This window comes from Corvus moneduloides, chromosome 9, assembly GCF_009650955.1.
Source record: "Corvus moneduloides isolate bCorMon1 chromosome 9, bCorMon1.pri, whole genome shotgun sequence".
NCBI lineage: Eukaryota > Metazoa > Chordata > Aves > Passeriformes > Corvidae > Corvus > Corvus moneduloides.
The window spans coordinates 8,987,715-9,202,921 of NC_045484.1; the positions used below are offsets into that span (position 1 = coordinate 8,987,715).

Consider the following 215,207-nt stretch of genomic DNA (forward strand, 5'->3'; position numbering starts at 1 on the left):
AGGCCCTATAAAACACTGGGATCACTGGAGTATGATGCCTACCCTTTTTCACAGCTTGCTGCACTCAGCATTTACAATGTGCTTCTCAGAAAGCCTTGTTAGGTGAAGCAAAACAGATGCGTGTATGTGGCAAGAGTTCAAAGGTAACTTACTCTTTGCTTTGGCTGATATGGGAAATAAATAAAATAGTGAATTATTCTGCATCCATGTTCTTGCCAGTTTTACCATGCTGTGTCCTGAGGTCAGAGCTCTCTAAAAGTCTAATTAAAAAAAAAAAAGTCCAGGATCTTTCTTTAGAATATTTGTTATGTGCTGCCCACTTTTTTTTTTTCTCAGCTGCTCTCCAGTTAAAGGAGCTCTCTCTTGTAAGAAAACAGTGTTTTCTCTCTCTGCCTGGGTCTTTCATCTTACCAGAACTTGAGGTGGGGTGAAGCCTGTATGTTGTAATGTTGTGTTATAAAAGCAAAGCAGCTAGGCTAAGTGCAGTCCTTTTCTGCAGTCTATGAATCGTGGACTGGTTGGGAAATTAATGGTGTTTCTACTCTATCTTCTAGCAGCCTCACTAATTTTTCCACCTGAGTTGATTAATTTAACGTGTTTTCATACTTGAGAAGCTAAGTAGCGGGAGAAGCTTTTGCTCTTTTTCTACCATGGAAATGCACTTCAGACAGGTAATAGCTGACTGGGAAATGAGCAACCTGGTGAGCAGTTGAGCAGAGCTAATAGAAAACAAACTCATTACTGAGACTATAGTCATGCAATTTATACAGATGCTTAATTCTATGCTCCCAAGTAATAGAAACTCTTTGCAATGTAAAATGTGTTTTTACACATACGACAGTATGATGCCTGATCACTGAAAAGCTCTAAGTATATAAAATTGGCAGAAAGGGGGTTTTAGTTAGCTAAATCAAATATTTTGATTAGGAGCTCAAAACACTTGGGAACTTTTGTCTTCAAGTAAAGGAGAAACTGAGTCATCTGCTTGGAGACAGGTGCTGGGAATGAACCATTATACTGGGTCACCGTGCTCAAGCCAGGTGTTCCTTGTTAGGTGTTTGTGTTACAGAAAAGCTGTGAGCCACGCTCAGGAACAAATGCAGGTTTGTACTTTCAGAATGATTCTGGCCCTGAGAAATGTCAGAAGTATCTGTGACCCTGACCTAGGGACTGAAAATAGAGTTTAATCAATCTGGTTTTTGTGTTAGCCAAAGTGGGTAGGTACAGGTAGGTAGCTCTAAGCAGTTGACTTTGAAGTCTGAGAGAGAGAGGGGGTTTAAGAATCATGTAACTGAGTTTGTTGGTAGTGATTGGATTTAAATTCTGGATCATACTGAGGTACAAAAAGAACAACAACAACAAAAAAGTATTTAGTTTTTCTTTTTAGTTTACCATATTTTTGATGGTATATAGCTAAAACAGATTGAATCAATGGCTTCTGGACTTTTTGAACAATTGCAGGGTATATGGAGGTAAACAGAGGTTGTTAATACTGTTCTTAATTCAATATGTTCTCTCCTTCTATCTAAATCTGATTTATGCAATCTACTGTAATAAAATAAATCAGATCATCAGGTTAGTTTTTGAAATTTTGCTCTAAAAGCTTGCAAGGTTCTCTTTATAATTAATCAGTTTAATTATTAACACTCACTGGGACATTCTTTACTGATGGTATTGATACCTAAAATTATTCAGGTAAAACAAAGCTGAACTTTATTGCAGGGATTTAGAGAAGCATCCTGTCCATGATAAACTGCTCCATTTCAGCCTTTGAATGTGTTGCTGGTCCTCAGCATTGGGATGCTGAAATAGTCCTGCTGGGCACAGTTCTTCCCCCTGTTCCCTCCATTGCTTTTCAAATGTCTATTGTGACTCAGACACTTGTCATCCCCAGCTGATAAGCTTATCATTCCAACCCTTGTTTTTATTCTCCTAAATAAAGTATGAGATTGGGGGAAGAAAGAGCACAGGTAAATATAAATTTTTTTTAAAAAGAATGAGGCATTTATGAAGTAAATGCACAGTAAATCCTTTTTAAGGTTCTGTAATATTTGTTACAAGTAGCTTGTATTTATTGTCCTTTCAAGAAAGGTAGTCTGGTATTGTCTGGATGGAGTTCGGGTAACTCAGCAGACATGCACAAAGCACTTACTGGAAGGAGGAGTCTGGGCTGCAGTGAAAAATGGTCACTGGGAATTCCTTCTTTGCAGAGTTTGTATGTTTATTTTTTATTTGTCTGTTGGTGTTAGTAAAGGGCTAGGCAGGCTGAAAAAACAAATAAACTCAAGTTCATTTTGAGTTTTTTTCCTCAGGTCTCTTTTTTTTTTTTTTTTTAATTTTTCTTCCCCATAATTAAGTAGCATCTGGATGTTTATGTTTCTGTTGGGAACTTTGGAACTCTCACAATTCTTCAAGGTGAGCCGTTCTCACTGCAGTATGTCCATGTGGCTTTGGGTTTAAGACCAGAACAGGGAACTAGACTACTGACAGTGTAGTCATGAAGTCCATGAAACAGTTCTGCACCTTTGGCAGCTGAATAGAGTATTTAGGGACTCAGCATTCAGAGTTCAAAAATTATTTGGGGTTTAGATTAGTGAACTGTACTTCAACAATATTTGATTTACTTTGGCTGCAGTTTCACTTCAGAAATAGTCTGCAAAGGTGGAGTCTTCTGTAGAAAAAAGCATTGTGACTGTATCTGTTGAAATGTACCTAGATGGAAGTCTGAAGAGTCCTTGCTGATAAATACTCCTTTTATCAGAAAACAGAATTTCAGCATTAAGAAAGGGATACGTCTCAGTTAGAAAACAACATTTTTTATTTTTTTAAGAATTGGTTACCATCTTTTTTTTTTTTCCCCCTGTTGCTTTCAGACCATCAACTGCAAAAGCAATCTCAAATCCAAAGTACAGGTGCCTTATCAGACTAAAATTAGGTGTGCAAGACTGAGTCTCAGCATCCTGCAATCTGAATGGATCTGAGAGGTTAAATCAAATCAGTTGCAAAAACTGGTGAGAGGTGTGTTTGAGGACACCCCGTCTTTACCTACCTTGGTTCAGGACTGTTATTTAGTGATGTGGAGTGTAAGACTAAAGACTACATTAGTGAATGTCTGAATGGATTCAAGCTCATTGTCTGCAATTTTGAATTTTTAAAACAACTGCACACTGGTAATCCTTAGTAATGGATCTTGGCCAGGATGCCAGAGGGGGCATTGAGTTGGAGGAGGGCAAAATGACCTGGAAGTTATATAGCCTTTGGTTTACCTTTACCCAGTGTTTGTGCTTCTTGAGACTGATGGAAATCAAAGGGACGTTGCTGAGCAGTGCAACGTTTGTAGAGCCCCCAGCACTTTGAGATTGTACTTTTAGACCTTATCTCTGCAATACCTTGTTCTTTGCACATTTTCTTTGTGTAATCTACAATACAATTTCTTAGGCCAGTTTTGCTTGTCTGTTACTGTTGAGTAAGGGCAGCCTGTTTTACCTTCTTCATTTTTGTGACCCTAACACCAAATCTGTTAGTTCAAGGAGGAACTATCTATTTCCATTCAACTCCAATGACTGCACGGACTCTGCCTTATTCTTTTGTGTCATTTCCTATACAGATGATTACTTGTCTTGAATCTTTCCCTAATAGCCTTTGTTCCCACACATTATAATTTGAAAGCATCATCATTTTCTTACTTCTCCCTTGCTGCAGAGGAATTGTCACTGCAATCTCATTCTTTCCTTTCACATCCCTTTCTTAGAAAGGACTTGCTGGAGGGTTAGGGCAACGTGCGCTTATTGGGTTCGTCCCTTCTTTTGTTTGCTAGTTTAAGTATACTTGCATTACACCTTACTGGAGTCTTGGCTTTTAGGGAAAAGGCCTGGTTTTGGTTTATTCTCAATCTTACAGTACAGTCTGGGGGTGGGGTCTGAGTGTTACCATAGCATAAAAATGACAGTGTAGCCAGTAAGTTTCTGCAAAAAGAAATGCTTGTGTCACCTCCCTGCTAGGTAGCTGGGTTGTGTGCTGGAGTAGTTACAGGAAGAGTTGATGGTAACTTTAATTGTCCTTTGGGAAAGTGCAGCCATTGGGGACATACTACTGATATGTAATGAAACTTTAAAAAAAAAAAATCATAATCATAATTTTTTACAAGCTCTAGACTGCTCCTTGCTAGTTTTTTTTTCTAAAAGGACTATTTATTTCTAAGCAAGTCTTTCTATTCTCACATACCTTTAAATCTTTATTTATCCTATTTACTTTTTATTGTCTGTTTTGCGTATCTCTTTCTTTTATTGTCTGATATAATTCCAGAGTGCAATGCTGCAATGTTTGGAATCGTTTAAACTTCAGGGGAAAAAATGTTGTTGGAGTCCTCCTATCTTTCCACTTGGTGCCTGTTTGTTTAAATGGCTGTGCAGTAGCAGACTGTTCTGCTGGCATGAAAGGTTTGATAGTGATTCAGAGACAGTAACAGACTGAAATAGCCCGAAGTGAGAACAGAGTTTTAAGGTCACTGTAAAGCTGCAAAGCTAGGGCAGAAAGCGAAATGAGGGATTTCAAATTTGATAATTCCTCTGAAAGCATTAAAAAAAAAAAAAAAGGAGGTAGTTTCATGTATCTAATTAAACTGAAATGTTGGTAGGTAGAGGGCGTGTTTTCTGTAGCCGGGTGAGCAGGACCCTTCACTGCAAGCACGATCTTTAGAGAGTTGTTTCAGACACAGGGCATTCGATCTGACCTGATCCTTTTATTCTTCTGTGCTAAGCCAGCACAGCACAGATCCAAAAAGGGACAGCGAACACTTCAGGGCCACCCAGGGTCCTGGTGCACCCCGGCCCTCTGGCATCTGTGGTGACCTGGAAAGGAGCTGTGGGAACAAGAGAAGAGCAGCACTGCATCCCGGGAGAGCAGGCTGGTGGGAAATGGTGATAACCTGGGAATTGCCTTCCAGTAAAGCTTCACTTGGCTGTGAGTAGGAGGACTTACTTCATTTAAAAGTAGGGTTACTGACAGCTGCTTTTATATAGGAGGAGAACATCTTTTTTTGCAAAGAACACCTTTTCAAGTAATTTTCACTTCACTTTTGAGTATAGAGCACCAAGGCAGGAGAATGAGGTGGTACTTAAACACAATCAGAAGTGGGTTTATATTACTTTTAGAATTGGACATGATATATCTCCTGTCATTGCTGCAAAATGCTGCCTAAGCACATGCTGTTACCTAATTTACCTTAGAAGAAGCTGAAGGAATATTCCTAAAGAATTCCTAGTACTATGTTTCTGTTTGCAGGGGTGCTCCCATGACCCATTCTTGGTAAAATGATCTGAACAGCAACAGCTGATAAGACAGCAGTGCAAGTTCAAGCATGCAAACCTGTCTGAGATTGACTGTGCCACAGCTGGTCCTGTTAAAGGGGATGACAAACTACTAGGGAGTTACCAGGTGAGTTCTGAAATAAGGGAAGGTCCAGTTTGGAAAGAAACATATGGGACAAATGAAATTGTAACAGGAAGGAAAACAGTGGGAATGGAGCAAGCAGTCAAAAACAGATGAGGTAGGTTTGACACCATTTGCTCTATGTTCATCCCCTGGCACCAAAAACTCTGTGTGGACATGCCAGCAGCCTTCATCCAGCTCGGGCAGTGACTGGGCAGGTGCAATAGGCAGGGACTCACGGCTGGGGCTGTGGTGCTTCCTCCCCGCTGTGTGCGTTAGCAGGTTGTGAGGAGCAGCAAAGTACACAAAAAGTGCCCACATCTCCTACAGGGGCATGTGTGAGAGGGAAATTGTGTGTATAACCGTGGGTGGGTGGGTGCACAGCTTTGTGTGCGCAATTAGAACTTTGGGGGATTAGTGAAGAAACATTCTTTATTTGTTAGATGTTTATTAGCATTTTGTTTGACAGTGTATTGCCCATACTGAACCTGAAAGTATATGCCACTGATTGCTAGTTAATTGTGTTCTATTAATAAATCAATAAACCAGTGTGATGATTATTTGGTTTAAACGAAGTAAACTGAGCAGTTTTTCCCTGTCACACCCTTAGGTTGTGATTGTAGCTATTACATGATATGTTAGTGTAATTATGAGTCACAGAAGTTGTGTGCCAGCGTGAGGAGAGACAAATGTTCAGGATGCAAAGATAGTCTCACTATTAATACAGTGGGATAGGACATTTTCATGACAATTGTTGGGCAAAGCAGTGGCTGGTGCTAGAATTCTGTGTGCTCTAATGAGGTCATTAAAATCAAGTGTGACAGCAAGCATGCTGTTAGAACATGCTGGAATTACACTGGTCAGAGATGCTATTTCAGCTGTGGCTAATTAAGCTGCCATTACTAGTCATCATTAGTCCCCTATGGAATACATTGACTTACTCAGGTCTGTTTTCCTAACACAAAATGGCTTCCTAACACTGTTCTCAAAATGATTCACGTTTGAACCAACACTCTGAACTTTGGTGTTAAGCCTCCGTGTTGAGTAAGGAACTAATAAAACCCTGAGTAGCTTATTCTGACCTCACACTGACTCTGTTTTGTGGAGGAGTTTTGGACAAGAGAACTTCCAACCTGTCCTTTCCTGTGATCTCACACCTTGACATGCAGTTTTGCTTGTACAGGGAATATGTGGTGATATTTTGGCAGTCTGGCCGTGTCCACAGCAGTATTTCGGGTGCAGTCACACCAGTTCTCAAAGCAGTAGTTCTGCTTCCTTTGGCAAAATCCAACTGTCTTTGGTTGCATAACTATGTAGATGTTTCTGCCTTTCTCATGAGTAGGAGGTAAACTCTAGAGAGGAGTTCTTTTCTCCTTGCCTTAGAGGTCCTGAGGCATGATTTGTCTGTATGCTCTGTTTTGTTAGAGGCTGGAGGTGGCACAATTAAAAGATGTTAGATTTTGAGTTGATAGCCCATGAAAGAGGTAAGCAAGGAAAGAAAGTTTAAGCTCCTGATTCTATTTCCATTTGGCTAGGGTAAGTTTAGTCAATGACTTAAGAAGATCACAAACCCAGGACTGGAAAGGACCGAGTCTGGTCTCTTGCTTTGTGATTGAAGATGGTTTCTCTGTACAGGCCTGTGTTATGCCTATACAAATATTGCTTCAGAGCTTCACCAGCTGAGGTGAGTTTTCTAATTTACACCTTAAATTTATTCACAGACATTTTATATCTACCTAGTTTTGCATACTGATGTTATCTTTTAGCTTGAATAGTTCTAGCAATGCCTGTATTTATGGAGAGCAGTCAGGAAATTTATGGTACCATTTCAATTTCAGTTCTGGTTCAGCTGCACCTGAAAGTATCTTTGACCGTGTTTCAAGCCCATAATTATTTTACAAGTTTAATAACCCAAAAGCAGTTTGACAAAACCTGAACCAGTTTGAGCTTCATGACATCAGAAGATTTAATACTTAAAAATGGAGAAAATACAGCTTTGACAGGTGCATGAAATATCCACTTACTGATAAGGTGTGCGCCAGTAACTGCAAACCAGATGCTGATCGATCATCACAGGGTCATGGAGCAGGGTGAGAGTTCATTCTCCACATGAGTCATTTGTCAAGGGAAAGGAAGAGATATTATGCTCTCTGAAGTCCATTCTGTAGGAAAAACAGCTGAATGCCAGTTTTACTAAGACCATTTCTTACAACTGGTGACAGAAAACACAGCCCAAAGTTTAAAAAGAAATATTCCATCTGCATTTTAAGAAGAGAAAAATTTTCAACTGCTGTTGATTTGAGATCTTTTCTGTAGACACTCATTTTTATCCTATAGCAGTACACTAAGGAGTCTAGTGATTTTTAAGGATATGTTATGTGGGTTTTTGGGAACATTTACAAGATGGATCTGGGTGTGCTCCATTCCAGTCAGACATCACCACTGGAGGGCACCTGGCCTGTAGCTGGTTTATGTCCATCTCCTGGGAGCACTTTGTAGAATTATGTTTTTTCCCCCTAATTCTCAGTCTCAAATAATTCTCTTCCGATGATCTACATTTCCACTGAAGAGTACTTGTAAAGCCAAGACATTTCATGAAGCTATTAGACTATATGACTGTTGCTTACATGAACCCATGAGAAGTTCCTTTGTTAGGCATATAGTTCTTTTTGCGAAATGCTATATTTTTCTTTGGAAAGTTCATTATCTGTCTTACAATCCATTCAAACCTTCTCCGCCTTATCATTTCTCATGTGATACTGAAGTGCCTCAACATCACCTGGGTTTATTTGATGAGGAATTTGACCAAATACATTTCCTTTGTTCTGGGTAGTTGGTATCTTCTATAAGAACCGGTGAGTGACCCCTAAGTTCATTTTTGCCTGCTTTTTATTTTGATTGTTTGCAACCTACATCTTGAATTATATGTATAGGGCAGTTCATTTTTACACACACTTACCATTAATTTGTTTTCTAACTAAGCATACAATACACAAGGAATTGCAAAATAATTTAGTTGTACAACTTTTAGATAGCAAAAGACATAACCTTATATGAGCATGGAAGGGCTAAATATGGAAAAAAAAAGGGTAATGTCAAAACAAGCAGACCACAGGGAAAGGAATGTGTCGACTTAAATTGCCAGGCATTTGTTTATTCATTTAGCAAGGTTTAGAGAGGGGGTTTAAAAAAAAGAAACACTTGTGTGTTGCAAGAGGTTTAGGGGAAGTGACTGCTGAAATCAGAGTATAAATGTTTTGCAAGGTCAGTCCCTGGACCAGTTAAGTAAAAAAGGAGTGGAAATAACACAAAGTAATAAAAAAAAAGTAGGCTATATTACTGGATGTGTTTGCTGAGTTTTTGAATCTCTAGGATGTTGTTCCTGGGCTATGTAGCTCTGCTCTTGTGTTGGATGCATTGTGCTGCACAAAGGGGTAAGCTTTAACTCCTATCTTAAAATGTGTGTGAAGATGGTAACCAAAGCAATTTTTAAAGGCGTTGTAGCTTTTTTCATGAACTTCTGACAATAATAACTGACATTTCTTCTGGCAGCATTTAGCACCTTTAGTATTTAGTATACTGTCATAGGATTACTTTCACCTATTTATTTGGATAACTACTGCTGTTATTAATCTGTTGCCTAACTTTTTTAATGGTTGGTATCACTATAAACTGGAGTCAGACAACTAATTTTATATTCATTATGTTTGCTAATTATTCTAATATCTAAAACCAGGAAGCAACTGGTAGATTAAAATAGAAATGCACATTTATGGAGTGGTTTTTTTCTGTCTGGAATAATCTGTGAGATGGTCTGAGAAAGATGAATGATTGCTACATTGACTGAAAAGCTTATATCTATTGACTGACTGGTTTTAGTCTAGGAATGAGATAAATAGATACAGGTATGCTTTTTTCATGTTTGAAGAGGTAGCTCGTATTCTGTGTCTTTTCAGAAGCCTCTGATGTTTTCTGTTTCTCTGTTCAATGGATTTTTCATGATTTGAGTTTATATTATTTAGTGTATCCTTAGTAATTTAATTTGTTTGCTTTCTGTCTGAGTTTCTTTGCATAGAGTGTTGTGCAGAGAGTGCTGTGTGGTTTTGAGCTCATGTGTCTTTCCTTGGTTTAGGCTGGTTTTAATTTTAGTTGGAAGTTATGAAGACCTTATTAATAAAAACAATCCAATAATGGATTTTACTTTGAAAAATTGAAAAATCAGGAAAATAAAGGAATGTCCTATCTTAATGAAATATAAATATTGCCTCAAAGCAACTAATGGTCTAATTTGTTTGCAAAGACGTGCAGAAAAGTCCTGGAATTTGAAATGAAAGTTTGCCTGAATTTGCACTTTGTTTTCACAATGCTTTCTTTAGGTCAGGGAGATTGGAAAGGAATGTGAATGTAGCAAAATCTGATTTATCCAGGACAACTATTACCATGGGTCATGCAGGGTTCTTATTTATGCTTCATGCTGAAAGTCTGTGTGAGTTTTGCGCAAGGACTGAAAACCACTTGTACTTGGATTTGTAATTATGCTTGTGCTTTGTAGAAGCTGCTACCAGCATTTTGTTGGCAAAAAAGCAGCTTGAGCTATTTCTAACTGAGGTCAAGTCCCATGTAAATACTGAATGAGTAATTCCATCTCTCCTGATCTGTCACTAAAGTTTGAAAGTATTCGTTTAGTGCAGGCTTTCTAATATAGAAATAAAACCCTCCGATGCTGGTGAGTGCATGATAGAATTAACATAGTTTTGAAGTACAACATACCAGCAGATTTCTTCACCTCAAGCCACTAAGAAACTAATAAAACCCCCCAATAATTAGCTGTAGTCAGAAATATGTATAAACATATACATATATATATATATACACACACACTCTGACACTTGATGGCAATGCATAGTTTGACATCAGGGCAGGAATGGGGAAGTGTTGAGGTAAAACCCAGCAAGACCCAGCACATCTTAGTAATGATGAAGAGACTAAGGAGATTATCTTTCCTTTTTGGTTTTTTTTTAATGTAAACAAGGAGGAGTTGAGAGGCTGCATTCTGCACAACAGACAATAAAAATGTGATAAAATTCAGAGGGAGGAATAGAGAAGCTTTCCCTGTATTCAATAACCTATTTTCTAAATTATAGATTTCAGTGTGCATTCTCAGCTTGCAAACTGAAAGTGCTAATTTAAACAAGGTCTAATTAAAAATATGTGGAGTTAGAAACATTCTCTTTCTCACCATCGAAAAGAAATTTTTGGGTAAACGAACCATTTTTAACTCATTTGAAAGACTAGCTAGAGGATTCCTGTTCATTTTGCTTATTCCTACATTTTGCAAAAAGTGTTGTTAGAATTTGAATGTCTTAATTTTGCTAAAAAAAGTCCCTCCTACATTTTTTATAGTAGCCTAGTACCCTCTAGTGCACAGAAACAATAATTTTTATTCAGATGTAATCATTCATAGGAGGGAGAATACTTATCAAGGTAATTGGAAAAAACGTGAATATGTGGGCACACTCTCCCTTTAGCACCTCAGTAGTATTGTCAAAGCTTGTCTAATTCTTCTGGCTACTTAAAACAGCCAAACTAAAATTATTAGGCTGCACAATTAACACCATTTTCTTTATATTTTCAAAATGCCATACAGAACACTTAAAATTATACCGTTTTTTTATCGTAAAAAATATTTTTCCCTGTTTTTTAAACAATTTTATGAAATTATGCCTCTAATTTCGTTGGTACACCCCTGACTGAAATACAAACAGTGAGTTCTCAAGGGTGTGTCTTTGTAAAAGTCAAGTAAAACTCACTTTCCACACAAAGTGAGAGGATTAAATACACTTTCTTCCGCATCAGCTACTTAATGTGTGGTTGTGATCTCTGCAGTGCAGTTCAGTGAGCTACAGCTCCACACCCCTCACATGAGGAAAGATCCTAAATATTTTTCCCATAGTCCTATTTCCAGGCAGCACCTGGACAACCCATAGGAAGGTTTCAGTGAGAATCCTACTGCTTTCTCAAACCTGTGGCCTTACAGCTAAACTGGGGAGAGGACATCTGTGCCACGTCTCTGCTGAGTAATGAATCTACTCACCAAGGGACTTCCTTCTCTGGCAGACATTTCTTCTCCCATTTATTTTCTATACAGAGATTTCATTCCTTTTCCAAGGCTTCATTTCTCAGGGCTTGTTTTATTTATTCTTGATGAATGCTCACCTTTCATGTTCAGATGGAAAACAGAGTTCATTGCATTTACTTAACTAGGCTGTTCAGACTCTGTTACTCTGGGTGAAGCTTCAGCTTCCAGAACAAGTACATTTCAGTCACCCAAGCACTGAAAATTGGTCACTGAAATTGGGTCAATTATTTCTTGACACAAAATCATTTAGTCTTTCATTAACAGCTTCCCAGCATTTGCTTCTTTCTCCTTTAGTCTGACTTTTCTCGTTCTCAAGCTGTTGAGGGACTTCTTAATAGAATGATTTGGGTTCATTTGTTGTAGTTCATATGGACTTGGCTGTACATTTCATGTGCACCAAAGAAGGCCCAGGAAGCAGCTTTTGGGCAAGGACTCCATAATACTGAGCTAATAAGAAATACCAGACACCACCATCCACTCCCCAAACCGAGACAAAATGCTTGGAAGCTAAAGGTCAGACTGAATACCCAGAATTAATTCTATTGTGTAACAAGTAACCTGTAAGTAAGGAACAAGAGGAAATAAGTTTTGGAATATCAGGTGATCTGAGCCTGGAGAGGAAGTTTAGGCAATGCAAAGGTGAGAGAAGGTTTGGCAGAACTTAATCAAATGACAGATGAAATAATGTTAGTAGAGGTAGTGGTGGCTGGAGGAGAAAATAGTTTGAAGGGAAACTACAGAGTGCAGAGAGTTGTTCTCTGTGGCAGTGGAAGGACAGGCCTGGAGCAGCTCCTGCAGATGGAAGGGTAGGAGGTGTCTGCGGCTGGAACCAGGGCACTGATCTCCTCTCAGGCTTTGTAATTAAAATCTGTTTCATGAACCATTGCTGTCCTGGGTGGTTTCTTGGCACCTGGCTGTTCCTATGTCCTTCTAAATGTCTATTCACATTCCTATAAAACATGGATCCTTGACAGTTTCCTATTTTGTGCTGATTCAGTAGAAAACACACGCTGGTTTGATCACAAATGGCCCCAGGATTTCTCACTACATTTCCTATTGCAAAATTATTTTGGTGTTTGTAGCATGTGCTTTGGTCACCAATGTTTTTATTTAAAATTTTTAGCTTGTGAAGAACCTCCTCCTAGGAGGGTAAAAGAAGTGCCTTCCAAAAGATGGGACAACCCCCCCTATCCACATGGGACTCAAGCATCATACAATTGTCGGCCTGGATATGTAAAAGTTGGACGAGTTGCGTTTCAGTGCGTCGATGGAACGTGGAAGCAGCTGCCCCCAGGGACAGAATGCAGAAGTGAGTATTTATGCAAAATATCTGCAGACATTTGATCTGGCAGATCACATTCCTTGCCAATGGTGCCAAAAAATAAATTGTAGCTTTGCATGTAAATTACTTGTTTCTGCACTCTTTAAATATCACCCTAAAAAGTATGTGTGCACAAGGGAACTTTAAGTTCCTTTTCTCCAGATTAAAGGGTTGATTTTTTTCTTTACAGAAGATCTTAGTCTAGGCCAGCCTTATGAACCCAATTTATGTTATTAAAATCAGTTATTAAGTTCTTAGAAACTTGCTTTCAAAAATCTTTCAGTCTAAGCAGGATAAAGCACAAACGTAGCTTCTGAATGCAAGTCAAGAGAGAGTTTATTCAACTAGTTCTATGACAGATATCATTTGTTGGAAGTGGGAAATTATTTTTCCCTGCCTTTTCTTTCAAGCTGTAATTCACAATTAGGATGAGAGCTGCTATTTATTATGTCTAGCATACTGTGCTAAGTTTACAAGTATCTCACACCCTCATACAGAATTCATTAGTGAGGTAATTGAAGTTTGTTATCATTAGTCAGCAGATACTTCTTTTCTGTAATAAATGAGCTTTAAACACAAAGGAGTTTTAGGAACAAGGGATTATTCTTGTGTATCTAACATACAAAATTTTTACTAGTAGAGTATAAATATTTGGTTCGATAATATAAATGTTAAGTTCTGAGTGTCATTCGAACAGAGATGGATACGCACCCTGAGTAAGAATTTATAAGTTGCTAATAGCTTTTTTTACATTTTTTACTTACTCTCTGTCTCTGTTTAGATTTCTTTGTGTAACTAGTCAGCGAACATGGACCTGTACAAAATTTGGTGTAGTTTGTAGGATGTTTTAGCAAATGCTGCCACCCAGTGAGCAGCTGCTGCCACCGGCAAGGAGCATGTGGAGAGAGAGGAAGGGGTGCTGTGCCACGGGCTGAGGGAACACTGTCCCTTGGCGGGACAGAAGACAGAAGCATTGATAATGAATTCCCATTTTCCCTGCATCCCACTGGAGCGGGTTTAGGGCCTATTCAAACACATCTTTCTTGGTAAAAACAAAGGATGTTGATGCACCCCAAGAATTAAATCGCCTTTCTTGACAGGAACCAGGAAAGATTTCTGCTGAGGAGAGGTAACAGGCTTCAGCCATGCAGTTTATTTTGCAGTCCACATTATAACATCAGAAGGGGATGAGTGGGAGGGGAGGGTGTGTTCATCTTTGCCACTCTTTTGGGAATGCAAGGCAAAGAGTTAGGGCCAGGCCATAAGGAAAGTTCTGTGGGGAGCTTTGAGCAGCAAGCAGTAAGGACCAAAATATCTCCTGTGGCTTTCACTCAGCACAATCCCCATCAGATTGAGGAAATTCCATTTCTAATCATGGATGGATGTTCTAGTGGAGGCTTTGGACCAGATTGTGTCACAAATTGTATGAAAAATGCCATAGATTTGTCATAAGACTGAATATGAGTTCAGCCTTTTTAAAGGAATAAAACTTCCTAATTTGTTTTTTTTGGGGTTTTTTTTTGGTATGTTGGTTTTGTCTTGTTTTTTTTAAGTAAGCATACTCCAGTATGTTATTATTGAAATCTTTGAAAACAGTGATAGAAAGGAGAGGTTAATCAAACTTATGCTGAACATACCTGAATTTTTGAAAGGCCCCAAAGACCTGTACTCACTACTAATCACTGGGAAAATGCTGTCTTTCACACTTCCACCTTCCTGTGTATGGTGTAAGTAAGGCCTTTTCCTTTTTTTTTCCTTTTTTTAACCAGATAAGCCCTGTGGACATCCTGGAGACACTGAGTTTGGTTTCTTTGAACTTACCAGTGGAAGTGAATTTGTGTTTGGTGCCAGAGTTGAGTACAGATGTAATGATGGGTAATACTTGTTTAATTCAATGTATGGGAATTAACATAAGGTGTTAATTAAAGTGTCAGTTACGGATTTGTTCTCGGTAATGCGGCTGTGTCTTACTAATACTTAATGCTTGTTTATGTGTTGTAAAAAATGTTTGAAGGAAGACATTTCTGGCAGACTCACTAACATGTCTTCACTGAATGCTTGAAAGAAACTCTTTTTCTCTTTCTCCTCTATTCATCTTCTCCAGTGGAAAATGCAGCAAGTCAAATACATGGTATTGTGCCTGTGACTGGATATGTTCCTCTTGAAAAGCAAATCAACTTTGGTACAGTGGTTTAGCCATGCTTTTGCAGTTGTTATGTTACTGGAATCCAATCTGAGTTCCACAAAGAGAGTTCCAAAATCAATATTCTCCTTAATCCCTTCAGTTCCTCACCGTCATTTCAGAGTAGCTGTCCTTCCTCTTGTTATGTAGCCAAAGCTTGCTGTCTCTGTAATGAAGAACCCTTCTTACTTATTCCTTCCTACTCTCTGATTTTATTTTATATTTTCCCTTATGCAATTAGAAGAAATCAAATAGGGAACATGCAGGTTAAAAAACTACTCAGTGTTGTCGCATTTTGGTTATTCTATGCTAGAACACCTGAAGCCTTCTTCCTTTGCTTCAAAAACAGCAGCACTGTTGTTGCTGTCGCATCATGAAACTGTATTTTAGCATTTTTTACTTTTTATTTGGTAAGCTACCAGATGCTCAGCCTAAGAAATTACCGTGAGTGTCAGGCCGATGGATGGAGCAATGACGTCCCTCACTGTGAAGGTAAATGGAGTTTGACATTTAATTCTCTATCAAACTGTCTTTTTATCTGTGTGATACTGCCTAGAATAGTCTGTGATTGCTTTACTAGTATTAATTCACATATGTTTAAATTCAAGTTAAGCAGCAGTGAAGCTCTTACTGGGACTGCTCAGCCATTTTCGTCCAACAAGCTGTTGTTAAAAACCCTTCATGAGGTGGAGTACTGTCACTTCCAGACTGGCTTGAAGCTCTGCCTCACCTAAAATCCCTGATAGACTAGCTGCCTGCAAAACATGGTTGCAAATGGTATTTGGGATGATGAGTTTCAAACCAGTGTGAAGGCATGTGTGTTTTTAGCTACTTTCCTCCTCCATCCTTGTGAACATCCTAAGCATTAAGATTTTGCTAAGGTCTCCCTATTAGCTTACTGTCTTACGGTCGAAGACATTCCGTAAGCGAGAGCAAGGGGGACGCAGACATCGAGGCTTAATAGACCGGATGGCTCAGATGATGGTTTTAGAAACCTTTCCACCAGTTTCAAACCTGTATGATCATGAAAATAAGGTTCCTGTTCTTCACAGAGATAATTTTTAACTGCTTTATTTTAACATATGTGGGCAGCAGTGACATTTTCTTTAGGTTAAGCATCTGATGTCAGGAAAGGGTCTCTAAGAGCAAAAGAAAGTAGATACCTTGTCTAGAGTTTGTTGTCTATGTTTTGATATTTCCTTGGATTTAGATACTCCACATTTGGTTTATTGGATTTTGACTGCCCTCACACTTAGGTATTGAGGTCTGTCTGCACCATATGGAGCAAGGGTTTCCAACGGTTTTTGTCATGTGTCACCAAAATAGTTCAGTTTCAAAGTCCTCCTAAGTTATTTCTGTCATGGTTGAGTTTTCACTGAAAGATGATTGCATATGAAAGAAAGTATTTGTATAATGTCCTAAATGTGAGGAACCCAGGAGACAGAATACGAGCCCGTAGAAAAGGCAGATGAATTTTAAGATGGCAAATGTCAGAGAGAAAAACAGAAGCCACTTTTGTACCTGATCAATGATATACATGTGAACATTTAGGAATGAGCTTTGATAGTTGTTTCCCCCCTTAATAAGAAATATCTGATGACATAGGTTAATTCTTTTTTTTTCCTACAGGAACAAAACTGGGAGGTGCAAGAGGTCTAAATTAATGTCTAACTGTGTTTGTTTACTTTAGTAATATAATTGCTCTGATATCCTTAACTAGAATTTTAGTTAATAACTGCCTGTTGTTGTAGGCAGTCTGTAATGCAGCACTTTTCCAGATACCTGTCCATAGCAAACTCAGTTTGGCACAACTCTAAACAGAGTCAACTGATTTTGACAAATTTTAATGGTCTCAGTCAAGGCTCATCCTTAGAATGCAGGATCCTAGGATAATTTCGATTATCATCTAAATAACCTAATTCAGTGAGGTCATCTAAGTCAGTGGGTGCTCTGTCTTTAGCCTTCAAGGGCAGAGAAGAGGATGATGAGAGCGGGTCTAAAAGCTTCTTCCTATGTCACTGTCTTTTTGCTTAGGGCTTTGTACTACATTTGCTGCACATGATACCTAAACAGAGTAAGGTATATTTTGTAAATGTGCAAGGAAATTACAATGAGTTTTCTGTATTTTATTTTTTTGTGTGTCAGTTTATTTCGCAGAATAGACCTCAAAATGATGGGTTTTTTCCCTTTCCTTGTTTTGTTTTTCCAGTGATAAAGTGTTTACCTGTACAAGAACCTGAAAATGGAAGGATAATTATGACTGGTGCATTTGAGCTAGGCCAAGAATATTCCTTTGGCCAGGCTGTAAATTTTGAATGTAACGAAAAACACAAGCTTATTGGAGCTAAAGAAATCGTTTGCTCTGCTAATGGAAAATGGAGTAGCGATGTGCCTCGGTGCGAAGGTAAAAAGGACACTATTTACTGTGGGTCATTAAGAATCTTCATTCTCACAGACTCCTAAATATAGGTTACCATATGGGAAGCTACAAAGTTTTCACTTCACATCAGTTAAGCACAGTTTGTCTGTAAACAATCTCCATTGCATATATGAGGAAGTAGGATAAGAAAGAGAAATATAATAATATTGGATACTAATATAATCATAATAGACCATCTGCTTGTTCCACATTTTTACTACAAGCTGTATGTTCTGCCAGGCTGCAGTCAAATTCTTTGATATGTCTGCATAAGAGTCAACCACTTCAGTATTGATTTAACCAAAGTAATCAGAAGCAACTTTGAATCTGTGTGAACCAAGTTTAATAAACAAGTAGGATTTTAATTCTTAGAGTATATAGAATACCAAAAAAAATCATGCTGGATTTTTCTTTCCTGATACTAATATGTTTGGAAAAGTTAGAAGGTGCATATTTCGTTTTTACAGAACGACAGAATCAGTGAGGTGGTGTGGGACCTCTGAAGGCCCCTCAAAGCAATTAGCTGGGGCAAGTTGCTCTAGAACATGTTCAGTCACCTTTTTAATATCTCCAAGAATGGAGATCCACAGCCTCTCTGGGTAACCCATTGCAATGGTTGAACTCTCTTTAGTAAAAACATTGAAGTGGCATTTTCTGTACTTCAATTCGTGCCCATTGCTTCTCACACTGTGGCTGCTGGCCAGTGAGAAAGGTCTGGTTCCACCATCTTCACTTCTGCCTGCCCCACTGGAGCCAGGAATTGACACATGTAAAGAACCCCGTCCCTCCTCCCCCAAGCCTTCTTTGCTCCAGACTCTCTTAAACCTCTATCTGTACGTTTTTCCAATTCCTTAATTATCCTCCTGTCCCTTACTGGATCTCCAGTATGTCCTTATCTTTCCTCTGCTGGGAGTTCAGACCTAGAGAGGGGTAGAGGGGCAGGATCACCTCTTTTGTTCTGCTGGCAACATTTTTCCCAGTGGAGCCCAGGTTATTTTCTTTACTGCAAAGGCCCATTGCTGGCCCCTGTCCAACTTGTCCATCAGGACCACTATTTTTTTTCTACAAAACTGCATTTCAACCAGCCAACCCCACACTGCCCTGCCTGCAGCTGGTACTGGTGGATGGGGTTATTCCTCCCAGTTTCTGAGCAGGGAATGGATGGGATTGGATTGTCAGTGTATGAGAATGAATCATAGGAAGATTATGGTAACAAACACTTATATATTCAGAACATCAAGTTTCTTAGATTACTTCTGTTATTTGATCATGAAGCATGTGTTTAGAAGAGCAGAATACACATCAGGATGGCAAGTACATTTATGGATTGTTTGCAATTTCAGTGCTGCATTTTTCTGCTTTGAAACCCCCATTTATTATATTTTGTACAGCATAAAGTGGAATTAAGCCTATGTTCTTGTAACATTTGCAGAATATAGTGAATTTCATTAAACAATGACAGTTTCCATGAGCTATACTTCATTCTAAATACAAAATAAATTCAGTAAAAGAATCCAAGAGAACTCTTTGGTATCCTGTTCTGTGACCTAGGAAACAAAACACTGAATATCCTCTGGCTTTATGAATGCATTTTTAGGAAACTGCAAGATCTTGGTGGTTTTATTTGGTTTGGCAAGGAACTTGGAACACTGATGTTCTTTTATAGATATTAAGCATTCTAGTGTCAATTTTTAATTTAATTATTTATTTTAATTTAATTATTTGATTTAAATTTTATTTTTTAAAGATACTTTAATTCTTTTCTCCTTTTGAGGCCATGATTTAACTCATAATCTACTGGCTCTGAGAGCACATTAGTTTTGTTGGAAATTACAAAGAAATTATCTGAAAAATGGAAAATCCTAAATTTCAGCTAGCCTAATGTCTTGATTTGGGATTTCTTCTGCCTTATCTTTTGATTCTGAAATCCATTAAAGTCCAAAGCAAAGCCCTGAAATCTGTCTCATGAACCAATTTGCAATCGAAGCTGTGCTACACTACATTTTCCACCTGGAACCCAAAATCAAATCAGTGCTCAAATAAGTTCCAACAGCTTCCAAATGCAAAAGTTTTCTGTGAATTCAAATAAAAAAAAAAAAAAAAAAAAACCCTAGATTTTATTATCATAGAAGTTTATTCTTAGTGAATATAAATAAAAATACCTGATTTTTGTCTGTTTCAATTTCAGAAATTATCTGTGACGTGCCAGAAATTCCTCATGGATACGTCCGTTCTCCAAGGAGGAATTACAAGGAAAATGATCTAATGCAGTATTTCTGTGAAGAAGGATACAAATATGGGAACAGAGCAGATGCACTGTGCACTGAATCGGGATGGAATCCACCTCCCTATTGCATAGGTCAGTCTTGCCTAAAGATGTTTTGCACTTTTGTTGGGTTTGGAAGTAATTTTAGAGATTAATAAATTCGTTCATAACAAATCCATCCACATCCAGCCAATATCCATGAAGACCGGAAGGATTAAGTGCTGAAGGGACCAAACAACTGGATAAGAGTTTTCCATGAAGAGCAGTAGGAAAACCAGAATCTTGTGAATGTCTACAAATTAATATATTTACAATTCTAAAGCTCCCTGCAGCTTTTTAACTCTCAGATGCCTTCTGAGCAGTTTATATGAAAAATTCATAATTCCTGGGGCTAGTCTGTTTAACATCAGCCCTCTGGGTCATGGATTTTACTTTATGTATAAATATAGCACTTAAAGGCTATATTTAAATCTCCAATTCCCACAAACATAAATATGCATTTCATATCACAACTGAAACAGTTTGATGAAATTTGGAGAATTTATCAGTGCCTTGAATTTTCTTCAAGAAATTGCCAAAATCTTAAAACTGGAAAAAAAATGTTGGCAACAGGGCAACATTTAGGATTTTATGCACCACCCACCTTCCTGGGACCTCTTCCAGAAAGACACCTTTAGAAATAAAGACTTGTTGTCAGTCCTGGGGCCCACTCAGTTTTTGACCTTTCTGATTCAAGATTAGTAATGATACTAATTAATACGCATTGCCTACAGTTTAGCAACATACTGGTTTTGAGGAGTGCCAAACAAAACGTTCTTCTAGACATTGATGTGCTGGGCTCTGGTGCTCGGGGTGTACTCAGATAGTGGTTCTGGATCCTACTGGGCTTATCACAGGACCTAGAGGATTCAGCAGTGCATGCATGAAAACTGATTCACCCACCCTTACTCCACAATAGGACCAACCTTACAGTCATCCCCTCCCAGCCCTCAGTGTGTTGGTGATGTTTTCTGAACTGGAAGAAGATACAAAAAAACTGAAAGACAGGCTCTGCTATATAAATATGTTTGCCTGACTTCTCTGAGCATAAAGATATCTTGAGTTTTTTAGAATAAGATTCTTGACCTTTTTCAGTTGTTGAAATACTTCCAGTGTCAGTGAAGGACACTAATCTTAATGATGCAGCCTTTGAATGATCAGTTCCCAGTTAAGCATAATTATTTTCCATTTAGGACCTCCCAGTGAAACTGCCCTCCTTTAGGACAGTGTCCATAAATGAGCCCAGCATAGCCGAGCTGCAGAATGATCTACTGGAAAAAATTAGTCAGGTTCAGTTTGATGGCTTCCAGTTCTTTCTCCAACCATTCTCTTTGCAATTAAGTTTTAATCTTCTAATTAACATAACATCAGTAACACCTGTCACTCTTCTCTTACAGAACCATGCATTCCTAAGTGTGAGGAAGAAATGTAACCTTTTCTTTGCTCTAAGAAACATCTTTTAAACAATTTTATGCATTTATGGCCAATATACAGTGAAAATAAGAACTTATGCAATAAATTTAAATATATTATTAGATTTTTTTTTTCTGTTTTTTTTATTTAGAAATTGAATGCTCTCCTCCAGTAATTTCCTCTGGGAACTTTATACCTCAAAAAGACAGGTACAAAGTACATGATACAATCACAGTAGAGTGTGATGCTGGATATCATTTTAAAGTGACGACTGGCAGAACCATAGCTGAATGCACCAAGAATGGCTGGGTGCCTGATCCAGCTTGTGTCCGTAAGTAGCTCTCATGAACGAAGTTACAATGTAAAATTGTTGGAAGTATCTCTGAGAAAAGAAGTCAAGAGCAAAACTTGAGGAGCATTAGATATGACAGTTGACTGGTTTTTTTTTCTTTGTGCTGTAAAGCTTAATTTGATTGTTTAGAAAAATCACCTATAAAAACAATGGTATAATCCAGATTTACACTGTGTTTATTAACACAGGTATTACCTATTACTGTATTTGTAAATCTTTTAAAATGTGCTATAGTCAGCTCACTGTCAGGAAGGTTTGTGCTCCACCCGAGGAATGAGCATCGCAGTCAGGAGCAGAGAACATAGGGAGTGTAAAGTAGCCAAACCAAAGGTAATGATTGGACGATATCTTTCCTTGTAGTATCACAGCTCTAGATTTTTACTTGGCGTTGTAATTTAGTGTTATGGACAGTCAGAGGATTTTATCTATTTTATAACCTGTCAGATAACAAAGCAAGGTATTCTTGATGGTTGATGAGTTCTTTCTTGGGTTAAACTTCCCATAACTGCAATGATAGTTTTGCCAAGTAGGCACAGTACAAAAAAATATATAAATTAACAGCTAGTTTCATAATTTAACACTCTTTGATCTTTGGTCCCTGAAAATAAAACTTAGAATATGAGAGAAACCCTGATGAAATCAGTCTTGTAAATGAACCTTTGGATAAGATGATTTGAGCTATTTCTGAAACGTGCTCTTTTAGTATCTGAGTTAATGTTTTCTCTGTATCGGTTGGGTTCTAAAATACTGGTATCCTTCTGAGTCCACTTCACTCATTATTGAATGGTCTGTCCAGTAGGTGATCTTCTCTGCACTGGCATGTAGGCTCCGGGTCAGAGCATTTCAGGAGAAACCTGGGTAAATTTGAATGGAAGCTTCTGAGAATCTCCTTATGTCCTTGACTTGTCCCTGGAAAGGGTCAGTTCTTTTGTGGAACAAAGAGAAGAAAATTAAAATGCTGCCACTTTAAAATAAAAATGAGAAGAGTTAGGAAGAGCTTTTGGTGCAGGATCCTGAAAGTTATAAATGGAAGTGGCAGGAGTCATCTCAATGTTTAGAGTGCACAGTTCAGTTTCTATATCTGAGCCAGATGACTGGGCTCCCTTTATGGTCAGAATAGTAAATTTAATCAAGACCTTCTACAGTGTCATCTCTCTGTACAATGAATACTAACCTTTGGTCTCATGAATCAACCTCAGGAGTCTGCTGAGAATGCTGGCTGGATTTCTGTTGGTTGCAATGGAATTGAGGGCAGTAACACAGCTACAGGCCCTAACAAAACCCCAGGAGGAGAGTGTGATTGTTCCTGCCCTCCTTAGGATCTGACAGGGTGTGCAGTCCTGGTTCTGTCTGTTTTTGAAAACACCCAGATGATGAAGCTGAATCTGAATTAATTGTGTCCTGAGCTTTTTATCATGCATGTGTTGATATTGTTGCTGTTACGTTCTATTTCAAGGGAAACCGTGTGACTACCCACTTATAGAAAATGGCAGGTTAAGTAGTTCATATGAGTACGGCAGATACTATTACTTTCCAAAAAGATTTGGACAGTCTGTAGATTACTACTGCCTCGACGACTATTCAACCCCCACTGGAGAATTCTGGGTCCGAATTTACTGTTCTGAAAGGGGCTGGTCTCCTGAGCCAAAATGCCTGAGTAAGTACATTTCCACTGTATGCTCAATTCTGTTATAACTATCCAAGGTCTGTGCAGCAAAACCTGTTCTGATGGAACACAAGACAAAACAGTTTCTGAAAGTCAAACTGCTTTAGCTGACCCCTGAACTGCACCCAGACTGTCTTCCTATGTGCAGAGCACAAACTGTCAGTTGGGGACACTCTGAAATGAGTCAGGCTGAAATGATGCTTTTGCATTTTGAAGATTGTTTACTCCTGAAAATATTCATTAAAGTAAGAAATATATAGGAAACCTTCCTCTTCTCTGGCTTCTGGGTAACATGCAAGCATATACTTCCATCTGCACACACAGAGTTTCTACTCTATGTAAATATATTCTCCCTTCTGTGGGTTAGGCACTTTGGCACTTAGTCTTCATCCTCTCTGAGAACCATTGCCTAGTCCCTTTGGAAAACTTTTAGAGCTGAAAAGGTGTCACACTTTTGCAATAAGCTGAAATGGATCATGGTATCAGCAAGAGAATCGGATAGGCTGACTCAGATTTAGAATGAATTAGACTTAAAATTAATCTAAAGCAGCGAGATGAGGCCTTCTCTCAGACATCTTCAGTCACAGCACAACAAGCAGGGCACAAAAGTGGATTAGAAAAGGTTGCTCTTTCCTTGTTGCCCTCAGTGGAGTGGTGCTCAGTGCAGGAAATGAATGGAGCCCTGCCTGGAGGAAAGGAGCAGGCACTCAGGTAATACAATATAACATTCCTTCAGCCATCTGCCTTATGTCTGGGCTCTTGGGGACAGGAAGCCTTAGAGCCAGCATGCTTAGCTATTGCTGAAATCTCTAGAGCTGGTTTGAGAGGCTGATACACTTCCACAGAGATGATAAAATCTCCAGGAGGCAAATGCCGGAATTCACTCTGGACATACATCAACATTTTAGAGACATACCAGACCAAACTGATGTAAAAAGCACTGAAGTGAGCCAAGCTTGCTTGTGAACAATAGGTAAGAGATTTTTGGTTACTAGGGCACCTCATATCACTTTATGTAGTGACTTCCACTTCTGTTCCTGTGGTCCATTAATCACAAGGCACCAAAACAAAACATGCTTTCATTCAAATTTGCACATGAGTGTCTTTTTGCGATACAAGGCTACAGAAAGGTGCTTGGAGGCCTGTTTGTTAGTAACTGCCTTCCTAAGGATTAATCTCCCTCAGTTCTTGCTGTAGAAATTTCTGTGGTTAAATGTACTTTCCTTCCTTCTTTAGAAAAATGTTCCATCAGAGGGCTGGAAAATGGTTATTTCCCACGCCGCAACTGGTACGAATTTTACAAGGAAGGTGAAAGAGTCAGTTATGGTTGCTACAATGACTACCAAGCTGAGCATGAAAAAGTCACGTGCACAAGGAATGGCTGGGAACCCGCTCCGAGATGTATCCGTAAAAGTGAGTGTGCTTGTATTTTGGTGAGGTTTCTATCTAAAACTATTTGTTGTAGTGATAATTTCTGAAAATGAAGACTCCTTCACAGAATGATTTAGCAGCAAAGAATTTAACATACTACAGAAGTTCTCTCAGAATATGAGACTGAAACATCCAACCAAGACTTCCATCCATTTAAACAACATGTTAAGAATTAATGTATTAACAATGTATTCAATTGACCATGTATTAAAAAAATTTTCTAAATCCAGCTGCTGCTTCTATTGTTATTCTTCTGCTGTGATTTATATGCACGTAGTTTAGCAGTGCTTTACTTGGAAGAAATATTGTCTCTTTCAGAAAAATGCCAGACTATCATTTTTGAGAATGGCTTTTGGAACTCAGGCAGGACAACATTCCATTTGAAAGAGAAGGCCTCATATAGGTGTCGTGCTGGCTTTGTGACTCCAGAAGGACAAGATACAGGACACGCACAGTGCCAAGAGAGTGGCTGGACTCCACCTCCGAAGTGCATCAGTGAGTATCTAAAGGTTTCAGAGCTCCCTGTCATTGCCACCAGTGCAGACATGGTGTCCTATGGACTCAGAGGTTTGTCACCTTGATTTGTAGAGGTTTCTTGCTGGGCAGAGGGAGACTCAGAGGGCTGATCCTCCACAGATTAACTTTTCTCAGGCTCCAAGAAACAGAGAGAAAACATAAAGGATCTTTTTGGATCTCTTTAGCACTGACTAAATGGTGATCACTGACCTCTTCAGTGGTTCTTACCTGACAAAATGTACATTTGTCCAAATTTACTCCCAATTTATGAAGCAACATCAGTGAACTGAGGCATTCTGCCAAGAACTTTATTTAAATGTGACCAAACTAGAGACAAATAGGATTCATTATTTCAAAATTCCTTCCTCTCTTGAACACAGGTGTAGTACAGTGAGAGTCTTAATCTTCCATTGTTAAATATTGGTCATAATATTGACCAACTTTAGCTGCTACTTTATCTTGTCCTTTTATTTTAGACTGCCTTTACATAGGATTTTGTGGCTTTTTTCTGACCCACTCACAACTGACCATGGGAACAGCAGAACAAACCATTTGCTGTGACACCAAAATTAAGAATAATGATGATAATGATAATAATATGTAGCAAAAGGAAATAATTTAATCTAAGGAAGAAATATTTATGCTAATTACTTCTAGACACATTTCGGAAGATTAATGCAATAGATAATATGTGAATATGCTGCATATTCTACAATAATATTATGGCAATGCAGAATTATTGATGTTTCCAGTATACCTACTGGGATGTTGCTTCCAAAGGGCAGTGTTTCTGGATAACTAAATGCACTAACTTTGTTTTATTCTACAGAATCATGTAAAGCACAAGAGGACATTTTGATTCATCACACAAATAAAACTGTGTTCATGCCTGAAGATACAATTGAGTATTCATGTTTGGAGGGATATAAAACTACAAATAGCATGCCAACTGATACCACAATGTGTGACAAAAATGGAGAATGGAGTCCAGCACCTGAGTGTCGTGGTGAATATTTTTGTGTTTGTTAATCAGTGTGACTCTCTGTATACACTCTGTGAACCTTTTTCCTTTAAGACTTCCTTTGGTTTTGTTCTAACCAGTAGCATTTCATACTTCCTGTAGGTTGTACACTATATGTTAAAATATTTTTTCTGCAGAAATAGAATGTGCACTGCCACCACAGCGCCATAGAGATTTCTCTCCCAAGGAAGATAAATACCGCAGTGGAGCTGTTGTGAAATTTACCTGTGCAAAAAAGTACATCAGGGTGGGACCTGCCTCTACTCAATGCTACCACTTTGGGTGGTTTCCACCACCACCACTGTGTAAAGGTAATTCTTCTGCAGTAACTCAGACTGAGCTGGTAAATGGCTTGCACAAAATATATTAATCAGGGTATTGACTTTAATGTTTGAAAAATTTTTATTGTTCAAAACTGCGTAAATAATGTGCAGTATGACAATGAGTAATTTGAGTAGTGTCCTCTCTTACTATATCCCAAATGTGCTAAGTTTTGCCATTGCCTGATATTGATACCCATCAGATATTGCACCCTGTGCTCTTCTTTTTCTGATCACATGAAATTAAAGGAAAAAAAAACTGTTTTGGAGATGACACAGAGCTGAGCCCAAACAAAAGAAATACAGTGAAGGATTTTCCTGTGAAATTCTTATATAGTAGGATGAACAAATTCATGCAGAAGAAAAAATACGTACCCCTATACTTAGCATTCTTTTTCACTTGGAGCACAACTTCCTGGCATGTGAGAAGAGTTTCTTGTGCTGGTGCTGAGCCCCCTCATGAGGTGCATAGGCTTTCACAAAGCTTGGGAGGATGAAGGGACCTCATATTCCTGACCTCCCTTTCTTCCCACTCAGTCAGCTTTCTTGGTGACTTTCACTCTGTCATCCTTCTTTTTGCTCACTCTCTTTTGCATATAAAAGCAAGTCTATTTCATATATTTGGCTCTTTAGCTCATGAACATTTTAGGGTCCCTTAATAGGAGTTCCATTCACTGCATCAAAAGTGAATTCCTTTAATATACAGTGTGTGTGTGTATGTATGTGTATATATATATATATATATATATATATATATATCTCAATCACTTGCTAGGTAATTTTTAGGACATAGGTTATTCCTTGCAGAGTTGTCGATTTTCTTTTAAGAATACTGAAGTTGCCATTCTTGTAACACTTTTCTTTCTCTTAGAACTGGGTTGGTTTTATCACCCACTTTTCTCAGAGCAGGCATTGACAGTGCATGGAAGTGAGAGACAAGAGTAAGCCAGGGTCACACATATCTGTGTGTGTGATCTCCAGCCCAGCAAGAATCCAGACACACAAAGTCATAAATCAATGACCTGCTTAACCCATTCCACTGATTTTTCTTCACTTTAAATGATGCATTCAATTTGTTTTATGTTGTACTTAACATGTAACTGTGGTGAAAGTACTGAGTTCAGAGCATAGACTTATCTCTTTATTTCAGGGAATGTCAGAGGCTGTGGACCTCCCCCTGAAATTACCAATGGAAGTATTGTTGATGGGTCTGTGGAACAGTATCAGCATGGGGACAGAAAGCAATATGAATGTAATGGCGAATTTAAGTTGGTTGGATCAAAGGAAATAGAATGTGTTGATGGACAGTGGTCACCTTCTCCCTCTTGCATTGGTAATCTACACAACTCTTACTTCTGAGAAGTCAGTAATTCTCTGCAGGCTATTACATCATAGATATTTTCAATTAAAGTTACGTATTTGCAGATGTAACATTGTGTTCAAAGTAATAAAATAGTAAGATAAAACTGCATGATAAGCCCATTACTTGTGCTGTCACTACCACTGCAACAGTGCCAGCCCAAAGCAGGAACTGCAGTTCTCACAGAGAGGTGACAGCTCTGCAGTACTCTAAGAGAGTTCACAATGGGTTTCAGTTCTTGTAATAATTCTAACTGAAAGGGCATATTACAATTGTGTAGGTGTATGATCAATTATAATTTTGACTGATCAAAATCAGGGATTCAGGTGACCTGAATTAATTGAAGGTTTCCTTACTCTTTATGGTTTATATACCAACAGCTTGGGAAAGTACTGTCAGCTGAAACTACCTGTGGATCATGCTGGTGTTGGAAATTGAGGGGAAAAGACAGGAGAACAATTTACCAAACTGACTAAAAGATATACGTACTCCAGCTGTGTTGAAATATAGTTGCTACAATTAGTGGGTGTAGGTTTGGTTCATCAAATGCAAATACAGTTATTTTTACTTGAGTTTTTTCAGCTATTGATATGTGATTCCTGTATTATTGTGGAATACTTCTGCTCTTTTCAACAGAAGACAAAATGCCGTGTGAATCACCTTCTTCTATCCCGAATGTTGTTCTACATCAGGCAGACCAGACCCAGTATTCACACGGGGATGAAGTAACTTGTGGATGCAAACCAGGCTCTGACAATACTGAGGAAATGAAAATAAAATGTCTTAATGGAGAATGGAAGCCTTTACCTATTTGTGCTGGTAATCTGTTTCCATAATATTTCAGATGTGAGTGTAACATAGTTGTATACAAAATTTGAAGGACTTCATCCCAGTAAGGTAGCCAGACATGCTATAGTCTCATGCATCAAAACTAAGTGGTTTTAATTTACTCCTTTTAAATGGAAGCATGTCTTTCATCCTGGAAAGACTCTGCACCTACAGCTTTGTAAAGCGAACAAAATAGGCACTTACACAGTGGTTAAAATCAAGTATTAAAAGGAATTAAAAGTAATATTAATAGCTACAATATGTTAGGCTTATCCCACACTAACTATTTTTATGCAGATTAGTCCTTCTCAGAGAATGAGTAAGGTTGGAAGGGTCCACAGTGGGTCATCTGATCCACCCTCCCTGCTCAAGAACCCACCCAGTAAAGTTCTTCCTCATATCCACATGGAACTTCTGTACAACTGATGACATCTTCATCAGTACATATTATCAGATCTAAATCTACTTTTCAAGCTCTTTTTATTTTTTTTCAGATGCATCCCCTCAGTGTGTAATTCCAGAGGACATTGAGCTGGTGCACTCTGGCCAGTATCCCGTGTCAAGAAGGAAAACTGGGTTCCATAAAGTTATACATTATACGTGTACATTAACTGATGAAAATATTAAACAGGCAACTTGTGTGTCTGGCAGATGGACTCCAGAGATTGCATGTACAGGTGCGTTTTTACATTTGCACCGTTTCTTTTGCTACAGGCATGATAAATGCTCATTATTAAGGTTTCTTAGCATTGCTGTATCACTAGGCTGAAATAGAAATACTTACTTTGATTGTATGCTAAAGGGTAGTTGTGGCTATCATTTGAGCACTAGGTTTAGCACTCTAAACTAGGTTTAGAGATGCACTACTTTAGTAAGCAGACTTAATGCTCTCTACTCTGATAATTGGAATGGTTGTCACTGGCACTTCTGATGTCAGAAAAGATGCAACGACAAATTTAAGCTCAGTTCTTCAAATGGGCTTTACCCTGATACGAATCAGAGAGCACATACCTCAAGCTCCAGTCAAAGTTCCTTTACTTCCTGTAAACCTTCAAAGTTTTTCTATTCCATTTTTTTCCTCCATTTTTCCAATTGCTTCCTAGTGAAACTATGACAAAAAAGCTGAGTTGGCCAGTGCAAAAGCATAGACCTAGACCATGATGCCCATGTGTAACACACAGCAGAGGTCAATGTCTTCAGGGCTGCCTTAATGCATGGCAGAGCAGAATGCTGTCTGTAGAAAGCGTGATTGTAAAACAACCATTGCCTCATTCCCTACTTTGGTTATACCAGACTTGTGGGAAATGATGCATGGAAGTGGGAGAAGTATGGCAATCACTGTCCCTACCTTAGTTTTCTGGAACAACTAGAAGCAAGAAACCAAGCTCTGGAAGTCTCCTCAGATCTCTGTCCTAGATCTCCCCCATTCTCTCCCTTTTTCTTTCCTTTGGCAGAAAGACCCCTTCATCCCTGGACTGGAAAAATTTAAGCCTATTTCTTTCTTTTCTTTTAGCTTTCTCATTTAGCTCCATCAGCTTAGTCTGAAGAACAAACAAAACGAGAACTCCAGAAGTTGGTTCAGTTTTCCTAAAATAGTTCATTACAGAGAGAGGAACAGGGAAAGCACAAAAGAGTGTGCAGCTGTGTGAAAGGGAAAGGAGGGTCTACAAGAAACTCCATCTTAGCTTGGTGTAGATGACTGTGACTGTCTTCTCCATGACTCTAGAAGCATATGAGCACCTGAAGGCAGCTCTGGTGTTTCTGAAGCAGAACAAAATTATCATAGTATTAATGAAAGCTTGAGATAGCTATTGGCATTATCTACCACGTGTGTTGTTTTGGCTGCTTGTGTTGTAATCTCTGATGAACTGCTCTTTATTCTATTGTAACATGAATATGTGTCCTTAGCTGAGGAGAGTGTGTGCCCACCTCCACCTCAGGTGCCTGGTGCTCAGCAGACAACAGTAGGAAGAAACTACAGGAATGGGAGTAAAGCAGCTTTTTCATGTGTCGATGGTTTCCAGCTCGTTGGTACAAGGGAGATAACCTGTACAGACGGGAAATGGCAATCACCACCTCACTGTGTGGGTCAGTACTGGCGAATTTCTTTCCATCATTTTATTGTAACATTCATGAGTAACATTCATATGTTACTCATTTGCGGTCATCATGAGCAGGAGGCTGCTGTTATTTACCTAAGATTATCATGAACAGGTAACTGCTGGAAAGCAGTAGAACATAAGTTGCTAAAAAGAGTGCAAACAGCTGCAGTCTTTTCATTTATGCAGACTTATCTGAGATGGTATATACAATTTTCAGGTAATCCCTCAAGAGCTCTGGACTAATTTGTTTGCTTAGTATGCTGCATAACAGAGTCTCAGTTTTTACTGGGGGCCTTAAATAGTATCCTGTATTCTGTAAATTATTTATTACTTCGTTACAGTTGCAATATTAATTGTCTTGCATTATTGTTTATCTATGTTGTCTGTGTTTTTTAGAAAGACCATGTTTGCCACCACAAGCTGTAGAATGTGCTGATGCTCCCAGGCTGGAAAATCCAAACTTAAAAATTGAAAGAGAAGGGAAAACATTTTATTTGCCTGGTGCTAGATTTAAGTATATTTCTCATTCTGGGTACATGTTAGATGGACCAACAGAGATAAATTGTTCTATGGGAAAATGGACTGCAGCTCCTTCATGCTTGGGTAATATCAAAAATTACTTTTTTTGAAGTGTATTTAGAAATGAAATTGAAAGAACTTTAAACTGGAGGTTGATCAGTAAATTTTTCCATTCCATATTTTGCTGTGGAATCTTATTTTCCATCATGGATGTCTTCAGAACACTCCTGATTGGATGCAAAACTGACTTTGCGAATGCAACTTAGTTTTTAAATAATCCTTCATATTCTTGCAGTCTTTGTTCAGTTCATATCTCTGCCAGGTGAGTCCTGGGCATATACTCCTGATCCAAGGATCTCTTTTCTACAGAGTCCACTGGTGACTAAAAGTTGCTATGGTGCCTCAGGGATGGAAATTACTTCAGTGTAGCAAGGGACAAAAGTGTCTAGGAAAACTTTCTGGCATGCTTAGAAACAGAATTGAAATATTTCAATGACTGAAGTCTGTGTATATTTGGGGGCATGGCTTATTTAATTTTCTGCATGCTATCTTTTATACAATTATTAACTAACTTATTATAAAATTATATAATCCACTGTCAGCAGATGACTATGCTGATGTTAGAAGTAGCTCTCTAAAGCACCTGTTTGATGGTAAAAGTACACTTCTTCAATGTGCATCACAGTAGCACAAGCACCAGATTTCTGTTTTCTTTTCAGAAATGCCATGTGGAAGTGTTCCAAAAGTTGCCAATGCTCAGTTTGAAGGCAGAAACAAGAAATTTTATGAGCCTGGTGAAACAATTCGCTACGAGTGTGGTTCAGGGTTCCTGATTGTTGGTTCCCCTGAAATTATCTGCAGAAAAGGAAACTGGACAGCACCACCTTTCTGTGAAGGTACACGTTCTACTTCTAAGTAATCAATGATTCTTCTTAGTATTTCATGTTGTGAATTAAAATAATTTAAACTCAGACATGCAGGTGAGTCAGGCCAATAGAGCCAACAGGTGACTTGCTTTGAATGGGCTGCTACAACACCTATTTCTCTGGCTTCTGGGAAACAACAAGCAGAGTAGATCAGCAAAGCAATCATCTTCCTGTGAGCTGGTACCTGAATCCTGGCTCTCTGCTGAAATCAAGCAGGCAGACTTTATGGAAGAATGCATGCTGGCTGCAAAGGAGGAGATAACTGTAGGGTAATGGATCTTATTTTCACATCACTAAGCATGTCAGTTGCTGACAGGTACCTTCAAATAGTAAATAAATCATGTCACTCTGCCAGCCTGGTAGCACACAATGCTGTACAGCACACCTGGCTGATCTCTGTGACTTCTCTTTTTTTAGGCAAACATAATACTGAGTGCTGAGGCATTGCAGAATAAACCATATATTCTTTTTCTGTCTGTAGAAAATTATGTGCTCAAAGTGCTTTTGCTCACCAGGAGCTCTGGAATGCCGTGTTGTGTGATTCTTGTATCGCTCACTACACAATCCTCTCTTTCCAGATGCCAGCTGTGGAGCCGCGCCTGAAATCCCCAATGCGCGCATTATAGGCGCTCCGAGGCAGAGGTATCTGCCCGAGGCCAAAGTGCACTACCAGTGTGAAAGCAATTTTCAGATGACGGGTGAAAATTATGTTACTTGTTCAAATGGTCAATGGTCACAAGCACCAGTTTGCAGAGGTAGGAGTCTGTGCTTTCCCCTTGCCTGTTAGTCTAGAGGCAGCTGCTTCTCTACCTAAATTCTCTAAAGACTTCACCTTTTTGGCTTCTGTTTTCTTTGGCTACCCCAAATTTGAACTTGCTATTGCTTCCTTGCACAGCACTTTAACTTGATGGTTCTAGAAATACTGGGAATATTTCTATCAGCAGTAAAAACATTCCTGAAGAAGTAGGCCCTAAAATGTGCTGCTTTGTCATTCTCCTGTATGCTGTTGGTATTTTCCCCACTCTCCACCACTTCAGTGAGTTTCAGTGCACAGACATGTAAGGGCTTCTCTCTAGTTCAAAGCTGAACGGAAGCAGGAGTAGGGCAGAGAAGCAGATTTTCTTCTGCAGTGCTCCACTCTGACCAATGCAGACCCCAGCAGAGACACAGATCTAAACCATGTAAGATCTGCTAGGGCCATGGAAGTGGAAAGGTCGTTCCTGTGACAAGGAGCTGGGCTCCAGTCCCCTGTCCCAATCTGTGGCTGCAGGGTGAGCACACTGGAGCTGACTGTGCCTACCCAGCCCTGAGCAGCACAGACTGACAAGCTCCTCCAGCACTGCCAGCCCTCCAGAGCTCTGCACTTCAGCAGGGAATCAAGTTTGGCTGCTACCTCTGTGGTTTCCAGGAAGGCCAGGACTGCCTGGGGAGAGACAAGGGTGGTGTGGTTCTTGTGCATAAGTACAGAAACAGCTGGCTTTTTCTAGAAAGTCCTATTGACCCTGCCACCTCCTGAGAGTTCCGGACAGCTGCTGCCACTGCCACACCTCATTGCTTTCCCCATGGTGAACTCCTGTGACCCACCTGAGGCAGAAAATCTGTACAGAAATTGTAACATGGCCAATTCCTTTCACTTATGGTTGTATAAACATCTTAACAACTGCAAAGGTGACTGCAGCGGTGTCTCTTTTCAGATGTGAGATGTGAACCTCCTCCAGAAATTGCTGGTGGTAGAATTGATGGTATTAAAAAGCCCAGGTATATCCCTGGGGAGAGTGCAAAGTATCAGTGCTGGCAAAATTTTAAGATGACTGGGGCTTCCACTGTAGTGTGCCAGAATGGGACCTGGACAGAGCTGCCAACTTGCAAAGGTAATTTCATATTCTCTCTCTCTCTCTCTCTCTCTCTCTCTCCCCCTCTCCCCATCCAGTCTCCTGTCAGTGACAGCATCAGGAAGCTGCCTCATTGGCATTTAGCATCTCAGTGCCCTCACTGGGCACAGCTGCAATGGATCTGGCACACTCAGGACAAGGCCATTTTCTCAGGTCTCTGTTCCAAGCTGAGTGACCTGGGTGGCTTCACTCAAGAGTGGCCAAATGCCACACCTTTTGCAGGACAAGATGAAGTCCTGCAGACAGCTGCAAGTACTTAAACTGTGCTCAAATGGTGTGAGCTGGCAGTTGTGAGCCTGAACATTGGAGAAATGAGAAACTCTTGCTCCTGCCAGCTGTTTGGTTTTCTCTCTGCTTTCCTCTGGTTCTGAGTAGTGCCAACGATAGCGTGGGTGGTATTTCTGACCAGATCTCTTCTGCAGTCAAACTTCCTCTCTGACTGGGAAATTTCTTTCAGGACAACGTGGGAAATGTGGCACACCTCCAACTATTCAAAGTGGAGAGCTTCTTGTCTTCCCCTTGCAAGAATATCAACAAGGTGATACTCTGGAATACAAATGCCCAGATTTCTATGTCTTGGAAGGATCTGCAACAATCACCTGTCGTAATGGGCAGTGGACAAGCCCCCCAGTTTGCCTAGGTAGGTTGAAGCATGTGCTGGGTGGCCAAAGGCTCTGACCACTCCTCTTGTCTTCTTCTCAGACCCTGAGGGCAGCACTGGTGCAGCAGCACTTGTGCTGTGGCCACAATGCTGGCAGGGCAGAATGGCAGTGAGTCCTCCTTTTGTCCCAAAGGAGCTTCTTCTTAAAGTCAGCTTGTGTAGTCCCTGCTGCTGCCAACAGGTCCACGGGGAGGGGAGCTGGCTGAACTGGCCTCTGTGAGGGGATCTCCATTACTTGTGTAGAGCTCCTGAGTGCTCCCAAGCTGGGGACACGGCTCCGCCCAGCAGGCTGTGAGCCACGAATATGGCTCTGCATGAGTGGCAATGCTGGGGAAAGCCAGGGGTGCCTCCATGATGAGAAAAATTTAGAGAAGTACTGAGCCAGAAGGGAAGGAAGGATCTCAAAAAGTAGATGGGGAAGTTCATTGGTGCCTGGTGTCTTCCCCACCATGCACTTCATTCTTGCCCTGTCTGACTGTCAGTGTGATAAGGCTTCTCCAGGGCTTTTTTTTTCCATTTAGCTTGGATGCGAATGTCTTTTCTGTTGCAAGTAATAGAGGGTCAGAGCAAATACTTGGAAGCATTTTTTTGATGTGAAGAACTTCTGTAGGCCCTAGGGGCAAAACAGGTGCGTGTGGTGTGTCTGTATGAAGTGTTGACACTCTTCTCTTGACTTTTTCAAGTGGCTTGTACAGCATCAGAAGAAGATATGGACATAAACAACATTGAGCTGAAATGGGTTGCAAAAACCAAGCTGTATTCCACATCAGGGGACTATATTGAATTCCGGTGTAAACCAGGATATCTGAAACAGCGAAATAGTCCCAGCCTCAGAGTACAGTGTGTGGAGGGGACATTGAACTACCCACGCTGCATACTGGGAAGTAAGTCATCCTCTCTTCAACTTCGCTGTTCTGTTGTTGCATTTTTAGTGCTGAAGGGAAGCAGCACTTTTCTGCTTTGCCTTTCCTGGGGGAGCACCTGGGAGGAGCCAGGATGTGAGAGCCTCCTGGCAGCTGCAGGCATGGAGGGGCAGTGCCAAGAAGTCATGGCCCAGCACACCTGAGTTGGGAAAGAGCACTCAAGGCACTCAGGGGGTGCCAACAGAGCATCAGTTGTCTAGTGTGAGATCTACAGGCAAGTAATGGAAGTGTTTTTTTGCAGAGAGCTGTACCCTGGATAGGAACGCTATGGAAACAAACAATATTCAGTTGCAGTCATCCAGCCAGTCGAGCATTCACTATCGCTCAGGGGATCCCGTTGTCTTTGAGTGCAAGCCTGGCTACCAGCAGGCTTCCCAGGTGGAGAAATTCAGAGCGCAGTGCCTGAACGGAGTGATTACGTATCCTGAGTGTGCAAGTAAGTGCTCACTGCCAAAGACATGGGGCAGGGGTTGCAGGAGGCAATTCTGCTGAAATTGCCTGCCCACTGCTCTGAGGAGCCCCTGTGGGGTGTCAGGATTGGTATTCATGTCTTTTCCCCTTTTTTTCCTCTTTACACAGAATCAAGGTATGGGTAAATGGAAATGGCATGAGGGAGCCCAGGCTGAGGAAATGAAAGAGCCCTCAACCAACCAAGTGCTTTGAGCTCAACTTTTCCTGGTGTTTCCCAGTTTGCTGTGCTTTGTTTGCAGCTTAGCCAATGTTCTCTCTTGGAATTTGGTATTGTTTTTATTATTGGATGATTGTATTTGCGTATTATCCACATTAGATCTAGTTTTATAAATGTATTTACATTTTATCCAGCCAAAGGGTAGTGCTTGCATTTTATCCATTTTATACTGATCTCACTGTTATTTTATTAACAGTTGTGGCCAGAAAACAGGCTGGCTTTGGTGGCATACTGAGACAAGAATTAAAGCTCACAGCTAATTTGATTATCAGCACACAGAGTGTGTTTGGCCTTGTCTATTCCTACCTTCTTCCACTTGCTTGGAAATGAGCCTGGGGTGAGTGTCCTGAGTGCCTGAGCAGAAAGAGCAAGTGGAGCCTCCTTTGAACAACTCAAGGAAGTCTCTAGCCAGAATCAGTTCTGGGGGACTTGAGCCAGATATTTCCTGCAAGGGCAAGACGTTGGGGTGCAAATAATTGGGGTTTCTAGGTGAATGTGGGAACTGCATCCTGGTCCAGGCCTTGGATGGGCCAGTCTATGCCACCCCCAGCCCCATCTGCCCTTCACAAACAAGGAGGACGTGCCTGTGGAAGTCAGTGGCAGCCTGGCTGTGGTAACAGTGTACTAATGCAGTTCATGATTCAGAATGGGGAGAAAAAAGCAAGTACCAGAGTACAAATCATGCACCTTAGGAGAGCAGAATTTGACTTATTTAGGAAAAGAGTACATGGGATTGCTTGGGACTCACAGGAGTTGAGAAAAGCTTGTAAGTCTTGAAGCACAGGATCCTGCAAGCACAAGATTATTCAATTATCATCTTCAGGAGGAAAAACACATCTACCTTGACTGGCTTATCTAATCAGAGACTTCACAGAGATCTCTGAAGCAGAAAAGGTATCAATGTACAGGGGATTGAGGCAGAAACAGGCTCCAAGGTGAGCTGTCCATGGCAGTGATGTGGCATGTATGGATAATGTTAGAAAAAAGCTCAGAGTGGCACTTGCAAGGGCCATCAAGGGTCACAAGAAGGTATTCTATTACTACACTAGGATTAAAACAATGAATGAGAAAATGTGGCATGTCACTAAAACAGGTAGGTGATTGAGTGGCAGCAGCCCCACACGAAGCTCGAGTATGCGATGCATTCTTTGCCTCCAGGTTTATCAACAAGATGCTGCCTTCATGTCTGCAATGCCCCTAATCCTGTCCTGGGCCCACAGCCAGTGTTGTGTGTACAGCCAGAGGCAGTGATGGGGCTAAATGAATTCTACTTCCAGCAGCTGTTCCAGCAAGGGCCTTTTAATCCCCTTCTCTCCATTTCACCCAGATTTCTCTGTAAAAAGAAGGGTAGTGCTATTACTTACACGGTGTAAAGTATTTTTATCAACCCTTTTTTCCACTTATTCGTTGACTGGGTTTTGATCAAATAAGCAGAATTTGTCTATTCCTGAATGCTTTAATTTCTTTTTCTGTTTTATTCTTTCATGTAACTCTTGAAAAAGCCTTGGAAACCCATACAGAGCACCATACATGCTATGATTTCACAGACACATGAGTTTAGACATAAAAGAGAGAGAATACCCTTATAGTGGCTTTTTTATTAAAACCGACTGAAATGGATTGTCCATATTCCTGGATTCTCTTCATAGCTGTAGTCACACATGTTCATAGGCAGAACCTTAAGAGTACCAATATATAAGAGTCATAAGAAATCATACAAAGTACTTGGATTTTAATATTCTTAAAATAGTTTTAAGAATAATAATTAACTACTCAGTAACTTTGTCTACTTTTAGGTTTTAAGTAGTTTTACAGATCCCTTAAAAACTTTTAGAGGCTCCTTACCTGTGAAGGGAGACATGAGTGCTGTTAAGATGCACAACTCCTTCCTTCAGATTTTTCCATGTGTATGCCAATATTGCATCCCTGTACTGCACTGCTCATCCTCATCCCACACACGCCTTTCCCTTCTGTCCCAATCCAGCTCAGACCCAGCACTCATTTCCCAAAGCTGCGTGGAGTGACCTGGAGAACATGAGGCCACCCTCATTCACCTACATACATACCTTTCCTACAGGCTTTCCTCAAGTTCATACTTGTTGTCCTCTTTCAACACACCTTGGCTATGCCAGCTGTCCTCTCTTACACTGTACTTGAAATAAAGTTGTGCCAGATTCTGCTCCAAAATGGTTCCGTTTACAGTAAAATCCAACATAATCCCCGTGGTAAAAGTAAACTTGATCTGCATAGAATGCTTGCAGCAGCACATTATTTTTCTCCATTTCAGTTTTTGACAAAGTACATGGCTCTAAAAAAGAGAGACTTGATCAGTGCTAATAAATTGATTCTTATTGGAACAGAGTATTTTGACTAGGCTACACTAGAACTGTAAATTATTTCCCATTGTTTTATTATTCTACTGCAGGCATATCATAGTTAAGGAAATAAAAAAAATGCCAGATGAGCTTAACTTGCTTCTACTAAAACTTTCATCTGTCACTGAAGAAACTGAAATTGAGATCTAAAAGTTCTAGCTGACAATACTCAATTTATAAATTTTAAGTAGCTGATTTTAGAGAGAATTCGAGTTGTTCAGCCTGGAGAAAAGAAGGATCCAGAGAGACCTCATTGTACCCTTCCAGAACCTAAAAAAGCCTTGTAAGAAAGATGAAGACAGGCTTTTTAGTAAGGCCTGGAGCAATAGGACAAGGGGGTTACGGTTTTAAACCATAAAGAGATGTAGATTCAGCCTAGCCATAAGGGAGACATTACCACCAGTGAGAGTGGTAAAACACTGGTACAGTTTTCCCAGAAAGGCAGTGGTTGCACACTCCTGGGATCATCCAAGGTCAGGCTGGACAGGGCTCTGAGCAACCCTACTCATTGTAGGGGGTTGGACTAGATGGCCCTACCAGGTCACTTCCAGGCTGCTCCTTGAGGCTATGAATCTTACAGAGAAGTTCTTATTTATCTTATTTATTACACCTACCTATACAAACTGGTGGTGAAGTCCACTGTCCTTCAGAGCAGTAGATTCTCTCAGAGCCTTGCAAAAAATGATAGTCAGAGCAAATATACTGAACTGAAGAACCACTGTCATACTGGGGCAGCGCTGGGAGAGTAAGAGCTCCATTTGCAATAGATGGTGGAGAGCCACATTTTTCTGTAGCAGCTGCAGTAACAATTAAAGCATTTCAGAAACATTCAGCATAAGAAATTTACAAATAGACAGCTTTATCATAAATTAAATGAACATGAAGGTTTTCTTTTTACAGCTCTCTTTCTACAGAGCTTTCAGTTTCCTGGGCTTGGAGAAGAGTTTCCCCCTCCTTTCTCCAGCCTTGCCCGTCAAAGGAAGGTGTATCACTTTTCCATGCTTGGATATGTTAAACAATAGAGGTGCCTTATGCATCTGTATTGTTGAAGTCTGATTATTTACAACAGACTCCAGGCTCACACTGAAAGTAAAGCAAATAATTTCTAAATAGGTCTAAGGTTGATTAATTAGAAAGGCAATGAAAAAATTATTGTTTTACCTTGAATAACACATTTTGGATATTTCAGTCTGCCATGGTCACACCGTGTCCTCCCAGGAGATGGAATGGCAATCTGGAGAAAATCATATCCCTGTTTACATTCAAACTCTATGAGATCTCCATGAAGGAAAATTAATTCTTCCCGTCTCCATTTCAATGTTATGTTGTTGCTGTCCATATCAGTTACATTAAGAGTACACGGTTCTAGGAAATAAAAGTGTATTTTAATAAAAAGCCACTGAACTGGTTTCTTAGCTCCCTTTTGTAGGAGCGAAGAAAGAGAACCCCAAGTCAATAGTTCTAAAATGCTTCTGAATCTTGCAAGACAAAGAAGTACAGATGCATAAAAAAAATGCAAATGGAAAGAAATGGTCTGAAGTAACACCGGAGACCGAACACATGCAAAAGGAAGGGATGCTTTCTGACAGGGTTCTTAAAACCAGGATCACATCAGGGAGTGTAGCCTTCCATTAGATGATTAACCTCATTAACTTCTGAAATCCCTGCTCAACATCAGTAAAGCCTGACAGAGGCTACAAAATAAATTTCTACAAGTTCCACGAGAATCATTGGCTGCTAAAGGCCCTTATTGATGCTTTGCTGAGGGAAAGGCAGAGAGAACTCATTGGCAGTCTGGTGACAGCAGTGTAACACCAAATTCACATGGAATTTTCCTGAAGATAACATCAGCATGTACTCTTTCTGCTCTGATTAGGTGAGTGTTGAAAAGAAATCTCAGAAAACATGCAAAGGATGATGGGCTTATTTAGATGCTTAGGAAACAAATAATGCTCACAGGAAATGAGATTTCATTATTTCACAGGATTTGTTAAATTTGAGTATTCAGATCCAAAAATGCTGACCTGGACCTTTCAGTCTAAATAAGGTGACTTTTGTTCATTTAGAAATAAGCAATTAAAAGTGAACTGGTTGTTTATTTTCATTTTCATGGTAGATTAAGAACTTCAAGGTGAGCCAATTTAACAAAGGATGTTAGAAAAATTGGATTATTTCATTAGAGATAGGAAGGAAACATAAACAAACAACTCATGTTTGTATTCCTGCTAGCATTGGCAATTGTCTAGTGGGAGTTCTACACATTGTGTTGGGCAGCATACATAAGAGCAGCACAGAAAAATTGAAAAGTTCAGGCCAGGATGAAACAACAGATACAAAGACACATAATCAAAAAAAAAGGCTGAAAGTTTAAAAACAAAAGTCCAAGAAGTCATTGCTAATTCTTCATTAACTGTATCTAAAATCTATTTTGGGAATGGTCACACCATTCCTTCCAATTATCTATTGAAGGACAGGAAGAAATTAACTGAATGGACAATATGGAGGAATGAAATTGGAGAATCCTCCCAGGAAGCAGGGACAGCTATCTCCTAGAATAGCTCACTCAGGAAACAGAGTCTTTTTAATTGGCTGGTTTTAAGAACAGGCCAGAGAACACCCAGGAGAAGCCTGCTAAAAATTTAATTCTGGTTCATCCTCATATTTCTGGAATCTTTATTAACTCCAAAAAAAGAGAAAAGATGGTAAAGAAAAGATTATTTAGAGGTTCTTTCCAATTTTCATTCCTTTCTGTATTACATATGACAAAACTCGCTTTTCCTCCCAAGACTCACCTAAGCAGGTTGGTTGCTCTGTCCAGTTCCCATGGTCACAGTAGACAGTACTGGGCCCATCCAAAAAGTGGTAACGCTGACAGCCATATTCTACTGAGGAACCATTTTTGTAGCTTGCCAATAGTGGGCCCAGGACACCACCATTTTTAATCACAGGTGGAGAGGCACAGTCTTGCTGCACTTCTGATACGAGATAGAGAAACAGGCAATTAGATCTTGATTAGATTACAACAATGTTTACACTGGTGAAAGTATTAGACCAATACTAGACTGAGCAAAATAATTTGCATACAATTAAAATCCAAACCAACATAATTCCTTTTCCAAATTTCATTTTCAGAGATTCTACACTTGCCTTACAGAATTGCAGACATGCACTTTATTTCCCTCTACACTTTACATCTATGTCTACTTTTGACTCCTGCTGGTTTACACTGAACATAGTAATCTGTTCTTTTTATGTGACAAGACCATCTTATTTGTTACGTGAAATGTTTCACCCATGTGTGGTTCAAAATAAACAAAAGAAACCTCACTGGAACTATTGATCAAAGGAACAACAAAATATACGAATTTGCATGTTCAAATAGTATTAAAGGGTACAAAATGACTGCAAGTAAATGCTGTATATGAAATAAAATTAAGAATACAGAGCAGGCTTATTGGTGTAACTTAGAAATAAGCAACAATAGTCTTTCATTAATTGGCTACATTGACATGTGTAGCACATGCAAGCATTTCCAGGAATAAGGAACTGTCCTATAACAAAAGTTACTCATAAAATGCCTATAATTGGATTGGAGAGTCCCTTTTAAATAGAAGGGCAATGTTCACCTACTCATATCTTCATTGCGATGTGTTTGGCTTGCCTTTATTTCTGCATCTGCCTCGAGTGGTGGTGGTGCCTCAGATTCCTGTTTATCCACAGTTCCTGTAACCATAGCAGAAACTCAGAACCAGTTTTCTCAGAAACAGCTCATTTTAAAGTACTACAACAGCCAGACATGATGCACTGTAAAATGTAATAATCCCAGTTTTCCAGGGAAGATGTCACAGGTGGCAGCTGAATTCACCTAGCTCATCCTTCTTTTTAATCTGGGAACCATGGATTGCCTGCAAAATATGCAGCACTTTGCCTCTCAAGCCTTTTAACAGAGGAAAGCAAAGAGTTTTGCAGATATAGAAACGAAAGCTCTCCAGAAAATTAAGGCATGGTTTGAAGAATCATTTCAGTTCAGTTGTCAGCCTTCACAGAAGTACTCACCAATACAGACAGAGGGTGATGTCCATTTTCCTCCTTCACACTGGATTTCCTCAGATCCTCTTCTTCCCAAGGTACACGGCACACGAACTTTGTCTCCATTACGATATGTTCTTCTGGCTGTGCTGATATGGCCATGAGGGAGTGGTGGTGGAGGACATTTATCTTTTACATCTGAAAATAAAAAATTGCATATTGTTTTCTCTCTTGCCAAAACCACGTACACAATTAAGCTCACCATACACAATGCAAGCCTATCACTCTAAAGGCTTTTTTGGCTATAATCCAGAGTAACAGCTTAATAAAATTTTCTCAATTTTCTTAATACAATGGGAGACCTGAACAAACAAGTGATTTTGCATTCAACAAGTATAAAAATAGAAATACTATGTCATTGTACTGCTATAAACAAATTTGTAATTTCTCCACAGAGACTTAATAAAATGTTCTTTAAAGGACTCCAGGAAATAGAGATTTCCCGTACCCTCCCCATTCATATAATATTTAAAGCAGATTATGCATTAATTTTAATGCTACAGAAGGAGCAATAATCATAGCCCATTTCCTATTTCCAAATTAAGTTTGTGATTACTGTATCCTCAAAAGTAGATTTAGGCCTTGTTTTCATCCTCCTGAGCATCTCCTCCTTCTCTGCACTCACTCAAGAAAAGTTCCTGCTGTGTCACGAGAATAAACACAGGGCTGGAGTCTAAGCTGTACTAAAGTTGGTTTGTGCTGCTTTCCGCTCTATTCTGTATCTCAACTGCTTCACCTTTCATTCCTTTGGAACTTTCTTTACTGAGACTCTCCATTATCCCCCAATGACTGGGGAAGTGATAGCAATTGCTAAAGGTGTGTTTCTGTCCTCAGGACAATGTTTTAATTAATTCTGTTCAAAACAAGTAAGGTTTGGGGAGGCTGGACAACTCTGAAAGGTACCACAAGCTAAGGAGGACCTTGTTACAAATTTTATTTTTAATGCCCCTCAAGAGGTACATCCCCACCCCACAAGGCAGGATTAAGCAGGCCTGATTAAACCTTCATGTATTCTGAACAGAGTTTATTGAGCTTCTGGGTCTAAACAATTCCCTGTAACTGTTGATTCCTGCTTCTCCAGGATATAACAGAGAAACAACAGTAAGAGACAGTATCTGCTCTGTTGCTACAGTTCACTAAAATGTAGTTCCAGTTACCATTACCTTCCTTCCTGCTACTTTGGCTCCCTGCCCTTTGGCTAGCACTCTATTTAGATTTAGGCTGCAAACTGGTACAACTGTATTTTTATTTTGTATTCATAAAGCATTTCTTGAAAGAAGGTGAGAGCTTTTCTCTAAGAATTTGACATAGTAAAACTATAAAAACAGGGTACCTTCACACACTGGAGGGTCTGGATACCACCCAAAATCGTAACACTGAATTAAGTCAAATCCGGTGACAGAATAATGTTTGTCACAGAAAAAGTGAACTACATCTCCTTCTTCATAGAATTTCTTCACAGGATGAAAACCTCCATGAGCAACTTCACTCAAAGAGGAGCAAGTTATTCCTGGGAATAAAACACAGCAGTGAAAACCAATTGAGGAAAGCTCCCCCCACCAGCTGATGAAAGAAGCCTCTTTGCCGATTTTTACACATAGAATAAATCAGTTTTCAGAGAGAATGACATACTGGTGCAGCTGGGGGTGAGGTCCCAGCCGTGTGTGAGGCACAGCGCTGCCTCAGAGGCGTTCCCCGCCGCGGTGCGATATCCCTCCTCACACCAGTACTGCAGCGTCCCGTTCAGCTGCACCTCCTGCAGGGCCCTGGAGTAGCTGCCGTGGCGTAACTTGGGCACCTGACATGACTCTCAAAGAAATAAAGCACAGGCATGATGTTAATTGCTCTTTTTGTTGCGAGTATTTCAAAGTTTTCCTTAAATACACGTTAAAAGTTGTCATATCCCAGGCAAAACCTTGGTAAATAACAAATAATTACAAATGCAGCTGGTTGGCACAAGTTTTCCACTCGTCATTTGGAACAGAAAGTTGGTATGGCAATGGATTTATTTGAAACAGTGTGATTTCATCTCTGCTGATTCATTTTACATGGAATTGCGTCTATACAAATGCACAAAACCAGCAGCATGTGAAACCTGACAAATTCTTCCCCAGACGAACAACTGAGAACCTGCTTTAGGAGTACTCAAATGAGAGTCTGTCATAGGCAGTTTGGCCCTATGTCAGAGACAAATATTACAGTCTGTGACTTAAATATTTTCTTAAAGGACTTTTAAAACTGTATTGCAAAAACATTTTCTTAAAGGTGGAGACCACAGCCCCAGGGCTATCAGCTGCCAGGCTCACACAGACCCTCGAACCAACAGTGGAGGAGAGACGCCTTGGGTATCTTGGAAAAGCCTGTGGTCAGAGGCACAGTGACTGCCCATCCTCCACTGTGCAGAGCCCAGCTGAGGGGTGCTCACCAGGGAGGGGGGGGAAGCTTATCCACAGCAGAAGGGGGTGACATGGCCCATCAAAGGATCCCCCCTCAAAGGGGTCCCCAGACCTTGCACCAGAGCACCAGAGATGATGCAACAGACCCTCAGTGTTGCAAGGGTCAACTAGCCCCTGCAAGAGAGGCACATGGGCGTTCCCACCTGGCCCAAAGTGTATATTAATCCACAGAATTCTGCACCCTTTGGCGTGTGGCGGCGTGTGGCGGCGTGGCCACGGCGGCGACGGGGGACCCTCACCACCAGCAGACGGGATGGAGGGGAGCAACGAGACGTCGTTGGGACCCTCAGATGGGTGATGTGCTTCCACCTAACCCCTGTCACCTCTCCCTGTTCCCCCACCCCCCACGCACCCTTCTTTTTTCCATTTCTTTCTTTCTTTTATCTTCCCTTCTCTTTGCCTCTTTTACTATTAAATAAAATACATCAATTTTTAGGCTTCAACATCTAACCTCTTTTGGTTTTAATCTTGTTTCTGGGAATATTTTGAACCTTCTTAGTTCTTTCCGGTTTATGCACAGAGACCTAGCTTGCTTTGCTTTTCTGGGTTTAAACCAGATCGTAACACCCTACAGGTACAGCAAGGACAGTGAAATTAAATAGATCTGCAATGGATTAAAAAGGAGAAAAATGCAGAATCCTACCAAGTTTTTTAGTACAGCTTGGCTGGAAGGACCATCCTTGTGGCTGACACTGCACTGTATCTTCAGTACCACCACTCAGGGTGTGGTAGCCTGGATTACATTTGTATTGCAATTTCTCATGGATTTTGAAGTCCATCTCTGTGCTGGAAAAAGAGCCATTTTCCAAAAGAGGCTTGCTGCATTTTCCTGAAGGAAAGAAAACAGCTTGGTTAGAAAGAATGGAATAATTTGTTCTCCAGGAAGCAAAAGAAGGGGTTTGTAGCTATACTGATCTAATCTTATTTTCTTGACCTACTGAAGAAACACTGCTCCAATCATCAAAAAATACATCAAGCCACCAGTAACAACATGGAATACAGCCAAGGAATCTAGAGCTAGGGAGATTGGAGAAGATATACATCTAAGGGAAAACTAAGTTTTCCCAGACTAAGAAAACTGGGCAACTTTCTTATGCTCTTATAAAAAACATAAATGGTTAAGAGCCCATAAAATATGTATTATTGTAAAAAAAATGCCATATATAAACCCATGTAGTCTTGATATAAATAATTGATTGCACCCTGTACATTTTATCCCTTCTGTTATGCAGCTTCTTTTCCTATATATCCCAGGAAAACCAGCTAGGAAATGTTCCTGCTGGAAGCAATGAGGAGATGAATAAAGTTAACTCACTGTAGCATTGTGGCACTGGAGACCATCCTTTTGCTGTACAAGTTATTCTTCCATCTTGAGTCCCAGTTTCAGTCGTGTAACCAACCATACAAGAATAGGAGAGTTTTTTTCCTTTGTGCATAGGGAAATAGTATCTTTTGAAACTGTAATAGTACTGGGCAAGGTTTCCATTTTCTATCTGTGGCAAATCACAAGGTGTATCTGCAAAAGGATAAATATATTTCCCACTAAAAATTTCAGCCCAGATATGAATGTTTTTGCATGAATTTATTTAATATCAGCTTGACTGATACAGGCTTTCAAAGAAGAACAAAATTCAGAATACTTACAAGCATGAAGGGCCTTTTAAGACCTGCTGAAATGAAGACATACTACAATTTTATCAGCTTTTGCTCTTAGGGTTCACAAGAATATCAGCTGTAGAATAAAACCTCCTAATGTGAACTGGGCAAAACTGATGCAGGACACCTTGGTTTTACTCTATTTTGCCCAGAAGCATGAGCACCCTTTGCTACACAAACACACCAATGCCTACTGTAAAATTCAGTGACAAGTGTCAGGATTAGCTGTGCCTCAGCTCCTCAATTCAGAAAATGTTAGCAGAAAAGTAGGACAAACTGCCAGGAGGCAATATATGAGTTAGGCTTTAAAAAGAGAATTTAAAAACAGTCAATAGAAAAGAAAGAAGAAATGGAGATTAAGGAAAAAACAATGGCAATTCAAAAAACCAACAGAACCCCCCAGTTATAGGAGAAGACCTTTAAAAAGAGTAGAGCTGAATATGACCTTGAGTATTTAAAAAACCCCAAAATAAAAAACCAAATAAATGAACAAAAAAACCCCAAAACAACAAACAGAAGAAGAAATCAATGCTGAAAATAGGGATAGAAAATGCAGGACCACCCCAGACTAACTGCTGCAGGTTCCATTTAACTTCCACTATTTTGCTTTGTAACAAATTGAAAACATTTCAATCCCCAAGACACTTCAATATATAAAAAGTTTTAATAGTACAAAATTCAATTTGTGTAAGTGCCTCAAAACAGCTCAAAGACACTTCAGAAGAAATTTCTTCTGAAGTCTGAACATTTCAATATTACAGCTTTGAGACTTAGACAGGAATCACCTACAGCTGAATCGTGATCATCAGCCATGTCACAACAGAATTGTATTTAAATTTAAAAAGCAGTATTTATGCAGTAAAGAAATGAAAGACATTGCCCTTACGTTACCAAGGCCGCATATTCTAGATTCAATGTACAATAGAATTCAGTGTGTTTACCTTCTGCAAAGAGCTTCCCTGAACACACCATAACTAGGAAGAAAAAACAGCTTTTCAATCTCATCTTCATTACTGTCTCCATCTACAGTTCCCACTACCTGTGAAAACTCCCTAAGTATTACTTTTGTAAATAATTAACTGAATTTTCAAAGGTATTCAACAAATGCCTCGATGTCTATGGTATTTTGTAACAAGTTGATTCACTGGAAAAACTATTTTCATTTATTTTAGTTCTCCAAATACCTTAGCACTAGACTGGCAGGATTCTACCTCCATTTGATACACTTTACCATCAGTAATTTATCATTTTACAGTGAAATCAGGCAACAAGCTTATGGAACACTTTAAACTTGCTGATCACCGTTCCACTCACAACCTCCCGAGTCCCAAGTTTAAAGGGCATTCTGTTATCAGATTATTTACCCTGGCTGAAAGCAGACAATTCCCCTGTCCTCCAGCCTATCCCCAGAGTAAACCAGTCAGCTGCATGCTATAGATATTCATGATTTTGGAGTTTCTTACAGGAACAACATAGTCCCTCTTACTATCTGTCTGAGTTGTGTTGAACACAACAAGCCTCTTTCAAGTATTTTTTAAACAAAACCAGAAAAAATGAACCTCATACAGTCACCTGACTGACTAATGGCTACCAGTTGATTTAGCATCATTAGAGGTATAATGCTTAACTTTGGGAGTGGGAGAGTATAATTTTACAGTTTGCATTTTCTTGGCATTTTCTCTAAGCAAACACAATTCTGAGAATGCAGAAGAGAACAGGATGAAAAGGGATGCTGTGATGAACACAATCTATTCAGCCACAGGAGATGCATGCTTGTATGCACTGCTCACTTGATACAAAGAAGAAACTCACAGATACCTCCCTTAAAATGTCAGCTCAGAATTTCTAAATTCACCTTTACAAGATCCTGTTGTTCCATCACTATCTTGAAATGCTTAAAAAACAGAGGAATTATAATATTTTTTTTCTTGCTGTCATACATGATCTCTCAAGACCTCACTAGAAAGTAGACTTGAGTTCCTCAAAATCAGCCAATTTTGAAATCCACAGCCTAAGCCTCCCTTTCTACATGTCTCTAGATCAGACAACATTACTGTCCCCCATAAACAACTGCTTTTAATAGAATTTGACAATATCTAATCAGAGTGAAGAATCCCATGCTATTTGTAATATTCACAGTTGTGTGACAACAATACATTACTGCACCAGTGAAATTTCCAGTAAAATCCAGTTAATTGATTTTATTATACAATTGCTTTTGGTAGTAGTACAAAATAGGGCTTCAAAACTGTACACAATAAAAAAGGTTGCCAAAATGTTAATTGTAATCCAAAAAAACATTTCCAATGGTAGTTTAACACTTAATTGCTTTTTTCCAAATCATTTATTCATCTCCTACATACATACTGTACAAATACATCTTCTTATACATCATTTACATTTCAGTAGCAGGCAATACCAAGTGTGTCCATCACCATCACAATTGCTTGCAGAGGATCCACAACTTCTTGCATGTTATCTTTCCTCAAGACCCAGTCTGGTTTAATCCTGTGAAAAGATTAGTGACTTAAATCAAAATATTTCAATGTCACAGCAGAAATAGAAGACTGGTTTTTAACTACTTACCTTGAAACTGTTTTTATTCTTAGAGGAGTTACCGGAACAGACGAACTCCCACCTAAGGCAGTGTTTGTTTTCTGCTTCACAAGTGTTCTCTCTGCATCCATCCTGTGCTTCCGAGCTGTGAGTTTATAGAGGCTCTGGATGCAAGAAACAGTTCTTGGCATGGCTCGGATTTCCTGAGGAAAGGTGGAGACAGCACACAGTCAATACTGCAAGGTCAAAAGCAGCTTAAATCGAGAAAATGCGAGTGTGTTCACCATTTGGAAATACATACGTTCTAAACCAGAGTTTAGTCATAATTAATATTACAGCCATAACAGGGATGGTAGAGAGGGAGAGAAAAACAATTACAAACACCACCAAAACATGCAAGAAAAGTATGTCAAATTAAACCATTAAACCCGAAACATTTAGGTCTTACCAAAGCTCTTTTTGAGTCCTTTGAAAGGATAGCTAGCAAACAGCAGGTCTTTGTGAAAATGCTTCCTCCTTTCTCTGAAACTTTGTCCCCAGCTTTGCCTCTGTACATTTGCAGGAGGTCTAGTAAAGTATCTATAGAATTTTCTGCTTCATAAACTGCTCGAGTAGTTCTTTCATACTGTTAAACAAGAAAGAGACAAGAGAGTTTATATAGATAGAGCTTTAAAATATTTTTATTTTGGAGGTTAATATTTAGAGGTTAGAGGAAAAAGCAAAGCCCATATTGTCCCCTAGAATAAATTTGTAGCTGAACTGGTAACCAAGCAATAAAAATCGCTTCTGTATTTACACAATTGTAACAGATTTTTTTATAAAAAGGTACTTTCTGTGCTTCCCCCCTTGTTTAGAAACCCACAGAATCTGATTTTATATTTGAAATAAAGAAATAAATTAGAATAAGTTTAGAGAAATTTAAAAATACTTACGATAGCTTGAAACGCCTTAAGGACATGAAATAAATTTTTTTTGCCAAAAACCTCCACATAACTATTACAAGGTAAATAAATAACTGGTTTCAAAAACAGTTTTTATTCAAAACTAGTACTTCTGTTGTTCCAGATTTATTCAGAAATTTTGTCCATAAACAAGTCCTACAATAAAGTAGCCCACTGCTTATAAACCAGCAAAAGAAAATATTCAAGTTACCTTTGAAACATTGAGTAGAACCTGAACTGAGTATCTGATCACATCCATGCACGGAACACTCCGGTTGCAACTTCGAATCAGAATGAAAATACTGAAGATTGCTCTGCTCTGGGCTATATTTTCACAACACAGTGGGGACAGCCGGGTAGCCACCTCTAAAACAATTAAAGAAATATAAATAAAGGGAACTCTGAAGTTCAAGCAAAATAATTGCAAACCAGGATATTCTCTATTTTTAAATAGAAGCGCAAAGCAAAAACTGCAATTATTGATTTAAGCATTTCTAAAGAAATAGTGTTAATATTTCAGACTAAAAATTAAGCAGACAAAAATGATCCACAGAGAGATCTACTGATAGTAAAAATGATAATAAACTTATGTAAGGTGTAACATTACTAGGACTGACAGGAAATTAGAGCAATCATACAGGATTTCGTTTCTCTACATAACCATTTAAATATGGTTCTTAAATCAATAATCTAGTTTTAGTCTGGAAAACCCTCCATTCTACCCTCTAACATTCACATTTTAGAGTCATGCAGAAAGCCTAAATATCATTATGAACTCTTCTCAGCTGAAAAAAATCCAGTATTTATCATTCTGAAAATCCATCAGTTATAATAAAACAAAATACTGACCAAGGTGCTTTAGTGCTGCAAGAATGTAGGAGAGATGTTTGTATTTTAGAAGGTGTTCTATTGCAATTGCAGTTCTGTTGCCCAGTTTGTTTTCTTCTCTGCTCTTTTCATTGGCCTTTTCTAAACTGCATCTTAAAGCTCTGGTTTTTGCTGTGTCAGTCATCTTTCGCCAAGAATATCCTCTCCACAATGCCTACAGAAAAGGAATTCCACAAAGAGAACAAGTTGTAAAGGAGAGACAAGACAACAGAACTTCCATCACCATTCCAAATCAGTTATACACAAGCCTGCAAAATATTGAATGACCTTGGGTATTCAATTTTAAGTAATTAACACTCAGTGTTATTCTTTCATATGCTGGGCTTTCAAGACAAAAGGCAAAAAAATCCATGCCTATACAGTCCACACACACTCCCACCTAAGTCACCTGAAGTGGTATCTGCTTCATTATCTCTTTGCCTTCAGCTTTCATGGCTAAACTAAAGCTCACTTGGCTTGCAATTTCACTGAAATTCATCAACCAAAGCAAAGATATTTCCTCTCCCCAAAAGCCCACGAGAAAAAAAACATAGACAATAAAAATAAACTAACAAACAAACCCAACCCAAACCCGTCATTTTCTTACAAGAGGTGTTTACCTGAAATTTAATTATCCCCACTGCAAATCTCCTCCTGCGTCTGCAGGCGAGGAATCTCCGCACGTTTCTCTGGATTATGGCTGCTGCCTCATGCCTGTGATTCAGCCAGCCTCGAATCACACGTTGTAGTCGAACGAGTCTTTGATAATCTCTCAAAAATCTCTTTCGTTGCATTTTTGCTCGGAACCACCTCTGTTTAAAATGAAAGTACCTTCCTGTTTATTTAAAACCCTTCCCCTAAATTCCCTTTCCCCACCCTAAATGAGCACTGATAATAACTGAGTGTTTTAATGTGAGCTTTGACAGATACAGGTACTATAAACATCATCAGTCATGTGTAATCTCCATGACTCTGACTGGCCTTGGGTAGCTGAAATGCAAGACTGCAGAATGAAATCTTAACTAGGAGCCACTAGGGAAGCATTCTGAGGAGAGAAGGGTAGAGAAGGAAGGGTAGAGGAGGGGACAGATAGAATAGTTTTCAGTTGGAAGAGACCTACAATGATTATCCAGACCAACTGTCTGACCACTTCAGGGCTGACCAAAAAGATAAAATATGTAACTCTCCCAGTTTATACTTGTGTCCAGCATTACTATGTCCTAGGAGTTTTATTTCTCTTGGCTGGCTTTTAAGAACCACCACTCCACTTTTCTCATTTCCCAGCTCTGTTCCTTCCCCTCTATAAACCAAGAAAGGAGACAGGTTACTGTGTGCCAAATGAGAGCAAAAAACACCCTTTTCCATCCATTCTCTCTTACCTTAAAGGGAAAATCTAACTTATGTGGAGAAATAACAATTTGTACATATGGAGAAGTAGTAGGGCAAAGTTTGCCACGACATCCTTGACCAGAGAAGAGCTATTTCAGGGTTCCCATTTCAGCCTCTCCATTTACCCAGTGCTGACCCTCCCATACTGGAACTAAGCTAATGGTCAGTTTGGAGACCTGAAAACAATTTTTACAATTTGGTAGTGCTGCAATAGAGACCTGATTTTTGATCTTGTTTTTAGGTAATTAAAATCTGGTTATATTAAAATGCTGCAACGTACACAGACTCTGGTACCACTGGGAGATCAGAAACATCCAACCAAATAAATCACAGCATCCCAAGGGATTGTTCCTATAAGATGCTCTACATTTCACAAACCTTACAGGTTGTTGTGTCTGACCTTTTCTACCTCCAGTAGGATATAAAGAAATAGGCTAAAACAGCACTCGGATTCCTTTAGCAAGCTTGAGGGTCTGAAGGAAACAAACTTTCCCATCCATCCTCAGCTTTAAAATGCTTAAGCTGCCAAAGCTTTCTTAGCTGTGTATAAGCAGCATTATTTAATAAACCATAGAATTCATAATTTACCTTTTTCACATGTGAAGGAGCTACATTGTCTTAGCTCACAGAAAACAAATTAGACTACTACACAAAACCATGCAGCCTTAATCAGACCAACCTGTATTATAAGAACAGATGAGATCTGGATTTGTGCAAGTTTTAAGGTGAGGTGAATCCTGTAGGCCCTTTGAATTTTAACTGCAGAGATATGATGATATGCAGCTGCTGTAAAATAAAGAAGCCTCTTCTTCTGCTTCTGTTCTGAAATCTGTAAAGGAAAACAAAACAAGGGACATCATTAATTTTCATACTCTGAGGTAGCTGGATGGCCACACAAAGAACATAGTACACAGCAATATACTACTAGATACTGGAAAATCACCTCAGAATTAAGGAAGCTACCTACCTCCCTGCAGAACCAGGTCTCTAATCTAAATGATAACACAGAGAAGTGATTGTAAGCAACAACATCAATACATAGCAGAGAACAATGAAATTGTAAGCCTGTGTGTGAAGAAGCTAAGCCACAAAGATCTCAGAAGCTAAAACAACATCCAACAGTGAAAACCTACTTCAGTTCTAAAGGATTGTAAGAAAAGGCTCAGATTGTGTTTGATCTATTCTGACCTGCCCAATACTCAAAGCAGACAACAAGAACTTGATTTCAACACCAAGAAATCAAGTTTTCCTCTCCTTGCCAGTCAGAATTAATGGTAAGACAGCTCTAGAGATATTTTACATCCCAAGCACAGTTTTAATTTGAATTATACCAACCTTTTTCCTAACTAAATAACCCCGGATAAGTGCTTGCAGTTTAATGACAGCTCTTCTAGTCTCGTTGTATTTCTTAAATTGAAGCCTGCCTTCCTGCCAAGCCCGCATATGTTTCTGGATAATTACAGCAGCAGCTTTTTGTTGAACAAATTTCCTTCTTGCCTTGAAACCTCTATATGCATTTTGGATCAGACATGCAGCCTGGTGCTTCTGAAAAAGATTTCAAAGAATGCATTGATAATTAAACTTTTGTTAATTCATGTCAGGATCAATGTACATTTATTTTTAGTTCTAGGTGTTTTTTTCCATCATAAGAACAAAAATGGAATGAGAAATACAAGTAAACTCCTACAGTACCAGTTTATATTAAATGAACTTGCACAGTTTGGAAGGTCTTTTCATTTACCTAAATGGGGTCAAAATATGGGCCTAATCTTTTGCAAGCAATAAAGTCAGCAGAAAATTTAGCATTTTATTTTGGTATTAGTATATAGAGAGGTAATTCAACAATTGGAACTGTTCAAAACCAAAAACCAACCTGTTACTTAGAGCAAAAATGGACATTTAGTATTTCGAAGATTGAAGAGCTTTGATTTGAACAGTCTTCTCTTTGGTCCCCACCTTTTCTATGCTTCTTCACATTGATGACAAAAATCAAATATATTAAATTTTTTTAAAATAACCATGGCATATTGAAGTGAAAACATACCTTTCTTAGAAGTCTCCTAGCCCTGTACTGCCTGTATGCCAACTGAATCTTAACTGCAGCACTCTTCATTGCCAGATACTGCTGCCGAACCATTCGCGCAGTGCGCGTCGCTCTCCAGACTCTTTGGATGGTAAGTGCACAGGACTTCATTTTCAAAAACCTAACATGGAAATGCATTTTTAAGTAAGAAAACAGTGATGGTTTATGAAATCATTTAGATAGATACTGGAAAAGCAAAGCTGGTCTTGGAACACTAGAAAATGGGAATAGCCAGCAATGTTGGCAAAAGGACTGATTTTAAACAGAAGATGCTTCCTGTTTTTCCATAGGAGGTATTGCCCTAACTTGCTGCCAAAGAAGGCTGGGGAGGGACACAGCAGCTTGAAAGGCATTGGACAGACTGACATACAACAGGCCCATAAATAGGATAACAACAGGAACAGGCAAGGAAGTTTAAAAAGCAGGGATGCTTAGGGAGGACCTTGCATCCCTGAACAGCATCCTCTGCTGCTACTGACATGGACACAGTTCATGACATGAACTACCAGGCTGATCTCATAGCAAAATAAACATAAACCAGTTTAACAATTCCATTGTGGATTAAAATGAAATAGCTTTTCAACCTACAAGTTGTATGCTAGAATTTTAACAATATCCAGAACATTTTTCTTGCAAAACACAGAGAAGTGAAAAAAAGATCAAGGCCTACTCTTTCTGAAGCCCAATAAGCAAAATTTAAATTAGCGAGGAAGCTTCCATTCCAGAAAAACAGTTAAATGTAATGAAAATCTTGTGCAAAAGAATAACCCCACCAGCTCCAACAGGGTTATACTTATGCATGTCACATGGATGCTGCAGGGGCAGAGCCTGAGAACCTAAAGAGTACAGTGCAGCGCTAAATAATTCTATAATAAAAGCTTTGAAAAGTAGAATGATTTCTCTCAGATTCAGTATTACCGAGTCTGCAGCTGTTGGGTTCTGAAGTGACTCTGAATAACAAGGGCAGCTCTGAGCACAGACGTGTATTCCTTTCGTGCCTTGTAACCTCGGAACCAGGCTTGGATGACTTGTGCTGCTCTCATTTTGCTAACCCACTGCCTGGCTTTATATCCTCTGTATGCTGCCTATTAGAGAAATAAAAATAAAACAAAAATAAATCAGAACTTTTAATGGAATGAACAAAATTAAAAGGAAAAATATCACATGAACAGGAACAACTTTTAGTATTTCTATCTCTAAAGTATTACAAATATTTGATTTCTCCCAACTAGACAACGTTTTCAAAAGCAAGTGAAACACATTCAGGGAAATACCACAAATGCCACTCTTTAATATTAATCTGCAAAACTAACTATATCATGAAGAAATGAATACAAGAGAGATTAAAAATCCCAAACAAACACTCAATAAAAGCCACATGTATGATTACCTGAATGGTAATGGCAGCTTTTTTCATTTGATGGAATCTGTGTTGATCAATATTCCGCATCCGATGGGCTCTGTAGTGCTGCTGTATTAACACAGCAGAAAACTTGCACTGAAGGTATTTCTGTCTCTGAATAAATCCACGGAAAGATGCCTTCAAAGAAAAAGACAAACTTGGAATATTTCACTTCCATCATAACAGCTGGGAATGTTTGCGTATTTCTACGTACAGCTATACTCCCTAGCTTGTTATGAAAACAACAATATAAAGAAGTATATTCCCAATTTCAAAATTCATTCTTTTTTTCTACCTTTTAAGGAAAGTAACTATATTTATATTGTTCAGGATGTATAAGTTAAACATTCAGAAAATAACTAAGCAGCTGCCAATCCCCCCAAACCACGGAGGTGAAGAAAGCACACCTGATTTTTATCAGTTAAGCAGAGCATGTGGTCTCCAACAAGAAAGTAAAACCAACCTAAGAAATTCTCAAAGAATCCTAGAACGGTTTGTGTTGGAAGGGACTTTTAAAGATGGTCTAGTTGCAACTCATCCAACAGGGACAGGGATGCCACCCATTAGACCAGACTGCTCAGGACCACAAATGAGAGATTATTTATTTCCCTTTCTTCCTTGATTTGGGGGAATTTCCCTCCTTAAATTCCTCTTCAAAATGTTAGTTAGGCACTCAGGTTAGTCTAGGGCCAATTAGTGAACCAAGGGGGATTAACATGATCGATTTACTCACACCTTCCTAAACACAAGTCCTAAAGAATGTAGCAATCGTGGTTTTTGCCAAGTATGTCACTTTATACCCACTACCAGTGCCCTCTCATACAATACACGAAGACAGCTTTCATTCATATTCCCATCAAAGAAAACATTCATTAAGCCACTAATATTCAGAGGCAAAATTCAGTTGTCTTAAAGAACCTTATTTCTGTGTACTGTGGTAGTAAGCTTTATATATCTGCCCTGTAATACACTTCAGAAACTGATTCTACTTTAGCTTCAAACTAAACTTGGTTTGCAAGAGCAGTAAATATCTTTAAAACACCTACAAACGAAAGCAAAAATACACCCAAATCCCAGTACTATTCATCCAAAAGTACCTGAAGTTTTATTGTGCTTTCTTTAATTTTGTGAAACCTCTTCCTTTCGATGTATCCTCTGACTGTGGCCTGCACAAGGATAATGTTCCTGCGGGTTTGTAAGTAAGTCATTCTTTGGTGCTTCACAGTCAGGTGGGAGCGGTAGTGCCGCTGCAGGACAACTGCTGCTCTTTTATAGCTCTTATACTGTGATTTACATTTCTGCATTAAGTAATAGGATTGTAATGTAACAGCTGCTGCTCTGAGTTGGATGTATTTTCTACGCTGTAGAGCCATCTGAAGAAAAGACTGAATCTTTCTTGCAGCTCGTAGCTGCCTTGCTGTTTTTCTTGCTTTCATAGCTCGGAAGGCAGACTGAATAACTACTATTGCTTGTCTTTGAGCCAAGTACTCTGCTCTCTGTGAACGAGCCCTGAGACACGATCTGTACCACCTCTGGATAGCAACTGCTGAGCTCTGGATCAGTGTATAGTGAGTCCTTGCTCTTTGGCACCGGAACATCGACTGGATCATTATTGCTGCTGCTTTCTTTGCAAGAAAGCGTCTCCTCTCCACACGCATCCGTAGGAACGATTGAATGCGCCGTGCAGCAACATTGGCTTTATACAACTGCCTGGCTTTCCTAGCACGAAAAGCAGCTTGAAGGCAAACGACAGCCTTTCTTATTTCTGCATAGTTTCTCATGGCAGCTTCTCTTGCCATTTTGGCTCTGAACCTCTGCTGTGTGACTGTGACAGCCCAGCACAGCTGTTTGTAGTACCTACGTTGTACATACATGCGATAGCTGGACTGTATTACAACTGCTGAAACATGCAGGATTTTCAGTTCCTGCCGTGCTTTCATGCCTCTGTATGCTGCTTGAATAACAAGAACAGAACTCTTCATTATCAGATACTTCTTGCGTTGGTCCCTTCCTTTCAAATAGGATCGATAGCAGTTCTGAATAACCATAGCTGCATTTCTCATATTCTGATAGGCCCTTCTGTCCTTGAGCATTCTGTAGGCTGCCTGTATTGTACTGGCAGCTAAATGCATGTGCTCGAGACTCCTCCTCACCCTGACACCTCTGTACACAGCCTGGATGAGAATAGCAGCTTTTCGGAGAGACTGATATTCCAAAGCATGCTGCCTTGCCAGAGCCAAAGCTCGGTACCTTCTCTGAAAAACAAGAGTAGCTGCTTTAAGAGAGAGGTATCTCTGACGTTCTCTGAAGGCTTTAAAGTTTTTCTGAACCACAGTCGCAGCACAGTGCATTTCTTGCTGCTGTTTTCTTGCTCGCATGTCTCGAAAAGCCCTCTGGATACAAGCTGCTGCTTTCTTTAATGAAGTGTAATGCTGTACAGCAATTTTCCTGAGCCTATGGGCTCTGTACCTCCTCTGTATTAGCTGGGCTGCCCACTGAACTCTTCTGTAATGGCAGTACTGCCTATACATTCGGTAGTTTCTCTGTATTGTAAGTGCTGCCTCATGTTGTCTCTTCAAGAAGCATCTTGTTTTCATTCCTCTGTAGGCAGCTTGAAGAACTAGAACAGAATTGTACAGTTTTAAGTACTTTTCTCTCTCATGCTTCCCTTCCCTGTAAGCTCGATAACGTTGCTGTATGATTACTGAAGCAAGCCTGAGTGCTCGATAAGAAGCGTAAATTTTACGCATTCTTAACATTGCTTGAATAACTGTAGCAGCTTGATGCATTTTCTGCACTTTTTTTCTTACCACAAATCCTCTATAAGCAGACTGTATGATAACAGCAGCATTAAGGAGAGAGAGATATTTTTGACGCTGAATTTTTCCTAGTTTTGTTGCTCTGTATTTTCTCTGAATTACAACAGCAGCTGACTTAATGGAAAGAAAATGTTTTCTTTCCAGAAATGTTCTAAACCTTCTTTGAATAATCACAGCCGATTCATTCATGGTTCTGATAAGTCTTCTTGTTTTCATACCACGGAATGCAGCTTGGATGCATAGTACAGCATTTTTCATAATTGTGTAGTTGTGAACTTGTGCATCTCTCTCCTTACAAGCACGGAACCACTGCTGAATCTGCCTTGTTGCAAGCAGCAATTTTCTGAAATCCCTCTGTTGTTTGTGCATCCGATAATAGGACTGGATTATTGCTGCTGACTGGTGCATAGTTTTTAAGTCTTGTCGGACTTTCATGCCTCTGCAAGCAGCCTGGAGGATAGTTACAGACTTCTTTAGTTCCAAGTACTTTTTGCGTTGTACTTTGCCTAAACAAAATGCTCTGTATTGCCTTTGAATTCTTATTGCTGCCATTCTCATTGTCCGATATTTTATGCTCATGCAATGCATCTTAAACGTGGCTTGGATACAAACAGCTGCTTGGTGCATACAGCGAACCTGTCGCCTCACTCTTAAACCTCTGTAAATCGCCTGCACTGTAACTGTGGCTCTTTTTAAAGACAAATATCTCTGCCTTTGACACTTAGCAAGAATAACTGCACGGTAACGCCTTTGAATGGCTAGAGTTGCAGATCTAAGTCTTTCATATTCCTTCTTGACCAGGTGAGATTTGAAGGCAGCTTGTATAGTTGTAGCAGCTTTGGTTAGTTTGTTCAGTTGTTTCCTCACAGTCATCCCACGGTAAGAAGATTGCAAGACTAACACAGCTGCCTTGGTTTTTAGATAAATTGCACGCTGGGTTTTTTTCATACAGTAGGCTCTGTAGTATTTCTGAATCACCAAAGTGGCTTGTCTCAGTTTCTTGTATTTTAGTTGATTTATGTGCATTCTGTAATAGGACTGAATGATTGCTGCAAGATGATGTTTCTTCTGAATCGTTTTTCTCACAGCTCTCCCCCTCCATAGTGCCTGAAGACGCACCGCAGCATTACGCAACTGGACGTATTCTTGCCGTTGTCTCTGGCCTAGAACCCTGGCTCTGTAATGCCTTTGCATGGTTAGCACAGCGTGGTTCACAAGCCTGAATTTCTTCACAGCCATGAATTTTCTGAAGGTAGACTGTATCCTAGCAGCAGCAACATGCTGTCTTTGAATCTGCTTCCGTACCTTCCAGCCACGAAAAGCTGCTTGTAAAGAAAGCACTGCTGCTCTTGTCATTAAGAAGGTCAGTCTTTGCCTCTTACCAGCCTTACAATTTCTGTACCACCTCTGAATCACGATGGAGGCCTGAACCATTGCCTTGTGTTTCACTCGTGCGGCATGAGCTCTAAAAGCAGTCTGAATTTTAACAGCAGCTCTGTATTCAAGTTTAAGCTTTTTTCGTGTTTTATAACCCCTGTAGGCTGCCTGTATGCACACAGCTGCTTTTCTAACTTGCAAGAACTCTTGCCTGTGACAGCGGGTCTTTTTGCAGGCACGGTAACGCTGTTGAATGACAATGGCAGCACTATAGATGCTTAAGTACCGTTGCCGGTCCCTTTTCATTCTGTAGCAGGCCTGAAGTAATACTGCAGCCTCCCTCAACCTTTGTATTTGTTTCCTGACAAGATAGCCTCGAACTAGAGCCTGAATTCTTATGCAACCTCCCTTCAATTTCCTAAAATCTTCTTTAAATTGAAGGGCATATCTCCCAGAGCGATACTTTCGCTGGACATAAAGCGTTGCTTTCCTCAGTGCACAGTACCGCTTACGGACTTGCCTCATTTTTGCAAGAGCTTGAATCTTCACTGTGGCATCTCTCAACTTTCTAAATCTCTTCCGGGCCACGTAAGCACGGAAACTTGACTGAATTTTGATCACAGATCTCAACACGTGAGCATCTCTCCTGGCTTGCATCCCTCTGTAGGCAGACTGGAGAACAATGGCAGCCAGGCGCACTCTCCGGAAAGCAGCAGCTGCGTTTTTAGCGGCCACGTGTGCCCTATACTGGGTTTGAATTACAGAAGCAGCATTTTTAATCTCTTTGTATCTTTTTACTTGTTGGTATTTTCTCATGTGTGACTGCAACGTAGTAACAGATTTTTTTAATTGCAGAAATCTTTGTTTCTCTTGTTTCATTCTCCACATTGATTGAATAACACGCGCTGCTTTTGCTTGTCTGCACAGCTCTCGTGCCTTCATGCCTCTAAAAGCAGCTTGGAGGACTATCACTGCTGCACACTTTTGCAAATAAGACTCTCTCTCAGCCTTCCTCAGTTTATAAGCTCTGTAGTACCGCTGAATTGTCACTATTTTCACCCTGTGCTCCTGGTAAACACGTCTGGTCAGCTGACACCTGTACCAAGCCTGAATCTTGATAACATTTTGCTTAACATGTAGATACTGCTTCTGGTCTCTGTGCATCCTGTACCAAGACTGTATGACAAGGGCAGCCCTCCTTCTCTTAGCCAGTTTTGAAGATTGCCATTTTCGGAAATAACTCTGAATCACCAAAGCTGCTTTAATTTTCTGTTGAATTTTGTATTTCCTCCATCTTCTGAATGTAGACTGAATAGTAAGTGCTGAAGACTTTATGATTTCATATCTTTGCCGATCTATTTTTGCCAACTTAGCTGCACGCAGATGTCTCTGAATTGTAACAGTAGCCCAAACAATTCGTTTATATGCAGCAACAGACTTCACCATCCTTATCCTTGCTTGTACAAAAATAACACAGTGTCTTAGCTGTAAATATTTTTTCCTAGCAGAGTATCTCCTCCAATAAGCCTGCAGGTAAAAAAAGAAAAAATTTTGTATTTTCTTCATAGTATCTTGAGTTAAGCATGAGTCAGGACTGTCATCTTCAGACTTTATAAGATTTCTCATTCCTACTTATCAGAACCACAGAGTATTCAGAACTGGAAAGACCCACGAAGATCGAGTCCTACACTTGAGTGAATGGCCCATACCAGGATCAAACCCATGACTTTGGTGTTATTAGCACCATGCTCTAACCAACTGAGCTCATCTCTGGGTCTTAATCCCTAGGAAGGTAAATCCAGAAATCTATATTAAAAAAAACCAAAAAAGCAAAACCTAAATGTTTGTATCATTGCTTTTTTAAGCTTTCTAAATTCTAGGAAAAGGCTAAATTTACCCTGGCAACAACAGACTTCCTCTTAAACCACTTGATAAATCAGCAGTTCTTTAATATCTATTCTAAAAAGTCTCAGGAGTGCAGTATTTATCTTTGGGTAATGGTGGCTAAAGTATCTTGAAAAATTGAATAAATTGCCCAAACTACCATTGCCATGTCTGCCACTTAATATGCCCACTGCAGGTGACATAACACAAGGAGAGTAATTTTAATTTTTTTTAAAAGCTTCTTTAAGTAATGTTCAGCAGCTGCAAAGAAAACCAACACAGCCTGATCAGTCCTTACACTGACTATTTAAGGCCCCGTGTTTTAATGTTCATGGTATTCCAAAACATAGAAGGAAGGAATAATTGTTAATTTAATAGCACATTACCATCTTTCCCTGGAGAGAAAAACTTACTAAACCTCTCAAAAACAGAGGAGGAAAAAAATAATAAAAAAAAGTATTACATTTCATGGAAGCATTAATTGCTGCAAGCAGCACAAATGCTCCTCAGCAAGGCTATTTCTTAGAGGTTTCAGGGGGTTTCCTTGCCATATAATCTCACTTTAGGTTTTATTACCTGAATGACTGTGGCAGATTTATTTCTGACTTGCTCCAGCCTTGCCTTTTTCAGATTGAAAAGAGTCATCCTGGCCAAGTATCCTCTCCAACGCTTCTGGATGAAAATGGCTGCATTCTCTTTCCTCAGGATGCGTTGGCGAGCCAAGAAGTTCATTGCAGATTTTTGAATTATCCGAGCAGCTCTGTCTCTTTCCTACCAAGAGTAAATTTCCATTGAATATTAGCTATGGAATTTTCACTCAAGTTTTTAATTTGAATAACTATCTAGAGCAATTTCATAAAAATATAGTACATACGCACACATTCTAAGATTAATTAATAAAAATAATGCCTGCAATGTTTAAAGGGTTTTGGTTTTGATTCCTTCTCCCCCACCAGCATCTTTACTCTTAGTTATTTCAAAAGAGTTGTAAAGGCAATGTTTTGTCGTCATTATTAAGGTTGTGTAGATTTTATAAAGTAAAGTAACTGGAGATGAAAAATCCTAAATACAACCCCTGTCCCCTTCTACACCACAGAGTCTTAGAATATTTCACTTGAATTCTGTTCCAGCATCAAATAATATCTAACTTAGTAAAACACAGTGGTGGCATTTATGAACCTTAAGTGTGTCAGCTTTGAAACCCTCACAAGCTCTGGTATAAATACCAGAAAATCAAGATACAGAATATCAGAACTCATGAAATTCAATTCAAAAGACTGGTGGAGCTTAGCTCCTTAACAGAAATAGTAAATCCATGCAGAAGTTTAATTACTCCTCTCATCTTGTAGACATTGACAGGAATTAACTACTCCTTTTTGTTTTAAGGAAGCAGTGCAACTATTATATTTGAAACATTGGGAAAAGAGTTTAAGGGGTGACACAAAAAAACCCAGTAGCCTTTAAACACCTGTAATTACTTCAGGAGGCTAAAAGAAAAGTGAAATTTAGTAGATTACACCACCAAGAAGGCCACATATTTTGATGATAGAAATGGCACTCATTAGTTTAAATGCCAGTATTACTCCAAAAAACCTGTATTTTCCATTGAAGTTATATTCTCTATTTTTTCCTTAATGCAGAACCTATGAATATTGCACAAGCAAAGAGTACCTGAGAGCGTTTCAGTTCCCTTTTCAGCCTGTAGTTCCTCCAAGCAGCCTGAATTAATCGCGCAGCTCGAGTTTCTTGCCGAAGATCGAGAAGCCGTGAACACAGAAATGACAGGTAGGTGATAACAACCTACAGAAACACAGAACACAGCAGGGTAAGGGCTGTTCAAAAGAGCAGGACACATTCACAGTAGGGCAGAACGTGTTTATATAGACTCCAAAGGCATTTTACCTTCTCATCAGGAATTGTATTTGACATGTCCGCATGATGAATCATTGCTGGTATCCCACCTAGGTCAGAAACTGCAGCATTGATCAGCTGGAAGTTTTGCTTTTCATTGTCCAAGAGTTCCTTGTATAGGACTGAGGGAGTTACAGCTTTGTAAAGACAAAACATTAATCAAATCAAATTGTGCATAAAAGAAATAGGTCTAACATGAACTTCTGTTCATCAAATAACTCACTTTGATCAAACATTTCTTCCACAACATTTAGAGAAGTGTCAGACTCAGATGAGGAGGAGGAGTTTAGTCCCACTGTAACAGTTCTCGAGCATTCTACAGTTTGAGTTGTCCGTTGGCACACAGCTTCCAAAGGCACGTAACAGGGGTGATAGTGATGAATCAAATGGCATAATACTCTGCCATCTGAGAAACACACCGTGAAATTTTCCACCTGTTAAATAAAATAAAATACAAATTCCTTGAATTTTTCTTACTAGTTAATAGGTATAAACTGGATATTAATTTCTTCTCTTGTACCTTTAAATGTGACCAAGTGCAAATTATTTTTTAACCAAAAAAAAAAAAATAGGTAGCTATTGCTTCCTTTGAACATTTACTGTAAAGTGACATACAGCTGTGACAATCCAGAAACCAAAAACGCGTCAGTACAGTGAACCTACAAGGGAACCAATCTTTCAACAGCAGGATCCCAAGTAAACTTCTACAGATACCTTTACATTAGGTTTTCAATGAAGAAATAAGTTCTGAATTTGCATCAGTGCTAAGTGCTCTGTTTTACCCTTCAGAAAGGCTAGCAGCTGCGACAGTACTCTGACCAGAGTCAGGTCTCTGACCAGGGCTTCCCTTCTTGGAATGAGCAAACATATTCCTTCTAAACAAACATCTCTGAGGAGATGAACTGACCTTAGCCCAAATGTTAGTTCTCATAGTTCTTATAAACACTGAAAATTCTAGGCACAAATACTTTTAAAATGAAGGCTCATTAAAAATCCACAGACAATTCCCATTCCAGCAAATATGTTCTATTTTTGAAAAGCATTTTTATCCACAAGACTAACTGGAAGAGGAAATTTTTTTGGTCTGATTTTTTTTTTTAAAAGAGAGCTGCAGCTAAACTCACAGAGTGATGGCTATTTCAAAACAGATTAAACAAAGTCCAGAAGGATATTTACAAATAATTACCATTTACTTCTACTGCTTATTTGATAGTTTGAAGAACTCTGCTCTGTAAAGAATTATGACAGCACAGGGTGTATTTGTTGAAGTGTACACAAAACTATTTACCTTGATATTGTAAAATCCACAAACAGCATTAACCCATGCCATCAGCAGCTTCACATTTTCACTGTAACTCTGAGATGAGAAGTTACTACTGTCTTCCTGTACTCTAAAACCAGTTGCAAGAGTCTTGATGGCACCTAATCGTGCTTTTCTCCTGTGTGTGTTCTTCAAAAACTCAATTTCTTCTTTTAACTGTTCCACATTCAGAAAAACATCCACCTGTTAGGAAGAAAAACAAAAAATTGATGTGTTAACAGTCTGACATGCCAGGCATTACAGCCACTGAATGCAGAGCTTTAAATGTGGCATTTTTAAAGAGAAACTATGCTCACTTTAGCAGTACCTGCCACACAATCAGTAGTAGATAATCTGGATTTGCCAGCATAGATGGCAGATAAAAAACCTTAAATCTACCCTTCCCACAGTTCTGTGTAAAACAGTTACTGCATTAGTTAATAGTTGGGAGAAACAGGGAAATTCCCCAAAACAGCCCATGTAATTTCAACATGCTCTCAGAGGAAACAATTGGAGTCCTGCCTGAATTTCCACTGAGCCCATGTACCAATCCTCCTCTTTTAAGGGATTCCAAAAAGACTTGAGCTGGTGTTGTGATGGAAGATTTGGAGAACAAGCAGCATATCCACAGTGTTTGGATAAAGCCACTACTCACTGAAATTATTTCTCTAATCAAAAGCAATGCAACTGTGACACACGCATCAGAAGAACTAACTGAAGGAAGTTAACTTAATAGTTACTTAATAGTGTAACAGTATTTAAGAAAAAAAAAAACTACATTAGATTTTTATTATATTGTTCTACCTTAGTGATAGTTCTGTAGCTAAAGTCTTTAATATTCTTGCTTTACATATACTTAATTGCACTTACATTCCTGACTACCTAGTGGTGAAATTCCACCTTAACTTATTTTGTTTTGCCTTTCACGCATCATGTTCCTTCCAACTGGACTTGTCAGTTGGACATAGTTGGACATTTATTTTTAAAATATCCTGTGACTCAACTCTTAAAACAGTCTTAAGAAAGTTACTTTAACTTCCTCTACTAACTTTTGAAATGTCATTGTAGTAATGCCTAAGAAATCTTCATTCTTATTTCAAGAACGTTTCATCAAATTGACTGTTTCAGATAAAAGGAAGAAAAAGTAGAAGAGCTATAGCTTCAGAATTACTCTGTAACTGTTTATCAGTGTAACCTCAAAATGTCCTTTTAGTAAGAGTCCACCTGTAGTTTGAGATCAACATTATTTTAAAGTACCAATTCTGCTACTATACAGCATAAACTCAGAAGTTCAGTGTTTTCCAAAAACGTGAATGAATGTGTAAGAAAAAACACAGTTAAAACATTATCCAAGCTGTATCGTTAGGGAACAATTCACAGTTTAGTAATGTTTACATGGAACTTTAAATGTGCAAAGCAAATAACTTCAGTCTAAAATTTGATTAGCAGAGGCTTTCACAGACATCAAATATTCCTGAAAAGACTGGTGTTTTCATTATTCCTCCGTTGTAACTAGCAAAAACCAAACAAAATAAGCAATTGAATAGTACCTGGAAGGCAAAGACAATTTTCCACAGCAGTGCTAATGTTCGTTCCCTGTGTCTATCCACGATATCCCTGGAGTCAATTGAAGCACCTATCAAATAAAACACGGGATTAAAATGTGCACCAGTTTTCTGATGCACTTAGAATAAGCCTGATTTCTAGGCCTTACCACTTTCATCCTTCAAGTGCACTCCTCGCTCTTTAAGGACATTAAGAACTATATCAACATTATGCATCTTCTGTAGCCGACTTATTGCAGGAACTCTCAGTTGTTTTGAAAGACTCCAATTTTTGGTCAGAAGCTCCACTGTTCTCCTAACAAAGGTAATTGCATGGTTTAATGCCTCTGATGAGCTCACATTAAGTATTATATAAAAGAAAATAAGTATTTCAATAGAATTCTGTATCAACGCACACAAGACGAATGCCACATTGTAAGTCCACAGCCAGGTTTGTAACAGCAAAATCAAATTCATCAAGTGGAGTTTGAATATGACTGACAGGTAGTCCTAAGTAACCCAGGTGGCGGGAAAGGTCACCTTCACCACTCAGGAAGTCCCGGGAAAACGCAAGCAAAAGGTCTTTGCTAGCCTAAAATTGAAAAAACAAATAAAATCTTAACATTACAATATTTGTCAAGCAGAATACAATTTTCATCCCTTGTACCTCCCAAATTACATTTCATATTTACTTCTCTAATTCTTAAAATTATGTATCTTTTAAAAAATTATTTTTAGTAAGTCACGCAGCTTTAACTTTTGTCAGATTAAAAACAATGAAAAAATACTACACTGAGTCTTAGGACAATACTGGAGAGAGACATCAAATCACAGCTTTCACCTTGAACTCTGCATCCTTACAAAAGAGGCAGGGGTCATGGTCAATCATTCTGGAACGTTTGGCACAATCCAGAAAGCAAACCAACAGCAACCATTTTTTCAGTGTGAACTTTGACAAAGCTTCTTCATGACCTAGAATGATAGAACTCAGTAAGTGATAGTTAAAAAACTAAGTGCTACAAATAAGTTGGTTTTGGAAGTAATCATTACCTTCCCGGTAAAGGTGAGGTACAGTGGGATGTCTGTATTCAGCTGCAATGTCAGGGTTCCAAAGCAAGCGATTAAGGATAAATATTGCTAAACCCATAACATCACTATTACTCTCCAAAGCTATCAGTTCTCCATAAATAGTCTAATATGAAAGAAGGGGAAAAAAAATGCAGAAGTGTTAAAAATTACCTTAAACACTATGGGATTTTTTAAAATATATACAGTTTTGAATTTCTAAAATAATAAATGGCAATTGGTCTCTAAAACTCAAAGAGTTTTCAACTAAGTCACTGAAAGGTAAAGCCAAAGGAAATTTCAGAAGATCTAATCTCATTTCAAAACATGTATGATCATCTGAGAAATCAATCAGGAACTTCTTTAAGACAGCCGCATTCTTCTCCAGTTTAGTAAAGTGAAACTGATAGGTAAATGCTTTTGTGTTATTGGTCAGGGAATTAACTTCCAATTCCCTTCATTAAATATTTTCCTTCTTAATAAGGTAATCATTTTTTTAAAGCAAGTACATTGGAACAATTTTAAAGATAGTCATCATGGTAGAACTGAATTGAACCTACCTGAATTAGTATGGCAGAAAATACAAAGAAACGCAAAACAACCTCTACCAAAAAAATTGCTAAATGTCCTTTAAACTTACAGATTATAGACTATACACAGTGCACTTACCTCCAGACCTATACGCAGCCATAAAGGGTTGTAAGATAAAAGCCAATTAAGGACTTTCTGCCTTTCTCCTGCAAGAGAGCATCTTTTAATATTAGATCCAGCAAACATTTCATATCGATGCAAAAGTTTCTATTAACCAATTTTAGATTCAGCAAACCGAGGGTGTGAATAATCCTTTCCATACTTACAAGGGGACAGAATGCCAGGTTTCAGACCTCTTACCTATGTCTTTCCAGAGGTGCCTGTCCCTCCGGACCAGCAGGCGCCTGCTTTCGATCTCCACCTCGAGTCTCTGGATGGCTTTAACCATGGCTTCGGAGGTGAACAGGCGGCAGGCCTCGCGCCGCAGCTTATTCAGCTTACGGCGAGCTGTGTACGCTTTTAGAGATGCCTCATCTTTCGTGGGGGCCTTAGGAAGGCTCATCTTGTGATGGTTCTCTTCTCCCAAGATAAGAGCAGCTGCGTTTACTGTTTAAACACACACAAAAAGCAGGCATTTACATCTCAAATAAAGGTAGCTTTGCACACCTCATTTATTTTTTCCCCTCTCTAAGCTGACAGTTCGTTATTTTCATTCTAACTAATGATTTGTCCTTCAGGAAGTTTGTCAGCTGTTGCACTAAACATATGTTGTCAAGTACAAGAATACTAGTCAAGTATTAAATATAAGAACACTTATTTCGTAAGTGAGCAGTACTAGGAATTCAGTTTTAAGTCTAATGGTTCCATCTTCAGTTTTTTCAAATGAAGCTAAAGATAGAGGAAAAAGTAAGTTTTCCTTTTAGTAAAGTGCCAGCTATAATGTTTTCCAGCAGGTGGGGATTCCCCACTCTACACTCACTGAGCAGCGCTACAGCCACACATTCCAGTGCATTCTGGTTGCAGAGCACGCTCCTCATGCTGGGGGCGTGGTGCGCTGTGCTTGCCATGAGCAAGTGAGCTATCCACACATATCAGAAGGGGAAAAATATGACAACATGACCCTGAAAAGGTTTATGGTTAAATGAGTACTACTACTCATTAGTGTTTAACAAATATATAATATAATGCTTAAAAAAATGAGAAGACAAAATTCTTGTACTCTTACCTTGTGAGGTATTTGTTTTTACATTGAAGTCATCTGGGGTAAGTACAAAATTTAACCACCAGGTGAAACCTCGTTGCTGCTTCTCCTTCCAGCGTTCATCATAAAACATGTTTTTAGCAGCAAAAGGCATTGGGTGCCTAGGGATGACTTAAAAAAAAATCAAAACAAAACAACAAAAACTTAAGCCTTTGCAATTCTCGAAATGTTTGATAACCCATATAATGTTTCATTGTGGAAAGGATTAATGTTTGAGATTCCATTTAGTACTATAGCCAAAAAAGCAGATCATTAAAATCATCAGTGACTTGCGGATCAGGGACTATTAAATTAATTTCAGCCACAAAATATGGACTAAGCTGTTACAGCACTAGAACTAAGACAAGATATCTAGAACTCAGGCCATTGCAGTGGGGCAAACCCAAGCTGAACTGGATTACATCCAGGAAGAACTATCTTATAGATGCATTTTTCAGAGCAGATCAACTCAGTATTCTTAACTCTGCAAAAGTTTTATCTTGTTGGGAAGAAATTTTCTCTTCTGAGGTATTCTGTTGTTGTCTTAAAATGTTATCAGATATGGAAGAGGTATTTAACTGATAACCATCAGTAAACTGGGAGCGTAACTGTAATGTAGCTTTCACACTTACAGGCCAGTCTGGAAGAAAGTAATATTTACTCTCAGCTGACCATGTGTTGCAACCAATTTTCTTATAAGTAGTCAAAACAGATCACAAAAGGTTACATATATTGTTCTACTAGGTATTGATTCATTTTAGGTACTATCTTCTATTTCCTCTCAGTTCTAACCAGTTAGGTCTTACCTGACACCAGCAGTACAATTGTGACATTCTGTTCAGTGTTTTACTAAACACCCGGAGTCTGCCTACCTGTTTTCAGTGGTTTCACAAATGTCAGGTGCGACTGGGCCAATCCAGGGACAGGTTTACTAATTCTCTTGGTAGTTTTAGATGCCTTCTGAAGTGAAGAACCTACCAGCATTAACACATAAATATCAACAGGAAATATGTCAGTGAAAGTTAATGCATTAAAGTTCCTATCACTTCTAAAGCACAGAACTAGAGTAATTCCCCATGAACCATTCAAAATACCAACAGGAGCTTCCTGTTGATGGAAAGTTACAGAAACCATGTTGGCTACAACTAAAGGGGAAGAATGTTCAAGAGCAAATAACTGCTCTTGTACATCACAGTTCTTCCATAACCCTAAGGAAATGCAGCATTTGAATTTCATTATATGGCTAGAAACACTAGGCTAATTTGTACAAACTTTCATTAGAACATGCAACAGGGTGTATTCTATAAACATTTGGGGTAAGAGTTATGAATTTTAGGGCTTTATTCACTCCTTCCCACAGTTAGACAGCTTACTACATTGGTATTCAATTCAGAGCAGCCTGACTTGTGTTAGTTTGTGCACCAAGGCACTAGTTAATAAGTATTATCCAATGCACAGATACAGGATTTAAATAAAACACAAGGAAAAACGCAGATCCAGGCTTTCTCAACATGGTGCAACAAAGCCTTTTAGCACAATCATACTTTCACATTAATGCCAAATGAAGGATAAAAATGTATTCTGTTGCAGAAGAAGTACAGTTGTTGCCTGACAAGATGGTACTTCAGAAATAAAAAATATTGATGATTTGAAAAGGCGAGGAAAGAAGATGTGTGGATGCAGGGAACTACAGACTGGTGAGTCCCACTTCTGTGCCTGGGAATATCATGGAATGGATCCTCATGGAAGTGATGTTAAAGCACATGTAAGACAAAGAGATGATTCAAGACAGTCAGCATGGCTTTACTTAGGACAAATTGTGCCTGACCAGTCTGGTGGCCTTCTGTGGCTGACACTGTCAACAAGGGAAACCGACTGATGTAATCTACCTAGAGTTCTGTAAGGCCTTCCACACAGACCCACGTGGTATCCTTGTCTCCACATTGGAGAAATATGGATTTGGAGGGTGCATCACTGGATAAAGAATTAGATCCATGGCTGTATAACCAGATGGAGGTTAGTGATGAATGGTGTCCCTCAGGGATCTGTCTTGGGACTGGTGCTCTTTAATACCTTTATCAATGACACAGAGACAGAGATCGAGCACACTCTTGGCACATCTGCAGGTGACACAAAGCTGAACTGTGCAGGTGCCACAACAGACTGGGAAAAGAAATCAGAGAGAGTAGTCCTGCAGAGAAGGACTTAGGGGTTCTGGTGGATGATAAGCTGGACATGAGCCCACAGCGTGCACTCAGAGCCCAGAACGCCGAACAGATCTTGGGCTGTGTCAAAAGAGGGGTGGCCAGAGGTCGTGGGAGGAGATTGTTCCCCTCTACTCTGCCCTTGTCCAGCCCATCTATCTTTATCCTAATGGATTAATAACCTGGTAGATAACACACCTTTTCCTGCTGCATATCAACACTTTCAGCACATGATTCTTTTGCAGACCACCTTAAAAAGCCTGACATTGAAGTGCATTACTGAAAGCCCCAAATCAAATCCAGATCGCAGAACAGATCATTAAACTGAAGAAAGCAGCATGTGCTATTTTGATCTAAAAGCCATGATGAATTTTTCCTGTTAGTTAAATTTTGCAAATTAAATGCGTCTTTAAGTTACAGACCCTCATTCTTTTCACATTCCAGAGCATATTGGGGATTGGAAGAGTTAGAAAACCCAAAATAAACTGAAATGCAAGCCATCAGCTTTTTCTGATCTTCAAGCAACAAAGTATTGGCAAACAATAAGGCAGAGAGATCTACACAAGGCTGACAACAAGGTAAACAGACAGTAAAAAGGAGGAGACTGAAAAAGACTTAGGAACTTCTTCACTAGAAGGGTGGTTAGGAATTATCACAGGCTGCCCAGGAAAGTGGTGGAATCACCACCCCGAAAGAGTTGAAAAGGTGCATGGATGTGGCACCTGGGGTGATGGTTTAGTGGTGAACATGGTGGTGCCAGGCTAATGGTTGGACTCAATGCTTCAAGAGGTTTTTTCCAACCTTCATGATTCGACATTTGAAAATATATGACAGCAGCAATGGAGTCAAACAATCACAGTGGTAAATGTACATGTGACAAATCTTGTGCAGTAAGTTTCCAGAAAATTTGAATTACGTAAGAAGGGCTCTGCTCAAGAGCTTTTATATACTTTCCCTATTATTGCCATTAACAAATTTACACAGGAATAAAGTAAATTTGAAGCCAATTACATAACCAAAACTCTGACCTACCATTCAATTTTTTAAAACGCATATTGCAAAGGCTCACATTTGAGAGATATGAAATATTGCTGACTGTTCCTGGACAGTTCAGTTTGCTATACACATTTCCTAATCAAAGGCATCTTTTAGAAAATGGTAAATGAAGGAAACACTTCTCACCAGCTTTCTTTCTCTGCCCCGCTCTCTCTCCATTCGTGGGTTTGAAAGCTGATGGTCGTCTGATCGTACGGGTTTGATTGTCCGTGCTAGAGGTCAGAGCTCTTTTTCTTTCCACTTCTTCCACATGCACTGGAGCTGCAACTCTACTATTTCCTAAACACGTTTCACTTTTCCTCTTACGACATGAAGAAGTTGATCCAGTAGGAGATGAATTTACTTTGTCATTGTGACACTTATTTTCAGATGAAATTGCACCTGTAACTGGCAGGTGTTTTGAGGTTTCTGCTTCGGTATGTATAGGCACCACATTAGCACATCCTATTATTGCTTTGTTGAGGCATTTTTTAGATTTTGGCTGGCGGGTTTCCACTCTTGTTTCTTCAGTAGCACCAGGCTTACTTTTTATGACAGTGGCAGAAAGAATTGGACGCTTTTTTGTTTGCTCTCTCTGAGAAAGACTGTCAGTCTGAAGCTCCTCTGCAGAAGGAAAACTGCAGTGATCTTCCTGGGGTTTATCATAATGAAGCGCCTGTGATTTTACACAATGTAACTCAAAGACTTCATTTAAGTTGTGTTCTACGTGAACTTGAGTTTCTGTCTCTACACCTCCATCTTTTTTCCATTTTGAGGGTAGAAATCTCTTAACAACGTAAGTCTCTGTGGTGGACGATATTAATGCTGCCTCAGGTTTAGGAGTCTGTGACTGTTTATCTGACAAATTGTCCTTCACAAATTGATCAGGTGACAGGACTGGAAAAGACTGTTCTGTTACATCTATATCCACTTGATAATTGTCATTTACAAAAGCATCTGGACTTAAAATTCTCCTTGAACTTAAAACAGGTGCAGAGGCTGAGTGCTCCGGAGTGGAAACTGGTGAGAGCGTAAAATTAAGAACTCCTCCATCATTTGAAATTGGCAGTTGTGCTAATCCAGCAGAACTGGAGGCACTTTCAGATTGTGATTGATTGCGCTCAGTAACACATTTATTGATGTTACAGCTGTCTATCTCAGGCATCAACTCCTCATTTCCAGAGGCAGCAATATCCCCAAACGCAGTAGACCTTCTCAGGGCAAGTGGTGTGTGAACAGTATTGCCATGTTCCTCTGCCACTCGTGCAATAGGAGATGGAGGCAGCTGATTTTCTGTGCCAGCAAGAGGGTCGCTTCCTTGGGATATATTATTCTGCACCGTGTTCTGATTCTCACGTGACTGAAGTGGACTTCTAAGTCTATCTGCCTTCCGAGAAACTCGAAATGTTTTATTAACAGTTTTAATTTCCAGAGTGTTCTTAGCTTTTATTGCAGATGTTCCTGAAGAGTTTTTCTTTTTTAATGTTTCCCAAAGACTCTTCTGAAAAAGAACCGTAAATAAAAGTTAGTGTGCTGGCTTTCTAAATTCTTCTACATGTAAAAGTGAACATCACTAGCATATTCATTCAAAGTTTAAAAAGGCTATAAAAAGAACACCTAATCAAAAATAATTCACTATATGTTATTTGAAGGCTTGACAACCATTTATTTGGTCATGTTTTAGTTTTATTCTTTAAGCCGTAGTGTATCAGTACCTACTTTCCAACCCAGCCAAAAAAAGTTGAGGACAATGGGCATTTCCACAGCATCATTTATCACTGAGTTTTGCAATAATGAAACAGAGTTTTCTAGTAATAAAAAACAATATTTGCATCAGCCATGCCAAAGTAACAGAATTAAGACACAAACACACACACACACCTTTTTCTTCGGGGGCTGCTCAGCAGCACCAAGGAGCACAGCTTGATGTTTTACAACGTCATTAACAACAAAAGTCACCAGTTCTCTGATTTTTCCTTCTTCTAATGGTGTCCATGTGATAGAAACAAAGATTCTTTGTCCTGCCTATTGGAGAAAAAGAAATATTTAATATCTAGCATTTAGGTACACTTTTGTAACATTGAAGATGAAGTAATTAATCAAACCAGGAGCAGTATATAGAAGTAATATACATTCCGACAACATGAAATGACAAAAAATTGTTAAATGTTTAAATGTCAGTTTTCCCTCTCTGATACATAAATTTAAGTGACCCCTATCAAAAATGTTGTCTTACTAAAAGGACATATACCTCTTTATCAAACTATAGTGGAAAACAAGAAAAAATACATATAAATATGACACATACTAGAAAGGAAAAGGTTTGAGTAAAGGTGAGTAGAAGAAATTACATAATTTTTTGCACATATTAATCTTATAAATCCTCTACAGTAATTTTGAGAGAATTATAGTGGGACTAATAATCAGAGGTTGATTTTTAGGACCTTAGCTGACTCTAAACACAAGTGTCAATTTTTTCAGTTAAATGGCATGCTAACATGAGATTTGACATAGAAGTTCTTTGAAAAAAAGGGAAGATACTGCAAATGATCAAGGAAGGCATTAAACTTTCTATTCATTAATTCCTACAGGAACATGTTATTCCAAGATTTCGAAGTGGGACTCCAGCCTGGTTTTATAAGCCCATTGTTGCAAATCTCCAGAGTGTTTCGTTCTCTCTCACAAACGCTCTGGACAGTCTAGATAATCATAGATGTTTGTTCATCTAAACTATTCTTTTAAAAACTGGCATGGATTGGACTAGCCACAGTTTGCATTTCCTTAGGTGTCATAAATGTTTAGTCCTATTTTAAGCATGCTTTGCTCTCTATTGTGTCACTAACTAACGTGCAGAACAGCGAACTGGTATCCTCTCCCCTCAGCCTTTTTCCTACACATATGTCCTGACACTTTTTGACAGGTCTCCGTCTTTAAAACATTCCCAAAGAACAATCCATTTCATTTCAATTTTTGCTCCTCGCTGCAAACACCTGCTTGAGTCAGGTTGTGGCGCCTTCGCGGCCTCGACAGCCCCTGGCCCGAGGGACCCGACCCCGCCACCCCCGGCTGCAGCCGCCGCCCTTCAGGGGAACCGGCAGACACGAGCGCGGCACCGACACGCACCGCCCGCAGCGGGGCCGCGGCTGCCTCAGATCGCGGCTGACGGGGGCAGCCCCCGGCCCTGCGGCCGATAGCACTCCCACCTGTCCCCTCGCGTGTCCCCCGCCCCCGGCCCCGCAGGTCCCCCCGCCTACCTCCACAAGGAAGCGGCGGTGCTCGATGCTGAAGCCCCTGGCAGCGGCCGGGAAGCGGTCGATGACCACCTCGGCGTCATCCTCGTTGGGGTTGTCGATGCCCAGCAGGCGCGTGCGGGAGGCGCCCACTCGCAGCCGGCCGAAGCTGAGGAAGGGCGGCCGAGAGAAGTAACTCAGGACCAGCACGGCGGGGCCCTCGTCCGCGTCCTCCTCGCCCCCCCGCACGGCCCAGCGCCGCCGGCCGGGGTTCTTGGCGGGGCTGAGGTCCCCCCGCGCCGCTGCGGTGACAGAGCCGGCGGCCATGGCCAGGCGGGCGCGGGGCAGCGGCTCCGCACAAGCAGCGCTGCGCCAACCGCCGCGCGAGCGTTCAAACCCACGATTCCGCCAATCCCCGCGCGGGCCGAGCCCACCAACCCCGCCCCGTCGCGCACCAGCCAATCACCGCTTGGCTCGCGCCCATTCCAACCCGCCCTCTCACCCCTCCGCCAATCAGCGCCCGGCGCTTCATTTAAACAGCCCGAGCCGGCGGGGCCGCGAGCGCGGCGCGTGAGGGCTCTGAGGGGTTCGAAATGGAACAACGGCGGGCACCAGCCGCCCTGACAAACAGCTCTCCTCCCCACGCTGCAAAGTAAACCCACGAAGCAAGCAAAACCAACATGGGGAGGTTTTTTTGTAAATAAATTTAATTTACAAAATATTTTAAAATTAAAAGTAGAATGAGACGCACAAACTCGATGAAAACATCGGTCTCATCTGTTTCTCTTTCATGAACTTTAAAACGGAAAAACACACAGCGTACTGTGTTTCCATGCTGTTTAAAAACAAACGGGGGCAGAAATCAAACTTAGCACAAGGACCCCTGCAAGAAATCCTGTGAAGCACACAATGTTAAGACAAAAGAACTTTACTTTTCCATAGCAAACAAAATTACACATAGGACTGAGTACTTCTACATTTACAGTACACTTCCTAACTTTTCCTTACAGCAAAGGATTTCCCCTAAAAAGACAACTTTAAAGACTTCCATCTAAAATATCAACCTGTACAGATCACATTTAAAACACATTATCTCAATATACCAGTGACAAAATACTGAGTTCTTTTCCCCTTATTCTTTCATATAAAAGGACCAACATTTAAACATGATCAAGATGGTTATGGGGGATTCAAAAAATTTTGTTGTTTTTACCTTTAATCCATCAAAACCTTTTAAACCAAAACATTTCTTATGAACCACGAAAAAGACCCTTATGGGCTTAAGCAAAGTGACTGCCCTGCATTACATTCTGCCAGTGACATTCTTGGATGCACACGATGAAATAACCAAACTGTTGTGAGACTGCGTTGTAGAGCAGGATCCCACATGGCAAGAGTCACAAGGACCTACAGATAAATGCACTCTGCTTCCCTTTAGCCTCAGGCATATTGGGAACACACAGTCTGGATCAGGTACCCTTGTGTGTTCCATACAGAAAAATTTCACACCTTTTTTATTGTTATCAGGGAAAAAAAACCCTATTCATCTACAACAGAATTCATTCATAATTCTACATTCATGAACTCCTACACAGAAGTTATTTTAAATTTAAAAACTTGAGGGTCATTTATTCCTTAGCAGCCCGTAACACATTTCATGTTCGATCGAGCACATTGCGAGGCAACTCCTTGGAAGCATTCTTCAGTTCTGGAGGCTCTTTCACATTCGTTACAGGGAAATAAGCTCAGCTCTTTGAGGACACCAAATACATCTTTTGTCAGTGTGGTCTGGCATGACCCATCTTTAGAAACAACTTTAGAAATATAATCCAGACTATAGTAGTGCTATATTATTAAGGAAACCACAGCCTTACAAAAAAATATCTTCGCCATTACAATGACTGATGTTCAGCGTGAAAAGAACCCATGAGGGATACACCTCTGTAAGAAAAGTGTCAGTGCTCAAAGAGGAAATTCCAATATAAATAAATAAACTGAACATAAAATCCACTAAAAGAATTATAGGCAGTAGCCCAGTCTACAACCAGAAATTTGTATAGCAAAAAAAATACAGAATTTAATGTTTAAACAGAACGAGTGCAATAAGTTCTCAGAACCACGCAGCAGTTTGGAGTACCAGCACGGACTCCACTCTTCTTCCCAAAGGTCAGCATGTGGAAAAGACCAACTTTTTGCAATGTGCCACTAAACCCTCTTTAGAGATCTTTTTAAGAGACACCTGCTTCTTCCTTCTTTGGCAATAAACGCTCAACTGATCCAGGGACTGCCAGATAAAACATTTATAGTAAATGCCCCCTCCACATTAACAGCACATGCACTCTCTGATGAGCACATTAAAATGGAGGGAGCAGACTCTAAGGAGTTTCAACCCATGACCTGTGAGGCGCAAACCTTTGCCTTTTAACCCCAATCTTCCTAACAGGAACTATCCTCTATCATGCAGAAACCAGATACTTTCACCTACCAAACGAAGTCCCAGTCCATGAAAATTTACTTTGCTCATATATGGATTTTAAATAGATGTAAAGCCATAAGAATTATAGCTCATGATATTAAATAAAAATAAAAACTATGTATCTAGCACATAAGCTTTCCTATTGTCTTTCACTGTCAACTGGCAATGATCCAGCCTGACCAGCAGGTAAAAACACTAGCTAGTAGAGTTATCTGCAAACAAAAGAACACCAAAGAACTAGTAGGTCATCTTTTCCAGGAATGACTAGTAATTCTGGTCACCCAAACAGCAAAGAGAGAGCTCGTTTTTCTGAAAAACGAGTCCTTTTATAGTCCATTTCTTGTTGGGCATGCACGAACATGGAGCCCTTTGAAAGTTTTTGACCTTAATGTTTTCTGAATAAACAACTGAACTAGAGAAAAAGCCATTCTTTAGAATATATATAAAAGGCACGATTATGAAAGAGATTTTAAAAGGACATTATCAAGTAAATATGCTCCAAATTCCATTTCAGTGTTTTCCTAGAGTGCCTTCCAAACAGACTGGACTTTTAAAAGAAATAATTATTTACCAACCACTTTGAAGCCACTGTTTTGTCAAAATCCTACAATCCTTATTTCTACTGTAGGACAGAAAAGACAAGAAATAACAAAGAATTAGGCTTTTAGTTTGAGCACTGCACTGACACCACTGATGTTGGGTTACTTTCAACAGTACAATTACAAATGCAGTAGAAATCATGTTTCGTGTGCACATGAATAGTATGAATATGATACACACATGTAGACTTGATAACTACACATAAACCAGCCATTTTCAAGCCATGGAGTGTAAAGGTGACAGAAACAGTTTTATTTTTAAAGGAGATGAAGGTGGAGTTAGAAAGCAGGAAGGGTAGTACTTGATAGTGTCCTTTCAGAAGGTGGCATTCAATGGCCTTGTTATTGCTGTGTATTTGCTAGTCTTCAGCTTCTTCCCAGATCTATTTACAGCATGTCAGTCTGAACATTCCCAGAGCACAGCTCTAAATTTTACTTTAGAGATACAAACATAGAACAGTTAAACATACGTAGTCCTGTTTTAGAAACTGAACTTTTAAAGTTTAGGACTTCTATTGTGCTTCTTTGGCTAAGTCCTATTTAAATATTGGTAACAATTAAAATTCTATAACTCTGCCACTATTTAACAGCTAACAGAAATCTTTGGTGTGTTTAGGTTAAGAATCCATTAGGGTACAAGCTTCAAAATATGAACATTGATGCAGTTCTGGCCTCTCTCCTGCACACTGCTCAACACTGAAGTAGGTGATTAACAGAATCTAACACCAAAGTATCTGAATACAATCTAAAATGATCTGTGTCACTTGAGAGTTTGTAGAACTGTGATGTAAGAGAGCTCATCACCACAACTCCCCTGCGTTCAGGTCATTGAATAAATTTAACAGTTACAACAATACACATAAATCCAGTTTCCCATTTTAAAGATTCTTTGAGATAATAATTTAAGAATAGGGAAAACTGGGGGGAAATTTGAATCTTAATTCTCATCTTAGTAAGATGGGAATCTTACTACATAATTCTTGTGAGGAATTATGAAGATTATAAAATTACTGCAGATACTTTCTTTGGCATCATATTCACCAAAAAAAAACACAGAATAATTATTTTTAAAGTAGACTTAAAAGAGAAAGTTTGATGAGGCTAAACTATACTAGATTTCATCGTGACACCAGACTTGTAGTTCCAAATGGGTTTTTATGTCTAGTAAAGAAAGAGCTAAAAATAATTAGACATAAAATACTCTCAAGAGTTTAACTTTGGTTTATAAACACAGTACAAGAAAGTGAGAAACAAAACAATTTAATTAGCAACTCACAAGAGATTTATAATTACTGATTTTTTTTTTTTAATAGAAATTAAGTACTGTTCTGGAACAGTCTTTAAATTTCTCCTCTATCACAGATAACCTGAAAATGGGCACATTAATGTGGGACCCTGATATCACATGCTCTAGCAAGGATAAACCATGCCAAGCCTTTGTGACTGTTCATGGATTAAAATGACATGGCAAATGCTCCCATTTCTTTCAAAGTTAGAGTGTGGGCTACACTTCAGAAGACAAAGAAGACTGAAAAGGCAAGAAAAAAAGCATCTTAAAATTATATAGAACTAAGTTCTATAAGTAGAAAATTAGACAATATCATTGTCTAAATCTTCCTGCATTATTCAATATTAGAGATCAAAGAAGAACTGAGGGCAAATTTAGGCAGACTAATTGTACTCAGGGGGGATCATCGAACACCTTGTTTAGTGTCTTCATAATGTATCATAAACTTTTCAGAAGAACCTAGTGCCTGTGTGCACTGGCTAGGCTCCAGAGTCTAGCCACCTTTAAAACCCTCCAAAAATGCCTCAGGTTCAAGGAAATTATATATTAATTTCTGTGTGAAACATAATTCAAAGTTTGTGTTTCATAGCCCTGCCTACCCTTACAAATTTTCATGAATTTTAAATAGTCCTTATTCTTTTAGAATGCTTTCTATTCCACTTAAAATATTAACTCAAAGTGAGATGCAGAAAGGCAAATAGCCAGATATGTAATTACATTTTCAGCCACTATCCTTAAAAGATATTTCAGAGCATTATTTTTAAAAGACCATCTATAAGATTTTTAAAAACTCTTAAAATCACAAGAAACACTCTCTCAGTATGCATCAAAATGTGCCTAAATGTTCAAATATTATGTAAACAAATTGTTTTCCCAAAACTATGCAGAAGACTTAATGAGTCCAAATAAAATATAAAATATAAACCTTAAGTTGCCAAATCAGCCTTCTGGTGGCCGATGGCTTAGTAAATTAGGTGGAATGTTATGGTCTGATCATGAATGTTCATTGTTTGAAATATTCTGTACAGCTGAAGTTGTATCTAGCCCCAGTAAAGTTCCAAGATATGACTGGTCTCTAGGATCCAACATTTGCTCAGGCCTTACAGGGTGAACAATATTTGCAGGCTGTGGAGTCAGGGTGTATTTCTCAAGGAAGGAGAGCTCCGTTGCTCGCTGATAATCCGGCTGCTCCGGCTGCGGGGGAAGGATGCCGTGGGACTGAGCACTGTGCTGCACCAGCTCTGCTTGGGGGTCTGGCATGGGAACAGGGACCAGAGTCACAGGCACACACACTTCTGGGGATACATTCTGCAGCAAAGTTTTGGCTTCTGATTGATATGCTTTGGACTGTTCCACATACTGTTTAGCCTCAGTTTGGTAAACCTTGTCATCAGAGGTGTACTGCACTGGTAAGGAGACTAGCTTTTCCTCTGGAGAAGATTCCAATGCCTCTTCTGCAGCCTTAGATCCATGAACATGATCAATGTGATACTTCAGCTTGTCTTTTCGTTTAAATGTTGCATTGCAGTGTTGGCAATTAAAAGGTCGAGCATCTGAATGAATAACCATGTGTTTCGTCAATGTCTTCTTAATTCTGAAAGACTGATTACAGATCTGACATTTGTAGGGCTTCTCACCTGCAAAGACAGAGAAGTAACAATTAGCTCTTCTGAGTAATACCAGATCATACATAAATATGCAAATACTTTCCATGGCTTATGGCATCAAGACCTACTATAAAACAATTTTACTGAAAAACAGTGTAAGTTTAGCATCAACTCTGGAATCAAGAGAGTCATCAGAAGTTTGTTTACAAGTTATATTGGCATGCTCTTCTCCTTACATACAATTCTCTCATACAATACTTTGGACTTACGTTAGAATACAAAATCAATTTAAAAAAACCAGTCCTTCAACTGTTATGATACTGGGATTAAATTAGTTCAGTTCGTACTTCTACCCATTTCAAAAGGACAATGGTTTTCCTAAATACAAGGCAGGAAAAACAAAGTCAAACAGAAAGGACATAACCCTTTCCAAAGGGAGTTCAATCTTTGTTTAGATTACCACTTGAAATGCAATAATGTCTGGAGCACAGAAACATTTAGAAAGTCTGGGTAAATTTGTCAAGAACACACACCACTGAACTAAAGAGGAGGTGTAGAGTGTCCCACAAACCTGAGCTGAGATTATCACTGTTCCAGCTAAACAGAGGGAGAACTGTATTCAGGAATGGCCAGCATATGAGAATGAATAAAATCTTGCTGCTTTCTCCTACTCTTGTTCTGAATGCTCAACAGCCATAATGAATTAAATAATTGAATCAATATTGATGCATAAAAATACATTCCTACATGTTTTGTGGTTTAGTTGGGGATTATTTTATTTTTACCTGAATGTGTCCTAAAATGCATTTCCAAACTTGATTTCCCTTTAAAAACTTTCTTACAGACTTCACACTGGTGAAACGTTGCTTTATATCTTTAAAGAAAAAAAGACATTTCATGTTATTTTTTTGTAATCAACTAACAGTAAAGCTATGTGCACAGTCCTTTCTGAAATCTTTAACTGCAAAATAGCTAAATATCAAACTTTCCAAATTTCCTCACTTATGTTCCTATTTCCCAGCCTCTACATACCAATAAGGTCAAGCAGATTCTTTTCAATATTCAATTTTATTCTCTGCCAGGATGACATTTAAGTATTCAAAGAACAAATCTACCAAAACTTCTTTTTTAACCCTAAAAATCTCCACAAGTAACATTTTTTTGCCCAACACCCACAAGGAGCTTTTACTTTGACAGAATCAGGCCACAAATAAGATTCTAGGAATGGCCGAATTTCTAGGTAGGCTACTGCCTACCAAGGGAAAAAACCAGAATAAGCGATGCAGTGTACTTTTAAATCAGACATGTCTTTAATGGATTCTACACAACACTAGTGGGTACTAACAGCTAAAACACATCATCTGAAAAACAGCTAGGGCTGTTTGTTTCAAATCTCTGAGAGGTTTATTTTTAGAGCTCAAGAATTTTAAAACCCTATTGCATTTTCGAGACATAAAGGGGTTTAAAAGTTTTTACCTACTTTCAGAGCCACTAATCTGCTGCCAGCTTCTAAAATGCCTTAAGTGTGAGATAATTCTCACAGTGCTTACATGATGAGTATAAATTCAGTTTTAACTAGTCTGCAATGAGAATATTACAGCAAACCATCAACTAAGAACAACACTGAGGCAGATAAAATTGACAGATTAAAATCTGATCCTTTTAAATGCTTTTATTTACTTAATTATGCTACAAAGGAAGTATCTTGCTTAAATTGTGAAGGCAATTTTCTGACATTCCCTTCAAACTGCAATAATGATATCTCTATCAAGACTGAGGTACAGGCATGACAAACACACAGTTTAGCAGAATTCTGCTCACACATGCAAGTCCCAACAACATCAATTACAGCACAGAAATATTTATGCAGTTGTAAAAACGCCACACTTACTTCTGCCAAACTTTCTCCCCTAGATGAACACTTTTATAATGAACAGTAAGGTGATCTCGACGGCCAAAACATTTTCCACATTCCTCACACTGATGTGCTTTTTCACCTACAAGGGCAAAATTCAATAAATTTTGGTTAAATCTTTTGGAGTTTATTATATGTCTATGACTATATCATGTTCCCAAAGTTCAGCCCATCAAGCTCTTCCACACCTCACTTGGAGAAGGATTCTCTCTTACCAAAGAAGAAAATTCAGCAAGCATGACAGTTCTATCAGAGTAAGGATTTTACCACTTTTTATGTAGGACTATTCCATACCATTCCTATAAAGAAATTTGTGTTCAAGTCAAGAGACACTTCCCCAAACGCTCACTGCATGGGAGGTACAAGTGAATGACTGGGAATGTACTCTCTTCATTATGACCTGAAAAGTGATACCTTCAATAATTCAGCTGTTTTAAAAGAGAAGCTCATTGAAACATACCAATTATTTTCAGCTACTGATTTGTCGAACTTAAAATTACACCACAGTATTTCTCTTTTTAATTATCCTGATGTACATAGTTACCTTTTTCTTTTATGCTGCTGTTTAAAAGTATCTTGATGCTTTTTAGTCATCTTGAGATCTTCCACAAAGTGGCAGAATATTTCTTCATGTAAGTAGGGGTGTGGACAGTCAAAGAATGTAACTTTCTAGAGGGGGGAAAAGCAAATAGAGCAGAAAAGAGGATTTTTTTTTTTTTTTTTTTTTTTTTTGTACTTGGAGTTTTCAAAGATTTCTTTATTTCATAGCAGATATTATGACTTCAAACACCAGGAAAGAAGCTGTCTTTCAAATAAAGACTCAGGAAGTTTAGACTCTGATCACTTTCCTATTTTCATGCTGCCTAGAAAGTATTTTGCCTCCTAGAAGGCTGTATTTCCTCTGGATCCTGTCGTAAAGAAGTCACCAGTGAATCTTTGCTCTTCCTATACATTTGATAACCTTTCTGCTCTCAGTGCAAGAGATTATTTTTCTTCCTCTTGATCATCCCCATCTGTTCGTAGGGCTGATTCCTTCAGCCTTCCTTCCCTCTTTCCCATAAGAGGGACTTCAGAAACACCTCTCTGATGTTCTTAAATTAAAGTGATCAGCGTACAAACTTTGACAGAGACCCTGACAGCTTCTTCTGCATTGTGGCAATAGTGTTTCACACAACTGCTATTAAAAAAAAGAAATCTGAACTCATTAAAAAATCCTCCTTTTTCACTTTTGCTTTATGTATTTATGATTTTTAAAGCAATTCACTGTTACATGTTTTTGACTGTCCCTCGGCTTTCTATGGTATCGTGGAGGAAACATTTGGCTTTTACACTTTTAAAATATGTACGATTAACCCTACTTTAGTAAACCTTAAAAAGAGTGGCAGGAACTTTTATCAGGCCTAAAACATTCCATGTACTGAAAAAAAAAAAAAAATCCATAAGGAACTTTTTATTTGGTGTTATTTCAAAATAGTAATTTTGAAGCAAATTTCCAAAGAAAATACCTACCTGAATGTATTTTTTTGTGTTTTGTCAGATGGTCATGCCGAATAAATGTCTTCCCACATTCTTCACATTCATATCTTTTGTCATCATGATGCACTCTTAGATGAAGTCTGCATATTTAGTCATAAACATAACCACAAAATGTAATTTTGTTAACATAATCTGTACTGCTAATTCGATGGAAAACAGCAGAAAATGCAGTCTTTAATGCTTCACATAAGTACCAGGAAGTAACTTTCAGCTGAGGTGCACCTAAATTGTTCTTAAAAAGCAAGAGAGAACTGAGCTAAACTCTCTTATGTGGCATTAATTTAGGGGGATATTTTAGTCCTCTGCTTATTTTCTCTTTGAGTAACAAAAACGCAGAAGTTTTAGATGTGCAAAAACTCAGCTCTGAGAAAAGATTTGTAGAGGGTTTTGTTTGTGGTTAAGCCATTAATGTATTAAAAATTAAATGAATTCTCACAGATTATTAAAATATTTTAAATATTGAAAGATGTTTAGAACATGTACTAATGCTCTCAGAGGTGGAGTACATCAAACACATACATTATAAAGAATTGTATCAATTACATGAACACATATATATCACCAAATAAGCAAAACAGTTTAGCAGCTTGTTTAATAAAAATCTGTACCTGTACGAGCTTCCATGACGAAAACTCTGCCCACAAATACTGCAAAGATGCGGCTTCTCTCCACTGTGAATTCTCAGATGTTCTTTCAAAGTTGTTCTGTTTAACAAAGCCAGTAAAATGTAATTTTAAGCAATGTTCCTGCCACTTTAAAGTGAAGCATACTATAATTTTCTCAATTTCTTTTACTGTGATGGATCACAATATATCCAAATGACAGTATAAATTCAGATATACACACCTATACATGCATTCAAAGACAGTCTGGCAACCTATTTACTGAACCAACTGGATCCAGAAACAGTAGCAGGAAAGAAATGAAACACAAATTTGGAAAACATACATTAAAGAAAACATCTTTCCCAAAAAATTGCAAGATGTTTTTGCACAACAGAGAAACTGTAAGTGAAGTGAATGAGAGGTAAGACTTTCTTAATATATTTGCACTTCATAACTAATTACCTACAGTTGTCACCCTTAATTTTAGAGGTGATCAGAAAACCATACGCTACCTGTGGCTCCGGCACTACCTTTTACTACACTAATGCTCTGAAATGGTCTCATTTATGTTTAAAACACAAAGCACACTCAACAGCAATCAAAGTATGCTAAAGATTTCTGTGTTCTGCTGAAGCTGAAGTAGTCAGCCAAGTCCTTACCGTTCCCTGACGGATTTTCCACAGATGAAACACGTCCATTTCCTCTTTCCCCCATGAGTACATTCTATGTGGCGTTTCAGATTCCCTGTGTCATTAAACTGGCGGCCACAGATATCACAAGGAAAAGGCCCTACAAGGAGACAGACACACAGAGCAGGATTGACTGTCAGCTAAACTAAACTACAAGTCCAGACTGGTTACTTTTGAAAATCCTCATCAATTTACAAAGCAAAAGTTTTGTCTAACAAATTATTCATGTTTCGTACAGTCAGGATACTTTAGTCAGATTTTGTGAGCTTTCTGCTAAGTTACTTCGAAGACCTGGTATTCTGGCAAATTTCATGACCGTAAAGCAAAAAATTTAGAATTCATAGTCAAAATCAACTAAGCCAAATTAGACCACTTGAAATAATAAATTCCTATCACCCATCTAGTTCCTACCCAGCAGAAACAATCAGTTGTATAAAAAAGTCTGCAGAATACTTCAGGAGGAAAGGAAAAGGTCTTTTGAAAACTTGAGGAAGAATCTGACTCCATAGCTGAGAATCAATTTCATGCAAAAAAGTTTTCAAATTAAACTAACATTAATTCTTCTTCCCCCTCAAGATTCTGACTTTTTTGGGTACAATAGAATGCCTCAAAAAGGCAGCTGAACACAAAAGTAAAAACCCAACCAACAAAAAAACCCTCAAACAACTCTCCCCCAAAAGTGGAAGAGAGAACTGCAAAAAGAGGTGAGGTGGAAACCAGACTGACCAGGACATAAAATGGTGGGGAAGGTTTTACTTTAAATCTAGTGTTTACATGTCAGAAGGAGGTTTCTATACCGAGATGGAATTTTTCTTGATGTTTCAGTCTTGCAAACCGGGATTTAAAATGCTCTTCACAGTAGGTACATTTGAAGGGTTTATCCTGAGAGTGAAGGATCATATGCTCTTCTAAGTGAGGTCTTCGAGTGAAAGATTTCTTACAAATCTGAAATGATAACACATTTTGTCAAAAATACATCAGTTATAACCAGATTCTTTTCCTATTCATAAACTCCTAACAGTTTATTTTATCTGCTCTCTGCACCAATGTAAAATTGAACAGGTACTCTTCAAAAGCCTACTCTATGCCAGTAAAGCGTACTCTATGTAAAGCCTTGCACCAACCTGTGCTCTACATAAGCCATAGACAACTGTACTGCATAGATTAGGATGCAGATCCATGGCAGCCTAGATCGACTACTGGCAAATCCTGCACGCAGTTACACCTTCCTCCCCAATCCTTCTTTCTACTGACTCCAGCACTTCCCAGATTCTCTTCCTAGACTGTTTCAACACAGTAACTCAGCACAAAATAACCTAATAAAAAAAAGCAAAGAGCTTTGGCTTGGTTTTGGATGCTGAAACAGCTTAGTTGGACTGTGGTAAAAATTGCTGTAGCATAAGCTACTGTAGAACCTGAGTCATACCTGTTCCTTTATTTCCTCTGGGAAATTCTATGACAGCAGATATTCAAGAGAAAATGCCAATACCAACAAAGAAATATAACTCAAAATATATTTTAGAACTACAGGACCTTCGCAAGCCTAACATTATGTGTGCTTTTTAGTACTGCTTTCACATTAACCAAAATGGAAATGTTCAAGAATTATTAGTAGTGACTAAAGTAAGTATGCAGTACAATTACAGAACTGAATCCACAGCTCCAATTTAGGCACTTAAACCAGGTATTACAATCTATCATCAGGGTCCTATGCTTCAACATAAACCAACAGAGTGCTCACTTATTTCCCTGTGAGACTTCTGCTGTTGTTTATGACACCTCAACTGAGCACTACAACTCCCACATATTAACTCATGCAATCAGCTTCTCAGAGCAAACATGAATAAGGAAATCAAAAGCAGCAGCTTTATTTGTTTAAAAACTCATTAATGTTAAATATATGTGTAAGAAAATCCCGTATTTGAACAAACTACAAAGCCCTCTTGCTTTTCCTTATTATTAATATCTATTGTTTGTGTTAATTTGCTCATATTCCTCAAGGATTAAAATATGGTCAGCAAATCCTGCTGTTCACAAATGGATTACAGCATAAACCAACAACCTTAATGAATCCTGCAGCTTACATCTGTGGCACCTTTGCTCTCAGAGCACACCATACAAACTGAAAACAAAGTCCCAGCACAGCACCCAAGGGTCCTGTTCAATTTCCAACTGCTAGAAAAGTTGGAATTCTACCTGCTTTTAATTCAAGTCAATTTTCAATGCACATGAGCTGTACAAGAGAAGCAGCTCACTTCTTTAAAAATTTCTACTTACAATTTTCAAGTTTAAAAATAAACCCACAAACCAGGAAGTGGAATTCCTCAAATCACTCATCTGGTAACACACTTTCCCAGGACAAATGTCAACAATGTTGCACAGTTGATTGCCACTATTAAAACGTTTCTTATCTAGTAACAAACAGAATCTGTAACACACTCACACAATACAACTTCACCTGGAAGTTGATGAACTTCACCCTTTGCGGAACCATGTAAAAACCTCGAACCATGATCCCAATAGCTGCACAATGAACACTACAAATTCCTACACCTGATATCTCCCAACTTCCTACTGTATGCGTACAAGTGAAAGTTCCCAAATAAAGCAAGGTTAATAATTATGTTACAGCCCCTAATATTACAGACATACAGAAGCATACATAAACAGAACAGCTGCCCTAAAAACCAAAAAGGAAACCAATTCCCTTAAAAAAAAAACATAACAACAACAAAACCCCACGTCTGAAACCTTAAAACATTATTTGGCAGCATACACATAGAGAATGGAAACTCTACAAGCTCCTTTTTAAAGCAGATGTAGTTTCACACATATACCTCTCCTGGGGAAAATCAAAGAAAGTATTCTATGCTTTTACAACTAGAGATAAATTTAGCACAAATTTACAACTCTGCTGACATGCATATGCAGCCAAATGAGAAAGTGTTTCATATTTAACATGTATTTTCCTCACTATAGAGAGATCCTCCCTAAAACAGGATACTTTATAGTCAGTGCTTGATGTGTGTAATTAACAGGAGAGCAAATACTGTTTTTAAAGTATTCATAACACTCAAGTCTAATCATCTGTAAACGGATGTATTTGAATAACAGTGATAACTGATCACATCAAAAAATATTGCCTCTAACTATTTTAGAATTCAAATTGGTATTGTTTATCTGACCAGAGGCTGTACATATAGACAAAGTTCAGTCCTTAAATCAGCATATAGAGGAAATGTGTAACCATCACTTACAATGCTTTCTGAGATTTCACAAACACACACCAGATTTTCGCTAAAGTTGACAGAAGGTGAACTCTATATGAAAAAAACATATGTACTGAAGGATTACTTACATCACACTTCCAACCTTCACTTTTTGTCTTCTTGATAGAAAGAAATTCTTGTACATTCTCTGGATGAAACCTAGGTGAAAGACAGAAGCTGAAAGTAGTCATAGCTTTCTAAGATGAAGATGATCCAAATACTAAATATCTATTTCTAAGCTTTATAGGTAATGGAACTTGATCACCACACTGGCAGAACAGAACACTGATACTGAAACAATTCTAATGACACGAGTAACTGGAAAATAGTGTTGACTATAGATTCCTGTAGAACCTCATACAACAGTTGATAAGAGAGAGGGCAGTTTCAACTTATGGATATTTACAAAGAAAGAAGGAAAAAAACAGTATGAAAATAATACTTTACAATTAGACCTGTCATAAATTATTTATCTAAAAGAATCTGCAGGTTTAGACACCTGTTATCATCAACAGTAAAACACTGACATCTAAAACTAAAGAAGGTATTTTATTCTGCCTTCACATAAAAGCAGTACAGCTAATTATTAAGACTGATGTGTTCTGACTGACTGTGCTAGCTCATCTGAAAGTTTCTAAAATTTATAATAAAAACTTCTGGCACAACCCCCATAGAAGCACTACTGCTATTTCTTACAGCAGGTTAGGTGATACTGCTAATCCCCATGCCCTTTGAAAACGCACTCATTTGAAAAAAACAGTTCTAAAAATAATGCAAAATATGCTCTATTTATACATATGTTTGTCTTCACTTCTGAAATGAAAAAAGTGCTTCTTCAGAAATGCCAGACACATTAAGCTCATACTTGCCTCTTGACGTGCTTTGCTAAGGTCTTTTTGCTTGCATGCAGCTTATTGCAGTAGGGACATTTGTGTTCCTTCTTATGGAAGTCAGTGTCACTGGAGTGTTTCTTTCTGTGGACTGTCAGGTTGGACTTGGTTGAGTAGCGCTGGTGACAAATATCACATTCAAAAGGCTTCTCACCCGTGTGGACACGTGTGTGGCTCTCGTATTTGCCTGGACAACAAAATGAAATCTGTTAGCATGAACTGTAACAGGCATGTTTGGGGGTTTGTTCTAGAATGTCGCTCACATGTAGTCAAGCTCTAAGTAACCCCTACATCCATCTAAAGATTCCTGCTGGCTTACAGCACTGAAAACTGCCCAGCGCTCACCTGTGTGTTTGATCCAAGGTCCCTCCAAACACTTCCATCTTCCTGTAAATCTGTGCAAGGGTTACAAGTCACTCTTGTTCAACCCTACAGCATAGTCTGTTCTTAAATACTGCAAGTTACAGTACTATTCTTTCACTACACTGATCATGAAGTACCTTTGCAGAATGGGGAACAGCCTCACAACAAACTGGTAATCTTAAGGTACTTTCAAATAGCAAAACACTGAACGAAACATATAGACCCTTGCACATTATCTGTATTTGGGACCCAACACACTACTATAAACAAAAATGCTACTCACTCATTTCTTTCACATCACTTGTATTTCCTCTTCTGTTTGCCAATTTTTTTCTAAGGACAGAACTCTGTCCTACCCTGTGGATAAACCTACCTCAAGTCAATAGCAGCCTCTCTGCTCTGTACTAGATTTTACCTTTTTCTCTGTAGAACATACATGCATCCTGCTGTATAGTACTGTTAAATTTATGAGCTTCTGTAGCTCATAAATTTACATATAAGTCAATAGTCCATTGTAATACAAGCTTATACAGAAATACTTTATGTATCACTTGTTTTAATGCATGCTTGTCATGCATTTTTTGAGAACTAGAATTCTAAGTTACAGAAGTGCAAAGAGAACAGTGCTTCCAATGTGTGCAGAACCAAAATGTACCATTCCAACCCGAAAATTCACAAGCCACTTATTTCTGCACAGTAGCTGAGCTTTTACACACCACGCTAATAACTAGAATCCAGAGCAGTGAAAGAGAAATAAACGTAGTATTTGCAGATTTTTAAAATAATTTGCTCAGATAATTTATTGAAACTATTTAGCACCACAGACATAACTTAATACACTTCAAGAAATTAGCAGCACACTGCATCAGTGAGATGATCCAGAAATTCTTATGTTCACCCTCCAGGACAGAGAAAAAGCTTGGTTTATTTCCTACATAAACAACACCACCATGAACAAGATCAACCTAACTCACTCTTACCTATTCGATCAAACTTTTTGTCACACTTGGGACACTGCAGTAGTTTTTTGCTACTGCTTTGAATGATAACTGGAGCTAAACCTTCAGGAATATTCCCCATTGAGTCAACTGCCTCAGAACCCTCTTCAGCATCATTCTGTTCCTTTTCGCTCTGTTCTTCAGATTCCGAATCTTCACCGGACACTTCCTCTTCCTGCCCGTCTTCATCTGCATTGCACTCACTTTCACTGTCTTCAAATTCACTTCTCTCAGATGTCTCCTTGTCAGAACTGACTTTTTCCAAATTGCTGTCAGAGGCATCACCACTTTCATTGTCACTGGTATCGAATTTAGCTGGACATTTACGGCTTCTCGTGGAGCGTCTGGTGGAAAAGCTGGCCTTCTCAACCATTTTTAACCCATGCTTCCTTTCCAGGGAAAGGGGGCGGTGGGCTTTAGCCAAATGATTTTCTAAGGACTTCTTGTAACAGAAACTTCGACCACAAGAAGTGCACTGATGACTATTTAATAGTTTACCTGTCAGGTCACTGAGTGTTTCTACTGGTGTAGGGGCATCAGTTACCACATCAGTCTGTACATTGGAAACGCTTTCGTTATTTAGTAACTTCACTGCATCTATGATATCTAAAAATTTTGCCGCTTCCAGCACTAATGGAATTTCATTTTTATACACAAAAAACTCAGAAGTGTAAAGAAACTCAAGCAAATGTTGAAAGACAGAATGAGTTACATGATCTAATGTGACGACATCGGTGCTTGGATTTTTACTCAAACACGCATGAAAATAACTACTCCCAACAGCCACAACAACTTTGTGAGCACTAAATTCTTTTCCTTCTACAATTATGAGTAAATCACAAAACGACGGGTGTTTCTGTCTATCGTCATTTAAATATTTAAGTAGATTTTTGTTATATTGCAATGAGCTTAGGAGCTTTCTTTGTTCTGGTGATGGTGAAAGTTCTTGGGAAGATCCGAGCTGATCTGCAGGAGCTATTTCTGCAGACTTGGAGACAATTTGTTGTGCACAGTCCACTACAAGAATCTGTTCTGAAGTATCTTTCTCATGGCCAAGATGAACCTTTTCATTTAGACTTGCAGCGAGCCGTCTCCTTTTCTTCATTGCAAAAGTGCAACTTCAGGATCAGGAGCTTCATAGGTGATTAGCAAAGAATTCCTGTGAAGACTTGGTTCTGCTCCGGACCTTAAGAAAATATGCAACAGTAATTTCATACTCTGCAAAAGAATTATGATAAAAATTACTCTTAGCACTTAAACATTACTTCACTTTTTAATAATGTTTTCTATATGTCACTGTTAGTTTTATGTATCTGCGGAACTGCGGCTTTTATTAAATCATTACAATCTATTCGCGTTTCAGACCACGGCATAACCTGCCGCGAGCCAGCGAGCAGACACTGCCTATTATTAGCTCTAAGGCGGCGGCTGGGCTGGCTTCGCTCGGCTCCCGGCCGCATTTAGCCTGTGCACCACTCCAGGCAGACGTGCACTGTTGTTATTATTATAACACCGAAGCTCGTTCTCTTTCCGTTTCACCCCACCAGGGCAAAGCCACCCCAGCTGCTGCTCGGGCCGGGCCAGACCCGCCCGGGTGCCAGCCGGGGCCGCCTGGCCCGGCCCTGCCGCGCCTGTCCCCGCCGGGCGGCCGCGCTTCTCCCGGCCCGGGGACCCGGGGACGCTGCCTTTGTCCCCCGCCCAGAGCAGGGCGGGGCAGGGCCGGCCCGAGCGGGATCGGCGGCACCGAGCGCGGGGGCACCGAGGACGCCGCCGTCCCGCGGTGCTTAAAATGGCCGCACCCGCCCCCCTGTCCCGTCCCGTCCCGTCCCGTTCCCCCGCGCTGCCCCCGGCGCAGCCCCGTCCCTCGTACCTGCGCGGCGCCGGGCGCTCCCCGGGGCCGCTCGGCCGCCCAACGCCGCTGCCCCCGGTCCGGCCCCGCGCCCGCCGCTTCCGGGACCGCCGCCCGCGTCAGCGGGGTCACGGCGGCGCTTCCGAGCGGGCCGGGGCGGGGCGCGGCGGCTGCGCGGGCAGGACCGGGGCCGGGAGGGGGCCGCGCCCTGGCAGGGCCCAGCCCCAGAACGCCGCCCGGAGGGTAAAAATAGCGAGCAAGAAGCGGGAGAGGTCGCCCAAACAGCGCCAGGGACTCGGGAGGGCCGAGCTGCCACTGGCTCTGCGCCATGATACCCCACTGAGTCTGTTTCCTGCTTCAAAGCAGGGCACATAAGGACTTGGAAATTCCCGGGTTTCGTGCTTCCCGTTGTCCTGTTCAGTAACACGAATTTGAGTTTGTTTCCTGCTTGAGTGTTCTGAAGCAGCTGACGTAAATCGCTGTGAAATTCCCAGTTTCCTCACTTCCCGGGTGGCAAAAGGAGCAGCCCCAGGGGTGCCCTTCGGCTCGGGGGAGCTGCTCGGGCTGCAGCTCCTGAGTGTATCGAAGGCACTGCCTTCTGCTCCTTCCAGCTCCATCTCTCCCAGGATAACCAATTGCCACTGACAATGTGACACCGAAAATGAGCTGGTTTTTCCTGACAGCCTTAAAGAAGGATTAATGCAGGATTAAACTTTATTCCACGACATGCATTCTGTATTTATGATCTGCAAATGGATACTGAGCAAAGTGTGACTCGAAGGTGTTGGTTGCATTTTTCCATAAAAATGCAATATAAATACTGAATGTTCTTAAAGTATTTGTCACCTCCTGAGTGTTGCTGTACTACCTGTACTCACCGCCCTGCATTTTCCTTGAAGTCTACAATTATTTAGCTTTGGCTTTAGGTTTGGGGGGGTTTTTGTTTTGTTTTTGTTGGTTTTTTTCATTTTTAATCGTATATTACAATCAAAATAATTCAATAGCAAACTATTTCAAATAATACTTTAAGTAGCATCATTTCTTTTATTCAGTTATTCTATAGTGAAACAATGGTGTCAATAAAAATAGAGGAATCAGGATTACTATGGTTTTCTTGCGCTGAAGACAAAAATCTACTTATCTCCGAGCCATCTGCTCTTTTAGGATGTTCCTTGTGCATGCCCACCTTTTATTTCTGTAGAGTCATAGTTAAACTGTACGTAAACTATAAAAATAAGTTTCTCTTTTCTATGTTTATCTGTTATGCTTTTGCATGGAAAAAAAGTTCTAGAGCAAGGCGCTTTAAGTTTTAAGTTGAGCCTTACATTTCACTCTAATCTGAATAGCAAGCATATAAAAACATCATTAGTGGGTAATTGGCTTCTTGAGTCTTACTGTTTCCATAGCAAATCCCTCATTTAGAAAGTATAAAACCAAGTGTGTCATCAGTTTTCAGGAGTGAAATACATAAGGAAAATGCAGCCTTCATGAGAACTATTTTGCCAGCAAGCATAACCAAGCTAGGGAAGTGCTGCCTGGGACAGGTCTGAGTCTTGCATAGTTTCTACTGTGTTGTTGGGGGCTTAGGGAGGGGTCTGGGGTTTTTTCCTAAGATAACTACCTGATTTTTTCCTCAGTTGTTGCTGATATTACTTACTCTGTGCTGAGTACAATGTGGTTTCTTGGCAGTCTACAAAGCATCTACAGCTAATTGCCAAACTGTACAAGCTCAGCGGGCGTTTTGACTTAGCACAAGCCTAGGTAACACTTTTTTTTCTCTTCATGTTTTATGATACATGAAGGATTTAGTTCAAAGAAAAATCATACAGTGCTAAGTGATCCATTACCATGCCTGGCATTGCTGCAATAATTATGCTCTGGAAACAAAATGTCCTTCAAATCTTGGGTCATTATGGTTCTTTCAGCATTAAGTCTTCTGCAGTTGGTACAAAGTACAAGCGGTACAGACAAAATTTAACTATATTAATCGCTTTTGTACCAATGCTTATTCATGCTACATTTGCTTGCCAGTTAAGAGAGTATCCCACATAGGTTAAAAAGCTGACTTTAATTAAAGACAGCATCAATCAAAGGATAAGCACTTGCTCACCTATGTTGAGACTGTACAGCATTGGCAAATGCAGCTGCTTAGATTTCTCCAGGAAAACAGTATGTTTATCAAATAAATAGTTTTGAATTGTTGGAAATTAAGAAGTAGCTTTGTGCAAGAAGGTTTGGTGTTGGAGGAGGTGCTTTCATCTTAAAATACTTGTTCTCCAGCTCAAAATCTTCCCTTCTGAGGTACAGTGAAACTAGAAATGACAGATACTTGAATCAAATACTATTTAAACAATAAGCAGATGGGGAATCAACTCTTAAGCAGTTAGCTGCCAACTAAACAGAAATAAAATTACATAAAAATAGCATGCAAGTTTTAATACCTGGCTGAGTTATTTCAGTTATTCCCAATATATTCCTTAAGAGCTGACCACTGTAAGTACCCAGTTATAAATCTAGTAGCACATATATTCACATCTTCTTCCAAACAGCTGCCTTTACTTTGGCCACAACATTTTTGTTAAGGTAAATGTCTCTCTCGCCATGGGTTCATGGTGCATGACACTGTTGAAACATGACCCATGCTGTCATTCTTCCTCTTTGTATCCCAGATGTGTCAGTGATGGGTGGTACCTAAGGAAGAACCCACAAAGCCTATACTTCCTCTAGTTTGAGATTTTTCTGTATTTTATTGCCAATCACCACATACACACAAATGTTTTAAATTAGGCTGTGAAGTGAAAGGGTTATAAGATTGCCTAGAGACTCAACAGGTTTTCTAGCCAACAGTGCTGAATAAAGTCCATTGCTAGAACCATTGCCAAGAAATTCTTTCACACAGGCCATGAAAAGACCACCCCGGTCTCTCAATTCAGGACTCTCTAGGGCACTAATCAGCTGGAGGCTGGCTGTACTATTATGGATGTTTGACATGTGAATCATGTTGATCAGGCTTCTCCCCTCATCTCCTCTCTGAAGTGCAGCAAGTGAAATGTGAAGAGAAGGAGGTCAGATCCACTCTGGCTGTATCAGCCTGCCTCATTCCATCTGGGAAGTTTAGTGCAGGGAAGGGTGGACACCATCTCTGTGTGGGTTTTGTTCTCTGGAGTGTTCTGTAAGCAGACATGAGTTGAATAACAATGATCTTGGCCACTGCCATCTTTTTCCAGGGGATTCATACAGTGTGGAGGTTGCAGAGAGGTGTATGGTTACAGACTCCACAGAACAGATTTCCTCATGGCATGCTAATCCAGTGCAGCCCTGAGGTGAAATCAGCAGGGGCCAGGAACAAGACACTCCCTGCTGTCACAGTAGAGCAGAAATGCTAGGTCTGTTAATTCTGAACTCAGTACTAGGCCAGCTCTACAGGTAGATTCACAGGTGTACTGCATTGCCTTCACACTTCGAAAAATATGGCAACTGAAGAAATTCTTGGGGAGAGGGAAATTGCCTGAGTATTGTCCTGCCATCCATGCCTGCTCCACCCCATCCAGTAGTGCCTGGCAGCTCGGGGAAAGGAGGGTGAGAGGAAAGCTGAACCAAAGAGAATAGCACTGGAGGAAATACCTGTCTGCCCTCTACTGATGTAAGTCTTAAGCAGTGCTACAAAATTACTGTAAATGAAAGCTGCACCCCCTGCCTGAAGCTGTGTAAAGAAGAAACAAGGACTTAACAGATTTATTTTCTGTTGTTTTGGGTGATGTTTTCAACAGAGCACATTAAACCTTTTGCAATAACACACCACTAGCATCAAAGGTATTGTCCTTTAAACAAAGCAAGAACTGGGGAGAAATGAAATATCTTTTATTAGTTCAGCTGGTGTATGTCACCACTGGAAATAAAAACAGTGTCCCAGCTCTGAGAACATGACCTTGAGAAGACTTCATGTGCCCAAAATCATCTTTATTTTTCCAGCCATATCAGCTGGTTAGTAAAAGGTATTGCTTCTCCCAATAAATCTTGCCTTATTGCCTTAGACCATTGTAACTGCAACATTATCAAATTAGCAAGTAAAACAAGCGTAACGAGACTTTCCTGTACAGAAATAATCTCAGTTCTCAAAAATGTATTATGAAAATGTATAAAGTAAACAGCATGAAAAGGTTTCTGTGTATCTTACATTGCTGAATTTCCATTGCACTGCCTGGTGAGAGACCTGTGAATCTGCCGGTGCACCCTGAGTGCTGGGGCCCTGGTACAAGACAACAATAATTTCAGTCATGGAGGGTAGCAGGGAGCTGATGTCACTGTCACTTTTTTCAGTCAACCAGAAACCAATTATCCCTGGCTGACAGGCCAAATTAAATCATTGGGTAGAAGGAGATGCCAGCTATTCTCCCCTAGATTAGGTAATTGGGGCTTTATTACAGTCAGACCTGGTGCTGTGTGTGGAGCCACAGAATACACCTAAGAGCCATTCTGGTCTGTCTCTCTCTCTCTCCATCCTTTCCATAAGCATTAATGTATTTTTAATCCCCGAGAAAAGTAGTTGCATTTTACATTAAAACTGCTAATCTTTTTATGCATGTAATATTAATAGATCCTTCTATCTATCCAAGTTTATAGAGAACATGAAGTTAGGAGTTTTGCCATGAAAGGTGACAGCTTTCCACTGATTTAAAACTTGAGATCCCAGGTTTTTTATCTAGTACTCTTGCAAGGATATAGGAAGTATTTAGCTTACACTTCTTTGAAACTTAAGAGCAAGTTTGACATAGTATTAGGCTGATATACTGAGGGGCTGCCTAGTTCACTGTATGGATTGTCTGGAGCTGAAGAAATGAGCCACTAAGACGTCAAGGTCCACTCCTGTTCAGGTTAGGACCTAGCTGTGGTCCTCCAAGATCTTCAGGAATGTAGTGCTTGCAATGACACAAGGAAGAGCTACTGAACTAGCTAGTTCATTTAAATTACCAAGTTTAAAAGCTTCTTACATTGCCCAGTAGAAAGCAGAATTTGGTACACAGGTTAAGATACAACTACATGTGCCTGTAGAAACCTGGGTGTACAATGTGATCAGTAGTTTTTATTTACGAGAAAAAAAATACGTTTGCTATTGAAGGCTTTTCAGAAGTAGAGTATAATGCATAGAAGTTTCTGAATGGGGTAAAAAAATGGAAGGCTGATGATGGTAATTTGTTGGAAGGTTAGCACATGAAGCTGACAAATTACCAGCAGCTATTAAGCCTTTGTGCCTTCAGATAATATCTGCTGTGTAATTATAAGGACAGCTAGAAGCACTCAGATAGGCCTATCAGGTCAGTGTTTATCAAGGCTTCCCAGAGCTCTTCTCCTTCCCTTTGTGATGAACCTCGACATGGTTACAGTTGTCAGGGAATTAAACTCCATCTCTCTGCTAGAGAGGCAGGGCACTTCAAGGTGTAGGAGAGATTAAAATGCTATTCTGCACCCTCCTGGATCACTATCCATGTAATTTGTTGATGCTGTTTGTTTTGAATTATAAAGTCAAAAGTATGTCTAATCTACAACGCATTTTTCCCCAGAGACACAACTGCAGAAACTGAAGGATGCTCTAGCGTTAGATGAGCATTTAACTGTCATTGTTCATTTGCCTGAATTTACATGCGCTATGATGTATTGCCCATTTACTCACAGTCTGGATAAAAGGCTGCAGTTATGAAGCTTACTAGTCTTGTGTAACTGTTAGAAACAAACAGTACATAATGAAAGCATTATATCTGTTTCTGGAGCAACACTATAGTGTGAGAATTTCAGGACCCTGTTTTCTTTTAGGTGACATTCATTATCTGTTCTCTTAATTACATTTGAATAGTAATTACAACATTTTCCCAGGAAAGTATAATTAGGTTCTGATATCAAGAGGCAGACTACAAGTAAATTAATTAGGCTTTGAGGCCACTATTAAAAACCTGGAGCAAGACAAACGTGCCTCCAGTCAAAAAAGCAAGCACACAGCACACAGCACAGAAAAGGTGTTTTAACCAAAAAAATAAGGAAATCCAGAATTAATTCTGCGTTGTTAGCAATCCAGTGCACATAAACAGCCAGCTTGTACAACAGGCTTGTACAAGAAATGGCTACAGGTAAGTTATTTTTAAGGAATAACACTAACCAAAAGAAAAACCCTAACAACAATTCAATGACAACTTAGTAAAATATCTGTGTAAATGCAGTTGCAGGAGAAGAACTTCTTGTGGCCATTCCAAAGGAAGCATAACCCTATGAAATCCTGTAATAATCACCTTGTAACAATGACCTTCCCAAATGAAAAAATGAACCAAACCAACATGCTGCCTGGGGTGTCACTGGAGCTAAACCCCTTTCAGTGAATTTCAGTACAGTATGATTGGTTGTACATGTCTCTTTTGGTGTAGTTTGTCGCTATCCCAAGAGTAATGTTCTTTGGAAAGAAGCATTCATTTCCAAAACAGCTGAGGGGGAGAACCAGTTTGTGAATTAATTTTCCTTTATTAGGCAAAACTGACAGAGTACTGAACCCTTCAAAAGGCTACTTGCTTTCCTTCTGGAGGAGTTATGCTTGTTCATCCTTTTTTGTAGCTGAATTTTATGCCACCCATCCGTTTTCCAACCTCAGCCACAACAACCATGGGTGCTTTTAATGCTGTTGGGCTCTGCAGCTGACAGGAACTTGGGTGCCTTTACATGCTAAAGATCTGTTACTGCTTTTCTTCTGAGTGTTTTTTAAATTCTGTTTCCACTAGTGCATGTTATTTGAATCAAGACATTGAGAAGAGACTTCAAAGTAAATCTGGGAGTGAGATTACCTTCTTCTTATTTTTCTTTTTCTGAACTAAACCACAGATTGAAATCTTTAATATTTGTTTATTACCTTGAAAATATGTGATATCAGAAGTGGCTTGGATTAGTTGAAAGGTTTGGTTGGAGGAATCATAATTTATGCTTCAAACTTTTCAAAACACCTTAAAATTATTTAACTTGTTCAAAGGAAAAAAAAATAGCAAGAAGGTTATACCTTTTAAAATTGCCAAAACTTTTTTTTCAGCAATTTTTAAGTAATATATGCTTTAAAAAAACCCCACAACTACACACACACACACAACACACAGAGAAATAAAGTGCAAAACCTTACCCTCTTCCTTCTGAAATGCTTCAAAAATTTCTGACCAGCTCCACTTCAAAGACAAGGTGGTTTGTCTAACTTTGAATTTCTGCTCAGTATTTGGAAAAGAGCTCTCACATTCAAGTGGCATAGAGTACAAAACAATTGTACTTAATTTTGCTCATGATAAATGTGAGTGGATAAATGCACCTATTATTGCTGCAGAACATGTAAAATTTGCATCAATTTGGCCAGATAGAAAATTTTTCTTTCCTGTCTTGAACTACAAGTATAAAACCTATTTTCAGAATCACTGTGGCTTCTGACACATAGAAAATAGGGTCCTAAGGAAATGCCAAACTGTTAGAGAGTCACATTGAGTGAGCACAAATAGTGCAGCCTACTAGACTCGTTATTTCCATAGCTTCTTAGGGAGGGAAGAGCAAATACAGTCCATCCTGGACGTCCAGCCTTCAGAAAGTGAATTCTATTTCTTGAACAGTTGTGATTGCCATGTCAGAATGGAATTTGGTATCATTCTTGTGGGTTATTGGTTTCCCAGCTTATTTAAAGACACTGTTATACAAGGACATGTTATATTAATCTACTTCATCAAATTAATACTGAAGTCTGACTTTGCTGCTGCAGGAGTCAAGGGGGGTCAAGGTTAACATGGCTCATGTTTATCTATTCTTCAGTAGTCAGATGCTGCCACAGACTGTTTCATTCACTCCAATTAATCTTATTTTGGAAGAGTGAGCTGTATGAGCTCTGTCTTTAGACTACGGTTCATTTAGGAACTTCCAGGGCTACATTTTTGAAAGAGCTCAGCATTTGCTGTTCTTCAGGCATGTGACTCATGCCCGTAGGTTTAGCTGGGGACTAAAAGTCTTTCAAAAGTGCTATGGGGATGTGAAGCTCCTCGTCACTCTGTCACACCAGTGGGTAACATCCTCAATTCTGAGTGCAGTTGAAAGCTAAGAGAAAATCTTACCCTGCCAGCATGAGGAGCTGCTGCAACACATACAGGACATGCTGCTGTGGGGATTTCTTGGGTTTTACTGTGAATATGTCTTTTTTAAACAACTTGCTTATAGTTGAGGCACTGAAGATGCAGTTTCTGACAAGAAAATCATGTTTCTGTGATAATTATAATTACATTAGAACTGCTGGCTTAGAAATTCTTGTACCCCAGAAACTCTCAGATTTAGAATTCTTAGTCCCACAAAACTATGTTTGGTGAATGTTGGTGTTAAAGTCAAAACTGGGCGTGAAGAACCAGACCCTCAGCAGCTGAGCGCAACAAGGGCTTTCACCCAGGCTTTCAGTGTATTGGAAGAAGTTACTACAAAGATGCCATAAAAAAAAAAGAAGAAAAAACATGAAAAAGACTTGATATCCAGGAAAATGGAAAGCACTGCATGAAGTTCAACATATGCAAAGATCTCAGCTTGCCCACACACAAAATTTAGGATGCTGTTCAGCAACAAACTACCTGATGATTTGAGGGACTTTCTGGATACTTGAAGAATATAAGTCAATTACAGTAGGATGTCTCCTCCTTCCCCCTTTCACACCCAACATGATGCTTAGAGGCCAAACTGTGCCACCTCCACCCAGGGGGTGTTTTCCTTTCACTGGTATGGGAACATGATGACATCACATACATCATCACCAGGTCAGCATCACCACCAGTGGTTGAACTAGGTGTGAGATAATCCAAATCAGCACAAGTTCAGAAGTCAGAATATTTCATTTTACCTTGTGAACAATGTAATTCAAACTGACAAACTTTCAGGATTTAGTTCAATACAAAACTGCAGCCTTTGAGAAAGGCATTGGCATTAAGATGAATGCTGTCTTACCCAATCTTAGCAGAAACTTGAAATCCCTTTGGGGCACCTACCGCTGCTTATTGTTCCCATAATGTTATCTAATACTTTAACACAGAGGCCAACATTTCCAAGAGGAATTCAGTGCTTGCCAGGATCCACACCGAAACACTTCAGAGATGCCTACAGGGAAATTTTGCTTTGCACTTTCTGGAAGTCACATCCTTTAACTGAAAACCTGCAAATCCAGGAGATCCAAATCGTCAGATACTTTTCAAAACCTTGTCACACTCATTAGACAATGACTGAATACAGAAGAGGGAAACAAAAATTATCAGGAATATTAGAGATCATGAAAAATTAAGAAACTTCTGTATTTGCCTGTTACAAAAGTTACTTTTTGAGTATTATGGTGTTTTGCATTGCAAATTTCACTACCTTAAAATGATTTATCACTGTAAGTACAGTGAAACAAAAACAGGGAAAGAGTTTCCTGTCCCTCAGCCCAGTGCTTGGCCTGTGAAACCATGTGCATTGCCACCTTTCTCTATTTGCAAAGACCAAAATTCAAACAACAGTTTTAGAAGCATCTCCTCCTTCCCAGCCTCTCCATATGACTGTGATCATCATCCTGCCCTGTCCCTAGGACAATTACAGTGTTTACTAGAAGTAAACAAAGTGTGTGGTAAAATCAAGCATCTTTGGTTACTAATCCTGCCTTCCTGAGTCTTCCTCTTTCTCCTCCTCTACACTGTTGCCTTCTGGAATTGTTGGGTCTGAATTCCACTTTGTATTGATCAGGTGAAATCATGCTACAAACCTGTGTAAATCTTTTCCAAATATCTTTGAAACTGTGGCTGAACTACACAACTATGTCTTCTGTAACAGATTTGATTTTCAATTTAATTCCAATACTTTCATGTTTAGGTCTTTCTGGTTTGTAGTATGAGTTACCTCACACTGAAGAAAATTAAAAAGAGAATTAGAAGAGGATTTGTAAGACTGTTAACATGTCTAGTCTGCTGAAGTGAAAAGCATAGAGGGAAAAATAGATGTACAACCCATTTAGATCTTAATATAATTTTTGTAAGCTTTTAATATTATAATTATATAATTATTAATTATATAATCTTAATATAAGCTTTTGTAAAAACACCATTTGCCTCATTTTCTCAAGCACTCCTATAACCTTGACACTCCCAGGAAGTTTATTGGTACAGACAGAAGCTTCCTGATTAGATGGTTCATTAGCAGCAAGGTACAGAATACTAATTGCCAATTTTCATCTGCATTGACAAAACCTGACCTAGCATTAATCTGATTGAAATTGCTTCCCTGGTGATGCCTCTTGCTTCCCTGCTTCCCTGATCCCTGCTTCCCAGCCACACACAATGTGATAAAAACATGTTACTTCACAAAAGTTCATCAAAGATAAGTGAATCACACACATTATTGACTTCTGCAGGTCCCAGGGGAATCCTGTCCTGCCTTACACAGCACTTTGTTTTGCCTACCTAAGTGTGAAATACTCAGGAGAGACTTCATATGAAAACCAAACCAGGTTTTACTGCTCCCACCATTTCTATCACATCCAAAATTAGATATATCTGAGCAAATCAGCTTGACACTCCTGCAATCTTTGGTTAAATTTGTATTTTAGGTTGGCAGGTAGAAATCCCTCATTACTCAGTAGGAAAGTGGTTAGCTACCATGAGAATCAAAAAAGTAGTCATAATTTCAAAAAATGTATTACATTTAAGGAAGCAATATGCTTTGCAGGTCTTGCAAAATAATTTTACATTTCCAGCTAAAGCCTTTAAGTTTCATAAAACCATTAATACTCTGAAAATGGACAGAACTGGAAGCTTGTGCTCTGGCGCTTTACTCCAGCAGAGAAAGAAATAACAGGAGCCAAGCAAGAGTTCAAAACCCCAAATATTTTTACACCCTAATAAAAATGAAAAGAAAGCTCAAAATAAGTAACATTTATAGACTAAGAAGTTAAATATAGTCATAAAATATTTGTCTGTGGAAAAGTATGGGCCAAAGGAGGTTCCCATTCTCTCTTGCCCAATTCTTGTAGGTGGGTAACTTTGCCAATGTTGCAGGAAATCAATGCAATCGGAAGAGTTGTTCTTGTTGCAAGGAGCCTAATTAAAATGCAAATAGAACTATAGTGGTTTTGTTAATGAGGTGAACAGCTTCCTCTTACAATACAACTCTCTATCTACAAAACCTTTTAGCCATCCCTTATTCATATCGGTTTATCCATTGCCTTGGTTTGTCCATTCATAATTACCCAAAGTGCAACAAGCCAACGAAAAAAAAAACTATCTGTGAGCTGTTTAATGAAGAGGTACATAAAGTACCATAAACAGGAAGATGATCTGGATGATTTGGTCAGGTCGATTATTCTAGGAAACGCCATCATTCTGAGTTTTCAATAAATACTTCAGAATGTATTTTAATGCCCAAACCGTGATGTCAGACCAGAGTGACTTCACGCTTTAATGCTCCATAGTTTTTCATAAATGAAGCTCTCTCATTGGTGAACTGGGAACACCAGTGAAATTTAGAATCCCAGTTTCATTTCTGATGAAATTCAGCAACAACTTAAGAGAAGATGTACACAAGAAGCACCGTTGAATACTAGTAAGAAAATCAAAGACCCTAGGAATAATGGACTATTTTATAAATAGAGGCTTTCTGCAGTCGGTAAACAAAATTTGGGACTGAGCTAATATAGGCTGGAGCTTGTGCAGGAAATCTAATGATATATTCAGAGAATCACAGGAATATATGGTGGGAAGGGGCCACCTGCTGAAAGCACATCTAGTTTGAGCGGGTCGCAAAGGGCCACTGTCCAGCTGAGTTCTGTGTATCCAGAACCTCGCTAGGGCAAATGTTATCTTTAGCTCAGTCACTCTTCCACTCTTCCATGAAATCACCCACCTGTTCCTGACTATTATCAGTGCCTTACTTGCCAGTGAACAAAGGGATTTAATAAAAGCTTCAGGTTAGTCAGCATCAGGCATTTTGTAAACTCGCATCTTCCACTTGCATCTTTTACACTTTACATGAATTACTTAACTATTCTAATTTCTGTTCATTTTGTAGTTTACATTAAAACAAGCAAAACATTTTACAGACTGGAAAAGAAGAACCAATTACTTAGGAAAATCACCTGTAAATATATTTGATCTAAAAGGCACAGGATGGCACCAATAAAAATTGCACTTTAAATTGGAGCAACATTGAACAATCAGAAAACATGCCTAGCAGTGAGAGGCAGAAGATACACAATTAATTAGTACTGCTGTCATCTGAAACTTGAAAAAACGGCTTATATCAGGAAGCAAAAGATGCTAGATAATGAAATTAGTTGGACAGAGTTGCAATTAAATGTTTTAGAAGAGATAAAACTGACTAGTGTAGTCTGATACCACACCACTATGTTATTATTGCACGGAAGCAACCAGAACAGAGAAGGCAGCACTTAAGTGAAAGCAAATGACAACACAAACCCCTTTTCCCTGAGAAAATGGCATAGCCTCTGACTTTTATGACTACAGAATAATCTCATCAAAGCTAAGCTCTACTGAGAAAGCATGGAAATTACATTTAGATGTTATGTTTCATCACGTACAAATGATACGCATGCAGAAATTCAAACCTCCTCCTGTAGGCAACTTCAAGGAATTAGGGCAGTGATAAGTTAGTTTATTCCCCATTAAATTCTGGGATATGAATAGCTCATGAAGAAGAAGAAACATTTGAAAAAAGGCATTGGGAAATGCAGAGCTAAGTTTCAAACAGCTCAAAAAAAGCAGCTCTTTTGGCTATTCTGAAAGTGATTATGTTTTAATAACTTTCAAAAGGCCTAGGATGTGTTCATGCACTTGCTGTATGTTTTGTAATTACCAGAGAGTTACATGGCAGAGTATTTAATTCCAGTGTCAGTATATGTGTTAATACAATACATTTCAGTTCTCAAATTGGTGGCATATCCATATGTCTGAGAAGTGCTCAGTTTGCTTAGAGTACAGATTTTACAGGTACTTGTGCATTTTTCAGAAAAATATCCAGATTTAGTAGATGTGACTTTTCTTGCAGTACTTACCATATATTCCTCAGAATTTAAAACTTTGTATTTGCTAAAATTTGGGGTCTATCTTTCTGAATATTCACAGGATTTCTTTTTTAAATTGATTAGTATATGAATTCAGAAAATATTATTGTTCTAAGTAAGTTATATAGTGACAAATTTAAATAATAACGCACTTGAAGCAGGCAATCAGCACTGAGCTAAACTGCATAATTAAGTCCAGCAAAAGAATTCCCAAATGACAGAGTGGTATTTTCATGCTCACGTTGTAATGATTATATCTCTTACTGGATAAGTTCAAACAGAAACTAAGTAGACAGATGGCAAGGAGAGGAAAACATCCAAACAACTATAAATGTACATATAAAAGAAAGTGGATTAGAAATTGAAAGAGCTGAAAACTACAATTAGCCATTTAATTGTATTTAACTTGATAGTTATCTAAGTACTTTCCACTAGGACCCCTGTTCATCATAATGCTCACAGACCATGACATTTGGCCAGGAAATTCAGCCTGGGTTGCCATCAAAGAGACCAGAGCTGGTGAACAGAGTAGGGAGGCTCAGGGGAGTGTGAGAGTGGAGGCTTCCTGGGAAGCAGATGGTAGAGCTGCTGGTGCCAGGAGAAGGAAGAGAGGGTCTGGAAAGATGTGCCACAAGGTCAGCAGTGGGTGAGTGCAGCTACACATGAATGGGATGGGAGAGAAGGAGGAGCTTTGCTGCAGGAGACATTTTAAAATTAATCAGTTCACTGAGCTTAATGAGTGATGTGAAAGTACCTACCTATTATAAACAGCTTTAGTGGATTCATGTTGGCATCAACAGTCTGCTCCCTACTCATCTGAGGCCTTCAGCATATGCTTGACTTTCAGCTTGTACTTTGTTCAGTTAAGCATACGTGTAATGTTAAACTCATTATCAAAGGCTTCCTGAACTGGGGATTAACATTCTGCTGAAGTGGGGAGCACAAACACAACACCAAATGTATTGAGTGTTACCTCTTTGACAGTAACATAACGTAGCAATGACCAAGCAGATTTTTCAGGCTGTTCCTGGGCTTGGGAACGCCTGGATTCTCACTGAGGCAAGAAGGGCAAGTGCCAAGAGCCAAGGCCCAGGAGGATTGGTAGAGGTGAATGTGATGGAAGGAGGAGATTCACTGCCAAATAGGCAGCTCATCTCTGTCTTGGCCTCAGAGCCAGAATGGCGCTGTGGCAATCATTGCTGTGGCACAGCTTCCCCACAGTGGACACACAAACTGGGTGTGTGAGGTGCCAGAGGGCCAGAGTTTGTACTGGATCATGGGATGAATCCTGGGGCTGCTGCTGCCTGCCCACACCTTCCCTTCTGCTAGACCAGGACAAGGATTTTATCTGTGAACACAGTTGTGATCCGTGGATGAGGCACGCTGAGACAACGCTGGGCACAAACAGGACATTCCTGTGCCGTGCCGGGGTGAGGAGCCGCCGTGGCAGCTGGGGAAGGCTCCCCGAGTACGGGCAGGCTGATGGCACCTGCACCAGCCACGGCTGTTTAATACCAGCCCTGGCTATAAACAAATGGGAGTCCAGCCCCTGCCGCCATCCCCTTCGCTTATCGATCCTGCTATGACACCTCCTGGTCCTGCAAGTGACCGGCTCCTCCATGAGCAGTGCAAGATTATAACACAACCTGATGAAGCTCAGAGGTCCTGCGCCAGCTGCCAGGAGTGTGCCTTTTAGTGAATCCAGTGTAAACAATAACTACAAAACAAAAATAATACTGAGGAAGAGAACAGGCTAATATCTAACTACTATCTAGAAAGATTGAGAATGGGGATGTTTCGCCTTTTCACTTCATGTGCTATTGGTGTAAGATAGCAGAAAAAACTCAGAAAGCAGAAGTGTTCGTGAGCTGACTGTGCGAGGAAACGTCAAGTGCTCGCGCTGCGGGTGAGGAGGAGCGCCGTGCGCCGGGGCTCGGCGGCACACAATGAGCGCGCCGGGCCGGGCGGCTGCGGTGCGGGGACAGCCAGGCACGGCAGGGCGCACCATTCCCCGCGCCGTCCCCAGCAACAAAGGGGAAAGACTCCAGTCCAGCTCCCAGACAAATCTGCACCGGGTTTGAAAAATCACTCGGACCTGCCGAAGTAAAACCTTAACAAGCACAACTGCCTTTTGAATCAAAGTCTGCAGGTTTGCAGGGAGCAGGCTGAGGAGGGGCACGGGCAGAGATGGCTCGTAGGGGGCTGGGTGCCCCGGGTGTGCCCTGAGCTTCAGACACGAGGAGAAAGCAGTGAGGATCAGCACCAGCCCTTTGGACAACAGGCAACTCGGCAGACGATGTCCTATCAAGATGAATATGGCTCATTCAAGAATTAACTCTCTACTCATCTTCTACCTCAGTTTTTTGCTGCTCATCCATTTAAAAAGTAAGATTTGCACTTTTTCTTATTGTTCTGACATGTCCTCTGGGGAGATGGTTAGACATGCACTTCTAGGAGAAAGCTTGTGTTGTCAGAAGGCTTTAAAAATTTGATGGAGATGCCAAAAAGATTTGGTCCACGAAACTAAGTTGTATGAACTCGTTGCTTGATAGCTTTCCTGATCTCTGTGCTTCAACTTTTTTTTTTTTTTAATAAGGAATGAAAGCATTTTGTTGCTTCACATATTCAAGGCACAGCAATAAATTATTCTGCTAAAACTGTACCTATACTTTAAAGTCTGCTTTTTGATACCACTCATTCAGTAAATCTAAACCTTTCTGATTGAAATCTAGACTAATTTATCCTCTGCTTAAACTGTTCATGTTACATTTTTTAGTAGCATTGCTTTATTATATATACTTTTTTAATTATAACTTCTAGAGAAAGCTGTTATTAAACAACTGTGATGTGTTTGGTGTTGTAAATATGTCCATTATGAGGGACCATGAAAGTCCAACTACTTTTATAGAGAAAAAGTGTTCTCGGCAAACTTCCACATAAACAGAAGTGTGCAAAATAGTGGAAGTCACAATGGGTTTCCTTGATAATTGTGTCAGATGGCTGAGAGTAAATACAAGCCAAGGAGGCTTAAATGGCCTCAGCTGGTGAGGCTGCTGTGTGTGTATGAAAAGCAGCAGCTCTTGAACATGTTTAAAATGAAGATCTGCGGGATGTGTGCCTGAGGAGGCTGTTTGATTTGTGTCTGTTGCATGTGAATAGCAATAACACAAAGCTTTGAGCAGCTGCCATTAAACAAGAAGACTTGGCATTAGCGTACAGTGTTGTGTAATCTGGGTCACCTTCTGTTGCTGCATCACTCAAATTGTTACTTGGACAGTTTACAGCCCAACATAAATTAAAGACTAAAAAGCAAACAGATGCAGTTGGATCAACCAGCACTGGAAAAAAAAAAAAAATCCCACACTTGAAGATATAAGACAAATACAGAATGTCACAGAAACATCATTTTATGCTAGTAATTTTCTTTTTGGGGACGTGCTGATGTGAATCAGGGAAGCCAAAGTGCTTTCTCTAAATTAACTCACAACAGGACTGTATATTTCTAAATTTTGCCAAACCGGAACAAGGACATATCCTAAAAAAGGAAAAAAAAAAAGAGACTGGACCTTTAACTTCTACAAAGCAAATTTCAAAGTCTACATCCTGTAGGACTAACTACCAGAAAGTCCCTAAGACAGAGTCTGCTATCTAAGTAAAAGAAAGTAATAGGAGTAGTGTTAAGAAAATTTCATTTATACATGAGGCAGGCAAATCTGAACAAAATATAAAAGCTTTGGGAAAGGGAATTAAAAGTTAAGTTCTTATAAATTAAGAAGGTCACATTAAAAACATCATCCACAAAAAAAAAAAAACATTGCTAGAAAGTAAACAAGAAAAAAAGCCCCCAAGAATCAGTTTAAAGAAAAAAGATAAATACAAAATTTGGCTTTCACCTTGGGTGAGCTTTGCTCAGTGCAGGATGCCAAAGGCGAGAAAAGTAATTGAATATCATTTTATGCCTTTTCCTTAGCCCTGTTAACTGGGATGACACCTCAGATGTGGCACAGGTTTTCTCTGGGTTATGGCCATATGGCCAGTCTCAAGCAAGGGGCTTTTCAGTCTTGGAGGATTCTCTTTCTCAGGTAGAACTGTGGCTGTTGCAAAATGATGTGATACAAACTGATATACCAGGATGGAGCAGCTGCATTGGGAGCCAGAATCAGGCTCAGGACCATCTCTCTATCAGTGCTGTGTATTTAATGATCTCAATAGGTATTTTCTCTTTAGAAAGTTTGTACATCGTTTGAAACTGCTAACAGTTTCTGTTAATAAAAACATAACTGTGAACAGATAAGACAGAAATAGAAGCAGAAGAATTGACTGCAATTACTTTCCTACTTAAAAATTAAAGCTGAGAAAGACCAAGATAGAAAAGCTAAGGATAAAATGGAACAGAGCTGATTGATGATATTTATAAAAGTTGTATCAGACATTATGTTTTTAGAATCAATTTACTGGACTTGTCTTCTCAAAGGATTCTCATCTTAGGTCCTGCTTAAAGTCAGGATGTTCCTTATAACTATTTATTCTCGAGAATTTGGAAAATTAAAAGTATTTTGAAGCCATGAACACTGTATGCAAGCATTCAATACAAGCTGGGTTATATGGCATTTTGTGAATATAATTTGTTTCTACAAATCATACCAAATGAGCTACTCACAGAAAATTAATCTGGGGACATCCAGAGATGCCCAGCTCTGTGTGAGGAGGGACCATGAATCATTAGGTACAAGAGTTGACAGGAAGCATGTCCCAAATCCAGCACAACACTGATAACTCAATGCTGCTGTACTATTGTCTAACAGGAATTACAAACATGACACTGTGGGCAGAGAGTTGCTTATGAAATAGAGGACAAGAAATTATGATAAATACAGGTATATTTACATATGCCATATCAGTTTTGGAAGTGATTCTGTCTGAAGTCAAGTTCAGAATCTTTTAATTCAACATCCAAGTACTGATATTTTCTTTTTTTTTTAACAAGTTTTACAATGGATTATCTATCACTACTGCAGAATTGCCTTTCTTTTCGCAAGAATTCAGAAAATAATATTTTAAGCTCAAAACTATTGCCCAGATAAGTTGTGGGTGCCCCATCTCTGAAAGTGTTCAAGGCCTGGTCTAGTGGAAGTTCTCCCTGCCCACAGCAGGGGGTTCAAACTAGATGATCTTTAAGGTCCTTTCCAACCCAAACAATTCTGTGATTCTATTTTTTTCCATTTTAGTGACCTTTCAGCAGAGTTGAAAAAAATTATTATTTACTTCAAAATAAATGCTTCATAAGTTGTTCAAATATTCATAAATTAAGAATGGAAATTCATATGGGATTGCTGCTAATGTGAGCAAAATATCTGAGCTTTACTTGCAGCCTTTTTCCACCCCTCTGAGATGCTGGCACTATGCAATTTTTCCCCATGGACAAGAACTCTTAATTTCCCACAACTATTCCCATTACTCACGAAACTTCTAATTACTGCTTAATTACTGTGTTAGGAATAAAGCTCTGCTTATAAAGAGATTTGTGGTTTTGCTCACACTGTTCATCCCTCCTGCACACTCGGATGATGTAAGGAGCTTTCCAGCAAAGTCTTGTTAGCGTGGTTTGATGAGTTCACAGCCCACTCGGCAGCTCCTCATTAGCCCTCCGTGGAGCTGAGCCTGTCAGAGCTGCATTCAGCAGCCTCTGAGCACAGGCACCAGCAGCCCTGCAGCCCTGCCTCCCTCCTGGCTGTCACACGTTGCATCTGGAGCACAGCAAAAATGAAACATCCTTCAGATGTCTGCCATCATCTTCCCTAAGCTAAAAGCAACAGCTTCTAGACCCACTTGTAATGGTGCTGGGTTGGTTTGGTTTTTCCTTTTCATTTATATATTTTATTATGGATAACATCTCTATCTCTGGAATGAAATGAAATCTTAAGAATGAAAACTAGTAGCCCTGTAACTTTTAAAAAAGGCAATAACTTCTCCAAGATAAATGTGTAAAAGTGACATTAAGAACACCCCAACCATAACTGTATTTGAGTCTCTCAGTTCAAGTTCTTACAAGTCATCCTTAGGGTGCTACACCTACCATTCCAAGAGCAGAGTAAGGATGTCAGGTTACAGACTGCCTCTCTGCTGTGTGCTCTGTAACTTGGGAACTGTCACCACGGAGAACCTCTGGAGGTTAAACATTTCCCCACATCCTGTTCAGTCATTCAGAAATTACAGTGCAAGAAATCAGCATCTTCAAAAAATTTAGCCCTCAAATGACAGTGATTTTGGCAATACAGCACAAACACTTAATGATGTGTTCACAGTCATGGGACAAAAAGGGAATTCTGTAGCAAAGATACTGATCAGTCTCTGCAAGCAGGTGTTGTTTGTGACTAATGATGTATTAGGAAAGAGTCTGATGGGCAAGAAAGGAGGTTGTGCAAAAGGGTGTTCTATCATTCATGCTTAACCAGCAGCACAGACCTCACACAGATCTTGAAACCCTGTTATCCTGTTATGTTATCCTGTATCCGTGATAATGTACCAGAGAAACTGATGCTGGAAAGTTAAAGCGTTTCGTACAAGCAGAGGATATAAACCTAATGTTTCAATATATACATAAACCTTTCAAAGGTGTCCTCACACAAAGTTTGCATATCTATCTATCTATCTATCCATCCATCCATCCATCCATCCATCCATCAATTTATCCACAGTTTTTTGTTCTCCCTGTGTTACTTTGGTAAACCTAAAGCACCCAGGGAGCCTTTTCCTTGTGCAAATCTCTATACCTTTTCCTCTCTGCTCGAGGAAGCTCAGAAAAAAGCCAACCCGGTGCTGTTTAGAGAATGCTCAAATTTTGATGGCCAAGTTGTGTACTTCCCCACTGAAAAGTTACAGGGAAAGGCAAATATTTTGCTGTTATGCATTGACAGTAAAATGACATGTAAGACACAGGAGAGCAATCAGACCACTATTCAGTACTGGCTGTATCCAGTTTTGAGTGCTGCTGTGAGCAAGAGAGAGGCAATTAGGAAAATGCTGGAAAGGCACAGCAAAAATAGAAAGACATTTAGAAAGATGTGCCCTCGGAGAAAGGGTCACAGGAACAGAAGCCTGAGGGAAGACATGATTACAGCCTTACCTCCACAAAGGAGAATGGCAATCAAGGATGGCGATGAGATCAGTTGCTCCCTGTGACCTCTAGAAGAGCAGGCTGTGGAAAATAATAGATTCCACATACATCAGGGAAGATTTGTGTGAACTATCTCAACTGAAGGGTAATTAAGACTCTATATCAGAACTTTTTAATGAATGGGTTAGATAAATATCTGCCAGAGATTGTCTAGACTGCTGTCTCACAGCTGGAGTTACACAGACAGCAGGCAGTCGGCACCACCTTAGGGGTGATCTCTGAAGATCACAGGGGACAGAGCCCCAGAGAGGCACAGGTGGGGACTTGCCCCAAAGGTTGTGGTGGCACTGAGGCTCCAGGGCAGCTCAGGCACAGCTCTTGGGCAGGGTAAGGAGATGGCTCCCTTCCCTTCTGCCCAACTGGGGATTACCTGCTGTGCAAAACAAGGGCAGCCCTGAACCCAGCCCCCTGTGTTGCTGCAACAACAGAGTTGTTGCCTAAATTTCAATGAGAAAGTAATTTACTCTCATTCTTTGAGACATCAAGAACCTACTCTTATTTTTTGGTACCCTAGACTTAAAGTAAGAACTGAAGGTACTCGTTACAACGAGGACAGATAGTACCCCCATGCTAGAGATTATGTAGTTTGACTTCTGGCTTTTGGAGTGAAATCACTTATATTTTCACTTGCATTTTGAGTATACTTGATATGTCGGCAGTATGATGCAAGAAAATATAATTAATAAATGGATTATCAATATCAAAATTTTCATGGTCAGAAACCTGAAAAAGAATGAAAAACATGGATTGCCTGCTGAACCTGCCAGCTTCTCACTTCATATAAAAAGGAAATGCAAGACTGGAACGTTCTGCACAATAACAAATAGCAGTAGATTCCTAGGAAACTGTTCTAACTGGCCATTCTGGATACAGTGCAACAAATTAACATTGGAGTAGGAGTCTTCATTCTGCTTATTCTGCTTCATCTAAGAGAAGTTTAACATTTTATTTTAATGGAGAAAAAACCACTTATTTGTGAAATATCAAGGTTTAAATATATATGTGTATATATATATCTCCAGCCAGCTACAAAGCAATAAATAAATATGTCTTAGTCCATGTTGCTTAACTCTCTCTAATAAATAAGTTAAAGAAATAGCAACCTAAGTGCCTTTGATCCTGCCTACAGGGGTTTGCAGCCAAAGACTTCCCAGGGATACTTCTACTTTTGGGTTTGTTTTTATAATTCACATCCCAGCATTAAGAAAATATTTTAGACAAGGCCTCAATCTCTAGGCAACCTTGAGTATTCCCTTTGCTCTTTGTGATGGCCAAAAAACAGACAAAAGGTCCTGATATTTACGTTCTCTAAGGGAAGCTTTTCAAACTAATTGACTCATCTGGAGTCACAGACAGTAGGCAGCAAGGAGATAAGTGATACATATTATTTTCTAGATTGGTATTACAGATTAATTTGTTGGGTTTAGGGACTGACATGTTTTGTCAGCTCTCACTGTACTTCTCTGTTTCCTCAGCCATTCCCAGTGCCACATTGTATGAAAGCCCTCTCACACCAGCAAGCAGCAAAAAAACCCCAACAGCCCAGATAAACCCTTTAACAATGAGATTCTTATGTTTGCTTTGTATTGATTATATCTTACTCAGCCATAAAATGGGTCAACAGGAAGCTGCTTCCATCTTTTGACAAAGACTGCAGCTGACAGGGCCTCTCGGCGGGCACCACGCAGCTGCCACTGCAGCTCTGCAGGGCTCCTCCAGGCCCAGCAAAACGTCCCTCTCCAGGCATCAACAAAGCAAGGCTGCTGCAACTTCAGGGTTAGGGCAGCTTCTGCCTGCCTGGAATCTTATCAGCGGGGACAGAAATCAGAGTATTTCAAGGGCTAAATATTTCTGTGGGTAGAAAAGGGGCATGGGCTGCTAACCCGTTACACACAGTGTCCCCGCTCCAGCAGCCGAGGATCAGGGCACTCTCCTGGTGCGTCCTTCTGTGCTGGGAAATGCTGTGCCTGAATAATTGTGGCCTGGGTGGATGCTGGGGGGAAAGAGAAGAAACTCCTTGCTTCTTTTTACTGCTCTTGCTTGCCTACCCAAGGCTGAGCATACTGGCAGCCTAGCCCCTTAAACCTTTCCTTGAATAATGAGACAGACAAAGCATCTTTAACTGCATTAGTCAGGGGGTTTGCAGACAGGACACATTCCTTCAAAGTGCCCTCAATCACAGTGACTGAGATCAAGGCTGTGGGTAAACAAACAAAACTTTGTACCTCTCCCTTAGAGCTCAGCCATGGACACAATGGTGTGACAGTTCCTTTGCTGAGGTTTTTGAGAGGTACAACTATGTTCCTATACTGTGGTGCTACCAAAGTCTGACTGCCCTCTGAAATAAAGGCCAGAGATGCTCTAATTCACATCCAGGCTGCCAGGGAGGCTATGGGCAGCATGAGAGGCAGCATACACTGGCCACACTCTTCTCTTGACAGTTCCAGTCTCCCTTGGTGGGGTTTCCAGCAGGGATGATACAGAACACTTCATTAGCTCTTTCTTCCACAAGGAGGGCCCTAGCTCTGAACTTGACTGTGACACATTTCTTTCTTTCCTTGAATGTGAGCTAGAGGACTTTGAAAACAACATAATTTGACAGGAAGCCAAAGCAAGGCCTCAGAAAGATAGACAGTCATCAGTCTGCAAGGATCCAAGCAACTGCAATTTAAGTAACCTGCACTGACAGATTACCCACAGCAGGGAACCCATAACTCTCACTGTAATAATGTGGCCTTGAAGAGACATCTGTGTACAGCAGTAGCTTCAGACGTGTTTAGCTAAGCTTCATGACAATTTGTAGGTACTTCAAAAGCAGCTGTGATACTGCTCCTGGTATGGCAAACCATCCATGAGTCTGAACAGAGTGAGTGTCCACACAGCTCAAAGAAGAGATCAGGCTCTGGTATCTGCAGTGAAGAGTCTGCAGTGTAACTCACCACCCTCCCAACAGCTGGAAAGAGAGCCCCTGAGAGTGTGTGTGAACTAATACACATCACCGTGCTGATCCTCGGGCATCAGCCACCTCTGCTGCAGGAAGGGTGTGCTGGCTATAAGAAAGGCAAAAACACTACTACCCCTTAGTTTCCTTTGATAACCTCATAAATAAGATACAGAAAGAGAAGGCACCAATCTTGTAAAATAAGCAAACAGTGGCTGCATAACAAAAGAAACGTGCAATGCCAGTGAGAAGAAGCCAGGGAATGACACTGATGTATCAGAGATCACATCAGAGCTATTAAATGGGATGAAAACGTGCAAGGCTCTTGTAAGCTCTTCTTTTCCCTGTTCAATCTTAAAAGAACTCTGAAAGCCAGCCTCCACTGATTCCCACCATAAAATGTAGGAAAATATGAAAAATGTGTTTGTGGAATGATAATCCAAGTCTTTTTGATCCTTATCTGTATACTTACTTGGAGCAGAATGCAAATAGGTGCCTCTGCAACGCAACTGCAAAAGGCAAAAATCTGGCCATCATTTTGTAGGACTCACCAATTCAGCCTTTCTAGCTAAACCCATCCCTTCTCTCTCATTAAATACAGATGACATTTGTAATTCAATTTGCAATACTAATGGTACTGAACATTTTGCAAGCCTCAGTCCATGTAAAAATGCCCTCTGTTTGATATAACAAGAACTATCTGTTCTGTTTTCTCTCGAGTATGTCTTAAATGTCTGATTCAATTTAGTCTAACATCTTCCCATTTTGGAGCTCGTGGAAAAGTGCAAGAAGATTAAAGTTACTAAAATCAATTGCCATTTTCACATTCAAAAGGCTGTTTGCAAAGAACATTGTGTTTCCCAAAAAACAAGCGGGCAACTTGGAACTTCCACCATTTTCCACAGTAGTGAAGTGACAAAACTGAGAGGTGTTTGGAGCAAAACTTTAATGGAATTAAACAGGAGAAGGAAGGATTGGCACTGAACACGTTTGAAGGATCTGGATATAAAAATCTTTCCAATAACAGACTGACCTAATGATCTGACAAGTGATAGAAAGGAGTAAAAGGGAGAAATTTAGTTCTCTGCACCCAACAGAACAAAATCAGATGTATTTTTACAGCACTCCTATTACAGCCTTAAAGCCATAAACACTCCACACTTCATTTTGTTTGGGGACTTGCCCACAGATTCATGCAGGCACTTTGTGTTCCCAGAGATGTCTCTAAGTGTTCTCACTGCCCGGGGACCAAAAAAAATACCTTACAGTGGCCCTCCTGTATCCCCAGCCAACGCCTCCAAGCTGGCAATAGTTTTGCTGCAGTCACACAGACATATGTTGTATGTACTTTTGCTATTCCACAAGGAACCTTGGGCAGAGTTGATTTCAGGTTTTTTTTTCTGGTTTAACTTCCTAAGTTAAATGCCCAATGCCAGTGAGAAGAAGCCAGGGAATGACACTTTGCATTTCAGTGAAGATGCTGTGTTATGTCCAGCAAGGACCAGCATGGCTTTCCTTATGAAACCAGGAAGTTAGGGGCTGTAATCAAGAATAGTTTCTTTTCAAGGAGATGGAGAATGATGTCCTTTGAAATATTTGAGATTTTGAGATTGATACTTTGGCTGGCAACAATTACTCTGCTTGTTACAATCCAGCTCTTAAACTAAACGCTGAGGGGACTGCATTCTTCAATACTACTAGAAGGAAAGGGAGACTGTTATTACACTTACTGAGATTTTTGTGCAACAGATAAGCAGCATCAGAAATGTGTTTGCATCTTGAATTGCACCATTTCTTCTTTGGGTGAACACAGAAACATGTTCTAGAGGGCACTCATGCAACAACCTGCCAACGCTATTTAATTGTGCTTCAGTTTCAGATATACTGTGTCAACATTTCTACAGACAGGGGAACCCTTTCCTGACTTTTATTAGCATAACTACAAACACCCAGAGAGCTGAGAGATGGATTTTCCTGCCTTTTAAACCTGCGCATCTTTTATGTCAGGGCTCTGAATCAGCCTGAAGAATTTTGAGTCTTCATGGGTGACTGCTTCTTTTCTGCAATCCCTGATGAGTGCCACCACTTCCATTAACCACAGGCATGTGGTTACACATGCTTACAGTAAACGTGGCTTTCCAAAAATGAGAAACTTGTACTAAATCATTTCAGAAAGTTCCGAGAAGTAGTCACATCATAGACAATGGGTGCTGAGCTTTCTGCTCTAGTTGACACAGTGGCTTGGACTAGATGATCACCAATAGTCCCTTCCACCCCTTTCTGTTCCATGTGAATCACTTGGATTTCAGCTGAGCCCATTACTACAATGCTGGCAAAGCAGTCACTCCAGGGAGTGTATCAGAAATGCTGTCCCACCAAATCTGACACATTTTTTACCATTCAGTAATAAAAGGTCTTTAGAGTTCATTGGAAGCTGGTTAGTGACAGGAAAAACTGTGAAGTGGAAAGTATGAGGAAAGAGACTGCAATGTATATTTCAGACTCCTTTTGGAAAAAACAAAACAAAATTCAGTTACTAGATTCATTGAAAAACCAAAGAAAAAGTCTCCACGGTGTTACCACTATAGTGCTGACTTAGTTACTGTCTCTTCAGGACCCCCTGCAAAGTAGTAGGAATTTGGATATGCCCCTGAAAAAGACCCCATGCTCAGAAATGTACCCAGACATCAAGGATGAAAACAGTCTTAACACAGAGGAAACTCCTATGTACAGAGGAGAGCTTGAATTCTATAATGATTGTTCAGCTGCCACAGGGACATCTGTAAAATTTGTCACTTGCCTTTAAAAAAAAGGTCTAGTGTTTTTAAGATCTTGACCTCGATGAGAGGTCCAGTGGTTCAGCCTTTCAAACTGCAGTCATGCCCTATTCCAGCTATTACATGCTTCATTTCTGTTAATCTTCTCTAATTAGTTCTGCTTCTCAAGTGAAGCCTTGGAATCTAACATTTTTCTGTGCTAATACCAAGGGCTCTGCTTTCATGTTCAAGGTCAGTCCAGCATTTCACCTTATAAAACTCATTTGTCCTCCCTGCACTTAAAATTGTACATTGAGTTTGAGTTTAGACATCAGTTTAGACTCTCTCAAAGACATTTGCAGACTTTAAATTTATCCTTAAAGGTGTGGTCGTGCCCAAAGCCAGAAGAGTCACACAAATGTGGAGGAACAGATTTCTTTTAGATTCTTTCTCTTCCTTGCAAATGTGCAGAGAAAATTTCCTCCCATGAAAATAATTTCAGCTTTTTCCTTGTGAGGTGTTTTGCATGCTTTACAACAAATAAGCAGATTGGGCCTCAGAGCTTGCAAGGAGGCACATGACAGCTTTATAGGTGAGAATGCTGAGCTGAGAAGGGCAAGGTGAATACCTTGCTTGCAGTGAGAGAGCTGTGAACACAATCCAAGTGATCTCCCTGCTCAAATCACTAAAATTAGATCTTGTGTTTCTCCCTTCATCTGTTATACACACACATTAATATAGATATGTATTAGGAGCAGGACACAGAGTTTTCCAGATTCTTCTTGTGCCTGAGAGATCTGTAATATGGCAAGTATTTCTTTTTTAAAAGTGGCATTATTGTTTATTCACTCTTATAACAAATTGAGGCACTTTTTGCATGTGCAATTTCCATTGCTAACTGTAAGAATTTCCATATCACTTCTTTTATTTGATGACTCTTAGCTGCCTCTTGAAGGGATCAGGTCACTCACTTGCCATCCCACAGCCCTTCCTTTGTGATGACTGGAGAGATTCAGCGATTACTGGAGGCACATGATGGCTGAGGTGTGAACACTAATGGCAGGAGGCATCTGAGCCCCAGGCAAGAAACACACTCTTCTCCAGTTGATGCTCAATCCAAAATGGCAGAATATTTTCAGGTTAAAAAACCTTAACTGGGCAAGGGGGAAAAGTCAACCTTCAGTGATATAGAACCTAGACTTTGAACATATAAGGAATAACTCATATTCCTTGGAGCATTGCTGCTGTAGCTGGGGGTAAAATTGGAAGTTCATCTCAATGGGTCACCCAGGCTCGATGCTTTTATATTTAATGGTGTCATGAATTGCAAATAAGCATAACCCAGAAACAGGATAATGGCAGAAAAGCAAGCATTTTTATGGTTCGGTTATTTCATATGCAACAAGTAGGAAAATCTGTTAACTATTCAACCTACTTCCTTAAAATAAATGATAATAAATATGTAAATGCAATATGTGGAAAAGACTTGGCCTTTTCAATTTTGAATAGTTAACACTTAATTCTTGTATCTGAAAATACAATGCCTGAAATATTTTGTGGAATTTATGGAACTATTTACAAGTTCAATTTTCTTAAACCTCTCCAGTGGGATTTATAAAATGCTATTTAGAAAGCATTGATAACAGCATATTTATTTTTCCAGAACTGCAATTGTATTCACAAATGTCCATCTAAACCCTCTTATATCTGATTATCCTGATGTCCAGAAACAGGACAGAAATAGTAGAAAACCCTTTCATTCTCCACACCTCTAAGGTTGAGGAGGAAGGAACAGTACAAGCACAAAGATCAAATTCACAGACTTGCTGCAGGACCGGTGCCTAATTTTAAAACCTGAAAACTGTTCTAAAGGTTAACACTCACTCTGCACAAGACTTCAGTAGAGATGGAGTGCAGTACAGGGCTTTGGTGCCAGAATTTAGGCCTAGGTGAGCTGCACATCTGTAGTTTGTTCATCCTCGTGACAATGTGCCACCTTTCCAAGGATATTTCAGAAAAAAAAAAAACCACTGTGAAGGCAAATTGTGCCTTAACTCTGCACTGATTTGGCAGCAGGACACTCAGCACCTTTCAGTGCTGACCATCCACAAACAGAGGTCTTGTCTCATGACACCTAATGAAGTGTCTTGCGATCACATCAAGTGGGATAACCCTTCACCTTCCCCTCAGTGGGCAATGCAATACCTTTCTTCCCTGAGGTACACTGCTTAGAAAGAGAAAAGAAGTATTAGGGAGCATCATCTAGGAGATGATACAGGACAAGAGTTATGGGCAAAAGACATTCTCACAAACTGCTTTTCTAAGTTCTTTAACTCCAAGTTGTCATCCAGATAGTTCATATTGCAGTAACTTAATTACCTCCACTTTGTTCTCTCTCGCTCTGTGCATAGTGACAATGGTTTTATCATGGAAATATTTTCTCTACAGAGCACTCTGAGTACTGACAGCTCTTTTCTCTTTCCCTCCTTCACACCGTCACCCTTCTATATTTGCCTTGACACTGTCTTCACATTGTCTTGACATTGTTCTGACAGTTAAGAAAACTCAATCACTGCAGCAAACAGCCGTGACAATGCGGAGAAGGAAAAGTGTTATGAAAATTGTTGAGGAACTGTGAAGATTTACAGGCTAGTGGAAACAAGATCTTGCTTTTTCCAAACCACATTCTTAGTGAGTTTTTAATAAAAAAATACTTTAAGGAAGACTTCAGCCAAGGCTGGAAAAAGTCATCTCAAAGAAGTCAGTTGACAGTTACAGATTCTGTACCTGAAATTCAGATGCTCCTAGATGACAATCCCTCTTACTGCCATGAGTTCAGGTACATTATGAGAGATACTTCAGTCCATCTCCTGGGGAACAGGGATGCTGAATTTCTGTGAAATGCTGACTTGGAACTCTCCAGCTACACTTTTTTCCAAGTATGCCATTCAACCTGGGATCCCTTTTGGGGGCAGCCAGAAAAGAAACGTGGCCACAGGAAAAAGAAACCAGGTTAGCTGGAGCTTTAGTTCCCTTTGCTAATAATAAAATAGAGTTTTGTTTTGTTGGCTCACAAATTAGAAGAAAGGAGCATAGAAAGAAAGCATCACTCCCTAGCATTCAGTCTGACAAATACCAAGTGTTGGGATAACAGATAAAAAACCCAGCACAAGTGGGGTAAGCTTAGCAAATATTTCTCTGGTTGAATTAAACTTCTGAGCAACTCTTTAACCGGGTATAGTATGGACATACTGAAGTGCTGTACTTGACCCTACATGTACTTGACAGGTTAAGCTTTGTGGTTCAATAATTTGACAAAATTACTGCTGATTTGAGTAGGAATTCTGATCATCAGGAACCATGTGGGGAGGGTTGTTGGGGTTTATTTTGTGGTTCATTTGTTTGTTTTAGAAAAGAAATCCCTGCATAAATAGTTCTGATACTAATCCAAATTCTTAGTAGTTACAAGAACACCTAGATAATAAAAAATTACTTTAAAAAACTACTGTATATTATCTTGGTATGCATACAATCCACATCTTACCTGAAAAGCACAGTGAAAGCTCATCTCTTGCAAAGCAGAAGCTCATCAACAGGGCAGATGACCCTGCTCTGTGGTGTTCCCTGCAGGTCACAAAAGCACTGCCTCTCCAGGAGGAGCATATTTTCCCCTCTCCTCCTCCACTACCACAGCCTTCTGTCTTCTCCCTAAATAAATTTGGGAGGGAAGCCAGTCTGAAGCTTGTTCCCTTTGCCTCAGAGCCCCTGGGGACAGCCAGGCTGGTGGGCAGGCGCTGCCCCTCTCCTCACAGAGCACAGGCTCTTCTCCAACACCTCCCAAACTGCAGGGCCATCCTGGCATCCAACAGCCAAATGAGGTGGCAGAGGCTTGGGCTCCACCGTTCCGTGACACCTTGGCCCAATCCCCCTGCAGGTCCCTGAGGGGCCAGGGGAGCAGCTAATTTGGAGGTGCTAATTTGTAACCTGCTGACAGACCTGCCCCTGCCTCTGCATACCCTCCCCAACAGGAATGTGACCCACATGGCTGGGGAGCAACCCCTCTGCTTTCTCAGAGGTAACCTATGAATGCAATTCAACAACTCCTGAATATATCTCTAAGATTGCAGCGTGAAGCAAATGTTAGTGAAAGCTTCTTATGAGACCAGAACTTAGAGAAATAAACCCCTCTCAGTCAACTAATACAATTTGTTGATGACAAGGATGAATCAACACATTCACATTCAGTTAAGAGTAAAGAGAGCAAATTGATATGCAAATTGATGCTCACCTGGTTAATTTTATGGCTAATTTTATATATTTGATCAAGATGACCAAAGAACAGTTAAGACAAAAACAGAACAGACATAAAATTAACCTTAAGAGTCAAGGCAGAAACAATATGTTTCCATTTATCCAGAGAGAAAATTAAGCTTTAAATGCTTCTGCCTGAATTCATTTGATGAAGCATGGGCTTGATACAATTAAGAAAAATGGCAAAAAGGAAAGGTCTCCACAAAAGTGCAAACACTTTTAACTATAGACTACAGCATTTCTTCTAAATGCTATATTGGATGGTTACACTCCAACTGCTCTGGCAAGCTGAATGACAAACATTTTGGTGCTTCCTTCCTACACTTTTATGTCTACAAGCTCCCTTTATTACTAATGGCATAATATTTGCTACAGTAGGCTACCATGGTCAAATCAATACCATAGTGCCTTGAAAAGACACCAGAGCTGAACCCCTAATTAAGTACAATATTTTGTTCCTTTTAAATGAGACTCTGTTTGAGGAGTACAGTAACAGTGCCTTGTTCTGTTCAAGGTATCTATAATTAATAACCCAAATGATCAAAGGAAATGTGATCCTAAGAGGAAATGGCTTTTGAGGTTCCCTAGGTATTAAATACTGAGAACTACTTCTCAATCCATTCTGCAGCCTCTCAGCACACTATGATGTGTAGTGCCCTTTGGGATCATAAAACAAGCCCCACTGTAGATCTCTCTGCAAAAAAAAAAAAAAAAAAAATGCTCCCAGCAAGATAGTCACTAGATATTTATCACTTATTCATTATTGCCATAAAATCTTTCTTAAGTTTTTCCTAGCCAGACCCTTACTGTCACACAGATCTCATTCATTTATTTAGCATAATTTAATATAAAGCAGGGCAGGATGCTGCCCTAAAATGTACCCTGTACTGGCAAGTCTGGACCAGTACTATGAGGAAGGTCCTTTCCCCCAAAATAGCATATTCTTTTCCTTTTTTCATCATTGCACGGCACCAAAGCTTCTTGAGATAGAGTAAGCACGTGGATGTCAAGCTGTGGAGGCATTAGTTCCCTCCTCCTGCTTGCTGATCTTATCTTCCACTCCCCAGCCACCACACCACCAACACCCAGAGCTCTCCCTGTGTCTGAAGAGCAGATTTGTGTGAAACAAAACCCCGCTGCAACAGGATGGCTAAACAGGACTGCAACAGGATGGCTAAACCTCATATCCAGGGGAGTGGGAGGCCAGAGCAGCGTTATTGTCCTCTGGATCATCCTGAGGAGTGTGAGCACTTCAGCACAGCACAGAGGCATCTGTGTTACCCTGTGGAGCTAGTGCCACTGGTGACACTGAGTCCTGAGGCTACAATTACTGCTGGCTCACTTACCAGCCACTCAAACTTACTGTAACTTCCCATCCCTGCCCTGGAAATCCAAGTCTGCTCTGGATCAGGCCTCAGAGGAAGAAAAGGAGAATGCATGGAAAAAAATCTAAGGCAGGGAAGAGAGAACTAGGAAAGGAAGGAGAGACGAGGAATCAGATCTACTTCTTACATACGTTAAATAAACAGAGAAAATAAAGGAGACTATTAAAGGGGAAATAGAAATTTTAAAAGCCTTTAAGAAATTACTCTACTATACTGATTGCTACTGATGAATGTTTATTTATTCGTGGTTTTTAATTTTTTATTATTTTACTGGCAAAAGTTGTACTGATCTAATTTTGATAAAGGCTTGCTGGATACCTCTTCACTTATAGCAGATATTTAATGCCCTAGTGGCAGGTGTTTTTATTCTAAAACACGCCATCACATTAAGCTTTAACAATTTGACTTTTAGTGATATTCTTCTAATATTGAAGGATTATTTCTTAGCATATTCCCCACGGAAGGCTCTTGGGCATACCCTGATGCTGGTCAATATTCTGGTTTTGTTTTACTTCTACAGTGAAGCATCTTAAAAAGGTTTAAGAGAAAGGTATCCCAGTGGGTTTTCAATACCTACTTTTCCTTTAGGTCAGCTGCTCCTCCTCAGTGCTTCTGAGCCTGCTCTGGAAATAAAAAGTAGTAAAACCATGAAACAAATCCATTCTTGCTCTGTTACAAGTCAGTAGAGTTTTTAGGATGCTACAATACAGTTTGCAGGTCAGGAATGCTGCCATGGATTTTGTGTCAGAGCCATGACTGTGTTCACTTTCCCGGGTCACTAGAACCAGTGTTCAAAAGGCCAGCCCTCTGCAGAAGTTCACATGACAATATCCTTCTGCTGGGCCTGATTTCTGTCTGTATGAAGTCAGTGAGGGCAACTTGTGCAGATCATGATCACATCATTGTTCTTCCCCCATCTCAGTGTTATGCCCTTGGCTCTGAGGGGAAGCTGCCCTCAGCACAGGGGCTCAGCAGGACAGCTGAGGAAATTTGGGTTGTGCCAGTTCCCGCCGTGAGACTCCAGCTTGTCCCAAAACACAGGAGCTGCGACTTTCCCCAAGCAGTCTTGAAATCCCAGTTGGTAATTAGTTCACGCAGAGCTAATTGTAGGTGATTTCTATAGAAAATAATTTAGCACATAACAGAAAGGGCTGAAATGTGACCTCTTCTACAAAGTTCATGCTGGAAAAGCATGGCCTTGCTTTCTCTGTACTTACTGAGCATTGTAGCCACACTGAAGCTTTCTTCTGAGTCCTGTGGCATTTAAATCACAGTGCACTGCATGTCCAGCCACATAATGCTGATCTGTCACAGGTCTGATTACTTTCTTTAAGTCTGGGGAAACAGGAGAAGCAGCATCATGACTTTGATATGCTGCAGTTTGATGTCATCAGGAACATCTAGTCCTCAGTTGTGTTGTGTTGAACGACTCAGTTGTGTTACTGAGAACCTACTGAAGCCAATCTCAACATCTGCACACATCAGAACACGGCTTTTCACCCAGAGACTTTAAGAGTTGCCCCATGTTACAGGCTGCTATGATGCATTTCTAGCAATCAGAGCTTTAAGCTTATCCAGTTATGACTCACAGAAAGAAATCATACCTGGTCAGTGTCACAGACATTTGAGGCCACATTTAAAAATCACAGCACCTTTATGTGCCATTGTATGATCAGAATCACTGCTTCATGCTCTTTTCATATTAAAAAAAAGGAAAGAAGTAATGAAGGACAGAACCACAAACTAAGGAGACTGAAGAAGATGCCTTATAATGGCTTTCAAATACAAACAACATACGGACCCAGAATTTGGACATGAAATCAATTTTGTACTCAGTTTTTAGCCCCTCTACTGGGGGCATTCTTAGCAGCATTTGGCAGCATTCCTGAGTGCCTTTTCTCTCCTGTGTTAGTGGCTGAGCACAGTGGGAGCTCAGCTGCTTGCATATTCTCACCTACCCCAAACCTCAGCACTGCAAGTCAGTGGTAGCTGGTCTGCTTGAGGGGCAGCATCTCCTGGCTCAGCCCAGCCCTCAGCTCCTTCATGAGGCTGAATTCAGTGGCAGCTGGAGGCCTCTGTCTTACACAAAGTGCCTTAAACTCTTTCCAGACTCCAGAGAAGCTGTGAGACCTTGTGTCTCTCAAAGTGAGATCTGGCCTCTTCAAGAGACAAACTGCTCCTTTGCTCCTCATTTTCCATTATTTGGAATTCACACAGAGGCTGGAGCAACTGGATTTCACCCAAAGTCACGAACTGACAGTTTTATGCTGCGTTCCTCCCTCTGTGTTCCTCAAAATCCCCGCACTACTGTGGAGAAGGAGGCCATGCTTTGGTCCTTCTGCAGTGCTTTCTAGCTCTGGCACCTTTTCCCTTGTTATTTTGCCAGCCATCCAATTCCCAGGTGTAGACTTTAGCCTGCCTTCCTAGCACAGCTGTAAATACAGCTGGTATCTTCCAACTGCAAGCACTGCTTTCATCTTTCCTCTTCCCCCGCACCAGTTGCACCCCTCAGTGTGTTCTGATATTGGGTTTACAAACAGCAGATTACACTTCCATTAATTTTCCAAGGCTTGATGTAGATGCTTGTAGTTTTAGGGAGCAAGGCATGAGCAACGCCGCTCACAAAAGCACCACAAATCCACCCATCCAAACAAGCTCATCTAGACATGCCAAGAAGCCTCACCAAGGGCAATCCAGGACAACATTTTAAAGTGTAAGACATAATTCACACCCCTAACTAAACCACTAAGGTCTTCTCTCTTTATTTCTGCAAAACCCTTCATCTCACAGGAGAGATCTTTACACATGTGGCTCTGTATCCTGAGTTACATGCTGAGGATGTCCCCAGCTTTAGTGAAGCACTAAGAGCAGTTCAGGCAGGAAAGGTATTGACTGAATCCTTGGGACAAAGACATTTAACCTACAAAATCACCAATTTTTTTCCTGTAAGCAATCAAACTTATTACCTAAAAAAAATAGTTTCAGATTTTGAGCACGATAGATTTTCTATGTTCTTTACCTCTGAAGAGATGATAGAAAGGCAAGTTTGAAGCTGGCCCACAGGTTCCCACTACCATGTATTCCAGTTGTTGCTCACCTATCTATTTATCTCTTACGTCCCTGTGTGGAGGAGTCCTGTTCTGTACAACTAAGAATAAATTCTGCTGTGCGACCTCAAATAAAAAAAAAAAAATCAGCACTTCTAGAGGGACAAGGAATACCTCATTACACTCATGTTGCTTCTATTCTTCAGACTTAGAAGATAAAAATGAGGACAAATATCATGAAACTCTTAAAGGGGAGAGCTATATTCAGAGAGTGTACAGTAGCAAGGATTGCACAGCAGAAATCAGTTCAGTTTCTACATCAGTGTCCACACCATTTACTGTAATAGATATCAGCTGCCTCCTGGCCTGATCAGCCGCTGTTCTACATCTTAAACAAAAATATCCGTGCACAGCAAAAGCAGGATGATCACTGTGAACTACCAACTTAAACTGCAGTGCTGTAGTGCTAAACATAAAGAAGCAGAGCATAAAATCTTTCATTCTCATTAGAAACCAGTCTATTTGCATTGCTAGTAACACTGTGCCTTGGTGTCCAATTGAACCAAAAATCCTCCAACTGAACCAAAAATTCAATGCGTAGGAGCCCTGTTGAGCTCCTGGGCCTGATTCTCCTCCGGTTCCCAGCACAAACACTAGGGTGTGATGCCAAATAAAGTGAGAGCCAAAAAAGATTTACATTTAGAAGTAAATAAAGCATTTACCTCATTTTTGTTTGTTTATTTGGGACAGCTGGTCCCACTGCTGTGGTGCTCAGTGCGGTCAGTGGGTGCAGCTGTAAGGGCTGCTGCACTGCTCATGGGGTAAGGGAGTCTGGGGTGGCACAAATGTTAGAAGACACTGAAGGACAATGACAGCCAGCAGTAACTGCCTTCATTCTCAGGGACCAGCAGCAAGTCAGTGTGAACAGAAATGTTTGGGGAAGAGTGTAATGGACACAATGGTTTAATAACCAGTTCTGTAATTTCAATCACAAATAGCTTTAACTTAAAGTGTTACCTAAACAACCATTTAAAATTTTAATACTATTCAGTTGTTACTCTTACACTAATACACCATACTTTTTCCTCAGAAAATAAGTTAATTTACTTTCCTTGATTTTGTTGATACAAATGTGCCTAAACCCAAATTTGGTTTTTTTGATAGCAGTGGAATATTTGTGTAACCGCCCTTTTTCTTTCCTGCCTGTGTGTGGTGCTGGTTACTATGGTAATAAACGCGACCCAAGATTTAAAGCCTGAAAGTGGTTTCTATAACAACATGCTAGGATGTTTTGGACACACAACTGAAGTTAAAGATTCAGGATTAACTCTTTATGAGCACAGTATTTGCAGACACAACAAGGGCTTGTTTTTTCGCAAAAGTTTGTTCATCCCTTCCCAAAGTATGCTTCTCCGTTGAGCAGATTGAGCAATAATGATCCCAGCTGTGGATAGAGCAGGTAGGGTCTGGTGATTTCCTCAGAGGTGAAGCTTGCAAAGGACAAACAGTACCACAGTAACTACAAGCTGCTCATTACAGTGAATAATTAAGATGGTAATGGGAGATGGGAAGGGGTAAAATACAATTAAGTGCAATACTTAGAAAGTTTGAGACTGTGGGGAAAAACAGAAATTATTTACTTACAAACAATCTCCATGGAAAAGCTACTTGGAGGGCTAAGATAGCCCCTTACCTGGCTCTGTTTTATCCAGAACATGGTTTCCTGTCCTTTCCTTCCCCATCTGCCAAGTGCTGATCCAGGAGTGACATCTTTGCCTTTCAGTCCATAGTAAAGGTATCTGATCCCAATCTCTGTCCCTGTTGATTATGCAGCTGTGCTTATCTCTTCCCTAGTTCTCCACGACACATCAAGATTGAACATCTATCTGTACACCCACAACTTTCTAAGGCTGTCTTTGCAGGGAAGTTATTGGCATAGTGATGAACTGTATTTTTTGTGCCACAGTGCACTGCAGATAAATGGGGAGAGGATTAGTTACACCAAAGCCACAGCTCCTTCATGCAGCAGTAATGCCTTGGGCAATATTTTAATATTTCCAGTTAAATGATAATTATTTCAAGATCTCAGTATAGTAACAGAGCTTGATATTTCAGTGACACAGATTCACACACTTGTTTTAAAATCCCAAGGGCAGGTTTCAAACAAGTAATGAGCATGAGCATTGAAGGTTCATGTTTCTGACTCCAGACACTGGGCTATCTAAACCCTTGCTACCATCATGTTATCCTGTGAACGTTTTTAGTGAGCTGATTTGATCACAGTGTAAGCCTTCAGCTGTGAACAAATGCTGTATGCTGGGTTTGATTCAACAGAACCCAGACCAATTTTCTTTCTAGTGACTGGACACAACCAAGATATCAATTATATAAGCTACTCTGGAAAATTAAAAATCAAAATCAAAACAAACATAAAACACCCCAACCCCACAGGTAACACATTTTCCGATGTTGGGGTTTGGAGTTTTTATAGACCACATCTTGCAATTGCAATTCAGTTCTTCTTTCCCTAAGAGTATTTTTAAAATCTAATTTCTCAACTCAAAGACCAGGGATTTTCTGCTATCTATTTTTTTTTCCCAAAATGTACAACTAAGTAAAAAGTCAGGTTTTGTTGTGAACTGCTTTATCTGCATTGGCTGGTGTAGCTTTCTAGTTCTAATTCAAATGTGTAAAGTAATAACTGTTAAAAAAAAAAAAAAAGGAAAGAAAAAAAGTCCTCAAAGCACAGTAAAATTATTGGTGAGGATGACTATATGGACATCAAGAAGTTCTCTATCTTATCACAGATTTTCTTCCCCCCTAGAAAATAGACTAGCTCTGTTAAGAAGGTCAGAAAATCTTGCAGCACATGTAAAAGATTCCAAAGCTGTTAGTGTTGAGAGCTTCTGTGAAGCTCAGAGTCCTCCTTCAGGGGCAGAAGGCACATGTGAAGAACAGCATTGCAAATTACAAGCAGCCTCCAGGCACAATGAGATGATTAGCAAAGTGCAGGCATGGCTACAGCCAAGCGAACTGTAGTTCATAACAGCGTGATTAGCAGTGATTGAAATTTAATTTTAAATGCTGCTGCTGATTATGTTATTTCACCAACTTGTAGGAACAGTCGTGTCCTGAAAGAACAAGACTTTTCTGAAAAATATTTCTGACACAAAGAACCCCAAACAATTTGCTAAGTATTTATCTGGGGACTTTGAGTAGCTGAGATTGCTAATCAGATTCTCTGAGTCGGGGATCATCAATTCACTTTGCTTTTGATCTCATCAACTTAACTTAGAAGAATATTTTGAAAAATTGACATGAATTCAGTAAACCCGTGATTCAAATGGGATCTAGAAAAAAAAAAAAACCTCTCAAAATTGTCAGGAAAGATATGCACATGAGCTTTCCAAAATTACCTGCTTGACTGAGGAACAATAGTTTAACAATCACATTATCTGGGCCAAAATGCTTTGGCAATTTCAAAATTCCTGCCCTGTTTGTGATAACTTTTCCACTAATTTAATTTTGACCTTCTATCCTCATTGCCATGCACTTCTAGCATCATAAAAATTGTTTTGTATCACTACAGTGGTTTCCGATCTTTCAGAAGCATTTACCAGACAAAAATCGTGTTTTTAGTGTTGATTAGCAGTATAAGCTCAGTTATTCCTACACTAACAAGATCACTTCAATGAATTTAAATAATCTCATCCAAGAGCAAAAAAACAAAGCTAAAACTGTCTTTTTCTTGGCATTTCTTACATTAAGTCATTTGCGCCAGTTCCTGTAAAAGCTGCAGGTATTGCCATGTTTCTGGTAATATGGATGATGTGCCAGTAGATGGCAAGCTTTACTGCAAAGAATTTCACTGCCAACCATCTCATCTGCATCTCAAGGATTTAACCATGGAGCAAAACGCTTGGCACTAAATCCTCTCGTAATTAGATTAATGTACCACTGTTTATAAAGAGACTGATAATTACCTCAAGTGTCAGTCAGTGTAAATCCAAAGTGATCAGCATTTTGTTTCCAGTTTTCCTAACATTACATACAAGTTTTAAGACTCTGTCAGAACAAGTCACTGCTGAAGTGACCTTAATTGCTTAGGAATGAAAAACAACTCCTCTGCACATCTGAGGTAGAGCATGAGGCTTTTCCTGGTTATCCTTCCACAATCTGGCCAAAAATCAAGCTCCACTGAAACATTTCTGTCCCTTTGCAGGTCCTTCTGTGAATGAGGAAGAGAATATCCTTTAGGCATCTGCCTAAACTGAGACAGACTTTTGCATCCTCACATTGCACCACAGGGCATGCAGGAGCTTCCGCCTGTCATACTCTTCATCCTCTTTCCATGCAGCTCTCAGCTCAGGAGGTTTCCAGCTCCATCCTTCCGCATCACTCCAGAGCAGCAGGGAAACTCAGTTTCCATAGGGCAACAAAGGAGGCAGTAAAAATAACTTACCTGAAACAGGTGGGAAATGGTGTTTGAGCTAGCAGTCCAGAATCCAAGGATTAGCTGAAACACATCATTTAGGAACACGATCTTTAAAAAAAACAAAAGTCATGGAAACGTCCTGGTGAACTGCATACCATTTGATAAGCATGGCGTGATAACTGCATACCTTTTGGTGGTTACTTTTTTGAGATGCAGCTTTGCTTCTGAGACAAACTGCTACAGAGTACTCCTAACAAAAGTTCTTGGTCCCAGCTGTTAAACCACAAGTAAGCTAAAACTCAGCATGGCTGCATCTCTGCTAAGACCTTCAGAACTCCTGTGTTCCTCAAAAACTGTACAAATCATAAAAAAACATGGCACAGTGCATTAGAATGAAGATAGAACTCAAAAAATGTTACTCTTTCACTATGAACTTGTTGTACAAATCAGACAAAAGTATCCTCTAGGAAGTATTGGATTTATTGAATTGTCTGTTGGCAATTTCTGCATAAGAAATTAGTTTTATAAAAGCTACAAGAGTTGAAATTAAAATAGTGCTTTAAAAAAAATCCAGGAAAAGTTTTCTGTTTCGTGTTTTTCCCATAGTGATGTCACCCTGGAGACAAACTGGTTGCCTTCACTGCATACAGACTGTACTTTCAAGGCTGTCTTTTCCCTTCCCTCATTTTCCATCCACTCTTACTGCCTCGGAGAGCTATGAAGGTTTTTAACCAGTGCTCACAGCTTCTCTGTTGCTATCAAAACTGCAGACTGGCAAAAGCTTCATGTCCTCTCAGTCATTATAACAAACTGAGCCTGTTGCATGCAAATTATCTCTGGAAAAGCAGTAATAATTAACTACATAGCTTCTCATGTCACCATGGTCCTGTGTAAGAAAGCACTTGAATGACTGACCTCACCTCTTGTAGCTTACACAGTACAACAGTTAGACAACATTATAACTTGATCATAATTAGTTTCTTCAAATTTGCAATGTTTCCCCAAACATGCACTTTACTGAACTTTAAGTAGGTACACAGACTGAAAGGAAAGCTCTCTAAAATTTTGCAAGGAAAATGCGGGATGCAGAATTTGCTAAGGAACACAGTTTTGCTCATTTTAAGTGTAATTAATAGATTGCAGAAAACTCTGTATTATCCAGGCTAAAGAAAAAACCTAAATGCATGGGTAAACCACGAAATTACGTCAACCAGGACATCAGAACATAAGTGAGGGTGTGCTGAGGAGAAGGATCTGAATTACTGCTGACAGTAGTGCAGGTCAGTACACATGACCAATGTCTTGAATTTCTGCATTCAGTGAGAGCTCTGAGCTGGAGCAAGAGCAACCAACACCACATTAAGATGAAACAGCTGCTCCCAAAACTGATATTATCAGGTTTGGGGATGGTCATTTTAAAGTCAGACTAATCCAAAAGTACTACTTTTGTCCTGTTTTCCTTCAAAGAACACTCCAGTTCTCCTCTTGCTAATCAATGTTTAGCTTGCTTTCTATGTAATCCTTAAGACCACTGTTGGTTTTTAATCATGGTGCCACTGTTGCTATCAATGTTACTACATAAATCTCTATTCCCCTTGTTCAAACAAGTACTAATTAGTTATTTGGCTCAGTAATAGTACCTATTAAGGAACATCAAGTTCATTCAGATTGGTGCTTTTAATTTTTAGAGGCACTGCTGCTCCTGTGTACACCTCGAGTCAGAAAGCACAGCAGTCATGCACAGATAATTTTTCAGCCTTTCCATTTATTATATTAGTGCCAAATCTACACAAGCAGTCTTTCCTAAGCTAGTTAAGCTTTCTGATACTTTCTTCCTCCGCTTCCTCCTCCTAGGAAAAAAACAGATTAAAATGTATGAGTTTATATTCTCTGACAGACCCCCATGTTTGGCTGGTTGGTTGCTATCCTCAGGTGACCAACCCTAGCCTCTCACTTTTCAAGGGATCTGTCCCAGGCCTTTATCAGCATTGGTCTATCTCCAGTTATTAGAGTCTCCATCTCTGCTCACCATTTCTCTTTCAGTGCCCCCTCTCCATCTCTACTGTGTCTGCTCTCCTGAATGTCAGTTCAAGAACTGGGAAGAAATTAGAGACTGCTGGTAGATGAGTCTGAACTCATCTGAGAAGTTCAGCTCATCCACAACATCCTGTTTGCACAAACATACACTGTTTTGCTGTTGTACAAGACACATACCCTTCATATATCCAAACAAAACTCAGAATTAAAAGTAAAAAATAAATTAAAAAAAAATATTTATTTACAGGACTCCCATATAGATCATTTAATGCAACTTTTGTGCTCCAGCTCATGAGTCTTTCCCTTATGGATTGCCTTCTCTCCTAAAGGAACATTCAGCTTAATTTCATAGAGTCTTGGCCCAGCTACAGCTGCTTCAGTGTATCCCAGATGTGGATTCTGAACAATGCTGGTAACTCACCCTCCTTGACTGGGAATTGAGAAGTAGGCTCTTGCTATTTTCGTTGTTTACAGCAGCAAGGCAACTCCAAGTGGCCTTTAATTACTGAGAGGAGCTCAGTTTCCAGAGGGTAAGGAAGTAAGGAACATCTTTACACCATGTCCACCGTGTCCTTCCAGCCTTGGAGGCTGGAAGGCTCTCACAAGGCTGTTTTGCATCTCAAGTGTTTGGGAGATTCTTTGTAGTGGAGATGCTGTACAGCTCTCAAATTACTATTTATAATCAGCAAATCAAAATCAAGGTGCCTGGTGGTTTGAACTGTTTACTTGAGGTATAACAACATCTGAGTAATACAGCTTTGTGAAACCTAATGCAAAAAAACACCCACCACAAAAGAATGGTACCAGCACAGAAGTAGTACTGAACTGAAAAAAGTGGTTCAACTTCTTTCTCTAGTAACAAAAAAAAGAAACAAAAATATAAAAATCTACCTAAATGTGTTCCATATTGTTGGATATCAGTTGACAACCACCAATATTGTCTCAACTATACTCTTAATATAGTGTTAAGCAATCCTGACACTCCAGACCACGGCTGTTGGAAGAGGCGAGAACAGGAAATTACAACCTACTCAAGTTTTCATAATTGTTTTCATTTTACCTTCACGAGTCCACTAATGCATCACACAGTTACCAGTCCTGTTTTCTTCTCAATAGCCAGCAACTGGAGCTGTTGGTTTTGAAGCACACTTGTGTTAAGAACTACACTTCTTTCACTGTTGGTTACTCCCAGTGCTGTGGAATCCTCAGGATTTTTTGTGTTTCTTTCCTAGAATCACTTTGCATGAGGAATGATTCCAGGTGCCTGTCAAACTCTTGCCAAAAGAACTCGACATGTGTTGCTGGCCATAAAGATGACCCTTGCCTTTGTGCAGATGCATCAGTGGACAGTGTGAAGGAACTCTGCAATAAAACCTCCAACCCCTGCTCCTCGAACCCTTGTCTCCAAAACGCTACCTGCCTAGGCTCTGCTGGAAACCTCAGCTTTACCTGCGAGTGCCCTGCTGGGTATGATGGACCTACCTGTGATAGAGCTGACAGTGCCTGTGACACAAACCCATGCGAGCACGGGGGCACCTGCCAAAGCGGCCTGGCCGGGCCCAGCTGCCTCTGCAGGGCAGGGTACACTGGGACGCTCTGCGAGATGGATCTGGATGAGTGCACCTCCGAGCCGTGCCGCAACGGAGCGCTCTGCAGAGACGGCGTGGACGAGTATTCCTGCTTCTGCGTCCCAGGCTACCAGGGCAAGCACTGCGACCTGGAAGTGAATGAATGCGCCTCAGATCCGTGCCTGAACGGGGCAACGTGTCTCAACCAGATAGGGCACTATGACTGCCTCTGTCCCCTGGCCTACACAGGTAAGCACTATTAAAGCAACCTATCCTTTGCGTTGTGTAGAACCATCATAACTCACCTTCCAACTTCAGCTCTCTCACCCACACATGTATTTAGCCATATCTGTATTACCACCTTGCCTTCAGCTTCGGCACTGGTGGCTGTTGGTACATTATGGATGACCACATCACTGTGAACTACTGGTATCAGAAAGAGAAGGATTAAAGAAATCTCACATTTACCAAAATCTACACGGCAGTTTTGTGAACACCAAGCTATGTCACAGGGCTTTCCTTTTAGAAGAAACATTCTCAAAATGCTCTCTTTGGAGTGCTATGTCTAGTTTCTTTCTGAAGATCAAAACCTATGTTTGACAGATTTAAAAATTAGATCCAAGTAGACAAATTCTACCCTTAAACCTAGATATTTCACATTAAATTTCTCTCCTCTGTCCTTCCCAGAAACAAAGGACTCATTTGCAACTAGAACAGCATGCAAGTTACATAGAAAGAAAAGTGTTATGTTCCCAAACTGCCCATTTTTTGATACTCCCATTTTATGTAGCTCCATTTTTAAAGTACAGGTGTGATTTTTCTTCCCTAGTTCCTCTACTGGAAAGCACATAATTCTTGTTGGAAGACAGCTCCCTTCAAATTTCAAAGCTGTATTCAGGGGTAGGACTGTGAGAGGTAGCACACTGAATCATTAAAAGGAGAAAAGGGGAGGCATTTTAGTGATAGATTGCCAGTCAGGTAAGCAGAGGAAAAGAAATAGTCATACAGCAAAAAGGGGAGAAAAAACAGCTATTGCTTCAAGTGAGTCAAATGAATAAGAAATAAGAGATGTGGTTTACAGCTCCATCCCCAAATCCCCATGCGGGAGGGGAAGTCAGAGGTAAAAAGCAGCTTTCCTGTGTCTAACACAGCACTCGTTGGAAGGCAGCCCTCGGTTAATATCCCTTATGAGCATGGAGAATGTTATTTGAAGGAAGCTTGTTACCTTCCTGCCACCCTGCTGCTGCCAGCGGGTGTCGGAGCCCAGGCCAGCTGAGGAGAAAACTACACAACTGGGGGAAAGCCAAAGAGCAGGAGGAAGGAAAAACCTATTAACAAGCAGCATGGTTACTCTGCAATGATCAGACTCAGCCCAGACCTCCTGTTGTATTCAGGAAACTGTATTTGTTTAACTGGCGCTGTTAGTGGGGTCCAGGCCTAGATCCACAGCCCAGAAACTTGGTTTGAAAGAGGCAGAATATCCACCTTAGAGACAAAGGGAGAGAAAACTCAATGAAATAGTAAAGCCCAAACAAAAAGAAATGAAAATTTAGGTCAACATAAACTGCTGATGGAAACTCACTCTGCTGGAGTTGCTCCATTTTCGTCATGAAATTCTGCTGTTTCCCAAGCTGGTGCTCTTTCTCTCACCAAAAAATCACCAAAGCTCCACACTTCGCACAAGCAGAGTTAAGAAATGAGGAGAGGACCAAGGAAGGAGAAGAGGTCTAAAATACACACCAGAAGAGGCTGCAGTGTTTTGACATACAGCTCCAACACCACTTCCAGCAGCAGAGACTAATCATAGGAATTGTATAGAGGAGTATCAGACCATTCCTCCAGCAGTAAAACATCAGCTTTAAAAGGCTACTTAACAAAATGATTTATCAGAAGCATTCTTTTGTGTTGTTTTTTTGCACCTTGCTGGGAGTTTTGCTAAATGCACAAGCCAGAGGGATTACTGGATGAAAGCCTCGAGGTGCCCCCAGTGGTAATAAAACCCCTCATTTACCCCGTCAGGGGACCTTGCCAACCATTATTATCCTGGCCTGACACCATGAATTACTGTGGGAAGTCATCCAGCCTCATCTCATTTCCCTAAGATATAAAAAAGGGTTATGTCTCTTGATATGCAGGTAAAGAAGGTATAGTAAATCTACAGCTGCAATGCTAACCAAATGCATGAGTTACTGGCTGCTGTTGCACTTGTTTCATGGACTATTACTGCTATTTTGTGTGACTGGTATGCTGCAGCACTTCTTAAAATAGCTGAGAAATGTCACACATAATTCTTATACAAATGGAAGAGCTTAGAACATACCAAGAGCCAGAGACTGGAAAATTTAGCATGAAATCTGCAATTTCTATGATAATTCTGCATGTGTGAAATTATTTACAAGACATGTGTCACACAGCTGTTAAATAATGAAGTTCAATTGGTTTGTTGAAGTTTTGCTGGCTACCCTAATCAATTGCATTTTTTCCTCCATTGGGCTAATTGCACTTACTTTTAATTCACCCCAACAGAGCACGGTGTAAGAGCCTGTTATTACCCACAGCTACGTGCTTTAATTACCTTGCTGAAGCCAGTACTCCATTGCCAGTGAACATTCCAGGGTGAACTCTCAGGAGTGCACAGCAGTTCCAAAACCCAGCCTCGGTCTAAGACAGCAAGAGACAGAGTTTCAGTGGCAGACAAAATAGGTGCAATGAGCTGGATTTGTTCTTTGTGCATTACCTGTTACTATGAGGTAACTATCGCTGGGATGATGTCTGTAGAACATAAGGAAATTGCTCCTGATAGATCTCCAAGTTTTCATTCAGTATTCTCATCAATATGTATGTGCCATGCAAGTATTAAGGGTAGATGCATCATAAATACATCTCAGGCACTAAAGGGCAAGCAGAGGCACAGCAGCTCTACCATGGGATGAAATACCTCAGGTAGAGGTCTCACTTCCTAGCAAGCTCATGTCCATGTCATTGTGGATGTAATAGCAAACAACATGATCTATGCAACAGCAATTGCCAGCAGTGCAAACCCCATTCCCTTCCTCACCTTTCCAGTTCCAAACCAGCACTCCCCATCTTGTGTCCTAGCCAGGCCAGGTATTCAGCTCTGCTGAGATTCCCAAGCTCAAAAGGGACAAGCCTCGATCAAAGAAACACAACTTCTCCCTCTGTCTAATTTTTGAGTAACTCTTCCTGTCCCTTCAAACCTGGTGCCTATAAAATAGCCACATGATACTCTCCGTCCTAATAATGGCACACAAGATTACTATATGCAGAACGAGGAATTTGGTGACAGCCCTCTGTACCTGCTGGGCCCGGGTACAGCACTTTAGTGCAGGAGAGCAGAAAAGGTGACCTTGTTAATAGTTTCCAGCCATACTAAAAATGTGCAGGTCCTCACGGAAGTACACTGAGCCAGCAAATCCCTAGTATCTTTGACCAGAAAGTGATTTTACACTCTCTCTGTAGATACGCGAGTTTGAAAACATTGACTGCGTGTCCTTCATCCTCACTTGCAACGCAAGTTTGAAAACATTGACTGCGTGTCCTTCATCCTCAGTTGCATTTACTTTTTATTGACTGGGGCTGTAGAAAGAAGTGAACTGTAGGACTCACTGGAGAAGCATGCAGTATAAGAAATGACCCTGGCTCTTCAGAGAAACGGCACAAGTTACAAATGTGACTTCCCCCTACCCTCCCAGCTTTTCAATTCGAACCATTTGTGTGGTTTGGTACGTGCTGGGACGCGCAGCCTGCTCCAGGATACCCCGGGAAGCCTCAGCTCGTGGTGGTGCAGCCCTGTGCAATATCTGTGGTGGGGCTCCCTGGCGCTCTCCTTCCCGCCTGGCATATGATATTTGGCATACAGCATATTTACGACAGAACGTTAGACTGAGGTGAAAATGCAGATCTAATCTTTTCATCTCTCTCCTACACATCTAAGAAAGCCTGACAGCAGACTCAGCAGAGGCTACGAAGGGATTCCCCCCGTCTGCATGGCAGATCGCATTGGCTGGATGCATTATACAGGGAGAAGTTTTCTTCTGAGGCAACATTGCCGAAGGCAGGTTACTGGGCTTGATAGATTAAAGACATGAACCAAAACAACAACGCTATGTTCTCATGTTAATTGTCAGGCTGTTCTCAGGCCTGTAGTTTTAAATTTGGCTGAGCTGAGGATCAGTTGAACAGGGCTTGTTTTGTCACATGATTTTTAGTGTTCGCAGTAAGCTGTTAACAAGCTCTGGCAGATTTACGGTCACTAGACACACTTCTGCAAACACATTGTTTATAATTACAGTGAATTCACAGGGCAATGACCACAGAGGGACTGCTTACTATATCTGGCTGTAATGTACATTACCATAAAGCCGTCAGAGAGCGTTCCTGTGCCGGGCTCTCGCGGCAGGCTCCCGCTGGAAGTAGTGGTTAGCTGAGCACTGAACCTTGAACTGGAGGCACGCCACTGGCAGCTTCCCCATCCACTATGTGGGCTCAAGGAACTATTTCTCAACTGCTGAAAATAGGAACTTGCACTTTAATGTTTAAATACAATGAAAAATGCTTATGAGTCAACATCTGCAAATTTCAGTTTGGCATTTTAAGGTATTTCCTGGTACCTATCCATAGTACAGATTTATTTTTTTAAAATGAAGATGCTCACAAGCATCAAAATAAATTAGTCATGAAGTAACAGTGCTAAATGTTATCAATCTATGTGTTTTAAGAAAGATGCTCAGAGTTACAACGTACAAATTTTACAGCAGTGCAGAGCTGGTAAAAAGCATAAAGAGAGAATTAGAGGTGAACTTGTACATAAATTGCAAGGGTAATACTCACCATCAAACATTCCTTCTTTTGAAAGTCTACCCCATCATCTTGTACTGAAAACTTCACCTTTACAAAGAAAAAACAACAACAAAAAAAAACCCATTCTCAGGGCTGCAGTTTTTCTTTCAAGTAGGAAAGTCCCCTGAAAACTTTTCAATACTGCTGCTACTTTGATAAGTCAAATAAAAAAATAGGGAAATCCACTTCAAAGCAGCTTCTTCATTATAATTTGCCACTTTGCATCTGTTTTGTGGCTGATACTGTAGCTGCTAAAACAAATTGATTTGGCAGTTGAAAATTATTTGAAAATATTACTCTATTGCTCAAAACGCTAATTAAGTGCATAAGCATACAAAACCCTGAAATAATCAAAGCTGCAAGGCATTAATTATTCAATTTTCTTAGTGTCTTCTGGACTGTGCTAGAGGTAAGAAAAAGGAGTGTATATTTAACCCTCCAACCATCATAAATAGCTGTAAACTCATATTAGAAGTCATTTATTTCCATCAATTATCTCTGAAGAGCAACTCCAAGATTCCAACCAGTTGCAAACATGGCACCACAGACCCATTTATTTGAACATGGATGAGCCTTAAAAAAATTAACCAATAATCCACTGCTAAACAAGACACTTCCCAATGAATTCAATCAATTGTGAATTGTCCATTTAAAGTCCAAATTTAAATGGACTCTTACAAGATCAATGAACTACTGGTCACTTCTGTACTATGTAAATAGGATAGTAGCATCGTTTGAATAAACTGAAAATCAGTTCACCCTGCCTCCGTGTTCAAGCTAACAGAAAAAGTTATTTAACCAATTCTTGTGAAAACAGCTGGCTTGTTCTTTTGTAAATTCTGCCCAGCCTTGAAAAAACTAGTTTTGCAAAGCACATTGAGGAGGAAATGCCTTTAAAAACCAGGCAATTGTGTAAAGAAAAAGGATTATGTGACAATTGTACTTCAGGCAATCCTTGCCGAGATTTCCAAAGCTGTCTCCTAAGCCTGGGGTTTATTTTCTCTGCTTTTGAAGGTACAAACTGTGAACTGGAAATCGATGAGTGCTTGTCCCAGCCATGCCTGAATGGGGGGACCTGCCACGATTCCCTGGGGAGTTTCTCCTGCTCCTGCACGCAGGGTTTCCTCGGGGACCTCTGTGACACCGACATCGACGAGTGCTCCAGCCAGCCCTGCCTCCACGGGGGACACTGCACGGACGGTGCCAACGGGTAGGTCTGCCAGCCCTGGGCAGGGCTGAGCCTGGTGCTCCTGGTGCCTGCCTCTGCCGATGGCAACGCTACGGGAGCCTGCCCTGCCGGCTAGCTCATTTCCTTCCAAATTCTACATTTCACCTCTTGGTCCTGTGCTAATTTCAGTTTCGATCTGAAAAGGATTAGAAAATACCAGTCTGGTGTCAGAGCCAGTAAGACAACACAACATTTATGGCAAAGACTGACCAATAAATATATTTTTCATATTTGTACTTTAAATATTTACAACACGCTGTTTTGCTGGCTGTTAGTACTGTCATTCAGATATGAATTCCGTTTCTAATGCTTACCAAACTTTAGTTTCCAAGAAAGATGTGAGATTGTATAAAACTGAATTTTCTAACAGCAGCTGCCCACACTGACAGACAGAAGGATTAGAAGAGAGAGGCAGAGAAAAACTGTAGTAACAGTAACCATAGTAATACATATCATTAGGAAATATGTCAGAAATTTTACAGGTATACAGTACAACAGCTACTTTTTCAAAACAACCTGCAGTCCATGGGCAAAAAAATAATAACAGTAATAAAAAAAGAAGGAGACTACAAGGCAATGGAAAAGTGAGATTCTCCATCTACAGTTACTGGCCCCACGCAGAGGTCTAAGCAGAGCTCTGAAATTCACTCACCAGTACTGGATTTTCTGACTCAGCACGAGCTTCCCTAACTGAACACACATATAAGCTCAGTCTGAAAGTTCCCAAGTGTATTCATGCAGGTGCTCCTCTTGCCAGTATAGGATTTGTCCTTTATTGCGTATTTTCCAGTTTTTATAGAGCAGTTCTGAAGACTTTGGTGCCCCAAAAATCAGTCCAAAAGCCACACCAGCAAAAGACATGCTTGCCTTGAGTAAGGGGGGAAGAGATCATATTCTGGGAATGAGCTTTTGTTCAGTGTGGTGACATGGCACCCACCTTGTGGAGCTTCTTTTCAGCAGCGCTGAACAGCTCTGAGCAGGACAAAGTAATTTATTATTTTCCAGTGTAGCTAAAGCATGACAGCGGGGAGAGGGGGTCACCTTGGACCTGACTCGCTCACAGACCTGTGTAGTAACCTGGAAGCTTTTTGAGGATACACATGTGAGGTGAACAACTGGGATGCTCATTCAGGCCAGACTTAATCCTGCTCAGTTTTCTCCTGGCTTCTAAAGCTGAGGTACATGCAAGACCAATTTTAATTGGCTTGTAATACTGCAGGGTATCTGGAGAACAACTGGAGCTCTTTCCGTATTTGTTACGTGATGGAAAGGAATGGACAACAAAGCAATTCAAAACAGAAGGGTGCCCAGCAATTTCCTTTCTTATGTGTATTTTTGGGGATAAATGAAGAATTGTGGTCTTTACGCAGGAGTTTTCCTTTTCTGAATAATCTACAGTACAGCTGAGGCTTTGGTGTCTGCCACCAGCTCTCACAGAAATGTGTACAAGGCAATGAATTTAGTGCAAAAAGCTGTAAACACAAACATCAAGCCAAATTCTCTCCCAAATTTCAGACTGATCTTCCAGCGATGTTTCATGAATGCAACAAAGTATGGGCTGATCTCTTAAAGAAACATTTTCACATAAGTGAATGTTCTTATTTAAACTCAACAATTTACAGACTTAGCTGGACTACAAAACCTAGTGTGCCTAGGCACAGAGGATACCTCTGCATGCTCCATGTATTTTTTCTATAGGAAATATTGCCAGGAGCTCTAATGTTCATAGGAGATTCCATAGGAAAGAACATCTACATGTATTGCTTTCTGCAGATTGTGAGAAGATCAAACAAGAAGTCAAAAAAATATGCTAGGTAGAGGATCAAAATTGTCTTACTATAAAAAGCCATCTGCCTGCTCAGCTGTAGCCTGCTCACAAGCAGGGCACCTTCCAGAATCCCTGAAGGTCGCCAGCAATGTCAAATGCTAAAAGATACCCAAGAAAAAAGACACACAGGTAGGGCTGCACATTAAGCAGTGAGTTCTGGATATTCCTCACTGCTCCAGGATTCTGAACCAAAGGGAAAAGTAGCTTGGACACAGCCAGGAAAAAAAGCTTTCACCACAAAGCTGAACAGCACCAAACTGAAGGTGCATGGGAGAAACGTACTAAAAACTCAGCAGAAGAAGGAGATTTCTGGTTTGAGAACATACTTCAGAATGAAAATTATTTTTCTGATTCACATCTCCCTCATTACTTTTTATATCCAAAATTCAAATGCCACCTGGTCTAAGTCATCTCTGACTTTCATTTAAGAATAATCCATACACCAGTAACACACTGGCCTGCCAAAAGTTTCTGCTTATGCACACACTTAAAGTGTAGTAAAAAGTTTACACTTTTTGGTCCGCTAGACTGCAGGAGCCAGTTGTTCTCTGATGTTGCTTTATGTTCAACAATTTCACCTTCTCTCCATATATTTACACCAAGTCTAAGACTCGGATATTGAGCACAGAAATTATCAAATAAGTATACTTATGTCTTGTTCAGCAAAATGCCCCATGAATGCAATTGTACAATAATGGTTTATCATTTTAATGTAAAAGAAAAAATAAGAATAAATTTTTGCTTCCTATAGTTATTATTAGACCAAGATCATACAAGCCTGCACAGTTAACATGTCCTGCAAAAGCCTCTTCATATGACATGTACATCTTAACTTTGTACTTGATGACCAAAGAACAGGAATGATACTTTTTATAACAGCTCTCCTGAAAAAAAAAATGCAAACTTTTTTTAACTCCCAGATATTACTGATAGCTGCATGTTGCTCATTTCTACATATACACTTGTTTGTTTACTTTTGTGGTAGTGACATTGCTATCAAAATGAGCTGTATTACTGTTGTTATTGGGACTAAGCAAACAACTGATATTTTTGTTCTAACCTAACAATAAAAGGCTGGCTTTTAGGAAAAAAAAAATCATTTAGTTGAGGAACAGAAAATCTCTTATTTTGCTGGCAATTCAATTTCTACCAGTTCAAAAGTAAGGGATACTAACACACTGCCTCCCCCCTTTTAATTTTCTGAATAATGTTAAGCCTACAAAATAATTTTTTAAAAAAAGCATTGGAAATGACATAAACTTTTTTTTTTCTCCTAAAAATTAAAAAAAGAAGAAGAAAAAAGAAGGATCAGTAATTCTCAGGGCTCTGTCAAAACCAATTTGAATTCACAAGCAGTTCTTTTTCCCCAGACAAAACCACATACTTCAGGGAAAAGCTCATTGCTGGTTCCCAATTTCTGCGGTTTCTCCTAAAGCACCAGGTGGTGGTCTAGAGCTGGCCTCGACCCTGTGAGCTGCTAGCCAAGGCTACACAAGAAGCCTGTGCATGTTTGGGAACAAAGCCCAGATCTCTTGACTTCCAGCCTGAGTGAACATTGCATTCTGTGTTGTAGGTACAGCTGCAACTGCACCGGCACTGGATTTATGGGCTTGCACTGCGAGACCCTCACTCCCTTATGTTGGTCACAACCATGCTACAACAACGCCACTTGTGAGGACCACGCTGACAATTACACGTGCCACTGTTGGCCAGGTACGCTCCAGGTTCTCCTATAAATATTCCTTGAGTAGTAGTAGAGGTGTCCTTTTTTTTTTTTTTCCAATACAATAAAAGGTTAAATCTCCATAACCTTAAAAGTACTCTATGGGCTTGTGTTTACATGGGCTTCACTCGTCACAAGGCAGAGCCCTTTGGGTAAGTTGCTTGCTTTTGCAGCTAAGAATTGATTTTCCTGTACAGCAGAAGTGGGCAAAACAAAATGCATCAGTATTATGGTACCAAGACAGGAGATAAGTCAACGTTGGGAGCCATCTCCCAGTTACTTAATCCTTCAAACCATGTGATACATGCATCACTGCTGCAGCTGACCCTTTTTTCAGTCTTCATCAACACAACCTTGAAACCAGTCTAAAAACTTCTGTCTGGCAGTGGGCACTGAAACCCACAGGCTGTGTTCTCTACCAGCACTGCTTGTGTATCCAGCTGTTTGCAAAGAGGCCCCACACCCCGGGGGGGACACAGACCCCGTGCTCCTGAGAGACTACACCACTCTTCCAGCACACAAACTACAAGAAGTCTCCCTAAGGAGTTTATGTCTGTGATCTTACTGAGGATGAAGGAGCGCAGACAGCACTGTGAGGACTAAAGGCCTCAGTGTTGTTGCACTACACGAGTCTTGGTGCAACAGATAAGGAAAAATTAGGCAGAACCCTTCGCATTTTCCAGAATTCAGGGATCCTTGTAGCACTTCAACCTCCAGATGAAACACTTTACAAACACCAAATGATTTATACTGCCCTCCCCCGCCTTCCCACAACCTGAGAGTGTATTTACACCACAATTGTTACCCATGCAAATCTCCATGCTAGTGCCTGAAAAAGACCCAAACAAATCCTTTATGGCACGGCACAGCTCAGCTTACTAATGCAGAGTAGCCGCAGCAATGTCCTGCTGCCAAGCCCTGGCAGGGAGCTGCAAGGGAACATTCACACCTTCAAGGAGCTGAGGAAAACTTTCAGCACACGACAAAGCCTGAAGCCGTGTGCAGCTACTATTCACAGTGTATATTTTGGGGTCTGGAAGGGAAGAATAGCACACAGAATTACAGAATTATAGAATAGTTTGGATTGTAAGGGACCTTAAAGATCATCTAGCCTTCCAATACCTGAAAGGAGCCTATAAGAAATATGGAGAGGGAATGTGGTGACACGACAAGGGGAAATGGCTTCGAACTGAGAGCAGGTTTAAGTCAGATATTAGGAGAAAATTCTTTACTGTGAGGCCCCGGCACAGGTTGCCCAGAGAAGGAGTGGCTGCGCCATCCCTGGCAGTGTTCCAGGCTGGATGGAGGCCTGAACGCCCTGGTCTAGCGGGAGGTGTCCCTGCCCACGGCGGGGGCTGGGAGCTCCCAGTGTCACATCCCTGACCTTGTCGGTGTTTCCGCAGGGTACGCGGGCTCCCGCTGCGAGGAGGACATCGCCGAGTGCCGCAGCAACCCCTGCCTGTCCGGCGGCCACTGCGTGGAGCGCTCCTGGGCCGGCCACTACGGGCTGGTCCCGGGGCTGCCGCCGGCCTTCCGCTACGACCGGGCCGAGGGCTACATCTGCCGCTGCCCGCCGGGCTTCGCCGGTAAGGGCCGGGTCAGGGGAGGGGGTCCCGCCGGGCTTCGCCGGTAAGGGCCGGGTCAGGGGAGGGGGTCCCGCCAGGCAGGGCCAGGGCCGAGCCCGCCGAGCGCTCGGTCCCGCTGCCGGCCCCGTTCTACCGCCCGCGGCAAAGTAACCTCCACTGGTGTGCACAGCTCTGCTCTTACAGGGAAAAAGTGTCGGATTTACAGCTAACCATAATCCTGACAGAGGTGCGTTCAGACCTGCCTTTATTCTACCACAAGCCTGCACTGTTTAGCACAGCCGCAAACCACTTGGGCTTGGACTGTGTGCTTCTGGGGCTACAGTATTGTTCTGTCAACCCCACCCGCTAGTTCTTTCTAAAGGAAAAAAATAATTAATAGCTAGATTAATTTACCCAGCCTTCAATTTCTCGTTCCATTCATCTCCCGAGAAGCTTATAAACTTCATGTCATGGGAGATGCATGACTGCTGTCTCCAGCATAACAAGTACAAAAGTTTATGGAGACCACAGCTTTCACTCTGAATTCTCTACTTATTCTTCTTCAAAGTGGCATCAAGACTTGTTCCAGCCCTTCCCCTTAACTGTCCTTCCCTGTCCTGTCACTAAGTGTTGCTGTTGTTCTTTTGTTCTGCCTTAGAGAACACACTATGAGCCTTCTACTCAGGCTTTCAGTCTTCCAGGCTGTCCCAAGCACCCCCTTACCTCTCCACATGCCCCTGCTTTCTCTTCACCTCCTTTCGGTGATGGCCAGACTTCCAGTTTCTTTTCCTCCTGTCTTGTCCTAATTTGAAAACTTCTGAGCTCTGTGAGACAAACTGGAAGGTGTTTTCTTGATTAACTATCATCCTTTATCCTCTCATTTACTTATCAATTGCCTTCACCTGGCTTGTTTGCCTGATTTGGGTCATGATTCTATGAGTTTTGTTCAAATGGAGAACTTACTCCCCCAGCAATACAGACTCTTAAACTGGTCTGAAAACAAAGTGTATCAGAATGTATGTAACTCTATCAATCTTGAATCAATTTTTCAATCCATAATCTCGCTGTTCTCATTCATTTGGAGAGTCATTTGCAGGACTCTCCAAAGCATGAGGGAGAGAAAGTATTGGAGATCCCAAAACTTTTACAGACTCTGTATGCAAATAAAATTACGTTTTTAAAAACCATAAGTAAGTTTAGTTATGTACATACCTGTTGGATGCTACCTATATAACTTTCATGAGAAAAAAAACCCAAAAGAGTTATTCTTACTGAACAGTTTGCCCACACCACAGCAGGAAGATCAAATCTTTAACAGGGCACTCTGATAGCAGTAGCACCACACATTTCTCTCTGGCCTTTCTCCTTCCCCCAGGTAACCTCAAAATAAAAAGTGCTGAAAATGAGCCTCAGCCTCCTTGGATTTCAGAAGCTTTGGCACAAAAAGCCTATAGGCAGGACTGGAAGTGTTTACCTCTCATCTGGACAAGCAATTTCTCCAATTATAGCCAAATAATAAGTAAACCCCTAGTTTTAATTAGAATTAAAGAAGATTTAAGATTAGAGTTGATAGCAGTAGTATGATTCAAGGTAGCAGGTGAGTCCCTGATCAGGACCACTCACTATTTGGTGCTTATCTAATGGAGATGAACTAACACCCACCTGGAGAAAAGGTCAAATCCTTTCATCTGGATATCAGCATATTTCATTGACACCCCAAATCTTACATTTCTGCAGCTGTAAGCCAGGAGTTTTTCCAGCCTTAACACCTGAATTGTTTTATGTGCTTTAGATATAACCCCTCAGATTCCTATTGCAACAGGACAGAGATTTTGTTTAATAAACCAAATTAATTTTATTATGCCTCTTTCCTCAGTAAAGCACTCATGTAACGTTGTAATCATATGTCACTAAAGGGGGTTATATGCAGAAATATTAATCCACATACCCTGCATTCCAAGGGCCTGATCCAAAAGCCATTGAAATCAGTGGAAAGATGTAATTAAAGTGAGGGTGGCTGCCAATATGTAACAAGCATCTTTGAACTGACTGGATAAGATTGCAAACAAATTAGTGTAACTGAACTGAAAAACTGAGAATATCCACCTTTTGGATGGTAGTTTTAAACCTAAGGGCAGGAGATAATGAAGCCTAAACACATGCCTATGTCAGGATAAAATTTTTCCCTCAGAAACTGGGAGAAAGGAATAAATATTACCTGGCAGTGTCTTGTTACAGAGAGTGATTTTTCGGGTGACTTGAAAAACAGTCAGTCATCCTACTGAAAGTCTTGAAAGGATCAAATCTGCAAACAAAATTATTTAGACAATTTGATTCTTAAAAATAAATATGTAAATCCTAGTCTGGAGACTTCATCCCAGCTAGAAACTCTTTGAGGATGTTAGATATGTGCCTTATCCAGATCTAAGATAGAAAATTTCTGCACAGGTTCTACAAAGGGTTAAACTTCTCCTGTTCCTTTTTAAATCAAAGTGTTTGTGGATACTCAGATTTCAAGAGGTCTCAGTACTTCTGCAGTAGCAAGCCCTAGGTTTTTTATAGTACCTTGGCATGCTGGCCCCCTAGCACAACAGTACCTTTAATAAATTGGGCTTTCATTTAAGGGTCCTGTGATTTGTTGCTGCGAGCTAAAGGCAGTGGTTACCCTAGAACTGTGTCCTTTCATACTGTGGATATATTGTATTGCTCTGGCACTGCACATTTGTTAAAAAGGCTGTTATTTGAAAGGTTAAACTTTTCACTTCGCTCATGAAAACATGTGAGAAAGGAGAAAGGCAGAGCTATGGATTTGGTAGTGACTCATTTCACCAGGTTGTAATAAACTTAACACCATGTCAAAGTTAAAGAGCTTCTGAACTTGCAAGGTTTACCAAGTGACACATTCCAGAGTGGAGTGGAGCCCAAGGAGCAGCGAGTGTGCCAGGCAGGCAGGTCCTGCTCCCTGTGCCTAAAAAGCTGCGCTGCCCATATCTCCAGGTGGGGGGACAGTGCTGGCAGCAGGGATGAAGCCAATCCGTTTTCCCTCAGCACGGTGAGGGTGAGAGGAGCAGAGCTCACTCTCCTGAGTGCAGGCAGGGTCCCTGCTGCCGCACACATGAGTGCTGGCTGCTGAGGGCCTGGCCACTGCTGGTGTCTTGTTATCTGCGGTGTGCCAGCTGTGCCACCAGCACTGCTGCTTGCTTTGGCATCAGGAATTCCTAAATGGTTTTTGGCCTTTTTGTTTGTCTTGTTTTCTGTTTTTCCCTTTTAAATTTCCTTGGCCCTTTTCCCAGCCTGTTGGACTACTGCAAGAGAAAATGATATGATCAGACTGGTGTCGTATGCATATTGAATTCCTGGCATATGCATGAGGGAAAGAAACTGTCTCCCAGAGCCAGAAGATGAGGCAGATAAATGGCCAGTATGGGAGAGTGCTGAACACTCAGCTAAGTAAAGAAAACCTCAAGCCAGACACTGATGTGGGAACGTTGTGGGACCTGTACTTAGAAACTGAATTATTTGGGCTCTCGTTCTGCACTTAAGGCAGGGGGACAGAAACACGGAGCACACAGAGCTTCCATCTCCCTGCATGTCTGTAGGTGCTGCTCTGGGCAGAGCACCCAGCAGACAGCAGGGCACACTGACCCAGCCATCCTCCTCCCCCCTGGCCTCTGACAGTGTGGGACAGACACAAATATTATTGATGGGTAATGGGTGGGACCGTGGGCACATTACCACTAACTTGGGAAGCTTAAAATACATGCATACATTTTTCTAACTCTAAAAGTAATTACACATCTTCTTTCTTTTTTAAACCTTCTTAACCATCAGCACAACAATCACACAGCCATCCTTAGCTATATAAAGCAATATGACTTACAAAAACTAAATCAAGCAGATGAATAGTAAAAATCTCATCTCCAAACTCCAAATTTTGTATTTTCCTATGTTTCCTTGTCTGTCCTTCAGCTGTTCACACCATGATAGTCAATCATTCCTCCATTACACCAGGTTAATTCACTTTGTTTCATGGCCTGTCATCACAGTTTAAAGGGTTATTTTCTCTTGATTCTGAGACTTTAGAATAAGACAAAGCTGTTCAAGGAAAGAATGAGAATAAAAAAGGAGAAAATACAGAGAGAAAAAGTAATTTTCAAGTTAAGAAGCTTTCAAGAGCACTGCTCATTTTTTCAGTGGGGCTCAGGCTTTTCCCGCAGGCAAGATGTGTGCTCAAACTCAAAATTAACAGGTCTGGAGGTACTGTTGACTAATTATTATTCCCATACAGGCAAAGTTTCAAGAAAGAAAGTGTTGTTACCATGAAATATCCATCAACGTTAGCTGATTCAAGGAGAAATTCCAAATACATTTGTGTGTACTACACACATGAATTGCTGAAAAATTAGAATTAGGGCTTGAGATCTCGCTCTCTCTCTTTAGACTTCTTGCCACTCTGGAACAACAGAGAGGCTGTAATTGGCATGCAAACACACTTCTTCACTGCCCAAACTCCGTTCACAGTCAGTACAGGGTCCCTTTTTCACTGTGGGACTGCTGTGAAATGTTCCCTTACAAAACCAACTCGGTGGTGTCAGGCAGATGTGCAGCACAACATGAAAAAGTGTGGCTGTTTTCTGAGCATAGCAAGGAAGTTACTGCTTTCCTAGAGAGATTTCTACAGCACTGCCCTATCTCTGTCCCAGCCCCTGTGATCTCCACGTGTCGCTGTGTTCAAAAGCACAGGGGGAAGGAGGAGGAGAAGCTCCTGTCCCTACTCCCATCCAGTCTCCTGCAGCTCCAGCATTCCATGGCCAGCCTAGGCACGGGCTGGACCAACACACGATGCCCTCAGGGCCTGGCAGGCACTTACTGCCTGTAAAAACCCTACACCAAACAGACAATTAGCACTTTAAGGTACTTTTTCCATCTCTGCTAGAGCCTCTGATCTTGAAAGAGCATTTGGACAAGCTTTTAATGATTCTACCCACTAATACTATTTAACATTTCTTCAGTCAGTAGCATCCTGGTAAGGAGATATTCATGTTGTCATCAGAATTGATTCCTTCTCTGTTGGCTCCTCCTCTACTACTGCCACTGAGTTCTTCCTCTCCCCTTTTTTCTTAATTTTTGGAAATGGTCAGAATATTTTCGTAGAAAGGCAAAGAGTATCCTTTATCCCTGGTCTGTGGTCTATTCCAGGGGGAAGCAAATGCTTTCAGGCCCCAAGAATACAGCGTGCTCACTGGTTTCTTGCTTGTCTGTTTATTCACAATTGAACTGCTTTCTTTGCAATAAGCACCAGTGATTTGTCACATGCTTAGCTCCCAGACCAAGCACACTGTTAGGTCAGTGTAATTACTCTTTCTGGATAGTTCCCCAGAAGGAAAGCCGAGGCTGAGTTCACAATTCACACCCTGTATGGTAATGGCCATACAAGGGCAGCAATACCTCAGAACATTGTGGGCAGCGCTGAAATTGGGTTGTAGCTGGAAGAATTTATGAATCTGCCATTCCTTTATCAGTTACCATTACAGAACTAGTGGGACATTTCAATTTAATTTCTACTGCAGGTAGTGTTCCTCTTGAAGAATTTTAAGAAATACCATTTAGTGAAAGAAAGTGTAATTTTTACATTCTTCCACCATATAAATCACCACAGCAACTAAGACTGACTTGTGTTTTTCATGACAGCTCTTTCCTTAACAGCCCATATCTTGAGACACTTTATGAAAGCCTAATAGCTTTTTTTTTTTTGGCAAAAATTAATCTTCTTATGACTTAACTTGCCCCCTGCATGGCAGCAGACGGTGAGAGCGATTGCTTGAAGGCACTGACTCTACTTGTAATGGTTACCTAGTCTTTGCCACTGGTTAAAGAACCCTGATTTAGTGGAAGACACTTCCCACAGGCAAGTGGGGGGTAGTACTCAGAAAAGAGTAGCATATGTCTCTAAGTGATAGTAATACCAGCTGAAAACATTTCTGTGATTACAATATTCTGCAGCTGGGGTTTCACCTCACTAAAATCTGAATGTTTGTGTATTATTCCCCACTTCAGAGAAATAAAATAAGGTCCAATATGATCATAAGGAATGACATTACTTCAATGAACAGTGGAATCTCACAGCCCATGGAGGATGAGTTTGTACATCATTATCAGATCCACTTACCATATTTAATGTGCTCCAAGTAGAGACTGAAATAGTTTCAGATCCTAGAAATAAAATATGCATCTAGCATGGGTGCTGACTATGCAGAGGACTCCTTTTAATGAAATAAAATTCAGGTTTATTGAAAATTTCAGCTTGTCCCTATTGTTCCTATTGTACAAGGGAAGTTTTTGACAGAAAAGTATTTTTACTGGTAATGGCAATCTTTGTTAAAATTTTGTAAAAGCTGAACCAGGATCATTAGGAAATGAGCTCTCAAGCTTTTCATGACAGCTCTTTACAGAATTAGCTCCCGAACCTGGTTTGCAGCACTGGGACTGATATTTAGGACCCTGATATACCTATATATATTTTTTTAATGAGAAATATGTATTACAATCTCCCTCCTTCTTGCAAGTTCCAACTAGAAATGCAAAGACATTTCAGCCATCATTTCTGCATCATTCAGCGCCAAAAAAATGCACAAAGCTCAGATGTTTTTGGGGAGCTTTTTTGAGCTAGAAATATAGGATATTCAAACATTCTTATTTTCAGAACATGTATAGAGTTTTATGCTTTAAAATTTGACAGCTGACCCATCATTACTATGATCTATTTTCTCTAGTTGCACTGATATGTTAAGCTGTATAATGTAGTCCAGTGTGATTGACAGAGCCTGGAAGCAGTGGATATTTTGAATCTGGCACATCTCTCTGTGTTAAACAGTGTTGCACATAAACACTTTTTAGCATGAAAAGCTTTTTCCTTGAAGGGACAGAGGAGGGGATGAATGGCTTTTAATCCATAAGCTCCCTGATCTAGCAACACACCAACAGATAATGTCCTCAGATTTAATGAATTAGTGTGTCCAGTACCTGGCAGAAAATGCTTAAAGAAAAAACAATTTAAAAAGAACGGCAGTTGGATATTGTTTGGCATCAAGGATAATGCTTTTTAAGCACCTGTTATTTTCCTGACACTCATTCTTGGTGGGTCATTCCATCATATGATTGACTACTTGTTAAATCAAGTCTATCCAGTAAGAATTTTCCTCCTGGGGCCTTCTTCAAGCCCTGCCTACTTACCTTTTTGATTTCTTTTTTAAATCTCTGGATAAACCTTTCCTATCCTTTTTAATTGGCATACCTCATATATTTATAGTCTCTCCACGATCCAATTTTGCCGCCTCTTGACTGAGCTTATGAACCTGCTCAGTCCTGTCTTTCTCTATTGAGGAATCTCTCTGGCCTTTTCATTTAGTGCTTGTTTTTCCCCAGCCCAGCAACGTTACATATCTGATGGCACAGGCTGCCACTAATGAGAGTTGAGTTTAAAGTGTGGTCCAAGTGATAACCCTGCACAAAAACGGGTAAAATCAAAGGTGCTGCACACACCAAACTGACAGCAGAACTTTGCTCATCTCCTTCAGAATTGGATTGTCCATCTCGGGAGTTACTTTACAGCAGATGCTTTTTAGCACTGGTTTGTGTAAGACTACATTTTTCTGGTTCAATTATGGTTGAATTGCAAAGTTAAGCAGATGCACAACTTTTGCCCAAACAGAAAGGAACTTTCTTTAAATCTACACATTCAGCTTTCACTGCTCTGGAGAAAGTGCTTGACAAGTAGAGAGTAAAGAGAGGACCTGTGTTATGGGACTAATATATTTTACTTTCTCAATACTTTTTAATTTATGGAATATTTAAGGTCAAATGTCAAGTGATAAACAAAATGACCTGATTTAATAGTTCAGTGTTTTGTTCAACAGATGATTTCAAAACCAGCCTTAATAATGTCACCATTGTGAACCCCATTAAAATCCAGTTTATTGGAAATACAGTAAATTATACAGCCAAATATTTAAGAGGCATTACTTCTCTTTTCCTACATAACAGAGGAGCTCGAGTGGCATGGGAGAAGCTGGTGGAGTTCAGTCAGAAAGAGACCATGACCTGGTAGTTCTGAACCACGTGCATGTAGTATAAAGTGTGTTCACACACATATGTGCTGATACACAAAGAAATACATATATGTGTAAACATACATAACAGCTAATTCAGAGTACTTTATTGCTCTGCTTACGGAAAGCCTTACTAGCTAGAAAGGTCCCCAGCTTTCATTTTTGCTATTTTGAAGGGCACAGTTTTCTGTCTGGATGGTTTTGAGGTGAGAATGAAGGATTTGTCTTCATTCCTTTCTGCAAAATTCGCAGCATGCTGGCTGACCAGGAGCGTTTCTGTTGGTCTTCACTACTAAATAATTATTTTAAGTGCACGGCTTCTGACAGTGGGAAATGCATGATGTTTGCATGCCAAACCTGCATATGTTTGCTCTGAAGGCAATATTGGCCTACACTGAGCTAAAAAATTAAAGTAGGCTGCTGTTAAATTGCTTTGGCATCAAACAGAAATGATACAATGCCATTCATCACTTTGTTCGTTTAGAGGTTAAAGTTTTTATGCAGCTTAGCATAACTTTGTATTACCTTGCTAAAAAAGTATAAGCTGCTGTGAAAACATGCAATCTGTTTGGACTGGCATCAGCATTTTGGTACCAGTGGAACTCTGAGAACCAGGTTCCCTGTACCCCTTCTGTACCTGTGAGCCATCAGAGGGAGCGTGAAGCGCTGTCCATGTCCAGCATCTGTGAGACATTAGAAAATTCTGGCTAGAGCTGACATGTCAGCGCTGTCCTTGGAGCCTGATCTGGGAGATGCTGCTTCCCAAAGTCTTTGTGATGAACACTGCTTGCTAGTCCAAATTCTTAGTGTCAGTTTTTAGCTTTTGCATCACACACAGTTCGATTAGCAGGATCTTCCACGTGAAGCTCAGAGATACTGGTCTGCAGCCAGCCATGCAGAGTCCAGCCAGGGCTGTAAAAGCTATGGAGAAAACAAGCACCAGAGTTTTAAGTAGAAAAGAGTAATTTGATGACCCAGACAGGGCTATTCCTAGCTAAAATTTCTTAGCACCTTGTAGGCTTGGCTTTCACACAAGAAGAAAAACAAATTAAGAATCTTACTAATTATACCAGTGGTCCTGCTGACAGAGCTATTGGGCTGAAGGGAGGCACCCAGAATGAATTTTGCACCCTCTCTTGACAAAAAATAAGTTTGACCCAAGAATTGTGCAAAATGTTTACGTTTTTCTCTTCGTACCTAAAATATCAGCAAAGGATTATTTCAGACCCTTACATAAGGTTCCCATAATGCCAGTGGCAGAAATGACATCAGTTTTTAAAGCATAAAAGGCACCTCATCTAGGCTCAGAAATGTCAGTAGTAATTACAAACTTTGTTTTCAGGTGTAATCAATTCTTTATTTATGGTGTGAAATGTTTTTTACCCTTTTGAACTTTCACCATTCTAAGCCAAGCAATATTGTTGGCATGTTCCTTTAAAAATAATTGCTTCTGAACTGAGAAATTGAATGTCAAGTTCCAAGTTGATGTAAATTAAATGGGTTGCACTAATAGTCTGGCCCGTGGTAGGAGTGAGTGTTTCGATTCTGGGTTTGACTTCAGGACATGACCTCTTGATCACACAGGTCAGCAGAGATGGGAAATATCGAAGAGGTACCCCAGGTTGACGTGGGGAAGAAAGTGTCTAGAACTGATGTATCACAAACTGTCTGATCCATTAAACAGAAGCAATGTCAGGCTCCTCAGAGAATAAAGCTTAGTTGTCACAGGTCATTATGCTCTTCAAAAAAAGAGTTGGAAGGAAAATCACGATGATGGAAATCCTCAAGGCTGTCATGTACACATAATCTTCTAAACCTTCCTGGATTAACACTGCCAAGCCTGTGCACAGGGGGAAGGGAGTAAAGAACCCAAATATTCTTAACTTCTACAGTGCAATTATATGCCAGATTTCCCACCTGTAGCTGTTAGAAAGGATTATTTTATAAGATACAGCATTTTAAAATTGAAAGCAGGACATCTGTACAGCTGAGACTCACACTTACGTGACCATGTCTTGAGAAGAATTCCATCCATGAGAGCAATCACATTCACAAGGTCAGGCAATACACAGTTCTTCAAAGGGAAGGAGCTGGTGAATTGGGCTGAAGTTTGTATTTTTCTTTTTTATTGAAGGCTATCTCCTGCCTTTAACACTGGCTTTCATTTCAACTTCTGCGCAACCCCAGCTCTCTCAGTCTCTCCTCATGACAGATTTTCCAATCCCTCAATCACCTTCAGGGCCCTTGGCTGGACCTGCTCCTTCTTTGTACCTGGGGAGCCCAGAGCTGGGCTTGGTGTGGTCTCCCTGGTGCTGAGCAGAGGTGAAGAGTCACGTCCCTTGATCTGGTGGCAACACAATTCCCAGCACAGCCCAGGAGGCCGTTGGCCCTCTCTGCTGCCAGGGCACACGGCTGCCTCGCGCCCAGCTTGCTCAGAGCACAGCAGGGCTGCTTTCCAGCCAGCTGGCCCCGGCTTCTCCTGCTGGATGGGCTCATTTGTCCCCACATGAAGGACTTGGAGAATCCCTTTATAGAATTTCACAAGGTTCTTGAACATTCCCTGTTTCCCCAGCCTGTTGAGGTCCCTCTGAATGGCAGCATAAACTCTCTGGTGCACAAAGAGCTCTTTCACATTTTGCATACACATATGCATATATATATGTGCATGTGTGTGTATATGTGTGTATATATATATATATATATATATATATATACAGTTCCCATTTTAATTGTTAATAAGAAAATCACTTTAATGCTTTTGTTGGATTGGACTCAGGAGTTTTGCAGTTTGCTGGCAATTAATTATCACTGATGAGTCCCAGGTCTAAGGTCTTCTCAAGGACATAAAGAATATGTTGGGATTTTGAGTAATAAAAATAAGCAGATAAAGTGAGCACCAAAACTAATTTTATGTGATATACTACATAAAAGCTCTTACATTAATTGTTCCCTGTAGCATCTAGCTCTTAATTATACAGTGTTTGCTAATAAGAGGAACAAGTGATAAAGCCGAGTATTTTTATGTCTGTTCATTGGCACTGTTTGAAATAAACTCGGAGGTGACTCTAGTAAGGCACAGCCTGCTTCTGTTTAGGTACCTGGACTGATTTTTTCAAGTACAAGGAGAATTTCAAAGAAGTTAAGATTGCCTTTTACTGATGACCTGGATGCTGATCCCTTTAAAAATATTTGAATTAACTTAGAAAAGGACTTCTGTTGATTGTGTAAGGAGAACCAGATTAAGGAAAACACTCTCGTTCCCTGGCTGACAATGAACTTTGCACTTTCAATAAACAGTCTTGGAGAGAAGAAAAAAACCCTGGTATAGACAGCTAATTTATGCTGATAATTAACTGCTAGAAGTAGATTTGGTGGATCTGATTCAGATTGCTCTCCCACTGCTGTAATTCTTCGAGTCTGGCTGTGCTAACAACATGACACTAACACAGAGAATTATAGTGATCAATACAATTACGGCTGTAGTCTCTGTCCTGTGTGCACTATTTTTTCTTAGCAAAGAGGGTTCAGAATCTGTTATTAGACCTGTTTGTGAGGCTAAAACATCATGGTAAAACACTGCCTGTAGTACCAAATAAAGAAAACTATTTAAATGCTGTGCTGTGAAAAAGTCTGCACAGCTACAGAAGTTAACCATAACACACAAAGACATAGAAAAACTAGATTTAATCTAGCTAAACCACATATCTCTAATATGCTCCAGGAAATTCCCCATAAGGCGGCCAGGATTCCATGGCAAGCGCACACAGTCTTAGCTGAGGTCCATGCTTTCCCACTGCCATCAGGATTGCTATGTGACCAAGCAAAAATGAAGCTAGTTTGGGTCTCAATCTTCCCAGCCTTGAGATGAGTTAAGCATATGAAATCTTGGATGAACAAAGCCACCATTTAGATGAGTTTTCCCACTACAAAGGGACTAACACTGCAGGGAATGAGGGGAGTGAACACTGCTGCTGAAGTGAAAAGAGGTACGATCCTCTGCCATTCCCACCAACAGAGAGCTGGACTGAAAGATCACAGCCCAAAGTCTCAGGTCATCTGCATCTACATCCTCTCTAGAGCAAGTCACAGCTTATCCAGGAAAGAAAACACACATAAAAAGTAATTTTTTAAAAAAAAGTTAGTTTGGCATAAAAAGCTTGGATTATTTTCTATATTTAAAGTGCTAATAAATTCCGTAAATACTCTAGGAACAGAGAAATGTAATTATACACAGCATAGATACAGATCATACCCATGCTTTTTACACAGTCATGCTGTGCACAGCTCAAAATACGCTCAGCATAACCATGTTATGTGCACTCACCCATTCATATTTTACATTTTTCTATTCTCACATCTCCATTATCAATTAAACTCTATAGGCCCTATTAAAACTATGATTTTCTGGCCTTCTGACTTTTTCAGTTTGTTTCAATAAGGACTGACAATGAAGTTATGTGAACACAGTCACTTTTGCATGTTGTGGAGATTCACATTAGTTATAACAAAATGAGAAAATCCTGCAAATGACTGAAATTTTCCAGAGCACCACTTCCAGGGCAGAAGCCGTTTCACACTAGACAGCACAGCGGCCGTGCTTGCCTAGCTCAGTTAAAGCAAATAGGAAACAGCCAACAAGAGACAAGGTAGAAAATCCCTTTTAGTGGAGACAAGGCACTGAGTGCATTTCTCAATGGGTGTGTTCATCAACAGCAAGGACTCTCCTAAAGCCCTTAAGTGTTTGTAGGACGGAAAATTAATTTGTTTTCTAATTCCAGAGTGAATCATATGCTCCAAACAGATTTTCAAGTCAATGAAACATGACCCTGTATGATCTAATTAAACAACTCAAAGGTATTGGTGGTTTTAAGATCCCTCTGGATATACTTCAGTTCAAATGCACACACATCATCTGTAGGGACAAGCTCATAAATCTACGAAAAATGCAAATCAGATCATTAATGCTTTGCATTTGACAGTCTTGCCACAGTTTTCTAAAAGGTAAAACATGATAAAATCCTGAAGTACACATACTCTTTTACAGGTTATAGAGAACACCAAAATAACCCCATACTGGAAAGCAGAACACCAAATCTCTTTCTTTGTCTTCTAAATATCTGGTCCTGAATCAGGTATAAAATAACAAATTCTCTGAAACCTGCTATTACGATTTCTTCTCTGTATGATGCCCTGACCCTTTGAGTGGAGCACTGGACCAGATGATGACCTCTGAGGGTCCCTTTCAACCTAAATTTTTCTATGATTCTGTCCTAATTCTCTGTGTTTTGTGAGTTGACTTCTCTGCTCCAGTGCACATGACTGTTTGATTACAAAAAAATAATCTATGGCTGGTTTTTTTCTATATTGTTTCCAGTCTTTTGTCTCTGGTATTGTTCCAATGGTCTCCTTTCCCCACTCTCAATTGTAGCTCAGATCTCTGTGAAGACTTTATCTATGATCTGCAGAATTTCTTAGCATCCCTCACACATCCTATATAGATCGATAGCCCTACGCATGCACTCTGTCCTCTTACTGCCCAGAAATGCCCACGTGTCTGACAAGAATTCTGTCTCAAATGCCAGCACAAGTATCTTTGGGGGCACCATTGATTCCTGTATTTTTATTTCCTTTTTCCTGGTCACATCTTTCATCTGTTTTGTCTCCAAAATCTTACCTAGTCTTTTTTCCATCACCTTTTTCCATTTTAACCTGTCACACCCTGTGATTGTGCTCTCCCTCCTCTCTTCTCCCCTTCCTATCTCATACCACCAACATGGCCATAGCTACAACATGTTTGTGCAGCCAGAAAACTAACTCCAGAAGGATGCTGCCTGGGAAAACCGGGCTGCCACAATTTGATTTTCTTCCTTGCCTCCATCAGTCAAACACAGCAGCAGCTGCCTCATTCACCCATATATAAAGCTGACTCTAGAAGCAGGGAAATGAAAGGAAAATGAGTGCCACGCAGGGACATATTTCACTCTTCAATGAGTTTTTCTTTACTCCAGATTCAGACCCTAATCCCACAATTGGATCCACATGGCTGGCTGTGTAAATTGAAGCAGGGGCTGGAGGTGCAGGCTCCCAGCAGCAGTGTTGCTGTGCTGCCCTTGCAGGACACGGCCCCTGGCCCTTGCCAGGCAGTGTCCCCTGACCCTGGCCGTGCCGCGCGCGTGGCTGCGCCGGGGCCCTCGTGTCTGCTCGGGCCTGCCTCGTCCCCCCAGCAGCTGGAGCCAAGCTCAGCCCCGACGGCTGGTTCCAATACTTCTAAAATAAAATAAACACACCCAATCTCACTAAACAACTAATCACCTACAGCATGTACATGATTTTCTTCTTCTCGCTTTTTTTTTTTTTTTTCCTCCAAATGAAAACTATTTTAGGTGTGACAAAACATGTGAAACAAGTGGAAAAACATTTCCAAGTACTTTTGGTCTCAGAAAACCTTTACTGATTGACGAGATTAAGGGATTGGGGGTTTTTACCACTTTAAAAAAAATCCATTTTTACTGAAAATTCGAACTAGTCTATGAAACTGGGGGCCAGCAACATTTAAAAAGATTGAATTACAGCATGCCATTCTGAATGTAGCACATTATGAATTCCATATCCCTCAGCTAGAGTGACATATTTAATGATTAAGCCAAGCCACTCAACTCTATTTCTATTTTAATTTTTTTTCCTAGCCAGTATTAACTTTACATGTACATTTCAAATGGCAAGAGGAAAAATAGCAGAACAGTGAATTTGTCTGCAATAAAGGAATAACAAGGTCCTACAACTTTTTGAAATTAGAGTTGTGTGAAAGGTATCATGTGCAAATTAGCCCAATGTTAACAAATGATTTTTATCCTACTATTTTAAAGAATCCTGTTCTCCATGTGCTCCAGCTCTGCTCTGTGTTCTGTCCTTCATTTTACACAAGCTTTTCCTGCCAGGAGAGCAACAGAAATTGCCATGCAAGAGCAGAGCACTGGTCACATCAAGTTCGGTATCGAATGCAAGCCTGTTCTTTACTGAAGAAAAACAGGAGAAAAAAAATCATCCATTTAAATACCCCTCACTTGCTCTACACTGATGTACATAAGAGGAAAACCTCCTTCCTGACCTGCATGGTGACTGATTTATGCCCACAAGCATGGGGTTTAATTACGATGACACAGAGATCGTCAATTTATTTCCTTGCGCTTACTCACTCATGAACATGCATTTCCTCCTTCCAGCAAAAAGTAATTATCTCTTTGCAATTATCTGCACAGATGTGGCAAAGTTAGAATTTTCGTGATTGTGTGCTAAAACCTGGGGCCCTGAAGAATATATGCTCTGCCAGATCTTTCTGCTGGCCTCAGGATTAATGAGTCCCTTGAAGAGAGAGTTGTTTGCACCTGGGGTAGGATTTTATAACAGACATTTCCAAAATTCTAAAATGTAGGCAAAGGAAGTGCTATTTCAAACTCTTTGTCTTCCATAAAGCAATTCTAAAGGGTATCCTACAATCTGTGTCTCCAGGGTTTCCTCCTGCTTGCATTTGATACCTCTATGTGCAGGTAATAGTTTGACACACCTACACCTCAATTGCTGGGAATTATTTCATTCAAGGGAGGCCCAAAAACATGGAAAAATAGACTTGGAAGGGACAGACATGCAGGTATCGTTTGGACTGTCAGTGTGTCTAAGGCAGGATCTGCCAGTTTGCGTCTCATTACATTTTTGTCTCTAACCCATTTCTAAGGATCCACAATAGAGTTTACGGCTCCCAGTGGGCATCTTACACAAAGGCTTTGTTGTCTTCTTAGCATTAGAAATATTTTCTTACATCCAGGAACAGCCAGTGTGATCTGGATGTTCCTTGTGTGGGTCAAACCTGTGACTTTTTCACCTGATTACTGTGGTCTCAGGGCATAGTTTGCTCTCTTTTTCGTACTGAAAAACTCTTACCATGTCCCATTTCCTCTGCTTGTCTTTTGACTGAACAGCCCTACATTTTTAACCTTTTCTCACAAGCCATATTTTGTCAACCTGCAATCATTCTCATTGCTTTGCTCTGAATTCTTCCTAATTGATCCAAATCTTCCTTGCAGTGCAGAACTAAAAGTGGACTCGGTGTAACTGAAGCATTGCAGACTGAAACTATTGTTCTACCTGATTGCTGGTTATTCTGGCCTGAGACTGCAGAAACTGAGTGAGCCCTTCCAGAACCGAATACAGTATTTTTCAGACCATTTCTCCAATTTCTTATGTTCATCTATAAAGGTCATTTTGTCTGTAACACAATCAAAAGTTTAACTTAACCCTGCTTTATCAGACAACTTATTAGGCAAGCTTTCTCTGCTAACAGCCACATCTTTTATGAAAACACCAACCAGAGCAAAGCCAGGACAATCCCGAACCATAATCAAATCCCAGTTTGACAGGGAATCCCTGACAATTACTTTCTGGGCAGGATGACACAAGTTTTATACCTGCTTTATGGTGGTTTCACATGGAATTTTCTCCTTGGTCAGATTATGAAAATGTTATTAGACACAATATTTGACTGTAATTAGAGTATCTGCTCCTGACAGGTTTGTTCAAACTCCCACCAGTGGTTCTGGCACGGCTTTGAGTTTGCTGAATACCCTGCTCGGGGGCTCCCCTGTCCCACTGTGCTACCAGCCCCATGTTGTCACTGAGCTGTAATAGTGGATGTCTGTCCCCCCCCTGTTGACTCTGTGTCTGCTCATAACCTTCCCTCAGAGTCCCATTGTCACAGTCACACTGCAAAAGGAATGACAGTTACTGAGAACCTCCAACTTCTTCTCGCAGAGTTCCAAATAAGGTGCATGGTAAACATCAAACTGTAGCACGAGACATCTGAGTATCACTACTAGTCAAGTGCATTCACACTAACTTATCAAACTGAACTTTATTTTGTTTAAAGCTTTCTTTCTTACATTTCCAAAAGTCTGAGTTACATTCTTGATATATCTCACGATATTTAAACATATTATAGGAAAACTCACTCAATGCCTGTGTCAGAAGCTGGAAGAAGCAGCAGCTCTCTGAGCATCTCCATAAAAACAGTGGTGAACTGTAGATTAAATGAATCCAAAATTGTGTTCTGTGTATAAGTCTTTCGATGAACCTAAACACAAATGTGACACAAGGTCAGTAATTTCCTAATTAGTGAATAAATGAGTTGAGGGAGAAGAAGGAAGTGATAAACATAAGTGACAAAAATAATGTCTGCTGCTAAAATTATCACAGAAATAAGTAGTTAAATCTCCTGAACTCTATTTCCCCCTCATTAAATTTGGTCTAAATCAAAATGTCTTGCTCAAGAGCTGAAGAAAAAACATGTTTTAGTAAATAATTTTTTTCCTGTCTTTAGCACACTCAAAAATCTAGAGACACAGACTGTCATTAAGTAGAGAGACCAAATGGAACAAGAATACTTTACAAAATAAGGAAACAAGATTAAATTTTACGTCTTTTCTATCTGCTTATTGAGATGTTTCTCTGAATGACAGTTTCTCTGAATGACAGTGACCATGAAAGAGTTGATCTGGATTAGCAAACCTTTTGAAAGGAAAAAAAGTCTTAGCAAACAACATCTTGTAGAACAACAAAAAGCGACCAATCAGTTTTGAGCAGATGCTAATGATATGCATTTCTGTGAAACACAAACAACATTCAGTGTGAGCACGAACTTGGAGTAAAAAGAATTTAAATAGGATACATATCTATTGTGTAAGCAGTTTATTGGGTCTTACTTTAAGCCTTGTTGATCTGGCTTGGGCAAAATACACTATCAGACTACACCAGCAGGTACAGAAGTGGAGCAAGCTAATCCTGGAAAGGAAGCCTTTACACTAAGAACTGTTGTGAATTTTACAGAAGTTTGCTCTGTGAACTGCTTAAGTGCTAAACGATCTTTTTCTTTCGGAAACTTTCCTGTGGAAAAAGATGGTTGCAACTAGGATACAAGTTTACATCATTTTAATGACAATGTTTACAGGTAAATATTCTCTTTTTGATTTGTATGGGCACTCGGACTGTATTGAACATGTAGCACCTATCCAGGTTGCTTGCTTGTAGTTTCTTGATATTTATTTAGTGTCAGGGGACTGGAAAGGCAGAAGGCTGTAAGCAGATTTCTAACCAAAGGTGTGTCTCAAAAGTGCAATTTAAATAATAGTTTTATAATTATTTAATCAGAATGAAAAACAATGGCATTCAGCAGAATTATGCTTGAATAATTGCTTTTGTCATCCTGCTTCTGCAGGAAACCTTTGCTGCTAAATTTGAAAGAGGGAGTTTAATTAAGAGGTTTACAGTTAGAAAATAGCCACCATATAGTAATAATGTGTAAGTGAAAAAAGGAGACAGATGAGTGATGCTATCAAACTGAGTCAAAGGAACAGTTTAATCTGTGTTTTGAAAAAAACCTTCACAGGTGGGAAAAGTCATCATCTTAATTATTCATAATTATCTGAAATTTTATGTCAGTGTCTAATATTAAGAAGGGAAAATGCTGCATGATTCTACTTTTATTTTTCCTTTAAAAACACAAATATGCTTAGCTGAGCTAATGCATGTAACCACTGGAAAAAAATCATTGCCTTTGCACTTCTTTTGGTATGTTTTAAATCTTTTGAGAATACTTTTTTTACATGCTAACTTGAGCTATTTTAACTGCTTATACAGTTCTATAAATATGGACTAATTCTTTTATCTAGAGTGCTTTTATCTTGACTGACAATGGTCTTTGCTTGTATAGAAATTGGCAGATAACAAGCAATATCAACACCACTTGCAAGAACAGCTGATTTATTTGTTCTTGGTATGAAAAAAGTGACTTGTAATTTGTCTTGTGGTGTGACCTATATTTGTTTGTGCTAATCATATTATGAAATAGTAAGCCTATATATATAAGTGCATACATGTGTGAATATCTATATGCACAACTCGATAAAATAATTATTTTGCAATGTATTTTTAATATCATTACTTAAAATATAAGCATTGTATTGAGACACTGAAATTACTATGAAATTTATGTATTTAAGTGACTATCAGAGTCGCTTTATATTTAATAACTGATATTATTCATTTTCTATAGGCAAAGAACACACTAATAATAATAATATGTGTACTTCCTCATAAAAGTGATTTTATTTCTTTGTTGGACATTGATGATTTCTTTTATCAAATGTCTTATCTGAATTTAAAGATAGAAATAGATATGATTTCCAAAAAAAGTTTAGCATTCTCATGAAATTATTTTGTTAATTTTTTGTCTTATCTGATGAAGTAGAGAACAACACAGGTACTAAAGAATGTTGTAAAGTTAAATGCATCTGAATCATCCTTTCCACAGGCAAGTCACCATTGCAAAGTGAGGCTCAGGCCACAAGTTACAAGGCAAAGGGAATGTCTGGCAGGTGCTGTGGGACAATAAAGTAACACACAGAGAGTCACCACACCCTGATGAAAATGCAACAGCTAAGGACCTAGCCATTCACAATGCTGATTTTTTTATGAAAGGTTTCACAGGGGCTCCCAGTCTATAAATCCTTAAGCATAGTCTGTCCACTCTGAAGCCCTGTGACAAAGCTAAGCACAGCCTGATCCAACTGCTTGTTGGACTAATTTTTATCTCTGACACAAAAATCCGAAGAGACCTGCATTTCTACAGCCATCATATTAAGACTGAGTTGTACAAAAGACCTGAGGACACATTGTTCTCAATGTCAAAGCAGGGAAGGGAGCAGTATCAGGCAGGAGATGTACTAAAACATTGACCAAAACAAGACATAGCTCACAGTAACTTCACTTTTCATATACCAGAGTAGCAAAAGCAGGACAAGTTACTAACACTGAAATTACCACAAACTGGACAAAGCAGACATGGCTCTGGCCCCCAGTCAGGAACGGTTTGGGAACTGCACTTCTCTTGGAAAAAGTCAGCCCCAATGAGTTGTATTTCTGCCAGATGCCACTACCCATTAAGGTATACACAGACATCTCTCATTGGAATAAAGATGAGCCTGGCTGGGAAACTGAGAGAGACTGCTGCAGTAAAACCCCACTGCCAGGCCAGGGACATGGCACCAGCTGTGCTCAGTAGTCTGAAGCTTCAAGTGGAGAGTCAGTGTATGCTTTAATTGAGGAGGGATGGGTGAGTTGGATCACTGCAGAGAGAGTCTTCTGTGTACCTGCTATGATCACTTCACTCTGGCTGATCTTTGAAACAAATCTCTCCCAGTTCTCAGTTCCCCCCTGGCTCTCCTCTACTTACCACTCCCCAAGATGGGTCCAGTTAGAGCTGTGATTGAATGAAGTGGACAGGCAAGGAATTAGCCTGGGTAACTATCTACTGCTATTTGAAGCAATTCGTTGTGGCTGAATGCTGCTCTGTAATTTTCCATGAGAAATGGCTGTTTTGTTATAGAAATAAAGCTCAATGCGAATTTGTACATGAATGTAAGTGTAGTGCCTGGTACACTCAGCTGCCACTCCATGAACCTCAGCACATCTCATTACCTGATTTACAGGCAGCAGTTTTGCTGTGGGGATGGATGAAATATTATCTATTTAATTTGTGCTGATGATACTAATTTGAAAACTAACTGCAAAGTGTTTCTCATTTTTCTCTAAGATAACTATGAAGGGAAGTGAAAATGTTAAGAGTTTTACTTAGCATGAGTTATCAAACAAGTATTTGGATATTTTGGCTGCTTCCAAGAGAGATGAGAAACAGATTTTCCCTGATCCACTGAATGTATATCGGTCACTGGGTTGCTCAAGGGAGAAGTTACTGTAATTACCACTTTATAGATGAACAACAGTGCAGAGGGATAAACAGATTAGTTTTATAAGAGGAACAGATTTGTTTTTCTTTGTGAAGTGTGATGCAGCAGACTCACTTAGGCCACATCTCTCAAATTACAGCAGAGTTGAGATGAGGAGTTCTCCTTTTACCAGATATACCAGAAGCCAAGCATTATATGGAAGAAGAGGAAATATGAGGCTGTATTGACAATCTCCTGCAGAAGTGCTCTCATCACCAATCAACCTCTGAGGCATTTGAGAAAATATTCATTTCGTCTTTTCTTGCTTTATATTTTGTATAGAGAGAGGTTAAAAAGTTCCCCTGTAGTACATACTTTTTGCAGTACATACATTTTGCAGGCATCTTCAGCCACTTGTCCGCCTGACCCACCGTGTCTTGTGACTCTCACTTGAAGACTGTTGCTCCAAGATGTTTCATATGGGACCAGGAATAATAGTCTGGAGTTCTTACACTGTTTGAATGAGCATGAAAAAGAAGGAAAGACCAGCAGATCATACTCCAGCACACAACCATACTATATTATGGATAGGAATTAAGCAACAATTTTTGGGTTTTTTGTATGGGATAAACAATTCCATTCTGCACAAAGCATTCTGAATTTCTACCACAGGATATGTGGGAAACAATTTCTTGATCTCATCTGATGATGTTTATCTTAATTTCATCACATTAGCCATATCAAAACTGTCCCTTTGTTTGGTTCTTTTCTCCAAAACGTGGTTATCACTAAGGTGCTTATATAATACTTTGCACAAGGAAACCATGACAAGTACATGGCAATTTTATATTTAATGTATTTTTTTTTTACTTGTCCATCATCTATTTATCAAGGCATTCCCGTCTAATAAAAGATAATTTAATAAAACACATTGTTTAAAGTGTTATTTTGGGCTCCAGTTATTCAAACCAGAATGCCTAATTCTTTGTTTCTTCTTCAGGTACTCACTGTGATGAAGATGTCAATGAATGTTACACGAACCCTTGCCAAAATGGTGGGATCTGTGAGAATTTTCCTGGAAATTACACTTGCCATTGCCCACCTGCAGACAAAGGAGGGATTTTTTATGGTGGCTGGAACTGTGCAGAAGTTTTACATGGCTGTACTGATCATCAATGCCAAAACAATGGAATATGTATCCCACATTTAAAAAACGGCCAACACGGATTCAGCTGCATATGTTCACCTGGGTATACTGGAATGCACTGTGAAACCATAACGACGTTTTCTTTTCAAGGAAACAGTTTCCTTTTGTTGAAGAATCCCCTGACCCATAAAAAGGATTTTTTCTATAATATAAACCTGAGGTTTCAAACTGTGCAACCCACAGCTTTTCTGTTTCACCGAGGGGAGAAAGATACATTTGCAAAGTTGGAGTTACTGAATGGCTACTTACACTTATCCGTGCAAGTCAATAATCAGCCACAGGCTCTTTTGCGTATCCCACACAATGTCAGTGATGGAGAATGGCATTCAGTGGAGGTAACCTTGGCAAGAGCTGTTATTCTTAATTTGCTTGACAGCTCTTGTGTAGAATCGTGTCTCAATAAAACATCTGCTAAGATAGATAACGAGCCGGTGATGTTCGCGTTTCAGAGCACGTTTTTGGGCGGCTTACCAGTGGGGAACAGCAACCCTCTACAGAACACCTTTAATACACATTCTACACCTTCATTTGTAGGCTGTCTCCAGGATATTGAGATAGACTTGAATGTTATTACTCCAGAGAATGTATCATCTGGGTCATCTTTAAATGTCAGGACAGGATGTGCTAAAAAGGACTGGTGTGACCCCCACCCATGCCAGAACAGGGGACGCTGCATCAACCTGTGGCTGAGCTACCGCTGTGACTGCTACCGGCCCTACACAGGGCCAGGCTGTGCAACAGGTAAGGGAGTGCTGCTGGCACTTGTGTTTTAAGTGCCTGCTGAAAACATGGCCATAAACAACCCTGTTTACCTGGTGGTGAAACGGCACGTCCCTTAGGATCTCTGGAGCTTAATGTCAAGTGGTAAGCCAGTGCAAGAGGTTAGTAGTGGCACACCTTTGTTATTTTCTAGTTGCTTCCCCAGGAAGACTGCTTTTCAGCCTGACAAAAAAAAGAGTCGGGCTAAACTGGTGTTTTCCACTCCTCTTGTTTTAAAATCTTCTCAGTGCTCTTAGCACTCCATAAACTCTGAAAAACTGTAGTTCACTGGAGGTTATCCACGCTGTGTAAAATTTAGAAAGCAAGCAACTCGCTTGAAGTTTAAGACTTATTTTCATTCTTTGAAAATTTTGTCCTCAAGCTCTCTAGGCTTTTATAAAGAGAGTCATTTAAGGCAATGAAGGCAAGAAAAAGTACTGCAAGTTAAAAAAAGACAGATTCCAATTTTAAAAAAATGAATGAGATTATACTCTTAGCTTAATCTGATTAACCTAAGGGGCAGGCAGGGCTTCAGCAGCTGGAAACAAGGCCCATTCACCCTTCAGCTGGTCCCAAGGCAGGGCTGGACAATCCCCCAGCTCAGGCTGCTGTTTCCAGAGAGCTGTGTGGGGACCAGAGGGAAACACGTCCGTGTCTGAGTGAGCAGAAAGAGCTCGTCTCAGCAAACAGCCCCTGTGGCAGTGGTGAGCAGGAACATAAAAGCTGCAGATGCCTGTAGCACTGTCCCTGCTACAAATGACCTTTGCAAGTGCAGGCGGGGGCAAAGTGGAAGGATAACAGGAGGTCCCTGCCCAGCTCCCTGCTGTAGTGCATCTGCTGGGTGAAGCCCCCTAGAGCTGTAAATACAGCAACCCTCAGCAATGCTTTAGGGGAGCTCTGCAGCCCTTCCCCAGGCAAAGTCTGAGGGATCTCAAAGAAGCAGTTTTGTATGAGAAAATTGCGCAGGACTAAGTCTTCGTGCTGTGCCCTTGCCTCTGCCTCCCTCATCCACACATGGTCAGCAGAGCAATGTTTAGGGAGCAAGAAATACATACACATGTACATACATATATATATTTATGTAGATGTATTTGCCAAGTGGACTGGAAGAAGTTAGGCACAGCAGCAGAGCTTAGGTCAGATTGGAATGGACAGATCCTAAATTTGTGTAAACTGGCATGGGTGCAGTGAAGCTCCGTTGATTGACATCAGCTGAACAACTGGCCTCAGGGGTTACTGAATGCATTGCTGCAGAAAGCTGGGGCTTCAAATACATTTCAAATGTTCAAATACAATTTCACTTTGCATGCTCTATCCAATACTTATCAATACCTTTCAATAGTTTTTCCTTTTGGTTTTATTGCAAAATGACAGAGTCTGAGAGGTAATTGTAACAGACTTCTTTGAAGTGTAGCTGTAATTTATCCAAAGATTTGGAAGGCAACTTTGGGGTATAGGACAACATCTGGCAAATATGTTTGCCTCCTTATATGAAGCAAAATTAAAACCAGTCAGGGCCACGAGCAGCTTATACTGGCATTAGAACTCTTGAGAATGATTAGAAAGCACTCTTTTTTTTTTTTTTTTTTTTTTTTTTTTTTTTTTTGCAGCTGACCACAATATTCCTTGCTAATCATGGCACCGTGCCATTTTGGTACATAGGTCCTAGATATGTCCCACATGTAAAAGACTGTGGCAGGTTTCTAAAGAGGCAGAGTGGGCGAGATTTGTGGTAAAGGATAACATAAGAAATGCTGGTGTCTTTCTGAAGAAAAGTTGCTGCCAAGTATTTAATTGACAAGAGGCAATATTTTCTCTACATATACAAAATAACAAACAGATGTTGACTCATTTTGATCAACATCCAGATGTTGTGACCCAAGAGGTTAATATTGACCAAGGTGATGCTAGTCATCTCATCAAACAGATCAGACTGACGATATATGTGTATATTTATTTATAGAGAGGAATGTGACAAGGTAATTGTAAACATGAAATACCTTTTTGAAAATCAATGCTTCTTTCTAATACTGCAGTTGTGGAATCCTCATTCCAGCAGAATTTTTCTTTTTACCCTCATGAAAAAAGTGCCTCAGTCTCTAGTACCACCTTAAGAAAAGATATAACTTAAACAGACTTAATGCCTCAAAACACCGATTTCAGCAAATAATTATTTCTACATACAAGAGTTTTAACAAGGTAGATGTAGATATATAGGTAATCTTATTCATAGAAATAAACTGTTTCAAATCAAATTAAGAAATTGTCTGTTTAGGAACAAATATGGGATTTATTCCTGTTGCTAAATAATATGACCATACCACATAGCAGTGCAGTGTGGTTATTAAGGGTCTGTTGAGGCTTCATGGTCAGTCCCTTATTTTCATCACTTTTTAGTGCAGTCATAAAAAAAGGTAGTTCTGCAGGCAGAAAGCTGGCCTATGGCATCCCACTCCAGGAGTTTTACTGCACAACAGAGGACTGAATCTTTAGCTATGTGAGCATTTTAAAAAAGCTTGGTTTATTCTTTCTATGAATTTGATATATTAAAAAGAGGTCCTGAAACTGTTTAGGCAGGAAGTCTGTAATACTGAGGACAAGATCACAAAACTTATGGTGTAAAAATAGAAACGCTTTGTTGTTCTTTAATGAGATGATTCATCAGAATAAAATACAGTTCTGGCTACATACTTTGTATCCTTAAAAGACTGAAAATCATTACTGAAAAAAAGAGGTAAAGGACAGACAGCTGGTTTTGGTTTAATCATTTTAATTGATAAGCACAAAGAAAAAAAAAACTTACTCAATCCTGGATCATGTTTCTCCCCAGCACTGTGGCAGCTCAGGGACTGAGCAGGATTCATGACTGGATACAAGTTGTTGTAGGTGAGCACATTTTGAGCCCCAGCAACAAAAAGTCTGTCAGAGAACTGGGGAGCCCAAGCAGCACCACACAGGTGATCTATTCACACCAGAGGGGTTTGCCCAGCATCTGTCTGCAACTGGAATCTGTGCAAAAAATATCACAAAATACCAGAATTGCATTAACTTCCATGGTCATCAGAGGATCAAAGAAGCTAGGTTCTTTCCAAAATGATCTTTCTGAGGGCCAGTGCAGGAAAGTGTAGAAATATGTCCTTGTTTAACTACTTGTAAACACAGCATTGCACAGAGCATGATAAAGAGGATAAATGTGCCCAAAAATATAACATCTGGTCCTGCACTGGGCCTTAATGCTATGGCCGTGGAAGCCAACAGGAATTTCGAAATAGAAGCTATTTACAGCTGGATCAAGTGTTTATTCGTCCATAAATACAAGCACATCTTACTACCATACATAAATATTACCAGAAGTAGTTATTTGATCATTGCACTGCCTCCCTCATCATTTAGCCCTAACTATTTTCTTTTTCTCCCTTCTCTTCTTTTTTTTTTTTTTACCTTTTCCCATATCTCTAACCTCAAGAGTACATTCCAGGCCGGTTTGGATCTGAGGACTCCTCAGGCTATGCTGCTTTTCCTGTTGATTCCACTCAGAATGAGAACCTCATCATATCAATGTTTGTCCGAACACGCAAACCTTCTGGCTTGTTACTGGCTCTGAGAAACAGTACTTACCTCTACATAAGAGTCTATTTGGAAGGTGGGAAACTCACCATGCTAGCTCTAAATTCCTTGAAGTTATTAGGGAAATACTCCGTGAACGATGGAAACTTTTACTTAATAACATTAAAAATAGAACCAAATAAGATGGAGTTGTTCCAGTCCTCTCACTACCTAGGCTTTATTTCTACTCCAACACTAACCATCCAAAGTAAGGATATTCTTTACATTGGAGGCCTACCAGATAAGAAAGAAACTGATAGAAATGGCAGGTATTTCAAAGGCTGTATCCAAGATGTACGGGTGAATAACCAGCCACTGGAATTCTTCCCCATCACCAATCCACTGAATTCTCTTATCAACCGAACTCTGATCAACGTCACCCAAGGCTGCACTGGTGACAACCTCTGCAAGGTAAGAATGACATTTTTTAGAGCATTTTTGTGTGCTTATAATGGGGAGTTTATTTTAATTTTTTAGTATGTTCCCACACATTATTTGATTATAATCACAGCTTAGGAAAACATGCAAAAATGATAGAGCAGATATTGTTAAGCTGTGCTACATACAATGAATATCAGAAGCAAAATCTATTTGCACAGGGGAGATTTAAACTATTTTGAGGTTGAAATAGTTTTTCGCCAATTATTGAACATGCTGAATTGTCGTAATACTGGTCTTTATCATTTTCCATCTGAAATAGAAAGAAAGCTTCTTTTTGCCAAACAGTCCCCCATCCCTAGAGCTGGGAGTCCAACAGCCTTGATTCATACTGAGGTTATCTCTTCTCTTTCCCCATAGTCCAACCCTTGCCACAACGGTGGTGTGTGCTATTCAATCTGGGATGACTTCACTTGCGCGTGCCCCCCTAACACAGTGGGGAAGGCATGTGAGGAAGTTAAATGGTGTGAGCTTGGGCCCTGTCCTCATGAAGCACAATGCCAGCTGGTGCACCAAGGATTTGAATGTAGGTACATTTCAGTTGTTCCAATCATCTTTGGAGATGAGCAGCAATAGACATTTTCAGCAGCATTTCCTTGAAATGAAGTATTTACTGCCTTTAAAGTTCATTCAAATGTTGTTTCTGTATTAAAATAATAGTTATGTCAGTTTAATTAATGTTAATGGGAAGAGTCTGCCCTACCAAACCCAGAAATTCTCACCCAGATGCCCTGACTCAGACACTGAGGTTTACAGGACCTTCAGTTTTGACTTACTCAGCCCAACTAGTCAAGGTTGTCCAAGAGATCAGTACATTGCCCTCACACTTCCACTGCAAAGAGGTAAGAGGTGAATCCAGTGGTGGATTAACCTTAGAACGTTCCCTATCCTCCTGAAAAGACAAGCTACATAACTCACACTGCATCATTTGATTTTCTTAAATCTTGAATAGCATTGAAGGAAGTCACCTCACTACCTGCAGTACAGTTGTTCAGGCAGTGTCTTCGAAAGAAGCACCTGCATGCCAGGCAGTCCATTTGGAAACTGATGACCATTAGTTGCCTTAGGATCATTAGCCACCCTGCACATCTCGTTCCTTCTCCACTTCCCTTCTCCTTCTCACCCTGGAGTGGAATTAAAGAAGCAAATAGGTATTTTTAAGAAATTTTTTTTCTTTTTGCTACCAAAGAAAGCCCTACCAAAGCTGGGTAGGCTTTAAGTCAGCCACTCAGTCTGATGGAATCTGTTAGAATGGCTGACTCTTAGGAATGGGAAGGCTGCTTAACAAAAGATCTCTATCACAGACAAACCAATATGATACTATTTTTGCTCAGATTGTTAGAATCAGCATTGCAGGACGGGTTAAAATTGCAACTGAAATTAAAATAATAGCTCCTTCTCTCAGAGATGTCTTTAATAATAACATCAAAATACATTCTCTCGTAAAATTTGCTATTGCATGTTAGGATAGAACAGAAACACTCAGAGACAGTGAAGTGAAAAGTACCTGCACTGTTTCCTTCTGCTAAACTCAAGTTCATTTACACTTTCAATGACTCAAGGTTATCCCATTTAGATTTCTGTGCTGGTTTATGTGGCAACAGTAGGGTGTTTCCCTAGTAGATATTCAAAAATTCCTGCACTACAGAACTGTGTTTTTATCTAGTTGTATTCTTAGCTACAGGATAAAATTCTTGTTGTTCAACACAGGATAACAAAATAAAAGCTTTCCTGGTGAGTGACTTCTCTACCTGGTGTCTTCTGCTTAAAAAAGCTCAGCAGGTTTGTGAGATATTTAAAAAGCAGGAATAATCTTGAAAAATTCTGAATTTCCTTTTAGTATGATTTCCTCTGAGGAAACTTTTTCAATGAGATTAACTAAGACCAGAGGTAGTTCAGAAACCCAGCTTATCTCAGATCTTTCAGAGCTATTTTTTTTTCTGAAGTACAGACAGAAGACATTCATTCCTGTCCCTCCTCCCTGCCTATAATCCTCAGAAACCTCAGAACGTTTAAATTTACAGCCCAGTGAGTAAATGCATTTTAGTAGAAACCATGTTAATGAAAGGTGTCAAATACCTTTGTGAAGATGTCCATAAAGCTGCCACAACATTGCCCATCAATTTTCACTCGCAGCAGTGTGAGCTGAGAGCTGCTGCCCTCCCAGTGCCACCAGCATAGGGCTGTGGCAGTGCCTGCCCAGCAGGAGAAGCTGGTTTTAAATGTGACAGGCATGACTCTGCTTACAGGGATTTTGAAGGGGGTTTGCATCAACTGACTTCAATTAAATTCATCCTTTTGCATTGGTTAGATGAAATTGGGATCCAGTCAAATACTTGATAAAACATCTTAAGACACACCTAAGAAAAAAGGAATTGGGAAGAAATATTCGCCCCATCCAGATCTGTCACAGGGAATAACTAGCTGCCCACACTTGGGGAACAAGCATAAAATGAAAAATATATCTTCTTTTGCAATACAGGGATAACAGTAATGTAGAATTGTATATTGGAGTGACAACCTGAGATGATGCAGAGCAGTACACTTTGGATGTCATTATAGCTGATGCTGGTGCTGCCCTGTAATTTCCACAGCCGTGAGAGGCAGACCAGGATAACTGAAACACTGGTGGAATTTGACTGTTTTTCAGCAAACCCCAAAGGAGTTATATGGCAGGGAGCATGTGCACTGGAGAGACATTGCTCCACATGTATTAGTGTAAAACTGGCCTGGTTTCTCAATTGCTGTCTTTGCACAGGTCTTGCTAACGCGGTGTTCAGCGGCCGGAGCAGCGCGGTATTTTACAGAAGCAATGGGAAAATCAGTAGAGACCTCACCAATATCATCTTTGGCTTTCGAACCAGGGACACTGACGTGATCCTGCTGTATGCAGAGAGGGAGCCTGAGTTTGTCGTTATCAGTATCCACAACTCCAAACTCCTGTTTCAATTGCAAAGTGGCAACAGCTTCTACAGGCTGACCCTTGCGAGTTCAGTGCCTGTGAGTGATGGCAAATGGCACCAAGTGATGGTCTCCATGGTGGAGCCCCTGTCCCAGTCCTCCAGATGGCACATGGATATAGACAACAAGAAAGACACAGTAACCAGCACAGCTGCTGCAGGAAGCCTCAACTTTTTAAGAGAAGAGACAGACATCTATGTGGCTGACAAGGCTTTCGACAGCCTGGATGGCCTGCGAGGGTGTATGAGCACCATAGAAATCAGTGGCATTTATCTCTCATACTTTGAAAATGCTGACATCCCTACTAAAAAACCTCAAGAGGAGCAATTTCTCAAAATATCTGCAAACCCCGCTTTTACTGGGTGTTTGCAGGTAGATTTCTGCAGCTCAGACCCCTGTATGCATGGGGGGATATGTGAAGACTTGTACACTTCCTACCACTGTGTATGTCCCGATGGGTGGACTGGCAGCTACTGTGAAGTCAACATTGATGAGTGCTCTTCAAACCCCTGCATTCATGGGAACTGCACAGATGGGATTTCCTCCTATGGGTGCAGCTGTGAGCCTGGTTACACAGGAGAGAACTGTGAAGAGGACATAGACGAGTGCCATGGCCACCAGTGTGTGAATGGGGCCACTTGCGTTGATGGGGTTAATGGCTACTCTTGCCTGTGTGCTGCTAACTTCACTGGGAGGTTTTGCAGGTACTGTAAACAAGGCTGATCCACATGATTTTGTCAAGTGTCTTCTGAAGGGTTTTTACCTCACTGATGTCTTTGTTTTGAACACAGATGTTTTGCATCTGACTCTATATTAATCATGGCTGTGGAGCAGATGTATGAAGAGTACAGAAAGTTGTACAGATCAATTAGATGTGGACTGAGGCAGTGGAGAGCTGCCAGCTCAGGCAGAGATGAGGCAAGGATTGAAGGAACCAGGCACAGCTCTGCTGCCCTGTTCTCCTGCCAGCATTGGTCCTATGAACTCTCGGATGACAAGATTACAAGCCTTCCAGAGCTTGAAAATACATTTGCTACATCTTCTTTTCAGAAAAAAAAAAAATCTTAAGGTTTTCAAATCACTAAAACTATATTTTATTAGAGCAATGTAGCTCTAGAGCTATAAATAAAAGGAATTCAGAATTGGTAAGAGAAAATAACAGTAGGAAAAGAAGTTGTTTTTCTCCTCACACACAGCATCTTTTCTGGGTTGGTCTTTTCTACCCAGCTTGCTCTCAGTCCAGGTGGCTGCAAACACCACACAGCCCACTTTTCCCATTGCTTCTGACACTGCTCACATGCTGTTTCCTATTCTTTCCAGACTCTCCTCTAGAAAGGCTGCAGGCTCTTCCCTATAAGTGCCCTTCTCTGCACACCCATAAAATTCTCCCCTCTAAGCATGTCCCATTCCTCTCCAAGAAGGCAAAATCCTTCTCCTTCCTCCAGAGGACTCAAATAAATCCAGTCTGCTGCAGCCCAAAGGATGCAAACAGACAATCACCTTCATGCTACCCGACTACAGTCTTTTAGGATATAATTACTAAAATTGGCAGGTTTTGTTTATTTTTTCTCAGTAGTGAGGGCATCCTCAGATTTGAAGATGCATTATGGTGGCCCAGTAAAGTCTGTTTTGTACGTTAAGTCTCTCTTTTGAAATCTTACACTAAGTTGTCCAGGTATCACACAGAGCCACATGTAAGCAGAGTGATGTCCTTTTTTTTTTTTTTAACTGAGAAATGAATCATTAATTTACCAGTACGTATTTGGAGAAGAAAAACTAAATCCATCAAATTAAAAAAAGTTACGCAAAACATGTTCTGGGAGTCTTCCATCTGAGTTCCAGCTGTCCTGTGGGCAATACCCTGCTCCCCTGCTTCAGCTGAGAGAGCACGAGACATCCAGAAACAAGGCCAGTGCAAATAACTGCTGCTGCCTTCTTGTTCTCCCAGATATCGAAGATTACCTTACACAGTTTGTGGGAATGAAGAGAGGAACCTCACCTGCTTCAACTACGGCAACTGCACCGACCTTGACGGCGAGCTGACCTGCGTGTGCCTGCCGGGCTTTCTGGGAGAACGGTGAGAGGCTTTGTCCTGCACATCTTTGGGGAGCACCTGTTCCAAAGGCTGTTCCAAAGAGTCCAGAGGGTAACAGTCAGTCCTCTGGCAGAAATACAAAGGAGCTGTTTAAGTGCAGCAGTTCCTTGCTTGAGTGACTCTGAGGATCAGAAGTATTGCAGTTTTAGACAAAAATCACGAATTAATGCAGCAAGGCTCAGTCCAATGCAGCACCAGTAATCCAGCCCAAGATACTATTTTTTAAACAGCACTGCATGCCTGTTTGTCTATGCCTTTTTTTGGCTTCTGTGCCAAATTTTCATATGACAAGTTAGAATGTTACCTTTCCATAGGTGGGGACACATAAACACACATATCCTGCTCATATATATAAACCAGCGACATGCTCTGGCACATGAATATGCAAAGCTGTTTCATTTTCACACGTCTGCTGTGACTATACAGTCTATTGCATCACAGGGATGGTAAGAGGTGGCATACCTGGTGGCATGGTATGCCATGCTCTCTTACTGAATGCTGAAGTATGAAAACAGAATTATTGTTTTTAGAAGAGAGTAAGGAATACTTTGCACATGTTACTGTTTAGCCCGAAACAGAGGGACCTTCCTCACAGTGAAATTTGGATCATGTATTCTTGTAACACCACGTAATACTGGCCTTCAAAGGGCTCTGGAGCAGGGAGGGCTGAGAGTCTCGGGGCATCAGGTGCTGTAGAAATTCAGGAAGGCATTGTCCCAGTCGTAGTCTGAACAGATAAGGACATTTTGGATGGTGAGACAGGAAATACTGTACATACCCTTGGTGAAACTAGCATTATATCAGAGTATAATATCCAAAAGTTCAACAGGACCAAGCTGTAACACAGAGAAGTTTCCAACAAAAGGTTTTCATTCTCTCAAAAACTTACGAGTCCACTGATTTTGTGGAAGGAGTACAGTAGGCTGTAAAAGACAGATTAAATGAAAATTTCCACCCACTCAATGCACAGTATAGTTGGCAGATACGTTTGAATTGCACTGTTAACAGCCAGGTCACCTGTGTACCACCTCACAATATTCAACAAGGGGGAAAAGAATACAATAAAATAAGATTTTAAAAAGTAAAAGCATACTCATAGCCACTTCTGCACTGCGTATATTTCTTGGGACTTCAAGGTAGGAGCAAAGCACTTTTTCCTTCTCCCTTCCCCTGCCAGCCAACGTGCTAACTACAGCTTTGGGAGTGAGCCGTCCTTCCATCCATCCCACTGGCTGGCAGTAATCTCTGGTTTATGGTTCCCAAGGCTCTCGTATCGAGCAGCAGCCCTGTGCCCGGCGAGCTGCACGTTAACTGCCTGTGGCAGCAGGCACTCTTCTCCAGGGTCTGAAATGCACCATTTGGCCTCTGTTCCTCCAGGCTGCCAAACCATAAACCAGCAGTACTTCCATGCTTGGAGGTCTCACTAGACCAAATGAGACCATTTCACCCCTTCTTTTTTTTTTTTTTTCAGAGCAAATTCAAATATATCTGTTAATAAGAAAATTGAAACCAAAGCCCTTTGTATATTTATGTATTAGATTGATAAGCAGGCATTTTCCTTTAAGGCAATATTTCATCCCTCAGAAAGCCACCAGCGCACATCTGCTGAGAAATAGAGAAAACAACATCCTTCTATGCCAATCAACTGACTTGGGATCACACATAAAAACAAAGCCCAGTGAACTTAATAGCAGCTGGAGAGGGAAATGTGGAAAGATCACTCTCCATAAAAGAAGATAGAGCTCTCTCTCAAAAACAAATTTGTCATTCAATTCAGGCTGGAACTTTCAAAGTTATGTAAAGGGAGTCAGGTTTTTAAGTGTTCCTGAAACTCACTTGGATTCAGGTACCTGATTCCCTGGAAGATTTGAGGGGGTTTTGGCTTTTTTTTTTTATTTGTATAGGTAATTTCAAAGCTATACAATTTTTGCATATTGGATAAATACCTTAGCTCTTTGAAGTATATTAATAAATTTATCATTTAAGGAAGACATTGAAAGATGTTTAGATTAATTGAGTAAAAGTGTTTAATAGAAATAAATAGTCTTCTCTGATGCAAGATTAAAATTTTATTGCTTGGTTATGAATATGATTGAACAAAACAATTCCTTATAATTCAGAGATAATTTTTCACATTCTTCTCCAAGTATAAACCTGCATTTTTACTTGGAAAAATTAGGATTAACTGTTAGCATTATTTGATAAAAGGGAGCAGAGAATTAAAAGAGAACATTGTCAGAGCTGAAAAATCACCAAATCATTAGTAGTTTTCAGACAATCTTACACCATCATTTTCCATTGGCTGCCTTGAGAAATTACAACTCAAATTTCTTTTACCACCAGAATTAACTCAAAAACATTTAGCAGTATGTATTAAGGCTTATAACACTTTTCCTGCATTGCTCTTACCACTCTTGGGGCCCATCTCAGTGAGACTGGACAGGAAGTTGTGCTGGGATCTATTGGCATTCCAAATTGAGGGAAGAAAATAAAAGGGTTAAAAAAAACCCAAAAAAGCAGGTGAATATTTCCAGAAGCACTCAGCTGGGAAAAACATGCATTTTTTTGACTGATATCCAGATTGCTGAGAAGGAAAATGTGCTCTCAGCTTCTTAGAACAATGAAAAGGACAAGCAAGCTGTCAGCAGGACTTGCACCAGAGCTCGCTCTAAACTCATGCAAGAACTTTCGCTGCACCTTGCTAAGCACCATTAACCATGAAGTGCTTTACAGGGATGAAATTGCCTGCTTAACTATCTGTGTTTGAAAATCATACAGGAAGTTCAGGATTTGAGTGGGGCTAATCAGCTAGTTAATAAAACCATAAACACGTATGGAAATGTGCCCCAGTGCATCTTCCTCTCCCTCCCCACAAAGCTTCTGAATTAAAAATGTGCCTGTTTGACACATTTGATGCCTGGTTTCAGAGGCTGACTGTTTGCAGTCTTTCCCCCAGGTGTGAGAAGGACATTGATGAGTGCAGCTCTGACCCGTGTCTGAATGGGGGCCTCTGCCAGAACCTCCTCAACAAGTTCCACTGCCTGTGCGACGTGAACTACGCTGGCGACCGCTGTGAGATCGATGTAAGCGACCTCTCCTTTTTTGTCTCTTTGCTCTTGTGGCAGAATCTCTTTCAGCTTCTCTCGTATCTCATTCTACGAATGGATGATGAGCCAGCAGTTGAGTGGGGTGATCAGGAAGACTATTGAGCAGTCTTGAAACTTTTGTGTTTTACTGCAGCAGAAGATGCCTTGGCTAACCAGCTTAGCAAAGCAATACAAGTATCAGAGTTTTAAAACTTGTTTTATATTTCTTCGAATGGTTTTTCTATGAATCTCTTTGGATCTGGTTTAGTTAATTGATTTAGTTTTAGAACAAATGCTAGCAGATGTTAAAGAGTGTTTCGCCCCACCTCCACCAGAGCATTTCACCACACGGACACTGCCAGTGGGTGACAGTGGGACAACTAACAGGCAACACAGCTGTCACATTTACTGAGGGTGGCATTCAAACCCGACTGCAATGAGTGGCAAAGACCCACTGCCTTCAATAAGTCTAATCTTAAATTAAATCTTCCAGGTGGTCACTACCTTTGCATCACACACCATGTTCATTGCTGTTCCTTTGGCAGTTAGGCCTCACACCTGTGAAATCATGCAGGCTATTTTTGGGTAATTAGGTAATGGTTTGGATTAGCAATTCACAACATGCTGAGGAGGCTCCCACATCCATTTGAATTAGTGTCAATCCTGCACTGATATCACTAATCCTGATCCTCTGCTCCAATAGCCTCTACACCTCCAATGTACTATCTTGAGAACAAATACAACCATCTTAATCTTTACCAGCATTTCCCCTTTCAAGAAAGGCCCAGTAAGTATCTCAGATTTAAAAGTCACAGATTTGTTGTTTGTTTAAAGATTTCTGTAACTTCAAGTAAACCTGTGTTATTTATTAGTAGATCAGTGTCATCAGACAAAAAAAAAAAAAAGGATTTTTCCTTCTTAGGAAGCAAGTGAAGTAATTGGGTCGGTTGTTCATGGATTCTTAAAAGAATGAAAATAAGGGACCTGAAAATTATGAGCACCAGGAAATTTAACAAAAAATTTTTAGCAAAGTATCTTTGTAGTTGCCTTTGAGAGTGAAGACAGAACTGAAATACAGTGCTAAATACTAAACATTTGTAAAAAGTGAGCGGTTTTTGGTTTTTTTAACCATTCTTTAAGGCAAAAATCCCATTTATGAATGGTGAAATAATTTATTTGGACATTCATTATTATATTTGCATAGATTCTCTATCTATGGTCCTTGAGAGAGGATTCAAAAGAGTAAGAGTGTAGAGGGTGGTGTTTTGTTATTCAGCTGTATGGCAGGTAGCAGAGTTATAGGAAGGACTAACACCAGACTGGGAGGTTTACTTACTACAGAGGGAAAAAATGGTCTTTTGGAGATGTCCTTGAAACCACTGATATAATTTTCCCTCACTTCAAACCTGACCCTGTTCCTTCATCAGTCCTCCCCAACTCGCTGTGGGTTAGACCTGATGCATTCAGGAAAAGCAAATCCCACCTTTAAATCTCCAGTGACATTAGGACACCCTGAAATGTGTGCAAGTGAGATGCTTAGCTTTCTGTTTTGCCACAACAGGATATGGCAGAGGCCCCTGATAGTGGATCAGGACTATTTTTTCTTGTCTGCCTTTATAAATGCCCCCAAGTCTGTTATTTTTCTGAGTACCGTTCAGCGCACAAATGCAGCAACATTCGTGCTATTAAAACCCTCCTCCTATTTTAGGGGGGAGAAAAAGAACGAAACAAACTTTTGCACATTTGTGGAAAAAATCATGATTCATCCTTGTCACAAATTCCTGTTGCTAGCATCTGCCTTAGTATGAAAATTAAGCACAGTAAATTTACCTATAAGAATTGTACACAAGGATAATAATTCCTTTTCTGTCTTTATCATACCTGAAGAGTGATTAGGGCAATTTTTTTGTTAAAATCTTATTAAAAATCATTATAAATAATGTTTATATATATATATATATAAAATATATAAATTCAGCAAAAAAATTGTTTCCTCTTTGTAAGCAATCAGTAAACACTGGATGGGAATGCATTGGAGATGCAATTAATGTAGCAGTGTCAGAACCAAAACTATATATTCTATCAGATGTAGGTTTACTTATCTTATTGGCAATCACATGTAATACTGGGAATTATAGAACGCAGGCAAAGAGAAAAAACCAAAACCAGACTGCATTTTAAATATTTCTTTTTCCAGTGAAGATACGGTTTTGGAAAATTGCTTTCATGTGGGGAAATTTAAAATAATAACGTATTGTGTTGGGAATTTTATTCCAAACTGTAACCTTTCGTTTAATCATAACAAAAAACATTCCTCAGTTCAGTATTATTGAAATGAAAAATGAAAAATTAATCACAAAACTTGAAATAAAAACTGTCCTATTTCAGAATGCTAACTAAAGGCAAAGAAATAAGAAATCTTAAAAATTCAAATGAAAAAAAACCCTACTGCTACTAACCAAAGCTGTTCAAACAATTTTTTTTTTCTTAAATAACTATAATTAAGAAAATAATGAAGTTTGGCCTGGTTTTATTTTCTCACTGGGTTTAGTTCAGCTTCCACGTAACTAAATTGAACTCTTAGGTACTTTATAGAACATGCACTACAGGACACACTGTAGCAAAGATTTCATCATGGTATTAATATTGAAGAAAGGTAGAAAGCAATAAATGTAATCACAGTATGTCTGGCATTAGACCTATATCCAAAATGTGAAAACAAAAAGAATGCATTTGTCTAGAGATTCCAATACTCTTTCTATTCCATACTAGAAACTTGATATGAGTGTTTATACAATATTAAATACAGGTTTTATATGAATTTATAGCAATACATAAGCTTTAAACTAAACTGTATTAGCAGGGCATCAGTTCACTCTTTCTTTTACTGAAAACTCTCACCTGTAATTGAATTCTTTCCTTCCTCTAATGCCTTGTCATCATGAAACATCCCCTGGCCTCAGAAATGCTGCTCTTCTCCTCTTTGTACTTCTGTATCCTCAACTGCATTGTGCACGTGTACATAAATTTCCTACCTTTATACACAAAATAAACCTTCTGCCTTTGTCTCTTTATGTCTGCTCCTCATTTCCTGCTGATGGCTCTGTTCATTTGCTTTCAGTGTGCCATGTTTTCTGAACACTTCACAGGAAGACCACACACCAACCAAGGTTGCTTCATCCCAGGGTTTTCCAGGAGTTCTGGCAGGGCAGGGCCAGGCAGGTGCTTCCCACTGAAGCTCTTCAACCACTCCAACCGCCCCAGGCACAGTGCTGCAGACTTGATATTTCTAGTTTTAAAAGCTAAAAAATAAATAAACAAATGCCAGATTAACTTAAATCATTTTCTTATCTATATTTTTTTTTCAAGAGCTGCAGGTGTCAGACAAGTAAAGGGAAACGTATAGAAGCAAACATTAAAAAATAGCTGGATGAATAATGACAGTAAGCACTAATCTTTTTGTAAATACATCCAATTGTTAAGATTTTTTAGAATTCGAGGGGCTGAAAGGCCATTATTCATTAGTAAGGTATAAAGCAAGATCTTCACACCTCCCATGTTGCAACTGTGCTGCAAATTTTTTGATAGTTGTTTTGTTTTTAATCAGAAGACAAACCCCCTGCCGAGTTCGTGCTTTTGTGGAAAAGCAGTCTTTATAAAAAAAAGAAACATCAAAACACACTCCTACTAATCTGGGCATTGAGAAGAGGTTGGGAAATCATCATCTCGAGTATACTGGGAATTAGAGGAGGGGTACAAGACACGCAAATGAAAGAAAGCCAAAAAGCAAGGTCGTGGTTTTTGAAGGCGTGGCTTGTGACGCTCCATGTTGGTAATATCTGTAATGGATCCCTCTGTGATACTAAAACTCAAACTGTTTGTCAGATGCCAGCGACTGTCATTCAGAAAGCTGGGTAATGAGAAGTAACAGTGTTTGGGCTTGAGGCAGAATTAAGTTTTCTAAGGGGGAAGACAGCAGTGATGGGTACACTGGAAGGGAGAGCAAAGGGATTTGCATCAGCTGTGGGATGAATGAAAGCAGATTCTTCACTGTGTGTGGAAAATGCACGAGGGGTATTTCACTGAGCATATTTGCTTTATTCACCATTGTTCCTACTTCTGGCCCTTAGAAAAACAGGCTCTGACTGACCCCTCTCTGCATCAGTATCTTATGACAGTTTTAACTACAAAGACCCCATGTGTTTGAGAATTTGAAAATATCCTTGATGTATGCTTATTTAGATTCTCTTACTCCCAGATTACTGAGGAAACTAGATCCAATAATCACTTCTTCACTGCACATGACTACAGTACTTTGGTGAACCTGAAAACAGGAAAAAATCTTCTTCAACCTAACAGTGATGAAATAAGATTTCATTCTTTCTTTGCAAATATTTTTTCTGTCCTGACAGCCAGAAGTTCAGCCAAGAGGGCATTTTACTTGTTTCTATTAACTTTCAGCACTTGAACTTACATATTTATATCTTGAGATAGTGATTCTCCCTAAAAATAATGAAACTCTTGTTTGCAATAAATTATTTAAAATTTCTACTTCAAAACCCACAAGGCCTGGTCCTAAGAACTATAACCCTAAAAAGGCAATAAAATAAAAGCTGCAGCAAATCTTCTTCTTGTGTTACTGAGACTTCTATTAGTTGAAATGGATCTCCAGGGAGTAAAGACAAAAGCCAGGGTTGGGTTTTTCATTTTATTTCTTGTTTCAGGAGTGCCCTGAGCCCCATTAGATTGGGAGCACATCCTGCCAGGGCTGTGTCCTGCTGGTGCTGGCAAAAGGCACCGCCTGGCAAACAGCTCCAGCCGAGCTTTGAAATTGTTTTCCTTGAACATTGTCACCAGCAGCACCTTTGGGACAGCACTGCCTCACAAAACACCCCCCCCTCTCCTATTATACGTGTGAATATACATGAGGCTTGAAAATGGAGGTGGATTTCATGTCCCAGAATTAAAGTTCTCCTTGGTTCACAGAGCTGCTGCCATGTGCTGCACCGCTGCTGCTTCCACATTCTCTTCCAGCTGGTACCATTCCATCCTCCTGGGCACAAGGACAAGCATCATGCACTGCAGGTTATGATTCACACTTAATGTCGTTAAAAATACACTGATAAGCATGTTGGATATGTTCAATATTGAATCTAAATTCGATAAAACTCTCTCAGGCTTCCATAGCACAGACACAGGGAATTCTGATTGAATCTGCTCTACAGTGATTAGCTAATGTATTCATTAACTGGAAGGGTTAGTAATATGAACGTAGCAAATGATACTTAATTACAATAATTAATGCCTGGTGATTCATGAATAATGCATTCCATAGCTATTTACATATTCATACTTATGAAGCTATTAATGGATAATTATCATTTGACTAAAAGATGTGGACATCAGGAATGTAACAACCACACTGTTTTCCCCCCAATCTCACTGTGGCTTTACCTGTATGCCTTGCTCTTGTACACCTCATACCTTATACACAGAAACATCAACAGGATTTTATTTTTGAGGCCTATAGAGTGATGTGATGGCAAATACAGCCATGCAGGCTAAGTTTTCACTCTGCACCAGTTCTAAGCCAGTGCTCCCATCAGTTTCTGTCTTGAGATTGCAAAAAATTTGAAAGCACTTCATTCTCTTTGTCATCAGTACAGATTTGTTCTTGTCCTGAATTTATGCTCTTTCCTATTGCAGATGGTTAGGACACCTTAGAATTTTTTAATTGGTGAGATTAGGGTAGAAATACTGGGAAAAATAGGAAAATTGGGAAATTAGGGTAGCAATATTGGAATCACCTTCAAACTGAACAATGCTGCCCTAGATATCTGGTATTTATGCTCCCACACACATTTTAGTCTCCATATAAGCAGATAGGTTGCTAGACCTCCCAAGAAGACTTCAAAAGCAATAGACAGACAAAAATACAACACAAATTTTTTAAAAAAATTAAATTCCTATTGGCATATATTTTAAGGCAATATGATAATTTTTATTCTTTAGCCCAAGACTGAATGCCCAATGTTGACAACACCAAGACAGTAAGTTTCAGCTGCCAGCCTCAGGAGTGTGGCAAAATGAACAAGTAAAGCTGGGTAAGTCAACTGAACCTGACAAATGCTGCCAGCCTGAGTTTCAGACAGGCCTCTCACCTGCTGCTCCTCCCCAGGTCCCCAAGAGCTGAGGGGGCCCCCGGTGCCTGAAAAGCTTATTCCAGCTGTCCCAACCTGCAGGGAGGGAGGAGAAGGTCTCACCCAGCGTGGGGGTCAGCTCCAGGCTCTCCTCGGATGGTGTCACAGAACATCCCAGAGCTCCAGGCAGCAAGGTCAGGCCAAGTTACTGGGGAGCATCAGGCTGGTGTCTTAATGAGAAGCATGTCTGTACCTGCTGTGACTTTTATCCTCCCCAGAGCTCTTTCAACCTATTGAAAAAGACTGGTGTGGCCAGTAAAACATTTTCTAAATGACACCATTCTCTGAAATGCCCTGTTCTATTTCCACTGCGGGTCAGCTGCCTGAAATGATACAACCTCAGGAAATCAGAGGGGTTTGAAACCACTCACTAGCACGTTCTAACATCATACTGAACCCAGCAGTGCTTGAGGACCAGTGGAGAGAGGACTGAGTCCCTGTTCACAAGTGATGCCCTCAGCTTGCAGCACCTACGGTCAGCGTAGCCAGCCCATGATATTCCTGCTGGCATTCTTCCTCAAGCAGGGAGCAAGCCCTGGGGCAGCAGAACTGTCAGAGAGCAGAAGCCAACTCTCACCTGTCAGCTTTCCTGAGGCTCCTAAGATCTAGACAGGGAGCAGGCTGTTGGAAGGAAATAAACACTCTGGGCTATGTAACTTACATCCTGCAAGGCTGCTTGTTGCTGGAAGCATAAAGGGCATTTCCTGGTACTTCTGATTTTCTCTCTGTAGTACCTTACTAAGTTGAGAAAACCCTCATCATGGCAACTATTTGTACAGCACAGATAAACTTGTTACAGTCTGATGGTAGGCTATTGAAATAAGATTATTTCATCAACTGAAGTAAATTTTTACTTTTTTTAGCCTAGCAGAATCAGTGTAACTGAGCTGGGAAAAAGCTGGAGTTTATTTGTTTTCACATCATTTGCGTGGCTGTAGATCACCCGCCGTGGCAGAATCATTACCATTGATGGTAGGAGCCAGAGAGCGCTCAGCTTTATTCCAGTGCCAGGTCGAATGTGGGGTAAGAAGAAACATCTTTAGATTTATAAAATGAGCAGCTCTGCTCTGGAAGTCATTGGAAACGTCACAATGCCATTTCTGCCATTGTTTTTCAGAGCAGAACAACGCCTTAATACCCTTTGCTATTTTGTATTAGTCTGCCTTCAAAACACAGGATTTAACTAAAATTTCTAAAAGGATGTTGCACGAAACACATTTAATGTGTGTCAAAACATAAGGTACAAAAACATTAGGATGCAAAGACAATAAGGTTATCTAATGTGTCTTAGCTGGGAAAGACACGAAAGCTCTTCACAAGGCCAGGATTGCTGCACGCATCAGTGAAAAGCAGTTGAATATTTAATGTGTGTGGTAAATATAAGCAGAAAAAGGAGCCCAGATGACATATGACAGCATAACACTCTGCAGAACAGGAATCAGCTCAAGCATGGTGTTCACATAACACCTGAGTATTCAGACTAACACATTTTGCCTGTACACCATCATTTCTGTTGCAATGGCATTGTCTTCCCTATTCTCACCTTCTGATGTTTTCCCTGTGGACCCACATCCACATCACATGGGCATTTACTTCAGTCATTGCTCACTTTATAACACATTCATGCACTCCATGCCTGTGTTGTTCAGATACTAAATTTTATGTCATTTTTTTTCTTGTATGGTTCATGAGACTTAATGTTCTGTCTATTTTTTCAGTTCTTGATATGAAGCTCCATTCCTAATAACATCTGAAAAAAATTACACACTTTACTAGGCTTATGGAATGTTATTCCACTGAAAAGGAATAAAAAGAATTTGTGTTCCTGAGAATCTGAAAAATATTTTGGTTTCAAATGATCAAGAACATTTATCTATTTTGATACAGAGAACTATTTAAACTAGAGGCAGAGCTTGTTACACAAATATCTGAACTTTCTACCACTCTAAATGTGCAGCAAACAAAACAGTCCTTAAATTTATTCAAATCATATTTGGTAGAACAAATTATTCACTTTTCAAAAAAAATAAGAGCACTGAAGTAAAAAATGTGAAACTGCTGTAATTCAAGGGACAAGAAAATCAGCAGCTTTACAAATCTTTGTAATTATTTAGAGTGAACAGATTTTGCACCACTGGAGACAGCCTTGATTGTTGGTGGTCCCTGTGAAATGGTAGGGTAGGGATTCTGGAGATTCTCAAACACATTAATACTTTGGGTTCTAATTTATCCATTACAGAAATAAATGGAAATATTTCTCTTTCTGTTGGGGGAAGCACTGGTAACATCACAAGCTGTCCTCTCCTTATCTCCCTAGGGACAGGACCCTCTGTTCCCTCCTCTCCAAGCAGTAACCATCTGTGGGTGAATTAAAGGTGCAGTTGCTTCCCTGATCATGCTGTAACAAGACTTATTCTCCCCTATTGACTTTGTATCAGTTATCCAGGAAAAGGATGCATGGTGTGAACGCAGCCTGGCTGACACCTGGGAGCTGATAATCCTGGAACAACAGCAACAACAACAAAAAAACCCCACCACACAACAAAAAAACACAACAAAAAAACCCAACCAACTAACCAGCCAACCAACCAACAAAACCCCCAACAACATTAAACAAGAGTACACACACACACAAAACCCAGCACCCCAAAAAAACCCCAACCCAAGCCAAAATAAAGAAACCCCAAAGAAAAACCCAAACCTGCTCCCAGTTAAAATCAATGACAAACTAGAGACTAGGCTGTGAGAGGGCCTGGCAACAGCACCTCTTCTGCAAGGCTAATTTCAGCTAGTATTCACCAATGCTAATGCATGTGTCTGGTCTTACCTAGGCTGGCTAATCCCTCAGTGAAATGGCAGCATAGGCACAGAATTTACACAGGGATGTCATTGTTGCCTTTTTTTATCCCAAATGCTACCATTTTGTGAACTAATCAGAATATTACACACGAGAATCAGGCAGGACACTGTGCTGTGTCTCATGGAAAATTGCACTTGGTCCTTTCTTAATTTATTTTTTCCTTTAATCAAACACAGATCTCATTCAGGCTGAAAGAAAATGCTTGGTTTCTATACATATGAAAGCGTAACACATCTTTCATGGTAGACCAAATCCCAGCAATAAAAGGTCTTCTGTCACTTTCTACAGGTTTGGAAGTTATTATCCCACCCAAATTTTCCCCTGTCCTTTCAGTAAGTGATACTGTCAGGGAACCCCAGTGGTAGCTGTGGATCTGTCTGGGGAAGCCCTCAGTCCTGTCAGTGTTGCCATTTCTGGAATCCATCTAAAAAGGTGGCTCTGAAGGAGATCCTGGAGGCACGAAGTGATACTGAGGGAAATGAAATCACACAAATAAGGAAAATCACAAGTAAAATGGATTTGTAAAAGTCAAACAGATGGGGACAGCACTGAACACCTGGGCTGTATCTGAACACGGGAAAAATGACTTTGTTATTTCAACTGAATGCTTGTGGCACCTCTGTAAGGTCCCCAAGTGTGATTATCTTGTTCTTCCCTAGGAACTGGACAGTGAGAGAGACCACAGTCTCCAGGATGCTTTAAACACTTTAAAACTACTAAAGCAATATTGGTAGAACCTGCTGCTAAGCAATTGTCTCCAAAGCAGTGAAGTTCTCTAGATGGGGTAGGCATGGAAGCTAAATTTCCACTCAGTATCAGCTAACCACTCTCCCTTGGAGGAGCACTCAGGCTGCTCAGACTGCAACTGGCCTGGACCCAGAGCCCTGAAACAACCTATTTCACCTCCAGAAAGTTTTGAGTCAAAGATTCTTAGCTCGTGATCACTTTTGTCCATCCTCTCCCAAAACTACTGATGAAGGAGGAAATAGAAGTATTTTTCCAGGAGAAAACACTAATTTATGACACTTCTGCCAAAATTTTATATAACTTGCCTGATTTCCTCATTACTTTGCTAATACATATGAGTTTGGGAATATTTTAAGGAAGGATGCAAGTATCAATCAGAAGAGTTACTCAGAGCCATAAAAAAAAGGATTTTGGAAATCACTGATAACATTTTTAGTTGAATTTAATGGCTTATTTTGGTATGAAAAATATAGATAGTCAGCAAGTATCAGGTCTGTGAGACTTCAGAATGGAACTTAGGCAGAGGATGAACAATCTCCAAACACTGCAACATGACCACAGCTGGGTACTTTAACAAATGGGTCATAATTGGTTTACAGGTAATTACAGGTAATGAGGCTGGTGGAGCCAGATCCTTTCAAAATCTGAGAATATATAAAACCAAAGCATGCTTGAATCTGTAATATTCCCATGGGGCATGGAGCTGAGCCTCAGGAGCAGAGGAGTGAGGTCTGCACTCAGGGGTATTTGCCTGAGAGGAGCCACTGCCTGGCCATCCCAGGAAAGAGCATCTGTCCTTGTGCTCAGGCAATAAATAACAACAGGTCAGTTGATGAGGAGATGTGAGTTTAGTCTAAGTTCAGACTGCAAACCCATAGTAGGCACATATGAGGGATTTATTACCAGTGTAAGTGCAATATTGCAGTTTAAACAATAGAGAATGCCACACTTCACTCCAAAATAGATATGTCATACAGTAAAAATGTCTGATTGCAAGAGCTCCATGAAAGACCACCTGTCAGGCACAGCTCCTCTTGCTCAGGGCTTCCTGCCTCAGTGCACCAGCAACTGTACAAACATCCAGCAAGGCAGAGCCTGGAGGGCACACCCTGAGCCAGTGCCACTGTCAGGGGCTGTCTTGGAGCTGGGCAGGGCTGTGCTGCCCTGGTGTGACTGACAGGCAGAGTCTGGGCAGAGGGAAGAGATTCAATTCAATCACCATTTCCTCCATGGGTTGCCTAACAGATCATTGGCTAATTGTGTTTCTGTTTCACACCTCAGTTCCCCTCTCTGACAAAAGGCTGCCTTAAAGGCATTCTCCAAACTGAAAAGTACTGTTAAGAAATAAGGCATCAAGGATGGAGCTGAGAAGGAGGAACCAGTCAGGCTGCCTGTCCGACAGCAGACACTCTCGTATCTGAGATAGGTGGGATTAAAGGGAGGTGTATCAGAAATACCTTACACCTGCAGATAAAGGTGGATTTTGACCTGACACCACACACTAGAAAAATGCTACTTTCAGCCTGTATTGAGGAGATCTGAGTTCATCATCTGGCCAGAAACAGGGTGAGTTGGCCTCAGAGGCAGTATGTCTTGCCTTGAAGGACCAGAGGTAAATTCAGTGAGTTGAGCCAGCAGATTTTTTCCTATTTCCCAGAAGTATGATCTTCAACAAAATCTGAAAGTGTAGGGATTCTTCTTAAAAGAAAGACATTGACAAGGCTACCATTCCTTCCCAGAGTATCAGAGTAAAACTCTCTAATCTGAAGTACAATGTATTTTCTGTTAGTTATCTTTAGGTGGCAGTAAGGTAAAAGCATGGAGTAGGAAGTTAAGAGAATTTTCTACCGCATTTTCAGAGAGCTTTTTCTCATGTACTATGCTGGCTATAACATAGAAAGAGATTTTCTAAAACACTTGCATCTTCAGCAGATATCCAAAAAGCAATTATCAGGGTTGGCTTCATCCAGTTCACATTCAGATGCAAACCTGTTGAATGCCAGCAATATTAATACAATGATTAGGTCCTATATTAGGTACGCAGGACTTGATCCAAGAATCCTTGAGGACAGTGGTGAGGTTCAGAGGTAGAGACACACGCACATGATTCTATCAACAACATGAAAGGAGACTTAAAAAAAAGACAAGAAATAATTCTGCTAACAAATGAAAGGTCTAAACAAAGTCTGAATAACTATTAACATAGCAGTTTTTAGATTTTTTTTTCATTTACACTTTACCTGCATGCATTTCTTCCAAAGTCTCTCCTGAAGCTAAGCCACAATGATTTCTGTTGTCTCAAATCAACTTTCTACTAGAAAAAAACCCAGCCAGTAGGATAAAAACACACTGAAAGTTTTTCTGGAGGAATATAATTAGCGAAGTACCGTGACAGTGTCACGTAGCGCGCTAAGGCAAGTATTATGTAGCCAGTAAAGGTCTATCTTATACTATTAATATTTACAGTTGGAAGCAGGAGATGGCTGCAATCGAAGTGCTGCTCCCAGCAAAGGCTCGCTGCTGACTCGATACCTTCTTGTCTGACAGTGTGAAACAGTCACAGCGCTCCTTACTTCATCACCACTTGACAGCATCCTATTAATGCTAGGTAGCAACACATGGCTAGTTTGCAGGAGCTCAGCACCAAGTACGGAGGAGAATTCCATGGAACAGTTTTGAGATCGTTGGCTCCACTTATTAACAGAGAAGCAGGGATGGAAAGTGTCTGGCATTACAAAATCGGCCAGGAACCGTAACAGGCTGTGCTGTGCCATACACAGCTGACCCATCTCCTCATTATGCATCACTGGACAGAACAGGTTCGCATTCCTACAGAAAGTGGGGAGAGGCAGGGCTCTCAATTTCAGCACAGGTTGCACCTGTGCAAGAGATCCAGGACCTGGGGGCAAGAGGACCTGACCCTGCTACCCATGGTGGCAGCCAGGGACCACAGCCCACAGAAGGTGGCTGCACCCATTTGTGATGCTGGGCTTTGGTGGGTGCTTGGGGCTACCCTCAAAGACCTGATTACAGAAATAAAAGAACACCTACCACTAACATCACTAATTAAGAAAGTGGTCTTTAACCTCAGCTGTTGTGTGCTGAAAAGTGGAGTTTTGAGCAACTCCACATCGTGCACCAGTCAGGTTGTGCTGCTCCATTAAAGTTAATTGAGACTGATAATTCATAGTACATGCAAATCATGCCTGGTGAAAACAAAGTGCAAGGAAACACATTAGTGAGGGGAAGCAACAAGCAGGTATTCACTCAGTACTTCCAGACTGCAAATACCTCAGCAAAATACCTCTTTTCTTTTTTTTTCCCCAATACAGAAAAGATTGGAATCTAGAATGACAGATAAATATACTTGCAAAGAATCAGAAAAGCAGAAGTTTGCAGTAGGAATGGTTTAGTTGCTTCCTTGGCTTAGCTGTTGATAGCCCACATTACCCTTTCCTGCCCCATTCTCTTATCCAAAAGCTGTCATTACCATCAGCCTCATCTTGAGTGTCACAACATCATCCTGCACGCGCTGGTCTGACCAACACCTATGCAACCAAAGAAGAAAGCAGTTTCGAAATCCATTCTTCTTTCTCATCATTTCAACTATTTCTCTCTGTCTACCGAGCCTCTCTTCACCTCTTGTCCTTGGAAACCGCCCTGCCCTCATCTTCACCGCTGTAGCATCTTTTCCTGTTCTTCTCCTCTTTTGGGGTATAACCTACTGATGCCTTCACACCCACTTCACTCTCCCATGACAACAGACTTCCTCAAAAGGCCTGTGAGTTCTTCCAAATCCCTCTTCAGGTGCCATTTCTACTGTGGCAGCTACAGGGACACAGTAAACTCAATCTGGCCATATGCAAGGCAAAACCAGAAAGTCAGTGTTTTCAGTGACAGTCTTGAGTTTAAATATCTCCCATTGCTTCCTGCAAGATGCTTGCCTGATGAGGTTTTTATCCACCACCAAGATGTACTCATACGGAATCTGCTGTCTCAAAGCAAAGCAGTTATCCCCTGTGGAGAAACACCACCTGATACACTGTGCTGGCAGCCATGCACAAAAATAATTCTGTATGATGCCCCAAAGCATTTCCCAAACTGGAAAAGGATGTTGCACCCCAGAGACTGACACCTTTACTAAAACATTTGTCTAGTCTGCGATATAGCAGCTATGGGACAAACTCCTCCTCAGCATGGTTTGCCTGGATTTGCACCAGCTATAGATTTTTCCCTCTTATCCTTTCAGATTGCAGCAGATGGTGAAGTTCCTACACCAGAGGCTGTCGATAGAATTTTAAAAGGCATCTCATAACAACACATTGGAGCTGCACATTTAATCTGTGCTGCACCACTCGGATGATCTTAAAAAGAGCTGGAGCACTTACAAAATCAGCACTGGCAGTTGCTGCAGAAGCGCTATCAAGGAGCCTTCTCAAAGCCCACAGCTTAATGAGAGCTGCACTTGCAAACTGCCACCCAAATCACTTCTCCCTGAGCAACCAACACACTGCTGCCTAGAAGGCATTCAATAACCTGGGAGACACTGATCCAGCAAAACACCTGATGGAGATTTTAGGGGACTGCTTATGTACTTCTGGCTCTTTTGGGTCCATGGCTGAGCTCATGCACTGTCTTGGGTGGCCAAACCCAGGAATCTTGTTCCTTCTGCCAAAGACAGTCCATTCCAGCCATACTAAGCACCTCTGTTTTCATGGCTGGACTGCTTTCATTAAACAGTTAGTATAAACCAGATATCAATACTACAAGTAGTTAAAGGAATTATAGTTACTGCAGGTAGTCTGATCTTTAGGTTTAATTCCTAAAAGTGAGCCTTCTGAGCTGGAAAACCTTCTTGGCCAAAAGGCTGATTGTGCCGATAGAAGGCCCCCTGAGCCACATATTACCGCACGTACCAGCACTGAGGAGGGGGAAAATTGTTTTGATTTAAACATAGCATTGTTTAAAGTGATCTGGGAATGGTCCTGCAGCCCAGTGTGGGGAGGAGGAGGTCTGGGTAAGCTGATCAGACTGAGAGATCAAGACTAATGTGAGCAACACCCTCGTTTCACTGAAGTCTGCTTTACAATTTAGTTGCAATGCTTCAGAGAGCTCCATCTCCAATCTCCAATTTCTTGCTCCACTATAATTAGAACAAAGTCCCTCATTAACTTCTGTAGTGTCACAACAGTGCAACTTCACGTGCCAGGAGGGAGGCTGTCAAAATTTCTTAATGAGGTGCTGTCTTTGCAAGCCTAGCTAAATCCTAGACTTCAATCATCTCCGTCTTCTTCATTTTCTCATGGACTGCCACAGATGTAACTCTTCCTTCCTAGTAAAGATTGCATTTTTCTGATCTATAACTGGTCAAGCCAGATGATCAACTTATCATTATAGCAGCTAACATGAATTCTCTCTATGCTTTTTTCTTGATTTCAAGAACTGTCAGAAAACTAAAAGTTGACAAGGAAGGAATCAATTAAAACTGTCAGGTGTCAACTAAGACAAACTATTCAAACTACATTTTATAAAAAACATATACTATAAAGAGGTGGTAGTGAACATAATTTCTTCAGAGATATTTTAAGAAAATATTCAGACAATAACACACACAAGAAAACAAAAAAAATTAAAATAATTACTTAAAATCTTTATGCTTCAAGATGAACTGCCTAAATACTGTGGATATTCTGCACACATCAGAAGTAGTCACCTAAGTTTTTTCTTCAGCAATGTCCATGGAGCAGGTACAGGACTCAGGGTCTCATTCAGGCCCTCCAGGCAGTGGGATTGTATTTCCCTGCAGCTATCAGGAAAATAACTGAGAGGCTGATGGCAGAAACAGCAATGGCAATGCTGGAAGTTCAAGATGTAAGGCAGAAATATTTTCAGAGGGCTACAGAGGAAGGTGAGAGACAACAGGATAGCCTCCTCCCAGTGAAGATGGGGTCAGGGGGAAAAGATGCAGAGAAAAAAGCAGTGATGCTACCCTGGATGTTGCCCTGCATAGGGAAGGCACCAGAGCCAATTTGTGGCAACCACAGGCCACCTCTGGGCTGGCTGACTGCAGGGGGAAGCAGCCACACCTTCAAGCCACTGAGATCATTTTCAGGTGTTCAAGGCTCCACAGCTGAATCTGGTCCTACAAACTGGCTTTGTTCTTACTCACGAAGGAAGCAAAACTAGAGAAAAGCCCTGCAGCAGTCTTCCTAGGTCTGTTTTTAACTCTTGCTTTTTTGCTTCTCAATCTGAGAGAATTCAAACACTTTTCTTACCAGATAATCCTGAAGCTTGTTAGGCATCCGGTTTACAGTACTGCAAATATTGCACCTTCCTGGAATCACTTCAGGGGCCAAGAGGGATGACTATACAATGCAATTGCCACTTTTGAAGCCCACAGGATGAACTGAAGAGTTCTGAGCTGTGCAGAAGGAAAAGGAATTGGTGGTCTCGCTGATGATAAACAGTGGAAAATCAGCTAAGGTGCACTCAGTGCTGCTTCCTTTGTTGCCACAGGTAGCAAAGCAGCAAGGAGTAAACTGCTCAAGGACCTGAAAAATAACTGTGTATAGACACACTCAAAGATCAGTGCCCACATGGACAGCAGCATGAAGCAGGAAACCAGGATAAACCATTAAAGGATAAAGCAGTTAAAAAAAAAATAGGTGGTATTTATAAAATCTTTTAAAAATTTGCCTTTTCCAGTGGCCTGTGCAGTGTTTGGCTTGACATGAATCTGTGCTCCTTAAAAGAGTCCCAAAATGATGATTATTATTATTATTATTTCTTCTTCAACTCAACAGCCCAACAGCTCTTGGGACATGGTGGCTGGTGTTTAGCATGAACAGAGCAACTGCATTTTGCAGGTGATGTGAGGGAGAGCAACAGGTCACAGTTTGCTAAAGTGAAAAAAGAAAATCACAGAGAAAAGGACTTCCTGTGCCAGTCATTTAATGTACTTTTATTAGAACAAAGTCAATCTATAGATTTATGGCCACTTTACTGCTATTGAAAATAAACTTTAGCCTCACAGGCTGGGGTTATCAATGCATCTCATGATAACAGATTTGTGTGTGACTGACTGGCTTTCTCCTTGAACTACACAAGTTCTTATTTGAATTCAGCCTGCAACAGAAAAAAATTCCAATAAGATGACTGTAAATCCTCTATGAAATAAACTCAGCACATCTATGGGACTTTTAATCAAATAAATGGCTTTTCTTTGGCTGCTCACTATTATCCCTATATGCCCCAAACCTTTCAAAGTAATTCTGACATGGATTAGGACTACTCAAGCCAATCGTTACCACAGCAAATGGTTTTGATCTGGGGGCAGTAAATCTGGATGGCACGGATCAGATGTTCTTACTGGGAATGAAGTGATAACCTTGTGAGTGGTGTCAGGACTCGGGATCCGGAGACTTCGCCGGCAAAAGCTCCAGTGCACACGAGCAGCTGCAGAACTCCCAGCAAGCCCCGCACGTGGCGGGCAAGGGAGGTCTCCGGGGTTCGCCAGGCCCTGTGGTTTAAAGCCTGCTTCGATGTCTCTGTCTGGAGACGCAGCCAGAATCATTCCTGAGAGAGTGCTGGAATGAAGGCAGATTAATCCTTGGTGCCCAGCCACAGAGGCTGGCAGGCTCCTGCCTCCAGAGCCCCTCACGCCTGCCACAGCCCACGGGCACAGCCCGCGCTTTCCCTGGGCACAGCCCGCGCAGCAGCGCCCCGAGGGAGCGCTCCCGGCCTCTCTCGTCCCTGCTGTCATTTCCCTGCCAGCACCACGGCTGCATCTTCTCTCTCCCTGGTCCGGCTCAGCCCTGCTGTCCGTGGCCACGCCGCTCATCCCAGTGTGGACACAGGGCAGGATTAGCTCAGCTCAGCCATGCTGATGTCAAACACCCAGCAGGAGGAGGCCCTGTGCATTTGGCTGGGCTCCCTCACGCTGCTCCGCTTTCCTTTGACACTTGGCACACGTGGAAATGTTCATTACAGCAAATCCCTAATGCTCCCTCTCATCAAATAACCATGTGGGAGCAGCTTGTTTAAAGATAAGCAAGCATACATTGGGTTTATAAATGCCTCTGAGCTCTGACTTCTGAACTGAGCCCTCCTTATCCAAAATGTTCATCTACAAAACAGATCAAGGAACCAAAGCAGAACAATAAATCTATTTCCTTAACCAAATGAAAAGCAAAACCCAGAGCTACAATGAAATGTTACTCTATTCAATAATTTATCTTATGCAATCTAAATATTCTAAATTATTTTAATAATTAAAATAACTCTAGAAAAATTAATCAATTTTGATGTGAAACCATCAGTGAAAGGCCAAAAGGCTTGACTTTAGAAAACGACAAAAATTTTTTGCCTGCATTTCTTCTCTTTACAGATGAAGCTATCCTCTATATGAAAACTAAATTGAATAATATTTTTTTTCCTTTTTTAGAAATTTTGCCAAAATAAACTTGTCTTGCTCCAGCTGACATCCAAAGTTATATAAATAGAATATCCCACATAAAATAACTTAGTAAGAAGCAGATAGGCCTTCCAATGGTAGAAAACTTCATTTTGTTGGTATCATCTTGCAATCAGCATCCATTACCACCAAGGATGCAGCTTTTACTGGCAGACCCTCTATATTAGGGGCTGGGGAATTCTTAAAACTGTTCTGTCACCAACTACCTTCTAAAACAGCTCATAAGATAATTCAGGTTGGAAGAGCCCTCAGGAGTCCTCTCAGTCCAGCCTCAAACTATAATGAGAATCTCTAAGGTACTGCCCAGCCAGTTAGTTAACCCTCCTTCATTTACCTTGCATATATTTAGTTATCCATAAGCAGTGCTGAAGTTACATTCAGAAATAGCTGTGATCACCATGTGTTATTTATTAGCAAGAACTATTTCTGAAAGACAATCACAATGTATGGGGGGGTCTCATAGGCTTCCCTGACAACAAAAGTTTTCAGCAAAAAAAGAACCTGTTTCCCTTCACAAGATTCCAGCTGTCCTGTGGCTTCTTTTTGTGCCAAAAAAGCACCTTCTTTCCAGAGCTTTCCCCTTCTGCTTTTGAAGCTCTAGGCCAAAGAACACCTCTTGCTTGGGGCTATGCAACAGCCTTGTGACAAACTGTATATTGCAATCTCCCAGGCACTCAGCTCAATGGGCAGGTCTTAACCAGTTAATGTGGGCAAGGGAACTGTGATACGAAGCTGGAAAGTGATATCGGAGTGTGGTCATCTAGTCCCTTAGGATGTCCCAGACCCACAGCCAGGGGATCTGAGACATGGATGGAGCACCAGATGAGCAGCTACACACGTGAGCAGCCCCAGGGCACTCTTTGAAATATCCCAGAGGTTCACAGTCCAGAGCCATCCACAGTGGAAGCACCAGCAAGATTTACCAGAAAAGCCTGATTTGGGACCTTTAATTTCAAACTGCATTTTTAATGACCACTCCCTTCCTTTATGCAAAGTGCACAGTATGGTCAGTGACAGAAAGCCTCTTTTCCACTGCTTCAGCAGCACTAATGGTACTAAAAATGTTGTTCAATCCTTTTATTTTTGGGATCACTAGTTACAGTTATTTCAGTCTATCATCATCACCAAACACTCAGTGAACAGACTCTGAGATGACAGGGGACAGAGCTTTTCAGATATTTTTTTTCCACATCAGCCAGCTGATTTTCCAAATTAATGTAATAATTCAGCCATTAATTACTAAAGAAGCAGTTGATTTTGATGGGACCAGACTGCAGAGCCTTCTGGCAACTCTTGTTACCAGTTCAGTGCAACTGCTAAGGGGGTACCTCATATTGGAAACTTCGGCAGGGAGCTGTGGGCTGATAAACCAGGGGCCATCACTGGAACATCAGGGGGGGGTTGATCAATAGAATCCACCTAAAAAGATGAAGTAAAGGCCTTTTGTTCACATTCAGAAATTAGAAGCAATGTAGACATAGAAATAAAATTAGCTGACGTATCTGATCATGGTAAAACCCCCAGCTCTCCAAATGTTAATCAGTGGGGTAACTTCTTTTACACATTGGCTCAGGATAGGTAAGGTTTCTCTAATAAGTAACTATTGCAAAATGAAAGAAACCCCTATTACAATGATTTTAATTTGAGAATGGGATTTAGGTGTGTGACTCTATTTTAGCAAGTTAAAGGTTTTTTCTTCACCCCAATTCTTTGCAAAAAGTTCTTCTTTAAGAAATCAAATTCATTTGAAGGTTACCATAAATGAAAATGTCTCCATAGATACAGACAGATATGCTTGCAACAAGAATGGAAAGAGTATGGACTGGAAAACAGGAGACAGAGTTCAGAAATTTCACGTATCAGAGGCGAGGCCATGCCATCCATTTGCCTGTGGTAGTGAATTTCTTTTGCAAATGGCCTGTTCAACCCTAGGATCAGAGTTAACCTGCACTATCTTAGTCCTTATTTTCCCAGAGCTGGCAATAAAAATAAAAGAGAGCTTCTGAGAACAAAAATTCCATTAAAAATTTGCTGCCTCTCTGAGAAAAGAGAAACAAGGGTCATATAGTCCAACAGAATACAGAGCAAAACTAGGATCTCAAATATGTCTGTAACACCCTGCACAGAGGAAATAACCTTCCCAATCCAACACAATTTAATAGACCAACAGGCTTCGTGCCACCGTGTTTTAGAGCAGTAGTCATTCGGTCTGTCACTTGCATTATATTATTTCTATTGGGAAAAATGTTTTTAAAATCACAGGGACAATATATTTAGCCATCAAGGACAGAGGAAAATATCCTAGTCGATCATTTATCCCCTGGAGAGAATCCCTGAGCCAAACCTGCTTTTACTATTATAGCAGGACCTTTTATATCAGTGTGGAAGTGGAGAGAGGAAAAAAAGAGGCAGGATTGTTTTAATGTTTTTTCCCTCTGGCATCGTTGTTCTCCTGCAAAGGCAAGAGTCCAGGGGATACACACACAAAGCAGCATCCACTTCCAGGGCATCCATCGCTGAGTGCAAAATCATCCTCGTGCTCTGGACTGTGGTTGCTCTTCCTTAGAAATGACGAGTAAGCAGGTCACCAAAATATCCTGCAACATGGAGTGTCTGACTGGGAAATGGGCTCTGACCTGCTGTTTTCCCTTTCTAAATATTTGGGGATTTGAAAGTTCAGCCTCCAGCGCACATTCATCTCGGGCAGTTCAGCTGTCACTTGTAATACAAATCAAAAGATGATGGATGGCAGAATCTGCCCAGAAGTTCAATTCCTGCTAGGGTCATTCTGTCCATAGTGACCACTTTTCCACACTAACCACATCACTTCGTTGCTCTCCTCACCGTAAGCACTTTTTACAGATGAAAGTGCATACATAGATGTGTATAAAACGTTCATCTACCAACTATAAAATTTCTCTGGTCTAAAGCTTTCCAGCTGACAGATTGGTTTATGTGAACTCTGCTTTCTGACATTATTACATTTCCCACTGCCATGTGAAAACTGAAAAAAACCAAAACATCAGAGCATCCTTACGTTCATCCTGTACTGTACTGCTTGTGTTTCTGTAGATGAAGCTATGAAGTCTGTATGTGGAAGAAGGGCTGCATGAATATTTTAAAACTTATTTGTGAAAATATACTGATTATGCACTCTTGTGCAGCCTCTGTATGCTCATTTCATGCAAACACACTGGTAGAAAAGCTTACTGGTAGGAATGTCTGTAGAAACACTACATTTTACAATATTTAATGTAAGAAAATTTTCTATATATATAAATATATGTATGTATATAAATATTCATAAAAATTTCACTCCTCCAGCAAGATAAACAGAAATGTGACTCAATATATATTCAAATTAGCTCATGTTTAATTTGCAGAAGCAAAGACCAGCAATAGCGTGCTCACAAGCAAATTAGGAATAATGAATTGTTATCGAAGTGATTAAATAATTGCTGAATTACTACTGCAGCCCACAGACATATGAACTTACAGGTCATTTTCAAAGTAAGGAAGCTGTCAAAAGGAATGGGTCCTTACATGAAATTCATCCAGCTCTGCCTTGAACACTAAGCGTTTGCTGAGGAGCCCAAAGAACAAAATCTGGAGGGGTTAATACCCTACCAATAAAGGGTGCTTCAGCAGTAGCTCACCTGTGCAAAGCCCTGTCCACAGAATGGTTTCTGTTGTCCTTCCCGGGTAGCTCAAGTGTGTCTCAGCCTTCTCCCCACGGCAATTATATTGCAACTGTTTCAATCCCTGCAGCTGCCAGCTGACCTGATCTCGAGCATATTCACCTCCATTGGCTCGGTGACGCTGGCCCTGCTGGTGGTGCTCTCCTTGGCCATGGTGGTCTTGGCCGTCACCGCCAACAAGCGCGCGACGCAGGGCACCTACAGCCCCAGCCGGCAGGAGAAGGAGGGCTCCCGGGTGGAGATGTGGAACATGGTGCAGCCACCGCCCATGGAAAGACTGATCTAGAAGAAAGCAAAGCCGCTCCTCCATCCTCAGACATGGCGGAAAGGGGACACTGTACATATGTTAGATATATTCATTTTCCTTCTGATAAATATTTACAGTGATTCTGGGCTTTCACTGCTTTCCTTTTAAGTTCAATGATGTGAAAAATCTTTTAGCATTTAAGTGAACCAATGACATTCATCGTTGCTTTGGACCAGCCCATCCAAGGACAATTTTTATTTGCAGTGGAAACTCCATCCTTGATAATCAGCAGTAGGCATTACAGACAGTAATGGCTCCTGGGATAAATGCAAGTGCCTGTCCCGGACACCGCACGGATAACAGCTTCTCCTTTGCACTCTCCTTTGGCTGCCTAGCAATCACTGCTGCAGAGGATGATGCAGACAAATCAACTAAGCCTGTACAATAAAGACATTGTAATTCTGTTATCAAAGGGTTTAGTACTAGAGCTGTGTCTCAGTGTATCTTCTTTCATCTGTTAATCAGGGATTAAAAGGAAGCTGTGTGAAAATTCTCCAAAATAAATGCTTCAAATTTGGTTTTCTTCCTTCTGGTTGTTTCTTTTTACTTGCTGCCCCTCCACCTTCTAGTAAAATGAAGGTGAAATGAATTTGAGTTTCCACAAAAGCACCTATTTCTCCTAGGATAAAAGACTATGGCTTAAAATACCCAGTGGGCACAACCTGACCTGTTTGGAGACATGGAATCTAAATATCCCAAACAAATTGTGTGCATCCACACTACTGCCTTTTTCCTATTAGAATATTACCCAATGGGCCCTTTTAGAAAATTACTGCTTCTCACATTGCAAACATACATTGGCTGCCAAAAAGCATGCTTAGAAATGCTTCCTAAAGCTCATGGAAAATACCAGGAAAGAGGCAGAAGTGGCCTACAGGTAGAACAGTGGCTTGAAAATAATAAGAACAAACTTGGTGCTTCTCCTGGAGCTCAGACTTCTCATAAGATCACGGGCAAATAAATTTTTATGCCTCAATTTTCCTCTTTTAAAAGGGGGATAATCCTATTTAACTACCTCATAAACCTCAGCAGCAAAAGGGTTGCTTTGTCAAAAAAGAAACAAATGCATGAAATGTAATGAAGAAGCTTGGAAGAAATCTTGTAATGAAACAGATATTTACATAGATGTAATAAAAATCACATTGACACATAATGCAATGAAACAAACATTTGATACGAAGAAATCTTGTAATGAAATAGACATTTGTAAATGTAAGTTAACAGTTGGACTCAATGATCTTAAAGGTATTTTTCAGCCTTAACAATTGTATGATTCTATGTGCCAAAAATGCTCCCAGGTCAAAAGGGTTTTTGGAACATAGAGGCAAAATTTAACTGTAACTCATGCAGTCAATTTTCAGATGTAGTCAAGTAATTAAATCACAAACTAACTCCCACACAAACCGAACCCGCAATAAGGAGGCAACAGAGTGGAAACTCCATGAAGGCATTTCTTTCTTTCTGCACTTCAGCTTACATGTTCCCACAGTGGTGAAACACCCCAGACAGACACATCAACCCCCAGATGATTATTCCAGGAGTTGCATAACAGAGTATGCACACTCAATATCCAAGAGTTTAACTCATCTTTTTAATTAACAATCAATTCATAATTCATTTGGAATGAGCCCCTTAAGGGATTACTGAAAATCAATGCCACTCACATTTATTTTTGTATTGGATGATTAGCAGTAACTGTGAGAGTAAGCACATCCAGGACTTTCTGCAGTCCTCACCAATATCTTTCAAAACAAGGCACTACAGAAAATGTGAGTGGATGGTTGGATTCAAGCTGAGTTAGAAGGGCAGAATGTAGTCACAGCAAAAATGCCCAACAGATTTTATTCCAGCCAAATTTACAGCTTTACTACTGAACCTTATTATTTTGAATGCAGTCGCTGTTGTACAGCTGCAGTCTAAAGTCAGAGAATCCAAAAGACAACTGAGGAAAGAACGGAAAAATAAGTCATTAAAATTATGATAAGAGTGAGCAGAAATTCAGGGTGGATCTTTTTAAACCATGGCTTTATGTAATTACAGATGCAGTAGCCTTTAATTGAAACTTTTGATTTAGCCCAGCTTTTGCCCCATGAGACACTGCTGAGGCATAATAAAGCACACCATAAAGTTTGTTAGGTGTGATCATTCCTAGAAAGATATATAAACACTGGGGGGAAAAAAGAAGCAATTGGCTCAGAGTGTCCAGTTTGAGGCAGCAGACACCAAGTAAATGAGACAGCAGAGAACAGCATGGGAAGATGAGAGACCACAAGCGAAGCAGAAGTGATTTGTGTGCATTCTTACACATGTGGGTTTTGCCTCACACAAAAAAGCTGCAAGAGACACAAAGACAAGGCCAACTATGCCAAGAAAGTGGGCAAAGACATAGGAGCCTGTGATAACAAGAGGGCAAGCAGTAAGTGAGTGGAGAAGAGAAGCTGGAAGGCTGCAGGCTGGGAAAAGCTTGCAGAGAGCAAGCTCTGAACACCAGGGCAGATCTGGAAAGTATGAATTAGGCCCAAGCAGCAGAAGCAGCACTGGACTAATAAAGTGGATGCAAAGAAGATGCTTCCACTCTCCTGCTTTTTGCTCTAGGTTTTCTAGTCAGTGAGTTCAACTGATAGAATTGACAGAGATCTCAGAGCACAGCAGAGATGGAGAAAGAAAAAGAGAAATTCACTCATATCAGAAATAGCAGTAGAATGGTTATAATAAATATCTAACTTTGAAGTCTGCCCTTCTTTGAGCAGGAGGTGGAACAAGATGACATCAGCAGGTCCCTTCCAGGCTTAATTATTACCTGATTCAAAGAACAAGGACAAAAGGGAGAAAGCAGCTGAAGACGGAGGCAGTTTGCAAGGAGAACTAACTTGAAGGAAAGCACAAGGAAAGACAGAGCAAGAATAAGGAAGGGCTGGAGATTAAATCTGCTCTTCTCCGTGGTTTCACTTTCTGGATGAAATCTGGGAGACAGTAGAAAAACAATCTGTAGAGAGGTAATAAAATATTCCAGAAAGTGTTGCCACAGAGAGAATCTATAGGGCTGAGCAAGATACCCATGAGCGCATACAGAGGAAGGAAGAGGGAGAGAAGATGAAAGCCTGAAGACTTTTCATACAGACCAAAGAGAGTTCAGGAGGAATATGCTCCTAGAGAATTAAAAAGACACCCATAAAAGCACAACAAAGGGAAAAATCTCACAGTGAAATACGAGTGTGGTTTGTAGAAAGTAAGTCAAGGAGACAGAAGGCAGGGGAAAAACCTTTAAACTAAGATTACAGTAAGTTGTGATTGCTGTCAGCCCCGGTGGAAAGGAGGTGATAAAAGTAAAAGTGGTGGAAATTCACAGAAAAATGAGAGAAGAAAAGGAAATGAAAGTAAATGGCACTTGAGGGAGGTGGAGACAAAAGCTGGATCGCAGCAAGGGTGAAGCTGGACTTTCACAGCAGTGAGGCCAAAGGAAGCAGAGGGGGGAGGATGGTGAGTCAGGAATGAGAATTACCTATCAAAACAGATCTGTGTAGGGTAACTTAGAGGGAGCACTTTTTACTTCAAATAGGGTTTAAAATGTGAAATATTCGAACCTCTACAATCTTATAAGAAACAAACAAGAAAAGGCCCAGAAGGCAACAAATGTCAGTTCCAAACACACTTCCCAAAAATCTGAATTAACAAAGCAACATCCAAAGGCAGCAGGGAGGTAGATGCTGCAGCTGGAAATGCTCAATGGCAGCCTGGAGAAGCACAAGAAGTCCCAAAGCTGTCGCTACATGAACACGCTATAGCCACCATAAAATGCATAGTTAGGAAGACTGACCCTTCTGGGCCGTATCTCAACGAGGGAACAACAGCTAAAACAAAAGAGAATACATTTTAAAGAGTGTCTAATAACATCCCTGGAGAAATTTAACCCACAGATAAGGACTGAGATAGCAGATGTCAAGCTATTTTCTGCTTCTCAGCCCAGGGTTTTAATAGAATGTATAGAAGCACAGACATTCAGGGAGGAGCAATAACATCTAGGAGTTGTGGAGAGCATTTGTGCTGCTATAAGGAAAAGATATTGAAATTGGCTTCTGGTTCCCAAAAAAGCACTGATAACCTCCACTAATGTGGAGGGATCTCCATGTAAAAGACTTAAAATATTTCAAAATTCCATTTGTTTAATCTCTCTCACTATTTGACTCACAAGCTTGAAGTATAATGTATTATTCATGATCACTTGCAACCTATCCATTAAAGAAAAAAAAATGCTCAATATACTCCCAAACCTTACATATTTAAACTTTCTCTTTATGTCTTATAGCCTTCTACAAAGAAAGAGAGAGTGCTAGGTTAGAGCACATGATCTGCTCTGCACCAAATCCCTCCAAAGATACTCAGAGGCAGGGGAAGGATGAAGCAATTTACCCCCCTTTCATGGTCCATTCCCTTTTCCTTGGAAAAAGGTGACATCCAACCTGTGAAACAGTGAACATTACCTTGCATTATGTGCCTTCTCCATTTTATGTAAAATCAGCTGTTCCCTCTCTATGTGTATACAGTGTGTTCATAGTTTAGATGCTGTATTCATATTACTATTTTGCTCTGTACAGGATCAAAATGAGCAATAAATAAGGATTATATTGAGTCACATGAAGCCTGTATTATTTTTGCATTATGGGATCATTTCACCATGCAATTACAAATGAAATTATTCCCAGGTCAGAACTATATTTACAGTTTAAGAAGTCAAATTTGCCATTAGGAATCAAGTGATCCAGAAACATTCTCCATACTTGGGAATGAGATGAACAGTGGGGGCTGCCAGCCTCAACACGGCAGTCTGCACCGTCATCTGCTGCAGCCACACCGACCCACTGCCCTGGACCACCAAAGGGATGTGTTTGTGCCAGGTCCCAAGCCAACACAGCTCCACAGAAGCCAATTTATACAAGCTGAGAAGCACATGCTCTGGTTTTGGAATTACTGCTGTCTTTCCAGCACTGTGGACAAGTGCAGGCAGAAAAGTGGCAGAGCTCTAAGGATTTTCTTCACTTAATGTTTAAGTCCCATTTTCATGAGGGACTTTCTGTTCTCTTCTAAAGTCCTTCTGTTACTTTTCAATAAAGATCAATGACCTCAAAAGCCAAGAGTCCTTTTGTTTCAAAAGCATCAGCACCCTGACAGAGTGTCCTTGGAGCAGTTCAGCTCCTCTGCAGCCCAGCTGCAGAACAGGACACCTCCAGGTAAGACACAATTCCTTCATTCTGATGCCTCTGAGCCGTGCCCAGCCCTGCCCCAATGGCCTGGGAGCAGCTGACTCTCCAAACAGCAGAGACCTGAGGAGACAGCACCCAAAGAAACCACTCCCAACAGTGAAAAGATGCCTTTGACGCTGTGGGCCAAATCTGCCTCGCTTCTGGTCCCTTCCACACTCTGCACAGTCTCTTTCCCAGCTGAGGCCTGCTATTCCCACACCCCTGTCCTCTAACTTTCTTGGAAGAGGCATCTGTGCTCACCCCAGCCCTCCAAAGGCCTGTCATGAAGGCAAGGAGGTTGCTACAAATTCTTTTGGCAAGAACAGCTCATTTTGCAGAAGTGATACACCCAGGACAGAAGGTGAATGTGAACTTTTGCGAGAAAATTTTTTTTCTCAGCATGTTGGCATGTAACCAACCAAACTCAAGCAGCAGCATCCTGTGCTGCAGCCAGAGCAGCTATCATGCACCCAGAGCAGGGCACTTCGAGCACTGCCAGGTAACCACAGGGTACCTTGGTGAATCCAAATCCATTGAGCAATTACTCCTGTCTCCTCCTTTGAGAAGTGTGTGTCAGCCACTATTTCCTCATCACACATCCCCCAAAACTCTGTTCCAGGGGCTATGTTAAGCATCACTAGGTGTTTTTTTAAAAATAATTGTCCAATCCTTTTGTTTCTCGGACATCTAAATAAAAGTTTATCTATTCTTCAAAATCACAAGTTAAAGCAGGAGAATCCAAGTGTGTCCAAGGGATTTCTGGGGAATTCTATTTCACTGCTTAAATCAATAGCACCTCTTAAGCCTGAACCTGAGGAACATCTCCAAAAACATGAAACTCCTGTTTGCCAATATTTTAGTAACTGACTGCTGTTAAGACCTCACTCTCCAAAGATAATCATGATCCTCGTGGGGTTTAAATAGAAAACACTGCTTTTCTGTGCTCTCTGGAAGAGGAATGCCACCAGCACCACCAAGGATTTTTTTCACTCTGCCTCGAGGAAGAACAAGAACTCCTATTTGTTCCAACAAAATAGAATTATCTTTCTATTGAGTATAACTGAGTGATCTGAAACTTTCAGAGTACATTTCACAGACTTACAGCAATAATGCCATGCTACTTTTCCAGCTGCAGCAGGCCATTCTCAGGTGGGGAATCATCTCCCTTCCCAAGCCTCCAAAACACTTCCTGGTCCTGGAGGACGTGAGGAAGCATCTTGCCCATCCAGGTTTCTGGCCAGTGATTACCTAAGCCACATTTTTTTGTCATTGTCTACATCTGGCTAGTGATTATTGTTCACACAGATGCTAATTAATAACAAGCTTCATCTAATTTACAGTTTTAAACAAAGAAAATAGTTGACACACTTTTTAAAATGGCCATAATGAATACAGTACTGCCGCAGAAATCTTGTCTCCAGATAAGAGACAGCAAAGTCTTTTTCCCAGCCTCAAACGTCTGTACTATGTTTTATTTAACATAAGCCCCAAGTCTCACTGCAGGACAAACCTTACATGTGTAATGTCACATAACATCAGGAATCACGGATCAGAGGATTTTGGCCAAGTTCCTTTTCCTGTGCTGTTCAATCACCTCTCAGCTAAAGAAAACTGACACCTTTGAAAATAACTCAAAAAAAGAGCATCAGATTAGGCATTGTAACTCAATAAAGTTGAGCAGTGAATAGCTGACACCACTAGAATTTTGCCTATTGCAAGATGTCACAGTTGAATGAATGGATGGGGCTTTCATGCCCCACTGAAGCATGCACAGCCTTCAAACTACTGGCATGTGTCAAGATGCTGCAAAACCTAACATTTATAAAAGATACATCTGGTGTGCATTTATTGGGAGCAGAGTGAGGTCTTGTTTAAATTGCACACATGAATTTGATGTGGACGGTATGCGAAGCCTCACAGTAAAAGCATGTTTTAACCTAAACTCCTCCATCTATAATGCATGCCATGAGGTGTGAAGACCTCTTGCACAGCGAAAAGCCAGAGCATAAATTATGAATCAAGGCACAGGTGGAGTACTGAAAGCCGGGCAGAGTTTTCAATTCAGCAGTGATTTTTCTGAGTTTACGTTCTTTCAAATTATATTTATTAGATAAAAATGTATTGGGAGATTTTATATTGCCACCAATTTGAGCAACTTTGCTGGTTTTTGACTGGGTTTCACAAATGTTGCTTTTAATTTCTGATTTTGTCAGGCCATGATTTTTCTTTCCCCAGAGACATTTGACAAAGCAATTCCTTCCCCAGCAATCCATCTAACATTGTTGAGCACCACCGAGGCGAGCATGTCCAAATCATGGCTTTAAATCATCTTTTTTGATCAGAGAAAAGCCACAGAGGCCTTCATCTGGTTCCATGCTCTTCATGGCACCGTTTGAAGCATGCCATTCTCAGCTGAATATTGTGTGTGACCTTTCAGGTTCCACCTGTACTTCCAGCAAAAGCGCAATTTCCACTGGCACGTACTGTAATAACCAGCGCTGACAAAAATGCATGTTTCCAATTTAAACCCACTCAGTTTCACTTGGCACCTGTGCTAACCCTTCTTGGCAGCAGAGATTCAGCAGGAGCAGCAGCAGGGGAGAAGTGGGAGCAAGGGAAGGGCTGTGCAGGGCCACCTTAAGGCGATGTGACCACGCTGGCTGTGGCCCTTGTCACCTGTGCCAGCAGCCCCTGCACCAGCTGTGTTTGCAATGCCCAGGCAGTCAGGGCCCGGGGCAGCCTCGGCTCACAGAGCTGCTTTAGTCCCACTAAATAAACAACTGAGCGTCTCCCTCGCAGCTGGCACACAGATAACAGGAGTTCGGGTGTTACTCCTAGGTAATTGCACAATCGTTAGGCAGATTAGGGAAGTATAAATCTTCAGGGAACACGTGTGGAGCGTTCCCACCTATTTTTGCTCGGAGGACAGAACACTTTAAACAAATAAATGCAGCTTTAGCTGCTTCTTATCCCCTCCTCAGCAAGCAGGGAGAGGATGCCCATGGGCACCCAGCAAGACAGGGCACCCTGCCTGTACCACAGCTACTTCAGGACCAGCCAGGAGCCCAAGAGTATTTCGGAGGAAAAAGCACCAGGCTCTCCTTCCTGGCTGCCTGCAGCACCACTGTGGGAACAGCGCTTCACAGCTTGCCTACAACGACCTAGAAACACCCACAAAAGGAGCAACCCGGAGCCAGATCCCAGTGACAAAGCAGGAAAAAAGCAAACCCGTGCACTGCTCTTCTCCCTCAGTTTCTGGCAGTGCATCCTCATGTGTTGGTGACTGCAGCTCTTCCAGAGATTTAAATATTCCCTTGGGCACAACCCTACATCAAGCAAGGGTCACTTAAAGCAAACCAGCAGTTTGGGACTTTCCTTCTGGAACGTATAAGACCTCAATGTCCTGTTGAACAAGCCCAGTGCCAAGCATTTTCTTCCAGAGGGATCCGTGGCAGGATCATAGACAACTGATAAACCTGACCCCAGGGAGAAGGAAGCTCCAGCAAGTTTTTGCATGAGAAATGAGCCCAACAGAGAAGATGCAGATTTGCCTTTCAGGGCAGGCCAGTGCTGGCACAACTGATTAAACCAGCCCCAGAGAAGATCATTTTGGTTTAGAACCATGGGTAACAGTGACCACTGGCCAGAAAAATATGTGGCTGCACTCAAGACCTGCACAGACTGGGTTAGTTTGTGTTTGTCACTCAGTCCTGGGATGTATTTTTCTTGTGTAGCCTGCCTAAGATGTAGAAATCGCTTGTCAAATTTTATGACATTGGGGAGAAAAGAAGTAAGGGGAAAAAACCAATTACACAAATACTGGTCTGTTGACATTTAAAATGAGACAATGATGAGCATAAAAAAAAAAGGTTAAAAAAAAAATCCTGGGCCAGCAACCCAAAGGACCAAAGACAAATCACAAAATAGGATGCAACTAATTAGGCTGAAATGCCAACAATGTTCAGTATATCGTTCAAAGTATCTGTGGTGTCACACTGCTACCGTGACCCCCCATACAAATATGCCAAGGGGAGATGTGGAATAGGACTGAATCAGATAAATTAAATACAAATATTTTTAAATGACATTTTAATTTCTACCTCACCATTTTAACATTTTCGAAATCGTTAAATAAGCATGTCGCCTATTCTCAGAGCAGGCCAAATGTCAGATGTTTGTATGTATTATTCAGCTGAACATTTTAAGTACATAATCCTCCTCATTGCTAAACAGGTGGTACTATACTAACAGGTTA

The 215,207-nt window shown here is 40.3% G+C and overlaps 5 protein-coding genes and 3 long non-coding RNA genes across 16 annotated transcripts; 3 read left to right on the forward strand and 5 right to left on the reverse strand.

The window, feature by feature from the left end:
- The first annotated feature begins 4,559 nt into the window (after positions 1-4,559).
- Positions 4,560-7,112, forward strand: LOC116448283. Its single transcript, XR_004241864.1, has 3 exons — positions 4,560-4,962; positions 5,284-5,548; positions 6,966-7,112. It is a non-coding gene; the product is annotated as an uncharacterized LOC116448283 (long non-coding RNA).
- Positions 7,113-8,696: 1,584 nt separating this feature from the next.
- Positions 8,697-38,128, forward strand: CFH (complement factor H). 3 transcript variants are annotated; one of them, XM_032117360.1, is made up of 24 exons: positions 8,701-8,864; positions 12,693-12,878; positions 14,660-14,765; positions 15,488-15,564; positions 17,282-17,476; positions 19,680-19,850; positions 21,361-21,540; positions 23,018-23,218; positions 24,464-24,640; positions 24,977-25,153; positions 26,004-26,180; positions 26,333-26,506; positions 27,666-27,848; positions 28,512-28,694; positions 29,198-29,380; positions 30,612-30,791; positions 31,202-31,408; positions 32,044-32,220; positions 32,829-33,005; positions 33,945-34,121; positions 34,600-34,782; positions 35,487-35,687; positions 35,968-36,162; positions 36,306-36,688. In XM_032117360.1, the coding sequence occupies exons 1-24, from the start codon at positions 8,804-8,806 to the stop codon at positions 36,320-36,322; spliced, it is 3,945 nt and encodes a 1,314-aa protein (XP_031973251.1). In that variant the 5' UTR covers positions 8,701-8,803; the 3' UTR covers positions 36,323-36,688. The 3 variants fall into 3 exon arrangements, with proteins under 3 accessions (XP_031973253.1, XP_031973252.1, XP_031973251.1); XM_032117361.1 differs by lacking the exon at positions 31,202-31,408 and having other exon boundaries at positions 8,700-8,864; XM_032117362.1 differs by lacking the exons at positions 35,487-35,687; positions 35,968-36,162; positions 36,306-36,688 and adding an exon at positions 38,004-38,128 and having other exon boundaries at positions 8,697-8,864.
- Positions 36,577-49,375, reverse strand: LOC116447803 (coagulation factor XIII B chain-like). 4 transcript variants are annotated; one of them, XM_032117364.1, is made up of 12 exons: positions 47,932-49,375; positions 46,650-46,850; positions 45,978-46,163; positions 44,511-44,687; positions 44,212-44,388; positions 42,846-43,016; positions 42,420-42,512; positions 41,582-41,764; positions 39,951-40,154; positions 39,404-39,586; positions 38,481-38,722; positions 36,577-37,747 (listed from the first exon to the last, which is right to left on the reverse strand). In XM_032117364.1, exons 1-11 carry the CDS (start codon positions 48,011-48,013, stop codon positions 38,538-38,540), a joined length of 1,842 nt encoding a protein of 613 aa, XP_031973255.1. In that variant the 5' UTR covers positions 48,014-49,375; the 3' UTR covers positions 36,577-37,747; positions 38,481-38,537. The 4 variants fall into 4 exon arrangements, with proteins under 4 accessions (XP_031973255.1, XP_031973257.1, XP_031973256.1 ...); XM_032117366.1 differs by having other exon boundaries at positions 38,260-38,722; XM_032117365.1 differs by lacking the exon at positions 36,577-37,747 and adding an exon at positions 37,870-38,092 and having other exon boundaries at positions 38,260-38,722.
- ASPM (assembly factor for spindle microtubules) lies at positions 49,177-76,741 on the reverse strand. The gene is made up of 29 exons (XM_032117359.1): positions 76,393-76,741; positions 75,020-75,163; positions 73,286-74,639; positions 70,772-70,873; positions 69,885-70,031; positions 69,020-69,265; positions 68,798-68,865; positions 68,114-68,255; positions 67,905-68,035; positions 67,480-67,655; positions 67,234-67,379; positions 67,070-67,155; positions 65,508-65,723; positions 64,443-64,653; positions 64,211-64,356; positions 63,980-64,108; positions 62,885-63,079; positions 57,326-61,951; positions 56,217-56,366; positions 55,745-55,911; positions 54,788-54,947; positions 54,079-54,288; positions 53,423-53,572; positions 51,975-52,166; positions 51,337-51,529; positions 50,699-50,853; positions 49,995-50,171; positions 49,577-49,749; positions 49,177-49,498 (listed from the first exon to the last, which is right to left on the reverse strand). The coding sequence occupies exons 1-29, from the start codon at positions 76,693-76,695 to the stop codon at positions 49,393-49,395; spliced, it is 10,401 nt and encodes a 3,466-aa protein (XP_031973250.1). The 5' UTR covers positions 76,696-76,741; the 3' UTR covers positions 49,177-49,392.
- Positions 76,742-77,280: 539 nt separating this feature from the next.
- ZBTB41 (zinc finger and BTB domain containing 41) lies at positions 77,281-94,547 on the reverse strand. 2 transcript variants are annotated; one of them, XM_032117856.1, is made up of 11 exons: positions 94,474-94,547; positions 92,586-93,821; positions 91,222-91,429; positions 90,442-90,511; positions 87,881-88,028; positions 87,054-87,183; positions 86,398-86,493; positions 85,763-85,869; positions 84,230-84,335; positions 83,124-83,212; positions 77,281-82,368 (listed from the first exon to the last, which is right to left on the reverse strand). In XM_032117856.1, the coding sequence occupies exons 2-11, from the start codon at positions 93,706-93,708 to the stop codon at positions 81,725-81,727; spliced, it is 2,721 nt and encodes a 906-aa protein (XP_031973747.1). In that variant the 5' UTR covers positions 93,709-93,821; positions 94,474-94,547; the 3' UTR covers positions 77,281-81,724. The 2 variants fall into 2 exon arrangements, with proteins under 2 accessions (XP_031973747.1, XP_031973748.1); XM_032117857.1 differs by having other exon boundaries at positions 92,586-93,789; positions 94,474-94,543.
- Positions 94,548-109,454: 14,907 nt separating this feature from the next.
- CRB1 (crumbs cell polarity complex component 1) lies at positions 109,455-210,345 on the forward strand. Of its 2 annotated transcripts, XR_004241679.1 has the most exons (13): positions 109,455-109,918; positions 136,855-137,439; positions 143,065-143,260; positions 146,680-146,819; positions 148,233-148,415; positions 170,276-171,223; positions 174,708-175,258; positions 175,646-175,811; positions 178,044-178,950; positions 180,195-180,323; positions 183,298-183,424; positions 189,440-189,531; positions 205,476-205,537. XR_004241679.1 is itself a non-coding variant. In XM_032117235.1 (12 exons), exons 1-12 carry the CDS (start codon positions 109,843-109,845, stop codon positions 205,689-205,691), a joined length of 4,224 nt encoding a protein of 1,407 aa, XP_031973126.1. In that variant the 5' UTR covers positions 109,455-109,842; the 3' UTR covers positions 205,692-210,345. The 2 variants fall into 2 exon arrangements, 1 of the variants encoding a protein (XP_031973126.1); XM_032117235.1 differs by lacking the exon at positions 189,440-189,531 and having other exon boundaries at positions 205,476-210,345.
- On the reverse strand, positions 126,278-136,945 carry LOC116447757. Its single transcript, XR_004241685.1, has 4 exons — positions 133,134-136,945; positions 130,844-131,120; positions 127,321-127,438; positions 126,278-126,726 (listed from the first exon to the last, which is right to left on the reverse strand). It is a non-coding gene; the product is annotated as an uncharacterized LOC116447757 (long non-coding RNA).
- Positions 137,114-142,912, reverse strand: LOC116447756. Of its 2 annotated transcripts, XR_004241684.1 has the most exons (4): positions 142,042-142,912; positions 141,566-141,718; positions 139,766-139,851; positions 137,114-137,339 (listed from the first exon to the last, which is right to left on the reverse strand). It is a non-coding gene; the product is annotated as an uncharacterized LOC116447756 (long non-coding RNA). The 2 variants fall into 2 exon arrangements; XR_004241683.1 differs by having other exon boundaries at positions 141,566-142,912.
- Positions 210,346-215,207: the final 4,862 nt, after the last annotated feature.

Excerpts from the sequence above, each read along its gene's own strand:
- ZBTB41 (XM_032117856.1), bottom strand. The coding sequence starts at position 93,708 with ATGAAGAAAAGGAGACGGCTCGCTGCAAGTCTAAATGAAAAGGTTCAT. Across the intron at positions 90,512-91,221 it reads TTAGCAAAGCACGTCAAGAG|GTTTCATCCAGAGAATGTAC; the intron begins GCAAGTATGAGC and ends TCTTTCACCTAG. Across the intron at positions 87,184-87,880 it reads TCAAGAAAAATTCCATCTCG|GGCCTTTTCCTTGTGATATC; the intron begins GTATAGAAACCT and ends GTCTCCTTGTAG.
- CRB1 (XM_032117235.1), top strand. The coding sequence starts at position 109,843 with ATGAATATGGCTCATTCAAGAATTAACTCTCTACTCATCTTCTACCTC. Across the intron at positions 148,416-170,275 it reads CTGCCCGCCGGGCTTCGCCG|GTACTCACTGTGATGAAGAT; the intron begins GTAAGGGCCGGG and ends TTTCTTCTTCAG. Across the intron at positions 171,224-174,707 it reads AGGGCCAGGCTGTGCAACAG|AGTACATTCCAGGCCGGTTT; the intron begins GTAAGGGAGTGC and ends TCTAACCTCAAG.
- CFH (XM_032117360.1), top strand. The coding sequence starts at position 8,804 with ATGTTGTTCCTGGGCTATGTAGCTCTGCTCTTGTGTTGGATGCATTGT. Across the intron at positions 14,766-15,487 it reads GAGTACAGATGTAATGATGG|CTACCAGATGCTCAGCCTAA; the intron begins GTAATACTTGTT and ends TTATTTGGTAAG. Across the intron at positions 26,507-27,665 it reads ACCACCACCACTGTGTAAAG|GGAATGTCAGAGGCTGTGGA; the intron begins GTAATTCTTCTG and ends TCTTTATTTCAG.
- LOC116447803 (XM_032117364.1), bottom strand. The coding sequence starts at position 48,013 with ATGGAGACAGTAATGAAGATGAGATTGAAAAGCTGTTTTTTCTTCCTA. Across the intron at positions 44,389-44,510 it reads CCTCACCCCCAGCTGCACCA|GAATAACTTGCTCCTCTTTG; the intron begins GTATGTCATTCT and ends TTTTATTCCCAG. Across the intron at positions 43,017-44,211 it reads AGACCCTCCAGTGTGTGAAG|ATGTAAAAGATAAATGTCCT; the intron begins GTACCCTGTTTT and ends TTTTATTTTCAG.
- ASPM (XM_032117359.1), bottom strand. The coding sequence starts at position 76,695 with ATGGCCGCCGGCTCTGTCACCGCAGCGGCGCGGGGGGACCTCAGCCCC. Across the intron at positions 74,640-75,019 it reads AGCAGCCCCCGAAGAAAAAG|AAGAGTCTTTGGGAAACATT; the intron begins GTGTGTGTGTGT and ends GTTCTTTTTCAG. Across the intron at positions 70,032-70,771 it reads TGTGAAACCACTGAAAACAG|TCATCCCTAGGCACCCAATG; the intron begins GTAGGCAGACTC and ends TTTTTTTTTAAG.